Raw genomic sequence first — 288,358 nt, forward strand, 5'->3', positions numbered from 1 at the left:
CCTTAACTGGGAAGAGTATGCCCCTTGTTCAGGCTCAGTAGGCTCAGGGAGGTCTGTGAATTCCCTTCCTTCCTTCCTTCCTTCCTTCCTTCCTTCCTTCCTTCCTTCCTTCCTTCCTTCCTACCCTTCGTTTTTCTTTCATTCTTTCTTTTGTTCTTTCTTTCTTTCTTTTTTTTTTTTTTGGATACAGAATTTTGCTGGGTTACCTAGGCTGACGTGCAGAAATGCGATCACAGCTCACTGCAGCCTCAACCTCACGGGCTTAAGTGATCTTCCCACTTCAGCCTCTCAGTAGCTGGGACCACAGGTGCGTGCCACCATGCCTGCCTAAGTTTGTTTATTTTTTGTAGGGATGAGGTCTCATTATGTTGTCCAGCCTGGTCTTGAACACCTGGGTTCAAGTGATTCTCCCATCTTGGCCTCCCAAAGTTCTAGGATTTACAGGCATGAGCCACCGCGCCTAGCCGTCTGTGAATTCGTGTTTCTCATGCACACTAATCCAGATGTCCCATCCATGTGCCAGAGTCACTCCCCTGCTCCCACCCAGTCAGGGCCCTGACCTTGGCATAAGGGATCTGCCGTGCTTGAGAGCTTAACCTTTTGAGCTCTGCTACTATAGGGACAAAGTTCTGCATGTGAACCTCAGCTTTCTCTGCCTTCACTCCACAAGGTGAGAGCCTCTCTGTGCTACCAAAGACACTCTTTTTGGCTTTCACATTTAGCTTTTAGTCAATTTTAACTTTTTTGTCAGCTAGTCATTTTTGTTTTTTTGTCATAATTTTTTTTTTTCCAGAGCTTTAATCATGCTTAGGAATGGCAAACCAATTCCATCAGCCTCTAGTTACTTTTTCCCACACCTTTCTCAAACTCCACACCAGGTAATACTTTCACTTCCATGGGTCACCAGTAAGTACCTCATCCCAGTTCACCGCTGGCAGAAGTATTAACCATTGCATTGCTACTTTGTACCAGAGATTGCCTGGCCACCACCTACCCCAGTGATAGGATTTGAATTGCCAGTCAAGAGCTCCAAATTCACCCCAGGATCTGTCTTCTTAACCATTCCTGATGCCAGTTGTCACTGGTTGAGTTCCCCAGGAGGCAGCCTATGAAATGGAAATTAGAAGTCAAGTGTATTATGAAGCCTCTAAGGATCTCTACCTGCAGAAGAGAAGAGGCAAAAGCAGGATTGCACAGAGGGAGAATCAAGCTGTGATGCAGTCTTAGCCAACACTGCAGCTGACTCCATAGGGATCTCTAAGGCTGGGATGACCTCTGTAGCTGTGTTGTCCTGAGCTGGGGTGAGAGGTCGGCCTTTCTACCCCAAACGGATCAGTCATCGGATGCAAGCATCTTGGAAAAGGGGCATGACCTTGGGTGAGGCAGCTGTCTTCAGCCAACACAATCCCCATAGAGAGCTGACAGCTGAGGGCTCTGTGCTGGCAGTGCTCCCAGCAGCTGGGAGAGTATGTCCTTCATCCCTGAAAGGGGTTCTGGGTGGTGCATCCTAGTGTCCACCACACCCGGTATTCAAGGCTCTCTTAGCCAGATATTCCTGGCTTGGTGAATCACTTTCTGCAAAGGTGAATATTAACATTAAACATTTGCAGATAATAGCTAAATAATACTGTGGTCCTGGATTTTACTCCCCAGGTAATTAACTTTAGAGCCTCATCTCCCAGGACCCTCTGTCGTTCTTGGTATTCCCTATTCACACCAATGTTCTCTAAACCCACAACTCAGGGACGGGACTCTGTGCCTTTGGGAACACCGGGTCCTAAGGCTGAAATTGCCTTTCTTCCTTGTCCCTCTGGCTAACTTCTGGTTACCTTTTAATGCCTGCCTCAAATGTTACCTCCACTGTGACACTTTCATCTAGTTCCCAATTATAGCTATTTGCAACTTTCCTTTTGCTCCTACAAGCATGTGATAGTATAGGACTTAGCGGGGCATATTCTTAACACTATGAGCTAAACTTCGCAGCTAGACTTCACCTTGACTGAAATCTTATTTCTGACATTTAGTAGTTGTGGAACTTCGAGTAAGTTATTTACCTTATCCCAGCCTCAGTTTTCTTATCTGTAAAAGAGGGATGTATCTCATTAGTGTTATTGTGGGGATTTAATGAGTGAAAATGAGAAAATCACTTTAAACTGTGTAATGCACATAATGTATGCTGCACACCTTTGCCATTGCCTCACTGTAACTGTTATACCTTGGACCTCATTAGTTGGCTGGTCAGGAGCAAAGACAATGTCTTATTTGGCCTTAAACAGCCAACTATTAGCACAGTGACTGGCACACAGAAGATAACAATAAACACTCACTGAGTAAAGTCGATATTTATTTGAGATCTACAAATCTATATCTAGCAGCAGGATAATGAGCTAATAATGTGATACGCTGTAGCCTTGAAGAAATATATATGTTTTTCTTTGTGATGGCAGTGTCAAACCAGTGTTTCTCAAAGTGGCTTCAATGGAACACTGATTCTGCAAAATTATCCACAAAAATGAATTCAGTGGTCAAATATACTTGGGAAATGGTACACATACTACTGGATTCACATTAGCATATTAAGGTCTCTACAAAGTTCTCAAGATATGTGGTGGTTATAATATATACTCACAAATTCTATGACACTTCTCCCTCCAATAATTGGAGTTTATTTCCCTTCCCATTGCATATTAGTTTTCCAGTTCAGTGAATAGATTGTGAATTCTAGTGAACAGATTGTGATAGAAATGACAGTGTGTGACTCCCAAGACTAGGTAAGAAAAGGCGTAGCAGCCCCCTCCTTGCTCTCTCTTGGTCCCTCACTCTGGGAGAAGCCATTTGCTATGTCTCAAAGAGAAACCCACATGGCAAAGAATGAATGCCTCTGCCAACAGCCACAAGAGTGCACTATCCTGGAAGTGGGTCGTCCTTACCAATTGTAAAGTGAAGTAAATATGGCCTGAGAAGGACTCTTTACGTCTATATTTGAGTCCTTGTGAATGAACCATAACCTAACTTAATAGGAAAAGACAAGATTGAAAACCTAACTTAGGAGTATGTGCCTGTAACAATAGCTGAGTCTTGGTCAATCCCAGCAGCCGCACTACAACCACTCATGCACCACTGAGTGTTCAAACTGTGTTCAAACAAGGCAAATGCTGAGCTATAACCAATCCAGCTGTTTCTGCACCTCACTTCCGATTTCCGTACGTTACTTGACTTTTTTTGTCTCTAAATTTATTCTGACCATGAGGCATCCCTGGAGCTTCTCTGAATCTGCTGTGATTCTGGGGGCTGCCCGATTCCCAAATCATTCATTACTCAATTAAACTCCTTTAAATTTAATTCAGTTGAAGTTTTTCTTTTAACACTACTCAAGCCTTCAGATGACTGTGGTCTCGGAAGGCATCTTGACTACAACCTCATGAGAGTCCTGCAGCCAGAACCATCCAGTTAAGATGCTAAATTTGAGGGGAATTTGTTATGTAGCAATAGATAACGAATGTATAATGAAACATGTTTAACTTTATGCAATTCAATGTTTGACCCCGGACACTGATCCCACATTATACCTATTAATATTGTAGCCCATTCTTTTGTTAGAATGTTGAAAATCACTACACAATTAAATGTTATCAAGTTTCTCTGAAGCTCTGTTTTAAATCTTTTAGAAATAACCATTTTAAAAATCATTCTATACTTGATATCTTAAAATATGAAAACACTGTCATACTATAACCTCTATGCTTTCTAAATATCAGATTTAACATCTTTGTTCCACTTAAATATTACCTTCTCCTTTAAGAATAATTTCACTTTTGTTAACCAGAGATTCATGTGTGGTTTTAAAATATGTAGCAGGTTTTATTGTTTAGGTGCATTTTAATGTGCCTCATTAAAGTAATTTCTATGACATTCAAATTAAGCATTAAATATTTTATCTAAAATGAAGGAATTTGAGAATTTCCTGAAAATGATTATTTTTCCTCAAAAGAAAAATCTTTCCGGTTTAATGTTATTGCTACATCAGCTCTTTAGAAACTCACTTAAAAATAAGTTTATGTCTCTAAATAAATAATAAAATCAGTGGTATAGGCTTTGTTTTGGTATATTCAGATCTATGTCTCATAAATATTCAAAGTACACTGCTGTTAATCAGTATTTTCCTTGAGTGGTTTATCAGAATTTGAGGTTATACCGTAACAAGCTGGCTTTCAAGTTCAATGCAGTTAGTATTGTATTTGTTTAATTACAGCATTTTAGACATTTCAATTTCCTCTACTGAGTTTGGATGCAGAGCAGTCCTTTGAAGCTCAAATACTTAGCCACTTCCTTACTCTAAGGAAGTTTGGAGAGTGCACAGATTTTTCATCAGTTAAGGGAAAGCAGACATTTTTGTTGTTTGTTTGTTTGTTTTACCATTGCGTGGGCTAAGGGAAGAGCTGGACAGAGAAGCAGGATGGGAGGAACTGGGCATCCTTCTCTGTGCCTGAGCCACGGCTTCTCAATCCATCTTCATCATTTTCTTTGAAGTGAATATCAGACCCCCAGACCCACCGATTTTCAAATATAAGAATCAAACACATTCCAAAGTCAAATGTAAAGAAATTTAAGTTTCACGGCTGTTTTACATTAACCTAATCTGTGATCTTCCCAAATAGTTTGAATAATTAAGAAGACCTAAGTAACAGATGAAGCCTGTGATTTCCTTATAGTTGGTTAACTTTACTCAGTTACTCTTCTTCAGTTTCACAACCAAAATAAGGAAAATTGGTATAATAAAATTTATGACTCTGGGCTTCAGAATTGCACGAATTCTAAAATAACACTAATAGAAGTTAGTTAAGCACAGTGTTAGACTCCTTACATACATCACCTCTCTTTATGCTCAAATCGGTCCTTAAAGATGGGAAGTATTTCTAGCTCCATTTTACGGAAAGGAAACTGAGTCTCTGAGGAGTAATTTGTATCAGAGATTGTAACTAATGATTATTATTGGAAATAGATTTGTCTTGATATCAAAATCACAAGTAACTAGAGGAATCATTATTTTAACCCTATCACCATGTTTGCCCATTTAAACTAAAAAGTTCTGTTTAAAGGCCATCCTTTAATTGACAGAAGTACTATATATAACAACAGATTTCAGTATGAAGACAGAAGTTGCCATTTGCTTAAAAGATCTTATCTGCTTTCCTGTTGTACCTTGAAGTATATCAGGTATATCAATTCTACAATCAACTATGATAATTAGGGGGACAACAAATGCCCCAGAGGGAGCATTTTCTAGTGATTATATCATACATACATAATAATATCTTTATAAGCTAAGCAGGAAAACATTCTCAGAAGCATATTGTTCAGGTCAGTGATTTTAAAAGAATTCCATAGGATGAATAGCCCCTCTGTCAGAATAAAAGTTGTGGCACAAATTCCATTATAATTCTCTTTTCTCAGTCATTTGGAACTTTCTCAAAAAATTTCTTTCCAAGTGAAACTGTCCCTGGTGACTGCTTTCCAAATGTGATTTTTTTTTTTTTTTTTTTTTTTTTTTTTTTTTTTTTTAGTAAAAGGAAAATTTGTTTCTTCATCCAAGAAGGAAATAGTTATTCAGTTACTTTTTTCAAAGGCTTTTAAGTGTAAATACCTCAAAATGCAAATTGTTAAACACTTAAAATTTTGTGTAAAATTAGGTGGCATTTATTTATTGTTCTTCTTGTTATAGCATATGAGAAATTAGGAAAATCATCTAGAATTTTCCAGAGTTCAATAAATTGCTTACCATATTGAAAAATTGGAGTAAAAGCAAGACTGGCTTTATAGAGCTATAGTCGGATAGAACTTGACTAAACACTTGATTAAGGTTTAATTCACAGTGATTTATCCACATAACCAGTCATGGAGTCAAGATAAAACATCACCGGCCTTTCTGTTCAAACAACATTAAGGCCTGTAGCAAAGCTGACAAAGCTGTCTTATTGGGATTTGTCTCTACGCCTTTAATGATTTGCCTTTGTTAAAGGAAATCTTCCTTAAGTTGAACTTAGGAGCTCCCTAGGATCTACAGATGCCAAGGTCTTCTTCAGTCGTAAGGTTGAACAACTGAATATCTCCACCCCCTCACCCTTCCTAACCTGAGAATATAGAACACTTGACTTTTTGCTTGTGAATTTATCCTCATGTTGTTCACACAAGTACAGTGCCAGAAAACGTTATAAGGTAGGCACACAATAGACTTCACTATTTCAAGGAGTATTTCACCTGCAAAATCTGTTGAACTACACATTGCCGGGTATTATTCAGAAAGAAGAAAAGTCATTTTGTACCATGTAAAATATAAAAAGTATTAATCAGCAAATAAAATCATAAGTGATCAAAACTCAGCAATGTTCTGATCATCTGAGCATATGTTTATGCCTGACACCAGAACTCTAACACTAACTTGTGCTGGACACTGTTGAGACACTTTATAAGCAATAAAGATCAAATGTGATAGTAAATTGTATATTGTTTTGGAGAAAGTGATTTGATCGCAAGTCACAAAAAATAAAAAGCAGATTAAATAAGCTGCAAATGTCTGTCTTAAGTTTAAGAAGTCTGAAGGCAGTTGATCCTGGGTGGAATGGTTTTCCCAAATGGCAAAAGTTCACCTCCTTCCAGGTGGTTGTCTTGCTGGCTGTGTGAAGCCCGCTTTTCAAGATCACTTCATGTTTGAAGATGGCTGCTGAGGCTCCAGACATCACATCACCATTTCAGTCTACATGAGGAAGATGCTAAAAAAGGGCATGCATTGTATCATGATTTCCATTGCCATTCCATTTGCTCAGATTACTCAGATGGCTTCACCTGGCTATAAGGAAAGCTAAAAAATGTCATATTTATTTATTTATTTATTTATTTATTTTACTTTGAGGGAGTCTTGCTTGCTCTGTCACCCAGGCTGGGATGCAGTGGTGCAATCTTGGCTTACTGCAACCTCCACCTCCTGGGTTCAAGCACTTGTCCTGCTTCAGCCTCCCAAGTAGCTGGGATTACAGGTGGCTGCCACCACAATCAGCTGATTTTTTTTTTTTTTTTTTGTATTTTTAGTAGAGATAGGGTATTTCCATGTTGGTCAACCTGGTCTCAACCTTCTGACCTCGAGTAATCCACCTGCCTTGGTCTCCCAAAGTGCTGGGAGTACAGGCATGAGCCACCACAACTGGCCAGAAATGTCTTTATTCTTGAAGGCCATATGTGCAGCTAAAACTCAGGGGTTTACCTTTTTGAGGAAGAATGGGTATTTGAGGCAAAACTGAATTTCAGCCTTGCATATGATTAATGAATACAATAAAATTGTATAAAGTTACAGCAATTACAAAATAGGAGGAGCAGGAGAAAACCTGGTAAAGATCGAGATATTTGAATTAGATTGAACAAGAACATAAAAATCAATTATTGTGGAACATTTCCTTTTGTGCATTACTGTCACAAGATCTTCTCAAGGTCTTTAAGCTTAAACATCTTAAAAGTTAAGATCTGGCTTAAAAGTTGTATCTGCACATTCTAAACCAAAGTTGATACTTGGCAATTAATGAGTAAATTCAGATTGTGTAGTTAGCAGTCTAAAGGTTGAAAAAAATTCCACGTTGAATCAAGAATTGCCCTGGTTGCCACTGTATGGTATGTTTATGCTTAAATATTTATGATCTCCTAGAAAGATCTTATTCCTAAGAAAATATGTGTAATGTCATCCTTGCTATTTAGTACTTGGCTCTAGTGTACATTGCTCAAATATTTTAACAACCTAAAGTTCTCATTTTTTTTCCCTACATTTTTTTCCATTTGAACAAGAGAGAAAATTATTTTGTTCATTTCAATATAAAAATAGAATGTAGAGGCCAGGTGCGGTGGCTCACGCCTGTGATCCCAGCACTTTGGGAGGCCAAGGCAGGTGGACCACTCGAGGTCAGGAGTTCCAGGTGAGCCTGACCAACATGGCAAAACCCTGTCTCTAATAAAAATACAAAACTAGCTGGGCGTGGTGGCATATGCCTGTAATCCCAGCTACTTGGGAGGCTGAGGCAGGAGAATCACTTGAACCCAGGAGGCGGATGTTACAGTGAGCCGAAATCATGCCATTGCACTCAAGCCTGGGCAACAAGAGCTTAACTCTGTCTCAAAAAAAATAAAAAATAAAAAAATAGAATACTTAAAAATGCAGGTGATACCAATGAAATACATAATGAGTGCAAGATACCTACTTCAAAAGCTTGTCAAGAAGATTAATGAATTTATGTAAGTATGCTTAGTTTTAAACTAATATTAGGTTAATTTTTAAAATATTCATAAGATGTTATATATAATTATGCATAAAAACATAATTTAATGTGTTTTCATGACAAAGTAAATAGATGGAGGTTAGAGATTTGTGATTTTGCTGAGTAAGATCTATAATTCACAGAACCACTAAAATATCAAAAGTCAAAATCAACTTTCCTTTTTCTTGTGAAGTTCATTTAATTTTGTTGTTATTGTTGTTTTCTTTTTTGAGATAAGGTCTTGCTCTGTCACCCAGACTGGAGTGCAGTGGTGTGATCATGGCTCATTGCAGCCTCCAACCTCCTGGGCCCAAGTGATCCTCCCATCTCAGTCTTCCAAGTAACTAGGATTACAGGCATGTAGCACCATATCTGGCTAATTTTTTTTTTTTCATTTTTGTAGAAACAGGGTCTCTCTATGTTGCCCAGGCTGGTCTCAAACTCCTGGGCTTCAGTGATCCTCCTGCCATGGCCTCTCAAAGTGCTGGGATCACAGATGCGAACTGCCATGCCTGGCCCATTTAATTTTTTAGAATTACAGGTTTAATATCTTCTCTTTGCTGCCAAGGATGTTCCCTTTAAAGATATTTTAATAGTGCCCTGAAATATATCCATATCTATGTCTATACCTACACCTATACTGTATATTTAAACAGTTTTGCCACATGCTTGGAAATTATGCCTTGTAATAACTTATCAGTGGTCCAAGACCTACCAAAAGAGCCTTGTTCAAGACATAATGAACACATGTACAAAGATTGCTTTTTAGTTTCCAATTCCTAAGCCCAAGTCATACTGCATTTGCTGTAATGGAGCAATATATTATCTTGAAAAGTACTGTGTAAGCATTTTTTTGGTAGTTGAGCTAACATAAAATTTTAAAGAATGAATATATCACAGTAAAAAACTGTAAAATATGGAACATTGCATCATTTGTTTGCATTTCATATAAATATCAATATTGCTATTTCCAAAGAAAATATGGTAGAATATTAATTCTGATTAGAAAAATAAGTATTGTTAATGAGCCAAGCACATTAGATATTTGTCTTACAGCTTTGTTATAGTTTTGTTAAATAAAAAACTCTACTAAAAGAAGAAAATTGTGTTACCTTTGGGCCCTATTTTGCAATTTTTAACATAGGCAGAAACCTCCTCTACTTTCCCGGGAGCATGCTTCAATTAAACATGATGAGCATATTTCAATTAAGGTTTATATTTCATATGTATTTTCCCAGGTGTTAGTGCCAAGGTCCATAAATACAACCAAGAGAATTACATGGCTCTGTAAGAGGGTCCCACTCTGTGCTGCTGATAGTGCCTATGTGTGACTCCAAATGTCTGTGCAGCCAGTAGTAACAACGCTAAGCTTTTCTTATTGAAATCATATCAACATGCCAAACTACCATATCTTCTTGTGAAGTTATTGTCAAAATCTGAGCATTGCCTTAAGTCACCTTAACATCAGAATTACCATTACAGTATCAATTTTAACCATTTTCTGGCTAATGGTTATAGGTTGGAATATCCCGCAAGAGAAGTGCAAAGACAGAAAGTCCATTCTTGATGGTTCACAGTGTTGGAGGGACCCAGAGATACAGGTCATCTGGAATAGCAGTATGCAAAGAATGTTAGTGGCATGCATTGTAGCTGTCATTTTTTAATATGGGCACTAAGAATTGAATTCCAGGTTAAGGTCTTATTAATATTACTTGACCCAGGAACTTGAGGTAGTTACCCAATGTCTCCAGCTTTCAGACTAATAACAAGGTGTGCTCACTGAATTATCTTCCTTACGTATCAGCTTTTCAAAGGACTTCCCTGCATACAAAATCAGCAGTTGAGGTGTCAAAAAATATATAGGTAAATAAATGCAAGTTCTCACTTCAGAAAACACCAAATGCGTTCCATCGAGCGAATGTATAGAGATATCAACAAAACAGCGAAGTGTATAAAAAGGAGTTGTCAGCAATCATAAAATTGCACTGGCTGGTCTGCTCACAGAAAACACTAATCTATTAGAGCAACTCACTCATTTTTTTCCCACCCTGAGGCAGGGGAATAGCATGATTATAATAGTAGAAGCATGAAAAAGTTATGGTCCATCAAAGACTTTCTGATGGTTAAATGAAACTTGCCATTTGATTTCAGTTTAGAATTAAAACAATGAGGTTGACAGGTTTCTTTTTTCCAAACTGACCATTTGACTTTAGTGTATTAAAACTGCTAAACTGGTTTAACCAAAACTACCCTTAACTTTCCTCTGGATTCTGTCTCCTGAGAGATCAAGCTTCAGCTAATAGATCATGCTTCTTAACCCCAAGATAATCTTTAGTGAAGCCATCCGCATGTTTTTTTTTTTTTTTCCTTGCAGTCATTTTTAATTTTTTAGCAAAACATTGTGGAAGCAACTTAGCAATCTTGTTTTTCCTCTGTTGGGTTTCTGAAATGACTGGAAATGTGACATCAGTGTTTAAGGAGAGCTTCCTTTACAAACCTCAAAAGAAATCATTCTAGACAAAAAGATTATGAGCAAATGGAGCCTGTGTTCTGTTTGTTTGATGATAAGTCTCAGATTAATCCTGGAGCTCAATGATCCTTTCCCATTGGCTTAAATGCTGATTTCGTTTTATAAAAGCTTTACAGATTGATTGACTGATTTTTTGTGACAAGGTCTTGCTCTGTCGCCCAGGCTGGAGTGCAGTGGCACGATTCAGCTCACTGCAGCCTCGATCCCCTGGGCTCAGGTGATCCTCCTGCCTCAGCCTCCTGAGTAATTGGGACTACAGGAGCATGCCACCCCTCCTGGTTAAGGTTTTTTTTTTTTTTTTTTTTTTTTTTTTTTTGTAGAGACAGGGTCTCACCTGGTTGCCAAGGCTGGTCTCAAACTCCTGGACTCAAGCGATCTGCCCACCTTGACCTCCCAGAGTGCTGGGATCACAGGTGTGAGCCACCACGCCTGCCCAAAGCTTTACAGATTTTTGTCTCCGACTTTTCTGTTTTAAGGCAGCAGTGTGTGGTGGGTTGCACTGTATCCCACAAAAATGTATGTACAAGTTCTAACCCCTGATTCTGTGAATGTGACCTTTTCTGGAAGTAGGGTCATTGAAGATGTAATTAAGTTGAGGATCTCAAGATGAGATAATCCTGGGTGCAGGATGGGCCCTAACAATAATGGCTGGTGTCTTTATAAGAGAAAGGAGAGAGAGATTTGAGACACAGACATGCAGAGAGGAAAGCGACATGAAGATGGAAGCAAAGACTAGAGTGGTAAACCAGAAGCTGGAAGAGAGGCATAGAAGATTCTCCCTTAGAGTCTCCGGAAGAAACCAACTGGTGTCTTGATTGTAGACTTCTGGCTTTTAGAACTAGACTTCTGGCTTTTAGAATAGATTTCTGTTACACACAGTTGGTAGTAGTTTTTTATGTCAGCCCTAGGAAACTGATACATAGTGTAAGTCTCCTGTGTAGCTCTAGGGATAATTCTTTTGTTCTTAGAGGCCGTCAGAATGTTACAGGTACAGCCACAGAAGGCAGAACAACTGATACTTCACCATCAGCTGCTTCCATCACAGAGATCAGTACTCACACAACCACTTGTTGGCCTTAGTTGGTGGAAGTGTGTGGCCAGGATAAAAGCCCATGGTGTGCTTGCAAATATCAGTGTTGTGGATAAACAGTCTGATTACTCCTACGCAAAGTGCAGATTTCCTTGACCAGAAATGCCCACACCAACTACCCATAGTTACAAACCTAACTGAAGACAAACCCATGTTTTCTGTGACAATGTAAGTCAGATGACAACACCTCCCATTTCCTGAAGGCAGCATTTTTTCTCCTGAGCATAGTAGAAATCCTCTTTTAATTTCTCTGAACTTGCATAATATGAAAGTTACTTACTGCTCTCCCAAAAGAAGAACAAAGGAAGAAAGGAAGGAAAGAGGGAGAGAAAGGGGCAGGAAGGAGCAGAGGAAAGGAAAGAAGAATGGGGTGATGAGGAAAGACAGGAAAGCAGAGAGAGAGAAACGGAAGAAGGAAAAGTCCTATTCACATCTGAAATGTGGAACGTATCACATTAGCATTAAAATCAAACTGCTCGCTGGGCAATGCTCATGGAATATTTGAATGTATTGTTTAGTCAAACCTTGTCTATCTTCTTCATTGACCACAGAAAGGTAAATTCATTGGCACAATTGACCAGAGCAAGATGGAAGGGCCTGGAGGAGATCTAGGATGAGGGAGGCCAGCAGCCACCTCTTAAGGGCAGCTGAAGTCCTCACATACTCAGACCCCATCTGCATAGCAAGTCAGGTGGGCCCCTTCTGTCTGCACATTAGCCTGAGATTCTGTGCCATCACAGCCCATTTCAGCACGCTGTTGAAATTCATGCTGTCTCCATTTCTCATTGGACAGCGTAAGTAAACCAGCACCAGCAACAACACTGAAACTCGTGGCTAATCAGAAATTTTCTGTGTGCTAACATATTTTTCTTTTATTTGGGGTTAGGTCTTTAGTGAAACAGAACTTCCTCTGCCTTTTTCCTTTCCTCCCTCCATGCCCCTCTTCCCTCTTAATTTCACAAAGTAGAGGGGAATTCACAGGACAGGATATCTGGCTTTATGCCACTCTGTCCTGCAATTGAACAGTCAGCAGATGAGAGGAATGATGGTATTTAAGAACAAACAAAAGGAAAATATAAATCCTTTGGGCAGCAGATATGTGTAATTTACTCTAGTTTTCGGTTTCAACTTTTAAAAGAATGCAAGATCTTAGACAATAGAGAGTCAGAAATAGGCCAGTATAGCACTCAGTCTCCCTCAATTAGGGTCATCACAAAAACACTATTTATGAACATATGGTGCAACTTCATGGAATTAAAAGAATAGTGGATCCAATTTGCCATCTCCATCCACAATGTCCCAGGAGTCGTGAAAACCTGTTCCTTGTGGAGTCATTTTAAGCATTCTCAGCAAATCTTTCAGACTCTCTGGATTCCACAGCATGACTCTATTTTCAGTTACGGACTTGGGCTCCAGGTCTCATCTCTTTATTCTCCATCAGCCCCAATATTTATGGAAAAGTGTCATTTAATGGCACACCAATGTTGGCAAAAGCTGTATATGTCTAAGGAAAATGAAATATTTGGCAGAACATCAACCACAACATCTCTAGTTTGTATCCATTTGCATTCTATTCTGTACAGTTCTGACAGATCAACATTCCTGAAGGCCAGATTTAATCCTTTGAGTTCCTACAAGTAACCTTGAGCTTCTGCCGACCATGAAATGCTTAGACTGGCCTCATGGCCCTCCATGGTCTGGCCTATGCTAGCTGTCTGCTCTTACCTTTTGCGGCTCCCTTTCATACACTCTTCCAGATGGAATAATTTAAGGCGCACATATGTATCAGGCTTTACTTCTTCCCCTTTGATTAACCATTTGCTTGCCTGACCGTATTTTTTCTTCTCTCTCCCTGCCTCATATGTCATGTCTTTACATTATTTTGAGTGTTATTTGTATGTTGGGTCTTGCTCCTACTCAACTACAAGCTCTTAGGTGAAGAGACTTATTCACCTTTAGCCCCTCTCCCTCTTTATTGGCACCTAGCACAGTGCTTTGTGTACAGCAGGCATTCCAGTTACTTGTTGACTGCAAATAGGAACAAATAAATGATAAGTAGATTAAAAGCTGAAAGATGAACATTAAATAATTTAAATCATGGCTTGGAAAGACATAACTGGGGAAAATAAATCTAAATCACATGTCATTCGTAATTCATGAGAAAAATACTATACTTTGAATCATTTTATATTGCTACCCTGTGTTACAATTATTAAGCTGGAGTGCTCCCACTTAAAATGTCTGTATACGGGTCAGACTTGGTGGCTCCCCCCCCCCCCCCCCCCCCCCCCCCCCCCCCCCCCCCCCCCCCCCCCCCCCCCCCCCCCCCCCCCCCCCCCCCCCCCCCCTACATCAATAATCCCAGCAGTTTGAAAGCCTAAAATGGGAAGATTGCTTTGAGGCCAGGAGTTTGAGACCAGTCTACACAACACAGAGATTCTATCTCTACAAAAAAAAAATAAATAAATAATTAGTCAGGTGCGCTACTCAGGAGCTACTGTGTGCTACTCCCAGCTACTTGGGAGGCTGAAGTAGGAGGATTGCTTGAGCCCAGGAGTTTGAGGCTGCAGTGAGCTATGATCATGCCACTCACTGCAATTCAGCCTGGGTGACAGAGTTAGACCATGTCTCTAAAAAGATAATAAAATACTGTGTATATTATATGTTACAAGAGAAGTCAGGCTGGTAAGTTATTATGTCAGTATTAATGTTATTTTTATCATATTTCCTATAAATGAATTTGGAGAAATGTACATTTTAAGACTGTATTGCAAAAGAAATTCTATCTTGAGGTTCTGTTGCTGAGCCACTAAAAATTCAGTTGTTCATACTATGAAGTCATCCAGACACCTCAAGGAATTTTTTCCTTGTACTGCATGATTGCTCATCTGAACACAAAAGGAAAATTTATATGTTAAAATATTTGATGGGCATTTTTATCAGAAAAGGAAAATACTAAAAAAGTGCAAAATAGTACAGAATCCTTGTTAAAAGATTTAATCAAAAGGAAGAGCAATCTCCTTTTCTATGAGATGCATATTCAGTGAATAACCGAGGACCTATATGCTTTCATAGAAACTGTGGAAAGACATGATTTCAACTTTTGATAATTATTTCCTTGTTAATAAAAAAGGCTTTGAAGTATCATGGCTCTAAGCATCAAAAAGCAAGAGAGAGATACCAGACTGAATACAAGACAATAAAAGATCTAGCCCATTAAAAAAAAAAAAAAAAAAAAGACACAAAAGCATTATCATCTCCTTCCAGAGTTTCTCTCCCTGATCCTAAACGCTGCATCCTCACACTACTTCAAGCTTCATGGGTAGAGAAGATGAGAAAAATGAAGTGATGGGGGAGAGGACAGGAAAATGGGAAGAAAGTGGGATAAGGGAGCTGGAGGGAGGATGCTCAGGAGTGGTTAGAATCACAAAGAAATGGGGAAGGGAATAAAACCTGCTATAAGCACCACAGACAAACAAGGTGAATTGAAGATGTTTGTGTCCCGTGTGATGTTCTACACTTGCTACTCCTGCTACTACAATCTAGTGGATGCCATGTGCCAGGTATGGTTCTAAGTATTTTACATATAGTAAATCACTGAAGCTCATGACTCATCTACTGAGCGAAAGTCACAGAAAGCCTGACCCAAACAGTGTCAAACCAAACAAAAAAGGAAAGAGGATGGGTCTAGAACAGAGGCATCCTTCAGGCTGGGATTTATTCAAGGCTTAAATAGTGTATCCCTTTTTCCATTCCTTTTCCTCAACTGGTGCTATATTGACTCCAGACCTAGCAAGCTCCCCACTCCTAGTCCCAAAATGGTTGCCTACAGCTATGAGCTAGGCACATATTTCCTATTCAATGAAAATGGGAATTTCTACTGTGCTTGGAAAATATAAGCAAAATTTTCATGATCGTCCAGAAGAAAGAAACTTGCCTATCTCTTCAACTTCTCAGGCCCATCGTACCACTCCTACTCGACGCTTCCATCACACGGGCCTCTTTAAGGTCTCAAATCCATCAGGCTCTTTGGTGGGAGTGGAGGTGATTAGAAATAAAGGTTAAATAAAGGTCCTGGAATTTGTTGCCCTGATTGGGCAGATTTGCTCTTGTGATCAATCCCATGAACTAATCCTGCTTTGAGGAATGTGGGAATTGATGGTTGTTTTAAGCCAATTATATAGATCACCCCTGAAGCCAAGTGGAACCAATTCTATCCAAAGTAGACTGATGAAAAATTCAAGGAAACCTTAGAAAGGAGGCAAGAAGACAATCCTCATAATGATAGACTGGTGAAAATGAACATAAAAGTAAACGGCTAAATGTAAAAAAAGCAAAGAATAAAAATCTAAAATATTTTTTTATTTTGTAATACTGTTAATAATATGTCTATATTTTCATATATGTATGTATATACATGCATGTATCTATACTGAGTTGCAACATACGCTAATTTAGACAGAAAGGGAGAGTTTTTAAAAAGGGATTTTGACTGGTACAGAATCTCCTGAAAGTTGAGTGTCTTAGGTAGATTGCCAAGAAGCAGACCCTGGAGAATTTATGTCTTGGTGATTTATTAAATGATGCCAGGAGAAGCCAACAAGAGAGTGGGGAAGTAAGGCAGGGGATGGGAGAAAGCCCACACCCATCAAGGGTGCTAGCCTATGCAAAGGTAGTTTCAACCTGATCCCACAGGGGAACTTTATAGCAGAAGTTATGGCTGTCTTGCCCCAACTGAAGGCACAGAAGCTGGGCTTCCTTATTCCACATCTCTGAATCACTGGTTAAGAGCGCTCCTTGGAAGGCAAATTCCTAGGATTTCCAGCCCTCTATGCATTCTGGCAAAAGCTAGCTCCAGAAGCCAGAGGACAGCCCTTGAGAGAAAGATTTAGGCACCAGCTTTTGAAATAGAAAGCACCTCAGATGCTGGGGAAAAGGAACACAGAAAAATAGCAAAAAAGGATCCAGTGAGACCTGGGCAAAGCACGAATGCAATGCGCCACTTTGAGACAATCAGCTTTCAAGTTACACAGGCAGTAACAATACTCCAAACCACACCGTGCAGCTGCCCCATGCACCATCAGGGAAATCTCTGATGCTGCTGGTGCCTTGCCAGCACTGCTACCCACTGCTGCATCTAATTGCTGACTGCAGTCTTTGCCCCATCCTCACTCCCATGGCTTCTGCCTGTCACCTGTTCTTGGAATCTCTAACTTCTAAAGTCTAGTGTTTATGGAATACTACACAGTCACAAAAAATAATGAAATAATGTCTTTTGCAGCAACATGGATGCATGTGAAGGCCATTATCCTTAGTGAATTAATACGAGAACAGAAAACCAAATACCATATGTTCTCACTTATAAGTGGCAGCTAAACACTGGTTACTCATGGACATAAAAATAGGAGCAATAGATACTGGGGAATACTGGCGGAAGGAAGGGAACAACAGTTGAAAAATTAACTGTTGGTTGCTATGCTCAGGACATGGGTGACAGTATCATTCATACCCCGAGCTTCAGTATCATGTAATGTACTCATGTAACAAACCTGCACATGTACCCCCGAATCTAAAATAAGTTGAAATTATAAAAAACAAAGAATAAAATAAAACAAAGTTTAGGGTGCTAAGTGATGGTGGCCAGGGTGTGTTTATACATCTGCTACAAGAAATGCCAGAAAAGGGAATATCTGGCAATTTTAGCTGCCATATCAAGAGGCAAGATCCACCTCATTAAATATTAGGTGGGAATGCCCAAAACACAGGGAGAAGATGATGATGTTGTGTAGAAAAAAAAAAAAAAAGTAAGAGGTATTCACTCCACTCACAAAAGCATAAAACATTTAGAATTGGGCCGAGCGTGGTGGCTCACACCTGTAATCCCAGCACTTGAGGAGGCCGAGATGGACGGATCATGAAGTCAGGAGATCAAGACCATCCTGGCTAACACAGTGAAATCCCGTCTCTACTAAAAATACAAAAAAAAAAAAAAAAAAGCCAGACATGGTGGCAGGTGCCTGTCGTCAGAGCTGCTGGGGAGGCTGAGGCAGGAGAATGGCATAAACCCAGGAGGCAGAGCTTGCAGTGAGTCGAGATTGCACCACTGCACTTCAGCCTGGGTGACAGAGCGAGACTCGGCCTCAAAAAAAAAAAAAAAAAAAAAAAAAAAAAAAAAAAAGAAAAAGAAAAAAGAAAAAAAAGAAAAAAAAAACCATTTAGAATTAATAAGAAATTGCCATCAGAAATTACCCTGGGGAGCGGCGGAACCAGAGCTATAGTTTGAGGAGTGGGTGAGAGAAGATTCTTACTTCTCATTTTATATGTTTCAGTAGTGTTTAAGAATTTTATAAGTGACATGTTTCTTTTTTTGATTTCAAAGAACTGGTTTACTTTTTAAGAAGACCTGTCTCTTTATTTAGAACTGCTTTTAAAAAAAGGCTGGAGCCGGGCGCGGTGGCTCAAGCCTGTAATCCCAGCACTTTGGGAGGCCGAGACGGGCGGATCACAAGGTCAGGAGATCGAGACCATCCTGGCTAACACGGTGAAACCCCGTCTCTCCTAAAAAAATACAAAAAACTAGCCGGGCGAGGTGGCGGGCGCCTGTAGTCCCAGCTACTTGGGAGGCTGAGGCAGGCGAATGGCGTGAACCCGGGAGGAGGAGCTTACAGTGAGCTGAGATCCGGCCACTGCACTCCAGCCTGGGTGACAGAGCGAGACTCCGTCTCAAAAAAAAAAAAAAAAAAAGAGGCTGGAATGTTTTAATTAAATTATGTACCCTTCGCTTTCAGGAAGGGAGGCCATTCAGATTTGGTGGCAGTGGTTACCATTCATTTTTTCCTTCATTTATCAAAGATTTATTGATTGTATGCAAGGCCCAGGGGATAGAAATATGAAAGACAGAGCCTCTGTTCTCAAGGAGGGAATTAATGGTTATGATGAGAAATGTCTTTGAATGTCTTGGGTTTTGTTTTATTTTCTTACATATTGGTGAACCTTTTACTTCAGATGTAAGTACCTTCTACTATACAGCTTTAACTAGATTTACTTACGTTTTTTCCTATTAAATGGAACTAGGAAATATAAGTTGTACATCTTCACAATGATTTCCAAGCTAAATGATGTTGGTGAGGTCTTTGAAATGAGTTACTGTGGAAGTATTTTATGCTCTTGAACTTCTGTGGAAGTATTTTATGCTCTTGAACTTCATTCAAGAATTCAATTTAACTTCATTTAAAGATTTCATTAGAATTAGGTGACATCACCTTATGTTTTGTGTTGGATTGCAAAAGACTTATTGCTAGCCAGATGTGTTCCTTTTGCTGATAGTAATATAAGCATTCTAAAAGTTCTCATTTCTAAGCCTTGGATTTAATACAAAACCATAGGTAATAAAGATGTATAAAAATCTAGCACTGAGGCCGGACATGGTGGCTCATGCCTGTAATCCCAGCACTTTGGGAGGTCGAAGCGGGAGGATCACCTGAGGTCAGGAGTTCAAGATCAGCCTGGCCAACACAGTAAAACCCCCATCTCTACTAAAAATACAAAAACTAGCCGGGCATGGTGGTGGGTGCCTGTAATCTCAGCTACCCAGGAGGCTGAGGCAGGAAAATCGCTAGAACCTGGGAGGCAGTGGCTGCAGTGAGCCCAGATCGTGCCACTGCACTCCAGCCTGGGCTGCAGAGCAAGACTTCATCTTAAAAAATAAATTAAAAAAAATTAAAAAACAAATAAATCTAGCACTGAATTATTCTGTCTTCCTGACATCTAGTATTGATTTATGGAACATTCATGGTATGGTCAAGCTAAGTTGTAGCTTGAAGGAGGATGCTTTATCCCACCCTCAACAATCACTCTCAGTCCCCCCAAAGCCACGTAGGCAAGAAGCTGGCTGTGCGAATGCAGCAGCGGGATGAATCCAGCCTCTTCTAGCAATCAGCTTACCTCCTCTGATGCCTCCTCTCTAGACACTCTGGAGCTACCACTGCTTTAAAACTGACTGGCCTAAAATAATGCACTAGTCTTTTTTTTTTTTTTTTCTTGACAGGGTCTTGCTCTGTCACCCAGATCAGAGTGCACTAGCATGATCATGACTCACTGCAGCCTTGAACTCCTGGGTTCAAGCAATCCTGCAACCTCAGCCTCCCAAGTAGCTGGAACCACACGTGTGCACTATCATGCCCAGCAAATGTTTTTTTTACTAATGCTTGGTACAGAGAGAATCTCTCATGTTGCCCAGACTGGTCTTGAACTGCTGGGCCCAAGTTATCCCTCCACCTTGGCCTCCCAAAGTGCCGGGCTTCATGAGCCACCATGCCTGGCCTACTACTCTTAAGGTAGTTAAAACTCTTTCATTTGTAATTAATTTGTTATGTAAATCATGTTTTAAATCCACCTTTACATTCTGAAATAAACCATGTCAATTCAGTTGGTTAAAGCAATGTTTTCAATCTGTATTCCAGGGAACCCCAGGGCTCTGCAGAGGCCTCTTAGGACAGTGAGAGGCAGAGGTTAAGAGAGAGGGTAAGGGGTTGAAGCTTTAGAGCTCTGCTTCCCTGCCCTAGCTCAATGTTTTTCCTCTCAACTTTCTATGCATTGGGCTTCCATGTAAAATTTTGTTTGGAAAAGGTTTCTGCTGATAAAAATAGTAAATAACTTTAAATTTAAGATGTGCACTCTCTTCCACTCAGAAATGTAACTTTTAGAAACTGCAGAAATATTTGCACACATGCTCAGAAATGTATATATCAAGAGCTCCTTTATCATTGTTTTGTAATAACAGTAAACTGGAAGCAATCTAATATTCTTCAATAGGGGCACAGTTAAGCAAGCTATACTATGAAATACTATACAGTTGATAAAAATGCATGGAAAGATCTTTTGGACATGTTAAGTTTTTTAGAGAATTTTCAATACAATGTGAAGAGTATGGTCCCATTTATGTAAAACAAAGCTGTATATCTGCCTATTATATACATGTAAGTGCTTGGAATAAAGAACTAGAAGGGTGTACATGAAATGTTTCCAGTCATTACCTCTGGGGAGGATAATATGAAGACGTGGGAGGCTGATAAAGAGATACTTTTACATTTTACTCCAACTATTTCTCAGTTTTTGAATGTTCTACTATGAGAATTCATTCAAGTATAACTTGTGTACATTATTAAAGAAATAACTCAGCTTGGAAACCACTGAGTTAAAGCCTGGTGCTAATGAGGCCATGAATATGTGCCTTTTCCCTACATAGGCAGGTTGGTACCTCATAGAGAAAATCTCTTTGTATGACAAAGACTGCACCCCATGTAACCCCAGCAAGCTCTTGCAACCACACATAGCACTTGTCACAATCAAGATCAAGTGAGAGGGTTTGACTGGTTAATTGCCAGCCCCCCCCGGTCACAGCATGTGTCATGTTGGCAGGTCTGGCTTCATCCTTTATTCTTCATTTTAAATAGCTTTATTGAGATATACTGTGCATATCATATGCTTAACCCATCTACAGTATACAATTCACTGGTTTTTAGTATACTCACAGCTGTGAAACCATTACCAAAATCAATTTAGAACATTTTCATCACTCCGAAGAGAAATCCTTCACTTATTAACAATCACTCCTCATCCCTCCCTCCATTCTCCCCAAGCCACAAATTTACTTTCTGTCTCAATAGATTTACCTATTTTGGACATTGCATATAAATGGAATAATATAGTATGTGGCCTTTTGGGCCTAGCTTATATCAGTTAGCATAATGTAGCATAATGTCATCCATGTTTTAGCATGTGTCAGTACTTCATTCCTTTTTTATTGCTGGGTAATATTCCATTGTATGGAAACATCGCATTGCGTTTATTCATTCGTCAATTGGTGGACACTTGTGCTATTTCCATTTTTTGGCTATTACGAACAGTACCACTATAAGCATTCATGCATAAGCTTTTGTGTGGATGTATGTTTTAATTTCTCTTGGTGGTGTGTCCAGGAGTGGAATTGCTGAGTCATATGGTGATTCCACTTTTAACATTTTGAGGAACTGCTGGACTGTTTTCCAAAGTGGCAACATCATTTTACATTCCCACCAGCAATTTATGGATGTTCCAATTCCTCCATATCTTCACCAGCACTTATTTCATCTGCCTTTTTAATCATAGTCATTCTAGTTGGTGGGGAGCTGTTGTATACATTATTGTGTTCTTGAGAATGACCACTTGTATGAATTAGGCTTCTGCTCCAATACTACTGCCTATAAACAATCTCAAAATTCACTGGCTTGAACCGTAAGCATATATTCCTTCCTTATGGGTTTGCAAGTTAACTGTGGTTCTACTGGGCTTGGCTTGGCAGTAGTTCTGATCTGTTTCATGTGTCTTCATCCTAGGACTAGGCATGCTCTTCTCACAGGGGATCTCAGAACCTCAAGCAGCAAGCAGAAATATTCTGTGGCCTTGGACTGGCACTTGTTACTTCTGCTCTCAAACCTTTGTCCAAAAAGTTCATGTTGCCAAACCCAACTTCAATGAAGCCAGTAAGTAAACAGTGGCTCACAGTGGCTAAGGGCAAGAGTGTATAATTGTATTAAGTAAAGAAGAGTTGGAAACAGTAATCTGGTCTGCTTTATCACTCAATTCTCTGTCCCCAGTTCCATCCTCTTTCTCAGTTTCTAGCACTGCTTAGCCATTATGTTATTATTATAAATTGCTGTCTTTCAAAATTCCATGTCTCTCAAATCTCAGAAACTCTCTTAATTCCCCAAAGAACTCATTTCCCAACTTCTCCATTTGAGGCAACAACACCCAAATTTAGAATTATTAAAAGCCCAAATGATTAAGAATTAGAGTGTCTTTCTCCCATCAAACCTACTCCTCTTTTGTATCAAATGCTGCTAGCTGCTATGCAATAATACTTTTTTTCTTTCAAAACAAAACCAAAACCAAAATAACAACAACAACAACAACAACAACAACAAAAACGTGATTTTTTTCTGGCAATGTTCTTTCTCCCCGCCTCCCTTACTTGCAGCTGGGGTTGACCCTGTGGTGAAACTCTGTTTTAGACTTCTGGAAAAGTTTGGTTTCCTTTTCATTGTCCTTGACATTGAAGAAAATTCAATGTCATTGTCATTTTCTTCGTATTGTTTTCTGTAGGTCATGGATATGAAACTAGAGGTGGAGTGACCATACTTTAACCATAAGGTGATCATAGCAAGGAAAACCAGATGCAAAGAATTGGGACGTAGAATGGAAGAAGGCACGTGAACACTGATAACACATGGAACTCTGACTCAGCTGGCCTATTCACTTCTGGAGTTTTTGTTGTGTCACTATCTTGTTGATAAAGCATCAGTGCCTTTGCATCAACTATCAAGTAATTTACAAACTCCTTAGTGTGGTAATTAAGATGTTCCAAAGTCGTCTCTAAACTTCCAACCTTTCATCTCATGATTATTCTTTGATTTGCCACTAACTGCCCACTCAAGATCTATTCTTCATCCTTCTCTGTCCTGCTCTGTGCGCTACCTAGAGGTTGATGCTGGTAGCCCAAGTCACCCAGGACCCCTTGCTTGTTAGTAGTTGTTGAGTTTGGCCAATGGGATGTACTGGCATAAGGAAGCAAAAATGGGAAGAGAAAAATTTCAGGATACTTCTTCCCACTGCCCTGCTTTGGTGCTTCCCTTCTGGCAATGGTCACTTGCTTCCTGACCTCAGCTACTACCAGGTAGCTTCTCCTCCAGGGCTCCAAATCTCACTGGGTCTTCAACATGATTTCCTCCCCTTACCCATTAAGCCCTAGAATGATAATGGCTCTCGATTGCTGCCAATATCTAGGTGCCTTAACATCTCTGTTTTGTTCTTATAACCCTGTCCAATCTCTATACAAGGTCCTTGCATTCCAGTGCCTTCACAAGAACCATCTGCAGTGAATTGTTTCCAGCTGGCATCTGACTAATACAGTAAAACCTCTCCTGGTACATGCATCTGGGCTTGTATTTCAGCAACTTTTCTCATAATCCTCCCTTTGCTTGAAATCCCTGTCCTGTCTTCTCTGTGTCTAGCTGTCCTTCAAGGCCTTCTCAGACACACTCCTCCCAAGTAGCCTTCCTTAATCCCCACAACATGGGAAATCTCTTCTTTCCTTGAACTCACTCAGCACATACTTGACAGTAATTATCTTTTTCTGGTTTAAATTATAGTGACTTATGTATATGCAACTCTGGCCAGTTGGTAAACACTTTGAAGTCTGAACCCACATCCAGGTCTGATTTGTTTTTGTTTTTCTTTTTCTCCTCTTTGCTTCTTCCCAACCTTTGCTTCTCTCTCCCAAAAGCTTGGCACCAAATGGATACTGTCTCATTCATTTGTATTACTACTTATTACTACTTACTACTTATTACTGTTTATTATTAGTACTACAAGAGATACCAGTTACAATCAACATTGTATCAAAAAATAGAAAATTATGGAACAGACTAAAATTTTCCTTTTGGTGATAATGCATTTGTTGCACTTAAAATATACAATAATTATTCATCTATGATACCCATATGATAAGTGATTTTATTTTTATTTTAATATTTTAAGGTGATAAATCTGGTTTTCTCCCAGCACTTTTATTGGGTATCATAGAATAAAATAACATATAAGCCAATATTCATCTGTAACTGAGGGTTATCTACCATTATGAGTTAGAATCAGAGGTAGAGAGTTATTTCCTAACCCAGTGTTTTTCACCTCTGCTCTAGGAAGTTCTAGGGATTATTTCCAAGAGTGGGAACAGGGGGATAATGGGAACCAGTGCCAGGGTAGGAAAACATGAACTGTAATTGATGAACTGCTAGAGGCTCAGAGTAGGCAAGCCTGAGAGTTAACAAACTCCATGGGGTTCCAGCCATGGGGTTGTCCACACTTCTGTGAGTTTTATCTACAGGATCTCTACCAGGTCTTCACAGTGAATATTGGAGAAAAATCTTCTCATGCTTCTGGCAAGGGAAAAGGTAAATAACCCATTTTGAAATTTTCAGCAGCATTCTGTCCTTAACAAGGCCTGCTCTCAGGAAAACTATTAACTGGAATCCAATCTACTGGGGTTTTATTAGAGCCTAACCTACTTGAAGGAAGGACAATATCCAACCCCAGCCTCCTATAGCCATCCTGTTCCACATAACAGGCAGGGAAAAGAATTGAGAAAGCACTCAGTTCAGGGACACAGGCTCACCAAAAAGTGCAACCTGATCATAGGACTATAGAAGACTCTCTCCCCTTCACTTCTTAGGATTACATTAGTGAAGGTCTAGTCTCCTCAGTTCCTTACACCCGGTACAGCATGTCCACCTTTCAACAAAAATGGCAATGCACACTAAAAGACAAACACACACACACACACACACACACACACACACACAGTTTGAGTGACTGAACAAGCACCAGAGCCAGAGTCAGAAATGGGAGGAATGTTGGAATTATCAAACGAAAAATTCTTGAAAACTATGATAAGTGTGTAGAGGTCTTTAATGAAAAACGTAGAGAGTATACAAGAACAGATTATAATGTAAGCAGAAAGATGGAAATTCTAAAAAAGAATAAAAAGGAAATGCTAGAGATCAAAACACTGTAACAGAAATTAAAAAAGCTTTTGGTGAGCTCATTAGTAGACTAGACATGATTGAGGAAACAATCTCAGAACTTAAGGATATGACATTAGAAACTTCCAAAACAGAAAAGCAAAGAGAAAAAAGATGCAAAAAACCCAGAACAGAATATCCAAGAATTGTGGGACAACCATAAAAGGTGTAACATACAAAAAAAGAAAGAAACAGAAGTAATATTTGAAGCAATAGTGACTGGAAATTTCCCCCCAAGTATTGTCAGACACCAAACCACAAATCCAGGAAGAGCTCAGTGAACACCAAGAAGGACAAACACAACAAACCACACCCGAACTCAAAACAAACAAACAAGAAAAACTACACCTGGCTATAATACATTCAAACATCAGAAAATTAGAGATAAAGAAAAAGTCTTGAAAGAAGACAGAGGAAACATTTTACCCATAGAAGAGGGAAGATAATAATTACATCAGACTTCTCAGAAACCATGCAAGCAAGAAGAAAGTGTAATGAAATACTTAGAGCACTGAAAGAAAAAAAAAACCCATCAACCTAGAATTCTATACCTTGTAAAATTATTCTTCAAAAGTGAAAGAGAAATAAAAACTCATAGACAGACTAAAATTGAGGGAATTTGTTGCCAGTAGAACTGCCTTGCAAGAAATGTTAAAGATCTCTTCAGGGAGAAAGAAAATGATATAGCTCAGTATCTCAGATCTACATAAAGAAGGAAGCACATCAGAGAAGGAATAAGTGAAGGTAAAATAAAAACGTTTATTTTTCTTATTTTTAGTTGAGCTAACACATAACAGTTTCTTCAAAATAACAAGCAACAGTGTATTTGCATATATATATATTTACACACATACTTATATATTCTTATGTGTAAACAAAGCAAATGACAGTAGGAGACAATAAAAGGGAGAGAGGAAGGAATTAGGGATGTTTTGTTATTGTAAGGTACTTGCACTACCCATAAAGTGGTATAGTGTTATTTGAAAGTGGACTTGGATTTATTGTAAATGTATATTGCAAGTAAAAAAAAGTTTAAAAAGTACAATTTATGTGCTATGAAAAGAGACAAAATCGATTCATATAAAATACTCAATTAAAACCATGAAAGGCAGAAAAAGAGTGGAAGACTAAATAGGAACAAAGAAAGGCAACAAATAAAAAGCAGTAACAAATATCATAGATATTATTCCAACTATATCATCAGTAATCACTTTGAACATCAATAGTCTAAATGCACTAATTAAAAGTTCAAAGTGGATCAAAAAATAAGACAGACCCAAGTATATGTTATCTATAAGAAACCCACTTTACATATAAAAACATATCTTAAAAGTAAAGGGATGGAGAAAGATGCACCATACTAACACTAATCACAAGAAAGAAGGAGTAACTATATTAATTTCAGACACAGAAGACTTCAGAGCAAGGAAAGTTATCTTTTAAAAGAGAGCATTATATAACAACAAATAGGTCAGTTCTCCAAGAAGGCACAACAATTCTTAATGTATATGTGCCTAACAACAGAGCATCAAAATACATGAGGCAAAAACAGATAGAATTGCTTTGTTTGTTTTCTGAAGAACTTCTATACTGTTTTCCATAATGGCTGTACTAATTTACTTTCCCACCAACCATGTGCAAGAGTTACCCTTTCTCTTCATCCTCACAAGCATCTGTTATTTTTTGTCTTTTTGATAACAGGCATTTTAAGTGGGGTGAGATGATATCTCATTGTGGTTTTGATTTGCATTTCCCTGATGATTAGTGGAGTATTATTTCATACATCTGTTGGCCATTTGTATATCTTCTTCTGAGAAATGTATATTCAGATCATTTGCCCATTTTAAAATTGGATAATTTGTTTTATTGTGATACATTGTTTGAATTCCTTATATATTCTGGTCATTAATCCCTTCAGACAGAGAGTTTGCAAATATTTTCCCCCATTCTGTAGGTTGTCTTTTCACTCTTGTTTCCTTTGCTCTGCAGAAGCATTTTAGTTTGATATAATCCTATTTTATATAAATCTACAGTAATCAAAGCAGTGTAATATTGGTTAAAGAATAGACAGGCGGGGCGTGGTGGCTCACGCCTGTAATCCCAGCACTTTGGGAGGCCGAGGCAGGCAGATCATGAGGTCAGGAGATCAAGACCATCCTGGCTAACACGGTGAAACCCCATCTCTACTAAAAAATACAAACAAATTAGCGAGGTGTGGTGGTGGGCGCCTGTAGTCCCAGCCACTAGGGAGGCTGAGGCAGGGGAATGGCATGAACCCAGGAGGTGGAGCTTGCAGTGAGCCAAGATCGTGTCACTGCACTGCAGCCTGGGCGACAGAGCAAGACTCTGTCTCAAAAAAAAAAAAAAAAAAAAAAAAGAATAGGCAGAAAATGGAACAGAAGAGAGTCAAGAAATAAACCTACATAAATATAGTCAACTGGTCTTTGACAAAGAAGCAAAGGCAGTACAATGAAGCAAAGATAATCTTTCCAACAAATGGTGCAGGAAAAACTGGATGTACAAATGCAAAAAAGAAAAAAAGAAAGGAAAAAAAAAAAAAAGATCCAGTGGGACTGCTCTGAAAAGGGAATACTTTTACTGCTGGTGGGAATGTAAATTAGTACAACCACTATGGAAAACAGTATGGTGATTTCTTAAAGAACTAAAAGTAGAACTACCATTTGATCCAACAATCCCACTGCCATGTATTTATCCAGAGGAAAAGAAATCATTATATGTAAAAAACATGTGCACACACGTTTATAGCAGCACAATTTGCAATTGCAAAAATACAGAAGCAGTCTAAATGCCCATCAACCAACGAGTGGATAAAGAAAATGTGATATATATATATATATATATATATATATATAGACATACACACACCATAGAATACTATTCAGTCACGATAAAGAATGAAATAATGGCATAGGCTGCAACCTGGATGCAGTTGGAGACCATTATTCTAAGTGAAGTAAATCAGGAATGGAAAACCATTATAGGTTCTCACTTATAAGTGGGAGCTGCCGTCGCGGTGGCTCACGCCTGTAATCCCAGCACTTTGCTAGGCCGAGGTGGGCGGATCACGAGGTCAGGAGATAGAGACCATCCTGGCTGACACTGCGAAACCCTGTCTCTACTAAAAATACAAAAAATTAGCCAGGCGTGGTGGCGGGCGCTTGTATTCCCAGCTACTCGGGAGGCTGAGGCAGGAGAATGGCGTGAACCCTGGAGGCGGAGCTTGCAGTGAGCCGAGATGGTGCCACTGCACTCCAGCCTGGGCGGCAGAGCGAGACTCCGTCTCAAAAAAACAAAACAAATGGGAGCTAAGCTATGAGGATGCAAAGGCATAAGAATAATATAGTGCACTTTGGGGAACAGGCAGGAAGGAGGGAAGGGTTAAAGGATAAAAGAAAATACATTGGGTGCAGTGTACACTGCTCAGGTGAGGGGTGCAACGAAATCTCAGAAATCACCACTAGAGAACTTTTCCATGCAACCAAACACCACCTGTTCCCCAAAAACTATTGAAATTACACACACACACACACACACACAATAAATCTAGATACAGACATTATATTCTTCACAAAAATTAACTAAAATAAATCTATGATTTCCTAATAAATGTAAAATGCAAAATTATAAAACTCCTAGAAGACAGCATAAGAGAAAACCTAGATGACTTTGAGTATGGCAATGTTTTTTTTAGATACAATGCCACACGCATGATCCATGAAAGAAATAATGAATACTCTGGGCTTTACAAAAATTAAAAACTTTCGCGCTGCAAAAGACAATGTCAAGAAAATGAGAAAACAAGTCACACACTGGGAGAAAATACTTGCAAAAGTCACTTCTGATAAAGAACTCCTATTGAAAATATACAAAGAACTCTTCAAACTCAAACATAAGAAAATTTTAAAAATCCTATTTTAAAAATAGGCAAAAGACCTGACCACAAAAGAAGATATACAGATGGCAAGTAAGCATATGCAAAGATGTTCAACATCATGTGTCATTAGGGAATTGTAAATTGAAACCACAGTCAGATACCACTACACACCTATCAGAATGGCCAAAATCCAAAACTCGTAACACCAAAAGCTGGCAAAGATGTGGAGCAACAGGGACTCTCATTTCTTGCTTGCGGGAATGCAAAATGGTAATGGTATAGCTACTTTGGAAGACAGTTTGGCAGTTTTTTACAGAGCTAAACATACTCTCACCAATCCAGCAATTGTGCTCCATGTTTTTTTTTTTTTTTTTTTTTTTTTTGAGACGGAGTCTCACTCTGCTGCCCAGGCTGGGGTGCAGTGGCCGGATCTCAGCTCACTGCAAGCTCCGCCTCCCGGGTTTACGTCATTCTCCTGCCTCAGCCTCCCGAGTAGCTGGGACTACAGGCGCCTGCCACCTCGCCCGGCTAGTTTTTTGTAATTTTTAGTAGAGACGGGGTTTCACCGTGTTAGCCAGGATGGTCTCGATCTCCTGACCTCGTGATCCGCCCGTCTCGGCCTCCCAAAGTGCTGGGATTATAGGCTTGAGCCACCGCGCCCGGCCATGTGCTCCATGTTCTTTACCCAAAGAATTGAAAACTTATGTTCACACACACACAAAAACCTGGCACAGGGATGTTTATAGCAGATTTATTCATAATTGTCAAAATTTGCAAACCACCAAGATATTCTTCACTTTGTGAGTGGATAAACTGTAGTACATCCAAACAATAAAATGCTATTCGGTGCTAAAAAGAAATTAGCTATCAAGCCATGACAAGACATGGAGAAAACTTAAATGCATATTACTAAGTAAAAGAAGCATATCTGAAAAGGATACATATGGTGTAAATCCAACTTTATGAAATTCTAGAAAAGGCAAAACTATTAAAACAGTAAAAATATCAGTGGCTGCCAGGGATTAGGTGGGAGGGGAGATGACAGGCAATGCATAGGGATTTTTAGGGCAGTAAAACTATTATTCTGTATGTGACTACGATGGTGGATACGTGTCATTCTACATTTGTCAAAACTCGTAGGATGTACATCAACAAGAGTGAACCCTACTGTAAACTATGGACCTTGGGCAATAATGATATGTCAATGTAGGTTCATTGATTGTAATAAATGGTGTCAATGTATATATAGCTCGGGAGGTTGTATATATGTGGAGACACAATATATGGAAACTCTCTGCACTTGCCACTTTATTTTGCTGTGAATCTAAAAGTGCTGTAAAAATGAAGTTCATTGATTTTTCTAAAAAGCCAGTCACATTATAACTTTTGCCAGTCATGCGTGGATTGAATATTTTATCAATTAAGAATTACATTTTACTGTTCATGACAGAGAATGGCTTGAACCTGGGAGGTGGAGGTTGCAGTGAGCCAAGATCACGCCATTGCACTCCAGCCTGGGCAACAACAGTGAAACCCCGTCTCAAAACAAAACAAAACAACAACAACAAAAATAGGTTATAAATTGTAATGTACAGTATGAACCTATATTTATTCACTTAAAGTCCAGAAGGATTAAAATAGTTTTAGAGTTTTCTCTCAGTGGTGTGATAATTGGGGCATTTTTTTCTTTACTTTTCTGTCGCTTACATTTTCAACAATGCATTTTCTATTACAGTTGTGATAAGAGAAAAAGAATAATAACAATAACTGATCAGAAAAAGAAAGAGATCCTTCTAAAAGCAGTGAAGAATGGATTCTTACAATGTAAGACTGAAAGCTAGGAGACCATGGAGAAAGATAGTGAAGAAATCCAAGTGAGAAGGGGAGGGAGCCCTAACTAAGGCAGTGGGGGTGGGAAGTAGAGTCAAGAAATATTTAGAAGGTAGAATTAGAGGGACTTGGTGATCATTTGATGTGGAAAGAGAAGGATCTAGACTGATTCCTAGCTAAGTGCAATTCCTAGTTAAGAGTGATTAAGAGTGATTGGTAAGAAAAGAAAATCGTTTTGGGGAAAAAATTATGGGCAGTTTCTATGGCTATGTAACAATTCACCCAAAAACTTAGTGAATGAAGAACAAACACAACATGTGTTTTACCCCTAAATCTGCACTTGGGTCAGAGCTCAGCAGGGGTCTCTGCTCTCTGTTCTGCTTCACATCTGCTTGGGGTGGCTTAAAGGCAGTTGGGGGTGGGGGCCTGGAATTATCTGAATGTTCATGCACTCACTTATCAGGCAGCTGATGGGAAGATAAATGTTTGAGACCTGGCACAGCAAGGGCTCCTTGGCATTTCTATCTCTGTGTGGCCTCTACCCAAGGTCTCTACAGCATGGTGGCTTCAAGGTAGCTAAGCTTCTCACATGTCGATTCAGGAATTCTAAGGTGGCAGGAGGAGGCACAGGGAGAGAGAGATTGGGATCAAGGCAGTAATTGTATTATTCGTGTTTGCAGCCTTGTGTTATGTAGTCTCCAAAATGATGCAGCATGATTTCTACTGCCTTTTATTTATTACAAGCATGTTACTAAAATTGACCCACGTTTAAGAAGACTGGAAATTAGATTTCACCCTTTGTGGGAAGAATGTTGAAGAATTTACAAACATGTTCTCAAACCACCACACATGACCAATTCAGTTTCAGAGACACTGAGTTTGAATTTCTGGGTGCCTTAGTCTGCTTCCTGAGCAAACAAGAGTCTTGGGTAAGGATCAATCCTTACACTTTATTTAGAAATACACACTCAAGGCAGTGAAAGTAAGGAAAAATGAAGATAAGGCAGGGAAGGATGGAAAGCAATTGAAGACGATGCATTTTTATGCTGGTCACTACTACCCAATTACCACAAAGAGACAAGGCAGGTGGCTTGGTAGGAGTGGTGCAACCACGCGGGGCTTTTCCAGATAAATTCCAGATAAAGTCATTGTGCTTTGGAGCTTGGTGGCATTTCACGGATGGTGAAAGGAGAGGAAGTTTATTTAACTAGATCCCTCCTGTATTAGTTTTCAATGGCTGCATAACAAATTACCACAAACTTAATGACTTAAAATATGGTTAAAATACCCATTTACTAGCTCACAGTTTTGTGAGTCAGAGCCAGGTATGGTGTGACTGGGATTCTTACTCAGGGTATCATAAGGCTGAAATCAAGGTGTCGGCCTGGCTGTGCTATTGTCTGAAGGCTCTGGGGAAGACTCCACTTTCAAGCTTGTTCTTGTTGTTGGCAGAATTCTGTTCCTTGTCATTGGAGAACGGAGGTCCTTATTTCCTTGTTAGATGTTGGTCTGGGCTGACCTCAGCTCCTAGAAACCACTCATATTCCTTGCCACCCATGTCCTCCATCTTCAAAAACCTTCTTCAAATCCTTCTTGAGCCAGAGGAAACTCTCTGCTTTAAACATACATTTAGTATGGCTCCTCTGCATAATTTCCCTGTCTTAAGGTCAGTATGTCAGGTAATGCAACCTAGTCACAGGAGTGAAGTCCAGCCAGTGATTATGCACTCATGTACACCTCGAGGCAGAAAATCTTGGGTGCCATTCTGCCTACTACACCTCCTATCCCTAAATCTGATTTCAAAGCCCATGTTCTTCCTGCTACCCAAAGCTGCTTGATAATATATGGAGACCGAGATCGCTTGGGGCTGACAATACAATGTCAATAGATGAAAGACAGACATGAAACTCTATCACTTCTGTTCTGTTTCCATGACTTTTGTTGAAAAGAACGTTCTGTGAATCCCAGCATGTATTAGGTGCTCAATAAAGAGGGTTGAATGAATGATGGATTGGACAGAGGAGACTGCTGGAAGACTTAATGTGATAAGTAAATAGATTTTAAATGAAGACCTAATTGTGTTAATTGAGATTCTCTGTAGTTCTAGATGAATTATATTTCTGAGTCCTGAGAGAATAACAGTGAGATTTCTGCAAAATCAACTCAACTCAATATATGTTCCTTGAATGAATGAGTGAACCAATTTATTTTGTTTGGTGATTCTCTGACTACAGGACTAGGAAGCCTATCAGAAAAAATTTAAAACCTCAAAACTAATTTGGCAGCATATATTTGTTCTTGATGATACTATAGGGAAACTCTTAGAGATAATCTCTCCGACATTTCATTAACTATTAACCATTAAAGACTTATTATTATTATTTTCTTTTTGAGACGGAGTCTCACTCTGTCGCCCAGGCTAGAGTGCAGTGATGTGATCTCAGCTCAATGCAACCTCTGCCTCCCTGGTTCATGCCATTCTCCTGCCTCAGCCTCCCGAGTAGCTGCGACTACAGGTGCCCACCACCACGCCTGGCTAATTTTTTGTATTTTTAGTAGAGACGGGGTTTCACCGTGTTAGCCAGGATGGTCTCAATCTCCTGACCTCGTGATCCGCCCGCCTTGGCCTCCCAAAGTGCTGGGATTACAGGCATGAGCCACCATGCCCAGCCCACAAGTATTATTAAATAATACATTATTAAAGATATAATTTCTAAATTGTGGGTTTGAGCAGTGCAAATGACCTTATATTAAAACACATGAAACATTTTTCAGCCAAAGTAGAATGCAAAGCTCTTAAGGCAAGATTATGTGTTTATTTTGCTTTGTGTGTGTATGTGTGTGTGTTTTGGCACAGGGTCTCACTCTGTCACCCAGGCTGAAGTACAGTGGTGCCATCATTGCTCACTGTAGTCATGACCTCCTCGGCTCAAGTGATCCTCTCACCTTAGCCTCTTGAGTAGCTGAGTGAGACTATAGTTGCACATCACCATGCCTGGCTAATTTTTTTATTTTTTGAAGAGACAGGGTCCCACTATGCTGCCCAGGCTGGTCTCGAACTCCTGGCCTCAAGTGATCCTCCCACCTCGGCCTTCCAGAGTGCTAGGATTACAGGCATGAGCCGCTTCGCCCAGCCTATGTGTTTACACTGTACTTTACTAAACTTCTATTTACATACACACACACAAGTGCTATGCATTCTGTTCAATCAAAATTAGTTATAATTTTTTTCTGTGACCTTACATAGATTCAATTCCAAAATACCTGATTATAATAAATCTCCATTTAATTACACATGAAATATATTCATCATTAATCAGTAATAATCTGAGTAAATCCTTAAATAATTCTTTTTAATTTGTGAATGTATTAAGGTGTCAATATATCACGAAAAAGTGCAATATGAGTACTTAAATCTCCTTGTCATAGATGTATCTTCCTTTAGTTAAAAGAATATGAAAGGTATTTTAGTATATCTAAAGCTTTTCTCATCCTGTATGGTATGTTCTTTAAAATAGTAAATTTATTATAGGTGCTTTCGTCGTTGCAATAAATTAATAACTATCAGAAGTCTATCATGAACAGAACACTACTTAGACTAGTGCAACAAAAACAAACAAAAAACCGAGGTACTTGAAATGCTACCTGTCTTCTGGGAATATACATAAAATTTACATATAAGCATGTGTATTAGTCCATTCTCACACTGCTATGAAGAAATACCCGAGATTGGGTAATTTAGAAAGGAAAGAGGTTTAATAGTTCTGCATGGCTGTGAAGGCCTCAGGAAACTTACAATCATGGCAGAAGGCAAAGATGAAGCAAGACACCTTCTTCACAAAGAAGTAGGAAGGAGAAGTATGAGAGCTGGGCAAAGCAGGGAGCCCATTAAAAAAACCATCAGATCTTGTGAACACCTACTATCACGATAACAGCATGGGAGAATCACCCCCATGACTCAATGACCTCCCACCGGGTCCCTCCCACCATAGGTAGGGACTATGGGAACTACAATTCAAGATGAGTTTTGGGTGGAGACACAGCCAAACCATAGCAGCATGTATACTACCAAAATAGAAAAGACACTACCTAGTATGTGATAACATAGTACTAAGACACCTTGAATTCTAAGATACATCCCAAATTCTGAGACGTTAACGATGAAAATACAACCCATCTTAACAGTTTTCATACATATGTACTATATATCTGAGGCAGAAATTGTACATGTGATATTCTCGATCTTAGTCTACCTATTTTTTAAATGATGTTATGGGTTCGCTAAATTAATTTTACCACCCACTAATGGGCTGACCTGATCTAAACACTAATCTACATCATGTATCACAGATAATTAAAAACCTTGTTAACATATACAACCAAGGTGCTAATTGCTCAATTCTATAGTGGGTACAGAAGAAGAAAAGACAGTTGAATATGGACAGAAACTACCTGGAAAGTTTTCAAATTAGAAAGAAGAATTGAGCCTTGAATATATAGGTAAAATATGGTGTGATAAAAAAGTAAATGGTTGAGAAGTTTAAACTGGGGGAAAAACCCTCAGATGTAAATGTAAAAAAATTCCTTTTTCTTTAAAAATAAAATCTAACCTTTTAGCATTATTTTTAAAATATATAAGAACACCATTTTGTATAATAAAAGTCTCAATAATTTCAAAGATTAGAACAAATTTTAATGTTTTGCCTACAGAAAATATACAGAATTCTGAAAAATTAAATACAGCTTCCAAAGAATGAAAATATGCAAAATTGATTTGAACAGAACTTGATACAATATTTGTTTTATACCCTTGTTATAAATTCAAAAGGGGTCAAATAGTCTAAGAGCAAAATGATAGCAGCCTGAAAACAAGTGGCTGTATATTCCCCCACCCCCAGTTTTTCTGTGCTTCTCTTATATTCAAAGATTAATGCAAAAACAAAATTTTGGAATCCCCTCCTTGCTGACCTCTGTACACATTACAAAAAAAAAAAAAATCCTAGGATATAATGAGGTATACAGCACAAAACTGGCTGGCTGAACTCCTCAGTGGCTCTCCTGCATTCACCCTCAGAATTTCTCTCTCCTCCTGGCAAAAAGTAAGCAAACACACACAAATCCAGAAATCTATTTTGTACGTGTATGTAAAATGTGCACACCACAGTGCAAATATGTGATCATAGTTTTTAAATGTGAACGCTTGTCAGTTAGGACATGTCACTGTAATCGTTAGGTGAAACTTCAATCCCTTTGATGAAGATACCATCTTTGAGCCAAGCCCTGACAGAAAACCTTTGGTTCCTGTTAGACCCCTCCCTTCCCAGTCAGCTGCTGGGCTCCATCCGGAGGGATGGAGGCTCTCTCTCTCCATCACAGCTAAGCGTTCCCAGACCCAGGAGAAACCCTGGATTCCTGCAGAGCACTCGACGTGCAGCAAAGTGTCCCAGCTCTGCAAAGGGCAGCTGGAAATGGATTTAAAATGGCAACGCGGACCAATCAGCGCTGCCGCGCCAAAGCAGACATTTACACGCGCCTCCTCCACATGCACAGGGGAACCTGGCGGTGCCTAACTTCTGCTTAGGGCTGCAGAGTAGGCGTTTTTATTCCACGGTGGTCTGTATCTTTGAAAAAAATAAATTCTTCCCCAGGTGAAAGTTTTTATTTTGGAATTAGTCCAAAATAATTTTGGGTGTGATGTGTGAAAATCTGAACCTAATTTTTTCAGAGTTTTGTGTTATTCAAGGATGAAAAGAGGTACATTTAAAAATGTACTCCACCTTTTAAAAACGGACTGTGGCCATTATGGTGTTCACATAACTCAGAAACAGCCCAGGCTATAAAATTAGGACTTGGCAGAAAGAGTTCTCAGGCAGAAGGTTAAATCGAGGTAAACTGAAGGGAGAGTTGGGCAGTGAGTGCAATTGTGGTGTTAGGAATCTACAAGGTGCCCTTTACTCTGCGAATGTCGGATCCCCGGGGAGGTGGATGGGGAGGGAACTTTGATTGCCTCTACTCTTTCCTGGAGAAAAAAGTTCAATGAAGAAGCTGGCGCGCTCTGTGTGTGCACATTGCTTGCACGTGTCTGCGAATGTGCACGTCTATCTGCGTGCCTGTGTGTATGTGTGTGTGCGTAAATGCGTGTGTTTACGAGCGCATGAGTGCCCCGTTTCCACGTGTATCTGCGTGCAAGTGTGCATGTGCTTACACGCGTGTTCGTGTGTATCTGCATGCATGTCTCCGTGTATGTGCGCGCTCGCCCGCCCGCAGTCTCTGTGGTGAGGGCATTCTGCGGCGGAGTAGGGCTGTCAGGGCCCCTCTCCCACTCCTCTGCAGTCCCTTCCCGCTCACAGTGAACCGGAGCGCTGCCTGGGGTGCAGCCTAGACGCTTCCTGCAAAGTGTTGGCTCGGGACCGTAGAGGCGCAGGTAAAGGCCGAGCCCCGAAACGTGGCTCGGGGACAGTCACGTTCCCGCGCCTTCCCAGGACAACCGCCCAGGGGTGACCTCGAGAGGCGGGTGGGGCAGTCCGGGATCCCCGGCCTGTCCCTTTAACCCCGCCGCCGGGCGGGAGCACGTGAGCGGGGCTCCGGGTGGCACCCGGGCGCCGCCGCCGCCGAGGCAGTTGTATTTCGAACGCTGCCTCTGGCTAGCAGCCAGGCGCCTTGGCTCGGCGGTCCGCCTGGCCTCCCTCCTCCTCATACTTTTCTTCCTGCGCAACCCCCTCCCCTTTATCCGCCCACGATTAGAGGTGGGCACTCCCCCCCTTCCACCACCCCCTCCCCAAGCGCAAGCGCGCGCACGCACACACAGCACACACACTCACACTCACACACACTCACACACACTCATCCCACTTGAATCTTGGGGCAGGAATTCAGAAAACTTCCAGCCCGGGCAGCGCGCGCTTGGTGCAAGACTCAGGAGCGAGCAGCCCGTCCCCCTCCGACTCTCCGGTGCCGCCGCCGCCTGCTCCCGCCACCCGAGGAGGCGCGGTGCCACCCACTGCTCTGTCCTCTGCTTGTGCTCCGTGCCCGACCCTATCCCGGCGGAATCTCCCCATCCTCCTTTGCTTTCCGACTGCCCAAGGCACTTTCAATCTCAATCTCTTTCTCTCTCTCTCTCACTTTCTCTCTCTCTCTCTCGAGCGGGGTGGGGGGAAGAGGAGGAGGAATTCTTTCCCCGCCTAACATTTCAAGGGACACAATTCACTCCAAGTCTCTTCCCTTTCCAAGCCGCTTCCGAAGTGCTCCCGGTGCCCGCAACTCCTGATCCCAACCCGCGAGAGGAGCCTCTGCGACCTCAAAACCTCTCTTCCTTCTCCTTCGCTTCCCTCCTCCTCTCGCTACCTCCACCTCCACCGCCACCTCCACCTCCGGCACCCACCCACCGCCGCCGCCGCCGCCGCCGCCGCCGCCGCCGCCGCCGCCGCCGCCGCAGCCACCGGCAGCGCCTCCTCCTCTCCTCCTCCTCCTCCCCTCTTCTCTTTTTGGCAGCCGCTGGACGTCCGGTGTTGATGGTGGCAGCGGCGGCAGCCTAAGCAACAGCAGCCCTTGCAGCCCGCCAGCTAGCGCTCGCCCCGCCGGCGTCCCCAGCTCTATCACCTCATCTCCCGAAAGGTGCTGGGCAGCTCCGGGGCAGTCGAGGCGAAGCGGCTGCAGCGGCGGTAGCGGCGGCGGGAGGCAGGATGAGCGCACGCGGTGAGGGCGCGGGGCAGCCGTCCACTTCAGCCCAGGGACAACCTGCCGCCCCGGCGCCTCAGAAGAGAGGACGCGGCCGCCCCAGGAAGCAGCAGCAAGTCAGTACGCTGGCGCGGTGGGGGCACCAGCCCACCCCGTCCCCACTGCAGGGGCCCAGACACGCGCGGGGCGGCCGGAGCGCGGGAGCCCAGTCGCCGCGGCCGTCGCACGCTGCCCGCCCGCCGGCTGGGGGAAGCGGCGCAGACCCCACGAGTGTGCCGAGCGGCCCCGGGGCGCCAGCAACCCTCTGGGCGGGGAGGTGGGGAGCTGCGGCGGGCGGCCCGGGGAAGGCTGGAGGTGGGGTCGGGCGAAGCGCGTCCTCGGACTTTCGCTATTGTGCACCGCCCCGAGTGGCGCGGTGTCGCCGGGTGACTGGAAGCGACCGGGATCCGACAAACCCGGGCTCGCAGGCGCTCTCCGAGCTGCTTTTGCAACTGCCCGGGAGGAAGGAGGTGCCGGGGACCCGGGCGCTCCGGCCGATCTGGGCTGAAGGGGTTAGAGTCCTGGGGGCCGGAGGCTCTTTCTCCCGCCTCCCGGGGCTGCTCGCGGGTCGGGGGCTGGCGCGCCGCAGCCGCCCCCTTGGCGCCCTCCTCCAAGCTCTCGATGGCCCAAGACTCGCGCCCTCCCGACAAAGAACGCATGGAGAGCCGGCTGCCTGGTCCTCTTCGGGCTCTTTAAATGTGCGGCGGCCGCCGGAGGGAGCCTGGGGCAGGGGCTACGGGGAGCCTGGCTCCCCGCGGGACGGGGTTAACTCGCCCAGCCAAGGGCGCGTTGAAAGGAGTGTCCGAGAGAGTGCAGGGTAGCCAGGGTCGCTTCCTCGTCAGGCGCCCGGTCCCCCTTTTGCCCCTGGATCCCGCGCCTCAGAGCTGCAGCCATTAAATGCTCTTCTCCAAGGCCAGTGGCCGGGGGTTGAGTAGGGGAAGATCGAGGGGCGCCCGGGACCCAGCGGAGTGGAGGGTTTTGTCTGCGGATGCAACCAATTAAGCGTGCAGCCGGCGCTTGCAGAGCTGCGCTCAGCGCGCAGGGCTGGGGGTTTTGTTCGCTGTAATTTCCAAGCCGCGGCGGGCAGGGTCGGAGCGGGATAAGTCTATTGAGAACATTTAAACTCCACTTTCTCGGGCTTTAAAACTTGCTCGCTCCTTAGTCTTAAATCGCTTCCTTCATGGCAAACACGCCGATTAGAAAATAATCCTAGAGTCCCAAAGTTGCCTGAGAGCAAGGTGGGGAAATTGAACAATGTTTGCTTGCCAGAGAATTTTAGAAAAATTGAGGGTTTACCTTTTCAAAATCATCAAAGGAAACAAGCCTATGTAGAGGCCCCTGAGTTTTCCCGCTCTGCCCAAGCGACACTTTACATCGCAATTGAATCCTGTTTTACACCTCCCAGGAAGTCTCTGCCCTCCCCCACTTGTTTCCCACCCGCCACCCAGCTCCAACTGACTAATTGCACCCCCCTCCAAAAAAAAAAAATCCAAAAGAAATTACAATGGGGTCTGGAGGTGATTGGATACTTTACCTTTGAGTTAAGGCAGAGTTCACAAAGAAAGAAAAATGTGTCTCCGATGTGTTTGCTCTCGATGTGCCCACTGGCGCTAGTGGTCCCACAGAAGCTTGCAGGGAACCTTCCCCGAATTCTCTAAACGGGATGCGAATTTTCATTGAGGACGTTCATGGGTTTTAAGTTAATTAGTCTCACTTAATCACCGAATCTGAATGAAATGTGAATAGATGATTCACTGGATAAATATTTGGGATCTGGAATATTAATCATCGCATTCTCTTAACCACTTGAGTATTTACTACTTGGCATAGGAGCCATTTAAAGTTTTGCTAAACCTAGTGATTGCTTCCATTTCTCATTCCCAGACACTCCATTCCTCCTCGCTTTTACCCCCTTTTAGTTTTCTCCACTCCATCCCCTTAAGAGTTTTCTTAAAAGAAAGTTTTGAAGAAAATATGTTTATTTTTATCAAAAGATATTTAAATGTAGACTGGAGACCATGCCTGCATCTCCAAAAGGAAGTGGAGAATTGAAGCAATTAACTAGATAATTCAAGCAAAACCTCCCACAATAGATTACTATAATTATTTGGAAATTTTAGGGGGAATGGAGTTATTTTGAACTGAAGAACTTGAATAATTCCTCCAGTATTTCACTCAGAATGTGTCAGTTGAATCATAATCCACCTAGAAGGCAGGTATACAAAGATTATTAAAAGCCACCTTTTCAATATGGAAGATTGTTGAAATATCTATGATGTTAGCTTCATATTTCTATTGTTTGAAATGCTAGTATAATGGACAGTGGTGTTCGTTTAAAATGCTTATTATTCCTATGAGTCGCCAAATGCATAGCCCTGTAAACTTTACATCTTAAAAGTATATGACTTTCTTTCTAGAACATGCCTCTTCAGTCTTTGTTACCATTTTAGGTTTGAAGTAGAATCTAGTTTTCATATACAAAATAGGGTTTCCTCTTTGAACCCTTGGATTAAAAGTATAGTTATTTCCCCTTTCTGTAAACTCTGTACCATCATCATCCATTTATGCTTGAACTGAAAGTGTTCCAACAGCTCTTTTGAGCAGCACATGCAGAAAATATAGCTAAAGAGTCAGGGTCAATTTCTTTCAGACATTCTTGCCACAACAGCATTTTTTTTTCTTCCCCTCACAATTAGGAGCCAACCGGTGAGCCCTCTCCTAAGAGACCCAGGGGAAGACCTAAAGGCAGCAAAAACAAGAGTCCCTCTAAAGCAGCTCAAAAGGTGAGATTTCTCGAGTCAAGCTCTCCTAACTTCATCAATGACTACAGGAGCCTCCCTGTAATTTTCCTATTCTAACTCCGCACCTAGGAATTTGTCCCAACTGGGTAACACAGACTCAATTCTTACATTTAACATTAATTAGATGTGAGTTAACCTTTTTTCTAAGCAGATGCTCAGCATAAAAAGTTTATGAAGATACTTAACAGTGTTGTTTTTAAACAGCCACCAAATAATTTGAACCTTAAAACGGGTAGAAGTGAGGAAGGAAGGCAGGGGGGAGGGGAAGGTGGAAAATGACACAACTAATATTTGCACTAGTTGTAAGTAGTTAAAAACAAATCAAAACTATAGATTTTGCCTGGTGGTAAAGTTTTTGCAATTTCTTCTGAAAAATGATAGAGATTGATTTACTTTGTGCTTATTACATGGCTACTGCAAACCAAATCCCCCTATTAAAGTACTTTGCCAAATAGATGATAATTAGAAGTCAATCTAGTTGTGGGATAGTGGAAAAATTTCATGAATTTTACAGCTTTAATTGTGATAATAAAGTATACTGCTTGTTTTACAATAAACCTGCAGTATAGTATATCATAATCTCAAAAAGCCTTTTCATCAAGTGACATAGAAATGTCTGAATTGGACAATGAGACTTTTTAAAACAAATGTTTGGCTCATTTAATATCTCTTTTTGGGCAAAATAGAACCCAGTTAAGTGTAACATTCAGTGTTTTTCTTAATAAATTTAAAGTTGCAGTTTAAGATAACTTCAGGTTGGCTATATTTAAGATTGCAAAGAGGAACTATGTCAGGGTTAATGCATGTATAGAGAAGTACCAGTCGCTTTTTTGACTTTATAAATAAATTGGAAAAAAAAGTTTCTGCATTTTATTTGTAGGTTTGTATAGTAATTGAGAACAAAGTTTCAAAAATCAGAACTAAATTTGGATATACCTTTTCAACGGGTTTAAATACATGTACAGTATTTGTTAGAAAGGGCTATATGCTCATCGTTTGGGGATTAATGTTTTGTGTGGTTTTCTTTGTGACTGTGGGTACTAACTGTAATATATGTGCTAGTTTTCAGTGTTGTAAACTGCCATAGCAACTAATGGTACATATAAAGTTATTTAGGAAGTAACTATGAGTTCTTGTCTGTTTTAACAGTTTTGAACAGAGTTGAGGAGCATATTTTTAATATATTTAAATTTAATTGCTTCTTAGAGTTTAGATTTGATTGTGTTTCTTATTTAATCAATAAACTTTAAAATAGCTCTAAGTAACCTTGTTATTTAAAAATGGCAATATGTACTCTGGTATTTTTAATATGAGTACTTTATATTTGTTTTATTTTACCTCATTTATAAATTAACTAAAAAGGACTGATTTTACCAAGGAGTTTTTCTATGTTGCGTAAGTGTGGAGTTTACCTAATTTACTTTTATTCTAAGGAGATGCACAAATAAATACTTGTTAGATAGCTAACACGCATTTAAGCTATGGTGTAGTTCTTCTGAAAAATGCAGCATGATAATATCTCCGAGGAAGAAATCTTTAAATTTCACCATAAATAAGTAATTTGAAATTTAATACTAAAAAGGAAAATGAATTGTCTCCCATATTTTACTATATTCCATGTTTTTTGGATGAATAGATAGAAATGCTCCCATCGCCTCCTCTTCAGTTTAAAAAGCTTACCACTGACTAACAAAATTTGTATTGAGAAAAGGGAAGCTGAAACTAGTGCCTAGTTTACCATCTAAAGCAAAATTTTTGAAGTTGATCTATTCCTAAGTAAGGGTTGATTTATTTTTAGTGACTCTAGTGACAGGCGTTTGTAAATGAGCCCCCTAAGCCACTCATCTTTCTGAAAATTCTTCATATGTATGCATACATTATTCCAATTTCCAAAACAGAAGTAGGCTTTCTTTTTTCTAAAGATTCCTTCTCCAGAATCTTTCATTCTTTCAGACACAATTATTTCCAACAATGCTGTTATAAAAATCCCTCTTGTAATAAAAATGAATAAATACATTTGCCCATAACCTGACTTATTTTTCTTCAGTTTTATAAATTACGCTTCATCTGGAGAAGAGAATACCTTGCAAAATAATGAATGACATTGATGAATCATTCATGGCATGTGTAAACTTAAGGTGTTTTCACTTTCAAATCAGAATTTGTTGAGTATGTTACTATTCTATATAAACATGATTTTCAAACATATTTGTTTATTAAGCATATATTGTGTTCTAACAAAACATATATGTTCATCAGGATTTTGAAATGCAAATCTTTTTAGAAAAAATTATATTGTTCATAACATGTAAGATAAACATACCCTGTGAGACTGACCAGAGTAGATATGAGAAGTCTTCTATGAGTAACAAAGTGGGTGTTTTCCTGTAAACTGAGACCCATCACAGTGCAACATACATTGCAAAGACTGGTAAGTATATGAGAAGAAAGAAGCCTAAAATTAGAGGAGTTGCAGTGCACACTGAAATCCTGATGGTTATATGCTTAAAATGTCTTGCTGCTTGGAGTTTCTTGACTTACAAAGTTTATATTTGGATTCAGTAACTGGCCTTGGGACATTTGAAAACAAAGCTGTTTGTTAGGAAATTAACAGTGTGAAACTGGACAATGCATGCAGAATGTTGCAAGACCAAGTGAATGACTACTAAATTAGCCATCACTTTAATTTCAAACCATATTCAGTAGAAAATTGATTTATATAATATGTAAAACAAAGACATTTATAAAAACACAATTTGCTATCCTTGGAACTTTTGGAAGAGAATTATTCTTCAATCTACTTAATATTCCATTAAAATGAACTACTATGCATGATCATTGTGTGATGATTCTAGTCATTCCTCAGAACTCCAATCTGAGTGCTCAAAATTTGTCCCTGAATCGGTTTCATATAGTTACCTGAATAAAAGAAAAGAAATCAGAAGTTAAAGTTTTCCTGAATAATTAATTTGTCCATGTGTGTATATGTCTGTGTGAGCATATCTTTACCCTTTTATTTTTAGTCTGAGATATACCTAAGACCAGTTATGTTTTAACCTCCTTTTTTGTTTTGTTTTGCTTTGCTTTCCTTTCCTAGGTTGTGCTGGATGGAACTCTTTGCATTTTTACAGTTCCCAAATGGTTAGAGAGAAAAGTTATAATCTCCTTTAGTTTAGGGTTTTGTTGTACTTTTTTAATCATGACAGAATACTGGAGGGGTTGTCACTAATTCTTCAGTGTTGAAGGTCTCAAGTCAAATTCATCCTTAAGTTTTAAGCCAATTCTCATTCACATATTTGAGGAAGTTTTTTTTCTGAGGTTGAATTAAATTTTATTGGAAGGTAAATGAAATTTTTAAAAAAAAGATCTCAGGTGTGAGATAACCCTACTTCATCATGTCATATATTTGCTTCACCACCCTTGTGACTTTAGGTGTAATGGGCAGATCTAGGGAGCAAAGTGCAGAATGAAAATATCTAGATAGAGCAGCTATAGTTAAAATAACATGTTCAGAGTAAATATGTAGTCTCTATGTTCAATTTGCTATAAAAAGAAGGCCTGAATTAATTAGATACTGTAAAGACTACTTCATGCTCCTTCTAATCATTTGCATTCCTAGAAATGTGGTTTGCTTTTCATAATCATTACCAACACCAATCACAGGTATTTTAAGAAGAGAGAAGATAGGTTTTAGTCAACATTCAGATAAATCATTCAGCATAAATGCTGAATGAGGACAGAATTTTCTTCAGAATATAGTAGGCCTAGTTGAAAGGAGAAACCAAAGGCATTATTATAGGTGAGTTAAGGAAAGGTAACATTGGCAGTTATCATATAATTCTGGCCTATGGTTTCTAAATTAAACTACTGTGATTTAGTTTAATTCCTCTGTATTTCAATGGGCAGGTAAGTTTTATTGGTGGATTCAGGGCCCTATCTGAGGATACAAATGAATTCAGGCAGATTCAGGGCCCTATCTGAGGATACAAATGAACTCAGCAGGTGAAATTAAGTAAAGCCCAACTGTTATTCCATTATCTTGATATTTCAGGCTGACTTACCTAAACAATTGACTCATTTTTTTCTTTCACTTTGCCAGGGAAGATAAAGCCTTACTTAATGCACCACCACATTCTATCTAGCAATGCTTTGAATCATCACAGATTATGATCCAAATATGGGAGATTGAAATACATTTGAATTATCTTACGAAGTAATTTTATTTCAAGGGACCCATAGTTCTACTTCTCTAGAAGCTCTCATCCTTCTGAACTCTTCTGAACTTGAAGGCTCCTCACTTCTCTGGCTGACCTACATTCCTGGCTCATTTTTATCTCAAGTTCTCAACAGATCACTTTGCTAAGGAGATAGAATATACCAGATTGGTATTCTATTGCATTTCAGTTCTTTCTCGAGAATAGATGGATGAAGAGCATTTTATGTCAGTTAAATCATTCAAAACTGTCTTGTCTTGTTAACTTTCTGCAGTTTCCAGAGCAGAAGGCACAAAGTAGAAACTGAATTTAATTTCACTGTCCTAGATTCTGAAGGTTTTAGTTAGGAATCTTTGTTCTGCCAACCAGGAGAAAAGGGGAAATGAGAACTGACTATCTGTTAGGGCATTGCATTATCTCATATTGTTTTAATATGCTGAGCAATTTTGAATGGCATAGTCTATTTAAATTAGGGAAGAGTAGTGCAGGCATTATCTTTTGTCTAGGATAATGTTTGCTCAGAAGGTAACTCCTATGATCAATAGCAATGGTCTCTTGTATCATTGCTATTGATTTTTCTCATTACAAAGAAGTAGAGAGAAGATTTGGAGGAGGAGAATCTTAAACTTTGAAAATTATAACTTTGCCTGTCATTTGGCTTTGGTTTTAATTTAGAGTTTGTATACATGAAGATAAGCATTTGCAAAATAAGGACACTAGAGTTGACAGTAAGGGCTAACTTGGGTAATAAGCAGGAACTACAATGGATGATGGAAGTTACTTATATTTCCTATTGGTAAATATATTATGATAGCAAATTGTAATGTCTCTTCAAGGCTAAAAGTGTTTCTTGTAAAATTAGGAAACTCACAGAACTGGATTATCAAAAAGGTAAAATGAAAATTTCCTCAGTGCTTAGTGGGATTGATTTGTATAGTTGATTTTGATAGCAGTGTACATTGATTTATACTGTTTATGTTTTTAAAAATAGCAACTGAAGGAAATAAAATGTGTTTTCTAGGCTTTGGATAGTGGGCTTCATGTAAATCAAGATACATGCAAACAAAACAGGGCACCATCACACCCAAATATTTTTCTAGTTTTTTTTTTGGTACAGATGCACTGATGGATTTGCAGTGGGGGAGTTCTGGCTATATCATAGTACATAAAAAATATGATGAGATAACTTGTAATAGCAAAAAATTAATAGCCATCTAAATCTGACCCTGAAGTCAGAATTGAATTATTCTTAGTTTCCAACCTCTGCTCTTGTCCTGTGTTTATAGGAAACCTGGAAATACATTACTTTTAACTAATTTGATTTTCACCCTAGAAGGTTATCTTTTATTTTTTAAATTTTCCCATGGCAGTTTTGTTTTATATGAGAATAGCTCTCCAAAGAACAGACACTTTACTGCCTTGAAATCCGATTGGGTCTCAGTTCTACTACCTGTGAACATGGGCAGGATGCTTAATCTCCCATTTGTAAAACAGGGGAATTAACAGTTGCCCTGCCCTACTTAAGTAACATAATGCTTGGAAAGTCACTTTGGAAACTTACAGAATTGGTAAGTATTATATTTGTGGGTAGCATTTTAAAGTAAGGGGAGGGAGAAGAAATTACATTTGCCTAACTGCTAAATACCATAGCTTTTGTCAGGCACTTTATATGTCTATTAGCTCCTTTAATCCTCTGATTTAAGCATTGTGGTCTTCATTCCACAAATGAGAAAACTGTGATTCAAAGATGTAAACCAGGACATATCTGATACTCAACTCTGGTACATGGTAGCACGTGGGTTTGAATTCACTTTAATTCTAAAGCTTATACTCTTTCCACTACCATGTGCTCCTGAATGTTCTGTAAAACACTTGTTAAAAGGTAGATTTCTGTTATCTCCAGTGACCTGAAATGCAGGTTGGAAATTACGCTTTGGGAAACCTTTGAAGGGCCACTCCAAAGGTTATAAACAGATTGGAAATGTGTGCCTTCTGGTACTGATACCCACAAGACTTCTAGCTCCCAAATATATCATGGGGCTATGTCTTTGGGAATGGTAGTGCATCCAGAAGCTTTCTGCTTTGCTAAATGAGAGGGCTAGGTGAAATTATTTTTGCTAAAGTTTTACTGAACTCTAAATTCGGATGAGAAGAGGGAAATAAGACACACATATAATATAATCACTTTTCCTTCCTTTCTTTTTTCCTTCCTTTCCTCTTGCCCTCCCTTCCTCACCTCTTCCTCCTTCCTTCCCTCCCTCCCTCACTTACTCCCTTCCTCTCTCTTTGCCTCCCTCCCTCCCTCCACTCCTTCAACAAGTATACAGTGAACACCTCCTGCACACCAGGCACTAGTGCTAAGCACTGTTTTCAAGCTCAAGAGATGTGTTTGCTAGATGAATTTCTTTCCTAATTAGTTTTTAAAATCTGCAGTACATTGAAGAGTCTGCAGTACCAGAACTTGTTAGAGAAAGAAATAGTTATATTTCCCATTTAACATTTCTCCCAATCCTCGTGGACTTGCTTCTAAATATATCATAAAATTAAGTATACAGTTTTGAATCTAAAGTTTAAAACATAAAAATATTAATGAGGGCAAACAAGGGAGAAATGACACTTTTAATGAGAAATGATTGTTGTAAATATTCACATAATAGTACTGGTAATAGTCTGAAATTTCAGTTCTTACAAATGAGAATTCCGACCATATCTCCCTTTTCTCTCTCAATGAGAGCAATAAATAGTTAGAATTAGTTATGTCTCTGTTATACATGGGTTTGTAGTATAAAGCCAAATTCTATTCTGGCAAAGGAAAACCAAATATACACTTCTACAGTATTGCATATGTTAAAACAAAACAAGCCTCCTGAATGTTTTGTTTGTCTTTTTTGAAAAATAATATCCTGAAAAGCATTAAACACAGGAAAACAATATTAAAGCTGGTGTTTTCCAATATGTAAAAATTCTGGATCTAAGCTGGTTTACAAACTAAAACCCTAACTTGTTTTGCAGCCTTTGAGGAGTTTGATTAGAATGATTAAATAATGTGGGTTTTAAAGAAAAATGAAAACCTCCCAGATCGATGCCACACAGCACAGCTAATGTGTTTCTTCTAGATGTAGTCTCAGAAGAGGGTTTCAGTTTACATGTAACACAGGCCTGAACGACCAAGGAGCGAATTTGCTTTTAACAAGTCCAAGTGATAATCGTGATATTTTGCCCTTTAGTTAATGGTGCAAAGTTTATTTCTCAGTAGGCTTTTTGTAAATGAGATGCTTGTTTAAAAGTCATCTTATTTGCAGGGCTTTTTCTGTTTTTGAGAGATTTGTTTTCTCTGACTTTGAAATGCAGTGAAATCCTTTTAGAAAAAACAAAAAACAAAAAACTCTCTCTTCAATAGACTTTAAATACGCCCGGATCACATCATGGCCCCTGAAACATAACAACCATGCGGAGAAAGCATGGTGTAGCACTGTTAGCTTCTAAGGTCAATAGCCTCCTTCTCCCACCCCCACTTCACACCCCCATTTCCATTAAAAAGGATTTATATTTTCCATGTTTATGTAATTTACTACTGGGTTAAGTGTCAATCTTAGAGTTGCTTCCAAAGATTAAGTTAGATGCTGCTTCTGTGCTAGAGAACTCCATACCCATATATAACTCACTATGCAGTAGCAAAAGGGATCCTTAAAAGCCTTATTCTAAAGGTGACAGATGGGTGTGATGGAATACTTGCATTGACCAAGCCTTCTGAGAGAGGGCTTGGTCAACTTGAAGAAAAACTCCCTTTTTGGGAGGCCGAGGCAGGCGCATCACGAGGTCAGGAGATCAAGACCATCCTGGCTAACACAGTGAAACCCCGTCTCTGCTAAAAATACAAAAAATTAGCCAGGCGTGGTGGCGGGCACCTGTAGTCCCAGCTACTCGGGAGGCTGAGGCAGGAAAATGGCGGGAACCCGGGAGGCGGAGCTTGCAGTGAGTCGAGATCGTGCCACTGCACTGCACTCCAGCCTGGGTGACCGAGTGAAAAAAAAAAGAAAAAAGAAAAAGAAAAGAAAAACTCCCTTTAAGAGTTCCATCTAGTTAGGAGTGAAAGAACACTTATGGAGCACCTCATGGGAGGCAGGAACCTCTAGGTACTTGGAGGAATGACCTTTCATAGGAGGCGTCATCTCCATTTCACAGATGAAACCAAATTGAGGTCTTCAAGGCCCTGCGCAAAGTCATAAAACTAAAATGGCAGAGCAGGAATTGGAATCTAAGCGTTCCAAGGTAGAGTCTGTGATCTTCTCAGGACATCTCCCTCTCTCCATGAGGCAATGCTCTGAAGAGTGTGTGATTTACTTGACACTCTGGGCTTTCACTGAATTCATGCCCTTGGGACTGAAGGTAAGACAGTGCCACTAACCTCTGACAATATATGATTCCTTTGTGGAGCCATTCAAAAGTAATAAACAATGATTCAGAATGTCCAACTCTGATGGTCAGATAGAATTCCTAAAGGCTACCAGGTTTCCTTTTGTTCTGGGAAATTAACTGAATCAGTGACAATTATAGTTTCCTCAAGTATTTTTTTATGGTAACAAATGCTTGTATACTAAGGGGTAGTAGCATTGTTAAGAGGCTAGGAGCACAGTTTTTAGAGTTAGACAAAACTGGGTTCAAATCCCAGGTCTGCCACTTACCTGCTTTGTTTGTGACCTTCAGACAGTTGTATACCTAACCTATCTAAGACTTAGTTGTTCATCTACAAAATAAGAGAAATAATAATACCCACTTTATAAGGCTGCTGTAAGGATGAACATAACACCTGTGACTGACAGTCGAGTGCCTGGGATATTTTAAATGCTCAATATGTGTGAGTTAACATTACAATCATATAGAGTCTGGGTTAATTCATGGGACCTGTTGGATAGTAATGACAGATCAGGGAGATACTATTTTGGTAAGAAATGTTGTGGCTTATTTTATCTGTTTTCTACCTGTCTGTCTATCTGTCTATCCATCTATTTGTCAACTATCATGTAAATCTATCTGTTTTTACCAGGCAGACTGAAGAGAAAAAGAGGAAAGTTTCATTTGGCAATGTAGATAGTCAGTATCACTACCAAGTACCCCCACTGGCTGCTAACTCAGATAACAAAAGTAAAATGTGGAACAAGGTATCCTGGTTCAAGTTACCTATATTTGTGTGTTAATATAGCCATGGATGATTCTTATACATGAAACAATATGTACTAAGTTTTCTTTATCCTAAGAAGTATGAACGCATGTTTTTATAGATGTATGTGATATGTGTGTGTATTGGTGTGTTGTTGTGTCTGAAGATTGGACTAGGGCTGACAAAAACAGGGAAAAATAATTGTTTTATAAATCATGTTAACAACTGTGATATCAGAAAAATCTTCTGTGAAGTAAAGCAATGAAACAAACTCTCAAGATAGAAATGTATTCTTGTTAAGTGTGGGATTATTGTTAATAAAGTACATTTTTAATTAATCATTATTTCTAGGCACATATAGTTTTCGTCACTGGGACAAACTGATGATTTCTGCCGCTTTTTTTTCCTCTGCTTTAGGTGAACTGATTGACAGGTAATTGTTTCAGGCAAGGAACATGAAATTAAACATGTAGAAGTGTACAAATGTTTGTTATTTTGAATTAGAATGCTTGTGTATTCTTTTTTATACATTTATACTTGCTTTTGACAATCTAGGTAGAAGAGCTTTGTAAATTGTAAAGCAATGTATCAATATTAAGTTTTGCAACTTTAGTTGTGACATGGAAAGAATCTTGATCATCTTAAGAAACATTAATTTTCTAAAATACTAACATATGTAGTTACAGAATGTGGGGATAATGTTTTTAATATGGACAGAAATAAAAGCAAAATAGCTTTTTAAGAAGCATTTTCATGCATTTCAGAAGAGATCACTACACGGGGAGTATTTTAGGGTGAGGGGTTGCATAGATACCTCTTTACATCATGCAATGAAGAAGAATCTACTCAAAAATGTGGAAAAAGATTAACCTTAGAGGAGATGGAGTTTGCTAAAAAAAAAAACCAAAAAACCGATACTTCATCTGCAAAGCAGAACATTCTTACTTCAAATGTGTCCCTTGGTGCAGTACTTATAAACAATGTCAGGTAGAAAACTATAATGACTTCCTTTGTCATTTGCAGAAAGCAGAAGCCACTGGAGAAAAACGGCCAAGAGGCAGACCTAGGAAATGGGTGAGTAATAAGATATAATTTTTCTTCTTTTTTTTGGAAATAAAAATTTCTGTTGTATTAAATGACAAAAGTTTTATTTCGTCGATTACATGAATTTCCAACTTCTGGTTTGATGAATCTTTGAAAGGGTTAAGGCAAGAGACAAATGATCATCACTTCCTACCACTAGGCTCCAGGTGTTTACGCAGAACACTTTTCTTTCCTGAAGGTGGACTCATTTTTCTATCTCTTATCAACATCAAAAGAGGCTCCACTCTTCCTTCAAATGGGGTAACAATGAGATGATTTGTTCAGTAGATTGAGTAACTAAAGTTAAAGGGTATTATGAAACCTTGGAAGTTGATTACAAATGGTGATAAAATTCATACACAATGTGTATGTGATAACTTTTTAATGTTTTTCTTTTTCTTTCTATTTTTTTTTTTTTTTGGTTTTCTCCATGGCTTTTTTTTTTTTTTTTTTTTTTTTTTTTTTTTTTTTTTTTTTTTGACACATCTCATTTTCTAGGTGGTTTGTGTTTTCTTTTTCACATGGCTTTGTTAGGAAGCAAGGGTTTATTTCGAGTTCTTCTTGCTTCCCTTAGTAGTCATTCTCCACATGCAAACATTAGAGATAGCTGTATCCATACAAGTGCACTTAATCCCATAGGCACACAGATCCTGTATCTTTTGAGGCCAGAGATTCAGTCGCCACTGAAGAGCTTTGCTAATTTTATTGCTTGAACCTTGTTCCCTTGGTTGCTGTGTTACCCATGTTCTTCTGGTCTGTCTTTCCCACTGACAGAGAAGTCCTAAAAAATGAATGAACTCGTTTCTCAAGAAGGATGAGGGCATCCTTTATACCCAATGTTGTATATGATGGGTTCTTTGGCTTTCCTTTTTCCTCTTCCCCAGTTCATTCTTCACGCTCCAAATTTTAAAAAGTTTTTTTTTTTTCTGTTATGCTGGATTATATGTTCCTGTTTGCCATTCCTTTCTCCTCTAGAGTTCTACATCACTTTCTATTTATACTTTGGTATTGCCTTTCATTTAATTTATTCATCTTGTATTTTTCCTCTGCTCAACATGTGTTGGGATTAGATTTCTTAGCACAAGGAAATGGGATGATCTTTAGATGAAAAACATCTCAGTGTTAAAGTGTAACCTTAAAGTAAGGATATTTCATTCAACCTTCTGTTCATTAACTTAGTTCTCTCCAAACCTGCTTATCAAGTGGTGATCATCTAGCCTGTGCTTGATTACCTTTAAAGTTAGGGAACTTGCTACCTCTCAAGGCTGCCTCTTTCTTCTAGGAAAGCTCTGAACATTAGAAAATTATTCCATCTGACTCCCTGTAACTTCTGTCCACTGTCTCTAGGTCATCCTCCTGGAACATACAGAGTAACTGTTTTCACTTTCACTCATGATAGCCCTGCAAACAGTTGAGGAAAATAAACACATATTCTTTGTATGTATCTGTGTTTGTATGTAACACATACTCCAGTTTTCTCATTTTTTCCCCATAAAGGAACGTTCTTGTTGTTCTTTTCTGAGCATGTTTGTTCTTCAATCTTTTGAAAGATGTCACCTAGAACTAAATATCATATTTCAGGTGTGGGTTCCATAACCAGTGGGTTTATCACCTTCTTTATTGGACATATGATTCCAGTTATTGATTGCTGCTTAGTTAACCACTCTGAAACTTCATAGTATAAAAAAAGATTTTATTATGCACATGGATTCTTTGGGTCAAGGATACAGGCAGGGTAGATAGAGCAGAAAGTCTTGTCTCTGCTCCATGATGTCTGGGGCCTCCACTGGGAAGACTCAAGCATCAGTGGATGACTCTAACACTTGGGATCCAGAATCTGGAGCTGTTTCACTTACAAGTCTGGTGCTTTATCAAGATTGACTGGAAATCTGGGTGGGTCTGGGAGTGTGTGCACTGGATCACCCATACGTGGCCTCCCCAGGATAATCAGCCTTTTTAACATGCACTCAGAGTTCCCTCTGGGAGTGTTCTGGTAACTGAGGAGGAAGCTGCAAGGCCTTTTTTGCCTTAGTCTCAGAAGTCAAAAACTGCTGCCTTCATTATACTCTAATGAGCACATTGTTGACTAACTTGATATTGACATACATATCAAATAGAGATCTGCTGTTTTCTAAGCATCAGAACTCTGAAAGGACATCACATACCATTGAACATTAATAAGAAAGACGTGTATAATCTTTCTAATAGGTAGCATAATAGAAAATAGATGAGTTATTTGAAGTCATGGGATTAATGTGGCTAAAATGAAATAAAATAAATTGTAAGCAAATACAGTGGCAGTTAACCAGCAAACTAACCTCCATCAAATGGGGCCTCTTAACTCTCTTAGCCTTTCATCTCTTGCCTTTGGACTGTCCTATAATGGTCACCAATTCACCTCCATAGGTTAGAGTCCTGTCGTCTCAGAACCTTCCTATGGCTCCACATCTGACCAGCTAATTAATTAGAACCCACCCTAGTACTTCGAAGTCACCCGGTTTACATCTACCTTTCTTTACAGTTTTCTTTTTCACCACACATCCTTAAACAGTTGATTAATCAGCCAAGCCGGAGTAAACTATAGAGCAATTATATGTTTTTTTCTTAACGGGTTCTTGCTAATTTAGGGGGGGATCTGGATTGCAGGCATTCGATCTTCCTGCTGGGTAAGAAGCGCATGTGAGGCGCCCATCACAGAAATCCTTGCCTTTCTGAGAATAGCTGGGCCATTTTCTCTGACTCTCCTGGTTTCTAATTTTTACTGGCTGTGAGAATGGAAAATATTATGCGGTGAATTGTTACAAGTCCCTGATTTGGTCCCCAAAGAAGAGTTGTTCTACTGAGAAGAGGAAATAAAAGGAAATTGTATATTTTTTCTAGACAGCGTGTTTCCTCTTTGCTTGTATATCTTCTGTTGGGTAGAGTATGCAGCCAGTCACAGCAAGGCATTCCGTTCAATGGCATTCTTTGCTGGAAAGCTTGTACTGAAGAAATAAATTATTGCATTTTCCATAGGAAATGGGCTTATACTTTATAGCAAGTTCAATTCTTTCCAACAGTGTCATTCACCAATTTCCTTGAGTTAGAGATATATTTTTGAACCAACTGGATTCATTAGGTATATGGGTTAGAAGCCAAATTGTTCCCCTTTTATTCTTGTGGGGTATTTTGCTTTGTTTTAAAGCTCTTGTGCTTTTAAAACTTGTTCCAGTAGATATTATAGATTCATGTAAGAGGCCTGGGAAAAGATACTTAGCGAGGAATCCTCTGATCTGATGTAATTGGGATCGGTATGGGTAGGTGTAGGAGAGAAACTTGAGTCAGTCTTGCTTTCAGAGGGCATGAAGCATTGACCAATCCAGTGATCTAATGAGTGTGTTAAGTAGATTTGCTTAAGAACACGTCTATTGTTTACTTTAATTCCCTTCATCTTTTTTTTTTTTTTATCCCCCTAGTTTGAACTGGATTTCAGATCTATTATTTTTATGAGGTGGTCTGATTTTCAAGGGGTGTGTGTGTGTGTAGAAGAGGCTAGAGGTAAACGGGTCTTTTTTTTTTCTGGCTTTTTATAGTTAAGAGCTTAGGCTCTGGATTCAGATGGCTTGAGTTCAGATTCTGGCCCGCCATTTAGCTAACTGGAGTCTTGAGAAAACCACATGACCTTTAACAGTCCAGTTTCCTCATCTGCAAAAGTTATATTTCTAATAGAGTTGTAAGGATTAAATGAGATAATGCATGCAAAGGGCTTAATAAAGAGCATGGCACACAGGAAGTGCTCAATAAATGTTGGAAATTATGATTAATTTCACTGTACATTTTCATTTTGACATTAGCTATAGGCTAAACCTTAATTACTTAAAGCCACCAGTAGTTACACAAAGAATGAATGACAGAGTTACATGTCAGACTAACCAAGTACCCTTGATAGTATCATTATGTCCTCAATATATTTATGCTGAATATTAATCAAGTTTAAGAACTGCTTATAAATAATACTAAAATGCATTTTTAATTCTCTTTGCTGTTAAGGGGGAGTTTTACATTGCAGCTTAGAAGCCTTTCTTCTAATAGTAGAGATTTGGTGTCATGTGGTGTTCATCAATTTGAAAAGAAGTATTTCTGCTGTTTGCCTCAAGATGTACATACAGAGATGGCTGATTCTCAGAACTTCTATAGAATTCCATTAGCCAGTCCTGCCAATTGAAATTTGGCATTTAATATTTGCATTTTTCTATTCTTGCATAGGAAAGGAGCTTGTCACATACCTAATTTAGTGATGGAAAGCATTTGGAGAAAGTTGTAGAGAGTGGGGCTCAGGCTCAAGAATACAATGAAGTAATAAAGTTGTTAACCTCCTGTATAAAATCCTCCGTGCAGATGTTGCTTAGTGATGCAGCTAGTGCTTCTGGAGGAAAAGAAGCAAGAACCAAATAATGAAGACTACATCAATGGGAACAAGTGATACTTTTAGGTGTTTTGTTCTCAGAATATTTTAAAAGAAAGGAAATTAACAACAGAAGAAAAATATTTCCCAATATGAATTAATGGTTTTTAAAAGAAAAAAAAAATCTTTCTGGAGATACTAAGATTGACCTAGAAGTTGATCCAAGGACCAGATGCTGAAACTGCACTTCAGTTGGTCACTAGAAAGATCCCAGCAATCCCCAGCTGGTTTCTCAGGCTGCTGATTCCCTTTATTTGGTAATGGGGTGTGTGCAGTACGTCGATTAAAAAATATGTATTTCCATTCCATTGCTTGTGAAGGGGAGCAGTTGTCTTTCTCTTATTAAAGAGCTTGTGATACACAGGAAAGTGATGTAATTTTATTTATTAGTCAAACATGTGAGGATTCTAGATAAGACAACAAGGGTTTTTTCCCCTAGTTTGTAGAAATCTAGAAATTTAAGTGATGATTTGAGTGTCAAGAAGGGAGAACTGAATCAAAATAAAATTTACTACACCTATTCTTTGGTTTTGGAATTCTTTGGCTTTCTTCTAAAGATCCCAAGCATTAATGTATTGAAGAACCTGGAAATCTGATTTTGAAGCTAAAGCATTAGGTTTTCATGTCCATTACTTTTCCCCTCCAGAGGTTTGCTACTTAAACACACACACACACACACACACACACACACCCCAAAAACTTTTAGCTGTTTGTATTTTAAGACTTTCCTTGTTGAAAGTGGCTGGGAGTGGTGGCTCACGCCTGTAATCCCAGCACTTTGGGAGGCCGAGGTGGGCAGATCACTTGAGGTCAGGAGTTCGAGACCAGCCTGGCCAACATGGTGAAACCCCGTGTCTACCAATAATACAAAAACTCCTGAGTGTGGTGGCCCGTGCCTATAGTCCCAGCTGCTCAGGAGGCTGAGGTAGGAGAATTGCTTGATCCTGGGAGGCAGAGGTTGCAGTGAGCTTAGTGATCATGCCACTGCACTACAGCCTGGGCAACAGAGCAAGACTCCATCTCACAAAAAAAAAAAAAGAAAGAAAGAAAAGAAAAAGAAAAAAGAAGGAAAAGAAACTGAAGTATATAACTGCAGCGTTTAGAAAGGAATATCCAATAATGCAGATTGTAGATAATTGCAACTTTGTACTGGAGTCGGTGGGGAAGAAAATGACTTTGATATAACATCAAAAACTCTCTGCTAATGGAATATGTGAAGGTGAAATCATTTTCCCTTAGACCCTTGAAACAGGAGATGCTCTTTTTAAAGCAACTGGATTTTAAAAATATATGCTTAGTAATTAAATATAAATTTGCTGATGCATATAATGCATTCAAAGTTGGTAAGTAATATTTTCTGAAACTAGCTTCTCCTTTGCAATTATGATAAAAATAGAGTACTTTCCAATTTTTTCCCTATGGAGAAAAGTAGCTTAATATTGTTTTGTTTTAATAGTTTACTGCAAAATTCACTAAAATGATTATTTAAAATTAAAAGATGAAATATAAAAACACAAATAAGTCATGTCTAAAAGGCAAGAATTGAATTTGATCATTCATGTTTTGATTCAATACTAATGTCTTTTTCATTTGTTTTAATATGCAAGTGCTATTCTTAATTATTCTGTTAAATGAAGACTTTCCAAAAAAGAGATTGATAATCTGCCCTACTTGGTCATCCAGTTCATCCAGTTTAGCACGGCCAATCTCTACCAGACACTAACCATTTAGGATTATAAAAGCATTGACTGCAGAGTCTGAAGCTCCAGCGACTCTGCTGCTGTGCCAAAATAGCATTGACTATTTTTCTCACTTGTGTGGAGTGGCAAATTTTAGACAGGAGGTAGTTTATAAAAATGTCTTGTTTCTCCATATGTTATCATCAGATCAGCAGAGTCCTGGCCAAGACCGTATTCTCAATTTTTAATTCTAATAAAATGACAAATGTAGAATCAGTGACCATTTTGTATGACAACAAATGTATATAAGATTTTCCTTACACAGTGTACTATCCCTACTGCCATACACGTTTACCTACATTCACCTTACTGTAAGTATTTATGGATGGTAGTAAATATTTCTAAAAGGTTGGAAATCCTCATACTGTATATTAATATGCCACTTTTTTTACTAGGTAAACAAGTAAAATGATTATATTCCAGGAGAATATTTTTGTTGAGTTTTTAAGGGTGGAGGCTGCTTTTATAAGAGTTTTTGTTTTTGTTTTGTTTTGTTTTGTTTTTGAGACAGAGTTTCGCTCTGTCACCCAGGCTGGAGTGCAGTGGCACAATCTCGGCTCACTGCAGTTTCTGCCTCCCAGGTTGAAGTGATCCTCCTATCTCAGCCTCCTGAGTAGCTGGGACTATAGGCCCATGCCACTATGCCTGGCTAATTTTTGTTTTGTTTAGTAGAGACGCGGGTTCATCATGTTGGGCAGGCTGGTCTTCAGCCTGACTTCAGGTGATCCTTCCACCTCAGCCTCCAAAAGTGTTGGGATTACAGGCATCAGCCACCACTCACGGCCTTTAAGATTTTTTTAAAAATCAAGGAATTCCTGATTCTAAACTCTTCAATACTTGACACAAACATTTAAACATTTTTGACAAAAGATGGGATGAAATCAAGCCTACTCCTTGTACTCCAGATTGAAAAAAGGACCTCTGTATTTTGATGGGCTGAATACCTTTGGGCAGGTTGCTTAATTTATCCATGCTTTTTCTCATGTTTAAGTGCCTGACAGGAACATTCTGTCCATAACTAATGGCTGTCAAACATTTACGGTTGTAAAACACAAAAACCTGTATTGCTCCAGCCAGGGACTGATTATTGAGTTTGTGATGATGCAGCCTCTTGTCTCCTTCTTTGCTTTGTTTTCTCGGTTCCCGCCTGCTGCCTGCCCTTTGGCCATTTCACTGCTCATTAGCGCCTCCACCAGATGGGGGGCAGGGGCAGGAACAGGGGGTCAGCTCTGGTAAAAGGCTTGGTGAGAAGGAGGCTGAGAGTAACAGCCAACATCAGGTTTTCAGATTATCTACATCCAGGCTCGCCCCCAACCCTGTCCTCAGGAATCACTGAATGCAACCATGACACTGAAATTTGTTTTTCATTCATTATTTTTTCATTCTTATAATAAACGTGGTTTTATAAGTTAGTTAAAAAGTTAAAAAGTATTTTTCAAGATGTCATAGTAAATAAGAGTCCCTTTTGAGCATTTCGTTAGTAAACGATGAATGGCTGCCGGTCAAGCTTGTTCTGGCAAGTCTTTCGCCTCTGTTCAGATTCAGAAGAATGGCACCAAATCTATGCTTACATTAGGCTCAGGTTGTGGAATGTAGTTCTTTCAATTCAGGTTTAGGGAATTTGCCTTATGATGGTGAAAGAGTCCTGTTTGGGTGTTAAGAGGCCACAGAGCTAACCCTAACTATATGATCAAGGAAAGCCCGTGTTATCACATTGTACTGTAGTTTCAGTGTGTTAACTCAGAAAATGCACCTGAAGTGCCTCTTTAAATGTGACATTGTGCAGAAGGCACAGCACGTACAGGACAGAGATACAGACAGAGGCTACTGAAACACTTTTGTTCGTTCACCTATTTGGTTGCTTGTCTCTTTCTTGGCTGGATCATGTAAACCCTAGAGCTCCAGTTCTGAGACCCTTTGATTTTGTGATTTTCCCATTTGTCTAAACATTTTGCCAAAGCCATCTGACATTATTATGAATCAAGCCTGTGCTGGGTCCTAGGGATGTCAAGGTTAACAAGATAGGTGGGACTGCCTTTGGGGAATTTATAGTCTGGGGAGTTCTAAAGAGATAACCTGATGCCTGCCAGGTAGATTATTATTCTGTGCTTCAGATGTTAGGAGGTTAAATTAAATGACAGTTTTCAAGTATTTTGAGCTCTTTAGAATTTAAATCCTTCCATAGAAGTAATTATACTGCTTTCCAAATCCTAACAACACACTATCGGAATTTACTTATATTAACACCATAATTTGAATGTACATGTACATGTATACATATATATATACACATACACACACACTTATATATGATATACGAATTGGTTGTACTATGTACTGTGCGCCTGGGGTCACATTCTCTCATTATCATCACAGCAAATATTAAAGCTAATACAAAATGTGTACAGATTTGATTTATCAAAGTAGTCAGATTTCATCTAGTTAGTATAGGTTCAAAAAGATGAGTGTTAAGTCGTCAGGTCCCAGCTCCAAAAAGAGGGAGAAAAAGGGAATCAGAAAAACCAGGAAAATTCTGGTGAGCCATTCAACATATGGTGATCTTATTTTTCCTCTTTGTGCATACTCAGTATAATTTATGTTTATCAAATAATTTTTAAATCACCAGGTCTTATAGCAACTTAATTATATACTTTAATATTTCTGAAAAGTGCAGCCCTTTGTGTTTTAAAATGAGCTCTTTGAGGGTAGGGTGCATATCTCATATTTATCTTTTCACCCTCAGCACCTAGGACATAGGAGGAGATTCAGCAAAGCGATTAAGAGCTCAGACTGCCTGGGTTCAGGTATCAGCTTAATCAAGGCAAGTTGCTGATGGTCCCAGCCCCTGTTTCCCTGTGTGTAAAACAAAGGGTAATCATAGTTTTTGTCTTGTAGGATTGTTTCGTAAGAATTAAATGAGAAGCCATCAAAAAAACTTTATTCAGCATGTGGCAAGCTCTCAATAGGTCATAATTGTTGATGTTAGTACAGTCCCAGGCCCATAATGGTGCTTACTAAATGTTCGGTGAGTAGGATGACAGTTTTTCTTTAGTGTGTATAAAGCATGGCTTTTGAATTTTTGTTTTCCAGTAATGAGTGTGGATTTGAATTACATTCTTTGACTTAAAAAAAGAAAAAAACCAAACATGATTTGTATTTCCAAAGAGGCTACACTGGTTGTTTTTTTTTTTTTTTTTTTTTTTTTTTTTTTTTTTTTTTTTTAAAGCACAACCTATAGGCATCAAAGCAGATTTGTAATAATTTTGAATTCCATCTTATGCCTTTCCGCTAAAGAAGTAAGCTGCTAGCCACTATCAACCAGGCCCAATAGAAACTTTGAATGTCTTGCCCTATATTAATATTTCCATTCCCTCGCTCCTGGAAATAGCATTCTGCTTTCCAAAATAGACTCTTATGCTGTACCTTAGAAGGATTTTTGTCACAATTTTGGATCATCAGAAAAACAGAAGACAGTTTTATTGGCCAAACCTCATGAACTAATTTTCTAAGGTAGTTTCTCTCTCTGTTTTACAAAAACTCATTTTAATGGCCTATTTGTGTCCCATTTTCTTTCTGTTAATTTTTAGTACTAACATGAGAATAAAGAAAAGTAAAAGTAACTCTATTTGTTTCTTTTGAGGGCATCTGAAAGCACTTAAAGTGACACATTAAGGCAGTAGGGTGTACAACTAAAGATTTACTGGGGACAAAAATCTGAAACGCTAGGCTTACATCAACATGGGAGTAAGTACTTCACAGTGAGAATAATAGATAGCAATGTTACATAACTTAAAAGTTTAAGCATTACCAATAACGGAGGTTCAGGTTTACCAAGTTCCCAGAAAACCCAAGTATCTTCACTATTAAGGCAGTGCCCCAGTGCGGGAAGCTCTAGATCCCAAGGAGGTGAGATAATAACTCTACGCGCATGGAGGAACATGGACTCATACGATTATGGTTGGTAATGTTCTAGAAAGCACCATTTGTTTTGCAGTGTCTTATTATTTCCTGTTCAGAATGATTGTGATGTCAGAGAAGTACATCCTATGCAGTTTGTGTCAGAAGCTGATCCTCGAGTGTAATTTCCTTATTACAGGGCCTCTGTCCCTACATTTTCTTTCCTGCCATTATTCTCTCAGGTAGTCCGACTTCAGTATTCCTTACATTCTCTAGTGGAAACTTGATGAGGCATTTGCATGCCTGGGCCCACTCTCAGTTGATAGAACTGGAGGTGGGGTTAGCATGCATGAACATGGCCATCTCTGTGGCCCCTCATTCTCTTGAGAGATGGACGTTCTTGGCACTATGCACACTTTATGAGTGTTAAGGAAAGGATGAAAAGGCAATGAGTGATCTTATAACATGTTCATTCTGTGCTATTGCTAAATCTAAAATTTCTCTTTTAAAAGAAAGTATAGTTTGATTTACAAATCAATAAATAAATCCCTTATTCCCCTTTCATATGTTTGGACTATATATTTTCCATATATATTTGGTGAAAATTATCTCATTCCCAATCCTAATTCTCCTTATTATAATTTCTTTCATAGCTATGTTGTAGAGTTTAATGACATTGTTTGGATTGCTATTGAGATTTTCCTAAATGAGATTGCTTATTTCCAGACTGCCAAACCAAGACAATGGTCAGCTCTGAATTTTTTTTTTTTTTTTTTTTTTTTTTTTTTGAGGCTGGAGTGCAGTGGCGCAATCCTGGCTCCCTGCAACCTCCGCCTCCTGGGTTCAAGTGATTCTTGAGGTACAGCCTCCCGAGTAGCTGGGATTACAGGTGCCTGCCACCACGCCTGGCTAATTTTTGTATTTTTAGTAGAGACAGGGTTTCACCATGTTGGCCAGGCTGGTCTCAGACTTCTGACCTCAAATGGTCCGCCTGCTTCAGCCTCCCAAAGTGCTGGGATTACAAGCGTGAGCCCCTACGCCCAGCCTGTATTTTTTATTTAGTATTGCCCTTCCTCTATTGGTAGTTGACTTTTTTGTGGATATTAAAACTTTTCATCAAATCAGCCAGGCTTAAAGTTTTGTGCCTTCCATCCTGTTTAAACAATTGATGAGCTACATAAAACCATTTAAAATTCATAATTTTATAAGCAGTAAATTGGTAACTTTTTCTAACATATAGTCCTCCTTGCTATTAAATTGCTTATCTTAGTGGAGATCAGTTGGGATCCTTTTCAACTGTTAAGACCTATAGAAACAAAACTGTTACAGCTGTGATCCTATTTACACTGTTGGAAGTTCTTAGGGAGCCATAGTATTTATAGGAAACTAATTCACGCTCAACTCACTTGTACTGCATTGTTTCCTGCTATGATAAAGCAAATGGGTTATGTATATTATTGCTTTAATAGAATAATGAATGCACTTAGATTGTATAGTGTGAGAGAGTTTGGCCTTACATAGTCATAGTATGAAGAGAGACCGATTTTTTTTTTTTTAACTAAAAAAAGACTTTTCTGCTGGGATTGTAATAATGTGGTAAGTATTCAGACTTACTATTTGCTATCTTTGAAGCAAATATATCACAATAAACATTTAGAGAAGCTGATATTTTATATCCATAAGGCAAACACAGAATTTCCTGATTTGTGTGAAAATTTGGGTGTTTTATCCTGTGGTTTTATTTTATTTTTGAGTCTGAGATACTTTTGTGTCCAAGAAAATGTTTAGATTAATTTACTTGTAGTCTTGAAGTTATCTTTTGTAGAAAACCATCCTTATGTGTATGAAAAAAGCCATTTAGAAAGGAGATTTCGTGAGTATCCTTGACAGTGGTGTACAAGTTTAATCATCTTTCCTGTGGCAGGAGAGTCTTCATGTATTCAACCTAGAATTTCTCCTTTTACGGTTCTTAGTCCATTTCCTCTTGTCTTATTCTTAATGGTGATAGAGAACATCTGCTATGTTCCTCTTCAAAACATATCTTCCTACTTGGGGTACTGTAAAGTGTACATACTTTGGGTCCTAACATATCTGCATTTGAGTCTAAACCTTATCACTTACTAACCTTAGGCCTTTGTTACCTCTCTGAGACTAAATTTCTTCTTTTGTGAAATGAGGCTGGTAATATCTCCATTGTAGTTTTAGCTAAAGTATCCAGTACCTAGCAAATGCTCAAAATGCCATTATTTTGGCCTGGCACGGTGGCTCACGCCTGTAATCCCAGCACTTTGGGAGGCTGAGGCAGGTGAATCACTTGAGGTCAGGAGTTCGAGACCAGCCTGGCCAACATGGTGAAACCCCATCTGTACTAAAAATACAAAAAATTAGCCGGGTGTGGTGGCACATGCCTGTAATCCTAGCTACTTGGGAGGCTGAAGCAGGAGAATCACTTGAACCCAGGAGGCAGAGGTTGCAGTGAGCCGAGATCACGCCATGGTACTCCAGCCTGGGTGACGAGAGTGAAACTCCGTCTCAAAAACAAAAACCAAGAAATTAGATGGCCTTGGTGGTGGGCACCTGTAATTCCAGCTGCTCGGGAGGCTGAGGCAGGAGAATCGCTTGAACTCAGGAGGCGGAGTTTGGAGTGAGTCAAGATCATGCCACTGCCTGGTCAACAAAGGGAGACTGTCTCAAAACAACAACAGCAACAACAACAAAAATCATTAGTTTTAAACCCTGTAAAAATATGTTGTCAGCTTTCCATTTTCCACAATAAGATTCCCAAATCTTCCTTACTATGTCCTGTTTTTCTAACTCACTAATCATGGTTCTGAATGAGACTTCAAATGATATGGTAGATGGAACACTACGTTTGTGATGAAAGGCCTTTCTGACTTGCTTTCTGACTTAATGAATTTCTAGCTTTATGACCTTGGACAGGTGACTTATCCTTGAACCTGCTTGCTCTTATGTAAAAGGGGGATAATAATTGTCATATATTCTTTGTCTTCCTCTCTGGGTTGTGGTCAGAATAATATAAGAAAGTAATTTGTAATGTACAAATAAAGCACCTTACAATCATAAGGTAACAGCAGTAAGTATCAGCAATTAAAATTTCATACACTAGCTGGATGCAGGGGCTTACGCCTATAATCCCAGCCCTTGGGGAGGCCAAGGCAGGTGGATCACCTGAGGTCAGGAGTTCGAGGCCAGCCTGGCCAACATGGCAAAACCCCATCTCTACCAAAGAAAAAAATACAAAAATTAGCTGAGCATGGTGGCGCGCCAGTGTAATCCCAGCTACTTGAGAGGCTGAGACAGAAGAATCGCTTGAACCCGGGAGGTGCAGCTTGCAGTGAGCTGAGATTGCACCACTGCACTCTGGCCTGTGTGACAGAGCAAGACTCTGCCTAAAAAAATAATAATAATTAAAATTTCCTGCACTACAATAGGGTGAATGAAATTGTTCCTGTTATTTATGTAACTTCTAACACTTAGCTTGCTATCTTCAGCTTTTCCCTTGTCCTATCTGGTGGTTTATGAGGCATTTACTCTTTTACCATTTCCATCTGCTCTTGTGATTGAAAGGCTAAAACTGACAACTTTCAGATGCATCACAGAGACATGTCAAAAGAATTTCAACATGAAAGGTACTGGGTTCGTGTGCAGAAGTAGTGAATAAATAAGCAGGGTTGGGTGAGGTTAAGAGAGAGCCAGATGATCTAAGTGGTAATAAACAGGTGAAGTGTCCAGGAGAGAGAGATGAGCAGAAGAGATCTCTCCAGTAGTAGACTTTGAAGAGGAGGATTTTAGAATTCCTCTCCTAAGACATTCATTGCCAAGTTCCAACCGAACATCGTGGACAAAACATGTCTAAATGAGAAGGAAACTTTGGGACATTGAGGATTGCTTGGCGTGGAAGTGACCTGGAAGGTTACAGTGATCCCAGGCAGGAGAGGACAATGGCCATGTCTGCAGTGGCTGTGTCTAAGGGGGAAGGTTGCGGACTGACGTGTTGGGAACTGGGAGTGTGGCACTGGAGGAGACCAGTTGGATAATTGATTGCCCTGGGTGTGAAAGGTGAACCATGAGGACGGTCTAAGAGCACTGAAACTGGGGAGAAAAGAAAGTAGTGTGAACATGGTAATGCTTAAATGAATATTTACATGTGATACTGGCTTAATATTTTAAATCTACTGAATATACTGTTCAAGTTTATAGAAGCAAGAAACTTCCCCGCATATTTGTACTGTATTAATCTTTTGGTTTCCTTGCCTCAATTCAGTTTTGTTTCATGTTTAATTATGGGGCTGAAAGTACATAAGTTTGAGTAGTCTAGAGTGGAATGTGGTTAAATATCCCTGCAGATTACTTTACGTGTTTCAGTATTCCAATAAAATCAGCCGCAGTGATCCATATGGGATTTGTAGCTGCTGTTTTCCCGAGGCCCTTTTCTCCATGGCTGTCTGTGACCTTAGCCATTGAATGGCTTAATCGTTTTTGGCCTCCTCAGTCAGTGATTCTGAGCGGGCAGAGTGGTAATGTGATGTCATGTCTGGGGCATGAGCCTGCATCCTCGCCGTACATGGGTCCCACCCTTCCTGGTCTAGGCAGCTCAATGCACAGTGCTTGGCGCATCGTGAGTGCTCAATAAATTCAGTTGCTTTTCCCGTCTCTCTCTGGATCTCAAATAGGAATATCCAAATTTGAGAATGCCACCAAAGCATTAGGTTCCCTAATTAAAGTCCATAGTAAAACCTGAGGCAGATGTGTGGGAACGCAGTTCCAGACACTGTAGTTAATGTAGGAGAGATGATCGCACTGTATTTACAGCAAGGCTTCCCATGCTCATGAATCATAATAAGAACTCTTACAGGATTAATGAGTTTTAACTTATTGCAGAATTTTTGAACTATGTGTAATACTGGGACATTTCAAAGTGTTCGTCATGAAAAGTGGCTGATGGAGGTACACATTTTGAGATATCCTGTGTTCTGACTACGTTGTTTGTTATCTTATTGACATCTTCTGTTCCTTTTACAAAAAGGTCAGCAGGAAGGCCCTCCACATTTTCTGTAGATTTCTAGATAAGAGAAACATCAAGATAGAAGGGAACATTTTGATAGCCTTACACATTTATGTTTTTAAAAATAAAAAAATTCTTTACATAAAACTTTCTTTCGTGCCCTTTCTCTGGTAGAGAGAAAAATCAGCCCCCTTTTCTTTCAGAGAAAGGCCTTGTGCACTTTGCCCAGTTTTCCCCAAACGCTGGCATTTTGTAAAACTGTAGAACAAGATCTCAGTTAGGATGTTGACATTCATACAATCCATTCATTGCAATTAGATTTCCCCAGTTTCTCATGTACTTATTTGTGTGTGTGTATGTGTGAGCATCAGGTTATATACAACTTTATCACATGTAGGTTCATGTATTCACTACCAGAGGTGTTATTATTTTTTAAGTTCCGGGGCACATGTGCAGGATGTGCAGGTTTGTTACATAGGTAAATGTGTGCCATGGTGGTTTGCTGCACCTATCAACCCATCACCTAGGTATTAAGCCCAGCATGCACTAGCAATTCTGCCTGATGCTCTCCCTCCCCACTCCAGTATTATCTTTTTTTTTTTTTTTTTTTTTGAGATAGAGTCTCACTCTGTCGCTCAGGCTGGAATGCAGTGGCTGGATCTCAGCTCACTGCAAGCCCCGCCTCCCAGGTTTACACCATTCTCCTGCCTCAGCCTCCCGAGTAACTGGGACTACAGGTGCCCGCCACCTCGCCCAGGTAGTTTTTTTTTGTATTTTTTAGTAGAGACGGGGTTTCACCGTGTTAGTCAGGGTGGTCTCGATCTCCTGACCTCGTGATCCGCCCGTCTTGGCCTCCCAAAGTGTCCAGTATTATCTTTTAAGACGGTCAGTTGCTCAGGAGTTTGTGGCACATCCCATGGTGACATACACTAAATGTGTCTTCTCTAAATACACAAGAACTTTGCATGACTGTAGGAATATGGGGAGAGGAATTCTGGTCCATGATTCCTGTCTTTGGCTGTGCAGTTACTCTTTCACATTCCCTCATTATAAAGGTCTGGCTGGCCCTGGCAAAATCATAGGTGGGCTTGGCACACAGCTAACTGCTTGCCTGAAGTAACTTATGCTTTTGTACTGCATTCAGAGTTCTGCCAATTTCAGAGGCCAGGAAAGAAAGAAAGGATTGGCCTGGGAGTGTAACACACCTGCTTTTCCTGAGGGCACATACAACAGGCCTGTTTGAGTACCTGCTTGCCCTTTGGTATATATTGAAACACATGCCTGTATCGTCCTGAAGTTGTGGATGAATACATTTATCCCCTGGAAATTCCTTGTTTCACATAGATTTTAAATGTCCATGCGGGCAGACAGTCACTGAGGAAACTGTCCTGTTAATTGTACTTTGGCTATTTGCCCAAGTCTCTAGAACAATTATAGTAGAACCATGTCATCTTGACACATTTAGGAAGAGCCATATTTGAGAATGCCACTGTAACATTTAGGTTCCCCAAATAAAAATTTCATATTACAACCATGTCTCTCTCTCTCTCTTTCTCTCTCTCTCTCTCTCTCTCTCTCTCTCACACACACACACACACACACACACACACACACACACAGAGCAAAGCTGTGCTAAGATGCAAACACTAGGCAGATGGTCAAGTTGCCCCTTCAGGCTAAATGTCTCAGGCCTGCACTCTAGTCTGAGAAAAAAATGGATTTGCAAACAGCTCAAGCTGTGAATATTAACATTTGAGAATGGCCAAGGTCTATTGCATTCCACTAGTCACTCCTAGAATCTGAGGTAACCAGAACACAGATGATGATGATGATGATGATGATACCGATTGATCATAATAACTGAAGAGTAAAACACCATCAATGTGATCATTATGGGATTCTTTTAAAGAATACATTTAGCATATTTGGACCCAAAGGCCTATGGGATCCTAAATCCCAGCTATGCTGTGGCATACAAATAACTATTTTTTCTTTTTCTTTTTTTTTTTTTTTGGACTAATGCTTTTTGAATATTGGCACTTCAAATTTCTACGAATTACAAGTGATACTCTTTATTTTTGGTGGTAACGATTACCTTATTTAAACAAAATCATGCTTTTGAATCAGCTGTAAACGTTTTTGACAATCTTGGAAGTGCAGAAAAAGTTATATTTGAAAGAAAATAATTACAGAATATCAGCACATGCTGCTGTTGCTTCCATAGCAAACTCCTTTGGGCCTTACTCAACCAAAATAAATGTGACCACACTACTGCGGTAGGCATGGCTCGAGGCAAATGGAAGACTGCAGTTCTGTTTCCTGTGTCCTGCTTTCTGTCCCTGAGGTCCAATCAATGCCAGAACAGTGACTCTGGAAGTATTAAATTGTTGGTCTGTGTGGTCCTTGGTCTTCCCAACTATAAACCTAGACTTGGTCTAGAGGTTATATAGTTAAATCCTCTTATATTCTACAGGTAACAAAATGAAAACCCAGAGCAATTGTGTCCAGCTCAAGGCCATGCAACCTTGTTAGCTCTGGCAAGAGCCAGGTTTCCTGACTTCTAGTCTGCTTTTCCCTGTAGCGAGCCGCTTCCTCTTGCCTCACCTGATCTTCCTTGGATTTCCATTGGGAATGTTGACCACAGTTCTGATGAATCTCTTCCTTCAGATCCTGTGCTAGTTTCTTCAGTGCTGCCATAACAAAGTGCCATAAACTTGGGTGCTTTACCACAACAGAAATTTGCTCTTTCACAGTCTGGAAACTGGAAGTCTGACATCATGGTGTTGGCAGGGCCGTGCTCTCCCTGAAGGCTCTAGGGAAGAATCTGTTCCATCTCTTTCCCTTCACTTCTGGTGCTGTTGGTAATCTTTGATACTCCTTGGCTTTTAGATGCATTGCTCCATTCTCTGCCTCCGTTGCCACATGGTGGTAACAGCAGTTCCCGTGTGTCTGTGTCTCTTTTCCTCTTATAAGGACACCAGCCATATTTGATTAGGACCCACCCCGCTGACTTCATCTTACCTTGATTATACCTGCCAAGACCTTATTTCCAAATAAGGTCACATTCATAGAGACAAGGTGGGTTAGGGCTTCACTATATCTTCTTAGGGGACACAATTCAACCTATAGGAGTTCTTTTTAACTTTAAACCTATTAGGCTGGTATGTGTAATGCATAACGAGAAACTGCAGTGAATTTCATTAAGTGTAAAGCATCATATCCAACATTTGTAGTTTGTTACAATAACACATTGAAAAGATTTATAGACTGTTTTTGGTGTGATTTTTGGATTAATTCCCTCTTTTGAAGACATTTGTTGGGTTTAGTTTATTTTAAGGAAGGAATGAATAGACCTGAAAGCACCTAATTTTTATTTTCAATTTAGGCTGGAAGCTAGCAAAAGCTTTTGCAGAGAACTTAAACTGTTTCACAGAGCACCAGCACTGTATTTGTTATCATTTTGGCCTTCAGTTTTATTAATGCTTGTTTGATGTGCTAAGCCTCTAGCTAAGACAAAAAGACAGAACTTTAGGGGTTTTGTTTGTTTTAGCAGTAATAAGGTCTAGAATAAAATGTTTGCTCTATAATATTTAATGGTGTGTATTCAACTTTTAAACCAAAATTTAAAAGAAAGAAATCCCATTCTCATTCAGCACTGTCAAATGTATTCATTCCCCCAAACTTCACTGGTTGAATATAATAATTTGTGTGTATAAATAGTCTTCCTGACTGCATTCTCTTTAATATTAGTTTATCAATTTGGGAGAAAATTTCCAAATAACCTTTATTTGTACCTTAAAAATATAGTTTTAAACGAAGTCATGGGAATGGATTGCTGTATCTTTTATTGACTTTTGTATATGTGATTCCAAATCTCCCTTTAAATTAATGTCTTCTAGTTTCAAATATACCTCTTCCCATAAGGCTAGTCCCCATTTCCTATAATCTTACAGACCTAGGAGAACAATATTTTCCCTTCTTCCCTTCTGTCGTTTTGATAATTACGTCCTCTGTGCTCAGTGGTGGCCTATTAACTCACATGAATATCATGGGCTTGCAAAATAGCCTCAAATTTCCATATATTGGAACTGTGAGAATTTTCTATAATGGTGCTTTAGCAATAATGATGGAGGTGCAGGCATTTCCTGAGGATTAATGACCAGCTGGGAGGAACCAGTGGCCCTTGGCTCTGCCTCCCAGCCAGCCATTAATTCTAAGGAAATGTCTTTTGCTGAGGTCGTTATTGCTATTATAAGCTTAAAATGGAAAAACATAATAGGCGTATGAGTTATTTTTATGGGTTGATGCAGTTTCCAATGGTATGTACTAATTTGAGAAAATGAATGTGTATACATACAAGAGTAAGATTGTTTGAATCATCCCTCAGTATTCCATATGTTTTGTGACTGATTTTACAGTTCTCTCTACCTACCTTTCTCATTTACAAAAGAAAAGAAGAAAGAAAGAAAGAAAGAAAGAAAGAAAGAAAGAAAGAAAGAAAGAAAGAAAGAAAAGAAAGAAAGAAAAAGAAAGAGAGAGAGAAAGAAAGAGAGAAAGGGAAAATTTGATTTAGCAATTCCTAAAAGTATTGTATTCAGTGACATCTTTGGAAACACCAATTTCTGTTATCAGCTTTAAATAATAGTCAGGTTTTATGTATGATCTAAAGGGAAAAAAAGTTTGTTTTTCAATCGTGTGATAATTTTTCTTTTAGAATGAAACATTGCAAGAAATGAAAAATAAAAAAAAAAAACCACTCTAACAATTGTGCTGTGCTTCTTTGATTTTTCTCTGTCATTTGTTTAACAGGCACCTTATATTTATACCTTTACATATTGAATTCATGAGAGAGTTATGCACAGCCTAGTTATTTGACATTCCAAGGGTTTTTAAAAATGTATATTAAATATTGCAATAATGGTGAATACTTTAACATAAAACCACAAAAAACCTCCTAAAAGTAAAGCCAAAGAGTCAAAGTCTTGCTCACTGTGCTTTCTGATTCTTTTTAAAAGCCAGCACTTCTTGTACAGTGTTTCTACTTTTTATTCTAATCAACTGGCCTGTTGCGTTATTTTTATGTAGATTGCTAACAAGGTTTTTGAAGAAACATTCTTAAAAGTCATAAAAGGGAAAATCTTGACAGTTCTGGGATATTGCCACCCTTGACCTTTTGGAGAAACGTAGACAGCATCTCCCAGGCATGACGCCTGGGGATCGTGTTTATCTGTCATCAGTTGGTGACTCCATGTTTATCGAGCACTGGCTATAAGCCAGACTTGGTGAGGGACTGAAACAATTACAAGACACAGTTCTGCGCTGGAAGAAATAGGAATCAACCTAAGATGTCCTGTCCTGCTAGGTCATCAGGCTCCTGTCCCACTACTTTCCTTTCGCTACCAAATTCACTTATAGCCTCCAAGTAGTGTAACTATCAATAGCACCCCTTTCACTCCCCAAAGTGGCCTAATTTGGAGAGTAAGTTGTATGATCACTCTACCTACAGTCTGCCTGTTTTCAAATGCACACTTTGTCCCTCTCCTGCTCTTGTTACACATGTGTTCTGAGGCCACTTCCAGATTGTTCTTCCTCTGTCATTACTCCAGCGTGTCGTTGCTCTGCTCAGAAACTGCTAACTGGGTCTTGGTTTGTGATTAAATAATTTATAAATATTTCAGGTCCCATAAATACAATTATGTGGCTCTCAGTTTACCATTTTTCTTATATACATGTAGCAGAAAGCTCTATTTCCAATATGGAAATAGCTCAGAGTAAACATTCTATTCCATGAACAGGACAAACACTTTCTAACCTTCACTTTTACCTGCAATTTCCTTCTCCCATTTTCAACTGCTTAAAATCTTCTTTAACCTTCAAAGTCCAGTTTAGACGGCACCCTTTTATGAATTAGCTCCTTACTGCCCTAGTCAGAATTGGGCTGTCTCATCCGTGGAGGAGGGTGAACAGACATTGCAGATGCTTCTCAACTTGCCATGGGGTTATGGCCCGATATACTCATTGGAAGTCGAAAATATCGTCAGTCAAAAATGCATTTAGGCCGTATGCAGTGGCTTACTCTTGTAGCCCCGGCATTTTGGGAGGTTGAGCTGGGAGGATTGCTTGAGCCCAGGAGTTTGAGACCAGCCTGGGCAATATACTAACACCCCATCTCAAAAAAAAAAAAAAAAAAAAAAAAAAAAAAAAAATATATATATATATATATATATATAAAATTAGCCAGGTGTGTGGTGGCACGCACCTATAGTCCCAGCTACTCGGGAGGCTAAGGTGGGAAAATTGCTTGAGCCTGGCATGTCTAGGCTTCAGTGAGCCATGACTGTGCCACTGCACTCCAGCCTGGGCAACAGAGCAAGACTCTGTCAGGAAAGAAAAGAAGAGAAGAGAAAAGAGAAGAGAATGCATTTAAGACATCTCACCTACTGAACATCCTAGCCTGGGCAACAGAGCAAGACTCTGTCAGGAAAGAAAAGAAAAGAGAAGAGAGAAGAGAAGAGAAGAGAAGAGAAGAGAAGAGAAGAGAAGAGAAGAGAAGAGAATGCATTTAAGACATCTCACCTACTGAACATCCTAGCTTTGCCTAGGCTACCTTAAATATGCTCAGAACACTTACACTGCCTACAGTCTGAGCGTATTTACATTAAATATGCTTGGAACACTTACATTGGCCTACAGTCATCTTACACAAAGCTTGTTTTATAAGAAAGTATGGAATATCTCATGTAACTTACTGAATACTGTACTGAAAGTGAAAACCAGAATGGTTGTTATGGGTATTTGAAGTACAATTTCTACTGAACGTCTATCACTTTCACACCATCGTAAAGCCAAAAAATTCCAGTCAGGCCATCATAGGTCGGGGACTATCTGTATGAATGCCTTGCTTTTATTATAGCATTCTCTATTTTCTCTTGTACTGGTAATTTTTGAACAGTTATTTTTACCAGTTTTGTAAATTCCTTGAGAACAGTTTTGTATTTTCTTCAAAACCTAGGACTGTAGTATACAGTAACTGCTTAATACAATATTTGTTAAATGAAGAACAAAAAATACATGGCTAGGCTACTCAGGTCATTACCACAAAATGATTTCTTTAAACTGCATAATTGGAAGTTACTGTTTTTTCAAAAAAGTATGTCCACAGTATTATGTCATTAATTACTGTACCCTGAGGAATTACTGCTGCTGCTAATCTTTTGGATTCAGTACTTAGAGACATAAATATAAGTGACATTAGCACTGCTACTGTTCAACAAGATTACAAAATAGAAAGTAGATGTACAAGCAGATGTTGGAAAATATCCTCAAAGATAACAAAATGTAGAATATCTTACTAGGCCTGGTTCAGGGACATAGTCTAAGCTGAAGCTGCCACACATGGTGTTTGATTTCATGGCAGACTCTTCTGCAGAACTGGAAAGAGATGTGTCTACTTTAGGGCATTTTCTTGGAAATTTTTTAAAAAATGTGTCTATGATTGATTTTTAAAAAGATAATTTAGGCCAGGCACGGTGGCTTACACCTGTAATCCCAGCACTTTGGGAGGCCGAGGCGGGCGGATCATGAGGTCTGGAGTTCAAGACCATCCTGGCCAACATGGGGAAACTCTGTCTCTACTAAAAATACAAAAAACGAGCTGGGCATGGTGGCACACACCTGTGGTCCCAGCTACTTGGGAGGCTGAGGCAGGAGAATCGTTTGAACCCGGGAGGCGGAGGTTGCAGTGAGCCCAGATCATTACACTGCACTCCAGCCTGGTGACAGAGCGAGACTCGGTCTCAAAAAAAAAAAAAAAAAAAAAAAAAGATAATTAAAAGAAACAATACATGCTATTGTATTGGATAGATAAAACAGAGTTTCATGTGACAAAACCTGTACATAAAAGTATTTCTTATTGTTTAATCATCGTTTTATGTATGTGGATCACTATGGAATACTGAGCTCAGAAAATAAATTACTTTTCTTTTTCAAAACATTGGATTGGTAGTTTCATCTCGTTTTAGGTAATATTGATTTATCCTAAATTGGTAAAAACAACCTAGATACTATATATATTTAATTTAAGTACCTTGTAGTTCCATGGAAAACAAACTGATAAAATTTTAAGAGTAAATTGACTAAATAAATATAGATTATACTTAAATTTTTTTCTCTATGAACTGGCTTTACAGACGTACTTTAACATTTAATATACCAACATATTTTTGAAAAAAGAATCCATTTTTGTGCAACATGTTTCTAAGTGAACAGTATGACTTCAGATTTTTAAGAGAGTTAACAAAATAATAAGCATTGGATATATTTACCTTTTTTCAAATGTTGTAACAAATTTACCAAAACGCACCACACACACACACACACACACACACACTACACAACATCAAACAACAGAAAATGGGATTCTCTCTGTGTCTGTGTTCCACAGTCAGTACCACTACCACTACTACAGTTTGCTTTTATTATAGCATTATCAATTTTATGCAAATAAGCCTAAATGTCTTATAATTCTACATGTTTATATTACACAGTAATTGAGGAAAAACTAAATATTTTTGAAAGTACATTTAAAATACTACTTTAGAACAATTAATCTGCTTGGGTATACAAAATGAAAGCCAGTTGTTAGAAATCTCTTATACTCCAAAAATTAAAAGAGTGTTAAATGTCAAGGGTTAGACCTGGACTAGAAGCATGGGTCACTTGGTGGATGACCATGCAACTCAAGAAGAGGAAGAGTGGATTTAGAATTCAAGATAGAGATGAAACACTCATGTACTTAGTATGTGTGAAGTTTAGGAGAGGGAGCTGAGCTTGATGGAGCCATGAGTTGCAGTAGCTGAAGCCATGGCTGTGGATAAAGATCCCAAGAGAATGTGAAAAATGAAACGTGATATAGAAAGTGGAGAAGAAAGGGAATATGGGGACCACTGCACACAAAGGAAATAATATATGTTGTCAACTGTCAACAGCGATGTGTGGAACAGTGGTCTTTACTACATCCTTCTCCAGCTGACCCACCGTCCACACGAACTTATGCATGCTTTCCTTGCTCTGCTCCACCCATGCTCGGTTCATGGTAATTGACATGGCTGTTTCATATCTATTAGCTCACTAGACTGAGCTTACCATTGGGATAGCCAACAACAGCAGTGAACCCTAAATCCTGACGACCCTATCAGCACTTAAGGAGAGCTGGGGAATGAAACTGGAATTCTTTTGGGGCCAGATCATTAACTCATATCTAGTGACACCCCATTTTCCCTCTGGAAAAGTTAATTGTTATGCAATTAGCCTTACAGAATGGAGCATTTCTGTTGGTTTACTAAAACTGTTAAGCCAAAATAGGGCACAAGTGCAAGTCCTGGCTTCAGAAGTTGGCTGTACCTTCCCTTCTGCAGTACAAGGTGAACATCTGTAAAGAAGAGTGCAATGTCCCGGGTGTGTTTAAACTGACTGCCTTGGCCTCAAACTAAAACTGTTAAGCCAAAACAGGGCACAAGTGCAAGTCCTGGTTCCAGAATTGGCTGCACCTTCTTTTCTGCAGTATGAGGTGAACATCTGTAAAGAAGAGTACAGTATCCCTGGTGTGTTTACACTGACTGCCTTGTCTTCAGGGATCATTAGATTTCAAAGAAAAAAAGTCACAATATCCTTTGCATGGACCAGATGATGAGAAACTAAATTGTAATTTGGGATTCATTCACAAGAAAAGGCCTGAATGGTTTTCCCATGGACAGGATCTTGGAGGTTAGGAATACTAAATCCTGTGCCCAGCTCAGTCTCTCTGACTGACTAGGGAACATTGTCTTCAGACTACAGAAGTCGCAACCCTAACCCCAAAGCATGAGATATTCAAACCTTTTGAAGGGTGTGATGTTTCCAGGTAATTTGGCTTGGCGCAGGGATTGCATTTATGCCCAACTTTGGCTAAGCGATTTTAGTAGTCCAACAAAAATGCTCTGTTCTGTAAAGCTAATTGCAAAACAATGTCTTCACTTCTCCAGATGGAAAACGGGATATGAAAATCCACCAAAGGAAAGAAATATCATTTCCCACACTATGGCTCTGCAATCTTAGAATGGTTTCATGAATATTATGTATGTGCAGTAAACATTTATGACTGTATTTAGGTCCAAGCAGCATGAGGGATTTTGTGCTAGTAGTTGTTGATGAGCACTACAAATAGGAATCCTTTATATCTGAGGTATCCATAGTAACTACGTAGGGCCCATTTCCATCGTGCTTATTTGCTTCCAACCTGCCAACCATGCTTAGACTCTGAGGGCTCCAGGATTCCTAATTCATAAAAAAACACCCCAGAGAGGTGGGTTAGTGCTTTTCAGCAAAAGCAAACTTAAGCAAGTGATTTTAAGAGATTTGAAGAGTGCTACATGGCAGCCAAGATGATAATTTTTGGCCCAAACATAAATTTAATCGAGTAGTGTTATAAAGACAAAATTACATAGCCAGAAACAGAATTATGAGCATTAGGAAAATAATAGTGTTGTCTTGCATCTCCTTGAAATCCCCTGTTATGTTACTCACTCCACTGTTGACTATTTTGTAGGTAGCACACGTTCACCTTGCATTTGGCAGAGAACACCAGCTTTGCTATGAATGCTCACAGTTTTTGTAATACAGGGAAATATTTAACATACTAGGGAAAAAAGGTTTAAATTCATTAACATTAATATTGTAATGTTCACATAATCCTCTTAGGACACACTCACTAAAGTGATTTTATAGTGTTTCCATTTAACACACATAGTAGCTTTTCTTATGGATTGTATGTGCAGTGCCGTTGAACAGAAGCATAAAATTGTCAGTGGCCTATATTTTTTAGATTATTTAACTATGATTAGAAATATTTTGATCCATTTTTTTCACTTCATCTCTTTTTCATATTAGTGCACACTTGACCCTTGAACAATACAGGTTTGAGCTGGACGGGTCCACTTATATGCAGATTTCTTTCAATAAAAGTTACACCGAGTGCTCCTGCCTCTCCTGCCTCTTCCACTTCTTCTCCCTTTTCTGCCTCTGTTACCCCTGAAACAGCAAGACCAACCCCTCCTCATCCTCAGCCTACTCAACATGAAGAAGATAAAGATGATCCATTTCCACTTAATGAATAGTGAACAAATTTTCTCTCTTCTTATTTTCTTCTTTGTAGTTTACATGTAGTTTGTAAGAATGCAGTATATAATAATATAACATACAAAATATTTGCTAATCGACTGTGTTATCAGTAAGGCTTGCAGTCAACAGTAGGCTATTAGTAGTTAAGTTTTGTGGAGTCAAAAGTTTTGCGTGGATTTTTGTTGGATTTCTGACTTCACAGGGAGTCAGTGCACCAACCCCTGCATTGTTCCAGGGTCAATTGTATTTTTGTCTGATTTCATGAGGGTGAACTTTTTATACTATACTTTTACAGATAGAAATGAAAGTACTTAGTAATAATTGAATGTATGTACAGTAAAAATATTATAACTGTTGTTCTAAAATAATTATATTAAATTGAAACCTAAGTTAGTCTTCAGGCTTTTTAAGGTTTTGAAATTTGAACTGGAATGTGAAGCAGAATGCACTAGAATAACATTTCTCCTTTCTCCAGTGTCAAGATGGGAAGGCACACATTCTAAGAGTCTGTATCCCCATCTATTTTTCACTAATATTCAAGCTATAGTTACTGGCTAAAATGATGAAGCATCAAAATTTGTGAACTCTGGGAATCATAGCAAGTGTATAACTATAATTCCTTTGTGTCTAAGGAGGGTGGACCTCTATATTAGAGAGAAAATTTACAAACGTTGGGGATAAATGGAAATTGAGATTGACTCCTAAGGAAACATCTGTTCACTCACTCAGCAAACATTTATCCCACTCTGCTAATGCTAGGCACTGTGCTAGATATTTGGAGAGACACTGGGGAAAAGCCTAAGGTCTCTAGTCTTGTGGCTCTTACATTCTAGAGAGGGATTACAAATGGTGGCATAGTTATTAAAAAAATAAAGATGATGATTTCAAGACATGATAAGAGCGAAGAAGAAAAGTGAACCAAGTTAATGTAATGGAGAGTATTGGAGTGGGCAAGGCTGCTTTAGATCAGAGAGTCTGGGTGGACTTGACGGAGGAGGTCATGGATAGCCTTGCAGCTGGTAGTCCTGTGGGCAACATTAACAGCAGATAGAATGAGAGGGTTAGGGGCTAACTGAGCATTCACCTTTGTCTTCTTTTTCCCCTCGGTTATGAGTGTGACTAGGCGGAACATTCAAGAGAGATGTTGCAGGTGTCGTAACAGTCATGTAAAAGGCAAGATGATTCATTGTATCTGTTCTTTTTGTGATACTCGTGTGACTACCTATAAGCTTCAAAGTGAAATAAACATTACCTCTTCTACCTTAGCCCGCTTCTCATCATTACAAATTTAAGAAGGCAATTATTAATGTGAACAGTCATTCTTCTTTTCAGCAGTGCTAACTTAAAAAAAATCACTAGCACTTAGCTGAGATGCAGCTGACATGTACCAAGATTGCTTGCCATTGCCCTCTCAACCCATCTGAGTCTAGTTTTTCTTTCTGCTGCTGTTTTCCTTCTGCTGCCGTTTTTCTTTCTGCTGCTATCAAGATGGGAACATGTGCCTTCCCATCTTGACACTAGTAGAGAGAGAGATTGAGAGAGTGAGGGGGCAGAAATCACTTCTGATTTTCTAGTTTCTAAACACTGCAGAAGAACAAAGTAGAGAAGAAAGAGGAGAGTGTGTGAGGAAAGAAGTGGCAAGAGATGCATGAGATAACTTAGCAAGGAGTTAAATCACTAGCTCACATAATGACAAAGAAATTGACACTCTAAATTGAGAGCCTGCCATTTTTGTTAACTGGTATCCCTGAATGTAGCTAATGGCACAAGCTACATAGAAACAGCGCTTGTCCTGTTTTTGTAATGAGCAGAAATCTAGCCCACTGAGACATTGAGTTCTTTTCTAACTTTTTGCTCTGTTGAGAACATCTTTGCTTTTGGATACAAAGGCAGCATGAAAATCCGGAGGCCTTCTCAGGAAGGGGAACTTCTAGGAACTTAATCTGTTAGTGGGAGAGCCAGGAACCAGCACACTTGGAGTGTTTTCTGAGCAGGAGGAGTCAGAATTGGCTGGCCAGTTTTCCCTTAATGAGTGTTTATTATGTTTAAGCTACAGAACTAATTACTGTGAAAAGACATAAAGGAACAAGAAGACCAAAATCGTATCCTCATGATACTGACAAATCAGTTGGACTGAGCACACATGAATCAACTGAAGAACACTTCTGCCAAGTTCAAGTTGTGTAAAAGTGGAGGATATGAGTCTTGTGGGGACACAGAGTTGAGGCATGAGCTATTAGTCAGAGCCGTAAGGCTGCCTGCAGGAGAAGAACTTTGGATGGAGTTTTGAAGGAAGTGAGGAAAAGATCTGAATTAACGTATTAATACATAAAGCTTGTCATCTGAACAGGACTAGAAGCATCTCGAGGGTAAGAACGTGCCTTCTCTTTCTTACACATTCCCTGAAGACCCACGTTCCTTTTTGGGCACTCTGTAACAGTATTTACTAAGCACTTGAATACCTGGACATGGGCACCATGTTGCTAAGTTGATTAAAGGTTTATCTTCCGCTCTGCCACTGCCCGTAGCACAAAGTGGAAACATGTCACAAGCACCTTGTAGATCTGTCCCTTTTTTCTTCTGATGTTCACTCTCCTTTTGAGCTCTTTTTCTCTCCAACATTGCTTACGAAATAATCTTTCTGCATCTGAGAGGGAGCAAATATTCAGTAACTTTCTGCCGTTGGCCTCCCTAAAGAGGAGAATCTGCTGAATGCCACCGGAAATGTAAGGATCTCTTGTGACAGTAACGTCTCAGGGGAAAACTAGTGGTTAAATTGTTAATTCTTTGCGTCTGAAACTTTTTTCATTTGCAGTGCAGATAAGTGCCTGATCTTAGAGTATCATGTTTCTGACTTCTTTGGTCTGGCTTCATTTTTTTTTTTTTTTCCAAAATGCCATTTTCATTTGTTCTTAGAGTTCAGAACATGTCAGAGAGCTTCTCTGAGCAGTAGGTGATTTTACAGAGCCCACAGAGAAGGAAAACTAAATGTCATCCCAGATGTAGTCCACTATGATCAGGGAGGAGTCAGATTACTCTCCAGGCTTTGCTGTGTCTGCTTGTGAAACAGGAAAGGGAGAACTGAGGCAATGAGTCACCTTATTTGGGCCCAAAGCACCACCTACGTTGAATATGGAGGAAATTTGAAGCAAGAGTTTCTTTTTATAGGTACTGTGTACATAATCACCATTTTCTCCATGGTTCTTATCCAATTCAGTGCATCTTTAGGGATGGCTTATGGAATCATGATATAGCAGAAAAATACAGGTGATATCAGTCTTGCCTGTTTCTACCTAACTCTTTCATTTAAACTCTCACTAGAATCTATAGGAACTGTTAGCATAAATTTTAATAAGTTGTCGACTAGGTGATTAGTGGTATTTATTGGTTATTTTTGACAAAATAATGGAATCATCAAATTTTGGGTTGAGAAGTAAAGTAATAATTTATGCCAAACCCCAAATGTAGACAAGGTCACATTATAAACATTAATGCTGTCCCAAACTGCCAATGCATTGCATACAAGTGAGTCTAGTAGGTTACCGTTGAGTTCCTCTACTTATGCTTTAAGAGGTTGGCATTGGTAAGCCACTACATTTTCTTGATCAATGAGGCAGAAACCCCTTTGCAAAACACTCAGCTGATGAAAAGATTAGCTAGAATGACTCTAGGAACTGTCTTCTAAGGATCTGACTCATTCATTCCCTTTTTTTTTTTTTTTTTTTTTTGGTAGGGTTCTCTGGGCCAAGTTAGTTCGAGTATGTATCATTTAAAATAGGATATTACCATCACCATCATCATGTACATTCGTAAATCAAAGCAAGATTAGAGAAGGAATATGGTGGATCACAGAGCAACTCAGAAAGATGACAGCAACAACTAGGAAATGAAACACCATGGTTGTATTTCAGGAACCCTACCCAGCAGATAGGAATTACCATAGCTCCTAAAATTCCATCTGGGTGGTTGATGGAGCCTCAAGTAATCTGACACCATAGCCCACACTCCCCTCTTGCTACCTGCTGAAGTTAGCAGGGAAAAGTCAAAGAGGGTGCTGTCAGTGGAGTCAGTTCTGAGGGATCATAGTGAACCACCCTCCATTGCACTGACTCTTTCCCACAAAATGGGCTAGAGACAACAGCTCTCCTTATGTATTTAAGAAAGAATGGTCAAAAAATACAATTCACATTTTTTTCTGATGTACACCATTTTGACAATGTTTCACCATGTAGGTAATATGAATGGGGGCATTTAAACACAGTCCTGTTTAATATCCTTAGCCAGTACTTATTAAATGCCTACCAAGCCCAGCACTGTTCTAGAAACCTCAAAATACACCTTTAAAAACACATTTTATTGACAGTTGTGTAAATGAAGAAAACAAGTCTCCGAAAATTAAAGTAACTTGCACAGATACACGAGCTAGAAAGTAATAAAACTGAATTTTGAACCCAGGTCTGTCAGACTCCAAAGTCCATGATTTTCTGCTCCATATGGCCAACCCAGTTAGAAAGGTTATAAAAAATCTTAACAGTTTTTCAGCCCTTCTCACACTTAGCTTTAAGATTAAAGTATTGGTCACGATTTGAAAAAAACAAAAAACAAAAAAAAAGTGGTGTACAATATTCCAGCTATATTCAATAAACATTTGTTGAACACAACACATGTATATACAGGTCACTGTTACAGGTGTGTGTATAAGTAAATATAATATGGTCCTTAGCTTTAAGACCTTATAGTCTAGGGGTAGATATGCATATCCATACAACTTCTATTTATTTTTGAACTTCGACTATGTGTCAGGTGTTACGCTGAGCATGTTGTCTTGATTTATTATTTAATCCTTACAAGAGCCATGTAAGGTAGTGGTTTCAGAAATATTTTTGCCAAAATGTAAATAGTAAAAAACAATATGCGAAGCCTTTATTCCAACTAGGTAAAATAAGGAAGGCTTTACAAAGGAGTTGAATGACACTTCAGCTGAGCCCTAAAGAATGAATAGGATTCTAATAGAACAGCTGGGGGCAGGCGTGGTGGCTCACATCTGTAATCCCAGCACTTTGGGAGGTGGGCAGATCACATTAGGTCAGGCGTTTGAGACCAGCCTGGCCACCATGGCAAAAGCCCATCTCTGCTAAAAATACAAAAATTAGCCGGGTGTGGTGGCACATTCCTGTAATCCCAGCCACTCGGAGGCTGAGGCAGGAAAATTGCTTGAACCCACGAGGTGGAGGTTTCAGTGAGCCGAGATGGTGCCACTGCACTCCAGCCTGGGCAGGGGGAGACTCCATCTAAAAACAAAACAAACAAAACAGCTGGAAGAGGACTTTCCTGTGACAGGGCCTTTCGTGTCATGTGAAAAGTAGGAGTAAATCAATGGAGGCAGGGAAATGTAGGGTGTATTTAGTAAGGGCAGCTAGTTTGGATTGGATAGTGTACATTAGAGACATACCATGAGTGAGGGAGTGAATGTGGACAGTGAACCTAAACGCTTAGTGGTAGCAGGTCACGAGGGCCGTGCATACATGCGTAAAGAGATTGGACGTTGCAGGAAATGGGAAGCTATTAAAGATTTCTAAGCAAGAGAATGACAGGTCAAATCCGACATGATTTGGAAAAAACATAGGCTCAGTCAGAAGCCATAGTCTAATGACCAACGCATCATAATTATTTGCTACTTTAATTTTCTTCTTTAGAAGTCAGCTTTTAAAATATGTGTTTATAATACAGGTTTATACATTTTTACATGGTTGAAACAAAGAATAATAATATCTATTATGTAAGATTCAAATTTCAGTATCAACAAATAAAGTTTTCCTGGGCACAGTCGCACCTATTGGTTCACGTGTTGTCTACACCTGCCTTCCTACTACAGTGACAGAATTGAGTACCTGCCACAGAGCCCATCTGCCCAACAAAGCCTGAATTATTTACCATCTGACCCTTAAGAGAAGAAGTCTGCTGACTCCTGCTCTATTGCGTCTTTCTGGCCCTCTTAATCCATTTATATAGGTTTCTTCCCTTTGTGTGTGAATGGAAAATGAATTTAAGTTCATTAGTAGAAGCAAGAAACCTTTAGCTTGGCCTCCAGGTATTATTTGTTTTCCTTCTCATGAGAATTTTGAATGTCCTGTATCTACATTCTCAAGGCTAAAGAATAATGAGGCAGAATATGTTTTCTCCATTACTATATCCCCTTCCTACGGGGATTCTGAAGGTGTGGTTTTCCCTCTAGGTGAGAGAACTATATTCCTTTTCTAGGCAGATTCCATTTTAGTTCACACTCAGGCTGTCAGATACACAGAACAATGTCACACAAGCTTCTTAAGACCTCTTAAAAATCACTTCCAGTTTGACTTCTGCCCATACCTTATTTTGTTAGTTTTCCTCAGAAAGGCTCGGGAATAGCAGAATAACCTTTGATTACCAACAATAGATTTAATTTTCCTATTTGATATGATGATGTCACAGAAAATAACCAATTGCTTTATGTGCTCTGTAGCTTTGTGCTTCACTGCATCATCACTTTCTTGGGTTTAGGGGTCTGTGGGCATAGCAAAAGAAGGTGTGACAGCCTGTCCTTGTTAGACTGAAGCCAGTCTGAAGTGGTAAGGAGGCAACAGGATGCCAGCCAAATGAAACATATTCTCACCTCTCCAGATCTTTAATCCAGTCCGGAGCCTAGTGTGACTTGGCTTCTGCCCCCTTCATCCTTCCTAGGGTCCCCCTACACAAAGTCCTCTAAATAAGGTCGCCAGTAACCTCTTAACTGCCAAACCCAGCAGACACTTCTCAGTCCTTGTCCTGATGTCTCTACTGAAATATCTGACACATCAGCAGCGCCTCCTTATTTCAAACCTGCCCTCCTTGGATGCCTGAAGGTAAACCTGTCCTGTGTTTCTTCTCTTGTCAAGAAGTTCCTTGCACCTGGGAGGCTCTTCTCTCTCTACCTGCCCTCTGCACGTCGCTCGTCTCCAGGGTTATATCTGAGGTTTTCTATTTTTCATTCCATGGTGTTTATTCTGAGTTAGCTCCATGATATCTGTGTTTCAGTCACTGCCTGCATTGACTGACTGTATTCGTAGCTTATCTGAGTGCCATCATATACCCGGTCATCCTTGACTTGTCAGTCTCCTATTTCAACATTTGCAAAGTTCTGCTATTTATTACTCCTAAAGGTGCCTGGAGCTGTATGTTTTGAGTTTTCTTTTCCTCCATTCCCACTTCCCCACTGCCACATTCTTTGTACAAGTCTTTATCTTCTCTCACTTAAACTATTTGCACCAGCCTCCTACTAGTTTTCCTGCTGTGTCTACTCTTCTTCGTCCAGCTTGCCTCCATTATTGCTGGAAGTGTTTTCTTCAGAACAGACACTCAATCACTCTCCTGCCAAAAATTGTCACTGGCTACCATTCACCCAACGGATAAAGTCTGAACTTCTTATGTTGATTATAGCATTGGGCCTAGTTTCTAATCTTGCCTCCTACCACCCACCAGTTGAAATCTTCACTTCCCTAGGACAGAAAGACCCGTTTTTCTGAAACTTACATTAGGTGTTTCACACTTGTGCTCTGATTGGTGAAGTCTTTATCTTTACTTCCATTTGGACCGATCTCAACACACCTCCCAAGACCCAGTTCAAATATGGTGCCCCCCCCAACCCCTCCTGCAATTATTTCCTTCCTCTTTGCCTCATGGAAATTTGCACACACCTGAGGTAAAGGATATTTCCAAGTCTACTATAATTATTTGTTTACATGTTTTTCATGCATGAGACTGTGTCTCATCTATCTTTGTATTTTCAATGCAGAGCATAGTGTGTGTCTTATAAAAAATATCCAAGGAATGAATGTGTCCAAGCCATGTGTCTGCACCTATACCATGAGCCCTCTAGATTCTGTTGTCTGGTGTGTTCGAAATAAATAGTGCTTTGAGCACCAAATAGGGAAGCCATCAGCAGAAAAGGTTTATTTCCTTTTCTCAATATTTTTTTCGTATTGAATCTGGGCTAAGTGTAGATGGCTATAAATAGTCACTCATGAAGTCAAATGCACTTGTGGGATTGGAGGATAATATTTATTTTAGAAAAAAAGAAAGAAGGAAAAGAGGAGAGATGTCCAATGTCACTATTAGTGAATCACATATATTATACTTTAATTTCCCATGTAAATGTGAAAAGAGCTTAGTAGAAAGTAAGATATATAAAGCATGTCTACGTGTGTTTTATTACATGTATACATGTATATATGTAGATGCATACATATATTTAAATGTGACCATTATCACATTACTCTATGTTTTATTTTATTATATTCATCCTCACGAAATCATTGTTTTACCTCCAGTAATAAAGACAGGGAACTGAGGATTTATCTTCAAGTCTTGCTTGTGGTATTTGCCCGTGCTTGCACAACAGTAACAATAATGGCAGACCCATTTATTAGATGATTGAAAAGAGCAGGACACCCATGGAGGTTTAACATATGGTCGCTGACCTTACAGAATTCAAAAATCACACACCAAAAAAGGTAGGTAACAATATAGGGTGGTTTGAGGTATGCCAACTAATGGCACACAGTTAGTGAGATTTTGTTTTTTTTAATCTCTCGATAACCTACTATAGCACTTTGCAGACACTGGATAAATATTTGCTGAATGAGTGGACAGTAAAACAGAAGCAAATTTGTACTAATTTTTCAATTACACTTTCTTCCTTGTATGCATTAAACTAGAGTTGGGTTTTGGGCTGTGTGTTGACACCAGCTTGTTGGGAATAAGAGTAAGAATTTATCCTTTACAGTTTCATAGATCTCATTTATCATCTACAAGAAAAGAAAACTTATTTTTGTTTTGTAAACTTCAAATGTAAATTAATAAATATATAATATAAATAATAAAGCTATATAAATAATAGGTATATATAATGTATAACATTTAAAGCTATATAAAGTCTACTACTTAGTTGAAGACTTTGTCAGTCTTGCTGAGACACATTAAGTGAAAATATATATAAAAGGCTTTAATGATGTGAGGTGAATACTCAAGAAATTTTAATCATCTTCTTTTCAGTGGTAACGAATTGCGCTCAGACAACAAAGCCTAGGTTTCCAGCAGGAAGCAAACCATTTGAAGATGTGGTGCCCTTTAGAAATTGTTTAGAATCTTTTTCAGAAGGAGGTGTAGTGTGACTCCAGGTGCCTCTCCAACCTTGTTGAAATGAGTGCAGGTGACCTCTATGTACTTGTTCTTCAAGCTGCTTTATAATAAACAGCTCACTACCCCGATTTACCCACAGAACCACCTTAAGACTTGGCAAGATAGCTTTTAAAAAAAAAACAAAGTAATGGATAATCATAGTTCAAACTCATTTGTTTTTCTGTATACATACATACAGGTAAACATTTTCACAAGTACGCTTAAAAATAGTAGAAGAGTTTAAAGATTTGCCCCAATGGGCTCGTCTCCCTTTTCCAGTTTGGTGCTCCATCTCAGAAAAAGAGAGTCACACTTTGAGACAGATGTAGCTCTTTCTACAGATTTTTCCAGAGCAAGAAAATTGGGATCTCACACACCTGCAGTACTTATTTTATCTTCTCATTTCCCTTTATTCAACCAGAAAGGTTTCCCCCCACCAGTAATACTCTTTTAGAATTATCATGTAGCTTGATGCTATGGCCATAATGGGTTTTGTCTTGTTTTGTTTAATCACAGATGTAAAAATAAAAAGAAATGCTTATATTTAAATAGAGTTAATACAAGTAATTGTCTCAAAGTAGTCCCAAATTAATTTTTACTCCCTCATGCTCATACGAGAAAATATACTGACAGTGGCTTAGTACTTGCTTGCTTTGCTTATCTTGCTGGCAATAATACCAGATGTATTTTATTTAATTGAATAGCTGTGTTCCTGAGTGAGTAAATGATATTATTCTAAGTTGATCTATTTACATACACTGGAACTTGCAGTTTATAGCAACTGTTAGTTTATTATTTCAAAGATTATACTGTGTTGCAAAGAAATATTTTATTCAGATTTTCATATATTCAGTTTTGTCTGTTTGTTTGTTTTGAGACAGAGTCACTCTCTGTTGCCCAGGTTGGAGTGCAGTGGTGTGATCTCGGCTCACTGCAACCTCCACCTTATGGGTTCAAGCCATTCTCCTGCCTCAGCCTCCTGAGTAGTTGGGATTGTGGGCATGTGCCACCATGCCTGGCTATTTTTTTGTTTTTGGTTTTTTTGTGTGTGTGTGAGACGGAGTCTCGCTCTGTTGCCCAGGCTGGAGTGCAGTGGCCGGATCTCAGCTCACTGCAAGCTCCGCCTCCCGGGTTCACGCCATTCTCCTGCCTCAGCCTCCCGAGTAGCTGGGAGTACAGGCGCCCGCCACATCGCTCGGCTAGTTTTTTGTATTTTTTAGCAGAGACGGGGTTTCACCAAGTTGGCCAGGCTGGCCTCGACCTCCTGACTTCAGGTGATCTGCCTGACTCGCCTCCAAGGTGCTGGGATTATAGGCGTGAGCCACTGTGTCCGGCCTTGTCTGGTTTTTTAATACCGATGGCCTACGTAAACCATCAGTCAACTTTCTATGAGTTTGAACTACCAACTTGGTAGATGTTTTTCTTTTTTATTTGCTTGTTTTCTTTGAATTATTTTTACTATCATTAGAGAATGGGCAAAGTTATTTAGTAGAGAATGAGCTCATCTCTGCTACTTCAGCTATTTTTAGAATCTGATTTTTTTTTTTAAAGTGGTTGGAGGAAAGAAATGAAACTGTATTCAACTAGGCTGACCTTGGTTGCCATTATCATGGGGATTGGTGAGTTTTTCTCTTTGTTGATGTCTTCAGTTTTCAACAAAATTGCTTCTTTGGAAGTTTCTGCTTTTTCTCCCAAACTGGTTATATAGGAATGTAGTAGGTACAGGTAATTCCATTATATAAATGCGTATTTATAAATGATTTACTTAGCTGTTCCAGCTTGTTAGTTAAATATGTATTTAAGGCCCATTTAAAATATATATATATATATATAAAATAGAAACTCACAGAATGGATACTGAGTTGCTGAAAATTAGCCAATCATTTGAATTTAAATCTTTTCAGGAGTTTTTGCATTAGGAATTTACACCATATACTCACTCTGAAACCACGGCATGAGAAGTATGATTAGTCACATCTATTAAAATGGTAAAAGAAAATATTTGGTAATTTTGTATTAGCCAATAAGTTACTTTGCATAAGGCAATTGTGAATACTCTTTCTGTTCCTAATCTTAATATGTACACAACTATACATTCAATATTTCTTTCAGGAAAACCAAATCCTACAACACCAAAAAGAGATTCTAATTTGGTTGCTTTCTATTTCTCTTTGTATCATTTATAAAGCAGGCAAAGCAATTTCTGGCCTCTGATTTTTGAAAACCATACAATCATTTCACCACTTAAGCCCAAACTTTCTAAATCAAATTTTTACCCTAAGAACAAATACTTTCACCATTTATAAACCTTTCAAATTAAGGTTTTGAGTAGAACTTTCCAGACAGCCTCTGGAAACCATAGCAACACATGTCCCTAAAGCACATTATATTATATGGTGCTCTACCATAGATGCCCAGTATTTGCCACAGAAGGAAGAGAACTTGTATTACCCCATGAGTAGGCCAATTGGTCAGTGGAGGGGTGACAGGTGAGCAGTCAGCGAGGGTGCTGGAGGAGGGTGGCTGTGGGGGTGTGAAGGTTTAGTAGTAGAAAAAACTCTCACTCTGGGTTGCTGGGTGCTTGCTTTGCAGCCCTGGTTTGTGAAGTGATTTATGGGCCATACATCACCTTCCTGGTTGGCTTTGTTGACACCTTGTCACATTCTTGCTTAGGCTTGAGGAATTCATTGTTCTTGTTTGAACTGATAAGAACAAAAAAAAAAAATGAAGAAAGAAAAAAGAAAGGTTTTCTCACTGAGACCTTGGGAAAAGCTAAGGGGGTGGAATGTTGACGTGGAGCGTCAGGCTGCACTTTCCCAAGCAATGCAGCCCTGTGTCTGCTGGCTGCTGCAGCGGCAGGGAATGCCATTAGGAGTGCTGGCGGAAGCTTTATTTGCCCTGTGGAAGTAGTTTCCTGGCTTGGAGCTGTTCCTTTTTGCTAGAATGGTACTGTGGAGAGAGGCCTTAGGAGGGGTCAAGGAGAGAGGTTTTCCTTTGAGAGCTGGGATACATAATGGCTGAGAGGAGATTCCAGTGGGAGGTAAAATGACCCCGGCCACTGGGAGAATGTAAAACACACGGTGACTTGATGTGAGTTGGTCTCTCCAAAGTTCATCCTGCTGTACAGCATGCATTTTGGGCATGGTGCCATGCTGACCTTTCTCCTTTAATGTGTAGTGCCCCATGCTTCACTTAGTATTTTGGCAGCCTGCACACAGAGGCTGGCATTTGAGCCCAGTGCTTTGAAGAGAGCAAAAAAGTTTCCAAATGGGAACTCTTCAAGTCATTGGTTATACATAGGGTATTATCTCCCACGTCAATGGAGCAATGGATGACCTGCCTGTTTTTTTTTTTTTTTTTTTTTTTTTTAGACCTCTTCCCTTTTGTCTTTGCTTCAAAAAAAGTTAATACATTAAACTATTTTTCATCCAAGAGAAGTAAACAGGTCAGATCCTATGTTCCATATCATGGGATTGTAAATGCTCATATTTCCTTTTGTGAAAATATGTTTTGTTTAAGAGCAGCCAACTGTGAACATACTGCATTCACTAATATTCTCTGTCATCATGCTACTGTTGATTGGAAGGAGAAGAACCTACTTGCACCCCAGCCAAGGGTGAGGTGTCCTGGGGAGTGTTCGCACTTTTGTGTTATACTGTTAACAAGTTCATGTGTAATGTAATAAATCACTTTACCTGGAAGCGCCATTCACACATCCCCCCTATGAACCCCATTTTGAACCTGAGCCATAGAAAACTGTTTCTAAGCTTCTTAAAATGGTTCTCTGCAACAATGTTTCTTACAGAATGAGGATGTATAAACTTGTTATAATGTACTTGACTTTCCAAGTGGTCCCTGTAAACAAGGGATGCTTGAAGAACTGCCAAGGTAGGTAGCCAGAGATTGGGATTGAAGAGCTGACATTGTTCTAACACTGAATGCAAATGGAAATGACCTAATACATGTGTAATAGTAAAGCTTATAAACGTGTAACAGTATAGCAATTGCAGGATTAAAATAAGAAGCAAATTTTGGAAAGTGCACACTTTTTCTTTTGGGTCATCTACCTTGGTATGAAGTGATATTTCGAATAACATTTAAATATCTAAATATATGTATTGCCATAATATTGACACCAAACTTTTAACACATATCTGTTTTTAAAAATCTGTAAGCCCGGTTTCCTCAGTTTCTTTATAACTCTGATGAGCCTGCCAGTTCTGCCTTTGCTTTTTTTCCCAACTTGGAATCTACTCTGGTTTCCAGAATTAGGTTTATTGACAGTGTTTCACTGCTCTCTGCTGGAGAAGCCCAAAGCCAAGCCAGGCATCTAAGGCTCTAATGACTTGCAAGGAATGCAGGTGAGATGGTTCAGCTGATAAACTCCCGGCCTTGGAAATTAAACTCAACACAAGACTTATTCATACTAGTCGAAGATCACAGTTTGCAAGCTGTGCTGTACGGGCTAGAAATGGGTTTCTCAGAGAGTAGTATAGGTAAGATAGAAAGTATAATACTGCCTAAGCTCCAATTTCTTACTTCGAATGTCCTTTGTAAAGATATCCTATATAATGTTGCACAGAAACTGTGCAGTTTCTCAAGTCAATTTTCATCCTTCCATTTTTGACACATAGATATAAACTTAATTGTGGTATGTACATCTGAGACAGTAATCAACCATTCCCCCTGAAAGAAAAAAAAAAGAATTTTATTTTTATTTTTGAGACAGTGTCTAGCTCTGTCGCCCAGGCAGAAGTGCAGTGGCATGATCATGGCTCACTGCAGCCTTGACTTCCCAGGCTCTGATGATCCTCCCTTCTCAGCCTCCCAAGTAGCTGGGACTACAGGCATGTGCCACCATACCCAGCAAATTTTTTGTATTTTTTTTTTGGTAGTGATAGGGCTTCACCATGTTGCCCAGGCTGGTCTCGAATTCCGGGGCTCAAGCAATTCACCCACCTTGGCCCCGCAAAGTGCTGGGATTACAGGTGTGAGACACCATGCCTGGCAATAAAGTGCTTTTAACCAAAATATATCAAATTCGAAACAAACTATATATAAAGATTTTTTTCTTCTAAACTTCGTATTTAGTATGTCCATGACCAGAAAAAAGAGAACAAGAGTATTTACCAAGTAAGCAAAAGTGAGTTACGACATTTTTTTCATGAAACTTTTCTAGGTAGGAATAAACATTACTTTACATCTTGATTTGCATGAACACAAAACTCTACCATAATCTAGATGCCATACTTCTCAAATTTAAAACAAAAGAACAAAAACAAAAACAGTAAACACTTTAGGTGACTGTTGTTTAAAATGTCTATATTAAGCATATATGTACACATATATTTATGCATGTGTGGATGTGTGTTTATACATATATTCTATGTATATATCCTTGGGTGGGAACAGGGAGCAAAGATCTAAGCATATCTCCACAGGGCTTTATGTTCTTTTCAGTCTGGTATCTTTTAACTTAAAAACAACTCGATGAATAGAAATCATAAAAGCCATCCTTACAACAGCATTAAAGTACTATTCTATTCTGTAGCATTCCAAGTGAATTATTGCTGTGCTGTCAAAGAAAACAAAAACATTTGGGAAGGACTGTTTATTTTACAGTGGTTGACCAAAAGTATGCAAGTGGTTATAAAAAAATGTAGACAGCTAACGATGGGAGGTGCCACTTGCACATTCTGAAATCCATTCACAAACCTTTGACACTAACTGTTGATCACTGGAGATAATATTAGAAGCAAAGCATTTTCCACAGGGAAAATCCTAGCACTATGAAAGCATTTCAGGTCAAAGTAAATAAATAAAACCTCTATCCCTCATCCTGTATCACTGGCATCTCCTCACTCACAGAACCTAATGGCATGATTGTTTCTTCCCAAGAAGAGCAAGAAAACTTTGCAAAAATATTTCTGTCAGAGGTTATGGCAATGAGGGATTTTTGTGCCATGAAACATGTGTTGCCCTTTGTATTTAAAGATTAAAAACTGCTGTTGACAATGTTAATAGATTCTTTCATTAAACAAATATTTCATTTTGAGCTATATGGGAAATTAGAGACATCAAACGCAGTCCCTGTATATTAAAGATAACAAAATGTATACTTAGGGAAGATAAATGACTTAAGGTTACACAGCAGGTAGCATGGAAGGATGAATTAGAAGTACTAGTTCAATGTTTGTATTTGTATGTTTTGCCTCAGAATCAGACAATATACAGTTAAGACCTCATTGATATCTCCCGGTAAATGCTTATTTAATGTTTAAGAATTTTCATTGGTGGAGAGATTCTTATTCCAGGAGTCTAGGTCTTGGAGTTTAGGTTTCTTTTACTTAAAAAAACAAAAAGATTCCTCTGATAAGTGAAGATTCATTTAACTTTCTGGTGGATCATTCGGTAACTTTCGAGAAATGAGAATAATCATAACTGGCTCTATTTATCCTTAGCATGGGGTGAAAGATATGAAAAGTTCCTTGATATGACTGGCATGATTCTATCCCATAAAACCACTCGTAAATATCAGTTGAAATAATGCCTGTAGTGAAAAATTTCAAATGTCCTTTCTGTCAATGCAGAAATGCCAGTGCAGCTTGTTTTCTGGGTGGTATGTAAGTTGTAGACAGGCACCACATTGTAGACATATTATGGTGGTGCGGTGAATTGACAGGCAGTTTACCACCATTTCCATGTATTAGATTATGTATACCTCTGGCTATCCAGAGCCTTTGCCCCCGGAGTAGAGATAGTGAAAGAGAAGGAGAGAGGGACAAGAACTCCTCGCATCCGTGCCCCTACCTCAGCAGCTCCTCCTCCTTGTCTCTGAGGGTCTCCAGAGTTTGAGTTTGGTGTCATGTTGGCCCAAGAGACTGTTGTCCTTTTGACAGCTCGGCTGTTTGTGTCTCCAGAATGAAACAGAATCAAAATTTTTTCAGATGTAGCATCTGCCTTCCCTCCAACATCCTTGGGTTAATCACGTGATTGCTGGCCAGGATATGTAAATAAGACTTGGCTAAAAACCCCTTAAAGGATTATGAAGCAATCTTGCTTAATAGTAGCAGAACAAAACAAAACAAAAAACCACTCCAACAAATCCTCCTGTGTGCTACCAAGTAATGGAAAGATCCAGTTATGACTGGAACTGTCCTGGCCTGAGTATTGTCCTAGACCCAGAGGGAGCGAAAGAGGGAGGGAGGAAGGGAGAAAGAGAGAGAGGGGGGAGAGAGAGAGAGAGAGAGAGAGAGAGAGAGAGAGAGAGATAAGTATGAGAGGAGGAGAGAAATTGCTGAAGGAGAGCTTCACTCACTGACTCCGCACACATTCCCTCCCAGTGGTTGCTAATGAAGAGCCCGTGCTGGTGAAGGAAGCCTGCTGATCCTGGAACTGGCCTTGCGCGCATGTGGTGGGATGACAGACACATTCCCTTCCTTGAACTGCACTCTTTTCCTTTGCACTCAGAGGTGGCCAGAGAGAGCCCCGGGTAGGTCCCGGAGTATGTTCCATGCTGCATAAGACATGGAGAGAGTCCAATTGCGGGGGTTCCTCCGTAGCCTTTGCAGCTGAACGTCTCCATCTCCTGTCCCTAGGCGGTCAGTCGCTGGCATGGCTCTGTGGAGTTTTACCTCCCAGTTGTCTATCACCAAAGCTGTCCACCCTGTCTGGAGGGGAATGAGCGTGGAAACCCCTGGCGGCTGTACTGACAAAAGCAACCTTAGTCAATGACAGAGTTGGGCAGGCGGCGAGGTCCTGCGGGCTGGCCTTTCTGCTGCTCGTAGGAGGATCATGTGCTGCTATTTCGGAGGTTCCTGCCAGTTGGCCCCTGCCCACCTTTTCTGTTCATACTGAAGCAGCCAGGAACTGAGAGAAAGAGGAAGCCTCGGCTGTGCTCCGGGCTGCGCTGCCAGGGTTGCGTCTGTAGTAGGTCCAGCAGCAAAAACAAAACAGGGCAGAGCCCAGGGAGGCCCCAGCCAGAGCAGCTGAGTGTGGAAACAAAGCAGCCCGCCCGCCCTGGGAAGCTGTCGCAGGCTGTGGAAGGCGACTTCTGGAGAGGCTGCATCCTCTTCAAGCCGGGAAACTGAGACCCAGAGGACATGTGACATATCTGAGCAGTGACCAAGCCAGGAGTAGAAATGTCTTCTGAGGGCCTGTCCCCACTGCTGTTTGGTTTTAATTGCTCAGCTTTTAACAATGTAACCCTGGACAAGTGACTTACTGTCCCCGGCCTCCATCTCATCTGTAAAATGGGGATGAGAAAATACCGCTAAGAGTTGTTGTGACAATTACATGAGAAAGTATAAACAAAGCATGTGGCACAGTGCCCGGCCACTTAATGGGCCCTCAGTAAGTGTTGTCTAATTATGTGAACCAGAACTTGAGATGGAAGTGAAGCAGAAAAGATAGGGAGTTGTTCATAAATGCCTGATCTGCTAGGGAAATATTTTTTAAAGCAAGGCTACTTTTCACAAGGAGGAGTAGGCACACTTGAATTAAGATCAGATTGATTATATGTTTTTGTTCAGCTTTGATGTTGAAATGTCTAATCAAATGGCAGACTGTGCACCACTTCCAGGAAGAGCTCAACTCCAACTAGGAGGAAGCAGGTAACGTGGGCCGTGGCATCTTCGCCGTTTAGATTTCCCGAATCTTTGTTTATCTTCTTTGTCTGAACCTTCCCAACAGAGTTTAAAATATTCAACTTCAAAGTTACATTCTGATGGAAAACACTTCCTAAGAGGCTGAAGGCTTGCTCTAGGAGGTGAAAGAAGAGGAGAGGCGATGGATCACACCACATTTGTGGAAAACGTTAATGCTATGTGATCTTGCCTCCTTAGACCCAGATAGATGCAAAGGATAAGGAACTCCGTTTATAAGCTAATAACAGATACTCCAGAAGTGCTTTGCATCCTGTTCTGACACTAACTGGTTGTGATTCACTTGTTAAAGACAAGGATAACAACAGCAATACCATTTCTTGAGCCCTTACTGGGTGTCTGGTATTGTGCAAAGTACTCTCTCTATTACCTCAGTTTCCACAACAACTTTTATGAAATATTTCTTCCTTTTGTGATGAGGAAAGTGAGACTTAGACAGAAGTTAAATAACTTGTTCAAGATCACTGAATTAATAAATGCTCCTATGCACTTAATCACTGTGCTATGTCCTGCTTACCCCTTAATGTTAACCTTAATCCTAACTTGAATTTAGGTTAATGTCTATGCACTGCTGTTTTGTTCACCTGCAAATCAAGGGCTGTACTTACAGTTTTGCTAAGGCCACTTCTTTGAAAATTGTAAATATTTCCAGAAAGAGGCACAGTTTACAACAAACTTACTGCTTTCCAAATAAATTCTTCCCTATTAAAATCAATGTACCAGTTGTAATTTTCATACCTTTGTATTGTTTAAGATAGAGAGTTCAGGACAGAATTGAAAACTGGGAAAAATAATCTCGTGGTTTTGTTTGTTTGTTAGAGACATAGTCTCGCTCTGTCGCCCAGGCTGGAGTTCGGTAGCCCAATCTCAGCTCACCACAACCTCCAACCTCCCAGGTTCAAGCAATTCTCCCGCCTCAGCCTCCCAGCTAACTGGGATTACAAGTGTGCACCGCCACGCCCAGCTAATTTTTCTGTTTTTAGTAGAGATGAGGTTTTGCCATGTTGGCCAGGTTGATCTCGAACTCCTGACCTCAAGTGCTCTAGCCACCTCGGCCAAAGTGCTGGGATTACAGGTGTGAGCCACCAGACCCAGCTCTCGTATTTTTGATTTACAGATTGAATATCCCTAATTTGATAACCTGAAATCTGAAATGTTCCAACATCCAAAACTTTTTGAGCAGTTACATGATATTTGAATGAATTGCTCATAGGAACATTTTGGATTTCAGATTTCCAGATTAGAGATGTTGAAATCTGTAAGTGCAAGACAAATATTCCAAAATCCGAAGAAAATCAGAAATGCAAAACAGTTCTGGTCTCAAGCATTTCAGACACTCAGCCTGTATTTGCATGCTCATGGCTGTTGGGAAAAGTTAACACATTCACCAAATTGTGCTTGGCCAACTGATAATGACTAATCAATATTAATGCACGAGTATATGTACTTTTGCTGTCAAGGGCAAAATTTAAACTTTACTTGCACTAGTCTTTATCTCTAAGGAAACTTGTACATTTATGCGTGTAATTTGGTATCCTCAAGGTAAAAACTCCAAATAGTCAGCATTATTTACTGAGTGAAATTTCTCTATGAAGACTTTTCATATCCTAATGGAATTATGCTTCTAAATTCAATATTTATTAGTATCATTGAAATTTTGTGAATTAGACTCATCTAGATTAATATGTACTAGAATCGTTACCTGTATGAACTTGGACAAGTTTCTTAATCTATCTGGGCCTTAGTTGCCTCAGCTGCAAATTGGGAATGAAAATGGTATCATCATATTATAATGGCTGTTGAGACTGTTCAATGAGTTAATTATGTAAAGTGCTTCAAATTGCAGCTGGCACATAGCAAGTGCTATATGTGTTAATTGTACTAATCACTTGTGACTTTCAATTGATTCTATTTTAATTGATATATTCTATAATATAATTTGCTTCCTTCGTCTCCATTTCATGTATACAAATTAAATTTGCATAGAAAGTCTTCTAAGAAATTTTCATTCTTCTACTTCACCCTCTCTTTAGCTCTGTAGTAAGTAATTTCTAACTATTTATCCCTTAGAACTTTATCTAGAGAAGCTTTTGATATTAAGCTGTGACATATAATGGATGAAATTACAGTCATTGAATTTATTTTCTCTGAATTACTGATTATTTTAGGTAGAATTTATCTTCCTTTTTTTTTTCTGGTGCCCAAGTCTTAGAGAAACATGTTTTCAGCCCTGATCATGATAAATAGTGGGTTTTTAAAATGACATCACAAGATACATATTTCTCAGATACAAAGGATTGTTGTTATGTTCTTTTGGCCAGAAGACACTCATCTTCCTGGGAAATGTAGCCACAAAATGCTGGGTTTGAGTTTTATTAATATCCTTGTAGATGAAAAACAAAATGTTTCCCCTCTAAGTTTTTGTTCTTTTCCATTTGGCAAACCCGGTGATTTGCCACATGAGCCAATGTGTGTCTCATTTGCTTATTTTCTTGCGCACTAGCAGCCCTGGTGATAGCATCTGGAATGTGTGCAGTTCCTGGGAACAAATAGCATGTTGGAAAATGGTTGACTTGGTGGCAGCAGGATTGCTCATGCACCTGACAGCACATGCCACGTATCTCAAGCCATTTGCCTTTTGTAAAAGTGATTTTAAGATAGGCTGCCTCTCCCCAAATTTTTGTCCAAATAATAATAATAACAACAATGATAAGAAAAGATTTTTATGACCAGTGACTTTAATTTGAGAGTGAGATTTTCAAAATTATTTTGATATTTGAGCTGATGATATCAACTATGCCATGAAATTTTGTTTTGTTTTGAGGCAAATTACTCGGTTAAATGGGGAGGAGCCCTCAGTTCTGGGAATTGCCCACTGCTTTCCTGGAAAACACATGAATAATCCACCCTCTTGTTTAGCATATAATCAAGAAATAACTTTAAGTATCCTTAGTCCAGCAGCCCAAGCTGCTGCTCTGCCTATGGAGTAGCCATTCTTTTATTCCTTTACTTTCCTAATAAACTTGCTTTCACTTACAAAAAAATTACTAGGTTAAACTGAATCAAGAAAAAGATCAGACTTTGAAAACTTGGTTTACATATATATTATATATGTTGCTTTATTTTCACCATTCTTAAAAACTGTTCATTGACTAAATGATACACAGATTTAAGAGGTTAGGAGACTGAATGGAATTTAGACCGGACTGTTCTTAAACTGCTTTCAAGCTCACATTTCACTTAAGAGTAGGGACTCCCTGTCACCCTTAGTCCCTGTTTCCTCCTTTTCTTTTGATTCATCATTCTTGCAGGGAATTACTGAGAAGGACGTGAGCTAAAAGACAACACAGAGGTATTCGAGGAAGGAGGTGTGAATCAAACCAGGCCAGACCATTGAGTTCCAGAGAAATTTCCAGACAAAGCTTCTCAACCCACCAGCCAAGACCCAACCCACAGCGGTCACTTTCACTCGGTCTTATCTTGAACATACTCTTGCTTTTTGAAGGCACAGTCTGTAGAATTCCACATTTTCTGTTTCATTCATTGCTTTCCTCAGTTTCCCTTAATAAGTAAGCAAGACTTGAACTACAGGTTATGAAATTCTTGGGATTAATGACTGAGCTAATTTAGAAAGAAATGCCTGTTCTTCATGGCCCAAAAATGTAGAAAGCCAATCACCTAACTCTACTTGGCAATTTAAATGATGCCTTTTCTATAAAGAGTTCATTACACAAACGCTGACCTCCCCTCCTCATAAAATGGATGATATTTTAGTGAGGCATTTCAAAGACGAAAGAGTCTGATGACTTGGCCTAAGGCTAGTTCAATGAAGGCAATGAAAACTTACCTTGGCTATTCTTTTTCGAGTTGGCATTCCAATGAGTCACCATATGGAAGAGGATTAAGAAAAATATTTTATACTTAGGCCAGGCACAGTGCTTCACACCTGTAATCCCAGCACTTTAGGAGGCCGAGGTGGGTGGATCACCTGAGGTCAGGAGTTCGAAACCAGCCTGGCAACATGGCAAAATCTCATCTCTACCAAAAATACAAAAATTAGCCTGGTGTGGTGGCGTGTACCTGTAATCCCAGTACTTTGGGAGGCTGAGGCCAGTGGATCACTTGAGGTCAGGAGTTTGAGACCAGCCTGGCCAACATAGTGAAACTCCATCTCTACTAAAAATATACAAAAATTAGCCGGGCATGGTGGTGCTAGTCTGTAGTCTCAGCAACTCGGGAGGCTGAGGCAGGAAAATCACTTGAACCCAGGAGGCAGAGGTTGCAATGAGCCGAGATCGCGCCATTGCACTGCATCTCAAAAAAAAAAAAAAAAAAAAAAAAAATTGCACTTAGGATTTGTAAAATCCTAAAAATGTTGAAGAACAATAGTTAAATCTTACCTTCTATAATTACAATAATTAAATATTAAGGATTCTTTGGAGTTGCGTCATTAGGAGCTTTACAGTAAGATACCTTACTAACCAATATTAGCCTGCCACAGGTAAATTAAAAAAAAAAAAAAAAAAAGCAATGACAACAACATTTGAGTTTGTTAATCTAATTGCCCCTTCCTTGCCATCACTCCAAGGCATTAATGTGTCTTTAGATGACCCCATTAAGTTTTCTATTAGAATTTCCTCTCCATCTCTCTCATACACACACACACACACACACACACACACACACACACACACACATATATCCTAGCCATTGGTGTTTCCGAGATTATGAATCCTCTTTCCATGGTGGTTTGGGAACATAGGATATAGTTTATGAGTTGGGGAGACACAAATATGTTCTGAAAAAGAAACCTTCAAACCTACTGGGCGTGGTGGCTCACGCCTGTAATCCCAGCACTTTCGGAGGCCAAGGCAGGTGGATCACTTGAGGTCAGGAGTTTGAGACCAGCCTGGCCAACATGGTGAAACCCTGCCTCTACTAAAAATACAAAAGTTAGCTGGACACGGTGGTGTGCGCCTGTAATCCCAGCTACTCGGGAGGCTGAGGTACGATAATTGCTTGAAACCAGGAGGTGGAGGTGGCAACTAGCCAAGACGTTGCCACCGCACTCCAGCCTGGGAGGCAGAGTGAGAATCAGTCTCAAAAAAAAAAAGAAAAGAAAAGAAAAGAAAAGAAAGAAAGAAAGAAAAGAAAAGAAACTTTCAAATAAAACTATCTTTGACTAATAGACTCATTCATCCAATAGGAATAGAGTGCCCATGGTGTGCTAACTCTTATGACAATGATGACATAGGGACCCAGGGACCACCCTCCCATTAGAGATGCACCATGCTCAGCCCGTCTAACTTCGAGCCTGCACTTTCCACCAATAATCAGCTGCCTTCTGTGCCCACACTAGGAGGAAGGATATATGCTTGATACTTTGTTTTATTATACTGTTGAATTTCATCATCACCCTACTCTTATCCACAAAAATTATCCAAAGTATTAAATGTTTCTTAAAAGAAATATTAGTTGTGCCCATTTTAATCTCCTAAACTTTATGACCTTTGTCCAATGTTCAACTAGATATTTAAGATTGCTTTCATTTGGCTTTTGGTAAGACTCATTTTTGGAATTAATACAGGATCACTATTTGTTCTCCTCAAGTCCCAGAAAAGAAAAAGGCTTTTTCCTACAAATCAAACTTCAGCATACCACGAGCTGCCAGTGTTATTTGCCATTTGTTCCTTATCTTTTCCAACAAAGTGACCTTAGCACTGAACCAGGAATGCTTAGATGTAGATGTGCACAGAGGACCCTTTTAGTTAATATATAGTAAATACATACCTAATAGGTAAATATGCCTATATATATATACCCACAGATTTTTAATAAGTGAATATTCTAGAAAGTTGCCATTCCAAGAATGCTCACCGAAAACACAGTACACAAGGCCAACAAGGAATAAGATAGAATATTCCAGCTTGGCAGAATGGTGAGTGAATTGGGCTTTGACTTTAAAGAGGTAGGTAGGTGAGGAGCTGTTGACAAACCTTAGTTTGAAAGTGGTTTATGTCATGGGAAAGTATGTATCAGGGCTGTTGTGAGGACTATCTTATTTCTTTCTCACAGTAACTCAGTGAGGTAGACACTGTTATCATCCTTATTTCACTGATTAACAAACCAAGGCACAATAAGGTAAAGTCATCTGCTGCAGGACTCAACCGCTGATGAATGAAAGAGCCAGGCAGGGCAGGCTGGCTTCAGAATTGTACTGTTCCGCTTCCTATTTCTCCCTACATCCTAGCCCCACTCACATGGAAATCAGTCTGAAAAGTTCTTCTGTCTTATTCTGTAAAGACAATCCAGGCTGGGCGCGGCGGCTCACGCCTGTAATCCCAGCACTTTGGGAGGCCGAGACGGACGGATCACGAGGTCAGGAGATCGAGATCATCCTGGTTAACACGGTGAAACTCCGTCTCTACTAAAAATACAAAAAAAAAAAAAAAAAAAAAAAATTAGCCGGGCTTGGTGGCAGGCGCCTGTAGTCCCAGCTACACGGGAGGCTGAGGCAGGAGAATGGCGTGAACCCGGGAGGCGGAGCTTGCAGTGAGCCTAGATCACTCCACTGCACTCCAGCCTGGGTGACAGAGGGAGACTCCGTCTCAAAAAAAAAAAAAAAAAAGACAATCCAGGCCGTCTTCCTCCTAATTCTTACCCACTTGTATTTCTTCTATAATTGCTACAAAAATGGTCCTACACAACAACAACATTGTCAACTCACAGAGTACCAAAATAGCAAAGAACCTTACAAATTCCTCTGGGCTAATTTTATCAGCAAAACACTAAGCAAAATGAGAGTTGCCCAAGTCCTGAAAATCATTATGCCACAAAGTTAGTGGTTACCAAGTTCAGCCCACTATGTAAGTATAGCCATTTAAATAGGCCACTATTTAAAACATTGTGTTATCCCCATATACTCAACTCAACAGGACAGAGACCATGTTTTATGTCTCTTTGCATGTCCAGCCCTTACCACAGCACCTGAGACATATTCCTCAACAATTTATGCTTGTTGGATGAATGATGGACTGAATAAATTAACAGGTCTTAGCTTTTAGTTTTTTAAAAATTAAAAATTGTGCTTAATCTTTCATTAATATATTCTTGTGATTTGATCAATGTAAAGAAGAGCAAGATCATCATCTAATATTATCCTGAATACTATTTAATATATTTCTATAATGTTGCCTAAGGTATATATCTTTTGTTTTGTTGTTTTGGAAGCTGTATTACACAGTTGACTCAAGCAAGCTGTATATGCCATGAAAATCAGCATTGTTCTCCCTCACAACCCCCCCCCACACATACCCAGCTTTCAGATAGATCTGAACTCCATGAAATGGAAGTCCTTCTTGGGTTAAGCTGAGATTGAGAGGACTATTTTACTGCTTCTTCAGTATATTCTTTTTTTTTTTTGAGATGGAGTCTCGCTCTGTCACCCAGGCTGAAGTGCAGTGGCACAGTCTCGGCTCACTGCAACCTCCGCCTCCTGGTTCCAGCGATTCTCCTGCCTTAGCCTCCTGAGTAGCTGGGGTCCCAGGCACACATCACCATACCCGGCTGTTTTTGTATTTTTTGTAGAGACAGGGTTTCACTGTGTCACCTTGTCGGCCAGGCTAATCTCGGTCTCCTGACCTCAAGTGATCTGCCTGCCTCGGCCTCCCAAAGTGCTGGGATTATAGACGTGAGCAATAGCTCCCAGCCCACTTCTTCAATATATTCTTATATGTGAATTGAGCCTTCCATTTCTTCCCTTACCTCCTCTTCCATCGATTGGAACCAGTTGACTTTTTAATGTAAAGTATAGAAACTCAGCCGCTCTAACCCTGTTTTGATTCCAAACCCTTGTACCTACCAGGCCATTTAGGAAGACTGGGATAAATAAGCATTGTAGCTCCAGGGAGCTTTCTGGTTTCATGATCCATTTCTGCTTCTTAGGGGCCAGACAGCGCTAGGCTTACAGGAGGCTCAGCCAGAAAACTGGCAAGTCGATTAATCTGTAGTTAACCACAGCAATAAATGAACACAAAGGAAATGCAGATGTAAGTAGGGGATAAACTTTGAGTGGTTCCATCAGTAGTGATTCATGATGTTGAACTACAATAATATTTTCCTCCACACACTCTCCCAGTTCCCATTGTGACCCTGGAGCAGCATTTGGGGAAGACAGTTGGGCTTGGGGGTGGGTTCTGTGGTCATGGCTGTGTAAGATTGGTCCTACGGCTGTTAATCTGGCTGACAAATGGTTCATCAACATGTATTGTTGAAAGTGACATGATGCACAGTGCTAGTTAAGAGAGTTGCGTAAATATTAAAATGCCCAAGATGGGAGAAGAGCAGTTTTCCTGGCTTCTCCAAGTTTGAGCTGCAGAATCAGAAGTGGCAGAATAGAGAGAGAAGAGACAGGACACTAGCTTGGGTTCCAGCCCCAACTCTGCTGCCCTGTGCTGCAAGGCTGCAGCAAGTGACTTATCTAATAACTGTGGGTCTCAGTTTCCTCACTCATAGTACTAGTGATCATTTCTCAGGAGTATTAAATAAAAGCATGAGTTTAAAGAGCCTAGCCCCGTGCCCAGCACAACGGAGGCTACCCTCCAAAGGTCAATCCCTTTTTCTATGTGTTTCATCCTCTCTTGGCAGCCTGTTTGCTGCATCTCTTAGCTGACTTTTGTCCCTTCCTGCTCACTTAGTCAATTCAGAGATTACAGTTTGTACAATAATGCGCTGCCTTGTCTTCTCGCTGGTGAATCTGGACCGGAATGCTCTGCCTCTGCGCCGACGCTCACTCTGATGGTCTTGGCTGGAGGACAGAGGCTGCTGGCAAAAACCTAAGAGGGAACATACCGTGGTAGCAGCATGAAAGAATTTGGCAAGGAGGTGCTCGTCACATGATTGTGATTCATACTGTACTCTCAAAATGTGGCAGGAGGGCTAGGAGAGACTTTTAATGCCAGCACACAGAGCAGAGACACTCATTTTCAAACATCACATTCTTTTTATAGTACAGGCATGCCTCACAGGGAAAATATTGAACTTGGCCTGCCAGCACCACGAGAGTCGTCCCAACTGTGATTTTATTGCTTGAGTCACTCCCTGAATCAGATACTGGCTGCATGGAGGAAGTCTTCTATTAGGAATGCTTTGAAATTGTGTTTTTAATTAATTAACACCAACTCTGGGCAGGTTTTTCATTTACTCCTAGCAGACTCTTTTTTTTTTTTTCTTTTCTTTTCTTGCCTGAAACTTGTTAGACATTTTTGTAAGGTCTCAGTTGGATCGCTTTTAAGTATCTTGGTGAAAGAGTCATCTGTGTTGGGTGAAAGCAAAGGGACCCTTCAAAGTAGAGTTTGTCATCTCCGAGCAAATCTGATCCATGGGAACTGGGTCGTCAGGAAGAGTCCCTAAAAGTCTGGCATAACACTTTCTGATGCCTTCAGCCGTCCTCAATCCATTCATCCTGTTGTTAAAACTTAAAACTAGAGCTGGCCAGCTGTGGAGAAAAGTCCTCAGTTTTATTTCAACCAAATGGTGCTGCCTCCTGGGGCTGGAAGGGGGCTGACTTCAAGCACAATTAGAAATGTGTAGCTCTTTCAAGCGGCGGAAACCTACAAAATGGCCTTGATTCACAGAGCCCCTCTGGCTCAAAGACTCTCTGCTTCCCGTGTGTCATAAATCTGTATCTGCATCAAAAAGTGTAAAGATGGCAGTGTATGGAAGTCCCTCTTCCTCTGTGAGTGTGTCTATGACAGATTTATACTGATGGCTACACTGCACCCCGGTCACAGGCTCCTATTATAGTCATGCCCCACTGACTCAGCCCCCATTTCCTGTGGAAGGGGAGACAAGGTCCTGCATGAAGGAGGGTGAAATTACAGCTCAACTCTCTAATTGCTGTTAGTACAGGAGGACCTTTAAGGGTTGCAGCAAGACCCATTTTGTTCATAGCAACATCTAATGTCTCCTCACCCCTGTGTGGTCACAGCTAAAACCTAAGGCATTTAGTTTAATGACAAGATCTGCCATGACAGGGTACTCCAGAATTCAACAAGACCAAATGGATACATGGGAAAAGAACAAACCACCTCATCTGTTTAGTTTCTGTTTCTTCAAAGCCGTTTTCTTTTTCTTCCTGAGGGTCCAAGTTTCAAATGTGAAAATTTTTTAAGGCAGCATTGAATCTACCTCTCTATTAGTATTTGCAAATGGATGCAGACCAGGACTGGTTTTTGAAACCACCTCCTTGTTGGAGATTTTTCATCCTTGGCGAACATTGTAGGGTTTCAGAGGTAGCGGCTGATGAGAACCCTCTTGTGTTCGACTGCCACCTTCAAGGTTTAGAGCTGTCCTGCATTTCAGGGGGTGAATCGCTACTGGTAAAGAGGTCAAAATGAGCTTTATTCCAAGAGTTAAGCAACTAAGTTGCAAAGTTTAATTCGTCTAATTTTGGGAGATAAGGATGGAAACTGAAGGATGTTAGGATAGTTTGAATCCTCTAAGAGGAGAAAAGGCAAAACTGATGTTTCACTTTCCCATTGTATTTAGAGTAGAGCCTTCACGTGGGTAGCTGTTCCTTCTCCTGTTTGGTATGGCGCAGAGCACTTGAAAATGTCACTGGCTGAAGAAGAGTGTTTGTGATGATATTTTTTAATTCAATTTTTTTTTGTAGATTGTAGTACTATAAAGAAATGATACATAGAGGGGAGTAAAAACTTGTCTAGCTAACAATTGGTATTATGCTTTTGAGTGCACAGTTCTGATTAAATTATATACATTTCTTCCGTTGGCCAACTTATCGTGAGCCTGGTTGTGTGCCTCTGGTGTTTGTATTATATCCACCACATTTTTTTTCTAACATATTAAGGATTCTGTTTTAAATAGAAAATCAGATTGCAATTTGAAAAACTTAGTTTTAAAACTCTACCATCTGCTAGATTTGTGAAAGAGGATCTAGTAAATGAAAATTGTGTGTGTATGTGTGTGGTTTATTTTATAGGCACTGCATATTTCTTTGATGATCTATTTTCCAAGCTCATTCTTATCTTTTAGAAGATGTTTCAAGGATTTATGCATCTGGCAGGATTTCAGAGAACTCTATAGTGGTGGAGAAGTACACTCCATTTATAGGGAATCCTGAATCAGGGTCATTCAGAGCATTTATTTTGTTTTGTGCTTAAATTTATTTCTGCTCTGGACATTTCTTTCAAATGGATCATTTTTACATTGGCAAATCTAAGCATTTTATTCATAAGAACTGTAATAATAAAGCTTTTCCAGTCCAGACATAGGAGGAAATTTGCAAAATGCATCAAGAAAGTATGGCAATTGTTTTTCAAGCCATCGTGTATTTGAGAAAGTATTGCATTCATTAGTGTTTGCAAAACTGTACATTTAATGGTGCAAAAGTAAAGTTGACCTCTCCCTTTTGGTGCACAGATGTATAAACTTTATGGAAGTACACCCCAAGGTAGAGACTTATTGGAGTAACTCTTAGAAAGGGCAAAGTTGGCCATAAACAGTGATGCAATAACCCCACAATTATGTATGCTCAATTATTTGGAAGGGAAGTCTGGGAGAAGTGTTTTATATGATTACATGGGCAAATAAGAAGTGAGTGAGGAGAAGCACGGTCCAAAGGTTTGCATTTGTTGTGTATACCCCAAATAGCATCCTAATACAGCTTTATAATGTAAATCCACCGGTACCAGTAAAATGGCATTTAAAACAAATTGTAAAATGAACAACATTTGCAAAGCAATAAAGACACCGCCTTTGCAACCACTTTACTACAGTTTTGAAAAATGTTAGTGAATAGCTCTCCAAAGATGCAAATAAATAATATTTTATTAGATTTCAGACTAGGAGAAAGGGGAGGAAAACCTTCAACTAGAATTACATGATTATTGCTTCGCTCCTCCCTCAACCCAGCAAACATTAAAATGGAACATAAAGCAAGTCTATAACAAGATTTATGAGGAAAGGTATTACACTTAGGGGCACATTGTGCAGAAAAGTCATTAAAATTGTTTGGGCCTTAAGAAGGGGAAAAAAACCCTTTTGAGAAAAATGAGAAACTCAGATGTATCGAAATGCCTTCCTTATGATTACCTAAGGCTTTAGGTTTTTAAAAGCCATTGTACCTAAAGGTTCTGATTCATTCTCTATTGTGGCAGCTTTTTCCTACCAGACAAAACTGAAAGATTTTGTTTCTCTGGGAAACATACTTAAAGAGGTATAGTAGACCTGGCATTCCTTTTGCATGCTCTGGTAGACCCCGGCTCTTGTATAATAAAAACAATATAGGCATGTTATATTTGCCATATGTTAGTTAGGGGATTTCAGCACACAAATACCTCCTTGTGCACAGAAGTAGATGAAAGCAAAGCTTACTGATGTCTAGGGTCCCTGTGCCTTAACTTACCTTCTTTCGCCTACTTAGTCTGCCTAGCAGACTTCTTTTTAGTTGGTTGTATGCATATTTGGATAATGGTGATAGCTCAGCTTATTCTTTATGCTTTGTTCCGCTCTAAGGACGGCTAGTACACTCGATTCAGTAGTATATGCTTTCTGATTTCCTTGCCTAATGCTTCTGTGTTATGCTAAATCTCAGTTTATTCTGTCAGTAAAGTTGAAGAGAGTAAGTGAGGAGTGCGTGTGCATGTGTGTGTTTTCTTATCTGTAAAGTTTTAACTTTGGCTTACTGTTTAACCAGGAAACTCAGCAGGACAAAGGAGAGCTAAATAAAACTATATTCCTGTTGAGAATCTCCAAGGTTATGCAATACTATAAAATGGTGGTTTGAGTAGAAGTTCTGTAGTTCATCCTTATCAGAGTAATGGTTTTGGGGGTTTTTGAAAAGGAATGTTTCAAGGAGGTCTTTGAAAACCATTTTCTTCAAATGTTCATTGCATCTGAGATCCCATTTTTGTCCCTTTATTTGCTCCAGAATACCGCCCAACTGCCAACAAAGAAGGGCCTGTGCTCCCAGGAATTTTCTGCATTCCTCTCTGGAGTAGGCATTTTTCTCAGCTACAAAGGCCCTTTGGCGAATTCCCTCTAATCATTGGATTTGCCCTGGGCTCTGATAGGTGCCATTCATGGACTTGGTCTGCTGTTTGATGGGCTGAGGCATTAATGGGATCTTTTCATGATAAACAAAACCGGGTAACATTACCAGAGGGATCACAAAGCTGCTGTTGTGGGGGGAGTGTGGTGCTTTCTCTCTCTTTCTCTCTCTCTCTCTGCTTTTTCCTTCTTCCTGCTCTTCTCCCTGTTCTTTTTATAAATGCACATTTGTGTGCGTGTGCAGCATGGCCATTTCTAGAAGCAGATCTTCTGACCTTTGCTGCTACTCATAAGTCAATGGCCAATGGCAAAGCCTTTGTTGAACATAAGATGATTCTATAAACTGATCTGATCTACAGTAGCTTCACAGCCTGCGGGGAGGTCTGTGTTTTCTTAATTGATTAAACATTGGAAGAACACTGCATGAAGAATCTGATTTTGAGATCTTTCTTACATGCTGGCATTTAATTACTGAAAGTATCTGGTAGTTGAGATGAATGAGTCTGTGGGAATAAACACTTAACACAATAATTTGACTTCATGTGGCTGCTGTGGTGGTATATCCCTGACTGTGTTATCAATGCCAGACTGATTGGGGTAACTCCAGTCACTGTTGTTGTATCCTACTTGCTTCTAAAAAGAATGCAAAAATTAGTTGAAACCTGATTCCTGCAATAGTGGAGAAGTGAAATTAGAATTAATTATTAGAAGTGACGAGCACTATTTTTTTAAAATTTTTATTTTTGTGGGTATGTAGATGTACATATTTGTGGTGTGTGTGAGAGATTTTGATGCAGGCATACAATGCTTAATAATCACATCGGAGTAAATGAGGTATTCATCACCTCAAGCATTTATCCTTTGTGTTGCAAACAATTCAGTTATACTCTTAGTTATTTTTTAATATACACTTAAATTATGATTGACAATAGTCACCCTGTTGCATAAGACTGTTTTTTGATGAAAAGAAACTGACAGTACAAACTAGAGAACTTGCAATCATATTAACGACATTATTTTTAAGTTTCTGAAAAAATTAAGGAAAAAGTTTCTTATTTTAAATGGAAATCTCTGTGAAGTAATTTGGGAATAGGTGGAACATTAGGCATCCTGATAGAGGTAATTCTACTTACTTACCATGTATTTTCTTATGTTCCATCTGAATACTGGGGCTCAGGCAAAAGGACAAAAAGGAGTGGTCAGGGATAGCACAGAGTGAGCAAGTGTGCAGAGCAGTGATTTAAAAGTCAAAAGGAATGTTAGGTTAAGGGAGGGTGGGTGAAAAGCAGTGCTTATTATTTCTCCTAAAGCAATAAGAAAGGCCCGGCGCTGTGGCTCTCGCCTGTAATCCCAGCACTTTGGGAGGCCAAGGCGGGCAGATCACCTGAGGTCAGGAGTTTGAGACCACACTGGCCAAAGTGGTAAAACCCTGTCTCTACTAAAATTACAAAAATTAGCCGGGCATGGTGGCACGCCCCTGTTGTAATCCCAACTACTTGAGAGGCTGAGGCAAGAGAAATCACTTGAACCCAGAATGTGGAGGTTGAGATCGCGCCATTGCACCACCAGCCTGGGTGACAAGAGCAAAACTCTATCTCAAAAAAAAAAAAAAAAAGCCGGGCGCCGTGGCTCACGCCTGTAATCCCAGCACTTTGGGAGGCCGAGGCGGGCGGATCACAAGGTCAGGAGATCGAGACCACGGTGAAACCCCGTCTCTACTAAAAATACAAAAAATTAGCCGGGCGCGGTTGTGGGCGCCTGTAGTCCCAGCTACTCGGGAAGCTGAGGCAGGAGAATGGCGTGAACCCGGGAGGCGGAGCTTGCAATGAGCCGAGATCGCGCCACTGCACTCCAGCCTGGGCTGGGCGACAGAGCAAGACTCCGTCTCAAAAAAAAAAAAAAAAAAAAAAAAAAAGTTAAATGATTCATCCATCGGAAGGGATAGCACAGTGCCCTCGTATTTCCGCCAGCCACTGATGCCAATTCTTCATTTTAATTTTGACATGACTTCTGGGCTAAGTGTAGGTATTTTAATATGAGTTTCGGCCTCCAGCTAAATAACAAACAGGACACCAGGCTTCTGTCTAGCCAAGGTTTCGTGATGCTATTTAACGGTCCCCAAATCCCTACCTCAGTACATTTTAAAATATCCACGTGCTGTAAGTCGGATGGGAAAAAGTTTGACAGCTAGTCAAAGAGGAGAGAAAATCATTCCCTTTGGTAGAGCAGCACTTTATTCATTTTTTTTTTCAGGTTTTGATTTTTGATTAATGCTTTTTGTTATCATCTGTTCAGTATAACATATTGTAAATCATAAACTCAGGGTTCAGATCTTTCAACGACTTTTGCAACTTGAAAGGTGGAGCTTCCCAGCCTCAATGGAAATCTGCAGTGGCTAGTGTTCCCTGCGGGGCCCCATTACCCAGTCCTGGAAAGGTGCTAACGGGGCATCGTTTTTTTTCCCCATGAAGAAAATATCATGCATTTTAAAATATCGGTGTTATCTGATATTCACATGTTTCATATATATGGTTATAGTACATATTCAACAGCCCTTAAGGGCTTAAATATCCTTTATATCTGCTAAAATCTTGGTGGTAGCCACTATACAATGAACTCTGCTATGTCCAGCACTTGATTCACATTATCCTTAATCCTCCTAGCCTCCCTGCCAAATCATGTTACGATTATTCCCATTTCCCATTTTAAAGATGAGGAAACTGGGGCTCAGGGAGATTCTAGTGTTGTAAGACAATGGAGTCAGTTTCCAATGATGCCTGGCAAGTGGCATTGGCTGTGTTCATCCTATTTTACCTTCTCATCGGTTTATAACTCGTGTTTCTGAACAGATGAAAACTGAAAAGTTTAGTTGAATATCCAAATGTTACCAAATATCCTTATATTTCGTAGCTTGTGGTTTATGACACATTTGGGAGCAAGTTCTTTCCAATGTTTATTTATTCTCTATAGTACCTACATTTAACTTTTTTCCCCATAATGACTTCTGATCCTACTTCTCCCTGATTCAGTATTCACTCCATTACTTCACTGGCTCTCTTACTTACTATCTGTCACAGGACGCACACACTTTGGAAAAATCTGCCTTGTGATATGATAATTGCAGGATGTTTTCTGAATTGCAGAAGGCTGGAGTAGAGGGGGATGAGGGTTTGAATCAAGTTTATCTCTGGATGAGAAGAATTCTGGCCTGGGAAAGGAACTGGAAACATTCTGGCCAGCTTTCTGAATGTCGGTTAAGGAAAAGCCTCACTCACTCTAGACTGCTCTGCATTCTAGACATTTTACCATGGTCTGTACCCTTTAGGATCTTATATTCTGAGGAAGAAAGTGATTATTTCCCAGGTCATGTTATTTTTATGAAGAGAATTGAAGCTCTTTTAACTCTGGATAGTTTTCATTTTAATTTACAGATATCCCACTGCATCTTAGGAAAGCTGATATTTTTAGTTCCAAACTACTGGATCACATTTTACCTGCCAGCACTTTTGCCACCTAAGTAGTTTCCTGACACCTGGGGTTTTTCTACTACTCAAGTTAGACACTGAGACAACTATGCGGGGAATTTAAGCGAATAATAAAATCAAAAGAGGAAGGAAACCTTTCATCTCAATCATCTGAATATTTTGTGGTTTTAAAATCTTTATAGGATAGGGTAATATTTTAATACTTATAATGACTTCATTATTTTAGATTATCTTGTATATGTAATTTGCATTGCTTTTCTAACTGCTGTAAGCAAATTAGGTCATGTTTACTCTGTAGTCAGTGAAAACGATTTGTTCAAATTGAGGTCTCCTTGGATTATTTCAGTCATAACTACCTCTCCATTAGAGAGAAACGCCACTAATGATCAGCTTCTCTGCATTCTCTAGGAGGGCCTTAATGCACTCTAAATTTGTACATGAAGATTTAGTTATGAAAATACTACATCTTACAGGACTAAATGGCATGCTACTATTCCAAGAAGCTTGTTTTTAGTTTTACTTCTCCCCTGGACTCCTTTTCAGGGTGTTTTCAAGCAAGGTAGAATCTGTTCCTAGGTCACGGCATAGCTGAATGCCAGAGGGCAGAACTTAACCAGACCCAAATCTTGAACCTGGTTCAGTTAGAAACCAGACAAGTGTCATTAACTTTCCCTCTTAGTAGCCACAGCAAGCTCACAGCAGCCTCTAGCCAAGGACCAAGTGTATCAAAGGGGACTGACCAGCACTGTGGACTGCAGTGAATACATAGAGCGGGGTATGGAGACCACAGGGACAATTTTATTTTTTCCTGTTCTCTAAAAGACCACTTAAGAACAAAATGAGCCCAATCTTTGTAGTAGAAGCCCTGGTAACTACTGAACACTCACTCAATTCAGTTAATAAAGCCAGACTGGCTTTAATACACCCATAGGCCAGTTTAATATACCCAAACTGGCCATTGTTTTTAAGGGAGATTTTGTTTGTGTGCTGGAGGCAGGTTGGAGCCAACTGTTACATTTTTAGGAAATTTGGGAGCTGGTTGTTAAACACAGCCATTACTGAAAATTAACATATATACATGTATAATTAAATAAATTATGTTTGAAAACAGTCAATGTGTAAAACTCATCATTTCCAAGTTATTCTTCTGGACTTTACTATTATTTATGCTCTTGATGGTATTTATGTTTATTGTATCTATGTGGAGAAATACTACATAATGGTGTGCCACCTCCCATTTCTTTCCAGCTCTGTGTTTAGTGATGACACATTAGCAGCTGAAATTGACCATGGTAGGAACATTTACACCACAGAAATTGGCAAATGCTACGAATAGGACTTGACGCATTGTTTTGATGATTGTCTAGACTTTAAAAAATTATTGAGGACATTTTAATAATGCAGGTTAAACTTAATAAAGTGTTATATCTGCAGCCTTTACATTATAAATAGCATAAAACATTTAAGGAAATATTCCTTGGGTATTCAAAAACTATCATCCAGTTTAGCAAAGAAGTCACTCACATTATTGATGAATGAGTAAAGCTCTGACTTCACTGTTTCACTTTGGTTTTACTTACTGATGTAAAGAAAAATATCAACCAATGTTCATGTTGAAACTGCACTTATTTGTTAATGACATGAGCTGTTTCTTTGCTGAAATGAATAGTCACCAAGCATTTGTTTGTTGTCTGATTTTGTGACACTGTTGTTGGTAATCGAATTACAAAAACTGATACTGAATTTTGCAAGAAATAGCAAGTGAAACAAGTTACAGGTGTATGGAATTTTAAAACAGTATTACATGTTTTATTATCAATTGTCAATTGTTTACTAAACATTCCTTAAATCACAAATTTTATAATAAACTTATGAATATGTATATATGCACACATTGTTTTTTCTCCCAAAGATCCTGACATTAAACATTTACTAGGTAATGGAAGACAATGGATGCCTTATGACGTAAATTCAGAAATGCCCCACAATTTTCTGTTGAGTCCTATTTTTAGATCCTTGTTATTCGAAGGACACAAGCAGAACTTTTCAAACAAAATAAAACACACACACACACAAGCCTAAGAAACATGATCTCCACCAACATAATATTCTGAAGTATGTGAAAATGAAGTCTTTTATGTGAGAACCATAGAAATGTTTTTCAAATATAGTAAAAATGAATGGTGTTGATTAACTTACTTTATAAAAACTTTCCTGAGTTTATTCTCTGAGAAACAACTATGTAGAAAACTTTGTCCTGGGCTCTGCACAGATTTAAGGAGGACTTGGTGCCTGTTCCCCAGGTTGAGCTTAAATATTTGCTCTAATATGGATCATCCTACTTTTAAGAGTTTTTTTTCTTTCCAAATAAATAGGTAAAGAGCCATTCTAAGTTTCTTAAGAGAATCGACATGAATTTGTGAAGACCGTTGATCATCTTAATTTGTCTTCCATAGATAGTAATAAACAAACAATATCGAACACCTGTTATATGCCACATTCTATACCAGGCACATTCCTCAAAACTAATCTTTTGAAAATCTCTGTGAGCTCAGTTATAATGTCTTCATTTTACACAAAAATGAGACATTATACTGGTAATCAATGATGAATATGAGATTTCAGTTCAGGTTTTTCTGACTCAAAAATTCTGTGTCTTTTCTGAAAAAACCTTTTACCCCAAGAGCCCTTGAAAAAGAAAACAATCAAAAATTATATTCCTTTAAATTACTGAACAGACACTGAGCTTGGGGAAATGCTTTCATCAAGTGTGAGAATAAAACTAAGTGACAGCTGGATGGCCAGATCCATTTTCTGCAGTAGATAGCAGAGTCTGAGAAAACAGCTGCCCAGAAATGAGGAAATGGAACAGACAGTATGTTTTGGTATCTTTTTACATTCAGAAGAAAGTAAAGAACCATATTCTGATGTCATTAGTCATCTCTGATACAAGCAAATTTTTGACCTGCTGATACTACAGGGTTTAACTGTGAAACTCACGCTGTGGCCTAAGATAATTCCAACTTCCTCACTCTCCTCTTGTCCCATACAAAATATCAGTGTGCTACTTACCAGTACTAATTCAAAATTTTATTTCTAAATTTTGTAGAGTGAGATAGTTATATAAACCAAGTAGTAGTATTAGAAAGAAAATAAAGCAAGCTGAAGTAGGATCTAAAAGAAGAAAGAGAATACATTATTTGTATATATTGGTCGAAATGTTGCCTAGTTTTGTTTGTTTGTTTGTTTGTTTGTTTAAAGAAACAAGCACCAGGATATGAGATGTCACTGGGAATACCATTTCCCTTCAGCTGCTTTATATTTCATTGTGTCCTGGTCTAGAATGTGTTTATATACATATAAATATATTCTCCACCAAATACACAATTTGAAACTAATGGCTTTGCTGATTGAAAAGACTGAAACTTGTGTCACTTCACGAAAGCAGTTCCTAAAAACAAATGCCATAAAGTTAAATGTATATATGGCCAATGTATGCTAGAAAATAAAGGGACATGTAGGATTTTAAATCAGTTGATTGATTTTTCAGCCATCAGTTTGAGTAACATAAATTGCAGACTATTAGGAAACTTTGGAGAAATGCATAGGTTCACAGTAAAAGGATCTGAGTGGGGAAAAATTACCTTTTAGGGACAGCCAAAAAGACTGTAGTCACAAGAGCAGAATGAACATACTGAGACATTGCTGGGGAGGTGGGGGCAGAGCAAGGGTCTCCAGTAAACAGGAGCCACTGTAAGAAGGATCCAAGTTAAAGGTTGGAGACATCACAGTGAGTATTTTTTTTAGGTTAAATGTTAGCAAAATGTTTCTGACAGGCCTGTCAAACACTGTATCCATGGACCTACAGAGGCTGTTTGTGTTCCAAGAGTAGTGCTTCTTCATTCTGAGGAAGAATAGAGATTCCATCACAGGATTTCTGAACTCAGAGTTATGTTAGGTCTTTCGGCTTTTTGATTGGTGAGAAATAGGCTTCTGTGGATAACTAGCAGATAAGAGATAACATCCATTTTTGTTGCTGGAATGAAATAAGACCCAACACTGGCAAATTTACATTCATGATAACGGCCTAGAGCCGCTTGATTTCCTAGTGGAGATAAAGAGGAAATGTTTTATTTGGGGGAGGTGGGGATTTGCCAGTATGTAGTAGTAAATAACAAAATCAAACGCATCACATAGTGATCCATGAACAGTAATGATAATATCTTGAATTTGTACAGTAATTTGTAAAGCACCAGTTAATTAGAGAGAACTTTAAATCATTAGCTTCATATTCCAGAGGCCCTGGGTCAGGGACTTCTGAGAGATCTGTTCAACGTCATAGAATTAACTCATGGATTTCGAGGCTGGGCCTAGAATCTGGACATACTGTTTCCACCCAGTGTGTCCCTTGGCTCACTGAGTGACCAAAGCACTGCAGTCTCATCTACCTCTAGATTATAGACTCATCTCACAATTGAAGCTGCAGAGCAATTCATTTTTTAAATGACTTCTAATATCAAGCACTACACAAATATCAGGTATACTCTTTCCACATAGAATTGTGACCTATCTTGTTTTTCCACAGTAGAAAGCATCCAGAATCAAGACAGTGCAAGCCACCTCCTCCAGTTTCTTAGCAATTGTTCTTTAACTGATTTTTTTTGCTATAACTTTACAACTAAAGTATTACTGTTTTATAAATGAATAAAACAAGGTGCAAGAGAATGGTTCTGATATGCCCAACTGGTTGATTTGATGATTCTGAATGACGCTGTTTATTAATTGATTCCAATGATTTTTTTGACATTTTGAAGATTAAATTTCTGGCTAGTTTGATGATATTAATTACTTATTTTAAAACTCCTAAACATCTTACATATATATAACTCTACAGCCAAGTCAGCTTTTGGTTACGTAAATTAGAATGAAACCGTAGAGAGTGAAAATTTTTTTCACTTTGGGAGGCCAAGGCGGGCAGATCCTGAGGTCAGGAGTTCGAAAGCAGCCTAGCCAACATGGTGAAACCCCATCTCTACTAAAAATACAAAATTTAGCTGGGCATGGTGGCGAGCGCCTGTAATCCCAGCTACTCGGGAGGCTGAGGCATGAGAATTGCTTGAACTCGGGAGGCGGAGGTTGCAATGAGTCGAGATTGCACCACTGCACTCCAGCCTAGGCAACAGAGCAAGACTCCATAAAAAAAAAAAAATATATATATATATATATATATATATTTATTTTAATTGCAGATAAATAGAAAGTCATTTATATCAGTCTTTGAAATGCATGTCCTAATTTTTATTTCTTGGAGGCGTGGCTTTCTGATTATTTTGGGAGTAGGTTATAATAAATTGACTTTATCACAAACACATACACATATATAACAGGAAATGAGGATGAATACTAAAGTGGGCATTTTTCTCTATAATTAACAATATTGATATAGTCAGTGAAACCAAATGAAATTGCTGTTTTTGTAAGTAAAAAAAATTGTTGAATATTGTCTGTTTCTCATGCTTTAGTCTGCTTAATTTTGTTTACGTGTTTATCAAGCTTCTTCAATGGGATTCCATTGTATTTTGAAACCAAGCTGTCTTCCAGAAGAAAAACAAAATGGAAAAAAAATTACCAATATTTAAATATTTTCATTGTTCATTATTACAGTTTTATAGGTTGAGGAATAGAAAGAAAAAGCAGAAGACAAATAAAATACCTCATGTCCAAACCTGTGTGTGGACACTAACTCCACGGCACAGACATGTCGTCACTCGACTCCACTTCTTCTGAGGATAGCCACACAGTGTGCATGACAGTGCCTGCCCTGTATATGCACAGTACTCTTTGCATGCTTCTACTTACATAAGGAATATTTTTCTTTAAAAAATACTTTCCTTGAAAATACATATATTCTTAAACTAATACATTGTCTTTGGAAATTTTGGATAATTCATAAAAGCTGAAGGAATAAAATAAAATTGTTGAATCTTACTACTCAGAAGAAATATTTATATTTACTTCTTATACACTAAAATATTAATATATTCTTATTTAGAATATTAATATATTCTAAATAAATATATCTTATACACTAAAATATTAATATTTTAGTGTAAATTTTTATCTATGAAGTAAACAATTTTAAAAGCTAAATATAGAGTCTCATTCAGCATATATGGATTATACCTTATGTGTAATTTTGTATTCAGCTCTTTACACTTCACATTATATTGTGTTTCCCAAGGCATTAAATATTCTTCTAAGTAACCAGAATAGATCAGCAATAGTCACTTAAAACAGTGAACAAACTGCATTAAAAACCAGCCAGAGCCTTACCAAAGAGCTGATGCTATGAATACCAGTCATAGCTTAGTTGCTGTTCCATATGTTAATTTAATTTGACAGAGTAAGAGTCTTTGAAGTCCTAATTCTCTTTTGCATCCAATAAACCAGTTTTTATAGTGCGTGAACTTTTAGACATCAGCCTGCAGCTAAACTCATGTCGGGAAGTTGCCGTGAGGTCACACATAACAATGGCTGGAGGGGTGTTCCTTTGGAAGTCTTGTGGGAGAGGTGAGGGGACTGTCAGGGGTCACTTGGGGGGTCAGTGCCTCTGATGATAGCATCTTACGGGCATACAGATTAGTTGCCATTTTATGTGAGCTCTTGAAGGTTGATTTCTACAGAAATGGGTCCACAGTAGCCCAGCAACATTCATTAATAAGTGTTTAGGTACATCTTTGTGTTTATTCATGTTCTCTGTAGCTTTACAAGGAAAAAGCTAAGCACAAATGTCTTGCTAGTATGTTGTTTCACTTCCCATACTTCAGCGAGAAGGTGACTCTCTAGTCTTCCCTACCATCAGCATTTAGAATCCGGGTGGTGAGTTAGTTCAACTCATAGAATACTCTTGGGGATATTTTTGTTTGATGCTGATTAGGGCTAGTGGTACCCACTAGAAGGGTAGAAGGGAAAAGAAACAGGGTCTTAGAGAAGAAGATCGTAAAGAAAGAGGTTAAAAATAACAAATTATGCTGAACATTAAGTTCTGTAGAGTAAGGATTTTAAGGTTTTTTTATTGTTCTTTGTTTAGATTGTATGTTCTTTGAGGGCAGAAATCATGCTTATAAGATATTACAAGTTTAGCAGCTGATGTTTTTGTCTAATAGTTATTCTGGAGGTTCAGCATCAAATATAGTGCCATAATAGCTACAAACATTAAAGATCAAGACCCTGCGGAAATGGGTTTCTTTTCCAATTACTGATCACCTCCAGTGTGCCAGGACCTGTGCGAGGCTAGCATTTGACTGCAAAGGTGTATGGGCATTCCCTGTAGCTGAAAACGAGTGGGAGCCAAGCATGTGAACTGTTAACTTCAATAAAAAGGGGTTACCAGGTGCGGTGGCTCACGCCTGCAATCCCAGCACTTTGGGAGGCCGAGGCAGGCAGATCACGAGGTCAGGAGTTCGAGACCAGCCTGGCCAACATGGTGAAACCCCGTCTCTACCAAAAAAAAAAAAAAAAAAAAATACAAAAATGGGTCAGGTGTGGTGATGCGTGCCTGTAATCCCAGCTACAGAGGAGGCTGAGGCAGGAGAATTGCTTGAACCAGGGAGGTGGAGGTTGCAGGGAACCGAGATCACACCACTCTATTACAGCCTGGGCAACAGACCGAGAGACTCCGTCTCAGGAAAAAAAGTGGGTGTGGGGAGGTAAAGTGCTCTGATGGAGTCATACGCTGAGAGTTCTGGGCCTCTCAGTGTTTGTCCAAAGTTAGGGGATCACTCAATGATCAATTAACTAGCATGAAAGAGCAATTCAGAGAGGAGTCTGTGCCCCTCTTTGGAAGGACCTGGGAGGCCTGTTCTTTGGGGAGTTCTTCATCAATGACAGCGATTTGAGAATAGAGAACTGAAAGATAGAGTGGCCACTTACAAGGCACACAAGCCAACATTTAGGGAAATTGGTGATTAACAGGAAATTATTGGACAAGTGCTTAATATTTCCAGTAAGGATGTTTCTAGGTAACAATCCTGTTGTGGCCGCGTGGTTCTGGGAAGTGGTAGACATGGGATTAAGCAGCTGCACTGGATAGTAATGATGTAATTAGGTTTCCAACATAATTTCCAGTCCTTCTACTGCTTCTGGGTGGTTTCAACAACTGTGTGACCTGAGTTTCATTTTGGCAGTCCATTTCAGCTGTACCGTTGCTTTTCAGCCATTACAAAGGTAGCTTGACTGCCTCTTTACACTTAATTACTCAAATCTGTGTCCTTTAAATAAAATTGAGATATCCATAGAGTCTGCCAATTAAGCATTTAGGGGAAACCACACACTGTGGAGAAAAGAAGGTCAAATTAGACAATCAAGTGGACCAAGAATTTGCCTAAGTTTGGTATAATTTTGTTGAAGATTAGCTTATTTTCATGGTGAGTTATGGTATTGCATGGAAAGCACACTTTACATTACTCGTACCTGACTGTCAAACAGCCATTACATGTGAAGGGCAGCCTGTATACAGGCTAGGTTTCCCCTTGCCGCTTGGGAACAGGCACGGGGAACTGTTGGCATGAGTCGTTCTCCTTAGCTCGGCATATCTCACACACGTATTGCAGTTCTATTCTCCAGTCTGTCTGTTCTACTCGGTGTGATTTCTTATTCATACATTCCAGCATCTCTAGATTTTTCCTCATCTCTTCAAAGTCTCATTCACTTGTCTTCTAGATATTTCCCTTCACATCCTTTCCTTTTTTTCCTTTGCCTTTCTCTTTATTATTAACCTTTTTACAATTTCAAAATGAGCTACATATGTCTGCAGTTGTTGCTGGGAAGTGTTGGTACTTTCTTCGTTTATCCACAGCTATTTTAGTGCACCGTGTTAAAATTATTTGTTTATGCATCTATTTCTTCCTTGAAGGAAGTTTCATCTTTAACATCTTCCTTGGCATCTAATGGGGACTTCATAGATGCCTATGTTTTTAACCATTGTAATTTTAGTAAGTTTATTCTGCTTTCCCGATAGTCAATTCACAAGCAGACTTTTGCAACCCAACTCCCATATAGATTGAGGAGTTTCTGCAATGTGGTCAACTACGGCAAAAGGCTTTTTTTTTGTTACAAAACTCTAATCTTGATCTACTTTGACCCCACCTGAATTCCACTATAATTACCTTTACAACATATATCCTACCATCATCTTAAAAAGGCTTACTTCTGAACACATCCGCTGGCAGAAGATTTGTTTTGCTTTCTTTTCTAGGAAATTGTAGCTTAGCCAACTATGAGACTGTCTGACTTTAATTTTTCTTACTTTCTAACTGTTGATCTAACTTTTAAAAAGTAAATAGATTACCTTTAATTTGCTCATTATGCTCAATAATCACACATTAGCAATGTAATAATTTTAATAACAGAAAGTACATCTAAATCTCTACTGTTTGTATGTAAGTCCCATACCTGGGAGCCGCAATACTTTCAAAAGTGCACATCAAAGTAATTGTTTTGTCTGGCGCCAGCACAAATTTCTGCTGGGACCTGCCCCATTTAATATAAATTATATTACCTGTGGAATTTAAAAGGATGTAAGGTGTAGTGTGCCCTGCAGGCAGGAAATTTAAACTACGGATTGCCTTCTTTTTTTTTTTTTTTTATCTCCGATTTATTCCTGTAATGTGGAATATTTAGCATCCCTAATTTTAATCATTTTACAGGCATATTTAGCATCCCTAATTTTAATCATTTTACAGGCATATTTTGAATTTTTCAGTCATAGGGAAGACAAAGTTAGAAATCCTATTATTCTCTCAGGCTAACTTGAGAATGAAAAATATCTAAAGCTAGGGGCGAAGTGGGAAATAGATGTCATTATCCTAAGGAGTCTATTTAGAAACCAACTAACCAACAAACAAAAAAAGGGATGATGAAGAAAAATAGGGAGTTTTGACCTAATTTAACCAAAAACCATCAAGCTTCAAACCTGATATCTTTGCCTCTTTTTTGCCTGTATAGATGTGAATGTAGGAACAGCACATCCACGGGCATGAATATGGAGATATAACCTCATCTCTGTAAATCCATTGAACACAGTTTTATCCCCTGCTTAGAGGACCAAGATGTTATATTTTAAGCCTGTGGAGGAAAACACATGCAAACCCAGCTGTTCAGGTGGAGAACTCTGGCTTCCACATTTACACCCTCAGTGACCAATTGGGCTCACGTCGTCCTCTCTTAGGAGATGGCTGCATGCATATCATCTTGGATGTTGAATGTACAGAACACTTTCACTAGGACCAGTAAAAAGGGCAAATAAAGCTAACAGCACAAAAGAGGATATATTGAAAAGAGGTAGAGAGGAAGGAAGGAGTGAGAGCGTATACTAGAGAAAAAAAAACTAGAGGCGCTAAAGACCAAAGCAATGAAGACGAGGCTCCTGTCCGCCTCCCCTCTTTGTGTTCCAGGTGGTTCTTACACTCATTTTTACTCAGCCACAGCTGAAAACATGCTTCTTTCTCTGCCCTTAGTCAAGGGAAGGGGCTTCTGCTCAGTCTCTTAATTCAGTCATTGCCTAGCCATTCTCATGAAACAGGTCCCCATCACCAAGAGGAGATACCTTCTCCAGGTCTTTTTCTTTTTTGTTCTATAATCCGAGTATTCTCTCAGACTAACATTGCAGTCATGAACGATACTCACTGTTGACCAAGGTACTGCATTAAATCTTTTATGTCTTACTTAAAAATCTTTACATCGTACTCACTCCTCATGCCTACAACATACGCTCTATTGTCCCAATTTTATAGATTATTGAGTAAGATGTTCTGTATCTTTAGCCATGAATATAAACACATGTAGTTCATAATTCTGTTTTTGCTGTTTTTCCTTTGCTCCTGCATGCATTTCTCTCTGTTCAGTGTCTGTGGTCCCTGAGTGTTCATGACATCATCTGGTAGGAACTTGGGGTACTAGATCCTTCGACACTTTTCACAGTTTTCTCCTTTTTTTATTTTTAAAACATCTTATTAGTTCTTGGAGTCCTGTCCAACTTTAACTGAAATGTGCATCTCCGTGGTTTTCTTTTGGTTTCTTATATGTTTCCTTTTCCCTTATTTAAAAAAAAAAAAAAAAAAAAAAGGGGCTAAATACCCTTTGTTCCAAGGGTTGACTGAATTCAAAGGCTCAAATTCAAGTTTTTGAACTGTATAGACAGGTTAGTAGCAATTAGTAGTTGTTGAATGCCAGCGGTAGAGAGAGCTGGTATTTAGCTTCCTTCCACTCCATTCTCCTATTCACCTTTGTCCTTTCAGCATTAGAGCCCCCACAGATTCTGCAGCAACGGACAAGATCTTCGAGAGGAACAATATTAAGAAATAAGGCTTCAGATACTCAGAGGACATTTTCTAATCTTAAAAGCTGATATCGAACAATAGAACTATTTATTTCAAAACGACACTCCGTGTATCCAACTCAGTTGGTATACTTTGATGACTTACATTAGCATTTAAGGAACAAGCAAATTTTAGAAGATGCCTCTAGATTCAAGTGTTGGAGGCAGGGAGCAGCTGGTCTTTGTTGTTAGAAAAATAGATATTCAAAGATTGGGATAACAGATGAACCAACTCTACCACTTGACTTTAAAGTTAATTTTTAGATAAGAAGATAGCTTAATAATGGGCTGGTTGTTGAGAGGATCATCCTTCTAAAAACCTTAATATGCTTTCAGTCTTCCCCGGAAACAGGTGATAGGGTAGTTAGCATCCACATCCTCTGCTCAACAGAGCAGCTTCTCTGCTGGCACATTGCTTGGCAGGATTCCAAGGAAAGCTGTGTGATGACAGCAAGATTAAGATCCAGGAAGCAAGGCCCGGTCATATGCTCCAAGTTGTCCATTTCTTCTACTCCCTTAGCATGTTCAATTCCACGAACACGGCTTATTCCGAAAGCCAATCTTCCTAATGAGCACTCGGTCATTAGAATTTTCATCAATACCAAACGGCATTACATTTGGGATCCCTTTTGGTCTTTCTTGTCATACCCGAGATGATGAGACCCTTTATACTCTAAGTGCCCGTTATGCACACACAGAGCCAGGGCATCCGTGTAGAAATAAGAACTTACCATGGTAAATGGTCAGTACTGTTGAATCTCCAGGATGTGGGGTTCACCACATTTAACCGTATGTTTATTAACAATTCCATTCTAAAAATTACATTACAAGCATGGCCAAACAGAAATGAAACTATGACAGTGGCATCTCTGTACTAAAAGTCTACTCTCTATGGATCTGGCTATATCTACACTTATAGATAATACATTGTATGGAAGTTCTAGTGTCAGAACTTCAGGCTGGTGATCCCTGATTTAGATACTATATTAACTATATCTTTCCACTAGTCTTTCTGTTTATGTTCTCTTTACAATCCCCAAACACCCAATAGTTTGCAACCCTTACCACACTTCACAGAATGATTCTTCAGGTAGATAATAAATATGAAAGTTTTAAATTTATGCATATTATTTTGGTAAGCTAATCAAATTTTTTATGTTAAAGTGAACTTGATATATTTTTATATTCTGTCATTTATTTCTTCATTAAGTGCACAGCTTTAAAAATGTTCAGTGCTGCAAAAATAGGCCAAAAAGTGTGACCTCATGTATTTTAAATTTAAAGAGATGAATGAATGAATATGCAAATGAAAGAAATAATGTCCCCTGGGAGCATTCTTCAAAGTGGGCCGCAGCAAAATAAAGAACAAAAGCTTCTAGACCTTGCTTTCTGCTCTGTCTAGAACCCTTCTGAAACTCATTTCCTCCAATCTGTAGAGTGGCGGGGGAGTCCTGGATACTTGGGTCCTTCGCATTGTCCTGTTCATGCTGAATTATCAGTTTTATTTAGCAGTTGTAAGTGATTCACATTGAAGTTAAAGGAACAACCTGAGGAGGTGTTGTTCACAGACAGCCAACTCTCAGAATGTGTTTGAAAACATAGGTTATGATTCTGGAAAGAATCCTGGATTTGGAATCTCTTCCTGGATTCAATGTCAAGCCATAGCTCCATCAGCTATTTACTGGATGAGTCCCTCTTCGTCTCTGGCCCACAGTTTTCACAAGTCTAAACTGTGGATTGTCATAGGATGATCATGCCGAATGGGGCATTTTAGTTTCCAAAATGAGAACATTATTCATCTATATAAATATAAAGTTAAAAAAGAAGCTGTTTTAGGGATGGCAAAAACTCTCAAAGCAGTCCTTTAGCACTTCTATGTCCTGCTCTGAGGCAGGACCACTCTTAAATTCTTCCATTCAGATAAAAAATCTATATTGTTTGAAAATACCTTCAGAGGAGATGTGGTAGGAATTTACTCCACAAGCACAGTTACACTAGACATTATTTATTAATTACTTATAATCATGAGTCTCTTGTTTTCTGTATAGTTCTCCATCCAACAGTTCTTCAGTTCCACCATTCCTTCTGCCGTTTTGTGCTATTTTTTCCTTCTGCCATTTTGTACCATTCTGTGGCCGTTTGCCTCTCCTTCCTTTTTTCTGGTCAACTCCTTCAGTGGTCTTCCCCATTTTAAACAAACTTCACTGCCCCGCTCTTCTCCGGGGTCAGTCATCTTGACTTCTGCACAGGAAGAAGATTCCACAGTCTTCCTCAGCCACTGAGTCAAATAAGTGCAATCTTTCTGGTAAGGAAACTTGCTGTCTTGTTGCAGTTGAAGCCCATTTCCTATTCTTACTTCTTCAGAGCCCGTTTCAAAACAGCTGGTTACCATCCTTTAGGTTAGTCCTTCCTAGACAGTACTTCAAAAACATTATATCACTTTTCAGTCTTTTTTGTCAAGCATGAGTTATAGAACTTCCTTTAACTTTTTCTCATAAGGCGTATTATTCAGCCTTTTAATAAGCAGCAGGGTGTAATTGAAAGAATATGGGCTTTGTAGTTAGACCTAGGTTTGAATCTGGGCTGTGTTACTCACTAGCTGTTTGACCTCACTCAGAGCTCATGACTTCTGAACATAAGTTCCCTCATCTGTCAGGTGGGGTTCATGGGACCTGTCTCACAGGGTCCTCATCACAGCTGATGTGTGTGGTGTTCCTGATGTGTCATCAGTGCTCTAAAAAGTGTTGGTTACCCTTTCTCTTCCCTTTTGTTGTACTCTCCTCTACATCAGGTCACTATTTCCTGGCACTTATGGAGCCTAGGATTGAACACAATGTTGAGAATTTGAAATAATTATCTTTATTCATCCCCCCGCAACATGCTTTTTAAAAAATGTCTTGGTTTGTTTGTTGTTGTTATTGTTGTTTTTTGAGACGGAGTCTTGTTTTCCTTGCCCAGGCTGGAGTGCAGTGGCGCAGTCTCAGCTCATTGCAACCTCTGCCTCCCAGGTTCAAGCAATTCTCCTGCCTCAGGCTCCTGAATAGCTGGGATTACAGGCACCCGCCACCACACCCTGCTAATTTTTGTATTTTTAGTAGAGATGGGGTTTCACCTTGTTGGCCAGGGTGGTCTCGAACTCCTGACCTCAGGTGAGCCACCCACCTTGGCCTCCTGTATGCTGGGAATACAGACGTGAGCCATCGCGCCTGGTCTAAAAAATGTCTATTAGTGTTTCATCACTAGATCTGTTCTGAGGTATTCATGCCATATGCCCCACCCTGATGTCGTATCCACGGGACAATCTACTACCAAGAACCAGCTCCAAGAAGAAAACATCTCTGGGAAACAGTATCAAAAGGAGTCATTTAATTGTCATTGGAGGAGTCCAGGATAGCTCTTGATCTTATTTTCACCTTGAGGAACTGTCTGTTACATCTATGAACCTTGTGTGTGTGGCTTTCTTCATATAGAAGCTGATCGGGTGTCCTTCAGATCATTTCAAAACACTGGATTATTCTTTCTTAGGTTTCCAACTGAAGTCCGCATCCCAAGATGCAGTTTCACTGCCATGCCATACGGCACCCTTGTGCAAATTTGAAAAAGGTACTCACTCTAGGCACATGCAGAGCCGTGCCTCGGGGGACAGCTTAGAGAGTAGAGGGTGGGCTGAACTCCAGTCACTCTTGTACAGGGATCCACCTTTTTGCAGAAATCACAGTGTGGCTCTGGTGTGGTTTGATTTCACAAAACAGATACTTAAAAAGTATTCACTGTCTCTGTCTCTTCAGTGCCATGTAATATCACATGACCTTCCTTTCTCATTCCATTGGTCTTTCCTGTACCTTTTATCTTCTGTGCAGTTTGTCAGTAACATTTCATTCCCAGCTTCAGATGGGCTGCCATGACTCCTACCAGTTCCAGCTATTTCTATGGATGCACCTTTGAATGCCTGTCTTGACTTATACTTTTGTGTGTGTGTGTGTGGAATTACTCTTTGGGTTTAAATTTTGGGCATTTGGGTATTAACCCAAATAGATTTTGCTAAAAATTTCATTCTATTAACAGATTCTTAGTAATAGCAAATTGGCAAAATCTAGATAGTTAATTCATATTAACTTTACTTCCCCGTCTTCTCTACCACACCTCTAGAGATGACTTAACTGAGCATCTAAATGACCTAACCCAGGGTGTTGGAGGGAAAGGGGGAATGGGTGACCATCAGTCTTAGATAATCTACACACTAATAACCTTCAAAGGAGGTGAGAGTCCAGTCGTTCTAAGAGGAATACTGTGCTGTCATCCTTGCCAGAAAAGAAGATCCTTTTATAGTAGGCCCACAACTTTGGACAAGTCCCCCATAGAACAGGAAGGGAGTACAGTGGACCATTACATTTTCCAGGGCTCGGCCAAATTGATTCTGGTGGTCAATGAAGCTGCAAGTCTCAGGAAGCTGGTCCCATGTTCAGTAACTGATAGGTATTCTTACATTCATCTCAAGGAGGTAGAAGAATACTTTAATATAAAAAAAATGTGTAAAAAGGGATGAAGATTAAGAAGTGGAAAACTTGAAGTTAAGCCAGAGGCAAAATTTCCTGACAGCATGATGTACTGGACTGCAGATAGGTCTTCTGATGGATATGCTTGCAATTCCATTGTTAAATTAATCTTGTCTGCATTTTTCCGCATTTATTTCTAATGTGTCTGCTAGGCCGGTACCTCCCTGGGAACATAATATAAAAACAACTATTAAGTAAATAGAAAAGCTTAAACAATACGCATATAACTCCAGCTTGAAGCATTTTTTTAATGCTCTATAAATCACTAGAAAACACGTTACAGGAGCTATTCCTGATCGGTCTTAGGATGTGCAGGATACCCTAAGAAGGTTTTCCTGTTTATTACTTTTTTGAGTGTATGAATTTATGATTTTTGTCTTTGAGATAGTTAATATCCAGAAGAGTTCTTTGGCTATGGAAATAGCCTTGAAGGCTTGGGTCTGGGAAAATAATAGAGAGAAAGAGTTAGTAGGGCTTAGTAGAAGAATTGAGGGAAGGATGCAGGGAAAAGGGGACAACAGATAGAAAGAGGAAGCTGGTGAAGGCAGACCTTGGCAGCTGGGGCAGCGGCACTTGGGCCGCTCACGGTGAGGTAGCCCGCAGAGGTGCCTTTGGGCGGAGAGAGAATAAAATCTGGTTTTGACATGTTTATTTTAGATGGCAATGAAATGTCTAGCCTATATGTTTTGTAGACATTGAGAAATAAGGGACTGAAAAGAGGAAGAGGGGTCAGGGCTGGAGATGGGAATCTGGGGCTCATCTGAGTATAGGTGGTAATTGAATCCTTATGGCTGCACTAAGGGAATAAGTAGAGAAGGAAAAGATGAGCTAGGAACCCCTGGCTGAGCCCTGGGGGCACTAAGTGGTAACGCATGGAGGGAGGGGGAGAAGTTAAAAGAAGGAAGAAAAAGCAGACAGAAATATCTGAGGAGTCCCAGGGCCTAAGGTCCCTGCCACTGAGGCCGTGAGAATGTTGAGAAGGCAACACAGATCCCTGGAACGGGGGAGTCGCTAAGAAGTTCAGTAAGAAGCCATGGTGTTTGACAGCTTCCATAAAAGCAAATGACAAAAGCTAGGACTGCAGAGAGGTGAAACCAAGGCCGAATCTGGGTCTGGTCTGGATAGTTTCCTCCATGCTCTCTAGTACAGAGCTTTATAAGATAGTGTTGGTTTAACGAATGAGGGAGGGAATGAGTGAATGAATGAATCAAGCAAGTAAGCAGATATAGAAACATGGGCATTTTCATAAAGCAGAGTACTCAGCAGTGCCTGTGAGCATCACTGACAGGCCAAACACATAAAACAGGCAGAAGGGAGAAAAGGAATTGAGAAAAAGAAGGACAAGGAAGAGACGGAAGGGGGAAGGAAAGAGCAGTAAGGACTGAAGAAGGCCGGGGTTTCCTGGAGTGTGCAATTATGGAGCCCTAGATCTGTGGGTTTGGCCCTTACTTTGTTCATATCTCTAGTTGTTTCTTTGACATTCATCTTGTCTCTGTGATGAAACTTTAAGTTTCTTAGCAAAGACAAGAACTACTATTGTGTATCTCTTTAGTAACTAATACAATTCTACAAGCATTTACTTTATACTTGATAACAGGTAGAGAGAAAGAAAGCACGTTTTCAGTAATTTCTAAAAAATGAAGAATTATCTAGAAATTTAGTCAGTTAAAACATCCAGTTTTGATAAGTCAAACTAAAACATCCATTCTTCACTCAGAAGAGGCTTTTAAACTTGGATTTTCTAAGTAATTTACTCAAACCCCTGTCTCGTCTCTCAAAGACCCTCTTGTGAAATGCCCTTGTGAAGTGCTTGTGAAATGGCCTTCTGACTTAGCTCCACAAAATGTCCTTCCTAATCTTAGCAAAATGAAGAAATGGGTCGAAATGATTTGAAATATGCTTCTCTGTCTCTTCCTTCACCTCTTTTTGGTTCCATTTTCGTAAGAGTACCTGTCAGCATTTGCAGATGAATTAAAGGCAGTGTCGTTCTGGAGGGAAATCACATGTTCCTTTGATTTTGTGATGGAAGGACTTATAAAGAGAAGTGGAGCTTGGTTAGAAAGGAGAAATGTGCACATGGGAAACGGAAGCAGGGCTGGTGAGAAAACTTGGTGGTGGCGTTTAATTAATTTTGATACTGGAAAATAGTTCTGTAGTTAATTTGTAAGATTTTTTATGCTGAATGCTTGGAAAATTTCGACTTTTTTATTTTCAACCACTTTGTATGCAGTGATGACATAAATAAGAAAAATGGCACTTGAAAACATCAAAAATGTAATTTTCACCTTCTTATGCTTTAAAAACACCTAAATGCACTTCTCTCAAACTTTTAAGAGAAGAAACAAAACTCAGATTTTGGTAAAGATCAAGATGAATGGTGTTGACAAATTTCAGGAGGCTGGAGACTCTGAAAATAGTCTTATGGATGACATCTGTATATAACTTTAAAATGCTCTACCACAGATGCTCCTATAAGGGCAACAGAGAAATAGCTGGAAAAGGTAACAATGTTACTTATTTTATTAAATATGTAAGAATTGTTTGCATCCATTTCCTGGCAGTATTTCCTGTTTTTAGGAGTGAGATCAATGATGTTGTAGAGCTGGAGATACCACTGGGCTGACTGCAATTTTCAAAGCACCTTGAGATGTAAAAAAAATGTTTCTGCAGGAGGGAAGGGGTACAGTTCTGATAAATCTCTCAGCAGGATGAAAAAGAAAAGGGTCTAGACAGTCTTGTTTCATCTGATAGAATTTTCCCACAGAAGATGGGCAAACCTCAGATAAGAACATTTATCAGACCTCACACATTTTACAGCCACATCCCTTTGGGAACATTACACAGCATAGACTTGCTAAGTCCTGAAAATGGAAGACAGAAAGCACTATAAAAAATATGGACTGGCGCCCTGAGAAACCAGTCTTTATTACTCAACCTAACATATACATTAGGCATTTTGGAGTACTTGTTAAATGATACATAAGACCATATCACTAATGAAAATACAGCAGTAGTCCATGAGCTCTTGGCTCAAAAGAAAGCAAAAGTAAATTAAGCAAAATATCTAATTTTTAAAAAAATGGTAGTGGTCCCATTGGAAAACCAAATATATGCTGACCCACTTTTCCTATTCTGCTCTTGTCTGATTTTCATAACAATGGGTGAATGCAGAGGAGCCTTGAGCAGGATTGCAGAAAGCAGGTACCTATAGTCCATTAATCCCAAACTTCGGAAGCAAGAGCAAGTAAGCTGGCAACCTAGGAGATGCTTTAGTAGTAAGGGCAGGTGTTTCCAGGGCAGATTTTTGCCAATGAAATAAGAATTTAAGCAAAATGTTAAATTCATTTAATGTTATTTCAAAGGCTAATCTAATAATTCTTAAACATCTATGTAAATCTTCCATTTTCTCAACTCTGGAAGACAGATAAAGAGAACCACGTGGGAAGATATAGCATGTTCTATTACTCGCCATTAAATTGATAAGAATTACAATGTCTGTGAATTCATCAATACCACTGAAAGACATGCAGTGGAATCAAATAGGTGGCAGAATAGGTATATGAATAGCATAATAGAACAAATCTTTCACCAGACAGTGTTCAGATTTGCTGTTTATTTGTGGCTTATTTAATATTATCCTGCTTTTCCTCAATCCACAAAGGATTCAAAGCGTCTTACAAAGAGCACCATGGGCCTCAGGCAACCAGCTTTTAATGACCAAAAATGAACTCTTAAGTCCATGACATTTAGTAATTTGTCACTTTTCTTGGGCACAAAGTTGAATTCTGGCTCCAGGAAGCTGATGTTTGGGAGAAAATCATTTAGTTGTGGATGAAGTGAGCCAACACATAGCCAGTAGTACCAATGTGACTTGTTTGTTTGTTTCCTAATTTGAGTTTACATAATAACTCTCTTAAAGAAACAAAACCATTTTTTAGTGATGGGGGAGTTCTTTGTGAAAATAGCCATGAAGTGAGAGATGAGTCCCGGGTAGAAGCTGGAAAGGGAGTTAACTTGCGGTATGAGGATGTGCATAGGAAACGCTTGCCTCTAGATAGTAATACAGTTTCAGGAGAAACTCCAAACCTGAGTGAACTGTTTCCTGGATTCTCAAGTTTAGAGACTGTGAATCTGGGGACTTGCCAAGTCCTCAAAAACATCAAGGGCCTACTAAAATATAATAGAAAATCTAGAAAAAAGATAAAAAGACAAGGAACATGTAGATTTGTTTAGAATATGCACTTTAAATGCAATTCTCCTATTACCAATTGATATGGTTTGCCTGTGTCCCCACCCAAATGTCAACTCGAATTGTATCTCCCAGAATTCCCATGTGTTGTGAGAGGGACTCGAGGGGAGGTAATTGAATCATGGGGGCCAGTCTTTCCTGTGCTATTCTCATGATAGTGAATAAGTCTCACAAGAGCTGATGGGTTTATCAGGGGTTTCCACTTTCGCTTCTTCCTCATTTTCTCTTGCTACTGCCATGTAAGAAGTGCCTTTCGCCTCCCGCCATGATTCTGAGGCCTCCCCAGCCATGTGGAACTGAAAGTCTAATTAAACCTCTTTTTCTTCCCAGTCTCGGGTATGTCCTTATCAGCAGCATGAAAAGAGACTAATACAGTAAATTGGTACCAGCAGAGTGGGGCATTCTTGAAAAGATACTTGAAAATGTGGAAGCGACTTTGGAACTGGGCAACAGGCAGAAACTGGAACAGTTTGAAGGGCTCACAAGAAGACAGAAAATGTGGGAATGTTTGGAACTTCCTAGAGACTTGTTGAATAGCTTTGCCCAAAGTGCTGATAGTGATATGGACAATAAAATCCAGGTTGAGGTGGTCTTAGATGGAGATGAGGACCTTGTTGGGAACTGGAGCAAAGGTGACTTTTGTTATATTTAAGCAAAGAGACTGGTGGCATTTTGCTACTGCCCTAGAGAATTGTGGAACTTTGAACTTGAGAGGGATGATTTAGAGTATCTGGCAGAAGAAATTTCTAAGCAGCAAAGCATTCAAGAGTTGACTGGGGTACTGTTAAAGGCATTCAGCTTTATAAGGGAAGCAGAGCATAAAAGTTTGGAAGATTTGCAACCTGACTATGCGATAGAAAAGAAAAATCTCTGGCCGGGCGCGGTGGCTCAAGCCTGTAATCCCAGCACTTTGGGAGGCCGAGGCGGGTGGATCATGAGGTCAGGAGATCGAGACTATCCTGGCTAACATGGTGAAACCCCGTCTCTACTAAAAATACAAAAAAAAAAAAACTAGCCGGGCGTGGTGGCGGGTGCCTGTAGTCTCAGCTACTTGGGAGGCTGAGGCGGGAGAATGGCGTGAACCCGGGAGGCGGAGCTTGCAGTGAGCCGAGATCACGCCACTGCACTCCAGCCTGGGAGACACAGCGAGACTCCGTCTCAAAAAAAAAAAAAAAAAAAAAAAAAAGAAAAGAAAAATCTCATTTTCTGAGGAGAAATTCAAGCCAGCTGCAGAAATTTGCATAAGTAGCAAGGAGCCTAATGTAAATCCCCAAGACCATGGGGAAAATGTCTCCAGGCCATGTCAAAGACCTTCACAGCAGCCCCTCCCTCCCATCACAGGCCTGGAGGTCCAGGAGGAAAAAGTGGTTTTGTGGGCCAGGCCCAGGGTCCCCATGCTATGTGCAGCCTAGGGACTTGGTGCCCTGTGTCCCAGCAGCTCTAGCTGTGGCTGCAAGGAACCAATGTACAGCTTAGGCTGTGGCTTTGGAGAGTGGAAGCCCCAAGCCTTGGCAGCTTCCATGTGGTGTTGAACCTGTGGGTGCACAGAAGTCAAGAATTGAGGTTTGCCAACCTCCACCTAAATTTCAGAAGATGTATGAAAATGCCTGGATGCCCAGGCAGAAGTTTGCTGCAGGGAAGGGCTCTCATGAAGAACCTCTGGTAGGGCCATGGGGAAGGGAAATGTGGGGTCAGAGCCCCCACACAGAGTCCCTACTGGGCCACTGCCTAGTGAAGCTGTGCAAAGAGGGCCACCATCCCCCAGACCCCAGAATGGTAGATCCACTGACAGCTTCCACCACGTGTCTGGAAAAGCCACAGACACTCAACACCAGCCCATAAAAGCAGCCGGGAGGGAGGCTGTACCCAGCAAAGCCACAGGGGTGGAGCTGCCTAAGACCATGGGAACCAATCTCTTACATCAGTATGACCTGGATGTGAGACCTGGAGTCAAAGGAGATCATTTTGGAGCTTTAAAGTGTGACTGCCCCACTGGATTTCGGACTTCCATGGGCCCTGTAACTCCTTTATTTTGGCCAATTTCTCCCATTTGGAATGGCTGTATTTACCCAATACCTGTACCCCCATTGTATCTAGGAAGTAACTAGCTCACTTTTGATTTTACAGGCTCATACATGGAAGGGACTTGCCTTGTCTCAGATTAGACTTTGGACTGTGAACTTTTGGGTTAATGCTGAAATGAGTTAAGACTTTGGGGGACTGTTGGGAAAGCATGATTGGTTCTGAAATGTGTGGATATGAGATTTAGAAGGGCCAGGGGAGGAATGATATGGTTTGGCTGTGTCCCCATCCAATGTCAGCTCGAATTGTAGCTCCTAGAATTCCCATGTGTTGTGGAGGGACCCAGGGGAGATAATTGAATCACAGGGGCTGGTCTTTCCTGTGCTATTCTCGTGATAGTGAATAAGTCTCATGAGATCCCATAGGTTTATCAGGAGTTCTCACTTTTGCCTCTTCCTCATTTTCTCTTGCTGCCACCATGTAAGAAGTGCCTTTCGCCTACCACCATGATTCTGAGGCCTCCCCAGCCATGTGGAACTATAAATCCAACTAAACCTTTTTCTTCCCAGTCTTGGGTATGTCTTTATCAGCAGCATGAAAATGGAATAATACGCCAACCTTAGGAAACTTCATTGCATGACCATTTCCCTAGTTTCTTCAATTGGAAACGAGGGGAAGCTGCTCATCCCCATCAATTGTTGTGCCCAAAGAAGGGCAGCATGGGCCTTCTGCTAATTTAGTTGGTAAACTTGGGTCCAATCAAGTAAAAAAAGAAGAAAAATAAATCCCTATGGCCATTCTTAAAGAAGACCCCTCAGGAAATAAAAGAACAAGGTTCTGGGTCCTTTCCCACTCCCAAAGCAGAGCAGCTCCATTTTTATGATTTATATAAAGTGATGTTCTAAAGACTGGAGGTTAGGGGAGAGAATGAGGAAGAGGAATGTTTCTTTGATGAAGGAACACTCAACACCCACTAGGGGCTTCCCTGTGTTACATTCAGACCACTGTCAGTTCCTGGACTTTCAGGGAATAAGTGATACAGTAGTGGGCTCCCCTTGCCAGCTACAGCACTGGACCAGTCCAACAAAATATATTCTGAGGCTGAAGATTAAAAAACTTAGTGAATAACTGAAACTCCTGTAGGCTCCTGTACCCTGTGGGAACCTAGAAGAGTATGGTAGGACAGCAACATAAGGGCTATGTTCTGGCTTCAAATGGGAGCTCTAGAGCTCTGATGGGAGATGCCAGACTTTATCACCCTTAAGAAAGTCATCCTCACTGGGTGCAGTGGCTCACGCCTGTAATCCCAGCACTTTGGGAGGCAGAGGCAAGTGGATCACCTGAGGTCAGGAGTTCGAGACCAGCCTGACTGACATGGAGAAACCCCATCTCCACTAAAAAATACAAAATTAGCCTGGTGTGGTGGCACCTGCCTGTAATCCCTGCTACTCAGGAGGCTGAGGCAGGAGAATTGCTTGAACCTGGGGGGCGGAGGTTGCAGTGAGCCAAGATTGTGCCATTGCACTCCAGCCTGGGCAATAAGAACAAAACTCCATCTCAAACAAACAAACAAAAAAACAGGAAAGTCATTCTCTGACCCCACCCCCAGCCCACCTTAGGAAGGATACCGTTTAATAGTAACTTAAATTCCTCTTAGGGTAGGGAAGGTCCATCTTGTCTTGGCTTATTCAGGGCAGTGGAAGCCTTACCCACTTCCCACTCTTCTTCATGTTATTGAAGCCCAGTTAAAATGAACCAACGTAAATTAGAATATAAAATTATTTTAATATTTCTTCATCTGACTTGCTTCTAATCCCATTGTTCTTTTTGCTGTATCTGAAGATAGTCCCAACTTCTCAAATATGTTATAAATTTCTGGGCTGTAAAATGAGTATGGATGAGGGACTCAAATTTTGTAAATGCTATGGGGTAACAAATCACCAACTGTCTTCTGCCTCTGTGTTGCCTCAGCTTACCACAAAACCCCCCTACGCACATACACACACACACACACACACACACACACACACACACACACATCCCTGAAGTCACTCTAAATATCAGTAATTATGAAGTTGACCAGGCGCGGTGGCTCACACCTGTAATCCCAGCACTTTGGGAGACTGAGGCGGGCAGATAGCTTGAGGTCAAGAGATCGAGACCATCCTGGCCAACATGGTGAAACCCGTCTCTACTAAAAATACAAAAATTAGCCGGGCGTTGTGGCACATGCCTGTAGTCCCAGCTACTCAGGAGGCTGAGGCAGGAGAATCACTTGAACGCAGAAGGCGGAGGTTGCAGTGAGCTGAGATCCTGCCACTGCACTCCAGCCTGGCGACAGAGCAAGACTCTGTCTACAAAAAAACGAAAAAAAATTTAATTTTGAAGTCTCTGGCAACTTCCTGAGGCCTTCCAACTCTCTCCCAGCCTTTCAGAACAGGCCTTCCTATATTCTTCCATCCCTCTGCTGCCATTCTGTCATATTTCTAGAGTGGGGCTGGCAATAAAGCTATCAGAGAAGAGAGAAACCATATGTTCTGAGGTAAAATTTAACAGAATAAAGAAAGAATGCCATTAATTTCCAGCCCTTGAAAATGCCCAGAAGCTTCCAAACAGACCTTCCTTAAAAGTTTCCATCTACTGTCTTTTATTAAACCCTGGTATTCCTCAAATGTGAAATTCCAATCTGAATTGTTAAAATATTTTTACAAATAAAAAAAACTCTATTAATTTTGAGTAGCTCAAAAGTATCTTTTCTACAATTTCTAAAGTAAATATGCTACATTTTAGATTATAAGCTTTTGCCACCAGGTGTGAGTCTAACTACTCTTTATATCTTTTGTTCGCTCAAGGTAAAACATGTCCCAAATTTGAAAAAAATTGACTTTGAACAATTTCTAATAAGCATTTCGGTGGTCCTGAGCAGGAGGACCTATTCTTCTAGTGTGTGAAGTAGCTAAGGAAAACATCTTAGGCATAGAACATTCATTTATATTTCCAAGACCTTAGCCTGACCAATTAACCTGACTTGCAACTTGGGCGTTTAATTAGGAGCAGTTTGGACACCAGAGTTCCAGTTCTGCTGTTGGTGCCATCTTTATCTTTGGGGAAGTGTTCTGCTTGCAGCCTATATTTTGTGGACATCGTTTCCTGTATATCTTTGTGTCTAAACTTCAAACATAGTAGGCATTCGGAAATTGCTCCCGGAACTGAATGAAATGCAAGGTTAATTCATGGTTGTACATGACCAGAGTTGGAGTAAAAAATGAAATAACGTGAAAAGCATTATCAATTACTCAGGTGAAGTCATGTCAGGCAATCATTAAGTTTTCGATGATCTTGCAGATGTTTGAATGAGAATCCGGATCTTGGGGCATTTTCAGTTGTGTGCACTGACATGTGAATGTGTGTGTGCCCTCACATAAGTTCTTACATAGCAGAAGGAAGGAAGTTGTGAAAGGGGAGAAAATAGAGCTATTGACTGCAGAGCCATAAAGCTGTTTTTAGAATGACTGCTTCTGTTGTATTGGGGAACACTTCCTTTGAGAAGGGGTATATTATGCATCCTTTTTCCATTAAGTCTATTTTTGGAAGAAATTACAGAAGATAATATATCACCAGCTTCCAGGGATCTCTTATCAACATAGCCTCTGTTCTCATTACACACCTGCTTAGAGCAAAATAAATTATTCTGTCCTCAGGAATGCCAACCCCAGACAATCAAAATCTTCACTAAATCACTGTATTTATTAGGGAAGCTCTGATTTTTGAAAAGTGTTAACTCCGCCCCTAAAAGGAGTAAGTGAGATCTAACAACACTGGAGTCTTGTGGTTGAGCATTCAATCAGCTTCAACAGGGACAAAGTCTAGGAATTGTTTTCAAAACAGTGTGGGGCTTCGCTTCCTACTCAGGAGGAAGATTTATCTGCATTTGGCAATTACTCCAGTTACCTTGGAACAAGAAATTTACTTTTCAGTAGTTTTACAAATTAAGTGTCTAACTTGTCTCTATAGAATTAATGCCTTAGGAGGTGGGGAGACGGAGGCAGAGCAGAGGCTTTCCAGGCCAGTTCACAAGTTTGACATTTAAAGTGATAGTAGCAATTCTTTCTCTAACTCCAACAGTGTGAAGCTCTGCTTCCACCTAATTGCAGTTTGCATCCTGCAAGTATGTTGATTTAGACATTAAAACAACTTAAATGTTTAGCAGTAAAAAGTTGTTTAATCATTAAACCACTACCATTTTATTTTGCCCTTTAAACCTGCTTTCAATCAGCAGATGCTGATTTGGATACTGGTTTACAGTCTCATTAACCATGAAGATCACAAAGGAAAGGTTGTGGCAGCAGCGGGAAGCTCTGAAACACCCTCATTGTCACAGGAAACATTCAGTGAGACATTCAGCTGTCTCACAACACACGCGGCTCTGAGAGAGGTTTGGGTGACAGAAATGCCGCCTCTAATTCCAGAAGCAGCACCCTGTTCATTCCAGGAAAGGAAAGGAAAAGTGTTTTTCTGCGTGACCATGTTGATCACTGTTACCATGCAGTAATCAGGGGTCTTTTTGAGGCTTAAGTGTAATGGGAGGAGGATATATCATTGCAGACTCCTAGGTGAATGGCGTGGATGTTACTTTTTTGCAAAGCGAGGAGGAGTTGCAGTGTTTCATGGCCTTCTTTCAACACATGGGAGTTTTATCACTCATTTTAAAAGCCCAACTTAACACCATTTTCAAACTGAGTTCCAGTCCTGGATTGTTTTTCTACAAAATGGCCCCTTTCCCCTCAGAGTGGGATGGCCATGGGTGCCCATTAATTGCTACACTTGTAGGAACTGAATTTATTCCCTTCATAGTAGAAAAACCAAGCTTATTTTCTGAAACTTAATCCTGTGAGCTACCATCCACGGCCACACCAGGCTCCAGGAAGGGATCACGACTTTCCGAAGAGATGAATTGCTGCTTTAACAAAGGCTACATGTGCCTTTTGATTCCATATTCTGCCTCTGCTAGATGTTTGGTTTTGCTGCCAAATATAAAAACCACACTGGAAAAGACAGTTCTTCACTTTTAAGTGGCTGTGTGATAGAAAATTGGTAATTAGTTCAGTTTTGAGGAAGATAGGGACAAACTGTTCTTTACGTTTTATAAAATCGCAAATTGTGACAGTGATCTCCCATTTGAGATGGAGAAATGGAAACCTAACGAGTTCCAGAGACTTGCCCAAGATCTTGTAGCTAATTATTAGAAGCAGGAAATGGGTTAGAAGCCAGAACCTTGACTTACAGCTAATTGTATTTTCAGCTATCCAAACGTCTTTACTGGATTAATACAAACTTCTCTTGTCCTCAGATAATACAAATATCCGTCCTCATGGAAAATAAAGGCTTATTGGTCTGTCTCTTTCTCTCTCTCTCTCTCTCTCTCTGTATCTGTGTGTGTGTGTATGTATTATATATGTGTATGTATATATAAAATATGTATGTATGTATATGCATATGTATTTCTGTCACCAAAAATGTGTGTGTGTATATATATGAATGTATGTGTATATGTGTATGTATATGTTATATATTTTATAAAGATACATATTCAGTCAAACATTGCTTAACGATAGGGGTTCATTCTGAGAAATGCATCTTTAGGCAATTTCATTGTTGTGTTAACATCAAAGAGAGTACTTACACAAACCTAGATAGTACAGCCTACTGCACGTCTAGGCTAAACAGTGTATCCCATTGCTCCTCGGTACAAACCTGTACAGCATGTCACTGTACTGAAACTGTACGCAATTGTAACACAATAGTAAGTATTTGTGTATCGAAACATATCTAAACATAGAAAAGGTATAGTATACAGCATAAAATATTTTAAAATGGTACACCTGTATAGGGCATTTACCATGGATGGAAGTTGCCGGACTGGAAGTTGTGGTTGCTCTGGGTGAGTCAGTGAGTGAGTGGTGAGTGAATATAGCAGCCTAGAACATTACTGTACACTATATAGACTTTATAAACACCGTACACTTGGGCTACACTAAATTTATAAAAATATATATTTCTTTCTTCAATAATAAATTAACCTTAGCTTACTGTAACTTTTTTACTTTATAAACTTTAAATTTTTTTAACTTTTTGACTCTGTAATAAAACTTCACTTAAAACACAAACACATTATGTAGCTGTACAAAAATACTTGTATTTATATCCTTATAAGCTTTTTTCTATTTTGAAAATTTTAATTTTTTTTAAATTTTCAAACTTTTTGGTCAACAACGAAGATATAGCACACACCGTGCCTAGGCACACATAGGGTGTGGATCATCAGAATGTCAGTAGGCAATAGGAATTAACTCCATTATGATCTTCTGGGACTATATGCAGTTCATCATTGAGTGAAACGTCATTATGTGGTGCATGGCCGTATTTATATCTGTATAAAGATTACACATATATAAAGGATACAAAGACAAAGAATGCATATATATTTATATATAGTATACTGTATATATGCATGTATGTATGTATGTATCTTACTTTGGGATTTCCATTTTTCTAATCTTCTTACCATTTTAAGAATTGGTCTATGCACAGCAAACTTTTAGAATCGCAATTAAAATATTCAGAGAAGTGGCCAAGTTTTTGTTTTTGTTTTTGTGTTTTGAGACAGAGTCTCGCTCTGTCACCCAGGCTGGAGTGCAGTGGCGCGATCTCGGCTCACGCAAGCTCTGTCTCCCGGGTTCACGCCATTCTCCTGCCTCAGCCTCCTGAGTAGCTGGGACTACAGGCGCCCACCACCACGCCTGGCTAATTTTTTGTGTTTTTTAGTAGAGACGGTGTTTCACCGTGTTAGCCAGGATGGTCTCGATCTCCTGACCTTGTGATTCACCCGTCTCGGTCTCCCAAAGTGCTGGGATTACAGGCGTGAGCCACTGCACCTGGCCCTGGCCAAGTTTTTGTATAGGTGTTTGGATACTGTGCACACAAGTTCTACATTTCTCTGTTCTCAAAACTCCTTCCTACATAAATACTGAGGACTGTTCTCTGGCCAAAGTCTGTCAAACCATCTCCCTGAGTAACAAGACTCTTGTGTTTTCCATGCTCTATAGTTCAGTGTTGCAGCCTTCCCATACTTGATTTTTAAAGCAGAGTTTTGTTTTGTTTGTTCATGGTGTGTTATGACTATAAAATTTAAATACCTTTCCTCTTTGAAGATAATCCTTATTTTAAACACTTGCTCTTGTTTTAAAATATTGAAAAAAAATTTATCGACTTGATATTTCTAGAGACCTATGTATATATGTATTAGATATTTATATACATACATATGTATATATGTAATATATATTATATATATTTTTTAGAAATCTGCAAATTTAATAAGGGAGTGTTCAGATTGCAGAAGACCTATCCTTAAATCCCGAATCCCAGAATTCTTAAGCTAGAAGGGCTCTTGAGAGGTGATCTCATCTATACAGAGATGTATATTTAAGGAGCTAATTTACACAAGTAGGTAGCAAAACCTTACACCAATTCTTCAAGCACATGAAGCACCTTACACCAAGCACTTTGGTGAATACCCATTTCTACTCAATTTTAAACTAAATTCAACTGAAAATATCTCATTTTAAAGAGGATATTCAGTTGACTCACTGGGGAAAAACAATTGGATAAACTGACTGTTTGCCCTTACCTGGATAAAATCACTGATGAGTTGAATGCATTTTTGTAATGTGTCAAGACACAGGTGGCTTTAACCGTCACACATATTAAGTATGGGATATGTGGCGAGGAATGGAGGTTTTTATATACAGCAGTAAGAACTGTAGAGGGGGAAAACCGTGAAAGATGGAAGACAATGAGAAGAAAGAGGACAGAGATGATACACTCAAGAAAAGCTGCCTATTTCAGAGTAGAATATATTGTAAGCCCCAGTATAGTTGAATGCTTACAAGAGGAGAAGCTTTCAGCAACTCCTTTGTTTCTTAATGTATATATTATATCTGAACAGAATGCTTCTTTCCTGTGAGCTGGACAGTAGGAAGTAATCTATCTTCAACCTTGTTTGGTGTGTAAATAAAACTTCAGAAAGGGTCTGTTGAACTTTGGACAGGCAAGCTCCATGAGCTCTCCCTCACTCTTTGAGGCAGGTTAAAGGGTAGGGCCATGACCACCACCTTCATCCTTCAGGGACTATTTACAAAAGATTGAAAAATGTGCCCAGGGCCTGTACCTGGCCCTCTGTGAAACTAGCCCAACTCAAGTGGGCTGGCAGGCAAGCCTGGCTTTCATGGGGACAGAAGAGAGAGTTTAGGGTGAGCTTGGCATCTTTCAACACATGTTTTTTGGCTTCTCCTACTGAATTTGTAATTTCCATGATATTTGGTGGGAAAATGGACACTGGCCTCTTTTTCCTTTTGTCTGCTGCTTTGCAGCTATTGGGATTCTGAGCCTTGGGATAATGAAGCAGGCTGTCATTTCCTACCCCCAAATAATGCAGTACAAAGTGGAAATGCAAATTTCCTGTGCAAGCTCTAAGTAGCAGGTGGTATTTCCTTAATATATTGTTTTTGACCTTTGGGGAAATTGGTATTATGAGCTTACTTTGGAAAATTAAAATAGCATCAAGGTCCTACATTTTCAATAAAACAATCAATATCTTAAATTTTAAAAATCAGACTAGATTACAATACCAGGAAAAGACATACATATTTTGCTTTTATGTGTTAAAGTTTTGTAATTCAGGGAGGACAAGAAAAGGGATATGGTGCAGCTGAACTTTCTAATTCACTAAGACAGAAATAAAAGGAAAGAAAAAATGTATATTTTTAAGTTTCAATTTAAACCATTGCTGTTAACTAAATGCTTTGATACGATCAGTCATACAAAGAGTTAAATTAAGCATGGAGCTGTTCCGATGGCAAATCTGAGTTGAGCTGAAGGTAAAAGACATCTGTATTTTTCATTCATTTGCTCAGCAGCACTAAATTTCAAGCTTGTTTTTTGTTCAGCATCAAAGAAAAGGTTGTTTTATGGTTATTGGATTTTTTTTAACCCACATATTTCATGAAAGAGACTCAAGTCACTGGGTCTTTATATTCTTTTAAGTTATTTTTCTGCCCACAGCCCTTCTGCAAGCCATCTTGTTGAAGAAGGAAAACATAATTTCATTCTTTTTCTCTTCCTTTGAAGAAAAAAATTTAAGAGATTTAAATACCGTTCACATTTTGGAACTTCCTTCTTTACCCCCTCCCGAAACCATCATCTCACAACTATGTAAAGCAATCAAATGTTGAAAGACTTAAGAGATTTTCACTCCCATAAATATCCTTTATATACTTATAACTGCTCTACTTATCAAGGGCAACAAGAATGGAACCCAGGAGCCAACTAAGTTTATAGATGTGTGTTTGTGTGTGTGTGTATCAATATATCCAGATGTGTCCAAATGTACACGGTATTTTTAGCATACAAATTGCTGATTAGGCATCTATATCATTTTTTCCTCTAAAATGTCTAAGTGCATGGATCTATTAGTGGATGGGCGCCAGAACGACACAGTCAATGGAGGACTGAAATATTTACCAAACCCAAGAAATGAAGGTTTGTTTGAATAGTTTAAACTTGACGGGAGGCTGAGACAAGAGGATCACTTGAGCGTAGGAGTTCGAGGCTACAGTGAGCTCTACAATCATGCCTCTGCACTCCAGCCTCGGCGATAGAGCAAGACCCTGTCTCTCAAAAAAAGTAAAATAAATTTGAGTAGAGTAAACTATGTAAACTTGGATAGTCTGGTAACCTTCATTCTTTAATTGTTCCATAGCTTATATTTGGCTTCAACGTCCAGGTTTTCGAGCACAAGAAATCTGCATTTTCATTCTAAGAAGTATAAAGCAAGATAGTTATATTTCATGTGAGGTTCACATTAATTGTCATTGCACTTCTTCTTCCCAGAAGAATGAGAGCTGGAGTCAAAACTGGGTACTGTAAATGCTCATCTAATCTTGAAATCTCAGAGGTTATTAATTTTCCAGATAGTTGAGTTATTGCCTTCAAATTTTAACTTCAAATTTTATTAATGTGGTGGTATATGAAAATGCAGCCAATGTGCATGATATGTGTGTCTCAAACTATACTTATGAATTCACTAAATGTAATTTTATGTGTCTCTTGATAATGTTTGATTGTTAACATAAGCATCACTAGACTTGTCAAGTGGCAAAGATCATATTCTTTCATTCTTTCTTCCTTTCTCATTTCTTGAGTGCTGGCCATATGCCAGGAACTATGCATCCACTCTGGTGCTTGGTGTATAGAAGGCACTCAATGAATATTTATTGAATAAATGAAAAAAAAATAAATGAATAAACAAGTTCAATGGATGGTTAAAAGGATAGTTTCAGTTCCGTAAACCTTGATTTGGGTATAGGACCAGTCACAGTGACATGACAGAGCTATTTGGTGATAAATAGTGTGGAGTGTATTTACCACCATGCAGTAATGCCCTGTCCCTCCTTGAATAGTAGTACAGATATGAGAGTGCTTTTTAAAATTTTTAATCATTGGCCACTTTCTCGTGAAATTAGAGGGAAACTGTGCAGCAACAGGACTCTCTGGGCATTGTGACAAGTCTACTGTCTACAAAATTTGTGTTCAAGACAAAATCTAAAGCAACCATCTTTCAAAAGGATGTCCTCACTTTCTAAAAGACAATTATTGCAATGACTATAGCCAATGAGGTTTTTCTTGCCACTGCCATTCAAAACATCAGTGATTTTGGCATCTTGGGCACCGTACCAACTTGTTTTTTCTTTCCCACACCTCTGTCCCACATATGATAAGTTTATTCTTGGGTTGTGACAGAGGAGCATTCCTTATCACTTTGAGAAGTTCAGCTAGGATATTTAGGGGATGAATTGAATTCTTTATCATGATTACACTCCTATCTAGTATAATGTGAAGGTAAAGTAGGGCCTTTAGAGGTAGACTAGCATAGGTTTGAAATGTTTGCTTCATTCTTTACCAGCTTCCAAAAGTAACCTGCGGACATGTCCATGCTTCGTAAACATGGTGTCTTCATATACATGCTGATATACAGGAAAGATCTTTGCAGAACTCCATGAAAGTTTGTTTTTATTATGGTACCAAAGATTACATATACCTGACCAGACACAAAACTAAGCTGTAAGTTTTCTTCAAGCCTCCTTAATATTTTGTCCTTTAAGCATAAGTGATGTTGCAAAGCACCCCTTTAATTTATCGTGTGTAAACAATCACTAGAGTCTGCAAAATAGATTGCATTTCTTATGAAATCCATTTTGTAATAACATTTTGTATACTGAATGATGCATTCAGTGAATGAGGTAATTAATGCTAAAGGATAAAAAGATTATTTAAAAATTTACCAAACTATACCTTGCTTCCTTAGTAGCTATGCATAGGTAAGTATGTTGTTCTGAAATTATTGTTGACTGAAAGAATAAATATGAAAGATAGTGGGAGCTATCCATCAAAAACGTCTTTATTTTTTTAAACACTGGCATGCACTCTATAAGCAGTAAGCAAAAGTGACAATTTTTTCCTAATCACTAAATGTTTACTTACCATTTGTAAGAAGAGTTAACCTGTCCTTAATTTGTTTGAACCCATGGGGCCATGAACAAACACCATAATAGAATGAAGAAAGCAATGCCAACATAGACCAATTTTGTCAGTAATATAGAACTGTACTGGGACAGAGTATGCCCAGATATGAGTTCTCAGAAAAAGCCACAGAACTCTTCTGTAAACTTCTATATCAACCATATCCTACCTCCTCTTCTGCCTCAGCTTGCAGTAGCAGAAAAAGTTTACATGTGTTTGTATATTCACTGAACAGTAGTCCTCAAAGAATAGGGAATTCTCACATCTTTTTAAAAAGAGCCACTTAAAGAAAATATATTCTAAGTGCTTTAATTCAGATTTAAATGGCTACATTGCGAGATATTATTCCATATAATTGGAGTAATTGCGAATTTATACAGATTTTCAACAGTGGCACTTTGTAACCATTGATAAAATACAGCGGGGTGGGGGGATAAAACCAGTATTGCTTGTATCCAATGACATTTTCCCATGCTCACTTTTTCCAGTTGTGTAGCAATGACCATATTCTCTAATAACATTAGCATACTTTTATGCTTCGGTCTTTTTGCTTTTCATTAGGAGAATACTGGAATTCATGCTATAGAATGGTTCCTTTTATACTCCAGCCCACTTGTGCAACGACATTCCTGTGATTTTACTATCTAATATGTTGTGGCTATAACCAGAGAATGCAAAATTTGTCTTCCTGAGAGCCTTGGCCTCTATGTTTTCTACCAAATCATGCCTCCATTTTCTCTATAAAAGCTGTTGGTACACCCACAAATGTCATCTGTCTGTGACAAGCAGAACTGAGGCACTTTTGTTCTGATGCTTACATTTGTTCACATGAATAGAAGTTCCTCAGTTGAAAATGATTTGCACATAGGTTGAGGAACTGTGAATGAAATCACTCAACCTAGAGGCTGGCATTCTTCATGCTGCTGGCTGTTGATTTCTTCATCTTCTCCCTGAAGACCCTGCATGAGTGGTGAGTATCCGTAAAGGCACCAGGAGACCCAGACACCTCTGTGGCAGCCAAGCAGGTGTTACCCTGCAGGACTTAGAGGGATCTTAAGAGCAAGAGAAGGAAGGAGTGACTTCTCTCACCAGTGGTCAGAGCAGAAAGTGCAGAGCAGCAAGTTGCAGGTGCTGGCAGTGATGGCTTCTGAACTGAAGAGCAACCAAACCCTCTTATGTAACCCTGTCACCACAGCTCAAAGGGAGGCTTTCTTGCCTCCCAGTAGAAGGGAACTGACAGAGCCTGTGTGGCTTTGCATCCTGAAGATACTATAGTTGTTGTGTCTGTTGAGAAAGCGTCAAGAAAATTGGATTGTTCCAACATTCAAGCTCTTCCATATTAGCTTTGTGTTCCATTTGAAAACAATAGGTTGAAAAAATAGCTTAATTCTAAGCTTATATGGGGAATTTTATCAATTATTAGCACCATTATAACTTGTTAAACAGTGAACTTATAGTTGAATGTGATCTATCAGATGGCTGCTTAACATTTGCTCAAGGATAATCTATGAATCATCTAAGCACAAAGTAGCTATTTGAAAATTTGTTGAGTAAATGACATCTCTTTGACAGAAATATCTGCATAATTACAGTGTGTTATACATGCTCGTTATAGCCTAAGGACGTCTGTTTGAATTTGGGTTTTCCTTTTTTTTTTCTGTCTGCATAACACACATGCAGACATCATAGTTTGAATACTTACGGTTATGATCTTGGAGAAAAGTGTATCTCTTTTCTCTTTAACAGCTTAAGCATACTAAAGGTAGTTTGTAAGCAACACATAACTTTGAACACAGAAAATTAAGTTTGCTTTTCATGAAATTCTAATTTTGTAACTTGTTGAGAGTTATTTTTAGAGAGTGGTAGCTTTTGAAGAAAAAGAAGTTTTTGTTTTTTTTTTTCCTGAAATGTAATTGGTAGTCATTAATTACATTTTATAAAATATATGTTCCTTTCAAAAGCAATCTCAGACAATGGTACATTTTAAAGTCTAGATCACTTTCCCAGCAGCCCAGGGTGTTTTGAAGATAGGAGAACAAGGGAAGTACTTTAAGCCGTAAAGTCTTGCAGGGTAGCAGTTAAGTGCTTAAGGCAGTGCATTCTTGTTGCAGCGTCCTGTTACAGTAATATTATGAAAAAAAGCTACAGGGAATTCTCATACATGTCTAATACATATAGCTTTAATGTTCACTGGCTGGACCCATTCACAAATGGAATCTGTGGGTCAGATGTAGTTTGCAAGCCACTATTATTAAGCTGTTTTCCTTTTACTATTAAGTAATGGTTCCTTGTTAATATTGTGAATGCATGTGTTCTTTGGTCTCTCTGTAAATCTTTTGTTCCATTCATTTTTTTTTTTTTTTTTGGCCTTACAAGAATGTGGGGGGAGGATATCCCTATCCACAAATCACGTACTTTAAATAGCCAGGCTAGAGCTGAATGAAGGAAATCAGTCTAGATAACATCTTTGTGAAATGTATGCCTATGAACTCTGCGTCACACAATACAAAGGAAATTGCCATTGTCCTGTACAAATTAGGTGAACAAAGCACATTAAAAAACCCTCTTCTGGTTGCCATATATATTCCTGTGCAGCTGAAACTAGAATTCCAAAGGCCACAGAAACGTCAAGGCTTAAGTGACAAATTTGCAAATCAGACAGTGTAGGTTTTGCATTGATAATACAGAGAGATCTGTAATCATTTATCACAATGGTACCACATTTTTTGATACTGAACACTGCAGACCATAAACAATAAGGATTACATGACCACTGCTGCTACTGTGACTACTACTGCCATCACCGCCACCCTCCCTAGTGCTATTAAATCATGCTTATTAAGTTCTTACAGCCAGCAATTGTGCTATGTACTTTAGTGGCATTCATCATATTTAATCACCCCAGCAACCCACTGAGGAATCCACTTCATACAATTAAGGAAATTGAAGTTTAAATTGCTGCCAGGTCACACAGCTTATGCATACCTGGTCTCATACTTGATCTCGGAGGTCTTTCTGGCACCAAAGCCCTGTTCTTCCCCACTGTCTTGAACTTCCTTTCCCTGTATGTGAAGGGAATGGAACTCACCAGGTACCAAGATGTCACCTCCTAACCCTTACAAAGCCCAGTGAGTTATTTGGAGGAGAATTTTTCCCAAGGCCAAAAAGCTGCCCCTGTAATACTCCAAAGTAACTTCGATATTCTGGAAAGAGCAACTACAATCAAAGATAGCACCTTACAAACATCCTTCCTTTATTTAAAAAAAAAAAAATTTTTTTAAAGCTACTACCACCAACAGTTCTTCCCAAGATCAGAGATACCTGCACATCTGGCAATAAGCCCAGACATACCAAACTGTGTATTATCTAGAGCCAAGGAGTTGAATACCACTGCATCTGCAGAGAGACAAGCATCTCATTTCAATAGACAACTTGTTCCTAGAGTGGGATACTCCCCTGCTGAACTGACAGGGAGCCGGAAGAGAGGCATGGAACAAAGAGAATAGTTATGACTGGGCAGCAGACGGCCCCAAGCACAACCCCAGGTTCTGCTCTTCTTCAGCTTAACCAAGCAGAACTGCAGTTAACTCCCATTAAAAGTCAGTAGACATTTAGTCGGCTTCCAGAATGTGGGCAGAAGCTCATGTTAGTTATTTACTACCCATCTCTGGAATTCCTTTTGGACATGACCAATGAGTTACAGCTGGTCTTTAGGCAGTATGGCACACTCATTAACTAGCTGTCAGGAACAGCTACACCATTTGGTCCACAAATCTGGATTTACCAGAGGAAAATTCCAAACAGACCAGGAAAGCAAAAACCACTGACACCATCTCCATAATAACTGTAAAACTGAAACATGTACGTTCTACAAAGAGGGCTGTTCTTCTGCCTCCTCAGAAACAATTTGACAAAGGCAAAAACTTTATGCACTACCCCTGGACAAACAATGCAAAGAAAAATGTTGTGCAGCTGATTTCAGAGTCAAGAGGGTGCTTCTTACCAACCCTCAAAGACAAACCAGCACAGAGAATAGTAAAATGTGCAAAGCCAAACTGGTTGCTACTCTCTATCCATTCCCCAGCTTCCTTTGTTCACAGAGAGTGACCCTCTCCATGGCCCTGGGGTAAATCTGATCTGTCCATGGTTGTCGTGCTGGTCCCATTCCCCTCGCAGGGCAGTTCTGGCCTGTTAAAAAGGGCGGTGAAATCTGCAGGGACTGTCGGAAGAGACTCTCTCCTTCTGCTGGACATTGACATTTCTGGAAGTGCCACTATGAATGGCCACTGCAAATGACTGTACCCATTTTGTGATTCTGAAGGAAATAGACTGAGATAAATGTCAACTGGCAGAGCGGAAAGAAAGAATCTGAAGCTCCGACATTTCTTGATCCACTGAAATTACCAACTTTAAACGTGCATCATCTCCAGGCTTTTTGTTATGTTAAGTAAATAATATCCTTATTATTAAATCAGTTTGAATTGGGGTTCACTGTTATACCCAAAAGCATACAGTAGGAATTTTCTTTGGTGGGCTATTTGAGACTTGTCAGAATTCATTATCTACAGTCTTACAAATTGGTTGGATTTCCATTACCTTCTTACATACACTGATCTGCTGGAAATATAGGGAGATCAAATCATATTTAATATGTCTTTTAAAATGTACTCATTTTCTTCTAGCCACTTTTGGAACTCCAAAAAAAGTAACTTTGTCATGCTAACAACTCCCTTGTTAGAGAAAAGAATTGTGGGTGTGTAAGCATTGTTTTCCCATGATAATGTTTCTTTTTAATTATTTATTTATTTAGAGACAGGGTTTCACTCTGTCACCCAGGCTAGAGTGCCAGTGGCATGATCACAGCTCATGGCAGCCTTGACCTTCCCAGGCTCAGGTGATCCTACCGCCTCAGCCTCCCGAGTAGTTGAGACTACTGCTATCAAATGGGTGGCATGTACCATCACACCCAGCTAATTTTTGTACTTTTTTGTAGAGATAGAGTTTTGCCATGTTGCCCATGCAGGCCTTGAACTCCTAGGTTCAAGCCATCCTCCCACCTCATCCTCCCAAGCAGGTCACTGGGCCCTCCAAATCTAAGAGTCATGTCCAGGAATCAGCATTTCTAACAAGCACTCTTTTACGAGATATATGGAAGGTATGACTTAGCGCTTGAGGAAGAAGAGCTAGAAGAGGAGGAGGACTTCTTCCAGGCAATGAGAGGCCTTAGAAATTAGTTGGAAACCTTTTTTTAATATTTACTTCTTCCAGAAGACTAGAAACATGGTAGGGACTGAGTGAGTGAGGTGGATGGCCAATTTCCCTGCTTTAGGAAGATTCTCCCTGAAATTTTCCATTGATGTTATGGTCTGCTCAATGTTTGTAAACACAGCTTCTCTGAGACTGGAGCATGAAATGGTGTGTTGGTAGCTTTGACTGGTAATGTGCCTTAATATAAATATGTATAAACATTATATGTGTGCACACACATGCAAACATACAAGTTTTTAAAATTTTTTATTTTTATTTTTATATATATATATTTTTTTGAGACCGAGTCTCACTGGATCACCCAGGCTGGAACACAGTGGCGTGATCTCGGCTCACTGCAACCTCCGCTTCCCAGGGTCAAGCTATTCTTTTGCCTCAGCCTCCTGAGCAGCTGTGAATACAGGCACCTGCCACCACGCCTGGCTACTTTTTATACTTTTAGTAGAGATGGGGTTTCACCATGTTGGCCAGGCTCATCTCAAACGCCTGACCACCTGCCTTGACCTCCCAAAGTGCTGGGATTATAGGCATGAGCCACCACACCCAGCCACATACAAGCTTTAAATGAAGTGTTTTAAATGACTTCCTCTGTATTTATAGATCATGAGTAAAAAAGAATGTCATGGATGGTAACATTCTAAAGAAATGAACACAGGCACAGGAGCACCAGCCAGTGAACACAGAGACCATATTGGACAAGGGACTAAAGGCAAGAGACGTGGAGATTTATTGATTAGAAAGCCATGTGGTTGGGAAGGGGAGAGGTGTGATGATGTAGATGGGCCTACATCATTATGGGAAGGACTCGTATGGCATCTGTATGGGGAACAAGCATTTTTATTCTTCTTCATATTTTGGTCACAGACATTAACATATAATATATGAGACTGTAAAGTCCAGAGATACAGGAACTGTGCCTGTATATTTTCTATATCATAGATACCACAGAATTTATAGCTAACATTTGTAACATAATCAAATGTTATAGCAGGTAATAAACAAGAGAGGAAAAAAACAAAAATAAGTCATTAACATTTATCATGGATATTTTAGCCTTCTTAGCCTTACCCGAATTTATTTTCTACAGTTTTCAAAAGGAATAATAGAAATAAAAGGGTTAAAGAAAGTATAGATAGATAGATATAGCTATACATAAGAATAACAGGATAGGATTTCTACTTTTATAGAAATCTAGTGAGAAACAAGATGCTCTCTATATTTCTAAAACATCTTGAACTTTTTGATGAGAAAACTTTTTTCAGAGCAAAGCTGTTATTATAAAAATAGTATTCTACTGCTGATTTGTCCTTTAAATATATTAGAAGCATTCTTTTGAACTAAGATCTTTTAAATTGTTACATTAAAATGCAGTTTTTCTCCTTATTTGGTCATTTTTCTTCTTAGTGAAATCATAGTCCTAGAAAGCTAGATTTTTATTATGTTTTCAAAAACAGATGCTGTTTTTATAGATAAAAGAGGATGGTTGCATATAACACTGATTTTCTTCATAAAAAAAAAAAAAAAGCACGGAATATGCTGAATAATTGCCCAAAATTCTTTTCTGGGGCAGTGTAGAATAGTGGAAAGGGAAAAAGATGTGGAGCTATACAACCTGGGCGGGTGTTATAGCTTCATTATATGCTGGCCTTGGAATGTTTTGCAAGTCAGTTACTGTCTTTTGGATTCAGCTTCTGCATGCATGAATCTGAATGGCAATACATCTGTACATGGTTGTTGTAAGGGTTAAAATCAGTCAGTGCACTTTTAAATCACGTTACAAACTGTGTCACTATTATTATATGACACATACAAACTATGTGTCATTATCATCATATGATCGATATCAACAAAATGAAAACTCATGTCAGCTCATCTTGAAATGAAAGAATGTTTGATTCCATGGGTGTGATCGTGAAGCCGAGTTCAGAGAGATATTTCTGGAATATTCTATACAATGCTAAACAAAGATAAGCAGTTTTTAAGTTAACAGAATGCTGACCCCAGAATCATCCATTTTAGAGAAGTTGAGCTGAGTTGGGTAGTTCAAAACAGTTGCCTGAAGCTCCACTTAGGTTTGAGATGGAGTAGATTTGGAAGACAAGACGAATGAAGTATTTGATTGTCTAAAAAAGGGAATGGAGACACTTTAATTTACAGCTTCTGAGGAATGGTCATCAATCCAGAGAAGACAGTGAAGGAAGGTCCAGGAAGAAGGTATCCTCTGGAAAGGCCAGGGTGTCAGGGCCACTGTGGAAGTGTGAGCATGTAGCAGAAAGAACTCACTTCACAACTGTTTAGAAACGTTAAGGATATAAGCTAATGTTCGGGAATAGTTAACGTTTCTCGGATTGAATATTAAGCTTCCTCCAAGGAAAACAACTCAACTGCTAAAGTCAGCCCTAAACTAGTGCCAAGAAAATAGTGCTAAATTAGGATTCTAGGAGAGATATGACTCAGTTAAGTATCATAGAGCACTCAACCCATAAACTATCCCTTTGTAGTCCTTGAGAACATAAGAGATTACAAATAAATGTACTGACTCTTTCCTTAAGGAAAAGAAATGCCTAAAATCATGATTCAGCTTTTTAAATTCAGTTTCCATGTGTAACTGCTATAGGTGCTGGGAAATACTTGATAGTCAAATCATTTTGTAAAACCATTTCAAATGTTTAGTCTAAGACCGGGCAAATGTTCTTGGAACCAAATACATTTTCTGGGTATTGATTCTAAATCTCTTTAGTCAGAATGAAAGTAATAAGAACTGTTTTAAAAATCATATTATTTCTATAAGCTTATGGGCAAGCATACAATAAAAGATATACATGTTCCATGTCAAATTGTGTGTATCTAGTTCAAGTCCTGATCTGATGTAATATAATGACTATCTGAATAATTGGCCAAATGTCAAGAAGATGGATATCTTAAAGAGACTTTCAAGTATATTGCCAACACGATTGGAATATTAACAACAAGTTTGGATATTAATTCTTGGTAATCTCCAATAGCATCTAATTTCATTTCCATTATTTCATAGATGCCTCCTTTTCATCTAATATTGAGCACTAATTAGTCTTCATTTGGCTGGAGTTGACATTAGCTAAAGTTTGAACTTAGGCTATAGCATCTATGCATACTTGTTTGATTTGTGAAAACCCAGCAGCATGGCAGTTCAAATATTTATTCATTTTCCTGTGCTGGCTCTTAAGCACATGTGCATATGCAAAGTGACCTAGCTTTGTGAATAGTCATACACAGAGAAAAAGAAATACATATAGAATAAATAATTTGAGCCTTAAAAATATATATATGTATATATGTGTGTGTGTGTGTATATGTGTATATGTATGTATAGCGCTCCTGTTTTGAAAACTTGTAGCAATAGGAAATAGGACTGAAACATTCATTATTTTCTATGAAGTAACATTAATCTCACAATTTTCACTTCACTTTTTGACTAAGGGTGGATTTTTCCCCTAAAATCTTAGAGAATCATAAAAATTGAGATGCAAAGTCGACTCCTGAGACTGTGTATTCCTTTACCCCACCTGTGTGTGACTGTTTACTTCAGACTGCTTTATGTTCCTCAAAGCACAACCATCTCCCGTAAAACGAAAATCCCTATTAAACTAATATAACTCGGGAGCACACCAGAGTATCCCCTTGACACTAACCATGGTTTGACAACACTATCCCCAAACCACATCTTTTGCTTTTTAATTTGTTAAGCTTAATTGTAATCTTTAACTTTCCAAAGTGAAGGCAAAGAAATTTTCTTACTGTATTTCTTTGTGATAGGGAAAAAGTGATACTTTTCTTCTACTTCATCTTCAAATTTCTTCTGGAATTTTTTTTCAGTGACCTTATCTCTACTTTCTTATTTTCCCTATTATAAAGAAAATAGTCATCTCTTCTTTCCTACATTTATCTTTTCCATATTTGATCAGCACGCCTCCCCACACTTAAGAAAACATTGTAGGAAAAAATATTAATCTAAAATTGTACATTGTACTCTAATATCTGTGTTTCATTTGTCTCCCCCATTAGACTCTAGGCTTCTTGAAAGATTTCTTCTTTGTTTTCTACACCCAGTTCCTGCCTGTCATATAGTTCAAATATCAATTAGTATTTGATGAGCCAATGAACCACTTCATCAGGTCAGAATCCAGAAGGATGCATTTTGAAACTAATCATGACACTGTGATTTTTAAAGGGCTTCCCATTGATCTTTTCACTCCATTCCAAAGGTGTCTCAAAGGCACCCGAGGGAAGGCAAAAACTCCGAAGTATCAGCCCCCCAATCTGTTCTCATGAGAGCTGCTATGGCTCATTGCCACACATACGCAGTCTGATGTTAATCAACACTAACTAGAGCAGCTTGTGGCTATTCTCATCCTTGAGCAGATGAAACGAGGCCAGCAGCAGTGAGGGCACTTTGCTATAATAATCCAATAAATACTTTTGAAATGATGCTTACTTTTGTCTTTTGCATTAAAGTCTAAATGCAAAGCCAAGAGAATAGAAAATAAAGAACACTTCCCCTTTTCCACAATACCAAGCAGAAATTCCAGAGATTTTGCCAAAACTCCCCCATAGATTTATCACTTCTTGGGAGACTTTGTACAGAGAACTACAAAATCTCCTTTGCACCATAAGGGCCAGATGTTACTGTTGAATTGTAACCACCCGTAGCTACATGTGTACACACATTGCACAGTCATCTCTAAATGCACACAGGAGGCACAAGGAATGGAAGTTAAGGCCTAACTTAGGCTTTTTCTAGGTTCAGAAAAAACTCTCACTAGCTACTTCTGGTAGATGGTTTCTCCTCTTTACCAAAGCCTCCCATCACTAGAAGGCAGGTTTATTTCCAACTCAGGAAGCACTAAGACAGAAAAGCTTTCAACCCCAGAAGGGTGGTGCCTAGAGGTGTGATTTGTATAGCTAACTATAGCTGAATCTCATCCTCACAATGTTGCATCAACATTTGATCTGAAATAAATCCTTCAAACTTCAGATATACCATATTCCTATCTAATTATCAAAATACATTCCTTAGGTCCATTAAAACTTTTTGATCACTTACTATTGTAGAATACCTCAAACTGAACTCCCCTATATCTGATCAATACCTGAGTTGACCATTAATTTTAAATTTAATTCAAAGTGACAGTTTTCATTCTAGACCTTCCCTGGATAGCCACAGAGAAGTGTTATGCACAAATTATTTCAGCCATTCAGTTTCAGTGAAGAGGTAGAGTTCAGGTAGATTTGGAGTGGGTATGAGAATCTAGCCAGATGGCCACAGACAGTCCTGGTGCTCTGAAAGAAGAACCACAGCATAAGCAAGAAACTGGAACACCATGCCTGGTATAGGCCAATCCCTCCTTTCACTGCAATCTGGCAGCTTTTGGTAAAGTAAGTGTAAGGGGAAGGATCCAGGTTGGAGAGGAGTGGGCAGGAAAATTGAGTACAGGATCTCAGAAGGTACAAAAAGGTATGCAGAAGGTACAAAAATCTCTTGGCTAATACAGCTTAATGACATGTCACAAAAATTACTCTTACTGAATTAGAAAGACCTTACCTTGATTGTATGGGATTAAACCATATGAAATTGCTGATAATTGATTGGTTTTGACCTACAAAAATGCCAGTTCATGTGGCTCAACCTGATAGTACGAGTCACACGGTGAATGCTGTGAAGACGCTCTGCCTCCACGTATCCTGGCGATACAGTTCTGCAGGAGGATTTGCATCTAAAAATCAGAGATTTTTGTTTTTTAAGAGTCAGAGTCTTGCTGACTCCATTCCAGTGGCAGTGGAATGCAGTGACTACTCACAGGTGCGATCATAGTACGCTGCAGCCTCGAACTTCTGGACTCAAGGGTCCTTTTTCCTCAGTCTCCCAAGTAGCTGGGACTAAAAGCATGTGCCAACATGCCTAGTCCTAAGATTTGTTTTTAGTTGACCTCCCCTGGAGCTCTGGTTTTCCATTGAGGGGCCTCAGGGGCATCCTGGGAGGGCAGAGATGGGTTGGAGTAGAGGCCACGTGAATGAGTCTCAGAAATACCATTTTGTTTGCTTTCTGTTGTAGGGTCCCCACATAAGATCTAACATAAAAGGTGTGGGGGAGATTCTTATGCTTTAAAAAAAAAAAAAAAAGTGGTTCAAAGCCTCCAAAGCCTGAAGTTCATTGTTTGAAAAGTGACCCAAACACAAATCTTGACATTCTGGAATATTGAAGTTTTAAAACTGTAAATCCGGAGGGCCATGAACAAACATGTCAATCACGTAATTTCATGAAAGACAAATTCTTGATAATGGTCATCCTCCTTCAGCCAGGTAAATATCAGATTCAAAGAAAATATATTCAGGACAGCAGTGTGAAATTTCTGAGGATAAGAGCATATTTCGCAACACATAAATGAAAGTGGATCTCGGTGAATGTTCTATACAGAAAGAAAGGTTGTGTTATGAACCTTTAAATAACTTTGGACAAAGGGTGAAGAAGGATATTGTTCACACCACAAGTCAAAAGCTACTCCCATCAATGTGCCCCAACCACACAAGTCAAGGCTGCTGCTGGCCTTGATGGTTCATGGCCATTTGGAGTGTTTGCAGAGAGATTTGATGACTACTTGTCTAGAATTTGAGCTGTGTCTACTTATTCAATATTTTGGGACATTTTTCCTATAAATAACCAATCAATTTGGTCTAGAAAGCAGTGAAGTGATAAGTAATAGGTCTATGTATTTATTGAAATGTTGTCTGTATGGTAGGGATATATTCATCTGTCAGTTCAGGCAGATAAAACTGGCTACACTTGTGTGGATACAAACATGATCATAAACCTCACTAGTTCAATGAGCTGGCTTACATCTAAAGGACTCTTTTGGAAGTTTAAAAACAAGTATCTTTTGCATAAACATTTTTAATATGACACCATATTTAACTTAAAATTTTAAATAACAGATGATCCTGTGAGATGTTGTTTTATGAGGTGTGAAGGGCCCCCAAAATGTCACTCTCATTGAGGAATTTTTATAGAAATTAGGGTTTTTACATCCTTTTTTAGTAAATAGCTAGAAGATCTGTCTTACACTGTATTGCTATGAGACTGGAAAACAATCTACATGAAAAAAGATTATGCTAGGGCACAGAAGTACCTATTGGTTGAACAATGGTCATATGATTTTTAAAACAAAATCATACGATTTCAAAACAAAGTGGGCAAAATCACCTACTACTGGCTGGCAAGAAGCAAAGGATCTAATTATATTAAAATTCTGCTGCTTACATTAAAGCCAGAGACTCATCTGCACAGAGAGCCATGTGAAGGGCTTCTTTCTTTCTAAGGTCACCTTAAGACCCTTTGCATAATAATCATGTTTGCTTTACCATACACTGTGCCTAATTTTTTTTAAAAAATTAAGTTGGTAAGCTCCATTCAAGCCTCTTTTTATTTAATGTTTAGATTAGTACTAAAATGAACTACTAATGTCTGGGTCCTTTGTTAGCAAGGATTTTCTTTCAATGCCTACCAGAAGGAGTGGCTTAGCTGTCTGAGTATCAGCTTTAAAATACCTAGACTTCCTGGAACCATAGATTGTATTCTTAGGAGGGCCGAGGAACTTCTTAATTATTCTGAAATAGGTGGAATGGCAGACCATTTCCTTCACAAGTGTCTTTCTACAAAATCTTAAAAATCCAGATACTCTGTGGATTTTAAAAATTCAGTAACTTTTTTTCTTTCATTTGGAGAACTGCTCGTCTGCTGTATGACCTCAGAAATCCAAAACTATGTCCTTTCCTTTTGCTTATCCTCTACAGTTTCTTAGCATGTTGTACCCTAAGCTATTTGTATATACTTTAACAATGATATTTATTTATTTGCAAGCATTATACTTTCAATTGTGGCTGAGCTAGTCCATTCTAAGGGCTAGACTACAGAGCACTACTCACTGAAATCCATGTGGTTAGAAAGAGCTCTTCTTAATCTTCACATGATATGTTCAACTGATGGGGTCTTTGAGTTCTCACCATTTTTTTTCTTTAGAGGCAGGGTCTTGCTCTGTCACCCAGGCAGGAGTGCAATGGTGTGATCATAGCTCACTGCAGCCTCAACCTCCTAGGCTCAAGCAATCCTCCCACCTCAGCCTCCTGAGTAGCTGGGAGTACAGGCATGCACCACTACACCTGGCTAATTATTTTTAATAGAGGTGAAGTCTTGCCAGGTTACCCAGGCTGGTCTCAAACTCGTGAGCTCAAACAATCCTCCCAAAGTGCCGAGATTACCGGCATGAGCCACCGCATCCGACCACAGTTTTATTTTAACATCTATTAATCCAAAACATTTCTTCAAAGTCCTTTGGTGATTTTGTCAATGCTGCTATTGATGTTTTGTTCTGGGAGGAAGCTCTGTTTCACCCCATTGTATTTTAGAAGTTTAAATGCAACCATGGAATGATGATTTTCATTACAAGCTTTTTGAAAGGTGCAATAGTCTCAACATCATGAATGCAAAATCTCAGTGTACTGAAGGGTTTGCATGCCAAGTTGACAAAGTGCCTAAATTATATAAACTCCCTATATGCACACTTAGAATTGGATCATCAGATTTGTCTAAACAACTTGAAAGGCTTTGCTATGTGTTCACTAGAACGGTCATTATGATGTCCACACCTTTAAGAGGAACTTATCCCCTCCACAGTTGATAATGAAGGAAGAATCTCCAAGTGAGGTGAGGCTGCTGGACTTTGCAGGGCTGACTCTTGTCCCCTGGGATTCACTTTTCATCAGCAACCTGGAGGAATCAGAACTAGGCCTTGCTGAACAATCTGGAGTTGAAAATCAAAGCCGGGGAAGTACAGCTTCTCCTGGATTGGATATTGATTTGACTTTTTTCTTTTTTCTTTTTTTTCAAGGAACAGACTGGGTTTCTTCAGAGCATTATATCAGGGATTAAGAGAATCAGTAGACTCAAGTTGTTTTAGTTTTAGAAAATGATCTCAGAAGATTATTTAAATTCCCTAGGCCTTGGTTTCCCTGTGAGAAAATGAAAACAGTAAGGCCTGGACCCTCCCAGTAACAAAGGGGCAGATGTTAAAAATATAAAGGATTTTAGCTTTTATATAGGAAATGCATGTGCAAAATATTACTCATTTTTTTAAGGTGCATGGACATTTACTGTTAACGGCACAGAAGACTAATATGTATCGTTGATATTATTCAGGTCTTATAAAAAATCCTGTGGCCAGTCATGTTTTTAATGCCAAGAACCCTGAGGAGCAACTGGTTTCTAAGTATCAACACTTAGTTCTGAGCCGAGAGATGCCTCAAGGAAGATAAGAGACTTACAGTTTGTTTGGCGTCCAAAAAGCTTTCCAGACAGCAGTTTGTTTCCTTCCCCTTTTTATGAATGGTGGTAGTATTATGCTTCAGTCTGCGTTTTCTACCAAAGCCATTCATAAAAATAAAAACAAAACAAAATAACAACAACAAAAACTTTCCCGGCACAGTCTGGAGCCATTGGGTGCCAGAGGCTGGGAAAACATCCTGGCAGCCATAACCCCAACCAACATTGAAAGTATTCAAGGGTCTGTTTGTTTGGTGGTCTGAAAAGTATGAAGTGCTGTGTCTGAGGGTAGCTGGTAGAAGTTCCGTGACACGGACTAGGCCGGGAGCCAGGGCTGGCAGAGATTCAGACATTGTCTTTCCCCTCATTGAAGTGTCAGGACCTAATTCATGGAAAATTGGGTGAGCTGGCAGCCCTTTCAGAGGATTTCATTGAGCTGCAGTGTGCAGGAGTCACATGAATGCGGGAGCCTCGGCCAAAAAAGGAGGGGGATTTCTGAGCAGTAGGAACCAGTCAGCCTGCAAGAATGTGTGTAGATTTGAAACGGTTTGGGAGTAAACATGTGTACAGGTGTAATCGACAGGGAAAAGGGGGAGGAAGAAGAGTGCTGTCTTCTTCCAAATGTCCCTTTGGAAATGAATCCTCTAATAGCCCACGCTTTTGTGTCCTAAGAGACAAAAAGTTCTCATTGTTCTTAGTTCGATTTCCCCTGGAGAAAATATCATCTCAAAACTTGGGCTTTTGTGATGACCTCATCTCTACTGTGGTTTAAAGTCAAAGGGAAGAACGTCTTTTCCTTTGAGCAAAAGTACCTTGCCATTTATTTTATTTTTATGCTGTCCATCTAAAAACAAGAAAAGTTCTGATGATTTTTATATGGAATTTTTAATGTACCAGCAATAAACCACCGTACCACTGAGAGGAACTCTGAGAGGAAGGGGCTCTCAGAATGAATGAACAGGGGCTAGTGAATAGTGAAGGTGTTCTAACTGCTGTTATTTGGGAGAACTGTGACAATTTTATTTTTCACTGGCGCAAGAACGCATGTCACTATCCACATCAGAGTACCTCAGGTGTACTCACAAATCTCAGTGATGTGTAGATAGAATAATGCATGCCTGTATTCAGACATGAGAGTGAGGACTGGAAGTAAATAATCCATCGAAAAGCTCAGGCTTCAAATCCACCTTTTATAACGCCAAAGTAATAACAAGTACTTTCTAATACTCTATTGGAAAGTTAGGCAGGCAGAAAAACATTCCCTCGGATGTTTCACTCAAAAGAGAGAGTTTTGCTCTACATATACAATAGATAGAGATATAACACAATATTCTTCCTAGGATACCATCAAGAAACTGAACAAACTCACAGAATGGGAGAAAATATTTGCAAATCATAAGGGACTTGGATGTAAAACATTAAAATAACTCTTACAACTTCGTTATGAAGAGATAGCAATTTTTTTTTAAATGGGCAAGGGGTTTAAATAAACATTTCTCCCCAGGAGACATATAAATGGCCAATAAGCACATGAAAAAATGCTCAACATCATTAGTTGTGAGAGAAATTCAAATCAAAACAGCAATGATGTTTAACTTCACACCCATTTGGATGTCTATAAGCAAAAAGACAGGCAATAACAAGCATTGGCATGTATACAGAGCAATTGGAACTCCAGATTCATTGCTGGTGAGACTGTAAAATGGTGCAGCTGCTTTGGAAAGGTGTCTGGCAGCTCCTCAAAAAGTGAAACAAAGAATTACAGTATGACGCAGTGATTCCACTCCCAGGTATATACCCAAGAATGAAAACATGTTCGCACGAAAATGTGTATATAAATGTTCATAGTAGCATTGTTCATAATAGCCAAAAGGTGGAAACACCCCACATGTCCACCAGCTAATGAATGGATAGGTAAAATGTGGTATATCCATACAAGGGAATATTATTTAGCATAAAAAGGAATGAACTGCTGATGCTACCACATGAATGACCTAGAAACCCCTAGGCCAGTGAAAGAAGTCACACACAAAATACTCTACATATATTGTATGATTCCACTTACGTGAAATGTCAAGATAGGTAAATTCGTAGAGACAGAAAGTAGATTCATGGTCACTTAGGCGTGGGAGGTGGCTAGGGACGTGGAGGTTAGGGAAGAGTAACCGCTAATGGGTACAATATTTCTTTTAGAGGCGATGAAAGTGTTCTAAATCAGATTGTGGTGATGGTTGCACAGCCCTGTGAATATACTAAAATATACTTTAAATGAGTGAATTGTGTGGTATCTAAATTATGTCTCAATGAAGGTTTTTTTTAAAAATGAAATATTAACAAATTAGGTACCTTCACTCCTCAGTTTTGTGACATATAGGCTAAAAACAAAGTGAATCAAACAGTTAAGTTTCTTTCAAGCTACTTGGCGTGTATGCCAGACTTTAATTGGGAATTACTTTCACTGAGATAACCTATGTTGTGTTTCCTTAATATAGAGAGATCAGGAATAAACGATTTTCTTTTCTTTTCTTTTCTTTTGAGATAGGGTGTTGCTCTGTCACCCAGGCTGGAGTGCAGTGGCATGATCACAGCTCACTGCAGCCTTGACCTTTCTTGGCTCACATGATCATTCCATTTAGGCCTCTGAGTAGCTGGGACTACAGTTGCATGCCACCACACACTGTTAATTTTTGTACTGCTTGTAGAGACAGGGTGTCACCATGTTGCCCAACCTGGTCTAGAACTCCTGGGTTCAAGCCATCCATCCACCTCTGCCTCCCAAAGTGCTGGGATTATAAGCGTGAGCCACCACGCCTGGCCATGTATAAACACTTTTAACTTCGGATATACCAGTTGAACTTTATACTTTCCTGTTTTCTTTGAAGACAAGTATCTATATTTAAAATATGTGCACCTAATTTTTTCCATAATGTATATTTTCTTTTAAAATATATCTTTTTCTTTTCCTCCTCAGCCACAACAAGTTGTTCAGAAGAAGCCTGCTCAGGTAAGACATAGTCATTAATTATATTCTCCCCATTAATATAAAAAGTGAAATATGTTCTGAAAAATGTCCCCAAACTAAACCTTATTTCGCATTTTCTTCATTTTGATTATCGTCTTGCAGTGTTCTTGAAAATGTGTTGTAGACTTCAAAGTCAGGAATATATAGTTGACAATCGTACCATTAAAAACCCCCCAAAATGTAAGGTCTTAAGTGTACAAAGCAAATATAAATTATTTTAAAAATAAAACTATTTTATTTCATTGCCTCATATGTGAAACAAATATTTAATCTTACTCTATCTTTTACCAATTCTTAAACATCAAATTTTGCCCTTTCCAACTGACTGTCTATGTTCTGTTGACTTGACACCAGACTTCTATTTAATGATTCATGACTGGAAACATATTTCTTCATTGAACCATTTCATAATATTTGATGATCCCAAAACACTCCAAAGAATGCTGGAATACTTGAAAATTAAGTTATACTAACTTGCAGACTGATGCATTCTTAGATCTTATTTAAATAACTGAATCCCAGTCTCTGAAGTTTTTGGCAACATCAAAATTGGGAAATAGCTCTACGTCTCTTGCCCCATATTCCTGGAGCACCTTGTCCTCACTATAATCTATACATAGAAACATTAAAAAAACATGTTTATTGAGGAAGCATACCTTGAAGAAAACAAAACTGAAGTATAAATTAACCATGATTGCTAATAATGTGAGCCATTATTAAAGTATAAGAATGTCCTGCTGTTCTCTTCCCTTCTGGATGTACATAGTTATTGGAGATCTAGGTGGTATGCTGAACCTGCTAAAATAAGTTATTAAGCAGTGTCATGAGCTATCAAATTAAGTAGAACTCTTTCGTGTAATTTTAAGTATCCATGAAATCTTTTTCCCTAGAGGTCTTTACAAATCTACCTTGCATCCTGTTTTCTTAGGTCAATGTTGCCTTGCCTGGGAAGGACCACCCGGGCAATCTTATATATCTACTATTCTCTAAAAATGCCACTTAGAAGAGAACTGAAACTTCCAAACACATGAAAGGATCCAGGGAAAGTGTCTTCAAACAATTACACATGAGCTTTAAGTGGAATAAAAACAGAGTTACCACGAAAAAAGTCATTCTCATTGCTGCTCCCATACATAAAAGCTAAGAGTGGGAGAGGGGTGCTAAAAATATATATTTTTTATATATATACACATATGTATATAAACAAAAACTTGACATTTTAAGTAGGAGAACCCAAATATATTTAGCCTCTCATCCTTTATCTGTACAAAAATCAAGAGAAAATAAATTGATATCTGTGCATTTGAGTCAAAGGATGAGGCAGAGTTCACATTTGCATCACAGGCTGTGAACTACAGATTAATCACCTTATGTGATTTGTTAATATTGATTCAGTCCCTGTGTTTAGTGTCATAGGGAAGATGAGTCAAACAAAGAAAAACAGTCACTGCACCTGAGAAATGTATTTATATGTATATGCCTGTGTCCTATCCAGTGGTATGCTGGAACCAGCCCTTATGAGCAAATAGTGAACATCTCTTCTGAATTCTGTGCAGTGATGTCGAGTAGGTAGCTTGAAATCCACTATGGTGGGAGTATTTACACCATGGAAAATGACAAATACTAAAATTCAGGACTTCTTTTTTTTTTTTTCCTGAAGAGCAAGTTGTTAAACATTTCCTCCCCAGCACGGCCCCACCCTTCAGCGATTCTGCTTATTTGGTCTGGAGATCCATCAGTATTTTTTATGAACTCCCTGAGTATAATGTGCAACCAGAGATGAAGACACTCCATGAAAACACATGGGAAGATGTTTGAACATTTGTTGAGCAAATGACCACAGAATGTCAATGTGCATGGGACACACGGGGGATACGGATGAATGAGTGGAATGCCTCAGGTTATCAAGGGGATGATACCCCAAAGACTGGAATTTTCTTGTTTTGTTTGATTTTGTTGTTGTTGAGTTGCAGAAGGGAAAACTGAAACATAAATTAAGGGAAAGAAATTACAGATAAGATGAATGGCATATACAAAGGTAGAGAGGCAAGAACAAATACATCACAGGTGGAGATTATTAATGTGGCTAGAACTGATTGCAAGTTGGGCATTAATACACCAAGAAATAATATAAGTGAAATCACAGTTTTTCCCAAGAGAATCCAGAATCTCAAAGAATCCATAGTGGATTGAGTTGATCTTCAAGGATGAATATGACTACCTTACAGACCCTGTTCCAGATTTGCCCCATATAGGAGAGTTCAGACTCAGAACTATAAAAAAGAACATGAGCTCATTGGGCTACCTAATTTATATTGTCTGATGACACAGTAATGAATTATGTAAACATGAAAACTATGTGAAAGTTCGTGGACGATAATGTAAATTTTACACTACATTCAAAAGCATATCTTCCTTTTCCATCTGTTTCTTTCAAAATACCCTCCCAGATGGCTTTCCCATGTGGCAATCTGGATTAACTCAGCCTCATATCCTTCCTTCAACAGCACTTTGAGGGGTTACATTCAGAATCACTTTTGAGATAAAAATTTTAGCACAGCTAAATATTTGATATGTAAAGAAAAGGGCTCAGAAGTGTGTAAAGAGACCTAGGTTTTTCTTTCTGACCCCATCACTAGGCTAATTAATTTCTCTTTGCTCTATTTATCCATCTAGGAAATGGAATAATAATGCCTTTTCCCTTCCTCCCAAGAACATTACAAGAGATTCATAATTATATAAATTCCAGGTAGCATTATTACGTTCTGACTTATTTTTGACTGTTTTTCGTTTCCAGAGATTTATAGTCTCAAAAATTCTAGAATCCTGATTTATTCCAAAGTACTTCCTCTTTGATGTCAAGTGTTTTCCTTGAATGTTTTTTAAAGCAGGATTTTTTAGCTGGAGGACATTTTCTAGTAATTGCTCCATCCTATCATTAGGGCTAAAGCATTCAGAGTCATCTTCCTAGTATTTCTGTCACATGTATACAGAATTACAAAGGCTCTGTTGTAAAGTATCCTTATACCGCCCAATGCTGAAGTCTCCTCAGATCTTCAATAATGGCCCTTCTTGAACCTGGGGTACAAAGCAGCAGAGTTTATTCTGAGGAGACGAATTCAGAATTATGACAAATCTCAGCACCTACATATGCACTTGTGTTTGTGCGTACAAGTACGTGCATCTAGAGAGAAATAAAAAGTGAAGGACCACCCTGTTGCAGGGGTTCGTGTTTGGGAAATCCACCAGGTGTCATCAGCTGCAAACATCAACTGTGTCTCATAATCCTAATGGGAGAGTTAATAGCCTCTTTAAAATCTAAAGGGGAAAATCTGTAATATGCACGTTAACTTTTTTCTAAAATTCCAAAACCAATGAAAACGGCTTACAAAATAGCTCTACTATATTTCCACTTCAAGTGATAAACAATAAATTGAAATTAGCTAATTGGAAATAAATAGAAATGAGGCTGGGTGCGGTGTCATGCGTGTAATCCCAACACTTAGGGATGTCAGGAGTTCGAGACCAGCCTGGCCAACATGGAGAAGCCCCATCTCTACTAAATACACAAAAATTAGCCAGGCATGGCGGCAGGCACCTATAATTCCAGCTACTTGGGAGGCTGAGGCAGGAGAATCGCTTGAACCTGGTTGGCGGGGGAGGGTTGCCGTGAGCAGAGATGGTGCCACTGCACTCCAGCCTGGGTGACAGCAAGACTCCATCTCAAAAGAAAGAAATAGAAATCAGCTCATTTTTTAGCAATTTGAGCAGTTGAATTCTCAGTCATATGAATTACATTCTTAACCCTAGTAGGAAATGGTGGTAGGTTTTTCTTTTTCTTTTTTTAAAAAAAGAAACACTATAAAAGTACCAGATTATTATTATTATTATTATTATTAGAGGGTGCTTTGTTACTCAGGTTTTTACTTTGATGAAAATAAGTCTCTTTCCATCTGAGATGTCTAAAAATGTTTCTCTAGTTTATCAGGTATTTGATCGTTTATTGCTATTTCCCTTTTAAGGCTTTCACCTGAGACTTGAAGGGACTCCCTAAATGTAATTCAGACATTTTTCTCTCACCTTTCTTCTACCCAAAGGGAAAACATGTTTTTAAAATCCAAAAGTTCTCAACCCTTTCAATCTACTTTCCCCATTGTTGTACAGCCCTGGCAAACAATGCCTCTGGCAATTAGGACAGGTACAAACCTGCTCCTTTTCAATTTCCCAGTGAGAGGATTGCAAAGTTTTCGGTTTCTAAAAGACTGGAAACAAAGCTTTCTGTTTCAAAAAAGAGTTTTTACTTGCGAGTAACATCTTCTGTGGGTGGTGTGCACCCGGGCAAAGAAATCTCAGTAAGCCTTGATTATCACGGGATTTCTTCCCCCTCAAAATAAAATGTTGAATGTTTTTACAGAGACTTCAAGGGCAGTTTTAAGGATGTTTATATTTCAGACAACCTAAACATTGTTTGGAGCAAAATGAGAGATTTCATTTTGGGACAAGCAAGTTGATGAATTGCAGTCAGCATCTCGTTCTCAAAGAAGGCATTTTTACTGGGGGCTTTTAGTCTAGACATACAAAGAGGGAAGGAGGAAAGGGGAAAGCATTCTCACTCTAACACTCATCTTTTACATGGTACCTTGGCCAGTGCAGTAAATAGTTCATAATAAATCAGACTTACAAATACTCACTCGTCTACTCACTCAAGGAACATAATGATTTATACTGCCTAAGTCATAAAGATTACTGATGTATTTATTTTTTTACTTATGCACTTTCAAGCTGGTAAAACATCTTGTGGGCCAGTATATGTTTAGTACCAATTGGCAAAACATGAAGAATCATATCAAAGGCTGCCCTGAGTTGCACTGTTTTGTTGTATAGGAAATACTTTTTGACTTAACCGCTGACCTCTGACATCACACAGGTCAAGGGAAAAGGAGAGAGCAAAGTAGAAACCAAGGTTTAACCCTTAATAAAGTAGCTCAAGGACATAGCAGCACAGGGAAATTGGAGGGCAGAGGAAGCGTATCAAAATGATTATTAACTGTAAACAGATGAAGTAATTAGCTTAGCTAACAGTTGTAATACAGGAATATTGGCAGGATGAAGTCAGCGGTTCTTGGCAGGAAATGTTTTATAGAGATGACAACTTCTAACAGAAGTGAAAGAACATCACTCAATTTAGGGCAACTTATAAAACTCCAAAAGGCAAAATTTAGTGTTTCTGGACTTGACACATTTGCCGAGAGTTTTTTTTTTTTTTTTTTTTTTTTAAGTATGACTGTTTCTGTGTGGGGAAGTCTGTGGATTAGGCTCAAAACAAAATGGCAGTGGCTGCCTGCATTTTCCCTTCACATTGCAGAATTTTCCTCTACATTTTGATGTGTACTGGATAAAAACCAATTATTTACTCAATATATATCTTTCTTCTTACTCTCCAAACTTACTCACCCAAATTAATGTGGAACAAATAGCAATTGGCTTTAAAACCTGGTCTTTCTAAGAAAATCCTTAATCGTTGCATAGAAATATATTGCATTGTCTCAGACACTCACATTCAGGAAATGTTTGCTAGACACTCAAATGTCTACTGAGAAATTATTTGTTAACTTACTGTTATTGATATTTTTATAATCTTACTCAAAAGTCATAACTCAGGATAATGAAAAACATTTGGTGCAATAATGATTAAAATCCACAAATGTTCTGTTCCCTGGCTGCAAATACAACACCTATGCAAAATTTTACACATCTACAAAACAAAAGGAAAAGGTTTTTCCTAGTCTATGCCATTAATAAGCACATCTGGAATATAACCCTTAAGCAGTCTTTAATCATAATTTAAAGCTACTTTGCATAAAAATAAGAACATTCCACAACAGTTGTGGAAACACTGAAATAAATTTTCTTCTTCTGGGCTGGACATGATGGCTCATGTCTGTGATCCCAGTACTTTGAGAGGCTGAGGCAGAAGTATCCCTTGAGCCCAGGAGTTTGAGACCAGCCTGAGTAACATAGTGAGACCCCATCTCTATTTAAAAAAAAAAAAAAAAAATCCCTTCTTTTGAATACTTTGTTTATGCAAAAATCCTTTTGCTGTCTTTAGCTATTTTTTAAAATGCAGTGTTCCTGTGATAAGAATTGAACCTGGCATGGAAAACTGATCAAACCAGTAATCCTCAGAAATCGTGACTCCTGAAACTTATGATTAGTTTATACCTAAAATGATTTCCCTGTTTGAAAAATGTGCCTACCATCTCCAGATTTTTTAAAAATAGCCCTTTATCCCAGGAAGGAGAAATTCATTGTATCCCAGAGACCAGCATTACTTCTGTTGCGATATTTTCAGTAATGGAACTCTATTGAGATTACAGACAAGACAAGCCAGAGAGCATTTTAGGAAGCTAATACTTTTTATTTTACTTTCCTCTGGGGACCCTATTGAATAGTTTTTTTCTTTCTTAAGGACCTATCCTTGAATCATAGGTAAAGAAATAATCACAGAATTAGTAACTGACATTAATAATCACAGCTTCACACTATAGTCTTACTGGATTTTTACTCTTTTTCAAGGTTTCCCCAAATGGTTGTCACATTTCTCACACAATCCTGCAGTGTAGATAGACATGTATAGTCATTACTGGTCTGACACAGTGGGACTGAGACCTGCTAGTGCAGTGGTTGGCATCTATGATTAGTGAGGTCCAAGCTCAACCTTCTTTACATTAAACATGCCCTAGCAAGACCTTCAAACCAACTTTATTAAGCTGATGCTAACACACACAAAGTAGTCCTAACAATTCTATGTTATATATACGTAATGCAAAAATAAAGACAAGATCAGGTACAAATGCTGTCAATATCTCAACTTCTTGTCTCCTTTTGAAAAACGTAATTCCTGCCTAGCATTTCCACCAGAATCCCTTGCTCTTGCCAGATTATATGGTTTATATGTGTTCCATTTAACATGTTTTTTAAAAATTTGCTGTAGAGTTTTCCTAGTTGGAGGAAATAATCAGTTTCCATTAAGTTAAACAGTCTTGATACATTTTAAACGAAAATATCTGACAGAGAATAGAAAAACTCAGCTTTGTGGTCTTGTCAGTCACTTAGCTACAGATGGAACTTGAAAAACTAGTTCCTGGTCATTGCTGCTGAGGAGAGCCCTTTATTTCTGCTGTAACAGGACTGACTCAAGATACTCATGAACGTGGAAAACTCCTAAGTGTGTCGTTCTGAGTTCCTGAGAAATTGAACCTACACAGATAACAAGAAAAAGAATGCCACTTAGCCATAACTACCCTTTCTAGATTACCAAGTATTTGTAGGTTTATTGGCAAGATAGCTTAAATTACACATGTATTTCTGGCCTGCAACATCATGTAATAGAAGAGTTGCAGAATTATTTGCAGTTAAGAAAAAAAAAAGATAAGGACTTATTAAAGCTGACATGGACTTCTGTGATTTTTGCACTCCTTACCACACACAAAGGAGGGCATCGTGGTAACACCACCTCTGAGTTTGTATTTCCCGGTTCCATTTAGAATCCACTGGCCTCTTCTACTGCAGACCTGCTGTTTAGTCTGCATCTGAAAATTAAACCCAGAGCTTCAGCTCTTAGCATTAAATACTGAACTTTCTTCCAGCACACACCCTCATCCATGCCTGTATGGTAAGTCTTATTAAACTCAAGACATTTTAAAATTCCATCAGCCTTAGGAGTTAAGTTTGGATATTGGGCTGTCTTCCTCCTCCTTTTTAATCAATTAGCAGAAGTGTACCCAAAGGTGTATATATCACATGCATCATATTGAACCAAATTAAGAGAACAGTGATACGTGCAAACTATATTTCTGGGTTTTAGTGGAGTTTTTTTCAAGCTTAGCTAAAACAATGAAAGAGTTACATTTACCAAATTCCTTTTTTCATGAACAAAAGAAAAACTAAGGCAAAGTAAGTGCACTTTTCCAGTAGTTATAATAAAAATATAGTTTTCCAACTCTGCCCATCCCTTGCCCCGCTCATCAATTTTCTGCCAAGAAAGCTCACATGTTTCAGCCCGGTACCACGCAACCTCACTTGTCTTTGTAAAGTAGCTGCATGATGGCTGGGAGCTGTTCGGTGTTTAGAGGCCTTAGTGGCTGGTGCTCATAAAAATGTCACTGTGCACTTGCACTTTGAAAAGTCCTTTCATATGAACATTCCTGAAGCCCCTTGACCAAAGAGCGGCTGTTTAGCCTTCCCACCCTGCCACTAGACCCTAATGAGATGTGTGCAACTCTTGGCTACAGTTTTCTTCTTATTATTACTTCAAGGCTTCTCTTGGGAGCTACACAAGCTCAAAGGTCCTTTGACCATTAGGTGACAAATGTGACGCAATTTTTTTAAAACATGTCAAGGTACAAGCTATTGTCTATAACACACAGCCTTTTTTTTTTTTTTTTTTTTTTTTTTTTTTTTTTTTTTTTTTTGAGGTCGTCCAGGCTGGAGTGCAGTGGCACCATCTCTGCTCACTGCAAGCTCCGCTTCCCAGGTTCACGCCCTTCTCCTGCCTCAGCCTCCCAAGTAGCTGGGACTACAGGTGCCCGCCACTACACCTGGCTAATTTTTTTGTATTTTTAGTAGAGATGGGGTTTCACTGTGTTAGCCAGGATGGTCTTGATCTCCTGACCTTGTGATCCGCCCACTTCGGCCTCCCAGAGTGCTGGGATTACAGGTGTGAGCCACCGTGCCTGGCCCCAGCCATGTCTTTTAAGTTACTAAAGGTGATTGAAGCTCAGGGGTCCCTACCAACTCCTCAGTTACAGAAACAGGACTCTTTGGGGATGTCAGAGCCAGCTGCTTATTCTCCATGTCACCTGTTTCTGTTCTCTCTTTGCACCACAGAAGCACCCTGTGTTAACTCTGGCCAGACCATGACACTTAGGGGAGCTAAGAATGGGTTTTCCAACCTCATTCCTGACAGGGAAGGTTTTTCTTCTCTTCATTGAATGCACACTTGTGGTACAGAATCCACACATGTAGCCAAAGACCAAGTCACTGGGAAGGTGAGAGCTGAGGTTTGCAGAAGCGGGAAGAGCCACCTGCCCCGCCACATCACCCCTTTGGGAACCATTCCTTCCTTTGAAGGGTGGCCAGCCAGGGCTATGCCAAGAAGAGAGAGCTCTCCACTAACTAGACATTTGAGAAAACCATCATTCTGAGCATGTGAGAGCCACATTGCCTGCAAACCTTTAACAGAGTGAGACTCCCACCCTCTGACATCCTAGTCATGTTCCCAGTACTAACTGATAGTCACTAGTAGAAGAATTCCAAGGTCAGCAGAAAGATGCATTAATAAAACAACTATCCACATTGTGTTAAGAACAGTTAAGGAAACATTATGATCTACCACCATTTTCATTTGAATTGTGTCTAAGGGGTTGGAAGTCAGGAGTTTCAGGAGCTCACCTCAAGCAAAATTTCTGGGAATGTTTTGAAAAGCTGATCACATTCCATCTAGTACAAGGTCTTTGTTAAGTTCACGGCCTGAAAATTCTGTTTCCTTTCGGATTTGAAAGTACCTTGGTTTCCGGATAGTATAGAAAAATCAAACGGTTAGAAATGGAATAATTACAGCTCAATCCAGGAGGTTTGCCAGCTTGACTGTGCTCTATTAATTTGTTAACCGTAAGAAGGAATAAAATATACCTGCTGGCTTTTATGCCATGGTCTGTTTCAGAGTAATCACCTAAGTCCACACCTCATGTCATAATGGGAAGTGAGTCATCTGGGGACAGACGAGGTGTGTATCTGCCTAACGGTTCAGTGACTTTCTGGAATTTAAATATTAAATGAAAGGACAGGGTCACAGGGCAGCTGATCTTTGGCTTGCCTCTCTTTCGTCTGCCCATGGCTTTGATCATGCTACATCCTCCTTTGTGGCCAGGGCTCCACAGAGAATCTCAGGGTCATGGCCTGTTGCCTAGTCAAGAGGTATAAACCTGCTGCTTATATATGTGAAGCCCACAGTTTGGGGGTTGGGAGTTAAAGGGGAGGTAGCCTCATACGTTCCACTTTTCCCACAAAACCCAAAGCAGACTAAACAAAACCGGTGTGAAATCTCATGACTTGATGCTGCCATGGTTATATTTTTCAAGCTGTAATCCATTCATTTGTATGTGTGTTTATTCCCAGGATTTACAGCTCTCTCAGTCTTCAGGGGGAAGGAGAATATTTGAAACCTTTTGCAAAGGGTTTGAAGTATGCAGTGGCCTGTGATTAAAGCCCAGGATAGAGGGAGTGTGTGTGTGCGTGTGTGTGTATGTGCATTCATGTGAGTGGGTGAGTGCCCGTTCATGTGGGGTTTTTTCTCCCATTTGCTGCTTTTACGCAAAAGCGTCACACATGGTAGCATTTAGGAGCCCCTTCACAGCTGAAGTGTTTCAAACACTAATGAATGGAAGTTTGGTCATATAATGCAGACAAGCTTTAAGGCATGCTTTACTGAATGGTGTACTGTGGTGACCTGGGAAAGGAAGAGAGGTATAAATTGTGTCGGTTAGCCACCCAGACAAAATGAAGCCATGTGGAAAATCAAATCTATTAAAGTATGAAGACTGTTATAAGCTGTTTTAAGCTGGCCATTCTTAAAGGGGCTCGGTCTGCTGCAGGAGTAAATGTTTACCTCTTCTCCCAGATCTTTTTCACATGCCGTCTTATGAGACAATGTGCAGCATTTGATAAAAATCATCCTCTCACTTACGACGCTTTTATCGGAAATGTTTATTGTCTCCGCTTTACCACCCATGTCCTGAAAGGTACTGCACATTTGTTAAATAAGCAAAAGGAAAGAGAACTTTGCGGCTCAAGCCGGCTCGCAGAAACCCCAACAAATTCCAGAGCCATAAGGAATCAAAAAAAGGAAAAGGGAAGGAGGAGTTAGATTTATATGAAGAGGGGGCCTTGCAAAAACATATATATTAGATTTTCTCTGCTTGGCTAGCCCACCATCAAATGTTTGGTCCATGCGGATTAGTATTGAGATTGAGCAGTTACGCTGAACTTGGGTCACTGTCTCAAAATGTGCTTTAATAAATACAAGGGGGAGGAAATGGATTTGGGAAGGCTCGTTGTCCGATCTGCCCCTGCTCTCACACTGCCTCTGCACAGTGGTGTAGCGGTCACACGCTGGTGTTGGCACCAAAACCGACCCGACCCAAATCCTGGTCCCACACACCCTGTAATTTTGGGCACATTCCTTGTCTGTGCCTTGGTTTTCTCATCTGTAAAATAGGAATATTAACAGAAGGTGCCTAAGCATCTGGTAAGCACTCTAGAAATACCAGCTATTATTACCAGTATCGGGAGGGTGGGTTCGTTTATGCCTTAAGAACTGATCCCCCTAACTCTATTTTCCTTGTGTGCCGGTGTTTAAAACTGATGAATGGCATGCTGTCGGGAAAAATTTATTCCATTCCTATTTTTTTTCTAATTGGTGAGTAACGGTGCATTGCCCTGACCGTCTCTGGACAGCAAACAATTGAATTTGCTGACCAGTCGCCATGATGTCAAGCCTTAAGTCAACAGTGGCTAATGACCACTCTGGGAAAAAACAACACCTTGATTCCTCAATTACGGTTTAAGAAGCCCTGGCAATGAGGGCTCGCCAGTCATCGTCATCCTCTTTTGAGGCAAGCATAATGTGCTGTGGAAACAGGTTACCTCTGCACTGTTGGCAAGAGCAGCCCACACAGTATAACGATTGAGCGTCATGGCTGTGCCCTTTGTGTGTTCCAGGAGGAAACTGAAGAGACATCCTCACAAGAGTCTGCCGAAGAGGACTAGGGGGCGCCAACGTTCGATTTCTACCTCAGCAGCAGTTGGATCTTTTGAAGGGAGAAGACACTGCAGTGACCACTTATTCTGTATTGCCATGGTCTTTCCACTTTCATCTGGGGTGGGGTGGGGTGGGGCGGGGGAGGGTGGGGGTGGGGTGGGGAGAAATCACATAACCTTAAAAAGGACTATATTAATCACCTTCTTTGTAATCCCTTCACAGTCCCAGGTTTAGTGAAAAACTGCTGTAAACACAGGGGACACAGCTTAACAATGCAACTTTTAATTACTGTTTTCTTTTTTCTTAACCTACTAATAGTTTGTTGATCTGATAAGCAAGAGTGGGCGGGTGAGAAAAACTGAATTGGGTTTAGTCAATCACTGCACTGCATGCAAACAAGAAACGTGTCACACTTGTGATGTCGGGCATTCATATAGGAAGAACGCGGTGTGTAACACTGTGTACGCCTCAAATACCACCCCAACCCACTCCCTGTAGTGAATCCTCTGTTTAGAACACCAAAGATAAGGACTAGATACTACTTTCTCTTTTTCGTATAATCTTGTAGACACTTACTTGATGATTTTTAACTTTTTATTTCTAAATGAGACGAAATGCTGATGTATCCTTTCATTCAGCTTACAAACCAGAAAAGGTTATGTTCATTTTTCAAAAAGGGAAGTAAGCAAACGAATATTGCCAACTTTTCTATTTATGGATATCACACATATCAGCAGGAGTAATAAATTTACTCACAGCACTTGTTTTCAGGACACTTCATTTTTAGGAAATCTACTTCCTACAGAGCCAAATGCCATTTAGCAATCAATAACACTTGTCAGCCTCAGAGCATTTAAGGAACCTAGACAAGTAAAATTATCCTCTTTGTAATTTAATGAAAAGGTACAACAGAATAATGCATGATTAACTCACCTAATTATGAGGTGAGAGGAGCGAAATCTAAATTTCTTTTGCTATAATTATACGTCAATTTAAAAAGCAAAAAAAAAAAAAAAGGGGGGCAGTCTGTCTCTCTCTGTCTCTCTCCCTCTTCCTCTCCCTCTCTCTTTTCATTGTGTATCAGTTTCCATGAAAGACCTAAATACCACTTACCTCAAATTAAGCATATGTGTTACTTCAAGTAATACGTTTTGACATAAGATGGTTGACCGAGGTGCTTTTCTTCGGCTTGAGTTCACCATCTCTTCATTCAAACTGCACTTTTAGCCAGAGATGCAATATATCCCCACTACTCAATACTACCTCTGAATGTTACAATGAATTTACAGTCTAGTACTTATTACATGCTGCTATACACAAGCAATGCAAGAAAAAAACTTACTGGGTAGGTGATTCTAATCATCTGCAGTTCTTTTTGTACACTTAATTACAGTTAAAGAAGCAATCTCCTTACTGTGTTTCAGCATGACTATGTATTTTTCTATGTTTTTTTAATTAAAAATTTTTACAAATACTTGTTTCAGCTTCTCTGCTAGATTTCTACATTAACTTGAAAATGTTTTAACCAAGTCGCTCCTAGGTTCTTAAGGATAATTTTCCTCAATCACACTACACATCACACAAGATTTGACTGTAATGTTTAAATATTACCCTCCAAGTCTGTACCTCAAATGAATTGTTTAAGGAAATGGACTAATTGACTTGCAAAGACCTACCTCCAGACTTCAAAAGAAATGAACTTGTTACTTGCAGCATTCATTTGTTTTTTCAATGTTTGAAATAGTTCAAACTGCAGCTATCCCTAGTCAAAACTATTTTTATAAAAGACGTTTGATAGAAAGGAACACATTTTTACATATTTTTGCAAAATAAGTAAATAATAAATAAAATAAAAGCCAACCTTCAAAGAAACTTGAAGCTTTGTAGGTGAGATGCAACAAGCCCTGCTTTTGCATAATGCAATCAAAAATATGTGTTTTTAAGATTAGTTGAATATAAGAAAATGCTTGACAGATATTTTCATGTATTTTACACAAATGTGATTTTTGTAATATGTCTCAACCAGATTTATTTTAAACGCTTCTTGTGTAGAGTTTTTATGCCTTTCTCTCCTAGTGAGTGTGCTGACTTTTTAACATGGTATTATCAACTGGGCCAGGAGGTAGTTTCTCATGACGGCTTTTGTCAGTATGGCTTTTAGTACTGAAGCCAAATGAAACTCAAAACCGTCTCTCTTCCAGCCGCTTCAGGGAGGTAGTTTCAAAAGCCACATACCTCTCTGAGACTGGCAGATCGCTCACTGTTGTGAATCACCAAAGGAGCTATGGAGAGAATTAAAACTCAACATTACTGTTAACTGTGCATTAAATAAGCAAATAAACAGTGGCTCATAAAAATAAAAGTCGCATTCCATATCTTTGGATGGGCCTTTTAGAAACCTCATTGGCCAGCTCATAAAATTGAAGCAATTGCTCGTGTTGGCCAAACATGGTACACTGAGTGATTTCCATCTCTGGTGAAGTTACACTTTTATTTCCCGTACGTTGTACAATCAAAACACACTACTACCTCTTAAGTCCCAGTATACCTCATTTTTCATACTGAAAAAAAAAAAAAAAAAAAGCTTGTGGCCAATGGAACAGTAAGAACATCATAAAATTTTTATATATATAGTTTATTTTTGTGGGAGATAAATTTTATAGGACTGTTCTTTGCTGTTGTTGGTCACAGCTAAATAAGACTGGACATTTAACTTTTCTACCATTTCTGCAAGTTAGGTATGTTTGCAGGAGAAAAGTATCAAGACGTTTAACTGCAGTTGACTTTCTCCCTGTTCCTTTGAGTGTCTTCTAACTTTATTCCTTGTTCTTCATGTAGAATTGCTGTCTATGATTGTACTTTGAATCGCTTGCTTGTTGAAAATATTTCTCTAGTGGATTATAACTGTCTGTTCTGCACAATAAACATAACAGCCTCTGTGATCCCCATGTGTTTTGATTCCTGCTCTTTGTTACAGTTCCATTAAATGAGTAATAAAGTTTGGTCAAAACAGATCAAGGAGGGAGACACTCACAAGTCATTTTGTTGCACCCCTTGCACACACCTTGGTACACACATACATAAAGTGTGTTTTACATATCATACTCCTTCAATCAACTGCCCTGAGCTCACCTTTCAGATTCTGACATTTAATTCTACAGAGACAATCTTAGAAGAAACATGAAGAATAAGCTGTAGTTCCAAACTATAGAATTTTTACTTCAGGCTAGCATCTACAAAGTTTGTAAGGGAAGTAACTAATGCAACAGTTGTCTTTGAAGTAACATTGAAGAGAGATCTAGAAGTTTGATCAAAAGAATAAGAAATGAAAGCCACGAAGTGTCTCCTAGATAGGAGCCTTTTAACTCTAAAAAGTACTAGCAAAGTCAGAATGATTCTACCAAGTTCAAGGTCAACTTGACACTTAGGTTGCTAATTATGAATATATCCAGGATTTTTAAAAAGCTAAAACTTCTGGTTTGTACTGTCACCATTGTTACTCAAATTTTCTTCATTTAGCTTCTTAAGAGAAATTTGTTTCTAGAAAGAGTTTGCCAATTTTAAGACATCTGCTGTCAGGAAATTTGTTAAATGTATTACTTCATTCCTGAATTCATTCACTTATTCTCACAGTCAGTATTCTGTGAATACCTTACTGAGTTATCCTGAAAAGTGGTTGCATCCCGAAACCCCTGCCAATACCAAGGACAAATCACAGGCCCTCTCACAGAAAGCCTTTATGGTCACCATCAGAGAGGGAGAATGGGTTTCAGCCAATGTAGCATTTCATATGGGAGCGTGGGGAGGGTATGTATCTTTTAATGGGCTGAGGATGCTCAACTCTTTAGTGAATTCAGGAATAGTAAGTGGTGTAGTACTCTAGGCAGAAATAAAAACAGAATTTAGGAATGAATACCCTCCAGCCAGGGGGCATATGATGCAAACTCCAGCTGTAACAAAACTTCAGAGAAGTGAAACATAAGGAGCCCAAGACCAGCACCGTGGCGCACTCCTATAGTTTCAGCTACTCAGAAGGCTAAAGCAGGAGGATCACTTGAGTCTAGGAGTTGGAGGTTGCAGTACACTATGATCACACCTCTGAATAGCCACTGCACTTCAGTCTGAGCAACACAGCAAAACTCAATCTCTCAAGTTAAAAAAAAAAAAAAAAAAAAAAAAAAAAAGCCCAAGAGCAGAGAGAAGACGGCAGATTTGATGCTCTTCTTTTCAAGTTAGTTTTATTTCTGTGAGATGACTTTTTATTGAGCAAGACTAATTTCTAGAGTTAGGTAAGGTCATTCTTGAGAAATTACTCTTCATATCTAGGAATTCTGGCCTAAAAGTGGAAGAAAAATTGAAAAAATCAAAATTATTTTTGAAATACATAATTCAGATAGATAACAACCAGGGGGTCAAAAGGCAACAACAGGGGTCTACACCCCTAATCCGAGTTCGGCCATCTGTAAGACTTGGCAATCCGGTTTCTTCTGAAGTAGGAGGGGAATGGCTGCAGATATGACCCTCTCTCCTCCATCCTCAGCCTATGTATTTGGGACTCCACCTAAGCTGAGCCAGTCATGCCTTGGTTCCTCTGTCATACCAAGACCCAGTTACGGCCCATGGGAAAATGCCTCATGTCAGTGAGCAATACTCCACTTTGTACCTAGTTTGTAGTAGTTAGGCTCTTGTTTTTGCTTTTGAGCCTGAATCAACACCTTGATGATCTGCCTCCACTCCATGAGTAAGTCTATCTCAGCCTTCCCAGGGCCCTAAATTCTTCCCCTGTACTGCCACCAACCCTAAGATTGATCCTTTGTGACCTGTTAGTCCCATCTCCCTTCTATTCAATTACCTATTTTCTCACTTTTGGGTTTTGCTTGTCCTGTGGCTTCCTTAGTCCTAGTTTAAGCATACATTCTTGAGGATGTGAAATAGCAACATTTGAGAATGCTGTGCTGCCAGAACCCAGACTGGGGGGTATCTACCTTGAAAGAAACTTGCTTTGTGAGGAAAATGGTAGACACAGATCTAGCTCTAGTAGTGTGCTGCTGCTGAGAATCTAGAGAGTTCAGAGAAAAGAGGAGACCTTTAACACACTGCCATGTGTGTTTTGAGATCTCCCCAAATCCTGGAGATCTCAAAAGCGTCAATGTCCTCCCAAGTCAGATCACTGACTAATGTCTGCTGTTCCACTGGGCATATTGGTCAGGTTTTAGAGGAATCTAAGGAAGAAGAGCTGCCTTCTAAGTAGTAATGCTCCAAGAGATGCAATGAAACAAAGACAAAGTTAATATTGAAATGCAGATAGTTTAGTCTAGCACAGGCTAGCAGCTCCTGCCCTAGAAATGAATGGCTGTGTTAGCCAGGATCCCTTCAGTTGCACTGGACATAAACCCAATACAGAATGACTTAAGCCAAACAAAACAAAACAAAACAAAATGTGTAGTAGCTGATAAACTAGGAAGTCCAGGATGTGGATCTTTAGGTACGGCTTGATCCAGGGACCCAAGGATGCGGCCAGACCTATAGTCTGTATATAACCTATAGTTCAGCTTTTCTCTATCTTGGCTTCATTCTTGGATAGGTTATGTTCTAGCGATGACAGGGTAGCTGCTGTAAGCCCCACACCCACATCATCTCGATCTAGCAAACTCTGAAGAAAGATCCTTATTTTTTTTTCAATATTTCTAACAAAATCTTGGGGTTGAATACTGTTGGGCCAATTTGGATCTCACGCCAATCACTATAAAATCATTCTGGCCAGAAGTGGGTGGGAGTGGGGAGAAAACAGTGATTGGTCAGATCAGATGTGGGTCACATGTCTGTCCCCGGAGCCGGTCCATAAAGGCGGACCTCAGTAAGTGAGGGGGAAGGAAGAGAGCAGGCCCAGCCCCACGTGAAACACGAAATCAGAGATGCCCCAAAGACAAACCCAAGCCCACAGCCAGGAGAAGGGAAAATAGATACAGGAGAGAGGAAGGATAGCAGCTGCCTGTTACAATGGCACAGCCAACAACTCTCACTTAACACCCAGAAACTGAGGTGAGATAAATGTGAGCAAGGCTGAAAAATGTCACAGACTTTACCATGAATGTGAGTGGAAATCAAATACCCTGAGAATTGTTGGTCTGGCAGTGGACTTTGCAGGAGGATAAAGACACCTCGTTTAGAGGCACTGAGACTTTACTGTTTCTTACCATGAAACAATTTAGCCTATCTTGATTGGGACAAGTAGTGACAACTCTTTTTGCATCATCAGTTTTTTGCTTACAAACCACCTTCACAAATTTTCTTTCTTTTCATCTTCATTACCATGGTGAGTAATAGAGCAGGTATTATTATTATTATATTTATTTTACAGATGGGTTAACTGAGGCTCAGAGAGCCTAAGTGACTGACTTGGGAAGACAGTCAATGGTAAATGGCAAAGCCATAATGTAATCTCAGGTTCCACACTCTCCTCTAGGCTGGTGCATACCCACAGAGTATTGCATGCAATTCCTGTTCAGGATGAACTTTCTTTTGGGTGCACATCCCTAACATAGTTAATCCTAGCTTCCCAAGCTTCAGTCAGATTTTCCAAAGTTATATTTTCAAAGGGAGCACTGAAATAGCAGCACACTCAGTCTCCAAGTCTTCAGTACCCTTCAGTTGGAAAGATTCTGTTGCATTGTGGAACACCTAAACCTAGCTATTCATCTCATTTAGCAGTCTAAGAATATATATCAAGAGACTATGAGCTATATCAGGTTTAGGGGATTCTCTAAATTGCAGCAAGTAAGCTGGCCATAAGACTCAGAACATTCTGCAAGACCAGTAACGTTTAAGGCCCCATTCCTCTACCTTTCGTCTAGTCCCCAAATCTATAGGCTTGTCGAAGTTCCCTGTGGCCTCATCTCTGAAATCAGGCATTAGGTGGGCTGATATATGGTAATTATTTATTACAACAGGATACATTTAGCCATAAAACAATTATGTTTAGCCTAATCCCAGCCAACTTAATCACATCATGAAAAATAAAACCTATATTTCAACCAGCTAATGAAAATGTGAAACTTACCTAAATCCGTAAGATACATCATGCTGTCCATCCAACAATTACAGAAGTCATCTTTACAAGACAAAGGTCTTCAAATATCTCTTGAATGTGTCTGCTTTCTCTTCATCACCGTTGCCACTACTACAGTTCAAGCACCACTACATTTTTATGCTCCGTATGCTCTCACCCCACTTCAATTTTTTCTTTACCCACAGCCAGTGTCATCTTTTGAACAACAGAAATCCAATCACAAATTTTATGGTCTTAGTAAAATTCAAAATCTTTCCTATGGCCCAAATGGCCTGGACAGTCTGACTCCTTCTTCCTTTTTGAGCCCAAGCTGTCTCAGTCTTCCTTACTTTGTGCTCACTTGCCTTAGGGTGGCTTGGAATGCACCTTTCTCCTTCCTATAACCTTGAGCACTTTTTCCTAGGCTCTAGTACCCCCTGTTTGGAATTCTTTTCCTCCTCAGCCTCTCTTTCACTCTGGCAAACCTCCTCCTCAGTCTTCAGATCTCAGTTGAAATGTTTCTCCCTCTAGGGTAGCCTCTCTGCCTTCTCACTCCCAACTCTGACATACAATCAGGTCCTCTAATGCAAGGGTCACCAGACCCCATTACCAAACCATTACCAGTTTTTGGTTTGTAGCCTGTTAAGAACTGGTCTGCACAGCAGGAGGTGAGCGGCAGGCAAGTGAGCATTTCCACCCATGCTTCGCCTTCTGTCAGATCAGCGGTGGCATTAGATTCTCACAGGAGCACAAACCCTATCATGAACTACGCATGCAAGAGATCTAGGCTGTGCGTTCCTTATGAGAATCTAAGATGGAAGAGTTTCATCCAGAAACCATCCTTCACTGCCAACACCCCGATCCATGGAAAAGTTGTCTTCCATGAAACCGGTTGCTAGTGCCGAAAAGGTTGATGACCCTGCCCCGGTGTATATTCTCTCTTTTCATTTGTATAATTTAAGGGATACAAGTGCAATTTTGTCACATGGATATATTGCATAGTGGTGAAGTCTGAACTTTTAGTGTAGCCATCACCTGAATAATGTACATTTTACCCATTAATTTATCATCATCCACTCCCCACCCTTTACAGTCTCCTATGCCTATCATTCCACACTCTATGTTCATGTGTACACTTTAGCTCCCACTTATAAGTGAGAATATGTGGTATTTGACTTCCTGTTTCTGAGTTGTTTCACTTAAAATAATGGCCTCAAGCTCCGTTCATGTTACTGCAAAAGACATGATTTCATTCTTTTTTATGTTTGTATATGTACACTGCATTTTCTTTAATCATCTGTTGATAGACACTTCAGTTGATCCCCTGTTTTTGTGATTGTTGAATACTGAATATATTCAAAAATATATTGAATATATTCTCGTGTAACACCCTAGACTTCTCCCTGGTAACAATTACTGCAGTTGTCATTAACCAATTGTGTGATGTGCCCCTGTGGAGCACGAGAGCAAGTCTGTCTTGCCATCTCTGTCTTTCTAGCACCTGGCACAGTGGTGGAACACAGTTGCTCTTCCAAAACTGCTTGAATGAAATGAACCATACAAAGTTTCCTCTGCACTGAGCAGACAGACTTTTTCTAGCATCCTCTCATCTGGCCTTTTCCTAGAGCCCTCCTGTCCTTTAGCACCCTACTAACCTTCTCTCAGAACTTACTTTCCCTCGCCTGTGCAAGGCTCTGCACTCCAAGCCTCTCTCTGTTGCCACCCCATCACTTCCTCAACACAGCCAATGTAATCTCTCCTCTGCCCCATTTGTATGAGTTCAACTTTCTACCAGCATGTTCATCCTGAAAAAGTATCTGCTAAACAAATGAATTGACAACGGATGCTCCATAGACAAACACCTAACGCAGTGTCTCAGATATAGTGTGCCCTGGGAACAGACTGGTTGCTCTGAATTACTCGGCATCTATTTTACCTCTGCTAACAGAACTTTTTTTTCTTCAGGAGATTTCTCTCCTTACTCTCAGCCTATGAGATTCAGCTGGAGCTGACATCCAATCCCTGGTGGCAGAGGAGGGTATGCGACTTAGTTCAGGCCAGTGGATATACTTTGACCCTCTGATTGGTTCAAGCAGAGGCACACAACTCAGGGTAAACCCATGATGTTTAATGTCAGTACTTTTCTGGGACTGGTAGGAAAGTCAGCCCTTCTCACTCTGGTAGACTTGAAGCTGGTAGACTGCATGCCTGTGGCTTCTGAAGGAAGGGTGGTGAGGAGGAAGACATTTGGCCACAGCATGGGATGGGCTTGTTGGACAATGAATCCAGCACAGAGAAAAGCAGAGACAAGATTTGGAGACAGACAAAGTGTTGAAGACATAATTTGAGCCACCGGATTTCTTTGTGCCTGGAGGTTTTCAGTTACATGAGCTAACAAAGTTCCTTCTTTTCTTGAAGTTTGTCGGATTTGGGGTTCTCTCACTTTCACCCAGAAGAATCCTGATGTTGCTGTAAACTAAATAATCAATAACTACAGGAATGCAGTGAAAGTCGACAAAAATCACCTTCAGAAGACCCCATTCTAGCCATGGTTCTACAACTCTCAGAGGCTGAGACCTTGGACAAAGCTCTGAGTTCCCATTTCCTTATCTTTAGACTGAGCATCGTGGTTGACCTTTATCTCTTTATCTATAGACTGACCTTTAATATTGTTTCTAGGTTTAAAATTCTTTAATTCTGTGATACTAAGATGTCCACAAAGCTTAAACACAACAGAACTAGTTCATAGAGGTGAGAATTTAGATTAAGAGCCTATAGAGGAAATAGTACTGAATCAGGGGACACCTTTCATGCATCTGCCATATCTCACGTGTTCACAGCTTCCTAGTGTATTTCCAAGTTAGAGAAATGAGGAAACTCCTGGGGTGATAACAGAACCTACTGAAATTTGAAACCCACAAATAACAAAATAGCAACCCCACAGGCAGCAGTGGAGTTTCATGAGAGAGCTTGTTTATTTCTTTATGTGTGTGTGTATACATATATATACACATATACACACACACACACGTATATGTGTATGCATGTATCATATATATGCATATATATATCACTTTAAGTTACATAGATGCAAGATATGTCTTTTCTTAAATTAAGATAATATAAAGTCATTCATAATTAACCATATATAGTAATAATAATAATAACAGTGGTAACAATTAAAAATCGTAGCCAGAGGCTAGTAAAGAAAGCAGAGCTAGTGAAGAAAGTAAATGAAACATCATCTATCATGGCACATGGGATCAACGTAAGAAAATGTGCTATTATTCTGGTCATAATGGAAAACATGACATAGATTTGTAACTGACATGGTTTCAGCTTTTAACCAAATATTTCTCTGGAACTCCATTTGAATCAAAAAGACATTCTGCATAGAAGTATTCTTCCTATAGAAGGAACAACTGCCATATGGAAATGGACATTAAGCCAGAGTCTAATCTTACATCAGTCAATGAAAATCCTCCTACAATCATTATTAATAGCATCCTGATTTATGCATTTTCCTTTAGAGTTATGTTAACTGAAAATCTAGCTTCACACGTAAAACCATCAAACTAGAATCATTCTCTATTTCTTCTTACTATTCATTTGTATATCCTTGAGGTCATTCCAATGAATTCTTTTCTATTTAACTTGTTATTCCTGAGCCTGTCACATAACCTGAAATAAAAAAATGAAATCTTGACCAATTTCCCAATGGTCACAGACAACCATACCTCCTTAAACAATTATCTTTCAACTAGCCTCAGATTAAAATTTTAGAACCACTTTTAAAATTTCTTTTCGTGCCTGTGTCCTAAATGGTATTACCTAGGTTTTCTTTTAGGGTTTTTATGGTCTTAGGTCTTATGTTTAAGTCTTTAATTCATCTTGAGTTAATTTTTGTATAAGGTATAAGGAAAGGGTCCAGTTTCAGTTTTCTGCATATGGCTAACCAGTTTTCCCAACACCATTTGTTAAAAAGGGAATCCTTCCTTTCCCCATTGCTTGTTTTTCTCATGTTTATCACAGATCAGATGATTGTAGATGTATGGCGTTATATCTGAGTCCTCTGTTCTGTTCCATTGTTCTATATATCTGTTTTGGTACCAGTGCTGTGCTGTTTTGGTTACTGTAGCCTTGCAGTATAGTTTGAAGCCAGGTAGCATGATGCCTCCAGCTTTGTTCTTTTTGCTTAGGATTGTCTTGGCTATATGGGCTCTTTTTTTTAGTTCCATATGAAATTTAAAGTAGCTTTTTCTAATTCTGTGAAGAAAGTCAATGGTAGTTTGATGGGGATAGCATGGAATCTATAAATTACTTTGGGCATTATGGCCATTTTCATAATATTGATTCTTCCTATCTATGAGCATGGAATGTTTTTCCATTAGTTTGTTTCTTCTCTTATTTCCTTGAGCAGTAGTTTGCAGTTCTCCTTGGAGAGGTCCTTCACATCCCTTGTAAGTTGTATTCCTAAGTATTTTATTCTCTTTTTAGCAATTGTGAATGGGAGTTCACTCATGATTTGGCTCTCTGTCTATTATTGGCATATAGAAATGCTTGTGATTTTTGCACATTGATTTTATATCCTGAGACTTTGCTGAAGTTGCTTATCAGCTTAAGGAGATTTTGGGCTGAGACGTTGGTGTTTTCTAAATATGCAATCATGTCATTAAACACCAAAAGCAATGGCAACCAAAGCCAAAACTGACAAATGTGATCTACTTAAACTAAAGAACTTATGTACAGCAAAAGAAACTATCATCAGAGTGAACAGGCAACCTACAGAATGGGAGAAAATTTTTGTAATCTATCCATCTGACAAAGGGCTAATATCCAGAATCTACAAGGAACTAAAACAAATTTACAAGAAACAAACAACCCCATCAAAAAGTGGGCAAAGGTAGGAACAGACACTTCTCAAAAGAAGACACTTATGCAGCCAACAAACAAATGAAGAAAAGCTCATCATCACTGGTCATTAGAGAAATGCAAATCAAAACCACAATGAGATACCATCTCATGCCAGTTAGAATGGCTATCATTAAAAAGTCAGGAAACAACAGATGCTGGAGAGAATGTGGAGAAATAGGAACACTTTTACACTGTTGGTGGGAGTGTAAATTAGTTCAACAATTATGGAAGACAGCACGGCAATTCCTCAAGGATCTGGAACCAGAAATACCATCTGACTCAGCAATACCATTACTGGGTATATACCCAAAGGATTATAAATCATTCTACTATAAAGACACATGCACATGTATGTTTATTGCAGCACTGTTCACAATAGCAAAGACTTGGAACCAACCCAAATGCCCATCAATGATAGACTCGATAAAGAAAACGTGGCACATATATACCACAGAATACTATGCAGCCACAAAAAAGGGTGAGTTCATGTCCTTTGCAGGGACATGGATGAAGCTGGAAACCATCATTCTCAGCAAACTTACACGGGAACAGAAAACCAAACACCACATGTTCTCATTCATAAGTGGGAGTTGAACAATGAGAACACGTGGATGCAGGGAGGGGAACATCACACACTGGGGCCTGTCAGTGGGTGGGAGGCTGAAGAAGGGATAGCATTAGGAGGAATATCTAATGTAGATGATGGGTTGATGGGTGCAGCAAACCACCATGGCACGTATATACCTATGTAACAAACCTCCATGTTCTGCAAATGTATCCCAGAACTTAAAATTATTTCTTTTAAAAAAAAATTATTTCTTTTAAAGTTTTTCGTATCATTTGTGAGGGCAGTCAGTGCATATTAGCTATGGTCCAATGAAGAGAGATAGGAAAAGCATGGAGGAGGTCGAGCATGGTGGCTCATGCCTGTAATCCTAGCAATTTGGGAGGCTGAGGCAGGCGGATCACCTGAGGTCAGGAGTTCGAGACCAGGCTGGCCAACATGGTGAAACCCCATCTCTATTAAAAATACAAAAATTAACCAGGCCTAGTGGTGCATATCTGTAATCCCAGCTGCTCAGGAGGCTGAGGCAGGAGAATCAATTGAACCTGGGAGGTGGAGGTTGCAGTGAGCCGAGGTCATCATTGCACTCCAGCCTGGGCTACAGAATGAGACTCTGTTCAAAAAAAAAAAAAAAAAAAAAAAAAGGCATGGAGAAGCTGTGATGCTTCCTATGGCCTCTCCTGCCCCATTGGAGAGGGTAGTGGATGGGAGGGGAATGGAACTGTATTGAAAACATTTTTCAATGTGGTCTTTGTTAACTATTATTCAAAGGCTCTGAAGAAATAAGAAAATGTAACAACTTTCCCTCACCTATTTGTCAAGCCATAAATAAGAGGCTAGGTTATAGCATGTGGCACCAACCGTTCTGAAATCATTTTACTTTCTTCTTTCATAAGGGTGTAAAAGTATATGGTGCATTCTCAATTTACTTAGGAAATGGCTGGAGGAAAAGAGCTTAGGAAATATTCATTTCCTATGGAACACAGGAAATCTGCATAACCTTCTCTCTATCTCTTTCCTTTTAACATTTGGGTTTAAGCCAATATTTTTTAACTCATTAGCCTTTAACTGAGCAGTTATTTAACACATCTGAGCGTTGTTTAGATTCTTACTTTTCACATAATCAGTGTATGCAAACTAAAGTGCAACTGTACACAGTGACAGTGGCTTTCATTAATTCATTCCACATGTTTACTGAGCACCTACTATGTTCCAGGCACTATGCCATGTATTGGAACTACCAAGACAAATAGTCCAATCTCTGCACTCATGGAGAATAAAGTCCAGCAGGAGAAACTGAAAACAAATGTCATACTTGAAGGGATAGATACTCCATCTCCATAAAGTGATTCTTTCATGTTGCATGCCTATAACAAAGCATCTCATGTACCCTGTAAATATATACACCTACTATGTACCCACAATAATTCAAAATAAAAAAATTTAAAGGAAGCAAACAGCAGTGATAATAGAGTATATGAAGGGAAATACCAGAGGGATGCACCCGGAGCTGTGGGAGGTACAGCATCCCCATTTAGGGGGCGCCATTGTTGAGAATGGCATCTCTAAGGAGGGCACAGCTAAACTGAACCTGAAAGATGAGAAGGAGTTTAGCCAAGCAAAAAGGAAAAGGGAAGTGGAGGATGCTCCCAATAGATCCATAATATAGTCTACACACCAGCACCATGCAAACAAAATAATTGTGCTAAAAAGATTTTTTAAAACAACTATCCATGTTTAAATTACATCACTGTAATGACTGAAGAATGAGTTGCCGTGGTATCTGATTCTGTGTGCTCTTGAACAACTAATTGGTGGATGACAATGTGCCAGCACAACTCCGGGCACAGACAGAGTGGAGTGGATCAGAGCTGAGGCTCAGAAATGACTCTGTCAGAAGCCATTTCATGTTGTGAAAATCTCATGAATTTCCTGAAACGAAGGTCATTTATACTCCAGATGAACAGACAGGAAGATAAATGTAGGGAGAAGGGTGGAGGGAAAGCAAGCAGAGGACACCAACAGATGTTTCCAAAAAAGTGTATACATAACTTTTCCTTCACTTTCTATAGCTCCTGTTGCAACAAATCCTGTTGACAAGCACTGTTGCAGTTCTACAAGAATGCCCTAATAAATATAAATGATAGTCTTAAAAGTATTGTATGATGCTTTTTCCTTGCATTTTAAGGACATGAATAGGCATATCAAATTCATATCTGTTAGGATTGATAAGTAGAATTTATCCAATTGAGTTTATGTTACTAAATATTTATATTTTTGGATTGAGTTTTTCTCTTTTTTTAGGCTAAATCCAGATGTTTTCAATTCATGCAAGATGACAACAGAGATGTAATACATTCTTCAATAATCCATATAAAGCTTAGCACAATGCCTGGCATGTAATAAGTGTTCGATGCTTAATAAATGTTAGCTATTATTATTGTTGATATGACCTCTTTACAGAAAATAAATAGAAAATGTTTTCTGAGACATGTACACTCTTTTAAAATCAAGCACATGATGAAGAAAGCAAGTAGTTCACAAAATCTTATAACGAAAAACAACAGTGACTTGCTTCCTCCTGCCCATAGCCTCTCTTCTTATTCCTCAGATACAATTAATTGCCTTTCATTTTCTCAGCTGTTCTTTCAGGTATTTGCTTTCCTATTTTTAAATTATAGACATATATCTTTTTATTGATTAACTCATTCCAGGTGTTATCAATTGACATCTTTTCATGGCAGATGAGGATTTAGGTCTCTTGCATCATTTCCTTTAGTCACTCACTCAGGAAATAACAATAACTACTGTTATTATTTTGAGGCAGGGTCTCTCTCTGCGGCTGCAGCGCAGTGGCATGATCAGTCTTGGCTCACTGCAACCTCCACCTCCTGGGCTCAAGCCAACCTCCCACGTCAGCCTCCCAAGTAGCTGGAACTATACAGGAACATGCAACTATACCAGGCTAATTTTTTGTATTTTTTGTAGAGACAAGGTCTCCCTATGTTGCCCAGGCTGGTCTCAAACACCTGAGCTCAAAAGATCTGCCCACCTCAGCCTCCCAAAGTGCTAGGATTACAGGCCTGATCCACTATGCCTGGCCAACTCAACAAATAATTATTGAACACCTAGAGTGCCAAGAATTACATAGGCACTGAGGATACCACAGTGAACAAAACTGACAAAAACTCCTTGCCTGCAAGAAGTTTACATTCTAATGGGGAAAAGAGACATTAAATATGTCAGCGGGTTACATGTTCAATGGAGAAAAATTTAGTTGGCGACCAGAATATGGAACACTGGCTAGAGAGGACTACAGTTTTAATACTTTGGTCATGAAATGCCTCTCTGAGAGGTTGATATTTGACCAGACTCTAACTTTGGGAATTTTCTATTGTTGTTTCTTTGATAGTTTCTTTGCCTTCATTTTCTCTGTTCTACCTTTTTGGATACCCTATTAATCAAATGTTGAACTTCCTGGTTTAATCCTCTACAATGCTTGGATTTTCTTTTCTACCTTTCTCTGTCTTTGACTTTTTGTTCTATTCTCTGGGAGATTTTCTTGATTTTTCTCTTTTTAACTATTCATACAACAAGTATGTGGAGGTCTTTTTTCTTGAGACTCTTCAGTTGTCCTGGAAAGTCACCTCTGAATTCCAGGCTTGGGACAGAAACCACGACGTTGACGTTTTATGTACAAATAAATAGATGGGCGGCGGGCGCGGTGGCTCACGCCTGTAATCCCAGCACTTTGGGAGGCCGAGGCAGGTGGATCATAAGGATCGAGACCACGGTGAAACCCCGTCTCTATTAAAAATACAAAACATTAGCCGGGCGAGGTGGTGGCACCTGTAGTCCCAGCTACTCGGGAGGCTGAGGCAGGAGAACAGCGTGAACCCGGGAGGCGGAGCTTGCAGTGAGCGGAGATCTGGCCACTGCGCTCCAACCTGGGCGACAGACAGAGCGAGACTCCATCTCAAAAAAAAAAAAAAAGAAAAGAAATAGATGAAAGTCAAGAGATCCATGTAATCCCTCTGTTTTTAGACCTACACCCAAATCCCATCCACTACTGTACCTGGAATTCCAGAATCCTAAATCTTCCTGGTATTCCTCTGGACACATCTGATTGATTTACTTTTTTCTTTATCTTCATCTGTGGGCAAAGAGGCAGCCTCCTCTGGTCTGCTAACTTTGTGCTTCAGAAATGTGTGGAAAATTCTTATTTGCTACGGACTCCTATCCTATTCTCTTCTTTTTCTATAAATATATGGAGTACAAGCGTGATATGGTTTGGCTGTGTCCCCACCCAAATCTCACCTTGAATTGTAATAATCCCTACATGTCAAGGACAGGGCCAGGTGGAGATAGTGGCATCATGGGGGCGTTCCCCCAAACTGTTCTTGTGGTAGTGAATAAGTCTCATGAGATCTCACGGTTTTGTAAATTAAAGCTCCCCTGCACAAGCTCTCTTGTCTGCCTCCATGCAAGATGTGACTTTGCTCCTCCTTTGCCTTCTGCCATGATTGTGAGGCTTCCCCAGCCACGTGGAACTGTGAGTCAATTAAACCTGTTTTCTTTATAAACGGCCAGTCTCTGGTATGTCTGGTATGTCTTTATTAGCAGCGTGAGAACAGACTAATACAAAGTGTAATTGTGTTACATGTGTAGATTGAGTACTGGTGTACTCAAGGCTTTTAGGGTATCTCCCATCTGAATAACGTACATTTACCCATTAGGTAATTTGTTTTTGTTTTTGTTTTTGTTTTTTGTTTGTTTTTTTTTTTTTTGAGACAGAGTCTTGCTCAGTCGCCCAGGCTGGAGTGCAGTGGCACGGTCTCGACTCACTGCAACCTCTGTCTCCTGGGTTCACACAATTCTCCCACCTCAGCCTCCCAACTAGCTGGGATTATAGGCACATGCCACCATTCCTGGCTAATTTTTGTATTTTCAGTAGAGACAGGGTTTCGCCATGTTGGCCAGGCTGGTCTCGAAATCCTGGCCTTAAATGATCCGCCCACTTCAGCTTCCCGAAGTGCTGGGATTACAGGCATGAGCCACCGTGCCCAGCCATCATTGGGTAATTTCTTATCATCCACCTCCCTCCCAGCCCTTCATCTTTCTGAGTCTCCAATGTCTATCATTCCACATTCTATGTCCATGTGTACACATTATTTAGCTTCCACTTACAAGTGAGAACATGCAGTATTTGTCTTTCTGTGACTGTGTTGTTTCACTTACAATAATGGCCTCAAGTTCCATTCATGTTGCTGCAGAAGACGTGATTTCATTCTTTTGATGACTGAATAGTATTCCATTGTGTATGTACACCACATTTTCTTATCCGATCATCTGTTGATGGGAAATTAGGTTGATTCCATATCTTCGCTATTGTGAATAGTGCTGTGATAAACATATGGATACAGGTATCTTTTTGATATAATGGTTTCTTGTAATCAATATAATGAGATTATATTGATATTGAAATATAATGAGTAGATACCCAGTAGTGGGATTGCTGGATCAAATGGTTGTTTTTTCTAGCAATTTGAGAAATCTCCAAACTGCTTTTCACAGAGGTTGTATTAATTTACATTCTTACCTACAGTGTATGTGAGTTTCCATTTCTCTGCACCCACACCAAAATGTTAATTTTTGTCATTTTAATAATAGTCATTCTGACTGGTATAGGATGATATTTCATTGTGGTTTCAATTTGCATTTCTCTGATGATTAGTGATGTTAAATATTGTTTCATATGCCTGTTGGCCATTTGTATGTCTTCCCTTGAAAAAATAAAAAGACTATGTCCTTTGCCCACTGTTTTCTTTTTTTAAAATTGTTATATTTTTAGTAGAGAAGGGGAGTTTTGCCACTTTGTCCAGGTTGGTCTCAAACTCCTGACCTCAAGTTATCCACCCACCTCGGCCTCTCAAAGTGTTGGGATTACAGGAGTGAGCCACTACGCCCACCCGTTGCCCACATTTTAATGGGATTATTTTTGTTCTCATGAATCTGTATCATTTGTATGCCTTTGCTATAATTGTAATGAGGTTTAGGGAAAAAGGGAAAATTAATGTATTGGTTCATCTGCTCTCTATTATTGGATATCCATGTACAATTTTAAAAAGCATTTGTTGATTGCTATAATTCCCATCATATACACAGGTATATGTACATTTCCCCATATATTTATCTAATATACATATTACATATGTTATATGTGTGTGTGTGTATTATGTGTGTGTGTGCAAGTATGTCTGTATAATCTTTTTTCCATCATTCCACTCTTTTGGAGGTAAGATATGTAAACTCAAGAAATATCATTAATCTCAAATACACAAAGTTCTATAACTATGTTTCAAAGTGAAAGTTCATGGTACATGTTAGGACCTGCAAAATGGCTGGAGTAGAGATTTGTTTTAGGGAGAAGAAACTAATTACAGAAGATGCTGGAGAGAAATTTTTTTTTTAATGGAGACTGACCCTGAAAGTAAAGTTAAGCAGTTTGAAATTTATTCTACGATCTGTTGAGAACCACTGAATGAGTTGAACAGAGAATACTATAATCAGATTTATATTTTAGAAAATTCACTGGCTACAGCAGAAAGAATTTAGTAGGGGGCAAAACTGAGATGGATCAATTAGCAGGTGATTGCAATGACAGTAGAGACAGAGAGCACTGGGTCAATTTGAGAGATATTTGGGAAATAGAGTTGATGAGTCTTGATGTTTGTTAGAAGTGGGAGTGGGAGTGGAAAGAGGACTCCAGGATGGTTCCTGGTTCTGACCTAAGCAGGCAAGTTCTGGTGCCATTCACTAGGATAGGAAGGATAGAAAAAGTGGGTTAAGAAGAAGCTAATGTGGGGAGAGGGCAGAGATCAGAAGCCAACTACACATGCTAAGGCCACAGCCAACTACAGACCTCACTGTGAAGGGAAGAGCAATCTCCTCTGAATGTAGATTGAAGCACTGATTCATATCTCCTGAAGAACACTGACTAGAGAGAGTGATTTGAGGACCAAAGTGGGAATGTGACTGTCTATTACTTAAGAGTCCACAGAAAAAATACCACATTTGCCAGAATTTGCATCCAGTGACAGAGAAAGTTTACTTCCATTGAATAAATTCAAAATTGTATTTTTGTTACATCCCATGCATAATGGATTGAAGATACTAATTATGGCAATATAAAATTCTGTACTCTTCCAATTGAAAATACACATTCTCTCCAAGCACACATAAAACATTTATCAAAACTGACCACATAACCAGGTCACAAAGGACAGCTCAAAATTTTTCAAAAATGTAATCTCATAGAGATTACATTTGTAAAGCAAATTATCCCTAAATTAGACACCAACAATAACAATATGGAAAAGAAGATATATTTTGATTAAATGCACCTCCAAATAATTTATGGGTTAAAGAGGAAATGATAATGGAAATTACAAAATTTTTAGACCTAAACAAGCACAAAAGCCCTACATATTAAAATGTATGGGGTATAGCTAAAGTGGTCTTTAGATATTATTTTACAACCTCAAATGTTTCTTTAAAGGGATACTGAAAACAAGCATTTGCTTTAAGAAAATACATTAAGTCATTGAAGGAAACTAGATACCAATGTTAAGAACTTGTCATTTTTCATATATACAAAACGTTATTGGGTAAACAAATAAACTCTTGTTTGCCCCAAGTAAAATTTATTTCAGCCAAGTAATAAAAATGCTAATTTCATCTACTCTGTCCTTTTTGTCTTTTTGTTTCCGTTTATTTATTTATTTATTTATTTATTTTAAGACAGGGTCTCACTCTCTCATCCATGCTGGAATGTAGTGGTGCAACCATGGCTCAATTTAGCCTCGACCTCCTGGGTTCAAGTGATCCTCCTGCCTCAGCCTCCCTAGTAGCAGGGGCTACAGACATGCACCACCATCCTTGGCTAATTTTTAAATTTTTTGTACAGATAGGGTCTCACCAAGTTGCCCAGGCTGGTCTCGAACTTTTTGGCTCAAGCAATTTTCCCACTATGGTGGAATGGTAGATATTTGGCTTTCTCATATATATTATGTATATATAATATCTGTATGTAATGCAATAGGATTCCGTGTGTGTGTGTGTGTCTGCACATAATAAAGTTCTACTTGTTCAAGTTTTCTCTAAATAGAAAACAGCTCTGAGAGAAGCAAGAGTTGAAGGATGAATAAGAACAGGGGCCCGAGGTTCAGACAGAACTGAATTCTATCTCCACTTTACCTTGTATTAGTTGGGCAACTTGCGCACATCTTTGTAACCTCTGAACACTTCACTTTCTTTCTCTGTAAATTGTAGATGCTGGAGCCCGGGTACCAGCCGTAGATGAGCATTGTGATGAATACCAGTCACTGTATATGGAGTGCTCACCTTGCTGCCTAGCAGTGGCAACAATCACTACACAGTAGGTACTGGAACTAGAAAAGGAATAATACTTTATGGTAGAAGGGAACTTTTAATTTTGACAAGCATTTCAGGGTACATTTTTCACTTGGCTTTTGATATTCATAGCTGGTAGGTTTGATTAGGCCTTATTCTCATTTTACAGTAGGGCAGCTAAGTCCCAGAGAGCTTAAGTGCTTTGTCTAAAATTGCAAAGCTAGTTAGTGACTGTCTGGTTTTGGAACCTGATTTCCCGACTCCCCGAGCGTAGTTCTTCCTATGATATGTTTCAGTAGAAGTGCTACTTAGAGATCTCCTGTAAGGGACCTCCATTCTAAGCAGCTTAAGTAGGACCCAGATTCACTTATTTATCTTTTAAGGCAGTAGAAGAATCAATACTCTATAAAAATGTGGACTAAAAGCTGTCTTAGAACAAAAAGACCTGTAAAATTTGTGCACACTTGAAAAAAAAAATTAATTTATAATTTACATAAAAATTGACCCTTTCTAGTGTACAATTTTGTAAGTGTTAACAGACAACTGCAGTCATGAGAGCATCACGACAATCAAAACAGAGCAGCTCCGTCACCCCACAAATGCCTCTGTATCACTCTGTACTTAGCTTCTTCTCTTAATCCCAGTTACTGGCAATCACTGGTCTGTTTTCTGTCCCTATAATTTGTTCTTCTCCAGAAAGTCATAAAATGGCATACAGTATGTAGCCTTTTGATTTTGAGTCTGGCTTATCATTATACACTGGAAATTCATCCATGTTGTTGAATTCACTTATGGGCTGTCGGTTTTGATTCCTGAGTAGTATTCCATCAGATGAATGTACCACTATTTGCTTTTTTAAAAATTTATTTTAATTTATTTTTATTATACTTTAAGTTCTAGGATACATGTGCACAACGTGCAGGTTTGTTACATATGTATACATGTGCCATGTTGGTGTGCTGCACCCATTAACTCGTCATTTACATTAGGTATATCTCCTAATGCCATCCCTCCCCACTTCCCCCACCCCACGACAGGCCCCGGTGTGTGATGTTCCCCTTCCTGTGTCCAAGTGTTCTCATTGTTCAATTCCCACCTATGAGTGAGAACATGCGGTGTTTGGTTTTCTGTCCTTGTGACAGTTTGCTCAGAATGATGGTTTCCAGCTTCATCCATGTCCCTGCAAAGGACAAGAACTCATCCGTTTTATAGCTGCATAGTATTCCATGGTGTGTATGTGCCACATTTTCTTTATCCAGTCTATCACTGATGGACATTTGGGTTGGTTCCAATTCTTTGCTATTGTGAATAGTGCCACAATAAACATACATGTGCATGTATCTTTATAGCAGCATGATTTATAATCTTTTGGGTATATACCCAGTAATGGGATGGTTGAGTCAAATGGTATTTCTAGTTCTAGATTCTTGAGGAATTGCTACATTGTCTTCCACAATGGTTGAACTAGTTTACAGTCCCCCCAACAGTGTAAGAGTGTTCCTATTTCTCCACATACATTCCCCCCTTAAGAGATATTCGGATTGTTTCCAGATTTTGGTGATTACAAATAAAGCCACTGTAAACATGTGCACATAAGTTTTCCCATGAACATAAATTTTCATGTCTCTTGGGTAAATACCTAGAAGTAGAATTGCTTGCTCTATGATACACCTTTCAAAGAACCATCAGACTGTTTTCCAAAGTAGCAAGACATTTGCATTCCCACCAGCGATGTGTGAGAGTTCTGGTTCCTCTAATTCTTGCAAGCACTCGGTATTATCATGATTTTTTTTTTGTTTTTAATTTTTGGGGTTTTTTTTAGCCATTCTAATTGATGTTAAGTAATATTGTGTTTCACTAGAGATATTTTGTAATGATAATAACCTAAGGATCCCTGTTCAAACAAATAGCCATTCTAATTGATAGGGGAAATGTAAACAGTCCCTAATCAATAATTTTGCTAGTTGTTTTTCTTTCTTACCCAGTTGGGCATGTAACTTAAATATACATATGAGGGCACAAACACACAAAAATCTAAATCTCACTATTTTGGCAAATGTTATTCTTTTGCACCATCAGAAATGACTTTTTTTTTTTTCTAGGGATTGAGGAATAGTATGTGTTCATCTACACTTTTCCAACAAGGAATATATAAATACTTGTATGGCATGGTAAGCAGAATAATGGCCACCAAAGATGTCCACATCCTAATGTATAGAGCCTGTGAATATGTGACAATAGGTAGCAAGAGGGAATTAATACTGCAGATGGAACTATGTTTGCTACTCAGCAGACCTTGGGATGGGAAGAGTGTCATGGATTATCCAGGTGGGGCAATGCAATCACAAGAGGTCTTCTGAAAATGAAACAGGGAGGCAGGAGAGTCAGTGTCAGAGTGATGCAGCACGAGAAAGACCCAATGCTTCTAGAAGCCACAGGATGAAAGGAAACAGATTCTCCCCTAAAGCCTTCAGAAGGAACACAGTTCCACTGATACCACGATTTTAGCTCGGTGAGACCTGTTAATATTTTTGACTTCTGACTTCCATAAACTCAAGAGAATAAATTTGTGTTATTTGAAGCCACTGAGTTTATGGTAATTTGTTACAGCAGCAATTGGACACTCATACTGTTCATACTTACTTTACCTTACAAGGAAAAAGGCTAGGTGGGCACCAACTGGACTAATTTCTGAAAGGTCTTCCTTCCCATAAGCCCACAGAAGCAATATTAACTGCTTTTATTATTAACACAAACAATATTAAATGTTTGTGATACCTGCCTTTGTTGTGGCTCCTCAGCATACAGCCCTGGGACATCTTCTTATCCCTTTCCCCTTCTTTCTCTCCCTGGAGCTTCACCCACACTCATGGCTTTAGATACTATCTGTGTATGTTTAGATACTTTATGTGTATGGATGATTCACACGTTTGTGTCTCTCACTTAGCCCTCCTTTCAGAGCTCCATTCCAGAATATCTCCATGTGGATATTCACTGAGATCTCAAGCATAACGTGTCCAAAGTGGAACTCTTGATTTTCTATCTCCAACCTCCATCCTCACATCCCTAGGCTGCCTTTCCCTGGATGTCCCCAATTTCTTAAGAAAGAAACTAGTCAAAAACAATTGACACCTTTCCTCTACATCCAATTACCAAGTCTTGTCAAGTCTGTCTTCAAATACATCTCTAATCTATCCAGTTCTCTCCATTTGTCATCGTCACCTTAGTCCGAGCTAGCCTCATCTCCTCCCTGACTGACTGAGACAGCCTCCTAATACCCTGTTACCCCTGGTGCTCCTTTCCACTTCATTCTCCACACTGCAGCCAGAGTGATCTGAGCATTCCAACCTCCTTCTGACCTCAGGGCCTTCATACAAACTATTCCTTCTGCTTTGAACATGTTTCTCCCAACTTTTCATGTGACTCTTCATCCTTCAGGCTTCATTTGTTAGATAGATCTCCCCTGACAAGTAATTCTTATATCCTGTTATTTTTTTTCATAGTTCTTATCAAAATCTATAACAATATTTGCACTTGTTTAATTTCTGTAACACTTAGTAGTGTGTAAGCTCCTTGGGCAGACACCACATCAAGTATATCTGTCTCTGTATTGTGAGTCCCAGGCCCATTACCCGACACATAGTAGATGCTCAATAATGTTTGAGGAAGGAAGATGAATTTCAGTAAAGGAAATAGTATTTATTAAGATCTCCTATTCTATCCCCTCCTGGAGATTATTTCTTTCTCTGTCTTCCACCTGGCTATCTTTGCCATTTATGCCTTTTCCCTAGGCAGTGTCATATGCTCTGAAATCTTCCTGCAGCATCAAAACACCTGTCCTATGTCACATTCCCACTGGGACTCTGCCCTCTTCTGGTCAATATGGGAACTGATTTTTTTTTTTTTATTTTTTTCCCCTGATGCTATTTTAATGGATGATTAAGGGCTACTCTATTTTCCTTCTTAGTCAGTATTTCTATCTTAATTGGCAGTTTCTGGAAAAACAAGAACTAGCCCCAAAGTAAAGACTTCAATCTATTTCTGTTTAGTGATATGTATATAAATCAAGTCCATTACTAAATTCATGAGGGATGAATCCATGTATACAACCATGGCAGTCTTCATTCATGAATTCAACACCTATTTTTTGACTACCTATCGTTAAAAGAAAAACTTCAGCTGAATTAAATTTAAAGGAGTCTAATTGGGCAATGAACAGTTCATAAATCGGGCAGCCCCCAAAATCACAGCAGATTCAGAGATACTCCAGGAATGCCTGTGGTCAGAACAAATTTATAGACAAAAAAAAGGAAGTGATGTACAGAAATTGGAGGTGAGGTACAGAAACTGCTGGATTGGTTACAGATTGCTGTTTGCCTTATTTGAATACAGTTTGAACACTCAGCAGTGTACAAGTGGTTGAAGTATGGCTGCTGGGATTGGCCAAGTCTCAGCTATTGTTTCAGGGCATACTCCTAAGTTAGGTTTTCAGTCTTGTTGGCCTATTAAGTTAGGTTGCAGTTCACCCACAAGGACTCAAATAAAGAAGTACAGAGTCCTTCTCAGGCAATATTTAGTTTTCTTTAACAAATCCCCACTTTTGGTCATTTTTTCTCAATTTTGAGACATTGACCAAAACATTAGTCATTGATGTCACTATCACCATTGTAAATGTACTTATTTGGTTTTAAAACCCACTGTGAAACAGTAGAACAGTGAGTTTTGCAAAGGTAGGAACACAGACTTGAGTAGAAGGTACCTCCTGATGCTGGAACATTCTGTTTACAGGAGAAAAACGAAATCTGGTCTATTCTAAGATATATGTGTTTGCCTAAAGTCTTAGTTTGATTATATCACATGTAGCACGAGCGACTCCATTTTTGTTTGCTTTGGTCTGCTGGGGCCTAGTGCATGAACTCAGTCCAAAACAATCGCCTCCCATAATTTTGTTTTTTAAAAATCTCCTTTTTGGGTCAGGTTCTCACTTAGGTGAGAGTGTGACCAAAACTTACGGCCTTAGCGCCACACTTAATTACTGTCATTTTGAGTTTCCGGTCTCAGCATGTCATTCATAGGTTACGGTGTCCTCACGGTTGCATACTTCTTTCAGCTCTTGTCATTGCAGTGAAGAGAGACCATCTGACATTCTAGAGATGGCTGCATGGAAACATTTAAAACCTTTGAGAGAATACAGTGCACCAGGGAGACTGTGATTATGACTTTGGGGAGGATAATACCAAGAATTTGGAGTATGCTCTTTACTAGGGTCCCCACAAACCAAACCACCTAAAATCAAATAGGTTAGAGAATGAGCTAGACGAAGAGTCTATTCACTTAACTAAGCAGTTTCTTCGTTAATCCCCTACAAGAAAATCTCTATAATCTACATTTGATATATTTCTCCATAGGCCACGAGGGCCAGCAGCTGCACAGATACTTTTCTGTTTAGCCACTAAATAATCTAGATCTATTCTATTATTTAGCATCACTTTCACAAGAGAATTTAAGTGTCGTGTAACCATAGCTTTTACGGTAGAATCTGCTATAGAGACTATCATGAGGGATACATTTCTAATCATTGCCTCTTTTACTCCAAGCCATGAAAAAAGAACCTAACAAATGATGCCTTTCTTGAAGAGTGAAGGCCTCCTGGCAATGTTCTCTTTAACCACGATGTGGTTTAAGAAGAGTGAACCAATGTTCTGTTTTTGACTGATTATGAGGCAACACATGTACCACTAAAGTTTCTTATCCATATTAGGCCTTTTTTTTTGAGATAGAGTCTTACTCTGTTGCCCAGGCTGGAATGCACTGGTGTGATCTAGGCTCACTGTAGCCTCCGCCTCCTGGGTTCAAGCGATTCTCCTGCCTCAGCCTCCCGAGTAGCTGGGACTACAGGTACACCACCATGCCCAGATAATTTTTGTGTTTTTAGTAGAGACGGGGTTTCACCATGTTGGCCAGGATGGTCTCAATCTCCTGACCTCGTGATTTACCTGCCTCGGCCCCCAAAGTGCTGGGATTACAGGCGTGAGCCATTGCACTCAGCCAGGCCTTCATTTTTTATCTATCAAAGTATAAGGTTATCCATGCATAAGGCTGGTTGCAAAATCCTTCACAAATAAAAGTATAACCCATAAGTGCACACAACAGACCCCCTTTTCATTTCTGTTGTTCATAGAGACATAAACAAGGAAAAATTTTCAAAGAGAAGTCTCATGAGAGTGGAGAAGTCTTGATCCCTGATCTTGGGAAAAGCTGCTCACATCAAGGATGCCGTCTTTTGGGGAGAAACTTTCCTGGTTAGCTTTACCTTAAGGATTCCAGTGGGTCTACAGTTTCAAGAATGTGGAGGGACCCTTCTCAGTTGTGACATTATGAACCCAAAGTTCAAGTGTCCAAAGTCTTGTTGCAGTGTAAATGGCAAGGACAGTCTTTCCCTGATGTTTTCAGAAGATCCAATTTTCAGGTTCTAGTTTGTGAAGGAGTTGACTGTCCTCAGTAAAACATAAAAAGCTTTCTTTAGCTGATGAAATTACACTGTAGCATAATAATGTACTGTTATAACATCAGTCCTCTTGCATGAGATAACTTTTCTATAACCGAAAAACATGCATTGAAAATGACAATTGAATGAAATCCCTTTATAAAATGTTTAAATGGCCCATCAAGTAACCAAATGTACCTGAAGCTTTGATTGTTTTCCCAGGAATATGGGTTTGACAACCAAACATTGGTTATACACTATTTAGCAATTTATAAGTTACCACACCAATATATTTAATTTTGATTATTTTATCTTTTCCACAATGAGTTATGGAATGCAGAACTTTTAATAACAAAAGCTTTAAGGGCTCAGGAAGGACAAGGCAGCTGTCCTCATCCTCCAAGAATCCATCTTTAACATGGGACTTATGTTCTCTTGAATACAAGCTGGTTTTCCAATTTAGGTGCATAGCACTGATAACTCGTAGGTTACCATAGGTAATTTGACTTAGACCATGGAGCAGAGCTCATTCAAATTGCATGTATAAACAATTTCAGTATTGGCTGATTTAGCATGAAAATCTGGCAAATTATTTTCTTGGTATTTAATTAAGTTTTGTTCTACTTGGGTTAGTAGTTTTATAACCCAGTCAGTCTTTTCATTAATTTTTACCCAGTCCAAATGATATGATTCTAAAGTTATCAGAAACCCGTATTCAGGAGTGCTTTTCAGGGTTCTTTCCATCCTTTCATGAACCTCCTAAAAAACATCAGCATATTCTAGGATTTTGTGTGCTTATGAAGTTTTCAGAAACTGCACCAGCATTAACCAATTAACTGGAAATAACTTTAAATAGTCATAGTTAAAAATACAATTGACCAGGAAATTTGCTTCTTTCTGTGGTCTACAATAAAAACATAATAACCATAATTATAATTGATAGCATATAGACATATTAGAATTTTAGAAATCACATATAATTTTGGAACATATTGATGATATACACTAGAGTATAACCTAAAGACGTATAACCTAAAACCTATAAACGTTATTTCTTATTTTAACAATACTTCCCATGTAACTTAACATGTTAAATAATCCTGTTTACCTCTCTTTCAGTTGCTTCAGGGACCTTATGTAGCATCCCAAAGTTAGAGGTCAGAAAAGACAATTTTGAAGTTGAAATTTGATTTTGGGAAGCTTTTCAAATATGTTAAAGCATTAAAACACTTAATATTATGAGATAGAATTCCAGGTCACCATAAGCCATTCATTTAGCCAAAATAATGAGTTTAAAAAAAAAATTTTAAGGCAAAAACATTTACATATTGATAGAAGGAAGATTTAGCTTTCCAAATAATCTGTTTCTTGTCTTTCTCTTCTTTTTTCAGTTGTTTATTCAAAAGGCAAACAAAAGTCTTTCATTATTCTTTGATACTACATGAAAATCTTGTTTGAGAGGGAACCAAACTTCATGCTTGCATTAATCTACCATTAATATCAACCCCAATTTTTAATAACACTTCTGGACAAATTTATCAATTTAATCAGTTTGACCAAAAGGTGAGATTCTCACAAACCTTTATAACCCTTTACAATTTTTACTAAAGACCAGATCAGTGCTCTAAGAAAAACTTGTTATGCTTTTATTTTAATGTTCAATTTACAGAAAAACTGAATAATACCCCCTTTAACTTTAGCCAATATGGCTACACACAGAACATTTTACAATTAATTTTACACACCTTCCACAACTTGCTCAAAGCTTTAACATTTTTTTTTTTTTTGAGACAGAGGTTCACTCTGTCACCCAGGCTGGAGTGCAATGGCACGATTTTGGCTCACTGCAACCTCTGCCTCCCAGGTTCCAGCAATTCTCCCAACTCAGCCTCCACAATAGCAGGTGTGTGCCACCATGCTCAGCTAATTTTTTTGTATTTTTAGTAGAGATGGGGTTTCACCATGTTGGCCAGGCTGGTCTTGAACTCCTGACCTCAAGTGATCTGCATGCCTTGGCTTCTTAAAGTCCTAGGATTACAGGCATGAGCCACCGCACCTGGCCCAAACCTTTAGCTTTGTCTTATTTAATTTAAAACAATCCTTTAACCTTCTAAACTAGGTAAAAATTTACATTCCTATGCCTTCTTATAATTTGTTTTTTGACCAAAAGCATACTTCACTTTTCTTACACACCTTGAATATAAAACTGTTTTTTCAATATCTCAATTACATGTGATAATGGCAAATCTTAGCAACTTTTATTTTTGGTGCATAAATTTCCTTTCACAGGTCTTTTCATGACTTGCACAGATCATCTACAACATGCTTGGACTTTCTGACTTGTCCTAAACATCCCTCTTTTTAAACTAGTTATTTTACTTTAGGACAAGAATTTACCATACAAGATCCTTTCTTTCACAAAAGTTATTTTCTTTATTACCTTCTTTGCATAGCTAAGGGGAATGGCCAATTCCACATGTTCCCAGACCTTATCTAGAGTCTAATGTCTCCAAGGTAGGTAAATTGAAAAATTTTCAAAAGTCAAAGCAGTTTATGACGTTTAAGCACTTAGCAAACCTAATATCTGACCTGCCTAATTTAGAACAAATGTCTTTATTTTACTAATAATCTTTTAAACTTTGTATTTCCCCAAGATTACTAAGGTTACAAGAACTAAAAAGCCTTACAATTTTTATTTTTCTTTCAAAATATTTTCTTTAAATGCTTATTTTTCTTTAAGCCAATTAATTAGAGCTTTTTTATATAAACATCACACATACAACATATATATAACTATACAGATAGACAGATGGAAAAAGATTCAGTAGTTGTAAGATTTTTCCTTTGCCAGTTTTTAAGTTTTTTAATTGGATTACTGGCTTTAGGGTAGAGTCCTTGGAGAAACAGGGCCAGGAAAGCATGCAGTTTCTACAGCTGAATATAATAAACAGGCACAGCTGGAAGGCAAAACAGATTTCCAGAAAGTAAGGATCCCATTCCCATTTTTATACGAGATCCTGGATCCCAAAAAGAGGGGATCAGTTCATCTCCCAGTGTGGGGTGGGGACATTTCCATAACTTCTAGGTGGCCAAAAGCATGCTTCTCTTATCCAAACACGTAGAGCTAAGTATCTCCCCATAACTGCCATTTGCTATCCCCAAAAGTATATTTCCAACCTAGTTATTACATACCAAATCTCTCTCATAATGCAAAGTAATTTCTGATACCCCCCAAAGTCAAAAACGTCAGATAATGCAATGCAAAAGAGAACAGAGCCTTAGATTTTGAGAGGGAGCTGTCAGGTGGCTAGAATACCGTAAGCCAGGAGTAAACTGTGAGAGATGACAAAAGAGAGGTAGCCAGGAGACTGGTCAGAGACAGCCTTGTGACCACTGCAAAGACCATGGATTTTATTCTAAATGTGACATAAAGGTATTGAAAAGATTTGAGCACAGGACTGACATGATACTACTTATATTTTAAGAGGGTGACTGCCAACTATTACAGACTTTAGGAGGAAGCAGGGATTTGCAGAAGACAGGAAACAGATGAATCAGGAGGCACAGTGCAGCAACAAGAGATGAAAGGTAACAGTGGCTTGGACTACAGTGGTAGTGGGAGAGGGTGAGTACATGATCAGATTTAAGAATTAGTTTTGAAGTTAATGCCAATAGGATTAGGAGATGGGTTTGATACAGGCTGTGGTAGAAAGAAAGGAGTCCAAGATAATGTCAAGGTTTTTTGTCAGAGGAAGAAGGAGACGGTTCCACTTAGGAAATAATATGTAAAAAATAATATCAGCATGTTGCAACCCACACACATTTTACTAAAGAGCTCATGAATTCTGTTAACTTAGGATCTGAATGTCAGATCCTTCTGCTCTAAAGGCTAACATCATTCTTCAAGCTCCCAGGGAAACACTTCTCTATATCACTTGCCCCATATCCTTGTACATTTCTGACTGTGGTGTCCAATCTGCAGCCCATGGGCCACATGTAGCCCAGGATGGTTTTGAATGCAGCCCAACACAAATTCATAAACTTTCCTAATATGTTATGAATTTTTGTGTGATTTTTTTTACCTTATCAGTTATTATTAGTGTTTCATGTTTTCTGTGTGTGTGTGTGTGTGTGTGTGTGTATGTGTGTGTGTGCTTTATTTTTTGTTTTGTTTTTTTTGAGACAGAGTCTCGCTCTGTACCCAGGCTGGAGCGCAGTGGTGCGATCTCGGCTCACTGCAAGCTCCACCTCCCGGGTTCCTGCCATTCTCCTGCCTCAGCCTCCCGAGTAGCTGGGACTACAGGCGCCAGCCACCACGCCTGGCTAATTTTTTATGTTTTTAGTAGAGATGGGGTTCCACCTGTATTAGCCAGGATGATCTCGATCTCCTGACTTCATGATCCACCTGCCTCGTCCTCCCAAAGTGCTGGGATTACTGGCGTGAGCCACGTGCCCGGCTGTGTTTCATGTATTTTATATGTGACCCAAGATAATTTGTCTTCCAATGTGGCCCAGGGAAGACAAAAGATTGGACACCCCTTGTATAGGTTGCACCATTGCCAGCACTGGAGATTAACACTGCTTTGAGTAAGCAGAGGATTTGAGCAGTAGAAATACTTAAGTGAGAGAGAAAAACAAATGAGCGTGTCGCACCTTTTTTCTCACATAAATGACATCATTTCCCAGTAGTACTGAGCATTAAGTTTCTTGCTTCTCATAATGTTCCAATTTGTGAACTTGGAGATGCTTACCAATGAGCTAATTATTCGAGATAATGATATAACTATTCAACTGAATAATTCAATGAGATAATTCAAAAAGCATATGGCTTCTGAAGAAAACAATTTGTAACTTAAAACAACATCACATTACTTTTAAATTTATATATGTAAGTCTCGGTCTAACTAATGTGTGAAATGTAATATTAATTCTTAACACTGGTAATAAGATGAACAATGAACATTCGATTTGCAAAAAAGCTTTAATTCTATAAAATATGTAATAAATGTAATTAACTTTTCAAAACACTAAAGTTAAATACATGAAAATTAGGAGATGAAGGCAGAGTCATGCACAATGAAGTTTTGAACATGAGCTCTGTTAAGGGATCAGTTGGGTTTTCTTACTGGTAGGGAATCAGCCTTCCTCAGACACCTGGGCATCAATTGATTGGTGTGAATGCTTTCGGAGAGAGACTGGTTTTATTTAAATAGTTTTAAATTTTTATGCATTAATAATCACATGTATTTATATTTTGCCTTTTAATTTTGTAGGTTATTTTAAATAGAAGAAATAACTTTTTTGAAAGCACACAAAAATAATTTTAATTTTATAATTTTGACATTTATGCTAATATATTTTTATAAGATATATTCAATTTTATATCCATAAAATATATTTTATTGTTTAATTCTTTAGATCACTAATGGCAAAGTAACACACATTCGATGAAAAGCTCATTATAACACAACAAATGATTTTGCAAAGTCAAGAAAAATCTGTTTTATAGAATAACTATATAAAAATGTACATACTAACATGTAACAATGTATGAATTATATATATCTATATTATTTTCTACCTATAAATTAAATAATGTTTAATAATACTTGTTCAATTCCATTTAATCATCTTTATTATTTTGCCAATGAAAGCAATGCATTTACTCATATTTTTATTCTGTCTGCTATTATAATAGTATAATTATTATTATCTATTATTATTTATTATAATAGTATAATTATTATTATCTCCTACTTGACAAGAAAGTAGGAGAGAACATCTTTTATTTGACCGTGGTTAGCTTGATTTATAACTTCTTAAACAAGCACCAAGGGTATTGGTGCTCTTGCCTAGGTCCTATAAATATTCCAGGCAGCTTTGTTGTTCACAGGGAAGACTGTGATTAACTCCGTCGGGAGGGTCAGAGAAAGCTTCACTGAGGAGGTGGTGTCAGTCTGGAGGTTCAGAGAAAGCTTCACTGAGGATAGGGTCATGAAGGGCAGTTAGGAGCTCATCAGTGGATGAGCTTTCCATCGACAATGGAAGAAGGGCATTCAGAGCATTCAGAACATCACATACAAAGCTGGGTGGCCATGTTCTGTGAAATGCAATAGGTTTGACCTAGTTGGATATAAAGTTATACGGGGCTAGGGGAATGATTGTGCATGGAGCTAGAAATATGACTCAGAGAAAGACATCTAGAACTGATATTTATCTCTCTTGTTGACACCCATCATTTACTGCTTTTATTCATTCATAAATCTCTTTCTGAGCACACATTGTGTGCTGAGCACTAGGTTAGATGCTGGAGGTTCAACTACAAACCAGGCGTTGCTGCCCAGGAGTTTGACAGGAGTCTGGTGGTAGTCATGGTGCATGTCTTAAGAAATACTTTGAGTGAGAGATCCTGATACAAATGTCTTTGCAATTCTATCCAGCCCAGGATCTTTTGTTTTGTGGTCTTTTGAGACAGGGTCTTGCTGTGTTGCCCAGGCTGGAGTGCAGTGGCGTGATTTCTGCTCACTGCAACCTCTGTTTTCCACAGCCCAGGATCTTAAACCAAGTAAATTCTTGGAATATTTGCTGAATTGAAGTGAAAAAAATTACATATTTGAATTTATTCTTTTTTTTTTTTTTTTTTTTTTTTTTTTTTGAGACAGAGTCTTACTCTTGTTGCCCAGGTTGGAGTGCAATGGCACTATCTTGGCTGACTGCAACCTCTGCCTCCTGGGTTCAAGCAATTCTTCTGCTTCAGCCTCCCAAGTAGCTGGGATTACAGGCATGCACCACCACACCTGGCTAATTTTGTATTTTTAGTAGAGACAGGGTTTCTCCATATTGGTCAGGCTGGTCTCGAACTCCCGACCTCAGGTGATCCGCCCACCTCGGCTTCCCAAAGTGCTGGGATTATAGGCATGAGCCACCACACCCAGCCAAATTTATTCTTAAGGCTACTTGTTAGAAATACTATGAGAGAGTTGAAGCCTTGCAAACAATAAAATATTAATTAAAATTAACATAATGAATTATGATTATCACCCATAATATTAATAACTGCCTTCTATCAATAAACTAGTATGTGATGATCAGTATGTTACATGCTCTAGATGAATTATCTTTCTTTTTTTCCCAGCTAATAAAATGATCACAAATACATGAAATGTCTCTTAATTCTCACATGAACGCTATGATATAGATGGGCTATCAAGGGACAGTGAGATGAATTCACCTGCCCTGATACAGCTAATAAGTGACAGACCAGAAGTCTAAACTCAGGTCGGCTTGGATCTAGAAAGACTTGGAAGGTGTCCCCCCTCCTCCCACCCCCTCCCTACAAGGAACAGGCAGTGCTTTTAAAACAGTTCAAAGGATTGTAATCGCCCTCCAAATGCACCACTTTGTGGGTTTTGTGTATGTGTGTGTTTTTTTTTCTCCTGGCAAATTTACAAGGTTTGCACAATGGCCACATCTATATGATAAACAGATGGAGCACGCACTGTTTCCATGGGTGAAACACACAATGGATTGGCGCTGGGGTTTCTGTGGGAGGTGCAGGGACTCGCCAGCCAATAAGAGAACATAGCTATTCAACTGACAGAGCTAGGGAACAAGGGTTTCCTTTTGCAGGATTCCTAAGTGCCGTCAGTAAGAATCTATTTGCCCCAGCAAGGAATCAGTCGAGAGACACCTTCTCCCCCCGAATTGGAAGTACTGGAATCCATTAGAAATGTTTAGAAGAATATAACTATTAAGAGAAGGGAAAGAATTACTTCACGGTATACAAAAACTTGGTGAAGAGATTTCCTTACAGGTGAATCTCAGTTACTTGGAGCCAGATGATGGGAGAGTTTGCTGAAGAAAGATGAGGGAGCTGGGCCACCAGGTATGGTTTGGCAGGTTGTTCACTGCACAAGGGTACCTGGCTGGAATAGCAAGTGAGACCAAAATCCAGCGAGCACTCTGCTTACCAAGTCATCCACGCTGGTGCAGGGTTGCATCTACCCAGGAGAAGGGAAACTTTTCTTGATATGTATATATTCAACAAATGTACTAGTGACAGCCCTGCCCTAGAGCGCCTCCTCTTTAAGGGTGCCAGTGGTGACATTACACATTCCTCCTCAGTCTTCCAAATCTCCATCACGACTTGGAGCATTTGAGAGACTATATAGAGTAGTAGCCTCTAGCAGTGCACTACCAAGTTCAGTAGCCACTAGCCATGTGTGGTTCTTGAATAGTTGGAATGTGGCTGTTGCAAATTGAGATGTAAAATACACACCATGTATGTAAAATGTAAAATACACACCAGATTTTAAAAAGACTTGATATGAAAAAAGAATAAAAACTATTCATTAAAAATGTGTATATTGATTACATGTTAAAATGAAATATTTGTATATATTAGATAAAACATATTATTAAAATTAATTTCACATCTTTTTACTTTTTAAATGCAGCTATTAGAAATTTTGAAATTCCCTAAGGGAAAATTTGAAATTCCCTAATTGGCTTACATTATACAGTTGACCTTTGAACAACACAAGTTTGAATTACCCAGGCTCACTCAGACATAGGTATTCTTCCGCCTCTGCCATCCCTCAGATGGAAAGACCAATCCCTCCTCCTCCTCCCCCTCCTCCTCCCCCTCCCCCTCCTCCTCCTCCTCCCTCCCCCTCCTCCTCCCCTCCCCCTCCTCCTCCTCAGGTTACTCAGTGTGAAGACAATGAGGATGAAGAGCTATAAAGGTCTTCAGAAGGTGATCCACTTCCACTTAGTGAATAGTAAATACATTTTCTCTTCCTTATGATTTTCTTAATAACATTTTCTTTTCTCTAGCTTACTTTAAGAATATAGTATATAATACATATAACATACAAAATATGTGTCAATCAACTGTTTTTATTATTATAAGGCTTCTGGTCAACAGTAGGCGATTAGTAATTAGGTTTTGGGGGGTCAGAAGTTACAGACAGTTTTCAACTCTGCAAGGTGGGGGTAGCTTAGTGCACCAATCCCCACGTTGTTTGAGGTCAACTGCATTTCACTTGGACAACATCACACCAGAGTCAGACAGAGGTGGTTTAAACCCCCACCCATCCACTTATCAGGGCTGCTTCTTCAGGCAAGTTTCTTTTTTTGTTTGTTGGTTGGTTTTTCAAAACAGAGTCTCACTCTGTTATCCAGGCTGGAGTGCAGTGGCGCGATCTCAGCTCACTGCAGCCTCTGCTTCCCGGGTTGAAGCGATTCTCCTGCTTCAGCCTCTCAGGTAGCTCGGGCTACAGGCACCCACCACCATGCCTATCTAATTCTTGTATTTTCAGTAGAGATGGGGTTTCGCCATGTTGGCCAGGCTGGTTTCAAACTCCTGACCTCTAGTGATCCGCCCTCCTTGGCCTCCCAAAGTGCTGGGATTACAGGCATGAGCCACTGCGCTCAGCCTTCACACAAGTTTCTTCAGTGTTTTTTCTGTAAACGTGACTTCATAAACTTACAGAGTTGTTCTGAAGATTAAATGAGGTAATGCATGCATCCTGACACTGCTCTAGCACGTAAACATTATTATTACAGTGTTCCGGACACAGTTGCCCCAAAGAGAGGGGCAGGAGACACAAGTGGATTCTCCCAGCATTCCAATGCACAGGTACAAATTGAGGGCCAGAATCAAGCCATAGCCTTTATACAAGGAAGGAGATCATGCAAAGGGCTTTACCTTTGAGCATTGTTTTTTGTTGTTGTTTTGTTTTGTTTTGTTTTGTTTTGTTTGAGATGGAGTCTTGCTCTGTTGCCCAGTGCAGTGGCACAGTCTCAGCTCACTGCAACCTCTGCCTCCAGGGTTCAAGTGATTCTCCTGTCTCAGCCTCCCAAGTAGCTGGAACTACAGGCACATGCCACCACGCCCGGCTAACTTTTTGTATTTTTAGTAGAGAAGGGGTTTCACCATGTTGGCCAGGCTTGTCTTGAATTCCTGACCTCAAGTGATCCACCCGCCTTGGCCTCCCAAAGTTCTGAGATTATAGGCCTGTTTTTCTCTTTTCAGAAATCCTGCCTTTGTTCCCTAGAAGCCTGCTCTCTGAGGACTCTCAAGGAAGCATTCTTGCTGGAGTCATCTGGAGTCACCTACCTACGCCACTGTGTCTCACGGGGCTCTAGATGGCAAGATGCTCAGGGCAGAGATGTAGCTCTGTTCTCTTCACTAGGCTCTACACTGGGGCTCACTTCTAGGTAATGTGTTTTCAGGAGCACTATTTTTTGTTTGTAAACATAGTGCCCTTTCCCTCCTAGGAGGCTGAAAAGAAAACAAACAAACAAAACCCAACAAGCTGCTCTGCAACCACGATATCACTACGTGTGTATCCAGCTTTTTCTGGAACAGGTAAAGGTAGGAGGGAATGTTCATAGTTTTCATTTTTGAAAAAGTCTCAAAGATCTGTATAAATCCTTGGTCCAGACATGTTTCTTTGTGGGCACATTTACAACGTTTTGATTTATAAATGAGGAAGTGAGGACAGATGTGTTCATCTGAATGCTCAACTTCTGAACAAGACTGAATGTTCGTTCATCTACTCATTCTACATTTCAGAGGGGTTCACACTAGATTTCCAGGAGTGCACAAGTTGCAACCTGAGTCAATTGCCTCGATCACAACTGTCATTTTTCTCTCAGCCCCAACCTCAGGTGGCTCAGTCATTGGTTCATTCACTTTCCCGCTAAGGCTTGTCCCTGGAATGCCACAGCTGCAGAGTTCCCCACAAAAACGAGGCTTCTGACTGATACACTCAAAACTTACTGATAAAGAAAGCAGCAATATCCTATGCTTGAAGACGATGAAAAGAAAAAAGAAAAGTGAGGAAAAGAAACAGCAATGAAAACAAGAGGAGCGTGATGTCACTGCTTGCTGATTGGATCTGTACTCAGAAAGCTGTGCACTTTTCTGAGTTTTAAAATTTTCCAACCAAAATCAGCACAAACTGTTAAGCTTTGTGCTGAAGATTTTTGGGACAGGAGGTTATAATAAAAGGCAAGTGATGAATATCATTTATTGAAGAAATCTGGACTCAATTGACTATCATGATCTTTGTCAATTTTGCACCATAAAAATATTTAGTCAAAAGGTTTCTGCCCTGTTCCTGTTTCTCTTTTTGCCCCTTCAAGATTCCGTTCTGTTTCCAGTATTTCATTAGCTGGGAAATTTTGTTTTGGAGTTCTGAAAACAGAGAGCCATGATCTTCAAGCCACAGGTTGATTTTCATTGGGAAAATGTTGAATGAATGTTTGGTAGGCTCAAGACATGAAATGAAAGGAGATGCAAACATAAATGAACATTGCATGTGCCTTCACGGCATTTCAGTCTAGAGGAAGAGCTTAGATATATATTTAATCATCCCACAGACATTTATTAAATGCTTACTTGGCTTACTACATGCCAAACATGTTCTCAGTATCAGGAATAAAGCAAAGACATTGCTATCATGTGGCTCATATTCTGGAAAACGGAGACAAACAGTAGAGAAATAACTATAATGTGCCTGACAGTGTAGTTCCAAGTTAGTGCTGTTCACTAAATAATTCTGACTCTCCCCCTTGTTGGGCACATGGTGACATCACTCTTCCCTTCCCTTTTTGAAGTTAGGTGTGACTTGTTATGACCAATGACATAGGAGCAGAGATCACATGTATCACTTGCAGGCAGAGGCTTTAAGAGTCAGTGCACAACCCGCCACATATTCCATCACCACTGCTGTGGTAATTGCAGAAACACGTGTTAAATGATGCCTCATCACTCTTCAACCCTGGGCAATTACCATGAGCAGAGGCTCCTGCTGACCTGCAGTAGATATGTAGCGTGAGCAAGACAAATGTTTTCTTTTTTAGCCACTCACATTCGAGGATTATCAGTTACCCACAACATAGACCTTTTCTAAGAGGATGGGTTGGCTAAGTACTCTGTAGAAAAACTAAGCAGGGTTAAGGATATAAAGGAACGGTGTGACAGGAAGTGGTTCCTATATCAGATAGGGTGGTTAGGGAGGTCCTCTCTGATAAATTAATATTTGGGCAGAGATCTGAAAGAAATCAGAGTGCCAGCCATGAGGATTTCTGGGTGAAGAACATCTCAGGCAGATAAATAGGCAAGCACAAATGTCCTGAGACAGGAGCGTGGTTGGAATGTGTGACGAGACCAGTGTGACCAAAGCACAACGTGCATGGAGGAGAGTAGTAGGAAATGAATTTGGAAAGGTTGGTGGGCATAATAGAGGAGGGCTTTATGGTCTTCATGTAGTATATGTCAAGATCAAGTGTGATGCAGTCAGAGGCGTGTGAGATGACAGTGGATGAACAGCATTTGAGCTGGTCATCTTTGACGCTTATCACTACCTCATTGTTTATGTCTAACTCATCATCAAATCCTATTGATATCTTGGATCTCTTCCCTCTGCCCTGCCCTTGTCAGCTCCACAGCCACCGCTTTGGTTCCAGCCTCATTAGCCTTTACCTGAACCATTGCAGTAGCTCTCTAACTGACCAAGTCCTTTCATTCTTATAGCCCTCAAATGAATCTCATCTATTACAGCCACTGCCTCCAGGAATGAGTCCTTTAACAACTCAAAACTGATCAAGTTACACAGCCCTGGTTATAACACATCCATGGCTCCACACTCCCTAATGAAAAACAAAACAAACCCAACTACTTAGCATGGAATGCGAGACTGTCTTCCTATGAAAACCTACAGGTCCCCCTCTCCAGTCTTAAGCTCACCATCACTCTTTCTTCCTCATCTCCAAAATTCTCTCACTCTTTCAGCTTCCTACACATCACTTTGTTTCATACCTTCGTGTCTTTGCACTCATTCGCTTGGCCTCTCCACATCCTTATCTGCCAGCATCACTCAAAACCCTGTTTCATCATGGCCTCCTTTGCAAAACTTCCCATAGCACTGATCCAGTGAGGTTCCCCTCTCCTTTACCTTAGAATTGAAAGACTACATCCATGGCTAATATACATTACCTGTTTATGTGGCTGCTCCTCTTCCAGCGTGTACATTCTTTGAGAATGGAAACGTGTGACTCACTTCTGTTATCAGGGGCAGGGCCTGTACAGTTCTTCCTCCACCATGGGGTGATTGTGATGTCTCCTTCAAAAGCACCCTCTGAGAGATTTTTCCAGACCTTGCCTCCAAACCTGTTGTCTCCCTAACCTTTTGCCCATGCTTTGCTTCTAACTTTTGGTTTTACTCTCTGTTAAATGCTTTGGACTTATTATTTTCAACCCTTCCATATTTCTAGCCTCAGGCTTTGCATAGAACACCCAAAACATATCACCTGGGGCCTGCTTGGATCAATCCTGGTACCTGGACCACTTCCAGAGCCAAGGTCCTATTCTTCGTCCAGTAGTTGGGCACTGCACATTGCTGTGTATAACAGCTGCTTCACACAGGACTGCAGAACTGAACTGATCTCACGTTGCTTCACCTTCCCTCTTCTTCACTGTGCACTGGCTTAGAAAAATAGCAGAGCTTTCTCCAATTCTCCCCCAAGCTGACTCAACATAAAGCAAAGTTTCAAAACGTTTGAAAGGTGAGTGGCAGTGGCTTCCTATAGCAGTTTGGGTGGTCCCACCAGAGGCCATCAAACTTATCTTACCCACCTTTCCTTATCTCCACTCACCCTGGTGCCTTTCTACCTTCAGTTGCTAGAAATGCCTTCAGAGCCCCCACATAGCAATAGAGTTAGTAGAATTTGTCCAAACCTGTCTGAAATGGGGTATGGAAACCACAAGAATGAAGTTGTGACTTAAAAAAAAAAAAAATACTTGGCAATTCTTCCCAAATATGCATTCTGATACAGGTGAGGAGTCAGAATGAGATCCTTGTCAGACTCTGTTATGTCAGCATGAATCTCCTCCTAGGGCCATTTTGCCTCAAAGAGTATGTTTTGAATCTTTTTGTCCTGCAAAACCCACAGGAGCTGTGAGTAAGGATGGTGGCATGCAGGGACCCAGGTGTGGGCTGGAACAGCTCTTGCTGCCAGCTCCAAAATTCCTGGGAAAGCAGTGTAATTGTGGTAGGAAGAATTTCTAGGCAATACTGCTTTCAGGGAATAAAGGTGAAAGTGAAGGGAAAATTAGGCTCACAAATGAAAATGAAAGATAAAGTAGCCTTTCTTTTCTCTGGCCTGATTAAGCTTATTACTCTTTGGTTGATGAAAAGAGGATCCAACATGAGGATCTGAAGCTTGTGCTGTCCATGGTGGCTTCATATCTAGAAGGTATTTTTAATAAAAGGAGTGCTCAGATCACTGGCTAGAAGAAAGAGCACCCAAACATGTCAGAGATGTCATGGTTAGTCCCAGATCTCACAAAGGGAACCAAAGAACTGACCAACCCCACACAGGTCAGGTCTCTTATGTTTGAAGCCTTCATAGTGACCTAAAAACATCTGCATGAAGCCTCCAAATGGTAGACAACTAGATGCTTGATATCGACTCTATTTTTTTATTTTGGCATAAATTAATGGCTTATGATACTGCATCACAGTGGTTTATTAAAACCAGAACTCACTTCACTTTAATTTTAGTTATGAGTGAGGTTTATTCAGAGACCATTGCGAATGGGTAGGAATCAACTAGAAAGGTGTAAAGCCTTGTTTTCAGATAGAGCCCCCTTGCTCCCAATGTTGGAAATAAGGTCCTAATCCCAAAGTTAGGTAATTTTCAGGTCACCCCAATGAGCACTGGAGAGACAAGAGAAGCCAGGCAGAGAGTTCCTCTGAGAATCAGTCGGAAGTCTAGGCCTGTGTCTCTCAACCTTGATTGTATAGTAAGAGCACCTGGGAGTTGGTTTTTTTTTTTCATTTTGTGTGTGTGTGTGTGTCTGTGTGGGTGTGGGTGTGGGTGTATGTGTTTAATTCCCAGAGAAGGCAGACAAGCTCAAGAAGTCTTCAGGTGGAAAACTAGAGCCATTACCTGAGTAGCTGTAATGCAGCTGCTGCCTCAATTCTGTGGTAAAAGGGAGATATTAAAGGTGTTGGATCAGATATTTCACCCCCTGCAAACAAGTCTTCATGCTGCCTATGAAATCTTCTCTTGTTTAAAGGTGCTTCCTCCTTCCCCAAAATATGAAGTCCAATGCATAGCATCTCTGAGAATCAGGCCCCTTTCTCCTGTTCCCAGCTTCCCAAGAATCCCACCATCCCAGTTTTTTTCTATGTATCTTACCTTATCTACAGAGCCATGTATCTGAGTGATGGCTGACTCCATCCCTACATCAAGGTAAGTGTCTAAGTCAGATGTCGACAAACTATGACTCTTGGGCCAAATCCAGTGGGACACTTGTTTTTGAAAATAAAGTTTTATTGGAACATAGCCATGCTCTTTCATGTACATATTGCCTATGGCAGTTTTTGCACTACATGGGTGGAGTTGAGTAGTTGCAACATATGATATGGTCCACAAAACATAAAATATTTATTGTTTGGCTTTTTACAGAAAGTGCTTGTGAATCCTGGTCTAAGTGTTTTTGCTCAGCAACAGATTTAGAAGTGACAACATGAGCTATTTCAGGCCAACCAAGTATGATGAGGTACCTGCTACAGTTTCCTAAAAAGATGGAACAGGAAGAGAGACCCCTGTCCATCCTCTGACCATTGCTATATCTGGATATAAGAGTCAACCCCTTGAAGACTCCTTGAACAGGAGGTATGGAAAGAACTTATGTCCCTGATGGTACTGTGGAGTCTCTCAGTCATCCAACTTGCAGAATTCCCCACTCTAGACTTCTTAATATCTGATGTACTAACTACCTGTATTGTTTAAATCAGTTTCTGATGGGGTGCTATATTATTTGCATGTTAAATATCCTGAGTCAACTATAAATTACTCAACTTGACTCCAAAGGAAATATTAAGCTAAAAAATACTAATACACATTTAAAACAAGGAACCGGTTCATAGAGTATACCAAGCCCTCAAAGAACAGATAACTTATTTTATACAACAGTTACAGAAACTACAAAAGGGAGATGCTCTCCAAGTCCTTTTTATGAAGCTAGAAAAACTTTGATATTAAAAGTACACAAGCGCAGTATAGTATGAGAAAAAATTTATAATAGACATAGCTATGAACATAGATATGCAAACTTTTCATAACACCTAATATTTGTTACTTTTTAACCAAAGAAAGTAAGGAAGCAAAAGAGGGAGAATAAGAGAGAAAAAGAGAGAGAAAGAAAGATAAAAAGAAAAAGAAAGAAGACAGGAAAAAAGCAAGTAAGAAAAAAAGTTTAATAAATATGCAATAAAATAAATTTTCTTAATCTGATATAAGTACCTGTCAACAACCTAAAGCAGATATCATACTAAATGTGAAAATCAAAAGCATTACCTTTAAAGTCAGGAACATGGTAGAGAAACTCACTATTACTGCTTCTATTCAGGACAAAAATACAGAAACAGAAAAAAATAAGAGAGTGATAAGAACTGAAAAAGTGAAACAATATGTTTAATATTAGCTGGTGATATTGTTGTCTACATAAAAAATTGAAGATATTCCACAATTGTGTTAATAAAAGTAATGATGGCTCCTCAAAGTTCCTGGATAGAAAAACAATATACAAAAACAATAGCTATGCTATACCTAATAAACAATCATTTAGAAAATGAAACTAAAGAAAAGCTCCCATTCACAATGACGGCAAAAAAATGAACATATAAATTTTTAAAAAGATGTACAACATTGTAATAAAAATATAAATATGTATTAAAATACTTAAACAACAAATAAATGAAAAATTATAGAATGCTAATAGTTAGAAAGACTCAATGCCATAAACATGATAATTTTTCCCAAATTAACCTATAAATCTAATTAAAGTTCAATAGGATTTTTGTTGAACTTGACAAACTAATCCTAAAATTCACATAGAAGAATAAAAGATCAAGAGTCATCAAGAAAATTTTGAAAAATAAAAAAAAAGAAGGGAGACACCTTGCCCTCCCAAATATCAGGATTTGTTATAGAGTTTTAGTGTTTAAAACAATGTGATACTACCTTGAGGATAAATAGATGGACTCATGCAAAACAGAAACAAACATTCACATTTAGAGAATGTGGTAAAATATGTAAAAGTTCTGGAAAAATAAAAAAAGAAGGGGGCCCTTCCCAAATATCAGGATTTGTTATAAGTTTTAGTGTTTAAAACAATGTGATACTACCTTGAGGATAAATAGATGGACTCATGCAAAACAGAAACAAACATTTACATTTAGAGAATGTGGTATATGTAGTTCTGGTGGGGGCCCTTGAAAGAGGCAAAAGAAATAGTGGGAAAAGAATGAGCTATCTAATAAATGAGGCTGAGAACATTGGCTATACTTATGGTTTAAAAAGAAATCCTACGAAACCTTTATATGAAAAAGAATTCCAGGTTAATTAAGGCCCTAAGTATGAAATGTAAATTTTTCATATCATGAGATAGCAATATGGAGGATATAAACAAAGGAAAATCTTTATGGTCTTGAAGTAGGGAAGAATTTCCTAAATAAAACAAAATTTACCTTATTAAAGTAATTAAAAATTTTTGGATGGCAAAACCTGTCTGAACAAAATTTAAAGGCACACTGTTGGAAGAAGATGTAAAAGAAATAACCAAGAAAATATTACTATACAAGATATACATTTTAAAAATCTGTAAGTAAATACGAAAAAACAATCAGATAGAAAAATGGGTAAATGACATGAATGGGCAGTTTACAACAAAAGGAAGATGAATGGCCAATGACCACATGGAAAAGTTTTCAACTTCTCTAGTGATTAGGAAAATATAAATTAGACAAAAATGAGATAACACTTTATACCAAGCAATTTGTCAAAAACTAAGAAATCTCACAACCTTTGTGTTAATGAGGATGTGAAACAACAGAAAGCAGTGTTCACTGATGGTGGCAGTGTACATTTGTACAACCATTTGGGAAATAATTTCTGCTAAAGGTGAAAATGCTTGTACTCAGCACTTCTCTTCCTGAATGCTAGAGGTGTTTGCACACGTGTATAAGAATATTCACTGTAGCATTTTGTAATAGTAATAGAACAATTGGGAGAAAAAAAATTTATGTCTATTAGTAAAAATATTATAAAGTAGGCCGGGTGCAGTGGCTCACCCCTATAATCCCAGCACATTGGGAGGCCAAGGAGGGTGGATCACCTGAAGTCAGGAGTTTGAGACCAGCCTGGCCAACATGGCGAAACCTGGTGTCTACTAAAAATATAAAAATTAGCCAGGCATGGTAGCATGCACCTGTAATCCCAGCTACCCAGGAGGCTGAGGCAGGAGAATCACTGGAACCCGGGAGGCAGAGGCTGCAGCGAGCCAAGATCCCACCACTGAACTCCAGCCTGGGCAACAGAGCAAGACTCTGTCTCAAAAAAAAAAAAAAAAAATATATATATATACACACACACACACACACACACACACACACACACACAAAAAATGTAATTTATAAAATGAACCAGATCAACATATGCAATATGGATAAATCCCATAAACACAATATTGACTTTTTAAAGAAATTGAAAAAGATATATATAACAGATTTAACAGTGAAAAAGTTTATTATATAAAATAACATGTTATTTGTGGGTATATACATATGTAGTAAAAATATAGAAACATGGTTAGAATACTTTTGAATGAGGGAGGAAAGAAAATTGGAAGGGAGTACCTCCAACTCTATCTATAACATTTTATTCCTAAAGCAATAAATCTGAGGCAAATATGGTGACTCTGACCTGGCTACCTAGACTCTAAACAGTGGAGGCAAGACTGAAACCAAAATCTTGACACATCCCATGTATAGCAGCTGGCACCTGAGCCCTGAGGCAGTTATCCTGCAGGCTTAGCTTGCCACCTCTAGCCAAGCCAGATTCTCCTGTCTCCAGCCCATTAGCCACACCCAGAGATATGCCTTTCCTAATATGGAACACAAACAGTCCCCAGTTGTGATGGTTAATTTTATGTGTCAAATTGACTGGGTTGCAAGATGCTCACATAGTTGATCAAACATTATTTTGGGTGTCTCTGTGAGGTGTTTTTGGATGAGGTTCACATTGAAATCAGTGGACTTTGAGAAAAGCAGGGTGCCCTTTATAGAGTGTGGGCCTCATCTAATCAATCAAATGCTTGGATAGAACAAGAAGGCTGACCCTCCCCCAAGTAGAAGTCTTTTTTACAGCCTTTGAACAGGGCCATCACCTTTTTCCTGCCTTTGCACTTGAACTGAAACACCAGTTCTTTCTGAGTTTCACCCTGATGCCCTTTAAACTGAAATGACATCATTGGCTCTGCTGGGTCTCCAGCTTGCTAACCGGTTCTGCAGATTTGGGGACTTGTCAGCCTTCATAATCATATGAGCCATTTTCCTGTACTAAATCTCTTTTCATATTTATACCCTATTGGCTCTGCTTCTCTGGAGAACTCTCACTAATACATCAAATTTTTTGGCATTAAAAGACCTACCCCACTTCTCTTCCTCTGAAACTCATCCCCCAAAGCTTAGACTCATTGCTGGATTGGGCTTCCTGTTGGGTAGCAAAACTTTTCCTCTCCACACTCTTTATTCTCTTAGTCTGTATTTTTTAATAATGGCAAGTTGTTATATTTAACATATATTTAATATATATTTAATAACTATTTAACAGTCAATCTTTATTATTTGGAGATTCCAAAAATCTCCAAATTTGGAGATTTGCAAATTTGCCTACTTGTTAAGATTTATTTGTAGCCTCCAAATCAGTACAAGCAGCAGTTTCACGGTTCTTTGTGGACAAGCATTGAGTGGAGAAGAATTTCAATCACCTAATGCACACTTTCCCAGCTGAAGTGAAGTGAGGCCACACTCCACCTTTTTTTTAAAATCTATCATACTCTAAACATATGTTCTTTTTGTGGTCTATCCAGTGCCTGTTTTTTTGTTTTGTTTTGTTTTGTTTTGCATTTTTGTGCTTTTTCTTGGTGATTTTAATGTTTAAAATAGCCCCCAAATGTTTTGCTGAAGTACTAGGGTCTAGTGTTCCTAAGTGCAAGAACGCTGTGCTTTCCCTTTTGGAGAAAATAAGTGTACATTTAAGCTTCATTCAGTCAAGTTATAGTGCTGTTGCTGTGAGTTCAATGTTAATGAATTAACCATATATATGAAATACAGTGTTTTAAACAGAAACACACACAAAACAAAGTTAGGTGTCGACAGGTTGATGAAAATGTGACTGATCTGAGGCTCACAGGAACCTAACCCTATGTTTCTCCTAAGAGCAGTGGTTCAGTATTCAGTAACTCAGTGTTCACAGTGACTTTGCAGGACATTGCAACTGCAAATAATGAAAATAAACTGCCAGGTGCAGTGGCTGACACCTATAATCCCAGCATGTTGGGAGGCCAAAGTAGGAGGATTGCTTGATCCCAGGAGTTTGAGACCAGCCTGGAAAACATAGAGGGACCCCGTCTCTACAAAAATAATAAAAGAGATTAGCTGAGTATGATGGTACATGCCTGTGGTCCCAGCTACTTGGGAGGCTGAAGTGGGAGGATAGCCTGAGCCCAGGAGGTCAAGGCTAAAATAAGCCATTTTCATGCCACTACACTCCAGCCTGGTTGACAGAGTGAGATTTTGTCAGGAAGGAAGGAAGGAAGGAAGGAAGGAAGGAAGGAAGGAAGGAAGGAAGGAAGGAAGGAGAAAGGGAAAGGGAAAGAAAAGGAAAAGAAGAAAGGAAAAGAGAAAAGAAAGGAAAAGAAAAAAGAAGGAAATAAAGAAAGTAAACTGTATGTTTAAAAATCTAATTTGTGGGTGGGTATCTGAATGTATTTTTTTAAATGGTTTATAAAAAACACAAGACTTCTTTTGTATGTGTAAAATATATCATAATTTTAAAGCATTTTTAAAAATAAAAGGGCATTCATTGATGCCAAAGGTTAGTGTATGACAGAGAGACTGAGGGTGCAGGCAGACAAGCAGGTGTCTGATCGTGAAGAGGCAGTAGGCAAAAGGAATACATTTGAATTTTATTCAGAACCGAAATAAGTAACTCATAATGGCAAAAGATTTTGTAAGATTACTCATTCCCTTCTCTCTCCCCTCTTCATCCTGCTTTCTTTAACTTTCTCACCCAACTATCAAAGGACCCAAATATTTGGAGCATCCTTATTCAAGGATGTACATTTCTAGATCTTATTTTCACAATGAGTCTGACTCCATTTCTGATGTTTGACTGCTGACAGCTTTTAGGCCTCACTCCTTCCTCTTTCCCCGTCTCACAACGCGGTAAGCTGATAGGAAATTCTGGGTGCTCTCTCCTTTGGCGCTAGTGAGAAGTTCAAACTACGTAAGTCCTTTGCCTGCGCAGAAACCCTCAGCCCAGACCCACCACCTAAACACTGTAAAAGCCCCAAACCCATCTCTTTTCCTTGTCTTTTAAGCCATTTTCAGATTCCATGGGTGTTCCTTTTCTGCTCCTTCCAGAAATGCCTCAATCATGTAAGTATCAAAACTTTTCATGCCCTCTTGGTGTATGTGTGGCATCATCAGTCTCTACATCCAAACCAAATTATGGGTGGGGGTTCCATTGTATTTTTGCAGAAGGACTATTACACTTTCAATATAGAAAGACTATTCTAGGGTTAAGAAAGAACTGACATGATCTAAGGTCTTGGGGGAAATAAACATTGAGAGATTAATAAAACTAAGCTTACACTTTTGAAAAACCAAAGCAAAATAACATATTTGGTGACTGATCTGCAAAAAAGGACTCATTTATCCCGGTGTGGTGGCTCATGCCTGTATTCCCAGCACTTTGGGAGGCTGAGGCCGGCAGATCACTTGAGGTCAGGAGGTCAAAACCAGCCTGACCGTCATGATGAAACCCCGTTTCCATTAAAAATATGAAAATTAGTGGGTATGGGGGTGCATGCCTGTAATCCCAGCTATTGGGGAGACTGAGGCATGAAAATCGCTTGAACCTGGGAGGCAGAGGTTGTAGCGAGTCAAAATCATGCTACTGCACTCCAGCCTGGGCAACAGAGTGAGGCTCTGGCTCAAATAAATAAATAAATAAATAAATAAATAAATAAATAAGACTCATTTGGTTTTGAGTCTTGTTGTAAATGCTATGCACTTTAACCTGACCACCATCTTATTCTTATGATATGATGAGAGATAAATAGGAGTCTTTTTAGATTTATCTAAACTGCTTATTACTTGACTGGTGCTATTATTTTTCCTATTCATTGTATAGTCCCATCACTGTGAATGAAGAGATAAACCTGAGTCCCTGAAGAGCTCTCTTACTTTTGTTGCACTTCTTTAGACCACCCTGCTCCATAGCTATGTCTCACCTGGAACACAGAGGAATATAGAATCCTCCTCATTAACGGCAGAGCCATAAATTGCTGTAACTGCCACATGTCCCTGACCCTTGCTATTGCATAAAACGTGGTCCACTAAAGGCCTGCCACTCTGCACTTCAGCTAGGAAATTCTTCCCCATCTTTACACAGAATGGAAAGTGCAGTCATAACAAAGTACCTGTAATTAGAATAAGCCATCAGCTAAATGTGTTATTACAATTTATTGGCAGATAACAATAGCTGCTATGTTCTGTGCACCTACCATAACCAAAATCATTTCTTCTGCTTTCCTGAGGTAGCTTTCCCCTTTCTGGGCTATAATAACAAGGTATTTCCCCTTCCTGGGCTATAACAGCAAAATAAACACCAAGAAACACAATTTAATGAGGAAGAAAGACAGATACCAAATATTTAGTATTTACAAAATATTATCCCTTTTGTACTTGCCAGAGTTCAAAGGGCCAGAATTTGAACCAAGATACATCTGACTCCAAAGTTTGTCATCTTTATGCCTATGGACTTTACCAGACACCATGAATCACTGAACAGTCATTACCCACATTCTTTTTTGCTAAAAATAGAACCCTGATTTTGTTCAGCTGTCAGGTGGCCGGGTGCTTCACAGAAATTTATTCTCTTCCCAGCCCAGAAGTGACTCTTGATGAGGTTAAATCAAATGTGGTAATTCCATCCCTTTTCTAGCTATTGATTGAGCAGTGGACATGTGACCCAACGCTGTCAAATAAGACATGTAGAAAGTTTGCTGAGAGACTTCTTGGTACAGTTTTCTTTTCTTAAAATATAATGATAGAAGTCTATTGATTTTCTTACATTTTTATTTTATCAATTTATTTGTATTTATTTTTGCTTTCTTGTTGTGTCTGGATATGTTTGTAGGGATGTGATGCATAGAACGTTGGTAGTCATCTTGGGACATTGGGGGAAATTACACTAAGGGAACACAACAATATCCTGAGAATACCAGAATAGAAAAATATAAAGAACCTAGATCCCTAACAAAATTGCTGAAAAGTTTAACTGAACCTTGTACCTCCACTATTCTCTTCAAATGAGATAATTTAGAACTCTTGGTTTGGGTATTTTGATTGGGTTTTCTGTTACTTGAGGTCCAAAATGACCTTACTGACACTTGGTCTATAAAATAAGATTTATTACCTGTAGATGTTTTAAAAACCTAGAAATAAATTTTCCTGTAAATCAAGAAACAGTATTTCTGGATCTTTATCGGATGTAGAAAGCAGGAAAGAATATCATCCCACACTTATAACCAATAAGAAAAAAAAGATAATTTACAGAATTACAAGTTCTCTTGAATCTATCACAGGGCTATGGTCACAGGGCAGACACAACTAACTTAATAAATTCAAAGAAAAACAGGTGCCTTCAAGGAGAGTACCTGCTTGCCTGCAGCAAACACCAGATACCATGCAAGCTGGTAAGAAAAAATCAACCAAAATTGTTAACAGACTGTTAAAGGTCAAGTGGGAAAGTATAGGGTATGGAGTTTAGAGTGACAGTATAGAACTACTGAGAGCCACAAACATAAGGAGAATTCACATCCACTTGCAGGCACTTCTCCACAGATGCTGAGTGCTCACGAGAAAAATTAAAGACAGGATGAGATTCCAGAGAAAACATCACTGTAGTATAGACTTGCACAGAAGAAGAGCAGCCACTGAGGCAAAGGCTTGAAGATATAGCCATTTCTTTCTCTCCTCAGGGGAAGAAAAAAAAAAGCCTTATCCCGCTGAGGGAAAAACAACAATAAAAACTATGTCGCCATCAGGGCACTGGTAAAGACCCATTGTAGCTGGGGAAAGGAACAGAAAAACTTTCTGGGGAAGGGCAGGAATATATCCTAAGCTTGACCATTGGGGATCATTAGAGATTTCCTACTGCTGAGCAAATAAAAATATCACAGAGAAAGCATCACCTCTAAGACCCAAGGACAGAGCACCTATCTGAGACTGAGATTGAACCAGAATAGCAAAGAAAACCTCCACTCCACTCCCAACACCAGGCTAGCAAGGTCAATAAACAAGTAATAGCAGTCTTCAAGAGCATTGAGAGACAACTTAACAAGGCATAGGCGCAAAGGGAAGACCTAAATCTGAGGATGAAGCAGACATTGAGAAAAAACCTCTGACAAACTACTCTCCACCTAAGCACAAGGTAACACTAGAAGTTGAAGCCTGTGACACATTGAGAGTAACCATAACAGGAAGATAGCATACACGCAGTCTAATTCCTGGCTTGATTGAATCAATTCCATATACCAGAAGCCTAGCAAAAAGCCATAAATATTTGCTTCAGTCTTTGCTCTCTACATAAAAGTGTCCAGTTTTCAATAAAAAATTGCAAGACACACAAAGCAGCACATAAAAAGAATATACCATTAAGAGACAAAGTAATTAACACAACCACATTCAATTATGAGAGATATTTTGGAACTACCAAACTTTAAAATAACTATCATTAATATGTTAAAAGATCTAGTGAAAAACATCACTAATTTGCATGATCACAAGGAAACGGTCAGCAAAAAGGTGGAAACTATGAGAAAATGCTAGAATGAAAAGCATGATAAAAGAGACGAAGAATACTGGAGAATGATGAAAGTATGATGATGAATAGGCATTGTCTGGCTTCATTCCCTCTCACCCTCAAGAAACCTAACTAGCAATTATCCACAGGTAAAAATGCCATCCTGAATACTGGGAGTAAGTGTGACACCCCCTTGGACTGAAGAACCTAGCAAAGCTGCAATCAAATGATAAAAGGAGTAATTCTTTTGAACTACACTGCACCTTCCTCAAGCCAGCATATTGCCACACAGAGATAATTTCTCTGGACCCACAATTTCTGTAGTAGAAAAAAATGAGTTGGAGATGGATAGTCAGCTTCCTCACCATTCTGGCACCCTTTGCAGGAGGATTGTTTCTCTTATCACATAGAGAACATTGGGAGTACTGACAGGGCTAGAACATCTGGGGTCAGTTAGAAACAAAAAACAGGAGTCTCACAGTGACCAGTGCACAAATCTTGGTGGTTGCTCTGCATTCCAGACAATTTCTAAATGACTCATAGATCAAAAAGGAAGTTATAAGGAGATTTGGAAAATACTCTGAATTGAATAAAAAGTAAAAACACAAGACAACAAAATTTGCAAGATGTGGTCAAAGCAATGCTTTTGGGAAAATTTATAGAACTGAAATGCTTATATTAGAAGAGAAGAAATATTTCAAATCAATGATATAAGCTTTTGCCTTAAGAAACTTGATAAAGAGAGCAAAGTGAACCCAAAGGAAGAAAATCTTAAAGATCAGAGCAGAAGTCAATGAAACTGATAGCAGAAAAATTATGGAAAATATTACTAATTAATATAATTAATAAACTGACAAAAAAGAGAGAGAAGACACAAGTTACAAATATCAGAAATGGAAGAATACATATCACTATATAACCTACAACTATTTAGAGGGTAACAAAAAACTACTGTGTATCCATAGATTTGACAACTTCGATGAAATGGACACATTTCTTAAGACACAAGCTTCCAAATTTCCTTCAAGAAGAAATAGATTAGCCTTATATCTTTTTTAAAAATTCATTTTTAATTAAAAACCTTCCAACAAAGAAAATTCCAGGCCCAGATGGCTGTGAAGCCCTATCATTTTCTGCATTTGCTTCGGTTTTGATTCTCCACTCTGGGCTTCATAATTATTAGATTTTTGTTTTTTCAAAACAGGATCTCACTCCATCACCCAGCCTGGAGTGCAGTGGTATGACTGTGGCTAACTGCAGTCTCAACCTCCTGGGCTCAAGCAATTCTCCCACTTCAGCCACCTGAGTAGCTGGGACAACAGCCACACAGAACCATGGCCAGCTAATTTTTCATTATTTTTGCAGAGATAAGGTTTCACTCTGTCGCCCAGGCTGGTCTTGAACTCCTAAGCTCAAACAATCCTCCTTACTCAGCTTCCCAAAGCACTGAGATTACAGGCGTAAGCCACTGCGACTGGCTAATTATTTGACCTTTGTGTGTGAATATTGTTTGTGTTATACCTACATAATTATTTTTTAGATATTAAGTTCATAGAAATTTAGTTTAAAAGTTATTAGTATACTATCTTAGATTCATGATCATTTTTCAATTAATGACTTTATAAGCACCATTAAAGCTATCCCCACAACTCCATGAAAAGGGGAGGCAAATGGAATCATGGGGAACAGAAGTTAAACAACTTTTCCAGCCTCTTATTAAATTGATCAGTTCAAATGAGTCCAACTATAAGTCAAGGGCCTTGAGTCTTGTCTGCTGCACTCCTGTGACTGGACTAACTGGGTCTGGCTACTGTGCAAGGTCAAAAATACACAACCCAGAACTGCCAAGCTAAGGGAGAAATCAAGAGTTGGAGTAAGATTACCATGCCAGAGCTAGACATACAAAAATGAAGATCTGAGACAAAGCAGACACAGTCAGCAGGAAGCAAGGACGACTGAGAGTTTTGCAAGTCTGAATTAGGCTTTCAAGCCGTGGTAGGACAAACCAGAGGTCAAAGGGGAGGCCCAGAGGAAATTCAACCCTTCAGACTTTCTGCTGAAATAGACTGGGGTCAGGGAGGCCAATTGGCAGCTTAGAGAAGACAGCCTGAGGCTGAATATCTGGTTCTACCTGAGGTGTGTGTCTTATGCCCTTTCTGATCTGGTTCACAGATTAACTTTTGCATGCTCAATTCACTCACCCTGCTCCCCCGCAAGGTCCAGAACTGATCAGTAAACTCAGCCGAACAGTGGATTTTGTGAAATAGAAAAAAGCCAAGACAGTTGATTGAATGAACAATGTCAGCAACGCGTTAGATGTTTTGGTGTCTTTTGACAGAGCTTATTCATAATCACTTTTGCTTAATGTTTTAAAGTATGATCTTATATTTAAAAGAAAATGTGGAGTGGCAACAGAAAGAACAAGTTTTGAAGTAAAAATGACTTGAATAAAAATCACTGCTGTTTTTGGGCACAAGACTTAAGACAATCAGAAATCTCTAAATCTCAACGTCCCCATATATAACATGGGATCAACAATGTCTACCTCTTGTGAGAAATAAATGATATTTGCAAAGCACCTAATACATAGAAGGCACTCGATAAAAAGTAATAATATTTTATACATCTTGTTTAAACTGAAACTTGGACATTCCATAAATAATCCATCTAGTTTATTCAACAAATATTTATTGAGCCCCTACTATGTGCAACAAATACTCTTTTAGGTACATGGGATTCAACAAGAAACCCCAGTCTCTGTCCTCCTGGAACCGGCCTTCTATTGAGGGTTTGTATACCATATGCCAGCACAGCAAAAGATGCTGCTTCCACTGGGCCCAGAATAGAATCCTTCACCTCACTTCACTCCACCGGTAACAACTAAGGTTACCGAATTACAACTACTGGAAAGATATTCTGTAGCTTTCCCTGATACTTTCTGCCTCATGATAATAATATCCTGCTAAGGAAAAAGGTCCAGTTCTGCAGAATGGATAACATCTATTCAGAATAGGAATGTAAACTTTGCGGGCCCCCCCATACATCAGTACTGGTATTGGTATTTCAAAGTAATCATATGCTACAGGGGCCAAAGACTCAAATGCCAACTGGGGGGCCATGGGTAAATGAGTCAAGAAGCCCAGTGCCATGGTTAAAGAGTGAGGAAAATTATAAAAATTAAACTATCTCTATAAAATGCATAGCCACTACTACTTTCAGTCGATATTGCCAGAGAAAATGCTAGTGTGGTCAGATCTGACTTTTTAAGAGAAGCCGAAATCTGAATTTTTACATAAAATTAAGTGATTTTCCAAATAAAATCTCTCAATAGTACTTATTCAGCCCAGGAGACATAAATTTACAAGCCCAATAGAGGTTTAGAGGACTACGTTTTTAAAAATCAGTAGTGTAAACAGTCTGTAATCCTTTTTCACTTGCTACATGGAAAGACATTCTCAGAATTGCAAAATGCCAAATGGCAATGGTTTATAATTTTGTTCATTTGTTTTTATCTGAAACCACAGTTGTTATCCAACATCTAAGAATGTAGAGCTCAATGGGCCAATCCCATAATTTGTGGAGAAGCTGCAATAAGGCTGGAATAATGATGGATTAAAGGGAATAGGTTGCCCTCACCCTAACGTCTCGGGGTCTACCATTACCCTGGGATTAAGACATGCAGAGACTTGTTTGTAGTCACAGATTTTGTATCCTCTCTTGACATGGCTACAAGAAGAACGCACATCTGTGAAGTGTTTGCCAGCATGTCAGGAGTAACAGGACTCTTGAAGCCATTTCAAATGTCAATCCTTGTGCATAACATCTTTAAGAAGATTGTTGCTAGAGATCTTAATATTAAAAAAAGAAACCTGAAACACAATACTTTTAGCCACTTAAAAGTGGAGTTCTTTTTCACTAAGCAAAGTTGAACTTTTTAAATTTCTTTTTACCAAACAAGCCTCTTTTTGGTGGTGAGCAAATAAATTAGCATGTGGGTCCTAAGTGCTCTTAAAATCGTTTTGCTATAGATCTGTCCACTGTTTATAATTCTTGAATAAAGCTAAAAGTAAAGAAAGCCTTTCTCTGAAGGTTTATGAGCATTTTTCCATGAAGCAGAAGTCAAACAGAAGATCAAAGTGATCTAACAAAATGCTCCAGACTTGGGTTGGGGTGGGCTGAAAGGCGGTGAAAACAAATCAGCCCCTCCAGATAGTTTGAGAGATATGTCTTTTTACTTAAAATGAAACAAAACGGAAAGCATGAGAGTTTGAGCATATCAAACTAATGAGAGTTTGAGTGAATCAAGCTAAGGTTTCTGAACAATGTTGTTCAAGTATCCGCCTTTGATATTTTACCCATAGTATCAAAAACATCTTAAAGGAAGTTAGTCAACTGTTGTACCAAGTAGCAAATATGAACAAAATCAGGTGAATTTCATATCCCTCTGTTCCTAACAGCCATTCATCTCTAGGCTTCTCTGAGTCTCTGCCAAGGGTGGACATTTCCAAGCTCACAAAGGATTAATGTACAGTCTTGAACTGTTTTTGAAGAGTCTAATGTATTCTGTATATTTTGAATACTACTTAATTGGCATTTAGTTTTTCATACACTACCAGTTTAAATGCCCACTAACCATTTACTTTACATAGAAAAATAAAACAAAGGAAACAAAATAAATTTATCACTGAAAAGGCATGAATCTATTCTTCCATGATTAAATCCTCAATAAATCTGCTTCTAATCACACATTGGTATTTAAAGATCTAGTAACTACTCTATTAAATTTAATTCTCTCTATTTAATGACAGTTATTCTCAATATAATGACAGTTATTTGAAATATATACCCACAGATTATTAACAACATTTTAACAAGAGTTTTAAACCATGGAATGTGAGTATGAATCTATCAAATGTCAATAAATCAATTCCGATTTAATGCAGAATGCCTGAATTGTTAAATCAAAACATATCCCAAGTGAGAATGTTTTTAAAACATTTTAATGGAAAAAAAAATTTGCCAGGGGGAGAATAACCATTTGTGAACTGCTAGTATTATTTCAGAATAAAATTAAGGATATATAACTTTATAATATATTTATTTTATATAAAACTATGCATTTGAAGGAGCACATTAAATTTTCTTGATTGGGCTGGGCACAGTGGCTCATGTCCGTAATCTCAGCACTTTGGGAGGCTGAGGCGGGCAGATCACAAGGTCAAGAGTTCAAGACCATCCTGGCCAATGTGGTGAAATCCCTTCTGTACTAAAAATACAAAAATTAGCTGGGCATGGTGGTGCGTGCCTGCAATCCCAGCAACTTGGGAGGCTGAGGCAGGAGAATCGCTTGAACTAGGGAATCGGAGGTTGCAGTGAGTCGAGATTGTGCCATTGCACTCCAGCCTGGCAACAGAGCAAGACACCATCTTAAAAAAAAAAAAAAAAAAAAAAAAAAATTGACTGGGAGTTGCTTTTATCCAGAAAACAATTATAACCTTATGAGTCAAGTTGTTTTACTTTTTCTATTGCCAATTAAATATGTGCTAAAATATTACAAACTATTTTATTCCAGAGATTCACAGCCAGGTTTTTTACAAAACATTCCTTTATATTGAACATAAGAAAAATTGTTTTCAAGTTACAGTGCTCACCAATTCACCATCTCTTAAACAAAACAAAGTCCTTAATCCAAATAATTCTGTTTCAGGCTACTGGCACAGTTTGCTGCCTATCAGATACACTCTGGCTGCCATATCTTTCTGGTCAGCATAAATGGTCCATGCCATTCTTGCTTGAACTTTCCCTTCCACGTATCCTCTTCTACATCACTGGAGCATTTACTGGACCAGGAATGTAGACTGGCAAGTCAGTGTGACGTAAGAATCCTAACCTATAAAGTACATCAGTAGACACTTTGTAGCATGTGCCATTTATTAGGGTTTCCATTAAAAGCATTACATTTCCATACTTTACAACCATAAAAGAGTAAATAATTTCAAAGGATTCCTTGATAGGAGACTTCTGTTTTAAATGGAACTTGGAAATATCTGGGAAATCACTGGAATAAATGTGCTTAATAGACCCAATGCTGTGAAGTTCTTTTTAACTGTTTTCTTAAGCACATAAAAAGATACAACATTTCCTCCAACATTTTTTGAAATACATTTTGGTTTGGGGTTTTTTTCTGTAACATTTGCTGTATAAATATTTCTTACAATGCTTTCATTGTTCTTTCTTTCTTTCCTTCATTCTTTCCTTCTTTCTCTTAGTGCTGAGGCTGACTTCTTAACACCAATAGATTCTGATCCCTTTCATTGCTTTAATCTGCAAGATAAATTAGAGCTTAAAGTCAGAAAGTACCATTACATGCCACTGAAGAAAACCTGCCGCACTACATGATAAGTTGGCAAACATATACTAAATGTCCCTGTTGAGATATTTCCTTTTTTAGAGGAAATTCCATCCATGGGACTAAGCAAATATTTCATCAATCTGGGCTGTATGAGAAGCCAATACAGCATTCTTTTCATGGAAAAGATTAGATCAGGCCAGTTTCAGAATGAAATAATTTTTAAATATATTCCTAATACCAAACATTTAAGGAAAATTTAAGTAGTCCATAATATATTCTCACATTATAATCCAATTGGAATTGTCCAGATCAGCTGCCTTTATGATCCTCATTCTCCAGGAAATTACATCAATTTATCTCCGATTTTGTCTGTGTAGGCACGACATTAGATAGCACACTTTCTTTTTTCAGGATTGCATTTCTAAGCATCAGCCAAAGTACCTCAACAACACTAGCTGTCAAAGGCAAGATGATGAGTAGATAATATACTTAAGGTGAAACTGTTTGATTATCTAACTGTACCAACTAGAGGTCACAGGATGGTGGAGATTAATTTCTTTAAACCAAAATGTTAAACCCTCAATAACAACCCCTGGCACCAAGAAAAGTAAGCATGGAATGTTATCGGGTGGGTTTTCCCAACTTAACGAAGAAGGCACGAGTAATTGATTATAGCAACTACCAGACTTGCATGCCAGGCTCTGTACCAAATTGTTGGCCCATATCATATCATTTAATTCTTACAACCCCTCCTGATCTCTGTTTTACAGATGAGGAAATTGAGACTCAGAGAGTTGAGGAACTTTCCCAAGGTTACAGAGTTAGTAGTGTACCTAGGATTTTAACCCAAGTCTGGCTGAGTCCAAAGCATATGTCCTTAACTGTCATGCCCAATATCCCTCTAGATTCAGAGTCAGGCAGGGTTAGAGGACAGAGCCCAGAGCCAAAGCTAAAAAGAAGGTTGACTTTTAGGAGGTGAAAATGCAGTCAAGTCAAGAAGGAAGTTATCCAACATCTGTTCACAGGGCCAAGGCCTCCTCCTGGCAGAGTAGATCTGGTTGGCAGGGAAGGAAAATTGAAGGTACATGAGCAGCATCTTGGATCTGGGAAAAAGACCTAAAGTCTGAGCACTATCAAGTGGGAGAGGAGGAAAAGCTATATGCCTCCCTCTAGTACTGACATAGGCCTAAGCATCTGCGTGGTGGAAAGCTGGTGGATTCATCTAGCTCAGATGGCAAGTAAAGAGGAATGAAGGCAAAGAATGACAATCCAAGGCATGTCTCAAGGTGATCACTGCATGTGGACACTACTTGGGAGAGGCTGGGAAAGGGAGCAGGCGAAGAAGAATCTAGGGGAATTAATCACTTGCCTGCCAAGGAGATGCAGTTCAGAAACCAAAGGGAAAAGCAGGGCTCGCTCCCACAAAGCACTCAATCTCCTGAAAGAAAAAGCATAAATAGAGTCATATTTGCCAATGAAGGTTTCTAAATGTTTAAACTAGCTGGTAACACCGCACAGATGGAGAAACTAATGCTTGCGGAAGTTAATGATTTGTACCGTAGTCACTCGGTGAGTCGGAGATAGAGCAGATGTAAACCCCCAATCTCAGGACTCCCAGATCTGCACATAAACTATCAAAAATACAAACCTTCTAGCCCTGAAATCTGCCCAGCCCTTTGTCTACTGTGTGGTCCCTGTCAACCTTCAACATTGTACTACACAGAAGGAATTTCTTTCCCCTTACACGGTTTCTAAGTCTTGGTTAGCTACATGACTGGGTCTCTGTGTTTTTTCTTTTATTCTTTCATTCATTCTACAAATATTTGTTGAATTTTTACTATGCACAAGGCACTGTTCTAGATGCTGGGAACACAGCAGTGAACAAGACAGAGATCTTGCTTTCCTCTAATGCTGGTTCTGGAAGGGGCAGACAGACAATGAACACACAAGAAAATATCAGAATAAAAGTGTTATAAAAGAAAATAGAGCAGAGTGATGGGATGGAAAGTAATAGCAGGAGATAACTTAGACTGAATGGTCAAGGATGGACCCTTAGGTGAGGAGATTTTGAGCGGAGACCTGAATGCCACCAAAAAACCAGCCAAATAAAGATGGAAGGAAAGCAGATTTTTCAATCCAAATATGCACGTATAGATTTCCCAGTTACGCATTCTATAACCTGTTTTTCCAGCTACTCAAGATAACTTATTAGATTGCCAGCGAATGAAAGTGTCATCCTATGTGGAATAAAGTAACATATTTTATTCTAAATTTTAAAGTTTCATTAGCAAGCTTTGATATTTTGATGATTAATTTTTATGAATCTGAAATTCCCTACTCATTTCACAACATATTAAGACACAGCAGTCTTATCAGAGATTAGTACACAAACGAAGTAAGAGATTCACTGAAGAGCTCAAGGGCATGACAAATGTTTCATCCAGATTATGCTCAAATTCATCTGCATGATAGATACTACACACTCTGTGGTCCACCACCGTCACTACCTTGCCCCATTTTATTCTAACCGGCCTCCCAGCTCTCCAGCAACCAAGGTGATCCTTTCAAAAAGAAACTGCAATCATGTCTCTCCACCACTGATCTCACTCTAAATTACAACATTCTGCAACTGTGGATTGTTATGGGCTGAATTACATCCCCCTAAAATTCAAACATTGAGGCCTGTATTAGTCTGTTCTCACACTGCTAATATGGACATACCTGAGACTGGGTAATTTATGAAGGAAAGAGGTTTAATTGATTCACAGTTCCAAGTGACTGGGGAGGCCTCACAATCATGACAGAAGGCAAGTGAGGAGTCAAGTTACATCTTAACATGGCGGCCCGCAAGAGAGCTTGTACAGGGGAACTCCCATTTATAAAATCATCAGATCTCGTGAGACTTATTCACTACCACAAGAATAGGAGGGGGGAAACTGCCCACATGATTCAATTATCTCCACCTGGTCCCCACCTTGACACGTGGGGATTATTACAATTCAAGGTGAGATTTTTGGTGGGGACACAGCCGGACCATATCAAGGCCCTAATGTGACAATATTGGGAGATTAGGGCCTTTACGGAGATAATTAAGGCTAAATGAGGTCAAAAGGGAGGGTTCCTATCCAATAGGACAGGTGTCTTTATGAAAAGAAGAGACACCAGAGATCTCTCTCTACATGCTCATAGAGAAAAGGTCGTGGGAAAACACAGCGAGAGAGTGGCCATCTGAAAGTTGGAAAGAACTGCCTCACCGGACATCAACTCTGACAGCACCTTATCTAGCACTTCTAGCCCCTAGAATTGTGGGAAAATAAATGTCTGTTGTTTAAGCCGCCCAGTCTGTGGCATTGTTATGGTCCCCTGGCAGACACATGTGTGGTTGTTGACCATCTACTCACCTCACTTTCCTCTGCCTCTCTCCTGCTTTGCTCCCCTCACCCACTCATTCCAGACAGGCTAATGGCCCTGTTCCCTGTGCCTGAAGGATTCCTCCCAGAATATCCACGGGGATCTCCCTTTCTCCCTCTTCAGGGCTTTGCTCAAATGTTCCTTCCCAGCGAGACTTTCTCTGACCACCTGTATTTAAAATCATGAAACCTCCCCTCCTCCACAGCTCATTTCATTTCCCTCCTCTATTACTTTCCATGGCACTTATCCCCTGTCGATAAATAATAGCCACGTAACTTATTTATTTGGGTGCATTGTTTGCCTCCTCCAACTATGATACAAGCTCCATGAGGGCAGAGAGTGTTGCAGTCCTATATCCTGTCAGATGAGGACAGAATAGAGGAGTGTACAAGTGTGTGTGGGGAAGAGAGAGAAACTGAGAGAGAGGGAAAGAGAGAGGGAAAAGATCACCAGTCAGATCAAGATTTTGCCCACTGGAAGCAGTTCTTTTGAGCGCTTTGACCCAAATTTACTAGATATGGACTTATAAACGCTAATAAAATAACAAAGAAAATACTGTAAAGAGTTCACAGTGCAATGAGGAGGTACTACTACCCAGCACCTGGCAGAGGCCTGTTACAAAGGAGAAGTTCAGTGATTATTTTTTCAACCGAATGGTTATTGTCACTATGACCAGCATCTCCATAATCTAGTGACCTGCCCCCATTACTAACAATCTGATTATGAGGAAGGGTTTTATCATTTGGAAACGTCACAGGTCATTGGGAGCAGGGTCTTATGGTCTGACAGTGACTAGCGTAGTGCCTGACTTGTAGTAGACTCCCGGTAAATATTTGTGGAATTAACTGAATTTTTTTTTTCACATTTATTGCTTTAACATAAAAGAGATTACAAAGAATCAGATGAAGAGATACATAGGGAAAGGAATGTGGAAAGGGACACAGAGCTCCCAAGCCTTGTCTGGGTGTGCCCTCTTCCAGGAACCTCCACATGCTGTTATCCAGAAGCGCATCCGATCTCCATCCTTTGGGGTTTTCACAGAGGCTTCATTACATAGGCATGATTGATTAAACCATTGGCCATTGGTGATTAACTTGACCTTTAGTCCCTCTCCTTCCCAGAGATTGAAGGGCAGGGCTGAAGTCCCAACCCTCTATTCCTGCCTTGGTCTTTCCTGTGACCAGCCCTCATCCTGAAGCCACCTAAAGGTTGGCAGTCACCAGTCATCTCATTAGCATTCAAAAACATACATTACTTTGGAGATTCCAAGGATTTTAGAAGCTGAACGCCAGGAAACAAAGACCAAATATATATCCCATAAAATAACAGTTCACTCCACTCCCTATCCTCCAACACAGATCCCTTATATTAAAAAAATGTACAACTCAAATGGTACTGGCAAATTATTGGAATCCCATTTAATCTTTAATAATTAGTTCAATCCACTCTTACGTCATGCGAATGTGTCTCTCAGGGCAAGGCCACTCAGGTTTGCAGGCTTCCCATTCAATCTTGTCAGGGTCCGAGAGCAAGAGTAGTCTCAGCAAACATAGAGCTTTACCCTTCCTGGCATCTGGCATAATTGAGCTGAAAGACAACGTCATCTTTTGCTCTGAGCCTCTTTGGAAGTGTTGATATAATATTGGATTTCTCTTATTACATGCCCATTTATTCATTTCTTTTCTTATATGATCTTATTTGAAGATATTATTCATTTCTTCAACCTCATCTACTATTTCTCCTTCTCTTCATTTATACCTAAACTTTTCCACCTTTGCTAACATAGCAGAAAATCTGGCAGGACAAAAATACTTAGACAGTCCTCCTTTAGATGTTAATTTTAAGTAATTTTCAATACCGCCCATTATCCTAATATTCCTTTCAGTAAATAAGCTTTTCTTATTCTGCTTGGCTCTGAGCATAATGTTCAAATTGGTTCAAATTTTAAAAAGCCACCATATTTTTATCTTTGGGAATAAGAAAACAGAATTTCTTACATGGTAGAAAGGAAAAATGTCACTACAAAATGTAATAACAGCATTTTACAATATGCATCTCACAAGCTGTATAAAACACACAAAGTACATCTACTAAAACTTTGTTCTAAAACAATTTTTAATGAGCTAGTTTTTAATGCAATCAAAATTACTGAGTTAAAAAAAAAAAAGATTGAGAAGGAGCTTTGCATAAACAAAAACTCTATCTGAAAATAATTATTCCTTAATCCTAAGAGTTGGGGTAGCTTTCCTTTGTTTATTAGCTTTTTAATTTTTTTTAATGTAAGTGATTTTCTTAGAGTAGAAAGTTTAGTATCAGAATTGGCTGTGTTGTATACATAGTGGTCACTTTTCAGATATTTTCCTGTCTGTTGGATTAGGACTCTTATTTTCTCCACACCCACCCTCAATACTCCCCCGTATCTCCACTGGTCTCTGAATATCTCCACCAAAGAGCAAATCAGTTGACTGAAGATAAGTAAAAAATACATGGGGTTGATAGTTAAAACTATTGACCAGGCCGGGCACGGTGGCTCGTGCCTGTAATCCCAGCATTTCAGGAGGCCAAAGCGGGCGGATCACCTGAGGTCAGGAGTTTGAGACCAGCCTGGCTAATGTGGTGAAACCCCTTATCTACTAAAAATACAAAAAAAAAAAAAAAAAATAGCTGGGCATGGTGGTGGGAGCCTGTAGTCCCAGCTACTCAGGAGGCTGAAGCAGGAGAATCACTTGAACCTGGGAGGCGGAGGTTGCAGTGAGCCGAGATCGCACCACTGCACTCCAGCCTGCCCTACAGAGTGAGACTCCGTCTAATAATAGTAATAAAAAAGCTACTGACCAAAATTTTTATGCTTTGAGATTTCTCTGTGAATTTGCATGAACATGGGAGCCTAGCCCATTAAACTGGCTAACTGAATTATATGACTATCTACGTGTTTTCAGAGGGTAGAATGATTTTTTTCCACAATCTAATAAAATTTATATTATTATATCCTTAACCCATAAGTGGGTATGTTGAGTATAACCTTTTAAAAATTTTTTTACTTTGAGAGATTGCATGTTTAGGTTTTAATGTGTTTCCTGTTTTGTTTATTGTTTAGGAAAAATCAAAAAACTAACCTTATCAATCTGGCATTTGTTTAAATTTTTATTTGCACAGCAAACATTATTCAGTGCTGTGTTAGTATTAAAATATGAGAAACACCAGGACAAAAATACGTAGACACTCCTCCTTTAGATGCTAATTTTAAGTAGCAGAAAAAGCCAAATTCTGCATTCAGAATGCAAAGAAATAAGGAAAAGAAGTAACAGAAAGAGGTTAGTGTGGGCTGAGACCACTTGAGGGCATTTGAGCACCTTTGCATTCCATGCTAGTAAAGTGACAGAAGTTAGAAAGTTGGCCTATCTTTAAAGATCAATAGATAGATAGATAGATAGATAGATAGATAGATAGATAGATAGATAGATAGATAGAGATAGATAGATAGGTAGATAGATAGATAGATTTATATATATATATGAATAGAAGAGATACATTTTATATCTGCCCCAGAACTCATTTTGGATTTTTTTCAACATCCTTCTGACAATAAGTTAGAAAGAGATCAAAGTTGAAACTATTAGCAAGTAATAAAATTAAATCAATAAGTTATTAAATACCACATCCAAGTTATCAAAAATTACAATAAAGAGTTAAAAAAGAAAAAGTATACTATATACAGTGAGATTATATGAATCTCCAGACCCCCATTTCTGAAAAAAGCTCATCAAATATTCATAAATCTAAGTAACTTCCCAGTAGGACATCTCCCAAACAAAGTGTGGCTGAATCCAGAAAGCTGAAATACATAAAAACAGAATTTGGGTGTCGACTTTGACTGTCTGGAATTTATTAGGAAGCAGAAATGCCACCAAAATGGAAATTGCACACAGGGAAAAAATCCCACTGTGCTTTTATCCAGCTAGGTTGGAAATGATGTAATAAATGTACCATAATTTATGTATATAAATGTGTGAGTAACTCATCCAGGGACTGGCAAGTGCAGAATTTTAGTGGAAAAAAATAGTGTACATCAAAGAAATTTGACCAGTGGCCAACAACCATTAATCTCTTCATGACCTCTTAAATATATAGATGCCAAATAAAACTTGTCATTTTATTCCATCTCTCAAAGCAATACATTCTTATTTATGAAGTTATGAGAGAACATAACATTATACCTTATTTGACATACAACACACACAGAGCATACAGCAACCTTGAGAAGATTTCCTTCATAAAAATGAGGACATTGATAAATCAACAGCCATACACCTCAAGGATAATGGTTTAAGTCTGACCATAGTCCCCAAACTTAATGTGATTGTGATCTTCATTCATCTTTCCATAGTCAGCAGCCCACATCACAGAAACCACTGTATGTGATACATCACCACCAGCCAGCTTGCTAACCAGGAGAGACTTCAAATAAAGATAGCGTTGAATTATTTCAGATGTGGAGGCATGAGAGAAAATTTCAGAATTAAAAGTCAAATACTTTAAGTATCACAGTAAAAGAAAACATTTGTGTAGTTGTCCGGAAAACCTATGAGTCGTTGGCTGTAGTTCCCACAGAATTATGACATTCCATGTGCAGACGTTGTTAAGTGATAAACCTTTCCACTGATGTGGCTTTAGCAGAAGCCACTTAGCATGCTTCAGATTCATGGCTTGATAGGTTTCCATGGAGAGCTTCCCTTAAAGGTATTTCCTTCTTTGGATTTCTACAGTTCTGTATCTTACACACCTCACCAATATAATAACATAATGTGTTATTTATTACTACTTTTGAAATGAATAACCAACATTTCCCACCTTGAAATATACTTCAACAAAGTCTCGATCAAAATATTTCTGTTTATCTGGACACGAATTCAAGAAGTCTTGCAGATAATAATTTAAAGTATACTCAAGTAACAGTAGAGTTATGTGATTGCCTTTCCCACTGCAACCTCAATAAATACTTGTAATGGAGTGTGTGTGGGGTGGGGTGTAGAGGGAGAGAGGGAGAAAAAAACAAAGAGAGTCAGTCAGATCAATATTTTGCGATTTGAAAACATACAAATAGCCAGTAGGCTTATGAAAAATGCTCAACATTAGTAATTATTAGGGAAATGAAAATTAAAATGACAATGAGTTATCATCTCATCCCTGTTAGAACAGCAATTATCAAAAAGACAAAAGATAAAAAATGTTGGCAAGGATGTAGAGAAAAGGGAACACTTCCACACTATTGGTAGAAACGTAAGTTAGTATAGCCATTGTGGAAAACAGTGTGGAGGCACCTCAAAAAAACAAAAATAGAATTTACATATCATCCAGCAATCTCACTTCTGGGTGTATATCCAAAGGAGGTGAAATCAGCACCTCACAGAGATATCTGCGCCCTCATGTTCATTGCAGCAGTATTCACAATAGCCAAGATATGGAATCAACATAAACGTCCATCAACAGATGAATGGATTTTAAAAATGTAGTGGAATACTATTCAACCTTTAAAAAGAAGAAAATTCTGTAATTTTCAATAACATGGATGAATCTGGAGGACATTGTGCTAAGTGAAATCGGCCAGGCACAAAAAGACAAATACCATAAGATCTCACTTACATGTGGAATCTGAAAAAATCAAACTCGTGGACATAGAGGGTAGAATGGTGATTACCAGAGGCTGAGGGGCACGGTGGGGAGAATAGAATGGGGAGATGTTGGTGAAAGGAGACAAAGTTTCAGTTATATAGGAGGAATACGTTTCGAGATCTATTACACAGCACCATAACCAGTTAACAATAATGTATCATATGTTTCAAAATTGCTTTAAAAATAGATTGTAAATGTTCTCACTACATAAAAATGGTAACTATGTAAGGTGATAAAATGTTAATTTGCTTGATATAATCATGCTACAATGTATTTATATATCAAAACATCACATTGTACCCCATAAATATATACAATTATTATTTCTCAATTCAAAAGAAAAACTTGAGTTAAGAAAAGATTTTACTCCAACTGGACTTACAAATGTGAAGGAAATAAAATAATAAAGAAAGAGTTCAAAGTGCAATGAAGAGGTACTACTGCCCAATACCTGGAAGAAGACCTCTCACAAAGTAGAAGTTCGACAAATACTTTTTAACAAAATAGTCGTTGTTAACATAAACCATCATATACATAATCTAGTGACACCCTGCCAGCTATCATCATCTGATTATGAAAAAGATTTTCATCACATATAGAAACTTCCCAGGTCAGCAAGGTCAGGTCTCATGTGCTGACAAAGGCCTGCTCATAGCAACCACCCCTGCTGGCCTTGAAAAATGAATTTGCTCATCTTCTCCAAAATGGTCCAAAAGTTAATACCTTGTAAGAAATGTTATGAGATAAACAATTCTCACCTGGTGTTTCCATTTGCCCAGAGTCAGAGTACATAACCTAATCCCAAGACTCCTAAAACACATGAAAATTGGACCTGTAGTGAGACCACAAGGCATCAGAATGCATGATCATCCTTCCAAGTTCAGACGATGCTGTAGCATCAACCCACATGCAATATTTGCTCTGTATTTTCCAGGAAGCAAAAGAAACAGGAAACCAACAAAATCAGCATCGTTGATCAATTATTCAGGGCTAGTCCTTCTCTCTTTCTCTTGATTAGTGGCTATTTCCAGCAGCTCCTAAAACTGAGGCAGCCAATGTCATCACTGTGGAAATATGGATTGTGAGTGGCACTTAGAGAGAAACCAGCTGGGGGCTGTATATTAACAAGTGCAAGAATGGGAGCAGAAACAGTGTACAGAGACCCAGAATGTGCCAAAAGATGGCAAATCACCCCCTGGGGTCCAAAACGGATCCAACTGAGAGACAGAGAGAATGATTGTCTTCTCCACAAAACTGCCTCTCACAGAACACAGAACCCTTTAGATTTATGTATGTGTTTTGACAAAACTGGATGGTTCCTATCATCTAGGGACACTGGAAGGGTCCCGTAGGGAGGCAAACAATATAAATAGGTCAACTTTTAAGAAGTTTCAGCATCCCGAGGTGTCCGAAGTCACACACCAACACCAAACCTTTGTGCACCTGGATGCTACATGCCACCCACAAAGGCCCCCTATCCAGATCTCACATTCTGTCCCAGCCTGTAATTCAGCCATCGTATAGCCAGCTCCTCTTGCTGGCCACAATAAAGCCAATTCATGTCAGTTTATTGCTGTTCAATGGATGTTAGTTCCATCTTTAAATTACATGCTTATGTGAATGCTTTTCATATTCACTACCCAAAATTTACTTACTCAGTAATTTCTTAAGATTCCAAGCTTATAGACCATTGAACTCACATGGTTTGATTACTGAGTAATTCTTAAAATATCTTTACTGGAGTGTGACATTTATCTGAAGTCAAATCTAGAAAGAAAAAAAATATGTGATGGTAATAAACTACTATTGAAACAGAATCCTAACATGAGATGTTAAACAATAGGGCATTGTAAATAATACCCTACCCAAAAGGTTCTCTGTGATAGCTGCAGCTAAGGAAAACATATGATAACAATAATATGATTTCCATAACCCAACAGTCCTTTCACCACTTGTTCCATGTGGGGATGATATGCAATAGCTCTGCTCTACATTTTTTGTGTGTGTGTGAAAAAATAAATTCTTTCTCACAAATAATAAATTTATAGCCAGGGAATTTCTTTATGACTCAAGCTTCCATTTCTTTAACTTACTGCTTTTAGAGACATAAATTCTATTAGCCTCTGTGTGGAAAGTTCGTTAGGGCAACTTGAGATCAGTGGGAATTGGTAAATGTCTTATAGTTTAAGATGAAAACATGCAATTCACTTAGAGTCTTTTCAGTGCTCTACAATATTCCTGGCCATTTCAACCCAATATGTGAATTCCGACTACTTCAGTCAACACTAAATTAGGCAATGGTCTACATTAATTCATTACATTTGAGTAAAGAAAGATGATAGCCTTATTTACATTTTAGAAACTGTTTCATTCTTAAAACTATTTGGGTTAAAATCAATTCATTCTTCCAGTGCTTGAATACAAATAGGGCCCATAGGATAACAGAGATACCCCATGTATATAGTTTATTTTACTTAAGCAAACACTTAATTTTTTTTTTAATCAACGCTGTCCAGGCAATTAAATGTTTTCTTTAAAAGAAATTATTTGAAAACTACTGGAATTTATCTTGTTGTCTATACTTCAATAGCAAGTTAATAACTTTGAACTTAAAAAATATAAACTGCTATCCCTTTCCTTTTGTTTAGAGACCTTTTCTTTATAGAACATCTATACTAGTCCTCTGCAAGGGGGGTTCCCTGGACAGTGCTGGCCCTGGGCGGATTGGTACCACAGTGCAATGAGTTCAGTGAAACTGAGAGTGAGCACTTAGAAACTTTTCTAGTCATCTGACGTGAAATTTTTTTGTCTTGTTTTTACGGAGCGGGAGGAGACGGAGTCTCGCTCTGTCACCCAGGCTAGAGTACGGTGGCGTGATCTCTGCTCACTGCAACCTCGGCCTCCCGGGTTCAAGCAATTCTCCTGGCTCAGCCTCCTGAGTAGCTGGGACTACAAGCGGACACCCCCACGCCTGGCTACTTTTTGTATTTTTAGTAGAGATGGGGTTTCACCATATTGGTGAGGCTGGTCTTGAACTCCTGACCTCGGGTGATCCACCTGCCTCGGCCTCTCAAAGTGCTGCGATTACAGGCGGGAGCCACCGCGACTGGCCTGTCTTTTGAATCTGATATTAAATATGAGAGGCTTGCATTTTGTATGATTTGGGGTGTTTTTAAATTTAATTTTTCTAGAAATACATTTTTGTTACATTTGATTAAAACACCAGTTTATGACTGATTGAACATTTAAAAACTGATCCTTTGCCACAAATAGTTTGAGAAGCTTGGGTCTAAGCTATAAAGTGATCTGGATGGCCCGGTAACTGTTTTGTGAATTAACTGTACATTACACACATACACACACACACACACACACAAACACACACACCTTATCTATATAACAGAACAGCCAACTCAACAGAAACAAAGCTCAAAGCTCTGTGAACTCATTTCCTCAGTATCTCCAGATGTGCCACAGCTGAGGAGAGTGTTCAGAAATAGGAATGGTTTGATTACATGATTGAAGCAAATGGATTTGTTATGCCTTGATCCTTTTTCTTCCTGCCTTCCCCTCTCCCTTCCTTCTTCCTTCCTTCCTCCGCTTCCCTTCCCTCCCTCCTCCCTTTCTTTCTTCCCTTCTTTCCTCCCTTCCTCTTTTCCTTCCTTTCCTCCCTTCCTTTGTTCTTTTTCCTTTCCTATATCATCTTATTTATCTGTCTCTAAAGAGTTAAACAAAGAGCCCACAATCACACACATCAGCAAACTACATCGGTCAAATTCACTGAGGCAGAGGAAAGAGAAAAAGAGTTTAGGGATATATGGAGAAGCAAAACTATGGCTCAGAAATGCAGGTACATTAGGATCTAGAGACAAGTATCTATATCAAACAAAAGAAACGTTCCTTTATGAATTCCCAGAGAATATATATTTTTCTGAATTAAACCTACCTTTTATTAATCTATTTTAATTCTCTAGAAAAGGAATTTTTAAATCTGAATTTCTGAAGAACTCTTCTTGGTTGCTCCCCCATGAAAATCCAAAGGAATTTCTTCTAAAAGTCATTAATGAACATTCCTTTAGATGCTTTGGGGAAGAGAACCAGTGAAGCCATTTCCCCTTCTTCTCCCTCACCCCAGCTGAAGTGTTGCAGACCACAAGACTTTGCTTGGGCCCAAATCATTTCTCCCAGACTCTGAAATATGGGTGGTTAAAAACAGGATGCCAAAACAACCATATTTCCTCCCCTCATGCTGCCCTTTTACATGTACTCAAGACAATGCAGATTTATTCTGCCTCACCTGTGTCTAATGTCAGACACATGCCCCAGAATGTCTGACAACTGTTGTGTTTCATTTTACAATAAAAGAAATGCATTACCCAAACTTTCAAGAAAACACAAAGAAATGAATCTGTATCCCTTATGCTTTGCAATTCATTTTTCTTCTTTGTCGGTTCTTGAAACTGAATTCCCCGGGTTGGGGCTTTATAGTACAATTTTGTCTTCTGCCCTTTTCTTTGCTTCCCCCTTCACTCTACCCCCCTGCGCCCCACCCCCTAGGGGCTTTGGCTTCAAATCAAAACAGCTTTCAAGTGGCCAGGACCAAGTTCCAAAGCTTCTACGTTTCCTACAGATTTTCCTTCTTTCCCAGATTTTTCTAAGCCCCACTCTTTGTAGGAAGGCATGCACCTCCAGATAGGGCCCTGACTGTAGGCATTGTGCTCGGGCCCCCATCCCAACTGCAGAAGTTTATTTGAAGTATGTTACTCTTCGCCTGCTTCTTAACTTGAGGCCCAATAGTCTTACAATGTCATTTTTTTCCTCTACTGTAAATCAAGGGACAGCTGTCTTTGGACTAAATTCCAAATAGTTGGTCTGGAAATGAACTTCTCAGTGGTTCCCTCCTCCATTCTGGCTGACATTTCCCCATTAATTTCTTTTTCTCTTTCATCCATTCATTGGCTGATGAGTCTATAAATACACCTCATCTGCTTTTACTTTGCTTTTTAAGAATAAACTGATACCAAACACACTGTCTTAATTACATCCACAGGCAAAGCATAACGAGTATAAATGTTGTCACAATATAGTTTAAAAATTTGACATGGTTCATTATGCCAGCTGTGATAAAACTGTGAAATGAAAATCTTAGTTTGAACGTGTAAATGAGCAATTGATCTGAAAAGGTATTTTTAACATTAATAAATGAGAATACCTAGAAACCTACTAAGCAAAGGAAGGGAGTTGAACAGGAAACCGATAAGCAGATTGGTAAAGAAGCAAGGAAACCCGGCCTCCATTCCTCTTGGGCACAACACCTGTAAAATTAGGCAAGTCAGCCCTCCCAAATTCAGACCAGACCTGGAGAACGTTGTTCCTCATTCTGTTCTTGAGCATTCACATTATGAGGTGGCTGCTGATTCATGAGGATCTGAATTCTAGGGGCACATCAGGAAGGAAGGCTCAGGAAAATTCTGATTTATTCCCAGAAGACAGTAGGTTTTGGAAAACTCTGCTTTTAAGATGAAAACAAGATTAAAGGAAAGGATAAGGTAACACTCATATGTTCTTGATATAAAATTACTTCTTTTAAAACCTTTGGTTGTGATGATATGGCTGATAACTTTCCAATAACAGTAGCCCACTGGGATAAATTAACATTCTGAATTTTGTGAAGCCATCTTTGTTTTCCTGAGGTATTTTCACACAAACACATTCTTAACTGACGGAGAGCAATGGAGAAATAAATATTCATTTTTAAATGGAAAATAAAAGTCAATGGCAAGTTTCTCAGGTAGGTGACTACTATAATCTCCCAGTTTTCACACATAAAGAGCTTCAAGAAAATAGCAGTTAATGTACATTGAGTCGTATGTGAAAACTGATAGACATATCAAAAAAGTTTTAAATGAGCCAAAAGAAGAAAAGACTTACAGATGGCCAGATGGCTTTGACATTGATGGAGTAGTATAAGAAGAGTGATGATCAGATGTTTAACTATTTCTATGAGAATCATTCAAAGTAAATATGATTAAACTGTAGAGAAATCAATTTTGGCAATGTATAAGAAGCTGCAGACTCTAGCTGGAACCCATTCATCACTAGACGAGTTTATTAAAGGAGACTGTGGAAGAATCCTTTTTGGGTTTTTTTTTTTTTTTTTTTTTTTTTTTTTGACAAAGTCTTTCTCTGTCACCTATGCTAGAGTACAATTGTGCACTCTTAGCTCACGGCAGCCTTGAACTTCTGGGCTCAAGTGATCCTCCTGCCTCGGCCTCCCAAAGTCCAGCCAAGAATCTTGTTTTTTTAAAAAAGCTCAGGGAACAACAACATGTTAATAGTAACTCTGTGCTAGGCATTTTCACATAAATATCTTACGGACTCTTTGCAGCAACTCTGCAATAGGCATTAACTCTGCACACAATAAGATGTAGAGATAGTCTCCAATTGTCATGCATTCAATTTCCATATATCATGTGTGGACAGCTATACACACTTACTACGTACTAAAATCACCCTTTTATACATCAGTTTTGATGAATAAACTTTTCGAGGGCCCTGGTGGCTGCTTGCTGGCTAATAATTCAGTTTGACAGCCCTGTTGCCAGGCAGACAATGCTGTGGATTCACCAAACCATTTAGTTTCTTTCCTGGGCACTTGGAAAAACTACATATCCCAATCTTTTTCCATCTAGATGGCATATTGTGACAACTGATGGCCAATGAAGTGTAAGCAAGTGTCAAGTGTGTACTTCTAGCCCTGGTCCTTAAAAAGGCCCATAAGAGGCTGGCATGGTGGTTCACACCTGTAATCCCAGCCCTTTGGGAGACTGAGGTGAGCGGATCCCTTGAGCCCAGGAGTTCAAGACCAGCCTGGACAATCTGGCAAAACGCCATCTTTACAAAAAAACGCAAAAATTAGCCAGGCATGGTGGCATGCACCTGTAGTCCCAGCTACTGGGGAGGCTGAGGTGGGAGGATTGTTTGAGTACAGGAGGTGGAGGCTACAGTGAGTCCTGATTTTGCCATTGCATTCTAACCTGGGTGACAGAGCCAGACCCTGTCGGAGGAAGAAGAAGAAGAAGAGGAGGAAGAAGAAGAAGAAGAAGAAGAAGAAGAAGAAGAAGAAGAAGAAGAAGAAGAAGAAGAAGAAGAAGAAGAAGAAGAAGAAGAAGAAGAAGAAGAAGAAGAAGAAGAAGAGAAGAGGAGGAGGAGGAGGAGGAGGAGGAGGAGGAGGAGGAGGAGGAGGGAGGAGGAGGAGGAGGAGGAGGAGGAGAAAGAGACAGAGGAGGCGGAGGAGGAGGAGGAGATGATGTGAGAATCCCTCTCTTTGCTCATCAGCTGCTGAATAAAGCAGACCCAGCACAGGCGTCCAGGGGAGACCCTGATGGATAACAGAGTCTCTGAAGAGAGATGCCAGGACACCTGAGTCTGGCAATTTAAGAAGAGCTGCCCAAGCAAGATCAGCTCCAGTGGACTCTCTCTCTCTCATAGATAGATAGATAGATAGACAGACAGACAGACAGACAGACAGACAGATAGATAGATAGATAGATAGATAGACAGACAGACAGACAGACAGATAGATAGATTGATTGATTGATTTTTTTTGAGATAGAGTCTTCCTCTGCTGCCCAGGCTGGAGTACAGTGGCATGGTCATGGTTCACTGCAGCCTCCACCTCCTGGCCTCAGGCGATCCTACCACCTCAGCCTCAAGTAGCAGGGACTACAGGTGTGTGCCACCATGCCTGGGAAATGTTTTAATTTTTTGTAGAGACAGGGTCTTGCTATGTTGTCCAGGCTGGCCTTGAACTCCTGGGCTCAAGTTATCCTCCTGCCTCAGCCTCCCAAAGTCCACTGGACTGGACTTTTTATGACAAAAAATTTAAACTAAATCAGTGAGGTTTGGAATTTGTTTGTAACAGCAGTAATTGAAAATAATTACCCCTAAGAAATAACTTCTGTGAATTCAATGATCCAAACAAAGATTAATATTTATGTAATTATTTGAATATTTTACTGTAATTTGTCGTAATGTTTCTATTAAAAATGGTGAAAAAGAGAATAATAAAGGTTTAAATACTAGTAACAGGAGTATCATGGACTTAATATAATACAGAAAAGAATAATAATTATTAGACATGTTAAAAGTGATGTCTCTAACCTCAGCCAGGGGCTCACTTAAGCATGTTGACTACACATTCGGTTGCAAAGAAAAATAGAATTAGAGAATGTGTGTGAGATGCTAGAATTCTAATCATTGAACTATTGTGTCTAAAAAGCAAAACTTATATCCAAACAGGATCCCTTGCCCCTTTTATATTAAATCCATTGTTTCACTATCCTACAATCAACTTGCAGGCATGTTTTCAGGATCGAAAGACAAAAGTGTCTATTTTCTTATTTTTAAATATAAGAATATTAAAAATCAGAAAAGTTGAACAATTTCCCCAAACTCTTGTTGATAAATAATAGAATTAAGATGCATTTCAAGATTGGCATCAGCCTAAAGCCTTATTCTTTTCATTATACCTCACTGGCTCTCATCTCTGTAAAAAATTAGGATATCTGCCTATCTTTGAAGAATAAAATATATAAAATGATCTTACAGCGCCCCCTTTGAGCATTTTGATTCTGTGATAAAGATATTTCCATCATTTCCTGATCTTGTGAATGCAGGAGCCTTATGAAAAATGTCCCTTTACTACAAAGGTTGGCAAATGCTCAAAGATATGGCTTTAGTCAGCTATGCCATGCTGTCTCTACTAAACAGCATTATTTCTAGGAAGAATTTCTATTACTTTAAAGTGGAAAATAAAGTTACAACAACATTAAAGAGTATGTTACAGTTCCACGCTGTATTCTGTTGGCAGAAAACTTGGCCTCTGCACCAGCATTCTACACCAACTGGCCATGTCTCAGGAGAAAAGAATTCCTCTCATCTCTCTACAGCAGTCTTTTCTGCTTAACTCAGACCCCCACCGAAGTCGGGTGACAAATACAAAAGGTTTCCGAGAGAGAAATGGCAAGGAGAAAGCTTGGAGACATCCTACCTCTTGAAAAGAATAAAAAAATAAATAAATAGTCTATCATCATGGGCCTTGGAATGACATCATAAGACCAGCAGTTGGCCGGGCGCGGTGGCTCACGCCTGTAATCCCAGCGCTTTGGGAGGCCGAGGCGGGCGGATCACAAGGTCAGGAGATCGAGACCACGGTGAAACCCCGTCTCTACTAAAAATACAAAACATTAGCCGGGCGCGGTTGTGGGCGCCTGTAGTCCCAGCTACTCGGGAGGCTGAGGCAGGAGAATGGCGTGAACCCGGGAGGCGGAGCTTGCAGTGAGCCGAGATCGCGCCACTGCACTCCAGCCTGGGCGACAGAGCGAGACTCCGTCTCAAAAAAAAAAAAAAAAAAAAAAAAAAAGACCAGCAGTTGTCACCTCTGCCATTTCAAAGTCAATGTGTATGAGCTATTTTAACTGAAAAAACTATTTTTCATTGACCATCCAACAACTTTGACTTCATACAGTATTTTGAGAACCAATTTTTATAATAGCTCAGCTCCACAGTCTTTTGGACTCAATAGAAAGTGCATGTAGTGGTCAGACTTTTGCTTGCGAGTGATATCAATGTGAAAATAAGCTTTAATAAAGTTGCCAGCATCCGTGGACATCTGTACCCATAACAACTTCCATGGCTTCAGGTCTGCCAAAGGTTTTGCTTGATGGGTGATTCCTGTGAAGCTTCTCCTGCTTTCCCACCCATAGCACTGTTCTCTGGCCCACGCAGGGCCAGAAGAAGCCACTAGGAGAAATTATTGGTCAGGCAACCCTCCAGTGCCACAAGCCCAGCCCTCCCTCTTCATGTCCCTGAGCTGTGTCCAAAAATAGAAAATGAGACATGATGATGGATTGAGAGTAGGAAGAAGGGAGGGATCTCGGGGTGAGTGTTTAAGTCAACACAATGGAATTCCACCAGCAAAGGCTTGCTGCATAAATCACTCTTGAGAGAAAGTTGGGCACACTGGGAAGTGTGTGGGGGCTTCCAGGCAAGTGGTGGATGGGCACTATCAGGAGGCACACCCAGAAGGAGGTGGTGCAGTGTAGAACAGGACTTCTCAAACTTGAATGTGCCTATGAATAACCTGGAGATCTTGCTAAAATGTAGGTTCTGACTCAGTTGTCTGGGGTGAGGCCTGAGACACTACCTTTCTAGTAAACTTTCAGTTGACAATCCTTGAGGAGCAAGGATGCAGAAAGTAAGAACACAAAGTCCGATTTCAGAACCTATGAGCTGCGAAATCTTGAGCTTTGCTTTTTTTAACCTGTGAAATGGAGAGCGTTTTAAGTATTCTTGTATCAGATTATTGTGAGCATTAAGTGACATGATGTCATTTACCTGGGATATAATAGAGATTCAATATGTTGATCACCATCAATATTTCATTTTTACTCATTTGAGCATTGGGGCAGCTTCCAAAACATTAATTTGTCGATTTGATTTTTTAATGGTGAGACGAGGTGCGCAGAATGAAGTGAAGTCCAGGGTGGAAGGATAGGAGCAGGTGGAGGAAGTGGGAAGAAAAGCAATCCTAGGAAGGAATAAAAAGAAAGATCCCCCTTTCGGCCAGAACCACCATCTTCCAGTAATTCACCAAAATGATGAATACAAAGGGAAAGAGGAGGGCACCAAATATATGTTCTCTAGGCCTTTTAGAAAACATGGAATTGTTCCTTTGGCCACGTATATGCGAATCTATAAGAAAGGTGATGTTGTAGACATAAGGGAATGGGCGCTGTCCAAAAAGGAATGCCCCACAAGTGTTACCATGGCAAAACTGGAAGAGTCTACAGTGTTCCCCAGCATGCTGTTGGCATTGTTGTAAACAAACAAGTTAAGGGCAAGATTCTTGCCAAGAGAATTAATGTGCATATTAAGCATATTAAGCACTCTAAAAGCTGAGATAGTTGAAACATGTGAAGGAAAATGATCAGAATAAGAAAGAAACCAAAGAGAAAGGTACTTGGGTTCAACTGAAGCGCCAGCCTGCTCCACCCAGAGAAACACACTTTGTGAGAACCAATGGGAAGGAAGCTGAGCTGCTGGAAACTATTCCCTATGAATTCATGGCATAATAGGTGTTTTAAAAAATAAAAGACTTCTGGACAGTAAAAAGAAAGAAAAAAAGAAAGAAAGAAAGAAAGAAAGAAAGAAAGAAAGAAAGAAAGAAAGAAAGAAAGAAAGAAAGAAAGAAAGAAAGAAAGAAAGAAAGAAAGAGCGCGCGAGGGAGGGAGGGAGGGAGGGAGGGAGAGAGAGAAAGCAAGCAAGCAAGAAAGCAAGCAAGCAAGAAAGATCCCTACCTATACCTTTATCATTCATGTTCAGACAGAAAGTTTCCCAGTGACAGATGCATCGCTGTGAAATTACGTTAAGAGAGGTACTTCCTAGGGAAACTGCAGAACGTGCTTTGTGGTTTCTTCATCTATTACAAAAATAAAGGCATTGAAGTAAGACTATAGCTACCACAGTACCACATTGCTTTAACCCACATGTGACTCTCACAGAACTTTTTTACATTAGGGATAGCATAAACTTAACTGAATCAAACAAAGTAAACCAAATTATTTTTGATGCAAACAAAGAGTACTCCACCAAAATTTTGGTCAAAGTGCTTAACTCTTAAACCTTTCTCCAGTTATCTGAGATTATGAGGGCACAAGTGAAGAATACCTAAAATAGTAATTGCATCCTGGTGGCCCAACAGCTGACTATAGTCCATGGAGTTTTGGGTTTTGGTTGATTTAAATTAATTGCTACATTTAAATAAAGGAAGAGTTTGGCTCAATTCCCTCCCAGCAACTAGAAACTGAAGTTGAGTAATGGATACTCCTTTTAAATGAGACATGTACTCTACAGTTTACTACTGTTCCCACTATTTCTTATAAGCATACACAGACTTATTTACCTTATCAATCTAAGCCTGTGTAGAGAGTTGAGTTTGTCACTCCTAACCTAAGGAGAGGTGGTAAAGAAGCACAGGATTTCTTCCTAGAAGGATGAATAGACGCAAAAGAGATGAAAAATGAGGGGAAACCCCATTTTTAAAATATTTACTCCATACTTACTATTTAAGTGCTCTTTATCTCTCTCTGCAGGTCCAAATTCCCATCTAGTATCATTTTCTTTCTGCTAAAAGAACAACATTTAACATTTCTTATAGTAAAGATCACATGCCTTTTACTGACCTGAAAAAAAAATTTTATTTTGCCTTTATCTTTAAAAAAATATTTTCAGTAGGTATAGAATTCCAGGCTGGCAGATTTTTGTTTGTTTTTCTCCAGCACTTAAAAGATGACCTTCCATTGTCTTTAGGCCTGCATGGTTTATGACGAGAAGTCTGCTATCACCCTCAAGTTTATATCTCTGTACACAATGTATCTTTTTCTCCCTGCTGTGATTTAGATTTTCTTTTTGGCGTAAATTTCAGAAATTTAACTATGATGTGCCTTAGTGTGATTTTCTTTATATTACTGCTGTTTGGAGTTTGTTGAGTCTTTTGAATCTATGAGTTTACATTTTTTATAAAATTTGTATAATTTTCAGCCACTATTTCTTTAAATAGTGTTTCTGTTTCCCCCGTATCACATTTGTAAGACTCCAATTGCACTTACGTTGCACGGCTTAATAAGATCCCAGAGTTCACTGGGGCTCTCTGTATGTGTGTGTTTGTTTTGTTTTTGTTTTTGAAATGGAGTCTCACTCTGTCACCCAGGCTGGAGTGCAGTGGCACAATCTTGGCTCACTACAACCTCCACCTCCCATATTTAAGCAATTCTCCTGCCTCAGCCTCCCAAATAGCTGAAATTACAGACACCAACCACCATGCCTGAAAATTTTTTGTATTTTTAGTACAGATGGGGTTTCACCATGTTGACCAGGTTAGTCTTGAACTCCTGACCTCAAGTGATCCACCCTCCTCAGCCTCCCAAAGTGCTGGGATTACAGGCGTAAGCCTGGACTTTTTTTTTTTCTCTAACCTGTGTTTCATTTTGGATAGTTACTACTGCTATGTCTTCAGGTACAGGGACTTTTTCTTCTGCATCACATAAGGTGCTGGTAATCCTATCCAGATTATTTTTTAGTTCACATTCCCATCTCTGTAAGTTTCATTTGGGTCTTTTTAATGTCTTTTATTCCCTATTCGTCGTGTTTATGTTCTCTTTTACATCCTTAAGCATAGGATAAACTTTGTTAAGGTCCTTGCCTATTAATTCCATTATCTCTGTCATTTTTTTTTTTTTTTTTTTTTTTTTTTTGAGACAGAGTCTCGCTCTGTCGCCCAGGCTGGAGTGCAGTGGCGTGATCTCGGCTCACTGCAAGCTCCGCCTCCCCGGTTCCCGCCATTCTCCTGCCTCAGCCTCCCGAGTAGCTGAGACTACAGGCGCCCGCTGCCACGCCCGGCTTTTTTTTGTACTTTTAGTAGAGACGGGGTTTCACCGTGTTAGCCAGGATGGTCTCGATCTCCCGACCTCGTGAAATGCCCACCTCGGCTTCCCAAAGTGCTGGGATTACAGGCGTGAGCCACCGTGCCTGGCCATCTCTGTCATTTCTTGATCTATTTCTACTGATTAATTTCTCTCTTGTTATAAATCACATTTTTACACTTTCTGGTATATCTAAAAATTACTATTTGAATTACAGATATTGTTAATTTTATTTTGTTGGGTGCTGGATTGTATTCTCTTCCTTTAAAGAACATTGGATTTTGTGGCAGATCAGTTTGATTCATGAAAGGCTCATTTTTACATTTCGTATGGTGGTTCCAGAGCAGCTTTTATTATAGGACTAATTTACTCCACTACTAAAGCATGGCACTTCTGAGGACTTCAGCCAACACCCTATGTATTTAGGGGTTTCTTTGCTCAAGCTGGTAGAAACATGAAGTGTTCCCAGTCCTCTGTAAGCTCTAAATATTGTTCAGCCTGTGCTTTCAGGGAGTTCTTTCCCGCAGTCTTCATAGTGTCTTCACGCGCAGGTGCAGATCAATAAAACTCATCCAAAGATATGGGGTAAGTGCTCTGCAGATCTCCAGAGCTTCCTTTCTATCTGGTTTCCCCTTTCTGGTAATCTACCCTGCAAATTCTAGCCTCCTCAGTCTCCTCAGACTTTAAACTCTGTCTCTTCAACTTAGCAAGACCGCTGGGCTGTTTTGGTTATTCCACCATGGGTAGTAATCCTGGAAACTGCCTCCGGGGATAAGCTGTGGCAATTACAGGGCTCATCCCATTTATTTTCCTACTCACAGGGATTAAAATACTGTTGTCTGATGTCTGACATTTTGTCTCATTTCTAACTGTTTACAATGGAAAAACATTTGCTGTAGCACTTAATCATTGATGGTCAGCAGCAGAAGTGATTGTAGTTGCTAGAAAACAAAGGCAAGGAGAGCATTTCAGGCAGGGCAGGGATGATCACACAAGCCAAGGCAAACAGGTGAGAAACAGTAATTATGAGTATCAGAAAACAACAATTTGGTGTTGCTGCACCATAAAGCTAAGGCTGGAAGGGACTGGAAAAATACGAGGCTGACGCTGGTATCCAGGGCTAGAATTTGAGGCTTCCAGGGATATGTGATTAAGAACTATGGAATAGGAAGAAAAACAATAGACAAAGAATTAGGAGACCTGGGTTCAGGTTCTAGTTTATTATTAGCCGTATAACTTTGAATAACTTTTTTGTGCTTTAGTTTTGTCATTTGTAAAATAAGAAACCTTCGTTAGTTTTTGCCCAAAACTATATTTCAAGGTAAAATTTTCATAACTGAGTTCAGTGGAGGTAGGGGACCCTTTCGGCTGGGGTCTTCAGAGAAAATAGGTTTCTAATAACAAGTATTTACTGGATACCTGCTACATGCAAAGACGTGGCCCCAGAGCTTTAAATACATGGTTTAGTCCCTACAACGAACCCCCCCAACTCGCTCCACCCATCTCATAGATTCGGCAACAGAGAGGTTAATAGTTGGTCGAAGGTCACATGGCTAAAAAATGAGGGAAACAGGATCTGAACTCAAGTCTGAGTAATTATATTTTGCTGCTCCTATCTCGGGCCAGATATCACTATGTCTTTTAAGCTCCTTGGGTAATTATAATGTGCATCCAGGGTTAACAGTCACTGATTAGAAAGGTTAAAAGCAGGTTTGAGACAACAACCTTAATAATAACAAGTAACACCTTGAATAATGCCTCCCCTCCCTAATTAAGTCAATTTGCACACACAGTGATTGTACCTACACTCTAGCCCAACCCCTGTAAAGAGCTGGAGAATGGGTGGGTGACCCTCTGACTTTCCAGAACAGGATATCTTCAAGAGGTGACCTCCTCATAGAGCGAGTGGTCAGTTGTACTATCTAATCTTCTTTGTGCTTTTTGCAACAGTACAGATTGACTAAGAATATATTAACATTTATTAATGTTGGGGCAAATTGATGCCACATTTTATGCAATTTAATTTACGGAGCATATTGATGCTATTAGAGTAATATTTTACTGTAACAATAGCAATTGAAACCCTGCTAGGGTCCATGTACTGTGCTGAGCACCTGTATTATCTCAGTTAATTCTCACAACCACCTCAGGAAGTAGGTGCAGTTATTGTTCCTGTTTTACAGAAAACTGAGACTCTAAGTTACACAGTGAGGAGTGCAGAAGTGAGTCCAGGCAGTATGGCCCCCGAGCCAAAGTTCCGAGCCCTTCACTGTGTCGCTGCACTTCTTATAGTGGCTACCGGAGGGAGGAAGAAGGCTTTTCTTTTTCTTTTTCAGTTGCAAATAGTGAAACAAGAACAATCAAAGGGGCTAAATAATGTCCTATCATCCTTTTAAAACATAGACTAGAACAAATAAGGAAACTCTTGATTCCCTGAGACTAAAACCCTTACATTCTTCTGGTCTCTTGTAGGTGAAACCTCATTTTTGGCACACGGGTCATTGCTCAAAAGCAATGCGTGCCTTTATCTTTTTGATCTGTGTGTGGTCTCAGTAATGTACGTGTGTTATGGGCCGTGCCACAAATCTGGCACCCCCTTCACTAGTAACAATTTTACTACACAGACCACATTAACGTGAAAAACCTGGAACAAAGAGAAACTCTGACTAGCAGCATTGTTTTCACGGGGAAATGGACTACATGGTATATCACCTATTGATAGAAAAAACAGTTTTAAAACATTTTCTCTTTAGAGTGAGAATTGCCAATGTCTAAATCAAAGATGAGTACTTAAAAGATCTAGGGACATGATAAGCCAATGATAGTTTGGATGATAACACAGAAGCCTCCATTCAAATCTCCTGGAAACTTGCACCCAGTTTTAAGCAAATGAGCACAAGTGTGTCTCTGATTGAGACCAAATGTTTTGGAAAGCAATTTTACCTTAGACAAGTCTTGATTATTCAACAAGTAATAGGTTTTGGCAAACTTCTCTATGGGACAAATAGACATTTTTCCAACAGCATGTGAAGTGACTTTTTCACACTTATAGGAGAAAAAGGTACTCGAAGAAGTGGCTTGCTGATTAGGAAACCTTAGTAGCCTCCAGTCATAAATTTTTCCCACCAGCAAGGTTGGCAGTGACAACAGCGTGTATAAGAAAAATGCATAGATGACTCCATTGTTTCATTTAGGTTGTTAGTTTCAACTTCTCTCAAGCAAAACACAAACAACTCTTTGATTGAGCTTACTACGAAGTATGAAAATTAACATAAATATCATTCCACACATACTTCCAGCTCTAAAGAGGCGTTTACAAAGACAGCAGAAAATCAAGCCAGATCAAACATAATAGCAAATTGGATAGTAGCCTGGAATTAACAGTGGATCAATGAATCAACCTCACATTTTTATCATTTTTCACTTAAGAAGCTTTGACCCAGTGTAAAGAGTATTTATTCTCTCAAACTCTGTGCATAGTGAGTGCTGCCCTGGGGCATATTCAGTATCAGAATTATTGTGGAAGAGATTTCCCCACTGGGCAGGAGTTTGGACTAAATGATTCTAGATGTTGGGTAGAACATGCTGAATTTGTGGATAACAAGTCTGTTCAAGGTCTGAGGAAATAGTGCAGCCAACCTCGAGCCATTGAAACACTTCCAACAAAGTTTCTGAAGTAAAAACATTGAGTAGCTCCCGAGTTTGTTCCAGTAAACACTGGCCATGTTGGGGGCAGGTGGGTAATGGAGTCTAAATATCCCTGGACACTGTGCTGCAGATTCTGTCAGTGTTCTCTGTGGTCTGCCAGTGAAGGCTAAGTTCCTGGACTCCATGCATAAAATGTGGGGTCAGTTTGCTCCAATATTAATGCAGCAGGGTCATTTGTATGGGGTAAATACTCAAGATTCATTTTCTGATGGCCACAGAAAACTAGGATGCGTACACACAAAGAGCGAGGTTCAGAGTGGAAGCTTAATACGCAAAAGAAAGAGAAGAGCTCTCTCTCCTGCAGAAAGAGAGGTCCCGGACAAACTGGCTGCCACTTCCGTAGTGAAATGCAGAAGGTTTTATCCATGAGCTTGAGGAGGCCGTGTCTGATTTACATAGGGCACGAAAGATTGGTCAGACCAGGTGCGCCATTTGCATAGTGCACAAAGAAGTGGGCCGCCCCACCCTAATCTTTTATTATGCGGATGGGTTATCTACCTGGTCGGTGCCATGTTGCCTGGTTCTTTACTGCACAGGTGGTGACAAAGAAAAGGGAAGATGAAGCCTCCATGTTGAACATACCTGGCTTGCAGGTAGCCCTATTCTGTTGGCACAGCTGCTGGCATTTACCTGTGCAAGCTTCCAGCTTACTTATCTGTGTCCGCAGCTCAATTTTTCAGGCTGCTCTTTTTTAGAAAAGAAATGATTTGGGGGTTGCTTTGTGTTAAAAGGGAAGCCTTGCCAAGGACTCTCTTACTCTCACTATCTGCCTAAAAAATTTCTATCTCATGTGTCATTAACACATATTAATTTATATCCAGTCAATATATACTTTTGCAAAAAGCACAAAGAAGACTAGATAGTACAACCGACCATTGCCTGAACTAAGACGGTCCTTGAGGAGCTCACTTTTTAAATGTATCCTCTTCCAGAAAATTAAAGCATTACCCACCCGTTCTGGAGGCTGGGCTGTAATATAGAAATAATCACAGCGTGTCCAAATTGGTGTTCCTTCGGCAACTCAGACCTGTAAGTCCAGGTTTCCTACCCAACAGGTAGGAGGTCTTTACTGGGTCTTTAGCCTGTGGGGGCTGAGGCAAAGTGGTGACCATCTGCAGCAGAACAAGATGCTTCTGGCCCCAGGAAAGACATTCCAACAACTGCTCCAACAACAGGCTCCTGCCTGTATCATTTTAACAGTCAGACTCCCATAAGGGTGTTTCTCAGCCCATACTGAAGAATCAAAGAGGATGTGATCTCAGCTGAAGCCTGACAGCAGGACTGAATCCATTGAATTTCCTGCATTAAAACTGGAAAACCTTCTAAATACATTCATGTGAACATTTTCTTATGGTCCTGAGTTTAAAAAAATTAAATCATTATTAAAATAAAAATCTTAATAACTGCCTTAGTCCTCTAAACTGGTAGTGTGAGTTTCACAACTCCCTCCATAACAGATGTGGGACTTCCAACTTACTTGGAGTCTTACAGACAGCCTTGGACTTTGCTGCCCCCAGAGTACCGCTGGTAGCTGCAAGCATAAGAGGATGTGATTCATCGTCCACTCCCTGTGCAGACAATTCGGCAGGGCTGTGAGGGAACTGCTGTCTGTCCAAGCCACTGATGAGAGCTTTCTTGTGTGTTTCATCAAAACTGAAGCCAAGTCCAAAGGGTTATGTCAAGAAAATTGCATTAGACAGTGCTCTTTCAACATCTAAATGCCCATGCCTTTAAAACCCTGAATAGAATTGATGATATTTCCCCCTGAAGCTATTTGCTCATGAGAAACATCAGGAAAACCATCTTTCTTTCCTCTTTTTGGCAAAAGAAGCATTGGATGCAAAGGACAGGCGAGAATTGGTAGGGAGGATACACCGCTAACAGACAGCATTAACAAGACGGCACAAAAGTAAGGCTGTACTGTTGTGTTACTCTTATTTTTGGCTCTCAGTGATGGCAATTGGAAATAATAAAAATAAAATAAATACAAGCAGTGAGGGTGAGAATGGGCCAGGGGTGGAGTGTGGAAGAAATTCCCTTTCTGGTGCTCTCCTATTGCTGAGCAGCTAGAAATTGCTTCAGAACATTGCTTCTGCCTTTCCTGGCCACATTCTCTCTTTTTTCCTTCTATAGGCAGTAGAGTGAAAGGGTGAGGGAAAAGTCGCTGGCTTCAGAGAGACCTGAGTTCTAGGCCCAGGTCTGCCACTACACTATTTTTAATTGTGTTTATAATCTTGATTGGTATTCATTGAGTAATTTATCAAGTACTTACTGTGTGCTGGGTAGTCTTCTCAAGTCTTTGAGTCTATTAATTTAGTTAATTATCACAATGATGATAAGTACTTATTTTTACACCATTTTATACATGAGACAGCAATTAAGTCACTTGCACAATGTCACACAGCTCAGAATTGGAGGACCTGGGATTCAAACCCACCAAGTCTGGCCACAGAGCACAAGCTCTTAGTGACTGCACTATCTTTAGAGTTATCTAAGCCCATTTTCTCATCTTAAAATATATAGCTTATAAGCCTCATGGAATTATTATGTTGGTTAAATGAGATAATGCATATAGGCCGGGCGTGGTGGCTGACACCTATAATCCCAGCTACTCGGGAGGCTGAGGCACAAGAATCACGTGAATCCAGGAGGCGGAGGTTGCAGTAAGCCGAGATCATGCCACTGCACTCCAGTCTGGGCGGCAGAGCGAAACACTGTCTCAGAACAAAACAAAACAATAAAAAAGAGATCAATACATATAAATTTAGCACAGGGCCTGGGGTCTAGTAAGCACTAAAAAGATGTCAGGTATTATTTTTTGCCTTTCCCTGTCCTTTCAGCCCAGACCCCCAGAGGTGGAACCAGCAGGGAAAACTTGAAGAAATCATGCCAGTTTCTTTTCTTCCCCACCCAGGGAGTCCTGTGTTCATATATTGTTGTGCTACATAACTAATACTCGAAGGAATAATAAGGAGGTCACTGAGTGCCGAGAATATGTTAGGCATTATACAAAAATCGTCATTCTACAAAACCTGTTTGCTTCCCAAGCCTATTCGGTCTCTGCTGAGTGGGTTTAAGATTACTGGCAATATATCCATTGCAAACCCTTTTAGCCAGGAGAGTCTGCTGCTTTGTCTTTAAGACTTTGTCTCTGCAAGAATACTGGACTCTTTGATTTCAGCGGCAAGGGTGTTTGGGTAGCAGCCAGAGTCTGTAACATTTTTTGTCCTTTAAAGCCTTCATGCATCTGTTGTTTCGCCATCACAACTGACTGCCTTGACTTGGTTGGAATTACAACTCAATTTACACCCTATATTTTTCCTTTATTTCTTCAGCATCATACAGGACTCAAGATTTAACAGCATTTCTTTGACTTTCTGGCCTCCTCTCGAGACTTTGATTTATTTCTACAAGCCATATAACAGTGTTCTTGGCAGCCAATAAGAAGTCTTCAATTGGACACTCTAATCAGGCTCTTTTCCTTGGCAACAAGTTCTAGTCACCTCCTCTTCTTTGCTGAGAGAAAACTCAAGAAGAGAAAAAAAAAAAGTGCTCCAGATTTAGAAGGAAGCAAAAGCTATCTCAACAGGTGAAAGAAAGCCGACTCTTGTGAAAGTAGGAAGGGAAAACTTTGCCTCTATAGGTATTGTTTCTTTAGGAAGCCATAAGGCAAAAATAACTGGTTATAATCCAGAGTATTGAGTGTTTTTCCTGATACTCACTTGCCACATGATTTAAGTCAAGCCTGTGAGCTTCTCTGGGACTCAGTTTTCCCATCTGTAGAATATTACTCTCTGGCATCTTCACCACAGAGTTTAAAGCATTCGCCATATGTTAACCTCTTTACTTTTCACAATCCTGTAAGAGTCGGGCACAGATACTTTGCTTTCAGACCTGAAAGGAAAAAGAGAAGCAAATAAATTGTGCGGCCTGCCTACAGTTGCAGTATAGCTGGGATAAGAATTTACATTGTTTATCTTAATGCCAAATGCTATTGTTTCCCAGAAACTTCTCTGTCAGAAAAATGGAATTATTAACGTAGAAATATGGCATCTTGCTTGCAAGTCAATTGACTTGGGTGTTTAAATAAAGTTAGGGGATTTAAAAACCCAATCTAATAGAAAAACATTGGCCAGAGTTTGACATTATACAAATATTTCATACTTGGGGCCTACCACCTTGAAACACTGACTACTTTAATCCTCACTGTTACCTTGCGAAATACATTATTAGTCATTATTAGTTCCATTTTACAGCTGGAGGAACTAAAGAAGAAAGTTCAAATGGCTTCTCTGGGGCCACAGAGGAAGTCAGTACTACACAAGAGAAATTCTTGTATTTTCTCTCTTTTCCTCACCCAGATAGAGAAAGCAGGTTTTCTGGAGAAGTTCTCACATCTGAAATCATTCATAAAACTAGAGGCAAATTCACATGGCATTAGTTTTTGGGAACAGTCACAGCTACAGCATTTCTAAAAATGTAAACATAAAAGCAAATGTAAGATCCATATTGGAAAACACCCTTGAGGTTGTGTTTCTCTAATTGTAGTCACTGGGCTTCCAGGAATTTGTGAGCACAGACCCCAAATCATTCACAGACCATGACACTTCTCTTCCTCATGAATTAACTATATATTGGTGGTATTCAATGAAAAACTGATGTCTTTTCATGCGTGCCCCAGCCAAAAATAATGCTAGGCTTCCTGATGATTCTCAAGATGTGCGATGAAGTGTGTGTGTGTGTGTGTGTGTGTGTGTGTGTGTGTGATGTCAAGTAGACATTTACTGAACATTAACTGTGTATCAAGCACTGTGCCTACTTGTTGGAAAACAGAAGTAAAAATCTCCTTCCCCTCAAAGAATTTAGGATTTAGGTAAGAAAACAAAATACACATATATACTAGGCTTTGGTAAAACCTAGAGTTTAAATGTTACTTTTAATTTTGCTTAATCCCATATTTCTTTAACTTTTGGAATTCAGAACTTTTCTTCAAGAAGAACCTAATAATAATGCCACTATAATTAGTACTGCTCACTTTAAAATTAATTTTTTAATCTCTCCATCAATATTCAGGTTTAGAATTTCCTAAAAGGCCATGTACTTAAGCTTTCTTGTAAAACAATCACATCATCAAGATGCAAATAAAGACTTCTTAATTTCCATTTATATTCAATTATTTGATGTTAAATTTGGGCTTCCTGTCTGCCAAGTTATATGCTGTATGGTGAACATATAAACAGGAATCCAGTATGAGCCCTGCCCAGTAGTGTAGTGGAAGAATGACATGGAAACCTCTGATTGCAATACAATGAGGCGAATGCTGGTTGACACACCTACAATATATGACCAGCACCTGGAAACCAGCCATGCCAGCATATGGAGGTGCATGGAGGTATGCCGAGCAAAGGAAGGCTTTGTGGAGGAAGTGATGTTTGAGCGGCTCTGAAAAAAACAGAAGGTCCCCAAGGTGAGAAGAGGATGAGAACTTTTCCAGGCAAAAGGAGAAACAAAATGGCATGATTTGGGAGTCTCCTGGGGATCTACCCATCAAGAGAAAACCTCCTGAGAATGTCTAAAAGTGCAGCAGCGTCTACAGGGGGCTTCGCACAGCAAGCTGAATCAAACACCACACTGCTTCAGCTAATGACATCTGCTGCCAGCATCTTCTGCTCTAACCTGCAAACACTGAGATACCTCTAACTTCTCGCCTTTCTTACCTTCTTCCTCTGCCAAAAAAAATGGTAGTGTCTGCTTCCAACTTCTCAAGCACGTGAAAAAAGACCTTGAGCTCCATCAGTGAGTAAGACCAGATAAACAGCAATACAGTATTGGTGTCATCTTTGTCAGACTCATGAAAGCGCCTCCTTAAACAATAAATTATCGTCAACATTCCAGGGTATAGCTGCTTAATATGTGTGCTAGCCACGTCTCTGATACCTCTTCTTTCTGGGGTTTACCCTTTGGCTATTTCATTGCTTGTTAGCATTTATGTACACAAGTGGTTGTGCAATTCTACTCTTTCAGCTGCTGTTAGTTCTTGTGGTGATGAAAGGTAAAACAGAGGGTGCAACAAGGTTCAGGAATAATAATCTGTGGACTTTTATTTTTTAGTGTGATATATCTCACAGAAAATTGACATGTTTGTTGTAGTTTATGGAAAATTAACATTACTCTCAAAATGTTCCTTTACAGTGTTTTTTGGTGAAAAACATTTTTAAATAGTCTCCACAACTGTTGAATGGCTACGGTTCTGATGAATTTCTTGAGCAGTAAGAGAAGTCCCTACAGCAAGCAGTCTGCTGTTTTGAAATTATTTGCAAGGGAAAGTATTGTATAAAGATAATTATGTTGTGGCTAAAGAACTATCTTAGGCTAAAGTCCTTGAACAAAGAACAGTTATAAGCATGTCTTTGTTTGAAGTTTTGTGGTGAAATAATCATTGGCAGCTTATGTAGATATGCCTTGATTGATAACTATCCTATGCTTTTTTTTTTTTTTTGAGACAGGGTCTCTCTCTCTCTGTCACCCAGGCTGGAGTGCAGTGGCACGATTACAGCTCACTGCATCCTCGACCTCCTGGGCTCAAGCAATCCTCCCATCTCAGCCTCCTGAGTATGTGGAACTACAGGCATGCACGACCATGCCCGGTTAACTTTCAAAACATTTTTTGTAGAGACAAGGCCTCCCTGTGTTACCCAGGCTTGTGTCAAACTCCTGGCCTCAAGCAAGCCTCCTGTCCCAGCCTTCCAAAGTGCTGCTATGAAAATATTTTTTAAAATGTGGAGCATTTGCTGGGTGACAAAGTACATTTTTTAAAAAATCCACATTAAAGAAAGTCATGTATTCACTCAGCAAATATTTACTGAGTTGCTTCATCTGCATAAACACAGATATAAATTCTTGATACATCATTTTTAAAACAAGTAATGATTATAATTACTCAAGGGGAACTTAAGACTGTTTACTGTTGGCAAAGACAAAAATCTGTTACCATATATTGAGCAATTACTAAATATCAGGCACATACTAAGTGCCCAATGTATATATTATCTCACTTAACCCTCTTGGTAACCCTTTGAGGTATTTTTATTAACCCCTTTTTACAGGTGAGGAATATGAGAGTCAGAGAGATAAAGAAACTTGTCAAAGTTTGTTAGAGCTAATACACAGAACCAGGTTTTGAACTCTGGAATCTTTAGTTCCAAAGGCTTATCACTTAACCGCTATCTCCCCATTGCCTTATGTAATATAGTTGCTAATAGAAGAGCTATTTATTGAGATACTTATTCCTGGTTGGTAACATGGTAACACATCACTTTACAGTATACAACATGTGTAGCCACTAACCACAACTCTTGAGGCAGGTATTTATTAACTCTTCTATTCTAGAGCTGAGTAAATTGAGACTTAAGGAAATCAAGGGACTTACCAAAAGTCATATAGCTAGTATGAGGCAGGATGAAGACCAGAAGTCAGGAACAACTCCTCTGCTGTTGCAACTGTACCACTCTGTACTACAAAGAGATAGAAAGAGAAGTGATGGGAGGTTTGTCTTTCAAAACATGTGCACATGCACTCCACAAGTAAGGAGGTACTAGCACTTCTCTTTGTGTTAATAAAATAACAATTTGAATTAAAATGCTTCTCAATTTTAATTTTACAAAAATTTAGCAGCAATTAACACAATTCATTAGCCTAACAATAAATACCAAAAGAATCACATATTTATAGCCCTCATAAAATATTCAGGTATTACTGATTATAAAAAGTATATTTTTCTTCGTTTCTATTTTTAATAGCCTTTCAAGGGCTGGAGATTGTTTAGAATTATAGATAATGATTTTAAATCTTTTTCACTGTAGGAAAACAAAGCAAGATAAAACGAGGAACTCATTATCTACCTGTTTTAATCTGAAAACGGGTAAATTTTCCAAAATGAATTGTTACTGAAAACTCTGAAAAGATAATGAACCGTGAAGAGACCTTTCAATCTTGTTAATTTTTGAAGTTGAAATTTTTAAATTTAAAATGGAGAGGAAAGAGTAAAAAACTCTATCCCTCTGAAGGATGTTTAGAGGATATCATTCAAAAATTTGGTGCCAACAACAATTTATACACAGCATGAAGAGCAACGAATTCCACTTCTGTGGTTTGTATCTGGAGAATAAAAGAAGTCAAAAGGAAAAATTCCAAAGAAGGTTTAAATTTATTCTCCAACCTCAGAGCCTAGTTCAAGTTCGCCTGTGTGGTTTTATTGCTTAGTTCACACACAGGAATTAGCACTGGGGATCCTAAAATCCTGTTTTAAAAAAATAAAATAAAATCTTTTGCTGCTGGTGTTGATACAAGAAAACACTCTTTCTTAAATTCAGCATGTGATTATTTGCTTCCTCACAAGTTCAAAATGCGTGAAAAGGGGGAGGGGAGTGTCTTTAAAGAAGAACATCCTTCCACCACATTTTAAAATGTTGCTCTTTTGTCAATGACAGGCAATTGGGGGCTTCTAAAAACAAAGAAACATAGTGGTATCTTTCAAATTAGTCAGCAGGGAATTTAGTGTCAAGTTATGATCATAACCAGATTATCCACGGAGTTGCTTTCTGTAGTTACTTCTTTATAGGGAATATATATAATTTAAATTTTAAATCACCAAGATTTAACATTGATCTTTACTACAGTAAAATCCCCCCTGGGGGTGGGTTGGGGGGGAAGTGTGGGGAAACTCTTACCATGGCATTCCTTCAGGAATAATGTTTTATAGTTGCAACCAGATAAAATATGATTTGCCTATAAGGTGAAAGCTACTACTATATTTTACCATCTGTGTTACATATTACTGTGAAATTATATTAAAGTTATATTGAAATAAGTGCTAGAAGAAGACCAATTGTCTAACCAAAGAAAACATTCAGAAATCTAATAGTTTCAGAGAGGAGAAATGTAAGGTACAAAATGTATACTTTGCCAAAGTCATATAACACAATGATCAGGGAAGGAGCATCTAAATTACCTAGGAGTCTAGCTGTTCACAGTCATGTGTTAAACTCCAAGATAGGTGGAATCTCACCATCCTGACATAACCACATGAACCCCTTGTAAATATACCATTTACATTAGCATTTGAACTTGATCTGATACTTTTCCACACTTCGGAGGCCACTGCCAATCAAACTAGTTTTTTAAAATGCATTAGCTCTTTTTGTCTTGGTCAAGCTAATCAAAGTTTTTGTAATTTTGCATTTGGTAGCATCCACAGTATAGCACAAGTTTGAGATAAGAAAAATCTTAGAATTCTTTCATTTGCTTCTTAAACAGACACCAAATCCCTAATCTGTGTTTTCATTCAAGTTTGCTCATTTCCAGTTATTTTATCTAAATATCTTTTTCTATTTTGTAGATGCAAATTTTCTTCTTGATTTAACATTGTCAAAAAAATGTACCATATATATGAGGATTTCAAAACTATCTTCTAAACTGCAAAGTACTATTTACATTACCTGAAATTTAACATCCCAAAAGTTTTTTAATTAAAAAGTTTTAAAAAACAAGATGCACCAATTTTCCCACTTTAAATATTTTCAGTGACTCTAATTTTTAAATAATTTTTTAAAAACCAAACCAGGTCCCTTGTGGGTAACCTTCATATCACCACCTACTCTGGGGTAGATGTAATGAAGCTGAGATATTGGGGTACAACATCTGGCAAGGACTTGTGAATTACAATTTTCTTTTACAACTAAAAACCGTATCCTGGTCAGGTCTCAGTGGGGTTTAATGCTGTCAGAGCACACAAGGTTTGTTTTGATCTGTTATGGAGGAACACACATAGCTTTCAGTTCACACTAATAACATCCCTGTGTCTGGTATACACCAATCCAGAGGCTACTAATTAAAGATTGGAATTAACCAAACACAGTTTCACTACAAAACATGTGAAACTTATTAAAACTTAAAAGTAACTGCTGATTCTCAATACAGGCGAAACTAAAGAATGTAGGAGTCTTGTGGGTTACTTAAGCAAAAAATTTTAAAGCACACTCTAGATGCCTCAGGTCTGCAAACTCAGTACACAATGTGTTAACATAATAGAAAAATGTGCAAAACTTTTAAGATTACTGAAACCAAGAGATGAAAAGAATTTAACAAGGAGGCAGCCCATTTCCTTCACCAGGGTTAACTTCCACTCTGAATCTTTGGTCTAACAAGTAGTTTTATTTGCAGTTGTTGGAACAATTACCTTACCATTTTCTCACCAGAAAACTGTTTGTTGATTTGGTAATAAAAGGGGCAGTTTGGACTAGTGGAACATGGCCAGAGGTGGTGAGTTCAGCAGCTAAATTACATAATTCAAAATAAGACTATGAATTTTGTTTATTTTAAAAATTTTTATCTATGTGTAATATACAATCAGAATAGCGCATATTTCAAAAGTATACACCTTACTGAATTTTCACGAACTGAATCTATCCATGTAAGCAGCACCTAGACCGTGACACAGAACATTATCAGTACTCTTACAATTTTTTTTGACTTAGCACTCTCGCTACTCACACTCAGCATTAGCATCTTGTCCTATATCATGATTAGAAAGAATAGTGAAGCCCCAAATCCGGAAAGCAATGGGAGATGACAACAGCCAGTGTTGAGTTCTCTCTGCTTGTGGTTTTGACAGGGCTACTAGGTCCCAAAATGTTGTGTGTGACACCGACTGCTCATGGTAGATTATTCAAGAAAGGCAGAGAAGAGGGGAACAAAACAGTTCAATTAAAGCTCTTTCCCTAGGAGGTGCACCCAAAGCTGTGGTTTATAAAAGTCGTGAATGCACTGTGCTTTGGGGGCTAAGATCCCAGGTTCTAGAATCAAAGAGATTCCATCCCTACAATTTACTAGCAGGGAGAGCTGGTCCAAATTATTTAATCTCTCTGAACCTCACTGGCCTCATCGTCTTTATTTAGATGCATCAGCCTCACTGAGTTATTGAGAAGATCAAGTAAGATCCCCTACAATTGTACGTGGAAAGGGCTGAACACAAAGTAGTAATCAAAAAATGGCATTGATCATTATTATTGCAATGATCAAAAAGCAGAATCATTCATTGGAGAAGTAAACCTCCTAGTTTTCTCCTCTGTTGAATATCAGTTCACCCTCTGCTTGTGGGTTTTTTAAATCTGTCTCTTAGTGTGTTCAAACTAATTTTAAGACTAAAGGGTAAGTGATTCCCTTTGGTGAAAGAACCAGTGTACTCCATTCCTTCTCTCTTTTGGATTTACATAATTTAGGAACTTTCAACAAATATCTCCTAGCATTTATTATACACCAGCTTTCAAATTTTGGTGTGCATAAACATCACCCAGATTTCTGGTACCTCATACCTAAATATTCTCCTCTAGTTGATTTGTGGTGGGCCCCAGCAATCTCCATGCTGTCAAGCGGAATGTGCATGAAGTCAGTACCCAGGTGATTCTGACATAGGTGGTCCCTGGGTCACCCATTCAGAAATGTAGACCCTCTGAGTCTGGGGACCTCAGAGATGATAAAGAGCACCTGCTGAACCAGAAGAATTTTCACTGATTTGATTTTCTCTGCTAAGTAGACAGTACCCACAGCTAATACTTTCCAAACATTAAAGGAATTTCCCAAGGAATGAAAAAAACAATTATCCAAATATGTGGGTGGCTGGCCTTCATTTCAGATAAGTCATTTGCATGTCATTAATAGTCCTAAGGAGAAATTAGATGTTAATGAAATTAGTTGAGTCAAATCAATGCAAATTTAAAATTCATGAAAGCAAAAATAAGATTCCTGCTGATGTATAAATGTAACATTTTTCTCATTACGGTTTTCTGTTCCTTGAGCATATTTCCTGGCATTTGACGTTCTCTATATTTTGGCATTTTCAGTTCTTACTTTTTCTCTAAAAATAAGCTTATCAGCACCAAGCCCAAGACATTTTTGTAAAATATTTTATTTACAGGTATACAGGTGCAGACGCGTATGTACTGAGATAAGCATAACACTTTGCTGAATGAATAATTCTTTCTGGCCTTCACATTTTCCTCCATTTTCTCCTTTTCCATTGTCATCGTCAGCACCTCACTCAGCGCATATCAAATTATGTCCACATGTGTTTAAAAGATCTATCCTTTCACTAAGTTCAATTATAGGTCTTCCTTTTTTTCTTTTTTTTTTTTTTTGAGACAGAGTCTCGCTCTGTCACCCAGGCTGGAGTGCAGTGGTGCGATCTCGGCTCACTGCAACCTCCACCTCCTGGATTCAAGCAATTCTCCTGCCTCAGCCTCCTGAATAGCTGGGATTACAGTCGCATGCCACCACACTGGGCTACTTTTTTGTATTTTTATTAGAGACAGGATTTCACCATATTGGACAGGCTGGTCTCAAACTCCTGATCTTGTGATCCACCCACCTCGGCCTCCCAAAGTGCTGGGATTACAGGCGTGAGCCACCGCACCTGGCCCCAATTATAGGTCTTTCTACAAAACAATTGGATATTCTTAAATACAAGACTGCCATCCAGATTCTAAGTTTAATTTTCTTCAGTTGAGCTCAATACACATTTATATAGGACCTACTGTGTGCCTGGTTCAATTAGGATGGGTTGATTATTTTCACAAAAGCTGACTGGGAAATAAAAACTACATTGTGGTGAAGCACAAGCTGGAATGAGGACAAGATGACACTTATCTCAATCAAAGAAGCACCAGGAGCAAAAACGAGCTGTGAATCGATAGATCAGTCAGCTCCCATCATATTTGAATTTGCTTTCATGTCACAGATCATTTTCAGTTCTCTTCCTAGACACTCCCCCAACAATCCTGCCCAGACAGCACAGTTGTTAGAAACTGTTTCCTAACACAATGCTAGTCTGCCAAACACTGGCCCAGGATCTGACATTGCCAAATCTGCCTGCCTTTCTAAGAGGACCTGAGCAACCTATTTCTGAGAAAGCACCTGCTGAAGTAAGAAAGAAAAGCTTTAGGGCTAGATAAAAATAGATCAATATTAGTGCTTGTCCTGAGAAGAAGTAAGGATGATTGTGTGACATTTTTCCCATGCTCTTCGAATTTTCCATAGTTAAAATGTAACTTTCATAACTGGAAAAGGTAACTTTTAAAAAGCAAATAAGGAAAAGTGTATCTCAAATTGGAGTGTCCTACCATTAGAAATTATAGTATAGAGTCATTGCAATTGTTGCTTTCATCAGATATTCTTATTTGTATTTTAAGTTCAAACGCGTATTAAATTCAATAATGTAGTCACTTTGAAAAAGGACCCTCAACAGAATACACACAGTTGCTTTTTTCTTGGATAACAGATTTCAAGCATGACAGAGATCGAAAATGGTTCTGTTTTCCTCCTTTTCCCTCCAAGTTTTCTAAAATAAGCATGAATAACTTTTATAAATTAGAAACATACCAATCAATGTTATTATGTGGAAAGAAGATTTTAGACTCTCTGAAGCCCACAGATATTTGGACTTTGGCCTAATTTATTTCTACTCGCCAACATTTTGCAGGCTTTTCGAGTGGTGGACAATTTCTTAAAATAACATTCAATAAATTCATTTGCTTTTATGATTTTATAATTGGATACCTTGTAAATATTCTTGATTTAAGTCTTTTTGGTGTTGGGATGAATTGAATTCGGGAAACTGTACAGTTAACACAATTCAATCTCGTTTGGATATGGCCTTTTAAATGAGCAGGCATCAGATTGATAATGTAGGGCTTGTGAAAGTGTCTCATTACCTAGGATTATCATAATCCTGGAAATGACACATTTTTAAATTTGTAGATTCATTTTAAGACCACAGAGAAAGCTGAAAGAAGGAGCCTATATTTATTGTGACCAGGTGTTCCTGGCCCACTATCTTTAATAGCCAAGACCACATTGCTCTATCCCCAGAGCTCTGTTCAGGAAGGCATAAAAGGTATGAACATTTAAGAGGGCCTGGTAAAATCTTCACCTTAACCACTCAAAGTGTACCTCATTCTAGGGGTAAAACTTAGCAGCTTCAAACTAAAAGTGAGAAGCACTCTCATTTCTTAAAACAGATGTTGAAGTCAGTAAACTCAGTCTTTGTCTGACATATCATCCTACTGGACCAAATAAGAGTTTAGGAATTTGAATTCATTAAAACAAACAAGCATGAAAAGGCAAATGATATAACTGGCCAGTTCCAATTCTAATGGCCTAAGTGCACTCATTCTATAATTTTTTTTTTTTTTTTTTTTTTTGAGACAGAGTCTCACTCTGTCACCCAGACTGGATACAATGACACAATCTTGGCTCACTGCAATCTCCGCCCCCCGGGTTCAAACAATTCTCCTGCCTCAGCCTCCCAAGTAGCTGGGATTACAGGTGCCCACCACAAAGTCCAGCAAATTTTTGTATTTTTAGTAGAGACAAGGGTTTCACCATGTTGTCCAGGCTGGTCTCAAACTCCTGACCTCGTGATCCGCCCTCCTCGGCCTCCCAAAGTGTTGGGATTACAGACATGAGCCACCGCGCCCGTCACATTATAGAATTTCTGTTTTTCCACTTAAAGACACTCTTTAACATTGAAAAACACAATTTAAGACATACAGTACTTTAAAATAATACTACTCAGAAAGAAGAGAAAGATGCACACATCAGTCTGTTGTAAGTTACAGGATCTGTATTTATAAGCCTGAAAGAAATTATACATTTTAAATACAACTATGCATAATTGCCTTCTTCAATGGGTGCATCACTGAGAAGAAAGATCTCTTAATACTTTATTCCATTAACAGCTTTTTTCCCACAAAGACTGGGTGGATCTTTAAAAATGTATTACTTTAAGCAGCAAAGTTCAGCTCAGTGAATGGCCTACTGAAGGGCACACAAACAAAGTGTTCAACACTTAGACCCAGAGTCCACTGGTTGCTCTGCAAGGTTCTGTAATTACTGGTGAAGTCCTTGGGCCTGAGCTAGGCTCTTTCTGTGGTTTGCTTTGCATATACTGGGACATGAATGGTAATGAAGCATAGTGGTTAAGGGCTGGCACTATTCTGCAGCCAGACTGCTTGTGTTCAAATACCCAGGTACCCTACTTACTAGCTTGTGATCTTAAGTGGCCTATTTTAGTTATTTCTGTCTCTATTGCCTTGCCTATAGATAAGGATAATATTAATAATATCACTATGTCATAAGGTTGTTGTAAGGTGTCAGTGAAGTTAATTCATGTAAAATTCTTCAGGCAATGCCTGATACATAAAAAATTGTAATGTAAGTATTAACTGTATTTATAAATGCAGTCAGTGTGAAGATACAAGTGAGAGAAAAATCAAGAAGGAAGTAAGAGCACTACCAAAAATTGTCTTAGAAAAAATTACAAAGGATATGAAAATTGTCTTTAAAAAATTATAAATGATACACATGGTTCTAAGTTATGAAATCTCAGAGGGTTTGTTGCTTTTTTTTTTCCTCTTCCATCTGGGTGAAAGTCTCCAAAAAATTTGAATAGAAATTCTATATCATCATCCAAACTTTCCCATAAACAAAAAATAATCTCCCACAAGGCTGAGATAGCATTTTTAAAGAAACAGCAGACACTTGTGAAACACATTCCCCCATGAAAGTAATGATCAAAACTTGTTCTCAACTTCACGTAGAACCTATTATGTTAAGAAGTGAATCTCTGGGGGACTGAACATCAATTGCTTGCCCATGTTCAAAATATTTTTTAATCACAGGAAATGGCACAGAAGAATAAGGAGGCTATCTAACGAATGGGAAGCACAATGACAAGAGTCTAATTCAGCAGATTTCTCAAAGGCCTTTCCAACGCTATTATGCAGTCAAATGAAGGGGAAGGTAACAGCGGATTATTACCTTTCACTCAACACTTTTTCCTCTGCCAAGAATTTTTTAAATGTCACAGGAATATAATTCACATGCTTCACAGATTGTGAACAATTTTCTCTAAACCTTCAACCATGTATCCAGCAGCACCTAAGCTCAATATAATCTGAGCACAACAGCAAATGGCCAACACACCATCTGTCCTGCCACTCCAACTCCCCAGGGTATGAACGAGAGGACTCCATGCGGCACTTGACCACGGAGGCAGAAAAACAAATGCTGCTGGGAGTGGTGTGATGTGAACATGCTGTAGCTCTGCCAAAACACGTGAAAAGCTGGGAGCCATAGCACAGAACGAGTGCAGTGAGAAACTCTTCTTGATGGTCATTTTGTCAACTTAGTTGACTGTAGAAAGGGAAAGATCCTCCTGAACATTGCAGTGCCAGTCATTCACGAGCTGTGAAATCTTGCTGTATGCCAGGCACTGTGCTAAAAGTTTTACTGCAAGTATTATCTCATTTAATCCTATGAGCCCTATTTTACACTTAAGAAATGAGGCACATGCAGGTTAAGTGTTTTATCCAATATCTCCCATTGGCAATTGTGATACTGCAAAATCAATACACAATATGCACTTGAATGAGTAAGTAAATAAATGAGTGAATGCATTTCAGAGTAGGAATCTAGTTTCTCAACACACAAATTCACTAGGTATTCACATATTGCTAGATCTGAAGGGAAAGGACACCATAAAAGGGTGAGGGTCTTTGAAAATGACTCAGATTGCTTAACAGAATGGCAAAGAATCATTAATTGCATACTGCAGAGAAACATAGTGACCATTACATACCCTCCTCCTCCTCCTTATCTTTTCTTCTGCTGTTGAATTTCCCATGAATGTTTAAACTGGCTTTTAACGGTTCTGGGTAACCATTATGATTATGGTTTTGTTTGGAGCTAGCAGTTTATTGGTCTCCCATAAACAGTGGCAATTCTCTCACAGTAGCAGTCATCTGGTAGGAAGCCAGGCACTCAATTGTTCGTTCATTTATTCTACAAGAACTCATGGAGTATCTATCAAATGTCAGGCCCTAAAGATATGGTGGTGAACAAGCTGCAGTCCTGCTTTCAGAGTCTTACAATTTAGCAGGAAATCCAGTGGTAAACAAATAATTAATTGCCCAAGAGTTAATAAATTACAGTTGAGATACATGTTATCACGAAGAGGTACATCACACAGAGAGATGTAACAGTGGTGTCAGCCCAGCCTGGAGGAGTCAAGGAAGTCTTCATTGACGTGATGTTTAAGCTGAGACCCACGGAAAATGAATGCATGTTTGTTGGGAGGCGAGGGGGCCAGGTAGCGCTAGGTAAAAATATTCTAAACAGAGCATTTGCAAAGACCTTGAAACAGGAAGGAGCTGGATGCATTATGGGTGTTCATTTTAATTATCAAATAATTAACAAGTGGCTCACGCCTGTAATCCCAGCAGGGGAGGCTGAGGCAGGAGGATCACTTGAACCCTGAAGTTCAAAACCAGTCTAGGTAACATAGGAAGACCTCTTCTCTACAAAAAATTTTTAAAATTAACCAGGCACGGTGGCACTCCCCTGTGGTCCTAGCTACTCAGGAGGCGGAGGTGGGAGGCTTGCTTTAGCCCCAGAGGTCACATTCCAGCCTGGATGATGGAGCAAGACCCCGTCTCAAAAAAAAAAAAAAAAAAATTAACTATTGATTGGCAATAGAGTAACATCTTCTGGAAACTGCCAAATAAGCTGAGCACTAAAAAATAAGATACTACGAAACAGACCCCAAAAAATTATTCAAACTCTAAACAATCACCATTGGCTGTGGTATAGAAAATCTTTTGGAATTATTTGCTGTAGAAGCAACCTCTGAAGTACTCATGAGTCTACCATGAAGACCCCATGTCCTCTCTCAGCATCTGCCTGCCCCAATCCAGCATAAGAAGGCAGAGGGAAAGGGGGAGAAATAGAAAGAATCCTACAGTCTCTGTCATTTATAAAAACATTATTTCCAAAACATTCATTTGATGATGATTCTGCTCTTCCAGCAAAGCAAAGCAGGGAGGCAGCTGGCCCACTGCACTTCCCTGGCCCCGCCACCCCACACACATTTCCTTCCCTGAATTCCTCCACCCACCTTTAACTTAGACTTATGCATTTGCCAAAGTAAACAGAGATGCCTTAAAAAAAAAAAAAAAAAAAAGCAGGAGGGAAATGAGGAGAAAGGGGAACATAAATCCCTCCAGGACTTCTTGCACTTCGTGATTCACACAGCAAAATCATCTGAATGCCAACCTGACTCCTGTAGCTTTTCAAAACACGTGAACAACCCGGTTCCTCAGCTTAGGTGACCTAAAAAGCAGGCCCTCCAACTGATCGCGTTCAAGGTGTGTGGTCCAGAAAATCAATCCATTTGGAGGACAAAGCCCACACCTCTTCTTTGCAAGTTCATTTGGTTTCCTCACTCATTGTTTTCTCCAGGTAATGCCTGCAACCTAAGTAGGATCAGTAAAGTAAGTAGCCCTTGATAAAGGGAACACAGGAAACATAGGAAGGAGGGAGGGAGGGAGGGAGGGAGCGGATGGAGGGAGGTGCCTAAGAGAGAGTCGGGAGGCCTCCCTCATACTGGGAACTTAGGAAGAGTCTGATCAAAGCTGTCTGATGTTTCAGGTTCTGGGTAATGCAGCAAATAGCTAAAATTACTCAATTTTTACTTAGAAATGATTATGAAGCTGAATCACGGGTCACTCAGCATTTTCCTAATTTGGAACCCCTGGAGGCTACTCTGACTAAAACAGTCCCAATTTGGCATGGAAATGAATTAAGAGCCTCCCAGCGAACATGGGCTTTTCAACAATCTCAAACCTTTTCCAAGAGGCCAGGCAGGGATTTAACTTTGCCCACCTCTCTACACAAAATCACTCACAGTTTATGACTGACTTTTAGAAGTGAATTCTGAAGAAATTATGTACTGATTCAGCTTATTCTGAGTTCTGTTTTGAGTTTTAAAGCAATCCCATTGTTTTAACCAAACAAAAAGTTTTTACTTCAGCATAATAAATAAGAAAAAATATATATATATAAGCTATAGGCTGAATTCTCTTTTCTTCAGAAGATTTCCTCTCTGTCAATAGTTCTTAAAGCAGGAAAAGTCACGGCCTGAAGGGTAATGTTCTCATTTTCATTTTGTCCTCACTCAGTTTCCACAAGCACAACCACTACGTTGCCCAATTGCAGGAACCATGGTTTTTGTTTTGTTTTTTTGTTTGTTTTATTTATTTATTGATTGATTTTTTGTAAGCCATAGTGTGAATGGTACAATGTGGAATAACTGTTCCAAAAGGATATCAAGGATGGGGGTTGTAGAATATTCTAGAACATTGGCCTTATGTACATCAGCTTGTACATTTCCACTGTGCTTCTCCCAACCACTCTCTCTCCAAAATAATTCTTTTTGTCACAAAAGCCCGGTGCAAACGAGAAAAAGAGGACTAGGGGAAGCAGGGCCGAGTGAGAAACAGGTTTATTAGAAACACACATTCAAACATCCTTCTGAGCCACTGTTGCCCTGAAGAAGCCTAAAGTCGACTTCCTTTTTGCATCTTCTGAAATTGAAGTATTTTCCACAGAGTGCCATTTCAGCCCCCCTCACTGTGAATATCACACAAAGATTGACACAACTTTTGGAACCTATAGCTATAGTTCATTTCACGCTTGTAACCTTGAGCTTCTTGCATCAACTTAGTTTCCTGTTGTTTCCCCAAAGCTTTTGCTCTTCACGGAGGGACATCTCTGGGCAGCAGCACAATTTTTGCTGATAAAGTTAAATTGACCCTAGTGGTATAGGACAATTTGAACTGACAAAGAATTCAAACTAGGTAGGATAAGGAAAGGTGCTTGGAAACTAATGGCTTAGCTTTTGAATGCTCTGTTCCCAGGCTGTACTCCCGGGAGTATCAAACTTCTAGGACACTTAATATGTTGCTGAGGGTGCGCTACTTCAGCAATGAACTGTTTACTATATAGAGAACAAGAGAAAAAACAAATTTCCCCCAAAAGTGTTAGAGAATGCAAAGATGTATTTAATAACATTTGATGGGGTGGAGAAAGCTTTTTTTTCAAGGAGAATTTTTTTGGCACCACAAAATTAAAGGATTTTCTAACCCTGTCTTCTTTTCGTCTTTCCCAGAGAAGGAAATTGTAAAGGCCAGCCCTTGAAAAATAATATAGCAAAATCTAACTTTATTCCCCTAATCTCTTAATAATGCTGCAGCTGGCCATGATCTATTTAGCATAACACAAAAATAATGCATTTGTACCAAGCAGATTTGAAATGCTTTAAAATAATGAAAGCTATTTACTTGATTGATTAAGTTAAAGTGTTTATATAAAAGTGTCATATTTTGACATCAGTCATACAACACCACATCTGGTACTTCTAATTAAATTGTGTGAAAAAGACTACATTTTTTATTCGGTTGCAACAATATGGCTAATGGGAAGTACAAACGTATTCGTCATGCCCAGAGCCTGGGATCTGCAGTTATGGCATGTGGCTGCTAAAATCCCCAGATTTGGATTTTGCAAAGCTTTTCATAGCCTCTAACACATGTTTTGCCTGAACAAAGATTGAAAAACTGAGCTCCACCTCTGTGAGTCAACGGTTACTATTTTTCCTATTTTGATTTAAACCTCTCCAAGCGCCATCAGAGAACTAAAATGTAATGAGAATTAGAATAAAGTTGTCTTAAGGAATTGGTGCTCAGAGCCCAGGTAAGGCACTTTGTTTTGTTAAGCTTTAGTCCTGCAGATTAGGAAACAAACTCAAGAAACTTTAATGGGGGAACAGGGGAGTGAAATCCTATTATTCATTCAGAGCAGGAGCTCATTTATATCTTTGGTGAAGTGTAGAACTCATACATACCTTAAAAATGGCCTGCTCCTTACTGAAGCACTTGATTTAAACCACGGAGATTTTTTTTCTCCCAAAGTTAGGATGAAATATTTTACATATAGCAAATAAAGGACAAAATGGCTTGGCTAGTTAAGGCATGCTTACTTCACTTTTAATATAGACAAATAATACTTCAAAATCCTCTTTTTATTTTTTTAAGTAAAATTATGTCCATCCCATGTGCAGATTCAATTTACGGACTAAGTACACAACCAAATCTAGCCTCCCTGGGAACCATCCATTTGCTTAAGAAGGTGGAGGAGACACTGCCGTATTTTCTTAAAGAGATTCCTGGCATTTTTTTCCTCCTCCATTTCGCCTTAAAGACTACCTTGAGAAATACTGCCCAGCAGTAAAAGGAAAATGAGTTCAAGCTTCAAAATCAGGAAATTTGGGTAGTAAAATGTACGTTATAAAGTCAATGTTGATCGAAAAACAAATCGAGCCCTTTTAAAGAGGTTGTCAGCCATGAGAAGTGAAGACCATCTGATTTCCTATAGAATTATTCAGCCTTCCTCAGGCAAAGGCTGCCTCCAAAAGGCTCAGAAGCTGCAAAAGGCGACGTTGGCCCAAGATGGTAAAGCATTTGAACACACATTTGGGATATGCACTTATTTACCATGTACTAGTTCAATTTAAAGAAAATAAATGCAAAGGCAGGAACCATGAACAAATAGAGGGTACGATTTTCCATAATTGCAAGAAGGCTTAGGTAATGCTCTATGCGGTGTTTGATTTAAAATGTTAAAATATTAACAGAAGTTTTCTACAGCAGAGTGTTCCTATCACAGTGAAATGACTCATAAGAATGCTAAATTCAAACCAGATGGGCACAAACATTAACTGAAAAAAAAAATCAGATATTTAGGGGTCAGCATGGGTCTTCATAAAAATGAAGACCTTGTCTGAGTTATTGAAAAATGAACTTTCAGTGATAAAAAAAAAAAAAAGAGAAAATAGTAGTGACTTTATTTTAATTATACAAGCCACTGTCAATTAGAAGAGCTAACATTTACAAAACTTTATATTGCCATTTTAATTTGAAAAAGATGACTATGGTGATCTTGAGACTTCAGATAAACAGGGATGTCAGTATCTCCTTTATAGCCAGAGTCAGGGACTCATTAGTTCAGCTGTGTGCCACGCTAATAGTCTACCAGAATCTTGCTTCTCACCGAGAGGAACCCTCATTGAAGATTTGTGTGGTAGAGAAACCTCCAACCGTCAATCCGCGGCATAATGCCAGCCTTTGCTCTTCCTTCAACAGACCACAGAGGAAAATTCTCATTGCTGGGTCAGACATCCCACCAAATCTCCTCTGCTCTCTTGTTAAAAATATGTTTCCTTGCATTTCTCCTTTTTTGTTTGTTCCTCCAGAGCTTTTTACCATTTGCAGATTGTCTGCAACATGTGCTGGGTTTAAATGTGTACATACCCTACAGGAAGAAAAATATGCGGGCTCAGAATTAATATTGTTTTTGACTTATAGGGAAATTCCAGTTGTGTTTAACTTGGACTGTGGGATCCAGGAACTTTACAGAGAGGAGAAACGAATGTGTTTTGAGCAAAAATGTGTATGGGGAGTTCCCTACTGTTTTGTTGCTGGAATCTTGGACAACACAGGGAAAAATGACAAGCACATAATTTAGTCTGGCAGCCATACCACTCTGTGCTGTGAGCCTGTCAGTTCTTACTAGCTAAGTAAGGGCTGGCCTGCTTTGGTGCGAGGATGAGAGACCTCCCAGGAACAAGTAGGTACTTCAGGAAATGGTGTTTCGCATTCAGTAGGTGGCCTCTCCTCTCCGGGTCCATGTGAATCGATGCCCCGCGTGGTGTTAGGAGGCACTGTCTGCACTGAGCTGTTTACCTTTTGTATGAAACTTAAAACCACAGACCTAACCATTTGTGGTCACCAGAGATCTTATGGCAGACTTTCTAAGAGCAGTTGTGTTAACTCCAGAATCCTGGCCCGAGTCCAACTAAAGTAATTACATTCTGCCTCCCTAAAATCCCCCCTGCAGTTTCAATTGAATACAATAGTCTCAGCCCTCTGTCTCAAAGCTGGGCATAATGTTAGCATTCCATGCAGGAACAGCCTGTGATTCCATGCTAAAAGAAGTGATTCCCCAATCCTCACCAAGGTGTAGTGATGCTTAATTAATTAGTGCTCATAAAAGCCTGTGGAGAACCACAGTTTCAACGTGCTCACAGTACGCAAAGTGGCAGGAATGTTCACACGTTCATCTGTCTGTAAGAGCCAGCAGTCAGTGTGGTCTCAGACTGCCTTCATAGAAGCAGAAATTCAGGACAAGGGAGGTAGGGTTGCGTCCCACTGCCCTCTGGCCTGGAAATATATCTGGAGCAGTGTACTCAACTCTGGAGATGCACTTAAAAAGGGTACCTCATCTAGGTAGAGCAAGTCCTCAGAGGCCACCAGAATGAGGAAGGATCTAGAAATGATGTCATATGAGGGATGGTTAAAGGAACTTGGGGCATTTAGCTAAAAAGAAAAGAAGGAAGGAAGGAAGGCATCCATTCACCAAGACCAAATTCAAGTCTATCAGATGAAATGCATTCCTCCAAGAACTAATTTAGTCCTTACTGTCTGTAGCACTAATCTGGCCCTTTTCACAGGCTCTTATTGGCTATCTAATTAATTCTGAATGTCTTTTCTCGTTCAACATGTTTCTAAGACTTCCCAGAACAGGCACCATGCTTGATACGTCTCTGTTATCTGTAGTAGTCGTAAGCAAAGTAAATTCAACTCAGCCCTTTGCAAGACCTGTTTATTAAGAACCTGTGTTGGGAGGCCGAGACGGGCGGATCACGAGGTCAGGAGATCGAGACCATCCTGGCTAACACGGTAAAACCCGTCTCTACTAAAAAATACAAAAAAACTAGCCAGGCGAGGTGGCGAGCGCCTGTAGTCCCAGCTACTGGGGAGCCTGAGGCAGGAGAATGGCGTGAACCCGGGAGGGGGAGCTTGCAGTGAGCTGAGATCCGGCCACTGCACTCCAGCCCGGGCAAGAGAGCGAGACTCCGTTTCAAAAAAAAAAAAAAAAAAGAACCTGTGACATCTGTGCCGGGTGTACAAAGATGAATAAGATAAACCTGCCATCAAATGTGACCTCTAACAGTATGGCTTAAATTATAAAATAACAGATAAATAAAAGAAAAAAATCCTACCAAGTTGGAAGGTTCAGGAAATATTTTTATGAAAGAAGAATACATTTTTTTAATAAGTCAACGTGTCAGGGGAAAACATTTTACAGGGAAAGAGCCTTAACCCTTTCTCCACTTAGAAAAAATGAAAAAAAGTGCAGCTTTCTGCCAGCGCTCATTTAATTTTACATAAACACGCTCCTTGAGGATGAAGCAAATCTGACTGATTTTCAATGTGAAAATAAAATATCAAAACTGTTCTTGGAGTTATTTCTAAACAGAACTAATATCAGAATTGTCTGATTCATCGAAATTGTCTATTTCAGGAAAAATCAGATTTATCAAATTAATCTTCAGCTAACAAGCTAACAACTGTTTGAGAACAATGTTACCACATGTAGGAATGTCACATTTTCTAGGATTTGACATTTTCAGCAATCAAGAATTACTATATATATATATTTTTTTTTTTTTTTAATTTTTTTTTGAGATGGAGTTTCACTCTTGTTGCCCAGGCTAGAATGCAATGGCATGATCTCAGCTCACCACAACCTCCACCTCCCGGGTTCAAGTGATTCTCCTGCCTCAGCCTCCCCAGTAGCTGGGATTACAGTCATGAGCCACCATGCCTGGCTAATTTTGTATTTTTAGTAGAGACGGTGTTTCTCCATGTTGGTCAGGCTGGTCTCAAACTCCCGACCTCAGGTGGTCCGCCCGCCTCAGCCTCCCAAAGTGCTGGGATTACAGGTGTGAGCCACCGCTCCTGGCCAAGAATTATTATATTTTTTAAATGAAAATACGATTACTAAAAACAGAATGCTATAAACAGAATGACGTCTTTTGTTTCCAAGGTCACTATACAAGAGCAATGCAAAAATAATAACAATGAAAATGAGATATTTTGTGGCAAAGTTATCTAAGGGCAAAGGCTGTGGTGGCAAGCACTGCCGGCAAGTATTCAAGGGGCAAACAGGCAGAGGGTGTACGTGCAAGGGCCTGAAAGTGGGAAAACACGGAGTAATTTCTGGGAATTATATAAAGATGTTTCTTGAACTAGAGGATATAGTTAGGGGAGGAAAAGAAAACAGAAGGAAAGGTCAATTAGGAATATATTTTGGAGGGCTCTGAGAAATTAGTATTGGCTGTGGTTTTAATGCATCCCCCAAATTTTATATGTCGGAAACAGAATCCCAGAATTCATATGTCGATGGTATTTGGAGGTGGGGTTTTTGGGAGGGAATTGGAATTAGATAAAGTCCTCAGGGTGGGGCCCCCATGATGGGACTGGAGGCTTTCTAAAAAGAGAGGCCCAGGCTGACACGTGTACTCCTACCGTCTTGCCCTGTGGTGCCTCTGCCGTGCTATGACCTCGCAATGAGGCCCTTGCCAGAAGCGGACCACATGCAGCTTCTCAGCCTTGGACTGCTCAGCTTTTAGAACTGTAAGGAACAAATTTCTTTTCTTTGTAAATTACCCAGCCCCAGGTATTCTGTTATAGGAACAGAAAACAGACTGAGATAGTGCATTACCGCTCAGCAAAGTGCAGTTGGGTATTGAAGGGGGAGCTACTGAGATGAGCCCTCCGCCTCAGGATGCTGCTGTAACAGGGCTGTGCCAGGTGGATGAGAGAGCCAAAGGCTGGAGTCTGGGTCATTTCTAGGCTAACCAGGGGCTTAGATGCAAAAGATGTGGGAGTGGGGGCCCCTTTCTCCATATCACAGGTAACCCCATACTCGTTACCATCTTGACTTTCTGTGAATGTCATAGCTCACCCTCACTACTTTCCCTGCTGCCCACCACCCCCACCCTGGCAGGCTAAGTGCGTGGTACACACTGGGGGGAATAGGCTGAGAATTCTGAGCCTCAACCCCACCCAGTCTTGGAAATTCTAGCCCTTTATCTCTTTGACCCTATAACCTGTACCAGAAGCTTAGATTAATCGCTGAGGGACTGCACCCAGGGAGGGATGGGGTGTTACTGGGGAAACTGGATTTACTCTTTAGTTGCTAAGTCTGGCTCCAAGTTCTGGGTTTCCTCGTTCCAAGTTCCAGGACCCTTGATACGAGCCATTCCTCTGGACCCTTTCCTCAGGGAGTTTGGTGAAGAAAGAGCATGTTAGCATATCCCTAGAGACTGCTGTGGCCTAAGAATAGAAAAAGAGGAAATCACTGCATTGTGGGGGATTCCAGTCCCTCCACTTCACGCTTCTCTTGGGCCCAGAGAGAAGCTGTTTTCCTTTACAAACTGTGCAGTACATACATCCAGGGCATAAGAATTTTGTTCTTTCCTACGCTTTGAGGAGACTACAGTGCATTTTGCCTTAAATAGATGCCCTGACATTTTACCAGCTTCATAGTCTGCATATTTCACTTCCAACACTGAGGTTAAAACAGAAACAAATACAGTAAATTTTAGACCTGAATGAAATCTACAAGTTTTGTTTTGTTTGTTAACCTTTTGCCATAAATTGTGACTATTTCCAATGATTTCACAAATTGCTGTCTGTAAATTCTAGGAATGTGTGTTTGAGGCTCCCCTATTTTGAAATCATAGACAGTCCAAAGATACAATCTGACCAAATTTTTTATCAAGATAAGGAATGGGGGCTGGTGACATAGAATAAGGGTGTTTCCAAGAGGGTTCAGGACTGGGAGGGGAAATAATCCAAAGTCGTGACCTGTCTTGTACCAACAGTGAAACACAAACAAACAGCATAAGCTTCCTCTTAGAGAGTTTTGGGAACCTAGAAGATCCTCTTATGTGGACACCTTCACTTAGCAAGTGAGAAACATTAAAACTGAAAGAGAAATTTTCTTAAGCCCTGTTATAAGAAATAAATGTGTAGGAACAGATTACAAGGCAATATCTATAGTTTTAAGGGTTGGCTCATCAAGCCTGTTTTGTTGATCTACTAACTACAAATTCAAATGTGAGAGGGACCAATATATAAAAATCCATTCCTTGTCTGGGTTCTTGAACCTGCAAACACACTCAATGATAATAACAAGAATATTAGTGTGTGTCTATTGCAAGCTGTTTGTCTTATTTCAGCCTCTTAGCATCCCTGGGAGGATGGCATTATCACCTCATTGTAAAGATGAGGAAACTTGTTGGGCTAAAGTGACTCAACTTGCAAGATATCAAAGTGTG

General features: G+C 39.2%; 1 protein-coding gene and 1 long non-coding RNA gene across 5 annotated transcripts; one reads left to right on the forward strand and one right to left on the reverse strand.

Moving 5' to 3' along the window:
* The first annotated feature begins 38,750 nt into the window (after positions 1 to 38,750).
* Positions 38,751 to 176,375, forward strand: HMGA2 (high mobility group AT-hook 2). 4 transcript variants are annotated; one of them, XM_050746610.1, is made up of 5 exons: positions 38,751 to 39,051; positions 41,671 to 41,757; positions 52,174 to 52,224; positions 164,343 to 164,375; positions 176,175 to 176,375. In XM_050746610.1, the coding sequence occupies exons 1-5, from the start codon at positions 38,941 to 38,943 to the stop codon at positions 176,220 to 176,222; spliced, it is 330 nt and encodes a 109-aa protein (XP_050602567.1). In that variant the 5' UTR covers positions 38,751 to 38,940; the 3' UTR covers positions 176,223 to 176,375. The 4 variants fall into 4 exon arrangements, with proteins under 4 accessions (XP_050602567.1, XP_050602565.1, XP_050602566.1 ...); XM_050746608.1 differs by lacking the exon at positions 176,175 to 176,375 and adding an exon at positions 165,322 to 165,564; XM_050746609.1 differs by lacking the exons at positions 164,343 to 164,375; positions 176,175 to 176,375 and adding an exon at positions 127,579 to 128,050 and having other exon boundaries at positions 52,174 to 52,222.
* A 68,575-nt stretch (positions 176,376 to 244,950) lies between these two features.
* LOC126930273 (uncharacterized) lies at positions 244,951 to 248,082 on the reverse strand. The gene is made up of 3 exons (XR_007717550.1): positions 247,977 to 248,082; positions 245,686 to 245,797; positions 244,951 to 245,094 (listed from the first exon to the last, which is right to left on the reverse strand). It is a non-coding gene; the product is annotated as an uncharacterized LOC126930273 (long non-coding RNA).
* Positions 248,083 to 288,358: the final 40,276 nt, after the last annotated feature.

Source organism: Macaca thibetana, chromosome 11 (assembly GCF_024542745.1).
Source record: "Macaca thibetana thibetana isolate TM-01 chromosome 11, ASM2454274v1, whole genome shotgun sequence".
Classification (NCBI taxonomy): domain Eukaryota; kingdom Metazoa; phylum Chordata; class Mammalia; order Primates; family Cercopithecidae; genus Macaca; species Macaca thibetana.

Excerpts from the sequence above, each read along its gene's own strand:
- HMGA2 (XM_050746608.1), top strand. The coding sequence starts at position 38,941 with ATGAGCGCACGCGGTGAGGGCGCGGGGCAGCCGTCCACTTCAGCCCAG. Across the intron at positions 39,052-41,670 it reads GCCCCAGGAAGCAGCAGCAA|GAGCCAACCGGTGAGCCCTC; the intron begins GTCAGTACGCTG and ends CCTCACAATTAG. Across the intron at positions 164,376-165,321 it reads TTCAGAAGAAGCCTGCTCAG|GTCAATGTTGCCTTGCCTGG; the intron begins GTAAGACATAGT and ends CTGTTTTCTTAG.